Source organism: Pteropus medius, unplaced genomic scaffold, assembly GCF_902729225.1.
Source record: "Pteropus medius unplaced genomic scaffold, Ma_sr-lr_union100, whole genome shotgun sequence".
Lineage (NCBI taxonomy): Eukaryota > Metazoa > Chordata > Mammalia > Chiroptera > Pteropodidae > Pteropus > Pteropus medius.
Window position 1 is genome coordinate 6,123,369 of NW_024354886.1, and position 274,997 is coordinate 6,398,365.

Consider the following 274,997-nt stretch of genomic DNA (forward strand, 5'->3'; position numbering starts at 1 on the left):
CTCCCTCCCTACACTCTGCCCCATGATGGGGAAAGGACTGGGAGTGGTGAGTGATGGGTCTTGCTCAGTGGGGGAAGAGGAAGATTGCTTTTGAGGTGATCCTTCCAAAGCAATCCCCAATTTCTTCACCCTTAAGTTCCTCTTCCTCGCCCTAACCTATCCCACAATATGGGCAGATGAAAAGTGGAGGCACCCCCAAATCTTCAGAACCCCATATCCTCCCCAACACTGCACATGGCCTTCAAAGACCCCCTGGCCAAGATGAGAGAATGCTTACCCCTTTTCACATCCCAACCCAAATCTCAGTATTCACCTTCCTCCCACTGCTTGTAAACATTGCTTCTTTGTCTTCTCTGTGTTATTCCTTTACAAAGGAGGATTCTCCTCATCTTTCTCTCCATATTCTCCCCATGCTACCCAGTGGTCTTTTTCCGACCTTTCCACCCTGCTCACCTCGTCCTCATCCAGCATGAGAAGCTGGTTCCCAGAGATGATGCAGAACCGAGGGTTCCAACCAGGACGATCATATGGGGAATGAACGTATTGGGTTCGGTGCATAGGGGGTCCCCGTACATCTGGGGGACAGAGACACACAGAAATGGTAAGGGAGGCTCTATGCATTTGGGAGACGGAGGCCTAAAATGGTGGGAAGAGAGTCCACAAAGTGGGAGAAGGGGACCCCAACTGCCTTGAGGAGATCACAGAAAGGGGTGAGGCCCCTGGTAATTTTCAAGGAAAAGAAGATAAGCCTCTATATCTTAGTAAAAAGAGGGGAGGGTAATCACATCATAGGGAGCTCTGTCAACTTCGGGGAAGAAATGTGGAGGTGTGGCTTAGGGAAAGGAATTATATATTGAAAGAGAGGGTATAAGTTTGGAGGCAGAGAAAGGGGAAAGAGCTCTCCATCCACTTCGAAAAAATTAAAAGGTGAGGGCAGCAAAACTGGCAGAAGAAAAACACAGAGATGTTGGTGGCAGGTGTCCGGGAAGAGGGAGGGCATCCAAATAACTGCAGAAGACAAGAACTTGGAAAGTGGCACAACCCATCTCCAAGAGAGTAAGAGAAAAGCTACACAGCTGTGGGAAAGAAGGATGGTGTAGGGGGTATAGAAATATTTGAGTCATGAAATCCTGAGAGATAAACATCTAGTGAAGAGAGGAAGTGAGGGAGCTTACCTGTTCAGAGCCAGAGACATGAGCAGGACTTCCCTCCTGCCTCTCCTCTATTCTATGCTCCTTCCTCTCCTAGCCCAAACCTGCTCATCCTTTGGGGAAAGTTCTGGTTATTCTGGTGGGGGGAAGAAGGGGCGGGATGAGTCTTGTCAGTATCTGGCTGTGGAGGGGCCAGGGCGTGAGGAGGTAAGAAATATGCCCTTGTTTGAATGGAGACTGAATTGATCTCTTCCCCTACTCCATGCTCAGAGATCAAAGATTCAGTACTGCTCTACCCACCCACCCACTTAGTCTCCATGGACAGGATGGATGCCAACTCAACAGGTTAGGAACCTTCCCAAGGCACAGTGAGGAGCTTGGGGAAGACAGGAAGGAAGAATGGAAGATCAAGACCAGCGACAGAAGGGTGTCTCTCAAGACTAGAGCTGGGGATGGGGACAAAACTTCTAGAAAAGACCAGTAGACCAAGAGTGGTCCATGCTCAGAGATGCTCCCACGGTCACCCTCCCCCAACTTTGCTGTTCTTCCCATGCCCCCATCTCTGCAAACTGCCTCTCCTTTAAACCCCAATGTCACATGCCATCACAGGGACACGGGATAGGCCCTATGGAAGTAGGCGAGAAATCAAATTGGTGACATAAAAGTTATAGAAAATAGGCTTAAGGTATCAAAGTGTGAGAGAGTTTAGAGGAAGAAACATCAAATTTTATCACCTTTACAGGATAATTAATCAGGGATATATTGTAGGAAAAGAACTGGTCTTTGAACATTGTTTCAACTGAATGCCGAGTAGGAGAGTTTTGAAAAATCTAGCTCTTTTCTGTCCACAAACATGTCCTTCAAATTTAGCCAACCTGCAGATCAGAGTCAGAGATGAATCCCCAGAATATAGGTATTTAGAAACCCCAAAACCTTGAAATTCTCACTCTCACAATACCATCTCAAATTCTAACCGATACTATCCAGATACAGAGATCACCAGGCTTTGAGACTGCAGACACTGCAGGCAACATGCCTACTGCACTCAGGCTCTGAGGACCCCCAGAGGAGAAATCTGTTGATACACATAATCATTATGGGAGAGACTGGTTTAGGCTGCAGCCATAGGGAGGCAGGTTAGATTTCAGGGGGCACCTTCTTCCTGGGAGCAGGGAAGGACACAGGAAACTTAGCTTAGGCCAACTCTGGAAGCATGCGCACACACTCTCACATAATATCTGGACTTAAGTAAGGATGATTCTGGGAGGCAGATGCAAGAGAAGAGGAAAACATCTGAGAAAGGGGAAAGATTTACTAGGATGAGAAATCCCACAGAGCTCAGATGAGGATCTTTTGTAGGCCCTGTTCCAACCATCAAAACCTGTGTCTGCACCCCAAATCTCTAACACTCCAGTAAGTAGAGGAGACAAGAAAAGAGAAATAGGTGATAAGAGCTGGGGTATTGGGGAAATTTGATAGGCACAGACTTGTGTTGACAAGGGAATAGAGGATGGGCTGGGGACGAATTACAGGGATGGATCTAGAAGAGGAGGCAGAAATGATGGTAAACCCCTAGGGAACAAGGAATATACCAGAAGGGCTCAACTGTACATGGGGCAGAGGAAATGAAGTGGACCAAACAGGAGTACTAGGACAAGGGGGTCAATAAAGAGGGGGTCAAAGAGGTGGTAGAGATATAAAGGAGCTACCAGATAGAAGGGCAGGAAAGAGAATGGATACCAGAGAAGGGACTGATAATAGGAGGACAGAAGGGGGACTCATATAAGGAACGGACACCATATGGGAGGAAAGATATAGGTGATGGACACCAGAGGAGGGAGGGGGAATGGTAATAAGGATTGGAGGTGGGGGAGGGGAGTAAAAGTGGTGAAGTGATGGAGAGGGTAAGACCCTAGAGGTTATATTAATCACTGGTCAAGGGCCTTAATGAGGGTCAGAGTCTGGGGCAGTCTAATCTGCCCTCCTACTCCCAACGCTCAATCTTACTTGTACTGCCCCCCCTCCACAAACACACACATATTTGGCCCTCCCCCTGCCTGATGCTCTCACTCCCCAGCCCATTCCCTCTCCTCTCTCTTCCCTCCATCTGGACCCTCCATCCCCCACTCACACTGCCTCCCTCTCTCCATCTGGCCCCTTCTTCCTATCTCATCCTCCTCTCTTTTTCTGCAAATTTCTCTGACCCCCCTCCCACTATATTTCCTTCCCCCACCTTCTTGGCTTCTCTTTTCACCCCTGTTTTCATTTCCCCCTCCTAGCCCTTCTTACTCTTGTCTTCTATTTTCTTGATATTTCCCTCATCTCTCAGCTCCCACATCCAAAATATTTCTGCATCTCTTCCTCCAACCCTATCCTATCTTCCCACCCTTTCTGGCGATCTATTTCTCCTTCATCATTTTCACCTCAGCCCCCTTCAAGGCATATTTCCTGGTCTCTCCGGTCCCTCTCTACCCCTATCCTCTGGCCTCCAATCCCTCCTTCCCCATTGCTCCCATCTCTGTCTTCCCAGCCCTCCTCTCTCTCTCCATTTCAGCTGCTCCCCTCCCTGGCCCCAGCTCTGCCCCCTCCTCCGCCCTGCCCCTGCCCCTCCCCCTCTACCCCCAACTGGCCCTCCCCTTCCCTCACCACCGTACCTCTGAAGGGGGCTGAGACCTCTCGCAGGGGATGCTCTGATGGTTGGGGCAGACCTGCTCATCTCAGGCCTGGGGGAGGGGCGGGGAGGCTGAGGGAGAAAGAGAAGAAGAAAGGGGGGAGGGGAAAGGAGGAAGGAGGTGGAGGAGGAGGAGGAGAGGAGGAAGAGGAGCGAGAGGCAGAGAGGAGAGGAGAGAGGAGGAGGAGGAGAGACAAGAATAACAGCAGCAGCAGCAGCCAGGAGGGGGGGGCAGAGAATGAGGCTTGGCGAGAGAGGAGAAGGCAGGAGGAGGAGGAGGAGGAGAGAGACTCTGCAGCCCCACCCTGCTCAGTGGGAATGAGAGAGATAGAGACCCCTGACTCAAAGCAGAGAGGGATAGGGCAGTTCTAAATATGCAGTCCCCAGGCCCACGGAGAAAGATACCCTGCCGCCCCCGGGGCTGGGCGGGGGATGGGGGTGGGGTGGGCGGGGGGAGTGGGGTGTTAATTTGAGGCACAAATCCAAAATCTAGAGGAAAATAGACCTCAACCTCAGTTAAAAAGAAAAAAAAGACCCCAGACCCCCCTGAGAGAGGGCTCAAAGGTTAAAATCTGAGCATCCAGTCTCAAAAAATGTTCTCCATAGCCTCAGAAATCTTAGACTCTAGCCTCAGATGGTGGTTTTAGGGACCAATACCTGAGGCCTAGACTAAAAAAATAAATAAAAAATAAAAAGACCTAGATTCAGAAAGAACCCAGACCTAGCATTAGAGAACTCAGACTCAGAGATATCAGAGACCCCAGATTTAGATCTCAGAGAAAAGAAACTGCAGACTGAGACATAACTCAGAACTAACTCCAGACCTTGGGCGGTGGAGGGGGCGGGGTGTGTGGAGAGGGAGAAAAGCGGGGAAAGAGAGGCAGCTAGTCCAGAGATGGAGAACTGAGCGACCCCAAACTCATAAAGAATTTGAAAGACCTTGGAGAGTGATCACAAACCCAGAAACACAACCCCCCAAACAAAAAACCAAAAGGAAACCCAATCCTGAGAAAGATTCCAATGCAAACACTGAAAGACCCCAGAGAGAACTATCTGAGAAACAAACTCCAACCTAAAGACAACGATTTCGGGGAGACCCCCAACCCCGGAGAGGTAGGTGTGAGAGAACTCTGACATCAGCCTGGGAAACGCCCAGCCACACCCACCCAGGCGACCAGAGACCCTAGACCTTGGAAAGAGGAGAAATACAGGGTAGGGGGAGTGGCAAAAGCCTTTTTCTCTGCTGTGTCCTCCCACCTCTCTGTTCTCTCATTGGCCCCTCTCTCCATTTTTGGGTCAGAGGATGTGCTTGGGCCCCAGGGAGGTTATGTAGGGCAGGTCCTAGCTCCTAGGGGGATGGGTTAAAGGAAGGAGACCCAAGGCTGACAGGTAGACCAGTCTTTGAGAGTGAAATAGAAAGGGATAAGGGACAGAAGGACCATCACTACTTCCTGGTGTCCTCTCCATATCCCCAACCTGAAGCTCTCATCTGTACTTTTCCCAGATTCGCCGGTCTGTCTCCAACTTCGGGTTCACTTAATAAGGCCGAGACGCCTTCAGCCCCATTTTCATCATCATCTATCCCATTTACAGGGTCTCACTGTTCTTCCAAAGTGCGACTTTCCTCACCTAGCCATTGTCTTGCCATGCTCGTGCTTGCCTAATCACTCCCCGCTACCCGAGGACAGCTGGCTTCTCAGATTAGCATTGTTTATTCCCAAACTCAGGCACATGTCCCAAAACCAGGCATAAGGGCAGGAGGCGCTCTCTTCACCCCGCCAGGTCCAATCTTCTCAGACCCTCCCACTCCTTCAGGCCTCAGGAACCGTGTATGGGCTGTTACTAGGCACACTCTGGGGATTAAGGATGATTCCCCAGTCCACTACCTAACGCGAGTCTGCGGGGTCTCAAGCCCTCCCTTTCCTAGCGCCAGGTTTCTCATCACGTGGCCACAGGAGCTGGCCTGCGATTGGCTTCTTCGCGCCGCTTATTAAGGTACCGCCGCCGGAGGGGTCCAGCCCCCTTCACGTGACAATAGAACGCCGCAGCGGCTCTTGTCAGCTTGCAATTGGCCGTTTCCGGTTTACCCGAAAATGGGCGTGCCCTTTCCTTACACGACTGCGGATCCCGCTGTCGATTGGTTAGCTCCCGCTGCGCTCCTCCCCCACCAGGAGGTGGGGCAAATCGGGCCAACTGAGGGCCGGGATTGGCTGGTTTTGGAAACTTCTGTAGCCTAGCTTCTGTCACGTGGTGTGTGCTGTTTTCTTATCACGTGGCTGCCGCCCAGGTAAGAAGAGGCCACTGTTCCTGGGTTTGGGGTCCTTTCTCGGCATTACTGTGGTCTCTGATATTCAACTGCTCTTTACCAGTGTAGGCTGCATGAGGGGGTTGCGGACTACCGCAGTCCTGCTCGGCGGAGGGGTGAGTGACCGGCCCCGCCCCTTCCGGTCCTCGGAGCTCGTCCACCGCCCGTTCCCCAAATCCCAGAGGTCCACTCCTGAGGAGGAAATGAAAACCAGGCCTTTGCCTTAATTTTTCAGGTTTCTCTCTCAGCTTCAGGGACCTTTATCTTCAGGGTGCAAAAGAGGGAGGGCAGAGCCTGTGTCTATCCAAGCGAAGGGTTTCCAGAGTTAAATTTCCTGGAGCATTTGTAGGGAGATACCGAATTCACTTCCAAATTCACTTCCTGCTACCAGGCTGCTGTGCTCTTGTCACTTCTTTGGATGCCGGCGCTGTTGCCTGTGGCCTCCCGCCTTCAGTTGCTACCCCGAGCCTTGCTGTCCATGGCTTCAGGAAGCTCCCCGTCCCAGTCCTCGCCAGCCTCTGGCTCCAGCTATATTCCTGGCTCAGTATCTGCAGCCTTTGTCACCTGCCCCAACGAGACGGTCGCCAAGGAGATCGCCAGGTGGGGACCCCAGTGTGAAGAGAGGATGATCATGAACGAAGGTTGGGGTTGGGGGAGAAAGGTGCCTTCCCGCGGCTTCCTGCCTGCTTCAGGTTTGGAAACCTGTCTCTGGGTTGGCAGTGCAAAAGTCCAGGTCATGGGATGCTCTGAATGGGGCTGTCTCTTCACCTTCAGGGCTGTGGTGGAGAAGCGCCTGGCAGCCTGCGTCAACGTCATTCCTCAGATTACATCCATGTAAGTCATATAAGTTGTGGGGTTAACCTAACTTTAGGGGCTGACTGGCACTATTTCCTTGGGTAAAATCTTTGCTCCCACAACACTCTCTCCCTGACCTTTTCAGCTATGAGTGGAAAGGAAAGATTGAGGAGGACAGTGAGGTGCTGATGGTGAGAAACATTCCCCCACTCCACAAAATTTTAATTCCCTGATCTCTTTGACCTCTATCCCTCATCTGAGGTCCTGAAATCAACCCTACCCCTTGAATCAACTATGTTCGTCTTCACCTTTTAGATGATTAAAACCCAAAGTTCCTTGGTTCCAGCTTTGACAGATTTTGTTCGGTAAGAACTTTGAGATAGGTGGGGTGAGGTTGTGTACTGTGGGGTGGGACTTGCTGGGCAGTCTGCAGTGGTGGGCTCCTTTGGATAAATCTTTGAGTGACCACCCCTCCCCCCATCTTTTTCACAGCTCTGTGCACCCTTATGAAGTGGCTGAGGTGATTGCACTGCCTGTGGAGCAGGGAAACTTCCCATACCTGCACTGGGTGCACCAGGTTACAAAGTCAGTTTCTGACTAGTGTAGTCCCACCATGATGAACCCTGTTCCTGCCATGTTGCTCTCATATACTTCAATGCCCTCTGACTTCCAGGTGATGACTGGGTCCCTAATAAATCCTACCTTTGGTTCTTGCTTTTGCCTTTTCTTGTCATGTATGTGAATTTTGTTGGAAAGATTAGAGGTGCTTCTAGTGCCTGTTTTTTCATCTTTCAGAATGACTCAGAGCTGCCAGATTTGTTTAACTTTATTTCAGTCATACAGAGTCTGGGATCCTTTATCATCCCTCCCCTCCTCAGTCTCCATCCCCGGGGTTAAATAATTTTAAAAAATATTTTAAAAGCTGTAACAAAATAACATCAAAGAAAATGGGAAGAGAGATGGAAGGGTCAGGAATCATGAAAGGAGTAGAGAAGAGAGAGCCTCTTCTCCCCCTTCCCCCCCACCTGGATTCCGCCTAGGCAGTAGGGAGGACTATCCCCTACCTCCCCAGGTACATCCCAGCTATAGATGAGGTCAGAGGTCAGGGTATGAAAGTGCCGGTGTGTGTGAATGTGGAGGTGGGCAGAGGCAGGCAGTTCAGAAGATGCCCCCACCTCCCCACTCAACCAGATACTGCACAGAACCATCAGGCCGTACTCTCCGAGCAAGGACCCTGACCGGGTCCCCTCGAGACAGGTAACCAACCCCACCTCGGACTCCTCCCCCAGTCCCAGGAGGCAAACTACGGCACAGGGGAGAAGAGGGTGCTGAGCGTCTAGGAAGACCTGAGGAGGGGGATGAGACTGAGGAAGATGAGGCAGTCATCGAGTGGGGGGTACTTTTAGGGATGTCTGTGGGGAAACCAATGTGAAGCTCCAGGGGTGACCTAGGGAGAAAAGGCAGTCATGAGTCCAGACAATAAGGACTGACCAGAAATGGAGGCCACATGTGGATCAGAAGATTGAAGTAATGGTTGGAGGCTGAGGACCTTAAGATCACAGGTAAAGGTAGTATCATAGGTAAAGGTAGAATCTCACCTGTCTGGGGGTTCACCATCCCCAGAGGTCCCTGCGGTGCTGGCAGAGGGATGGAAGGAAGCGAACATCCGGATGGGACTGCTGGAGTTGGGGAGGGGGAAAGTCAGGACCTGAAGCAGGGGAACAGGATGCTCTCCCCCTGAGAAAGGCAGATCTCAAACACTACCAAGGAACCCCCATCCCTAGGATACTGGGGACCAGATACTGTTCTAGAAGTCTAAGACAAGAAGTAGGTAACCAAGGGAGAGAGGGAAAGGAATTCTGGGTTAGGAAGTCCATAAGATGTAGACAACTGAAGGAGAGGTTCTAATGGAGTGTATCTGGTTGGAGGATGGAGGAGCACTGACCTGGGCAGGCAGCGGGCATCTGTGGGTCGGAAATTGTAGCCGCTGCTGCCCTGGTAACTCTGGTTAGGGCTGGGGGGTGGCGGAGACACTGAGGCCTAGAAGAAAGAGCAAAGGACTGAGATATAATCCTTAATGCCTTCCCATTACCACCATTTGCCCCATGGGGTTCCCCCAGGTCCCTGTACCTGCAGTGCCCTCTGCAGACGAGCCCGCTCCCTCTGCTCCTGGGGCTCTGGCTGATTGCGCACTGCTGAGGGTGGCCCAAGCTCCTCCATCTTCCCCTTTTGCCTCCTCCTCAGGGGCTCTGGCTCCAGCCTCCGGCGCTTCCCCAGGGGACGTGAGACCCCTCCCCCAGGGCCCTGCCCTGAAGGGAAGCTGTAAGAGGCCTCCTTATCCCCCCAGCCCCCTCCCGGACACCCCAAAGACCTCCCCATCTCCATACATATACCCCAGATTAATGCCCTGAGAATTTCCCCATGCCCCCTGGACCAGTGACCTGGTGAGGGCTCCATCTCCAGTAGGAGGCTCCACAGGAGGAGGGATCCGAGCATGGAGACCAAACAAGCATTTTCTCTTCTTAATCTCCCTCCCTGAAATGAAACTGGGGTGAGGAGAGAAATGATACAGAGTCAGTAGTGTAGAAAAGGGCCTCTCCTCCGCCATTACTCAGTCCTTTCCAGAGATGACCTTTCAGGTGGGTTGCGGTACCTCTCCCTCCCAGTCTTCCACATCCGCATCTTCATCCTTTCTGAGCCTCTTTCAACTTACCGGTCCTTGTGGCTGTTGAGTGCAGAGAGGAGCTTGGATGAACGTTCTCCCTTGGGGGTGTCTGAGAGCTGGGAGGTGGAGTAGGAAAAACGGGGTCAAAGGAGCAGTGATCCCCTCTCTTCCCCTTTTCTTCGCATCTCCCTGTTCCACCCTAACCTCTAAAGTTTCACTATTCCTTACCTCCCCAAGGAGCAAACTGTCCCAATTCTCAGAGGTGAAAGGGAGGATCTCACGGTCAAAATCAAAGTATTTTTTCTTACAGCAAACACTGAGGTGATAGAGGACAAGATGGGCCACATCCACCCTGGAGAAATGTTGAGTGTCAAAGTTGTGGAAGCATTACAAAAGCCAGGGGAGTCCTCCCAAGTGGGAGGCTACGGCAGGTGGGGTGAAAGACGGGGTACTGAGAGAGGAGTTATGCTGAGGTCATTCCCAACCCAGCTCACCAGCGAAGCTGTAGCCTCCTGACCTTCTCAGGGCCCCCCCGACACACACAGCATTCAAACTCATAGAACCTGGACGTGAGGAAGAGGGAGATGGGGTGAACTAGTGAGGAACTCTTCAGAGATTGAGAAAAGAATGAATTCGAGACAGGTGGGTGTAGAGGAACTGAGAGTATAGAGCAGAACAAGAGGGCTCCCTGGGCTCCTGGAGTGTCTGTCCTGGCCTCACCTGTCCCCATAGAGGAGGGGCTTGCTCAGACACTGGGTACAGGCCTCATGGAACCACTGTAAGCAGCTCCGGCACTGCAGCATTTTCAGGTTCCACCTGAGAGAGAACACAGGACTAGTAACCTCCAGACGTTCCCTCCCTTCACTGCCCCAAATCCTGCTTACCACCTACTCCCACACCCTTCAGCACTCCCTAACCCTGTTCTTTCTCTTTCATTCCCTGGGATTTCCTCCACCACCACATCCCATCACTCATTTCTCAACCCCCGCCTCTCATTACTCACTCCCCAGGACCACCACAGTAACAGTAGCTCTGCTGCCGGTTGCTCAGATGTCCAGCGTCCCAGTCCAGCCCCTTTAGTCCATATGGCAGAGACAGCTTCATGCCCAGCATGGCCCGGGCATAGGGGCCCTTCTTCAGTGCACCCCCCCTCTGCAGAGATAGAACAGGCAGTTCACCTCAGACGGGTGGGGAGAAGAAAGGCTTGGAAGAAGCTGTGGGTAGGAGGCTCCCACAGGAAGGCCTTTACCTTGGTGGCGATGGCAAAGACGCACTGGCGGCAGACCCAGGATGTGCCCTCTCCCTCTCCAGGGGCTGGGGCCCTTGGAATGTGACAGTCCTGGTGATAAGCTGAATAATGATATTGACAGTAGAGCATTTATTGCATTGCAAACCTGCATGTGCTAGGTATTGGGATAGGAAGTCTTATCTATCCAATTTAATCCTTGATATGGTCCTGCTAGTGGGGAGGGTATTATCCTCATTTTACAGGTGAGAAAACTGAGATTCCTAGAGGTTTAGGGACTTGCCCAAGGTCATATGGTTAGAAAGGGAGTATTTGAACAACCCTCTGCCTATAAAGCTCACACATCCCCATTCCATGGCTACCTCTTCCTGTGTTGGAAGGGAATGAGGTTACAGGGTTGAGACTGGCCAGAGCACTGGCTTGTAGACTTAGGCCAGGACAGGTAGCATAAGGATCAGTGTTGGTGGTAAGGATCAGAGGCAGCCTGGAAGGCCCAGGGCAAGCTGGATCATTCAGGTGTCCTGCTCTCTCACCATGGCGACACTTCTCACAGCTGACCAGCCGGTTCCCAGGGACCACAGTCTCAGAGCGACAGACACAGCAGAGGAATTCCTCCCCAGGGAGGGCAGCTATGAGAAAACACAGTATCAGGGGGCCTGTCCTTAAGCCCCCTTCTGTACCCCAAGACGAGTTTCTGTCTTCCATGGGATGTAATACTCCCATGGCCGCTAGAGTCTCACCAGGGCTAATGTCTTTCCATAGAACCAGAAACTGGGAATCATCCTCAAACTGGACCAGACACACCTCTCGAGCACTGTCCACCTGGAATGGGTGAGCAGAGGATAAAATGGGAATCAGAACTGGATAAGGGGAATGGGAGAAAAGTGATAGGTGAAAGACCAACATCTTACCTTCTTGATGGTCCCCAAGTATAGCAGCCCATCTGTCCATCTGGCCAGTACATCCTGACCCTCCCAAAGTCGAGGTCTGGGGCCTGAGGTGGGTGCAGGAGAAGTTGGGTCCCAAAGCGGGGGGGCACCAGAGCGGCTCAGCCGGGGGGGCTGTGCCATTGCATCCTGGGGGGGCCTAGCCAGAAGTGAGATTTGAGGTTATGAAAGCTGAGAAACCTTTCTTATTTTCTTTGCCTGTTTTTCTGTCAAGGATTCAAGCAGTTGTGCCCCTAGTCTCCAAATCCCTGAGACACCTGGATAGGAAACCACTCAGCACCCACTCCCAGGCTTCTTGACTCTAGCTCTCTCAACTCTGGTGACTGGCTCGCCTCTCCCTAACCGCCTCCCCTCAACCTAGTTCTCTAGTTTCCCAGCTTCCAGAACTCCCCTGGGACGTTATATCCTGGCCTTGAGATTTTAGCATAAATGATGGGCAGAAGCAAAGGTTACCACTCAGTTTTTACTGTCATCTTTTCCTGCTGTTTAGAGGTATCATAATTGGGGTGCTGTTACCCAGAGGTATTTTGGGAGCTTTTCTGAAGATGTTTTCCAGAGTAGAAACAGCTGCCTCCCCGGGCCCGCCTGTCTCCTTCGGAACAATCATCCTGGTGCCAGGTTATGTCAGGTCACCCTCAAATTCGGGGTTCCCTGCCCTCGGGTTAGATAACTTCCCGAGCGCCCCGGGAGGGGGGCGTGTCCCAATCCTGGTCTCTACTCCCCATGACGGCAAGTCCAACAGGGGACTTGAGTCGGCCCAGCCCAACCCGATGCGAGGGCGGTGAGGTTCTCCCGCCGGCGCCCTGCGGGCCGACCCCCGGTTTCCTGCCCCCCCCTCACAAGCGCCTCCCGCCGCCTCCTTACCAGTGACAGCTGGGGACACCGGGAGCCGGGCAGAGGCAGACGTGGGAGACCGAGGCGAACCCCCCCGCGCCGGGAGGGCACGTCTGGACGTCGGGGAGAGTGCAGGCAAAGGCCGGGGGGTCCCCAGGCCCAGCCCCTCCGTCCCGGCGGCTCTGGGGCGTATGACGCAGCAGCCAAAGCAGCGGCAGCGGCAGGAGGAGGCGGCGGGGGGAAGGAGGGGAGGGGAGGGGAGGGACAAACCGGCTCGGGGGGAGGGTGGTGGGAGGGGAGGACTGGGAGAAGGAGGAGCCGGGGGGCAGGGGGGCGGACACCACCTTACCCCACCTCCCTCACCTCCAAAAGGCCTGGAGGGCGCCGAGCCAGCGGCGGCCTTTCCGTGACTGGGGTTGTCGGTCGGCCCCGGCGGGATAGGGAATCCCCGAAGCCCCTTCCTCCGAAGGGAGACCCGCCCCGGGGGCAGGAGGGAATCCCGCCTCCGAACTGGCCCCCGCCCCATGCCACATCCGTTAACTGCCCCCCCAACCTCCATGGTCACTCCAAGTCCCGCCCTCCAGCTCCAGTTCACGACCCCGCCTTCCATTCACCCTTCCCTTTGCCCCCGCCACGCCCTCTCCTCTCCCTCCAGTGCCCCGCCCTCGGCTTTCCCCGCCTTTTGCCCCAGCTCCCCCTCCCGGTGGGAAGTTGGCCCCCCCCAACACCGCGCTTCTGCGCACGCGTGACCCCTCCCGCGCGCGGCACCTGGGAGGACCGAGCCCCTCCTTTCTGGGGCGGTGGCCGTTGGCGGTTGGCGCCAGGGGCTCGGCGGGCGTGCGTCCCGCCCAGCGCTCCCAAGGCAGGGGCGCAGACCAAGAGGGCTAGTACTGAGGTTGTGACGCCGCCGAGAACCAGCCAATTGGCAGCCGGCAGGGCCAACCCCGGTCATTCGAACGGAAAAGCAGGGAAAGAGCGGGAGGAAAGAGCCAGCAGTTAAGTGGGTGTGTCGGCCTCATCCTTGGGCGCGGGTTGCCACTTTTCCGGGGATAAAGGTAGCCTGTGGCAAGGGTAAACAGAACTAGTAGCTGTAGATAGCTAGTGGGCACACCTAAATGTGGACGACAGGGGAGGCTATGGGAGCTGAAGGCCACCTAGACTACAGGGGACGCTTGTCAAGGAGAAAAAGGCAGAGGCTCTTGCCCTGCAAAACACACGAATGGCTGAGCAGAGTGGACAGATCACAGTTCCCATATTTACAGATATGAAAAACATCTCTTTTCTTGGGCAAATGCTAATAAAGCCTTTATTAAAAAAATTTTTTTGTCTTTATTTAATAGGCCCAGGTAACACAGTGCCCCTCCCACCCCAATAAAGCATTCCTCAGCCCCACCACCACCACTACCCCCACCCTCAGAGGATCTGGATCCATCTTCATTTCCTGTTGGGCTGGGCAGTACCAATAACACACTGGTTCACCTGTGGGTAGGGGGTTTAGACAGGATAAAGATTTCAGAGTAACCAAGAGGCTAGGTTCCCCAAGATGGCCTCCCAATCCCCAATTATTAGGGCTCTGAAGGCAGGTTCAGGCTGGTCTCAGTTATGGTTAGTTCTCCTATGCCCACTAGGCACACTAGGTCTGGAAGAGGTGAAAAGTCCCAAGATGGGATGGAAGCCCTGCATAGGAGCAGAGAGAGCAGCTTTTATTTCTAGCAATACCATGGACTAGAGACCCCAAAGCCCTAGCACCTCTAATGCTTAATAAGCTAGATAGAATAACAACACTTATTTAGGAACCAAGGCTCCTTGCAAAATGAATGATTCCTAGTCTAGGGCAGAAAATGTACAAGATGAACCCAGAGAAAAGACTACTGGGGACCTGTCTAAAGGACACAGCCAACTTAAAGGAGCTCCCACTAGACAAAGATGGAGCAATTTGAGTATCAGAGGACATATAGCAAATACATAAGCATCTGTAAAATGATAACCCCTTGATAAAAACTCACTAGTTACTTTGGAAGTTGCCAGGTTATCAATTTAAAATACTTAAAATTGAAGCCAGCATTTATCCTGACTTTCCTAAATACACTAAATTTCAGAGTAACCAAATAGATGGCAAGAGGAAGTAATTTATAGAATCTTGACTAATAAATATAGAACTAAGAAAATTAGAAAATCACAATTTTAACACTCCCTAATGAAGTAACAGACCTAGGTATGATCATTATTTGATAAAAATCACTAGGTGAAAAATTAGGGAGTTTTTCAATGGATAGATCAGGCTGATAACACCCAAATCCAACAATCAATTTTTGTATCATTAAAAGCGCAACAACTAGATACTGATATGCAATAGAAAGTATACCACCCCATCTAAGTTTTCTTGCTAAGAAATTTAAACCTGATACAAATCTTATCAAGTCTCTAAACCTAGTAACAAGACAACAAAAATTACAGAAGAGGATGCACATGCCCAAATCCAGAATATGGTTATTTTATAGGACAAATGACCCGATTTTGTCAATAAATAAATGCCATAAAATGGGATGAGATTATAGATTAAAAGAAATTTAAGAAATAATTTCAACCTTCAGAACAAACTAATACATAAAAGATATTTCTGAGATGATCAGGTAAAATTTAATATAAACTGGGTATTAGAAGATATTAAAGAGGTCGTGTTGTTGGGTGTTAATGATATTGATGTATCTTTAAGATGGCAAGGTAAAACCCGATCAAAGCAGAAGACCAGCTCAGGGTGCTAAGGCAGCTGACTATTTACACAGAAGCAACAAAAGCTAGCAGAAGAGCATACCTGATTAGAGACCCTGAATAAAGCCAGAACGCATTGTAGGGGCTATAGCCTTATGAAAATGAGTAACCAGAGGAAAAAAATTACCCACCAGAGACAGACCGTAAAGAAACTTTTTGACTTAGCTTTAGTGGAGGGAGTATAAGCCTGTCTCCTAGAGAAATCATAGCCATGGCTGACCATTGTCAGGTTTGGAGCCTAAATTCACACTATCTGGAATGGTCTGAAAAACCTCTAAGTCTCCTTTGATCTAGCAATCCCATTTCAAAGAACCCTTCCCTAGTTAGATGTAACCAAACAAACAGAAATAACATTATGTACAAAGTTAATCAACATGACCTTGTTTATAACAGAAAAAGAGAGGAAAACAATCCAAGTGCCTAGTAAGAGAACTGGTGGATAAATTTTGGTGCATCCACACAGTGGAGTCCTAGGCAGATATAAAAATAAAGGGGAGAAATCTTGAGGTTGTCTTGTTCAGCAATACAAAGTACAGAATAATATATACATAAAAGAGAGAGATGTCTTTTATGTGAGGGGAATAAGCACATGAATATTGTTTATATTTGCAAAAGGAAACATTTGAAGAAAATGAGAAAAATAACAATTGGGGAAGATGGGATGGAAAACAGTAATGCAGTTTTATACATAGTTTTTAACCTTTTAACTATTTTAAAAAACTTAATTAAAAAATCCCCTAAGCCAATAGTTAAAAAGTGGATCTAGGTGGGTAGTGCCCCTAAATGCCTGGCCAATATAAATCCTTTCTGGATGAATGTGCCCTTGGCCTAAAGGACAGAAGGGATTGGGATGGAGAAGCCCAGTCACCCAGGGGGCCTGGGTGGTAACCGTACCTTAGAGGCAAAGCGTAGGGAGTTGAGGGACTCAGAGATGTTCTCTTCTAGGGGGGAAATGTTCACAAACATGAGCCTATGGAGAGAGGACAGGGGGCCAAACTCCAGCATTAGTGGCTGCGTGGAGCCTGGATCAGTTCTCCACTGTTTCCCCTTTCCCACCCCTGACTCCAACATTACAGTTCTAACCCCTTGCACCTGTCCCTTTCACTCACATCTTAGCACTGCCACCCAGAGAGTTCTGCAGTAGGTAGGTAAGCTTGCTGTTCCGGTATGGCACGTGGGATTCCTAGAAGGTTGAGGGGACAGGTGATTAGCATAGGACATGGTCAGCCCCGAGTCCCACCTGCTGCAACCCCATTCCCACCTTGTTACTCAAGGCCATGATGACCAGCCCCAGCGTGGACAGGCTGCTGTTAATGGCCTGTGTTTCCCGAAGACGTTCGCGTTCCCCAGGTCCAAGAGCTAAGCCGGGGTCTAGTCGCTCACTCCCGGCCAAGTCCACAAGATTGAGAGGGGCCCCACACTGTAGGCCTCGTCCAGCATGCTCCCCAGAGATCTGCAGCTGGAACACACTGTGGCTGCGTGATGACCGCTCGTTCTGGGCTGTGCGGGCTACAGCTCGGTTTTGGCGGGCAAGATAGAGCAGGGCCTCCACCTAGGAATGGAGAACAAGGGGCAAAGGCAGACAGGAAGTCAGTACATAGCAGCGTCAGGTACGGCAAGGAACAAGAGTCAGCAGCTGCTCTCTTGGAGCCTTCTTTCTAGCCAGTGAAGAGACAACTAAGTAAAATATACAACATTTCTGACAGTACTAAGGAATAAAATAAAACAGAAAAATAAGGACTCCCTGGTTCTATTAAGGCAGATGTACCTTACAGCCCACCAGCCAAAACTGAATACGGCAACCAATCCTCACATTTTACCTTTCCTCCATTCTTCAACTTTTTCCTGCTCCTTTCTCTATCTACTTCCATCTCTGTCATCCTGCCCACTCTTCTCCATTTTCCAGTCCCAGTGCCCATCGGTGCTTACCTCTTTTTCACAGGAGACAGGAACATATCGGGCATTGGTGACAGTAAGCTCCTCACTACCTGGACCTGCCCGGCGAATCTCACATTCACCTCCCTGGGCCTTTCGGGTCCCAGTGGCCAGCAGGTCTCGGACAGTCTCATTGTAGATCTCTACGTAGCTTGCCACAAAGCTATAGGTCCAGCCCTGGCCGCTCAGCTCCTGGGCCACAGAGAACAGGTGCCGCAGGGCCCGAGGGATCAGCCCTTCCTCCTGGGGGTCTGCCCCAGGCCCACCCTCCATTGTGAAGGTCTTGCCACTCCCTGTCTGGCCATAGGCAAAGATGCAAACTGGGTAGCCATCCAATGCTGACTGGACAAGCATGGCAATTTCCTCAAACACTTCGTCCTGTCCACTCCCTGGTGGGAATATCCGGTCAAAAGAGAAGTCATGGCGGGTGGGGGGAGCTGGTGCCCCACTCAGGGTCCCACGTCGCTCATCAGACCGGAAGAGGCTGAGATGGGTTGGAGGATCAGAGGGCCCACCAGGGCCAGAGGGAAACAGGAGGAAGCCAGGGGGTGGGGTGGGCTCCCCTGGAAGGACAGGGCGGACCCGGCAGAACACACGGATGTTGCCTTTGAGCTCCTGTAGCTGGTTGTGTAGTCGCCGGCGTTCCATCTCTAGACCATGAAGACGTTCTCCCCGTTCAGCCAATAAGGCTGCCTGGGCTGCAGCTTCCCGGCGCAGAGATGCCACCTCTGCTTGGCTGCCTGACAGAGCTGCTTCTGATGCCTGCAGCGTCCTCTGCCCAGAACAGAACAGACATAGAGGGCGAAATGCAACCAAGAATAAGAACAAATCATGATGGGGCGGTGGGTAGAGGTGGGGTAGTCCCAGCCTCCAAGGACTTCACAGTCTGGTAAAGAAAGAGATTAAGAAAATAGGAATCATGGTATTAGAATAAGGAGTGCTATAGGCATATCCACAAATAAGGAAGATGATATCTAGGCTGACACCCCAAAGTATAGGAGCGAACCAAAGGATAGATGGAGTACAGAAAAAACATTCCACAAAGAGGGAAATGCATATGCAAAATGCCCTGAAACAAGAATTGAGTCATTTGAGAGACTGCAAGTAATTCAGTCTAGCTGGTGCTCACCAAGTAGTGGAATGGACATAAGAAGGAGAATGCATGGGGACTTTTGATCAGGAAAGACAGCAAGAGAGGGGGATGGAGGAGCAGGGGAAACACAGATTAGGGGAAACTATGAAAACAAGAGTCAAGGATAGGGAGAAGCGGGACAGAAAGCTACACATGGGTGGGCTGGGGTGGGAAGGGTAGAGGACAGGGGTGTGCTGCTGGAAAGAGGTGGTCCGGTATTCTAAACCCAAACCTGGAAAGGAGGATCATTTATGATGAGACACCAGCCCTTACCTCCTGCTCCTCCAGGAGGGTGGCCAGTCTCCTCCGCTCCTCCTGAAATCCTAACTGTTCTTTCTGGAGCTCTTGCACCAAGCCCTCCTGTGTGCCCAGCCGCTCCTCCAGCTCCAAGACATGGGTACTCAGGTTCCCCAGTTCCTGTTGGCTCTGCTCGGCCTGGGCCTGTACCCTGGCCAACTCCCCTTCTAGTGTCCTGCGCTCTATTCCGAGGGCCGTGGCCTGCTGCTGGGCCTCCCGGAGCTGGGACCGTAGCTGTTGATTCTCCTGGTCCAAAGTCTGAGTCTTCTCACGGCAGCATTTCAGCTCTGCATTTAGGTCACATAACTGACCCTTCAAGTCCCAGGCTGGACGTTTGCTGGGTTTCTTCCCTCCCAGCTTGGGAGGAGCAGCTGCTGCTAAGATGGGCAAAGAAAGGACAAAGATAAAAGAGGTATTGATTTTCTCTCTTTCCTCCTTTCTAGCCTTTAGTGCCTCAACACCTGATACTACAACTCCTCCTTCAGACAGGGAAGAGACTAAATGGATTCTTCTGGGTACTCACCACCTCTTCTTCCCTATCCCAGCCTCACCCAATGCTTGTGTTTGTCACCTACTGCCAGGCTTCTGGGCAGGAACAGCAGGACCTGACTTCTGATTCTTCAACACTAGAGAATTGAGGAGTTGACATAGGAATTATAGCACCAGTATCCTTCTACCTCCATCATATTCCCTTTATACAAACACCAAATCCCTTCCCAGCCCTAGAACTTAAAGTCTAATTACCCGTGGCGACAGCTGTGGAACATCGGGGTCCTGTCTTCTTGGGAACTTTTGGAGCTGTCAGGAGATGGGAGAGGGGAAAAAGAGTCATCACTCTCAGAGTGGCAATGTACTCTAGCTGAGCCAGGGACAGAAGAATTGCCTTTTCTGAGGCTTAGGAATATAACTTTCCTCTTCTCCTAAGACTGGCTGGCTCCTAAAGATATCCTTCCTAGGACTAGAAATTACTGAACATGCCAAGAAACAAGTTGGACCAAGATAAACAAAAAGAGTAGAGGGACAGATGATGTGTAAAGTATGCTATATCTGTGTGAAATAATATTGGGGAACATGTCTATATTTGCTTGAATACCTATAGAATGAATATCTCTGGAAGAACATACAGAGTTGCTCCTGGGAAGGGGAACTGGGTGGCTGGGGACAGAAATAGGAGTGAGACTTTTCAAAAGTATAACAACTTTTGTGCCTTTGGAATTCTGAAACAAGTGAAATGTATTACCTACTCAAAACAAGCTAAAATTGAAAGACAAGAAGAAAGTAAGTTGAAGAGCACTGGTCTCTGTCCACCCCTAGAGCCCACCTGAAATCTGGCCTTGTGTCTGCGGCACTGTGGTGAGGGCCGGTGCTCTGGGATGGGACATGACAAATTTGGTTGCTGTGCCTAGGCCGCGTGTCCTTTTCTAGGGAAAGACAGGGACAGGGTTCATAGTTATCCTCTCTCTCTCTCTCTCTCTCTCTCTCTCACATACACACACACACACACACACGTACAATATATAGCTTTCCAAACCCAGCGTACCTTCTTAGGCTCCAAGGCATCCTCCATCTGGTCAGGCCCCCTCTTCAATCTGCTTCCTGGGAGAGGCAGTCGGGAAGGAGCCTTGACCAGGGGTCTCTTTGATTCTATGTTTCCCTTCACTTCCAACAAAGGGGACCTCTGTTGAGAAAAGAGAGACACTTAAGACAACACCCTGGAGCCCAAATGTCCAAAGAACTCCCCTTTTGGGTCCCCTAGCCTAATTCTCAATATCACCACCAACAAGCATTAATGAGTACCTCTTGTGCCACAGATCATGTGCCAGCCAAAAAGCATGGGGAGAACTGGGACACAATGCAAAAGTGGAAGCAATCTCTAAGGGAGAAGTTGGATGGACATTGGACTTCAGCTAACTCTAGGGGTACTACTTAAATAAGCAGAGAGAAATGGGCGCTCCTTTTAGAAGGCAGAAACTCAAACACACACATGGTATGGCTGTGAAACCAATAGGCTCTTTTAGCTAGAGCTGAGAATAACAAAGGAGTGGAAGATAGGTAAGGCCGAAGACTGGGCTGGAGGAGCAGGTAACATTAGAAACTGTTTTAAATGCTTTACCTGTATCAATTTAATCCTCACAGCAGCCCAGAAGAGGTGCTATGTTAGCTTCATTTTGCAGAGGAGGGAAAAGAAGGTACTGAGAGATAAAAATAGCTTGTTGAAGATCATTGGTCAGTAAAAGGCAAAGCCAGGGTTAGAATCTAGACAGTCTGTTCTGGAAGCCACGTTTTTCATCACTAGACCACACTGCCTAGTAGGGCTTTGATGCCAAGCTCAAGAGTTTAGGCTTTAGCCCTGCATACATGGAGAGCCAGACAGTTTCTGATTAGGCATGTAAAAAATATGCAAAAGAGCCTATTATAAAGAATAAGTTGTAAGCAGGCTGACTTGCATGGGGAAGACTAGGAAGTAGCATGACCACTTAGCAGATCATTGAAGTAGAGGCATGAGGTGGGGGCAATGCAATTCAGTGCCTGGGGATTATGCCCACCTCATGGTTACCAATCATTCTGGTTTGAGCAGAACTAAGGGGTTTCTTAGGACAGAGGAATTTCAGGTCATTCCCATGCAAACTAAGACAATTAAGTCATCCTACTCCTATCCTACCATCAGGAAAGCACCATGTATAGGTCAACTTCTGATTTTCACTATAGGTAACTTTTAATTTCCAGACCAGTCTCTCTTAGCCCCTCAGTTTACTTCATTCATTCAATGTCTACTAAGTGCCTGTTATGTGCCAGGAAATGATCAGGGTTCTGGAGTAACAGGCATAGTCTGTGCTCTCAAGATGCTCACAGGACAGTGGGGAACAGAAGCACTGAAAGAGATGTTAAAACTTAAGTGCTATAATAAAAGGATCCCAGAGGAAGGGGTGGGCATCTTGTTGAGATGGGGAGAGTGTCAGAGAACACTTCTTAAAAAGTATTTTTAGGCCAAGACTTGACGACGAGAAAGAGTTGGCTTGATGGGTTTGGGCCAAGAGCATTCCAGGCAAAAAGCAAAGAAGAGTGCATTCAAGGAATGACAAATTGTTCTGTTCAGCTAAACACAGGGAATTGCATAGAAAGTGGAGAGATGAGAACAGAGGCAGAAGGGAAAAGATTGTGGCTGTTGGTATGCCATGATAAGAGTCTGTGGAGTTTACCGAAGGCAAGAGGGATCTTGATGACTTTTAGTCAGTTGAATAATATGAATGGATTTGTACTGAAAAAGTAAACTGTGAGTAATGTGAAGAATGAATAGAAGTAGAAGATGAAGGGTAGCGAAGGCAGAGAGCCTGCATCATTCCTTCATTTAACCATTCAACAAGGAATTTTTATACTAAGATTTGTTGAAAGACTGCTCTGTACTGGACGTTATTCTAGGTATTTGAAAGTAATGAACATAAATCCCTGCCTTCTCAGAGCTTACTTTCTAAAGCAGCATTTCTAAACTGGGGTACCACAAGATAACTAAGCTCTACAGAAAACAATTTTCTCAATTCTCCCATGGATGTATATAGCTCTTAACATTCTAGGTGCTTAAGAGAGAAGTTAATTCACTAACTAGAAAGGATGCTTTGAAGCATTAGAGTTTAATTCCTATGGAACTCAGTTGAGAGGGGCTATTCTAAGAATTTAAGGGCTAAGTAAAAATCCATCTGAGAGAAGGCCGAATTACATGAGACCAAGCTCAGTAGTCCACTCCCGCTCCAAGATCCCCTACCCTTACACACCCTACCACCAGCCCTGGGGAACACCTCCAAGACCCCGAGTGGATGCCTGAAACTGGACAGTATCAAACCCTTACATATACTATGTTTTTTCCTATACATACATACCTATGATAAAGTTTAATTTAGAGATTAACAACCATAATTAATAGAACAATTTTAACAACATAATGTAATAAAAGTTATGTGAATGGTTTTGGGGTCATTATTAAGTAAAATAAGGTTTACTTGAACACAAACACTGCGATACTGTAAAAGTCGATCTGAAAACCGAGATGGTTACCAAGTGACTAACAGCCAGGTAGCATATACAGTGTAGATACACTGAACAAAGGGTTGATTCATGTCCCAGGCTGGACAGAACAGGTAGGCATGAAAAGATTGGTATACAATTTAAAAGTCATAAATTTCTGGAATTTTCCATTTAATATTTTTGGACCACAGTTGACCATGAGTAACTGAAACCACAGAAAGCAAAACCTCAGATAAGGGGGACCACTGTATAGACCTAACTGGGAGCTGATAGGGAGATGGAGGAGTCCAGGCTGATTTCAAGGAGCCTGCCATAGTTCTCTTAATCAGGATCACAAGAGGAAGAGCTAGTTCTGTTTCCTTTTGTTTTCTAACTAAACTTTTCACGTCAAAATGATTGTAGATTCACATGCAGTTGTAAGAAATATATGGAGAGATCTGAGAGTACCTGAAGGGCTAGTTTGGGAAGCTTGGCTTTGGGCAAGTGAGTCTGAGCTACCTGTGATACAGAGACATATTTAAGGATGTTCACAGAGCATCACTACAGAGAAAACTGAAACAACTTGATACCCTGGCATCTGAAATTTTAATTCGATTTGTTGGAAAGAAAGGAAGTGGCATTTTTTTCCCCCTGCCACCTGCAGCAATGTGCACAAAGAATGCTTATTTTAATTTTGTTTAATCAGATGTAGTATGAAAACCAAATTTTTAAGTATTCTGAGATCAAATACTGATTTTTTTTAATAACGTGCCCTTCATTCGCTCTACACTACCATAGTGGATCTATTGAAAACTTACCTCTCTGGAATGTGGGGGTTCAGAAAATGTGTTCTAACGTTTATTCAGGGCAATTCCAAAGAGTACAGTATTTATTTTTTTCCCCATCTATAAAGCTAGACACGATGACTTCCAACTTTCCACAATCAGCTAAGGGCTTAACCTACATACACAGATATTCATCCAACCCCTTCATACCTACTTCCCTGCTCCTAAGGCAACTTTTCCACATGTGCATCAGATCCCACCTCCTCACCTATTCAGCAACTCTTCCTTCTCTCTACACCGCCAATTTTTCACTCTCTACTGGATCATTCCAATTAGTATACTACACATGCTATTATTTCTTCCAACCTAAAAGGGTTTTCTGACCCATTTTTTTTGTTGCCCTATGCAGCAAAACTCCTCAAAACTGCTGCCTATATCGTATTCACTGTGTCCAATTTCTCTCCTAAACTCATCCCAATCAGGCTTTCGCTCGGGGGCGCACCGACCTTCGCCCTCCCGGCAGGCTGGAACAAGGGCAGCCGGGAGCCGAGGGCTTGTGAGCATCGGGGGCTGCAGGCCGTCGTCCCCGCTCCCCGGGGCAGAAGACCCGCACCGGCGCCTACTCACTTGCGGCTCCATGTCCAGCTCCGAGCCACACGTGCCGGGGTGGGGGGGTGCGCAATGGATGAGGACCGGGAGCCGGGACTCCCCAGACCCGCGTTCTCTCGCCCGCTCGCAACACAGCACGAGCGCTCTAGGTTCCGGAGGCCACCAACACGACGCCACACCCGCCACTTTTGAATTCCAACGGCTGCCACCCCACTCACCTCGCTCCGCACTCGGGGACCAATAGTCGCCGTCGCCACAACCGAGGGCCAATCGCAGTGCCCTCCGCCTCTCGAGGCCACACCCCGCCCAGCTGGCGCCTTCTCTTTCCAGCTTCGCCGGCGTCCCGGAGGCAGGCCGGTTAGTCACACTTCCCCTGTCACCCACCCCTCCTTAGCAGTAGTCCGCTGAACTTCCGCTCGGCTCTTGACGCCGCGCGCTACGTCAGAAGATCTCTCAACACGCCACATAGACGTAACTGTAGTGGGGGCGGGTCGCTGGAGGAAAGGAATCACGCGTGCGCAAACTAGGACACGGGCCGGGCGAGGGACGGTACGGGCGCCCCCTAGCGTCTACAGTAGGGCGCGCACCCGTTAGCCCCGACCGGATTGCGGCGTCTCTCCGCCGAGTTTAACTGGCCCGGAAGTGGGAACTGGCGCCCTCATGCGGATAAGAGAGTGGCCGCATCTCCCAGGTCATTTTGGCATATCTCACCAAATTTAGGGACCTTGGTTGCAGGTTGGCGCTCCATGGCATTCCGACAATGGGGATTCGAGGCTCAGGGGAGGAGAATTTTTCTCTGTAGCCTCTTCCCCACCATACCTCCGCCATACCTGGGCGCCGTTATTGATGCTGGAGAACTGGTTTGGGACCTTTGAAGTCTCGAACCTACAGAGAATTTGCTGCTTCCATTTGTGGAGTGTTTTATATTTTTCGCGCTTTCTGCATATGCATTATCTCAGTTTAATAATCAATAAATTCACTGAGCTCTTACTATATGTCAAGTGCTTCGCATGTCTTATCTGCAAGCTAGATGAAGGTTAAGAAAGGTTAAGTATGTTAACCTATAAAAAAGACCGGTTAAAGAAGCAAAGCATCTATTTGGACTATAAGAATTGCAATTCTGGAAGTAGAGATTCAGGCATAAATCCAAGTAGTGTCTTAATTACAGGGTGAAAGCAAGAGTTTTTATGAGAGAAAAGCAGTAATTACATGAAAAGAAAAAAAATCCTATTGATGCTGACAAGCTGAGCTACTCTTGGCTGTACACAAGGAGTTACTAATTGTATCTTCAAATAAAAGGTCTGTAACCATCAGTTCTTGGGATCAGGTTGTCTGCTTTCCTGCTGACTTTACAAAACAATTGTTTGTAAGCAACTGTGATTTAGCCCAGTTCGAAGTTTCATGGAACAGGATGGGCAATGCAGTTCCTCTAGAATGGCTGTTCTGGTTCCATTTTCTTTATTTTTTACTTTTCATTTTTCAAGTTTATTGGGGTAACATTGGTTAATACAATTATATAATCTTCAGGAGTATATTATAATTTGACATCTATACATTCTATTGTGTGTTTACCACCCAGAGTCCAGTTTCCTTCAGCTACCATATATTTAATCCCCTTTACCCACTTCGCCCTCTCCCAAGCCCCCTATATTTGACCCCCGTTTACTGGTCTACCTCTTCCCTCCTCCCCCACTCCCTACCCTCTGGTAACCACTAGTCCATTGTCCCTGAGTCTTTGTCCTGTTCATTTGTTGCTTTTAGGTTTATCTCCCACATATAAGTGATATCACGTGATTTTCAACTTTTTCTGTCTGGCTTATTTTGCTTAGCATGATTATCTAGAGGTCCATCCAGGTTGTCGCAAATGGCAGTATTTCATCTCTTTGTATGGCTGAGTAATATTCCATTGTATAAATGTAACACAGCTTCTTTAGCCAATCATCTATTGTAGGACACTTCGGTTGCTTCCATGCCCTGGCCATTGTGAATAATGCTGCTATGAACATCGGTTTGCAAATATCTTTTTGGATATGGGATTTCAAGTCTTTGGGGTAAATACCCAGTAGAGGGATTGCTGGATCATATGGTAGATCAATTCTTAGTTTTTTGAGGAACCTCCATACTGTTTTCCACAGTGGCTGTACCAATTTGCAGTCCCACCAGCAGTGTATGAGGGTTCGTTTTTCTCTGCTTCCTCTCCGACATTTGTTATTACCTGTCCTGTTGATTATAGCTATTCTAACAGGTGTGAGATGGTATCTCATTGTGGTTTTGATTTGCATTTCCCTAATAGCTAGCTAGTTGAGCATCTTTTCATATATTTGTTGGCCATTTGTATGTCCTCTAGGGAGAAGTGTCTGTTCAGGTCCTCTGCCCATTTTTTGACTGGATCATTTGTTGTTGTTGTTATGGAGTTGTATGAGTTCTTTGTATATTTCGGATATTAGGCCCTTATCAGAGGCGTTGCTTGCAAATATATTTTCACATTCGGATGGTTGTCTCTACCTTGTTGACGATTTCTTTTGCTGAGCAGAAGCTTTTTAGTTTGATGTAGTCCCATTCATTTATTTTAGCTTTTACTTCCCTTCCCTTTGAGGTCAAATTCATAAAATCCTCTTTAAGTCCAAGGTCCTTGAGTTTAGTTCTTATGTTTTCTTCTATGCATTTTATTGATACTGTTCTTATATTTAGGTCCTTAATCCATTTTGAGTTACTTTTGGTGTGTGGTGATAGACAACAGTCTAGTTTCATTCTCTTGCAGGTGGCCTTCCAATTTTCCGAGCACCATTTATTAAAGAGGCTTTTCTTTCTCTACTGTATGTTTTTGGCTTTTTTGTCGAAGATTATTTGCCCATGTAAATATGGGTTTACTTCTGGATTCTCGATTCTGTTCCACTGGTCCGTGTGTCTGTTTTGCTGCCAATACCATGCCGTTTTGATTACTGTTGCTTTGTAATATCATTTGAAGTTAGGCAGAGTGATGACTCCAGCCTTGTTCTTTTTTCTCAGGATGGCTTTGGCAATTCGGGGTCTTTGGTGCTTCCATACAAATCTGAAGATTTTTTTGTTCCATTTCTTTAAAAAATGCCGATGGGATTTTGATGGAGATTGCATTAAATCTGTATAATACTTTAGATAATATGGTCATTTTAACTATGTTGATTCTTCCAATTGAAGAACATGGAATATCTTTCCATTTTTTTTGTATCCTCTTTGATTTCTTTTAATAGGGTCCTATAGTTTTTATTATATAGGTCCTTCACATGTTTCGTTAGATTTATTCCTAGGTATTTTATTCTTTTTGTTGCAATTGCAAAAGGAATTATTTTTTCCCACTTCTTTTTCTGACAATTCATTATTAGAGTATAGGAAAGCTATGGATTTTTGAACACTGATTTTATATCCAAAAACTTTACTGTATTTGCTTATTCTTTCTAGTAGTGTTCTTGTGGAGTCTTTAGGATTTTCTATATAGAGAATCATGTCATCCGCAAATAGCGACAGTTTGACTTCTTTGTTTCCTATTTGAATGCCTTTTATATCTTTGTCTTGTCTGATTGCACTCCCTAGGACCTTCAATGTTATATTGAATAACAGTGGTGATAGTGGACAGCCTTGCCTTGTTCCTGATCTTAAAGGGAAGGTTTTTAGTTTTTCACCATTAAATATAATGTTGGCTGAGGGTTTGTCATAGATAGCCTTTATTATGTGAAGATACTTTCCTTCTATATTCATTTTGTGAAGTGTTTTGATCATAAATGGATGCTGTATCTTGTCGAAGGCTTTTTCTGCACCTATTGATATGATCATATGATTCTTATTTTTTAATTTGTTTATGCAGTGTATCACATTAATCGATTTGCATTTGTTGAACCATCGCTGTGCCCCTGGGATGAAGCCCACTTAATTGTGGTGTATAATCTTTTTAATATGTTGCTGTCTTCGGTTCGCTAGTATCTTATTTAGGATTTTTGCTTCTGTGTTCATGGGGAATATCAGTCTGTAGTTTTCTTTTTTTGTGTTACTTTTACCAGGTTTCGGTATCAGAGTAATATTGGCCTCATAAAATGAGTTGGGAGGTTTGCCTCCTCTTCGATTTTTTGGAAGAGTTTGAGGAAAATAGATATTAAATCTTTGAATGTTAGGTAGAATTCACTGGTGAAGCCATCTGGTCCTGGACTTTTACTTTTTGGTGGGTTTTTGATGATTGTTTCAATTTCCATTCTGCTAATCAGTCTATTTAGATTTTCCAGATCTTCTTGATTCAGTCTAGGAAGACTGTATTTTTCTAAGTACTGGTCCATTTCTTCTAGGTTATTAAATTTGGTGTTATATAGTTTTTCATAGTATTCTTGCATGATCCTTTGTATTTCTGCGATGTCAGTTGTAATTTCCCCTCTTTCATCCCTGATTTTGTTTATTTGTGTCCTTTCTCTTTAATCTTTAAGTGAGTTTAGCCAGGGGTTTGTCAGTTTTATTAACCTCAAAGAACCAGCTCTTTATTGTATTTATTTTTTTAATTGTTTTTTGTTGTCGTTTTGTTTTCAATTTCATTTATTTCTGCTCTAATTTTGATGATTTCTTTCTTTCTGCTAACTTTAGGCCTCATTTGTTCTTTCTTTTCTAGTTTTTTTTTTTTTTTTTTTTTTAAGATGAAGTGTTAGGTTATTTATTTGGGCTCATTCTTGTTTTTGGAGGTAGTCCTGTAATGATATGAACGTTCCTCTTATGACTGCTTTTGCCGTGTGCCAAAAGGTTTGATATGTTGTACTATCATTATCATTCATTTCTCTGTATCTGTTGATCTCTCTTTTTATTTCTTCTCTGACCCAGTTATTCTTCAGTAGCATGCTGTTTAATCTCCATGTATTTGTGGTTCTTTCCAATTTCTTTTTGCAGTTGATCTCTAGTTTCAAGGCATTATGATCAGAGAATATGGTTGGTATGATTTCAACCTTCTTATATTTGTCGAGGCTATTTCTGTGTCCAGTATGTGGTCGATTCTTGAGAATGTTCCATGTGCACTAGAGAAGAATGTGTAAGCAGCTGTCTTGGGATGGAAAGCTCTGTATATGTCCATTATGTCCAATGGTCTAATGTGTCATTTAAGGATGTGATTTCCTTATTGATTTTCTGTTTGGATGTTCTGTCCATATGCAACAATAAGGTATTTAGGTCTCCTACTACAATAGTGTTTTGGTCTGTTTCTCCCTTTAGTTCTATTAGTAATGGCTTTACATATTTTGGGGCTCCCTGATTGGGAGCATAGATATTAATAAGTGTTATGTCTTCTTGGTGCAAGATTCCCTTTAACATTTTGAAGTGTCCCTCAATATCTTTCTTTACCTCTTTTATTTTGAAGTCTATTTTGTCCAATATTAGTACCGCTACTCCCACTTTTCTCTGAATGCCATTTGCTTGAAATATTGTTTTCCACCCTTTCACTTGAGTCTATATTTGTCTTTGGAGCTGAGATGTGTCTCCTGGAGGCAGCATATGGTTGGGTTTTGTTTTTTGATCCATTCTGCAACTCTGTGCCTTTTTATTGGTGAGATCAATCCATTTACATTTATGGTGATTATTGAAATATGAGGTCTTCTTATAGCCATTTTATCTTTTGCCTTCTGGTAGCTCAGTGTTTCCATTGCTTCCTTGTCTTTGTGTTTCTGTTTTGTTTTTTCTTTTGGTTGGCTTTTGTGGGTTTTGCCTCTGGTTCTTCTTTTTTTATATTCTATACTTCAGTTCTGAATCTTTGGTGCGTAGTTACCATTACAAATATGTAAAGGATAGTTACATATATACAGTCATCCATTTTCTTTTGCACGTGCCTTATCTCCTTTACCCTTTGCGAATTTGGATCTTTGAATCCTCCCCTTTTCAGTCATTATTTTCTCAGTTTATCTCTATGTATGCTGAACGTTCGTTACTATCTTGCTATAGCAATTCTCTTATTATTTAAGCTTATAAATGCCCTGTTCTTAGTAAGGATTGCACTCTTCTGCTTCTATTTGCCTGATAGTCACTTTACTCCTAATTATGTTTTTTTTATTGTTGTTTTGTTACTTTGTTTTAGATGAGCTGACACCTTTCAGTATTTCCTGTAGTGCAGGCCTCGTAGTGGAGAATTTCCTCAATTTTTGTATGTCAGGAAAGGTCTTAATTTCTCCTTCATATATCTAAAGGAGAGCTTAGCTGGATACATTATTCTAGGCTGGTAGTTCCTTTCACTTAATAGTTTAAATATTTGATTCCATTCCTTTCTGGCTTGTAAGGTTTGCGCTGAGAAATCTGATGATAACCTTTATAGTTACCGTCTTCTTTTCTCTGGCTGCCCTGAGAATTCTGTCTTTGTCGTTGATTTTTGATAACTTTAATACAATGTGTCTTGGTGAAGGCCTTTTTTGGTTGAGATAATTGGGTGTTCTGTTGACTTCTTGAATTCCAAGCTCCAGCTCATTCCTTAGATTTGGGAAATTCTCGTCCACTGTTTGTCTGAAAATGCTTTCTGGTCCCTGCTCCTTTTCCTCATCTTCAGTAATGCCCATTATTCTTATGTTTCCTCTCCTGATGGTATCAGCTAGTTCTCTTATTTCTCATTCTTCGATTTCTCTCTTCTTCTTTCTGATTTATCTAGATTTCTGTCTTCGATATCACTGATCCTTTCCTCCATTTGGTCGACTCTATTTCCCAAGCTTGCTCTTTCATTTTTTAACTCTTGCAGCTTCATCTCCAGAAGTTCTATTTGGTTCCTTTTCAGGGTTTCAGTCTCCTTGCTCTTCTCATCTAGTTGTTTTTTCAGTTTCTGAAATTTTTGATTTGAGTTGTTTTGGATCTCATTGAGTTTTTTTGGAAGTACCATCCTGAATTCTCTGTCATTTAATTCACATATTTCTATGTCTGTAAGCGTATTTTCTGGAGATTTTTCTTTCTTTCTGAGATGCCTTGTCACCTTGGTTGTTCATAGTGTTTAAAGGGCTATTTCTCCATCTGGGCATTAATGAAAGTGTATTCTGTTGTTTTTCCAGAAAGCAGGTTTATTATATAAAGGTCTCTCTTAGCCTGCTGCAAAGAAGGCACTTTTCTTTTGGTTTCCAGTAGGTAGCATCTAAGCCTCTTGGATCTCTGTTTTATAAAAAGCCTAAATGTGTTTTTTATTTTCTTGTATATATTTAATCACACTTGCTACTCTCAGTTTCAGTCCTATCAGTATTAGCAACAGTTTCAGTAGTGTTTGCTCAGATTCCCTGGGGGCTCTGTGGTGATTGGTCTTGGAGGGTTTGGGTGGAGGGGCCCTCTGGGTTGGGAGTTGGGGGCTGCGGCTCAGCTTCGATTTTGCAACCAGAGCCAGTAAAAATCAACTATTGTTTCTCTGTAGTCCCATCCCGCTTCTGTGCTTTCTGCCCTGATGACTGAGCCCTGCTGCCAGCTGCCAGAAGCTCCGGTACTTCCAGGCAGGCTGATCAGGGAAGTCACCTCACCTTCTCCCCTCTCCCTTCTCCTGCAAGCTACAGGAGGCAGCTTCTTTATTTCTTCTAGTCCACCGCCCGACACCGGGGTTCTGACCGGTGGTAACTCTTATGCGCAGACCCCACGCTCAGATGTGCTGGTGTGTAGTTTGGATGTTTTCTGTTGAGTTTAGATGTTCCGCTTATTGTCGTTTCAAGGGGAGAGATCTAAAGACATCTTTCACTCCGCTGTTTCCAAAGGATCTCGCTCCGGTTCCATTTTTAAATGGCTCCATTTATTTCATTTTTCACAAATACTAAGTAAAAAGGTCACACTCTGATGGGGAGTGGGTCGAGATTCCATTAGCTTTAAATACAAGCTATATCTGTTATCTCACTCTACCTCTAACAATCTTGGTTACAAAAACAACAACCCGTGAATAATTTGCAGAGTGGTTCTACTATATTTACTTATCTGAGTTGCCAACCAGTCCTGGGAGGTAGGCAGGACAGAGATTTTATTTATGAGACTGAAAGGCAGGGGACTTGGCGCAGAGTTGGAGAGTGACAGAACCAGAGCTCAGGCACCTATTGTCTAATCCAGTGCTTTAACTTGGATTCAAACCTGCTCATGGATGGGAGCGAACTGCGGGGAGACACAGTATCTGAAAACCCTATCGTCATCCTCCAAACTTTGGTATCCCAGGAAACCTAAAAAAAGCAGGAGCTTGAAAAGGAAAGAGTGAGGAGTGAAGGAGGAAACTGGAAAAGACTAACACTTAATGGAAGAGTGAAGAGAGAGAATTGAGAAGAGAAACCTGAGAAGAAATGTATAGCAAAAGGCATTGATCAAAGTTAAAAAACAAATGTTAGACTAGGAGAAATATGGACCCTTTAGCACATGAAAGGGAAAAAAGTTTATTCATCACAAATGACACAGAAAAATACTCAAATATCTAACATCCATTGATATTAAAGTAAACAAACCCATAACTTGATAAAGGACATCTTCAAAAATCCTACACCACACATCACAATAATGCTGAAATGTGGAAAGCATTCCTCTTAAGATGAGGAACAAGGCAAGGATGCCTGCTCTCAATAATCCTAGTCAATACAATAATGGAAATTTTAGCCAGTCCAATAAGTGACAACCACAAACATATAAAGATTGGATTGGATTGGATTGGAAAGGAACAAGAACGTCAGTATTTGCAAGTGAAATTATTGCATGTGTAGCAACCCCAAAAGAAATTCAGATAGAGTTGATAAGAGAGTTTAGCAAGGTTGCTGGGTACAAAATCAATACAGAAAAAAATCAACATACAAAATCTATTGCATTTCTACCATCAGCAACCATCGGTTAAACAGCGTAACTTTTAAAAAATATGCCACTTGGTTACATGAATATATGCATATACAAAAGTCAAGCTGTACACTTGATTTGTGCACTTCGTTATGTCAAAATAAAAAATTTAATAAAAATATACCATTTGCATTAGCAACAGAAATATAAAGTACTTAGTAATAAATTTAGCAATAGGTGTGCAAGCCCTTTGTGGAGAAAATGGTAAAGATTTTTTGGAAGATATTAAAGAAAATCTAAAATAATAGAAAGATAAACTATGTACTTACAGAGAAAGACTTGCTATTTTACAGATGTCAATTCTTTCCAAAGCTTTCATGTTGGATTAAAGGGGATGTTACAGTCCTTGATGCCTGGTCCTGCTGGAGTTTGTCCTATCTGCCCAACTCAGGAGCAGGCTGAATGGGACAGCTCCTGGTGGTCTTTTCCCCCCTCCCCAGAGATCCCTCCTACAAACTGGGGAGGATTTCTTACCTCGGAAATCGCATTTCAGAACTTGACATCCCCCTCCCTCCCTTGCTTTTCTTCCTAGCTTCTCTGGCAGATTTCTTTTCTCCTACCCAGCCTCTCCACGATGGCAAGGTGCATGAAGTTACCTTGATTATGTCAGAAGGATATCAACCCTTCATCTCCCCATCTTACCGCAGCAACTTCTTGTGTCCCCTCTCCTAGAAGGTGTGTCATTTAAGCTCTTGTCCTTGCAGGCATTCTGTCTCTGCTACCATCTCCCATCGGTTGGTTGTCATTGCCTTGATCCTCAGGGCCCTTAATTTCAGAGTAGGAAAATCCTATCCGGTTTGGATCTCCTCTCCCCAGCTTGGGATGTAGCATTCACAAAGGCTTGCAACTTCTGCTTTCAGCCCAACTGACCCTTGAGCCAGAGCACCTTCATCCCAAGTCCCTCTCATGGCCCCATTCTGAAAATCACAGAAACAAACATTTGCACATTTAAACCTTCTTTAGCTTGTAGAAGTATTTTTCAAAAATGATTTTAGAGCAAATCCAAGAGACTATATAATTTCTCTGGAAAATACATACATATATATGATATATATGTATCATATATATAATGTTATCGTGGATGGATGTGTACATTATTATTTATGTTATATACCACAATACCATTATTATGCCAGAGAAAAAAAAACAAAAATTCCTCAAAATCACCTAAAAACCAGTCCGGGTTCAATTTTTCCTAATTGCTCCCAACTACCTTTTTACAGTTGGTTTAACAATCAAGATCTGAACAAGACCTACAAATTACATTTGATTGGTTTGTCTCTTCCATCTCTTCATGACAGCCCCCCTCACCCCACCCCGCCACACACCATTTAAAAATGCCCTCTATTTGTTGAAGAAATAATACATTTTATTGTGCTACATTCTGTATTGAATTTGTTGTAATTTTGTGGTATCATTTAATGTGCTCCCCTCTCTTCTGAGGTTTAATTGCATCTCCTCAGGAGGTACATGTCTAGTTGTCTCACATTTGTAGAGTTTAAAAAATAATGACCATCTACGGGCATGCCTCCCTGAAGCAGGGTTGGGCCTGGTTAGTACTTGAATCGGAGACCACCTAGGAAGACCAGGTGCTGTAGGTGTTAAAATAATAATTATAATGTTGATCACATATATATTTTTTTCCTTTTCTAAATTGGTACTTTTCCACTGTAGAAAATTTAGAGGCAAAAAAATTCATCATTTGCTAGTAATGAATAACCACTGTTCATATTTGGGCGTATTGCCTCACAGCCTTTTTTTTCTATACATATGTTGCATAGTTGAAATTCCAAAGACAGAAACAAAACAAATTGAAAAATGCGAAAGACACTTTAGATAAGCAAAATGAGGTACATCCATAAAATGGAATATCATTCAGCCATAAAAAGTAATAAAGTACTGACACGTGCTACAACATGAATGAAGCTTGAAAACATGCTAAGTGAAAGAAGTCAGACATAAGAGGCCACATTTCATGTGAAGATGACCACCACCTTGTATACACACTACATTCAAAATTATGTTTAGGGCGAAAAGGGTGCACAAGAAAAAGAGAGGGAAAAATAATCAAAATGTAGAACTTTTCACTATGTTTTCAAATGTTCTATAACATGGTTAACATACCCTGGTGTGAAAAATTACTTTAAAAAGGTTTCTTTGAGACCAAAGAGTAAATCCCCTTCCAAATGATATCATTTAAAATGTTTTTGAGAACACAAAGGTCAGATGGGGGACATTGGAAAATTTCTGTTTGCATTTTTCTACCCAAAGACTAATAGAGATTTTTTGTCCGTTTGGTAATTATTTCCCTAGTGACTTTCAGTTCTCAGAAAGATAAGAGAACTCCTGACATTAACTCCAAACAGATGGCTGGAGTCTCTTCTGCCATCTCATCCTTCCTCTCCCTGCCCTCCCAAATTATCCAAATACAGCTTAAGGCACAGATTTGGAATAGGAGAAAAGCAAGATTGGAACTGAGAATGTCCATGTGACTTTGGGCTTGAGGCCATGATGCTTTCAGAGGCCAGGCAACATCCATATTTCAGCTCAAACTGCTACAGGAATATTATTTCCAACCCTGTGCCTGTATTGCAAAATTCTGCTACTGCAAACCATACTGAATGAAGGTCCAGGAGAGTTTCTCATAATGGAAAAGTCCACATTCCAGACTTGGAAATAACTGGTTAGTTAAGTGGGCTAGAGGTTATGTTAGAAGAAACAAATGTGGTTTTCTATATTTTACTGTCATTTCTGTGATGGGAAATGGAAGATGTGAAGTGAAAAGGGGTATGCATACACTCCCTTTCTCTCAGATCCCAGGCTTGAGACACAAAGACTTTCCTCTCCAGTCTCCAGTCCTAGTGGGTTGCCAGGGAGGCTTCGCTCACCACCACCACACCCTTCATCTGCGTGGATAGGCCTCCCAGGAGACAGCCACTCCTTGTGTAAGGTCCATTACTACTCCAAAAAGCAATGTCATAGATCCAGGGAAGATACACCCTTTAAAATAGGTCTAGGAAAACATCTTCCTTTCTTTGGTCATTGCTCCCAGGAAAACTTAGGTAGGAAAAATAAAAGTGTTACTATACTTAACCTTTTGCTTCATTTTTTTATACAAGATACAAATTAAATGTGAGAAACATGTACTGTGGGCCAACTGTAGCGTGGAGCCAGAGGCAACTCTAAAGTGCCCCACCATGCTGGATGCCAGGAATATAGCAGTGGACAGGACAGAGTGGCCCCTGCCGTTTTTGAAATTCTCACTCAGTGCCGAGTATGGTTAGATGAGCAGACAGAGCAGCAATAACAAAAACTAAGAGAGATCATCTATGTGACCTAACAATAGTATGTATTTCTGAGTCATTGCAGGGTGTGGAAGGCCAGAGCCAGGCTCTTCAAGGGTAGAGAATGACAAAGGGCTAGAGCACAGAACAATTTGAGGAGGTGAGACTGGAGAGTGTCAGGTAGTTGAAGGTGTCCTTCACCTTGTGTGTCCCTGGCTGCTGGTGCTGCTCCACAGACTCCACTAGTACCCAGAGAAGTCACCGACCTGCTCCAAATCTCTGCACCTTGTGCTAGATTGTCCTCTGCAGGTGGCTTTGCCTACCTCCTCGTGGGACATTTAATACCTCAGTTCCATAACCCAGCAGGTGCTTCCTCTTTCTTTCATCGACGTGGTGACTTTGTGTTTTTTCAAACTAGTCTTTAGTCATGCTGGTCAAGGGATGGACATTCCTTGTACAAATGAGACTGTTCTCCTTGCTCCACCCTGCTGGTGGCAGTGTGTAAAAGGCAGGGTTGCCACATCATCAAAAATGATCACATTCTAAGAGGACAGTTGTTATCTCCTAAAGAGTTCAAGAAAATATGGTAAGTCCTCTCTTAACGTTGTCAATAGGCTCTTGGAACTACTGCAAAATGACATATAACGAAACCAATTTACCATAGGCTAATTTATATAAACAAGAGTTAAGCTCCTATGGCATCTCATCAACATAATGAAATGACATTGAACGAAAGGTTATTTGAAGACCTGCTGTACATGATTGAAATACAGGGTTTTATGGGTACATTATCAAATTCCAAATAATAAATTTAACATGACCAGAAAACATATTATCTTTTACATTTTCCTGTTTACTCTGAGTAGGACTTGCATTTGTGGTCATCAATGAAGCTCTGTAACACCGCTGAGTCAGGTGCACACATGACACAGTGTCCCAAATAATGATGTGCTAGTATTAGGTAAATGATATTAGGGAACTGTAGAGGCAAGAGAGCTATTTGTTTCAACCCAAATAAATTCCAAAGACATTGTAAATGATGACAGATTTGCTATCTATTTCCTTGCAGTGGGAAGTATAAAATTATTTGCATGCTTATCTTTTCACCCATTGATCTAAATTTTCATTAAATGTTCACTTGGACTTATATATTTTGTAATATATTTTAAAATCAATTCGTTCACAGATTTTCTTAATCCTTGCGCAGCTTAGCTGCAACCCTGCCTCAACATGTCCAAACAGAGCTCTTGACTTTCTCCTTGGCACCTGCTCCTCATCTGGTGCCTGTCTCCAGTGACTTTCTCCCTCCAACTACCCTCTCTCCACCACCTCCACCAGACTTATATCTAATCTACCTTCAGATTCTACCTGCTAAGCCCTGCAGATTCTACCTGCTAAGCATCCTCCCACATCACTGACCTCTCTTCTTCTCCATAACCACCCTCCCCCCGCCCCTGCAAGCCAGGATTCTCTTGCCTGTCACCTGGACTACTACTGCAGCATCCTAACTGCCTCCCCTCATCCTCTCCTAATTCCTTCTGGCTCTTTCTCCATTTTGCAGCCAGAGTGATCTTTCAAATGTACAAATACTAGTGCATCACTCTTTGGATTAAGAAGCATTGCCTCTCATTGCAGAAGTCTAAAGTCTAAACTTCTTACCATGACATAGAAGAGAAAGTTAAATCAAGAGCGTTGTTCTGTGTTAGGGTTTCAGGGAAAGGGGAAACTTTTAGAGTGAACTTCATTTTAAAAATGTATATCAAGATGAGTCTTTTAACATCATAATCACAAATTGATATTTTTGTCTTTGAATATAACATACCTTTGGAAAAAGTTTAGTAAGCTCATGGATGCCCCATTTATTTCAGCTGATACAAATTTTGAACCATCACTAAATTTCAGAGATATCATTGTTATTTATCTAAAAAATGTGTTGCAAGCATTTGGAACAACTAAATCATATAATAAAGGTCTTTGCAAATTTATTAGCCCTAGGAGAATTCTTACTTTCTTCCCTTTGGATGCCAGAATCTTGAGAGCAGTAAATACAAAGTAAAAATGCATTTATTTTGGGTACTATACTTTGCTTTTCAAAGTTTTCCAAATCCACTTAGCCAGCCCTTTGCTAATTAAAAATGGACTCATCAGATCTTATGTTTTCTTAGAAAGAAGGCTTTACGTATTTTTTCTTTCACCATGGCTTAAATGGTCCCGTGTGCTCACCCATGGCTGCCTGGCCAGACTGCTACAGGCAAATTCACCCTCACATTTAAAATGTGGCTATGGAAAAAAATTTTTTGAATTCCTCAAAAGTGCCACATCTATTCTCAACTCACATCCAGACCTTCACATTTAAAGATTCAAATAATTTTCTCCCTTCTCTTTCTCTTTCAAGATAATGAAATATTTAAGTAGAAAACTATATAATATAACCATAATAAACCTCACAGAATCACCACCCCCTTATCCAATGCTAATAATTTGCCATTTTTTAAAAAAGTAATTAGAACATCATGGACTCAGTTGATGCCCCTGCATGCTTCTCCCTAACACCCTCCCTCCCTCCTCAGAGGTAACCTCTCGTCCAAATGTGATGGTTATCATTCCCATGGATGGTTTTGTATTATTACCATATTTTCATGTATTTGTGAAAATACATATGTGTTCAGACCAGATTTACTTATCAACTAACATGCTGCAATTTAATTTCATGTTCACATTACATTCGTCTGTTGCCTCTTTCCTTACAAGTAATTCCAAGACTGTATTGGCCACACTCAAAGGTTTTCACTGCCACATGAAAACTGATACAGAGAACTGGGCAAGATTTTGCTGTAGAAGTTTTAGCGCAAATATTCAAATTTTGCATTCTGTATAAATTGTGAAATATCATAGAGAGGAAACAAAGGGTTACTTTTTTTTAAGATAATCTGGTGGATAGGTTTTAATAAATAACTAATAAATATGGTTTTGCCAAAGTCCAAACAGGCTGTATATGCATTGGGCCTTTTTCTTGAGTTGGATGGGGCTAGGAGAATTATCTTATTATACTTGAGTAGATGATACAATTGAATGGTTTGAAATTTTAAAGATACAAAAGGATATTTGTGAAAAGTCTTCCAGCCACTTCATCCCTCACCACACACTTCCCTTCCCTGAAGGCAATTGATGTTATCAATTTCTTCCAAACTATTTAAATGGGAGGACACTCTAGGTATACTTTTGCAACTTGTTTGCTTTTTCCTATCAAACTTATAATTTTGAGATTATATATTTTGAAACATATAGACCCGGATAGCTCATTTTATCCATCTGTAACAGCGCTGTCCAATAAAACTTTCTGTAATGATGAAAATGTTCTATATCTACACTGTCTAATATGGTATCCACTAGCCACATGTGGCTGCTGAGCACTCAAAATGCAGCTAATGTGACTGAGGAAGTGAATTTAAAATTTAAAACACAGGATTAATATTTGTTAATTTAAACTTAAATTTAAAAATTAAAGATGTCCTTTATGGCTATCATGTTAGCACAGCTCTGTAATATTTAATTATATAAATTTACCACAAATAATGTATCCACTCTTTTGTTTATGGATAATTAAAGTTATTTCCAACTTATTGCTATATAAAACAATGCTGCAATGAACATACTTCTGTATGCCTTCTTGTGCAAAGTGGCAGACTATAGGTGTAAGTTTGTAAGTAGAATTAAGTAGAATTGTATTATCAACAATCTAGATAGCATCAAACGGTCTCCATAGTGGTTTTTCCAGTTTACTTTCCCATCCAATGTAAGAAGGTCTCTATTGCCCCACAGGCTCACCAACTTAGTGGTTTTTCCAGTTTACTCTCCCATCCAATGTAAGAAGGTCTCTATTGCCCCACAGGCTCACCAACTTATGACCAGACCTATCTTTGCCAATTTGATGAATGCGAAAATGTTATCTCGTTGTTATTTTAATTTGCATTTTCTTTTTCCTTTTTGAAGAATTGTCTTTCATATTTTTCCCTTGGGTTTATCGTTTTTTTCATATCGATTTGTGGACATTCTCCATAAATTCTTTTTTTTTTTTTTTTAGGCGAGGCAACACTTGGTTGACCTCACAGATTGCAAGGACCTTGTCAGCTTACAATCCCTTATTTTTTATTTTTTACGCCTATAGCACCTGGTCTTCCTAGGTGGTCTTCCATCCAAGTACTAACCAGGCTCGACCCTGCTTAGCTTCCGAGATCAGACGGGATCAGGCACGTTCAGGGTTGCATGGCCGTAGACTCCAAGAATTCTAGATAGCAATTCTTTCTTGGTTATATGCCTTTATATGATGTCTACTATAATATGCCTTTTATTATTAATTTAATTTTTGAAATAGCAACATATTTGCATGTATTTCAAAAGGTACATAAAGATAACCAGGATTCTTCAAAAATCAAACATTGAATTACTATATGACTGAAAAAGATTCTTTGACCAAACTCTAGCCAGGTTCCTCTAAGCCATTTCTACCTTGGCCTATAAAGACTTGAACAAACACTAACATAGTTTCTAACAGCTCAAGGCCACATCACTAGGATGACTCTTTCCCACTTTAAAGTGCTTGCCTAAGAAAACTCAAGGCTGCCAAAGAAATTTACTGTTTGTTCCAGCCAACACCAGAAGATAGGGTCCCTGTGTCCCAGCCTCTGAGGGAGGATAGGAGCCTAGCTCGGAAAAGCACCAGTTAACAAACCCAAATTGACCAACACCCCTTTTCTGCTTTTTGTAATTTTTCACTTCCCTGACTCTAATGAGCTCTCACTCACCCTCTCCCTATTTCCTCATTCTCCTTTTAAAATGCCCAGTTACCTCTGTACAGATCAAAGCTCAGTTCTGTTCATGAAGGATTCTTTTCCCTATTGCAATAGTTTATTACTGACTAAAATCTGTCCTTACCACTACAATCAGCTTTGTTTATCTTTGACATGACCCCAAATTCTACTCTTAGGCATATATCCAAGAGAAATAAAAGCATATGTCCACACAGAAACTTGTTCAAGAATGTTTATAGTAGCATTATTTTTAATAGCTGGAAGGTTGGCAACAGCTCAATGTCTATCAACTGAAGAATGGATAAACAAATTGTGATTTATACATAGAATAAAATATTATTCGGCCATAAAAAGGAATGCTATAACTCTGATGAACCTCAAAAACATTATCTAAGTATAATAAGCCAGCCATAAAAATTCACGTTATATGAATCCTTTTATATGATTTATATAGAACAAGCAAATACATAGAGATAGAGAGCAGATCAGAGGTTACCAGAGGATGTGGTCAGGGAAAATGTAGAGTGATTACTTAATGAATAATCATTAAGTGTTTTTATGAGGCGATGAAAAAGCTTTGAAACTAGAGAGAGGTAGTGGTTGCACAATATTGTAAATATGCTAAATATCACTAAACTGTACACTTTAAAATGGTTAACTGTATGCTGTGTGAATTTCACCTTAAAAATAATGATAACCAATTAAAAGTTTCCCTCACAATCCTATTGCCTGGATACTCTGTTACACCCTCTCAGAGATAACGTTTTATTGTTAATTTGCTTTTGAAAACTCAATTTATAGTGACTTTTAATGACTAGAAACTTTTCATTTTAACACAAATTTATCAGGCTTGTGCTTTTCAAGTATTTTATTTCAGAAATTCTATCTTATCCCAATAACATACTGTCCTATATAGTTTTTCAAAAGTTTAAAAATTTTGCTCATCCTATTTCAGTCTTTAATCCAGTTGGACTTCCTTTTTCTGTATGGACTGAGATAGAAATCTAGTTTTATTTTATTTTTCATATGAATAACCAATTACTTAAGCACAATTTATCAAATACTCAGTCTTGTTCACAGAGCAAGGACAACCTACTTATGCCAAATATTGAGTATTCATATATATGCATTATTTTTTTTGGTAAAATCTCTGTTCTGCTCCAGGAGTCTATTAGTTTATTTCTGTATCTATACCAGATTATCCTAATTACTAAATAATTACCATGATTCTTGATATATGGTAAAGCAAACCCTCAAATTTCTTGTTTATCCTTGGCCCTTCGTTCATCCATATAAATTTTGGATCAGCTCATGAAGTCCATGAAAAGTGTATGTTGTTGTTTTTTAATGGTGGTTATAATGTTACTCAAGATTTTTATTAGAATTGCATTAAATTTATAGATTAATTTGGGAAAAGTTGACATAACTGTAATAATAAGTCTTCACATTCATAAACATGGTATGTCTCTGTTTATTTAGGTCTTCTTTAGCAACTTTCAGTAAAGTATTATAATTTTTTCTTAGAAATTTCTTGAAAATTCTTGTTTGGTTTATTCCTATTTATCTTAAATTTTTTTATTGTGTTGTAAAGGGCTTTTAGAAAATTATGTTTTCTTACTATCTGTTGCTGGTATAAACAAAACCAATTGTTTTGCTTCTTAATCTCATATCCAGTAATATATCTAACCTTTCTTATCAATTCTGACAATGTGTTAGGTTTTCTATGTAGACAACCAAATCCTCATAAACAACACAATCATTATTTATGGGTTTTTTTTTTTCCTTTTTCATTGTCTGGTTAGCAGTACACATACACACACACACACACACACACACACACACACACACACTGCTTGATTTAACTTACATAAATTTTGTTTAGGATTTTTACAACTATGTTTGCCAATGAGATTATCCTATAGTTTTCCTTTCTTGTACTATCTTTGTTTAATGTTATTGAGGTTATATTAAGTCTCATAAAATAGTTTGAAAATATGCTCTCTTTTTTCTTTTCTCCTGAAAAGTGTATGTTGTTTTTTAAAGTTGGTCATAAATCTGTATCCAATAATAATCTCATGAATGGTTTTTCTGCTACTAAAAACAATTTGTATAAAACAGTGAGCTTCTCAGCCCCGCACTCTTTTACTGGGCTAATTTCTATTCATCCTTCAGTTCTGACTGTGAACATCATATCCTTAGAAAGTTCTTTGCTGTCTCACACTGTTCCATACTTCTCATAGCACATTTTATTTCCTCGCTCCTAACTCACTTCACATTTCATTGTAATGTCTCACTAAATGTTACTATTCTCAGCTGGACCCAAGCTGCATGAATCAGGGATTTAATTTTTGTTTACCACTACTTCAGTGTTTAGCACATTGATGGCACAAAGTTGGCCATCAATAAATATTGTTGACTGTTTATTGAGTGAGTGAAAAAAAACACCCTCAAAATGAGACATGAATCAAGTTATGGGCAAATTTGAGCTCCTTGTGAAGGCATTTTGTTTCAGAACAAGAAGAAGATAAGAACAAGAAAGACAACAGCCCCAGCTGTGGGAGCAGAGGCCTATAAAAGGAGGTAGATGCACCATGCGGATCTCTCTATGCAGAAACGAAGGATAAAAAGACAGTGTTGGGGCAGAAATATGTCAGCACCAAGAGCCGTCATCACTGGAGGTCTGCCAGAACCCTAGGGGTTCTACCAGAGGTAGACCTGGACATGTAAAGATTCTGGGATGGTCATCATGCCCCCTGAGAGCCAAGTATTCTGCGGAGTCATGGGGAAGACCCTGGAGATTCTCTCACAGAGTCGGGCTCGGACAGGGCTAGATTTCTCTTCATACTGCAGGCAGAGTCCTTAAAATATGTTTAAGTTTCTGGTTTTTCACTTAAAACTTTTTTTGTACTGTGATCAAATTGTATCCAAACCTAAGAAATTAGATTACACTTTCGAAATTCCCAACTCTCTTAAGGCAGAGATGGCTCAATTGCTTCTGGAAACCCCTAGAGAAACTTCCCTCACCATGTCCTCACCCCTCTGACTCATGCTCAGTGACTATCATGTTTATTTTGCATCTGCACCTCAGCACAAGGAAGTGCCTTGGACAGAGGTACAAGAAATCCACTCACTGGAAAGACATGATATCCCAGGTATCCTAGCTTATCTGTATTGTGTGACTTTGACTAGCATCAGTTAGTCCCTGGAACTTCAATAACTGAATATGTTGTTGGAGAGCTTGGAGCTATGGTGACTAGGTTGTTATCTTATGCCGGGAGAAAGGATTCAAGAGTAAGGAGAACAGCGAGCAGGAATGTGCAAGTTGTATTAAAGCAAAAGCACACACTCAAGAGAGGAATGTGGACGCATGAGAGAGAGAGAGAGAGAGAGAGAGAGAGAGCGCGAGCGTGTTGCATAAGGATATCTCAGTTACAGACTTTTATTCTTCTTGGGGCAGAGCCCTGAAACATGGTACTGACTAGCCTCATTGTTTCTTCCCAGTAGGCAGGGAGCTCAGTTTCTCACTCTTTCTTCTTTATATGGTGTTCCTGGAATTGTCATGGCATCAAGCGCATGATGGGAGCCACGGTATTTGCAGTGTGGATAGATTATAATGATATTATAATTAACCAAAGGTCATGCCTTAGCTGAAGATGTTGTCTAAGCTTGAACAGACTGATTTTGGCTTATCTCCTCGTGCCAAGCTAAAACAAAGGGAGGTCTGAAGAAAGGAAAAAATTTCTAGAGGCATATGCTGGAGAGGAGGGAGCATCCCTGTGCTATGTATCCTGACTCAAATACAATGGCAAAGAGCATTTAGCCTTGCAGGAGGATCATCAGGCCCTGATCCTAGATGGTGGACTGTTTGTTCATTCAATAAACTCTGCCTGAACACCACTTGTGAGGGAGACCATGGTTGGATCAGTCCCTGGTAACTTCCTACAGAGCTATTTCCATATGACCCAGAAATCTTTAGAAGAAACTTGAAGACTAATGGCCAAGTCCTGCTATTTGCTAAATTTCCTTCAAAGAAGGATAAAGGGAAGATGGGAGATGGTGCTTGAGAAAGCTAATTTTAAGAGTACAGGTTGACTAAATTGTTGAATGGGGTCACCCTTACAAGACATGTAGTGTAAACCCTGCCAGTTTTTTTTTCTTTGTAATGCCAGTCCCTGACTTAAGTTCTGATTGCAGAAGAATCCACTTCAAAGATAGCTATCTTGAATAATCTCATGTCTAGATAAAGAGCCAAGCTACCTCCCTTTCTGAAATGCTTTTGTTTTAGAGATTGTTGAAACCAGAGACTAACCTTGAAAATTCCCTGAGCAGACAAAACCAGTTTAGTCATACAAACAAAGCTTAATTCAGCTTACTTTGCAAGGCTAACTTGACCTGGGTCATTTATTGCTTATGCTTCTAGAAATTGTAAGCAAAACTTACAATTCCCAAGGTTGCTATAAGGTAACCACTGACCAATTTCCTATCATTGAAGAAAATTCTAACGTTATAACGAATCACTGTGAAGAATAAACAGTCACTGCTTTCTCACTGTTTAAGCTGCTTTATAACAATATACCCTTGAGCCTCATTCCATGTTTTGGCTTGGTTCCCTGTTTGCAAACTGTCTTCTTGATGTGTGCACAGTAACCTTTAATTACCATTTAAGTGATCCATTGGTTTTATTTATGTTATTTCTGAACTTTTGTTTTAATAATTTTTTTTCATTTACAGTTGGCATACAATATTATATTAGTTTCAGGTGTACAACTTGGTGATTAGACATTGCATCCCCATGACTATTTTGCAACTACCAATTTGCACTTCTTAATCCTTTCCTCTCCCATCTGGCAACCATTAAAACGTTCTCTGAATCTATGAGTTTCTCTTTTGTTTGTTTATTTTGTTCTTTAGATTCCACATGTAAGTGAAATCATATGATATATGTCTTTCTCTGTCTTACTTCATTCGGCGCAATACCCTCTAAGTCCATCCATGTTGCAGTAGATGGCAAGATTTCATTCTTTTTATGACTTGGTAATATTCCATTGTATATATGTACCATCTCTTTATCCATTCATCCATTGATGGACACCCAGGTTGCCTCCATATCTTGGCTACTGTAAATAATGCTGTGATGAACATGTGGGTTCACAAGTCCCTTCGAAGTAGTTTTGAGTTTCTTAAGACAAATACCCAGAAGTGGGATTGTTGAGTCCTTTGTCTCTTGTTATAGGCTTTGTTCTAAAGTTTATTTTGTTTGGTATAAGTATTACTACTCCAGCTTCTTTGTTCCTTTTTCCATTTTCACACTGAGGCCAGATGCTGCTTGTTTGGGTTTTGCGAACCTTTGAAAGATTTAAGGAAATTCTACGGTATTTCGGAACTTTTGATAAGATTTTGGTTGATTTTGATAAACAACCATTTGGGGCACTTGTTTTTTCTCTTTCTGAGCTCTAAATTTCCACTCTTATGTTTTAAATTCACCAATAAAGAGTGAGCCCCATAAACCCTAGTCCCCATCCTTGACTCCATTACAAGCAGAACCCCAGACCCATGCACACATGCACATACTCTCTCTCTACCTGTGACCTCCCTGTGTGGCCCTATGAGTGCTATGTAATTTCCAGGTCCTGTAAATAATAAACTTTTATTTTTTTTTCAAAGTTTCCTGATGGTTATTACTGACAGGAGTCTTGCAGTTATAACAAGAACAACAAAGTCAGTACAATCACAACACTCATTATTGATAGGCTCAGAACAGCACATAACATGACATCTCTCTCTGCATAAAACCCCAGGACTAGCGCTACCTCTGAGGTCCTGATTCTTCTCTGAGTTGGATGGCTACAGGGCCAGACCAAGGCCATATTGGGACAAGCATACTTTGTAGATATTGCAGCTTCCATTTCAGACCACCCCAATATAGTGGGTATCACAAAACAGTGAGTTACATAAATTCTTTGGTTTCCCAAGGCATATCAAAGTTATGTTTGCACTATACTATTAAGTGTGCAATAGCATTATGTCTAAAAAAAAAAAGTACATACTTTAATTAAAAAATACTTTATTGGTAAAAAAATGCTCACCATCATTTGAGTCTTCGTAATCTTTTTGCTGGTAGAGGATCTTGCCTTGATGTTGATGGCTGCTGACTGATCAGGGTGGTGGTTGGTAAACATTGGGGTGACTGTGGAAATTTCTTAAAATAAGACAACAATGAAATTTGCTGCATTGATTGACTCTTTGTTTTATGACTGATTTCTCTGTAGCATGCAATGCTGTTTGATAGCATTTTACCCACAGAACTTCTTTCAAAATTGGAGTCAATCCTCTTAACCCCTGCAGATGCTTTATTAACTAAGTTTATGTAATATACAGAAATGTTAATTCTTTATTGTCATTTCAACAATCTTTACAGCATTTTACCAGGAGTAGATTCCATCTTAAGAAGCTGCTTTCTTTACTCAACCACAGCAGCAACTCCTCATCTGCTAAAGTTTTATCATGAGAGTGCAACAATTCAGTCACATCTTCAGGCTCCGCTTCTAATTCCAGTTCTCCTGCTATTTCTACTACATCTGCAGTTACTTCCCCTGAACTTTTGAACCCCTCAAAGTCATCCATAAGGGTTGTAATCAACTTCTTCCAGACTCCTCTTAATGTTAATATTTTGACCTCTTCTCATGAATCACAAATGTTCTTAATGGCATCTAAAATGGTGAATTTTCTCCAGAAGGTTTTCAATTTACTTTGCCCAGATCCATCAGAAGAATCACTCTCTGTGACAACTACAGCCTTACAAAATGTATTTCTTAAAATAATAAGACTTTAAAGTCAAAATTACTCCTTGATCTATGGGCTGCAGAATGAATATTGTGTCAACAGGCAGAGGAGATTTAGCATCACTGTTAAGAGCCCTACCATTTTTGGAATAATAAATGAGCATTGGCTTTGACTTAAAGTCACCAGCTGCATTTGGCCCTAATAAGAAAGTCAGCCTGTCCTTTAAAAATTTGAGGCCAGGCATTGACTTTTCTCTAGTTATGAAAGTCCTAGATGGCATCTTCTTCCAATAGAAGGCTGTTTTATATAAATTGAAAATCTACTGCTTAGTGTAGCCACTTTCGTTAATTATCTTAGCTAAAACTCTGGATAACTTTCTGCAGCTTCTATATCAGCACTTGCTGCTTCACCTTGTACTTTTATGTTATGGAAATGGTTTATTTCTTTAAACTTCATGAACCCAACCTCTGCTAGCTTCAGACTTTTCTTCTGCAGCTTTCTCACCTCTCTCAGCCTTCATAGAATTCAAGTTAGGCACTTGCTCTGAATTAGGCTTTGGCTTACGAGAATATTGCAGCTGGTTTGCTCTTCTACCAAGACCACTAAAACTTTTTCTATATCAGCAATAAAGCTGTTTTATTTTCTTATCATTCATGTGTTCACTGGAGTAGCATTTTTAATATCCTTCAAGAACTTTTCCTTTGCATTAACAACTTGGCTAACTGTTTGGCACAAGAGGCCTAGCTTTTAGCCTGTCCTGGTTTTCAACATGCTTTCCTCACTAAGGTTAATCACTTCTAGCTCTTAAGTGAGAGACATGTGGCTCTTTCTTTCACTTGAACACTTAGAGGTCATTTAAGGTTATTAACTGGCTTAATTTCAATATTGTAGTGTCTCAGGAAATAGGCCAGAGGAAAGGGAGAGAGATGGGAAAATGTCTGGAAGATGCAGCAGTCAAAACACACACAACATTTATTAAGTTAACCATCTTATATAAACGTGGTTCGTGGTTCCCCAAAAACAATTACAATAGTAACATCAAAGACCACTGATCACAGATCATCATAACAAACATAATAATGAAAAAGTTTAAACTATTTTGAGAATTACCAAAATGTGACCCATATACACGAAAAGCAAATGCAATGGGAAAAATGGCACCAACAAACTTGCTTGATGCAGGGTTGCAGAAACCTTTAATTTGTAAAAAGAAAAAAATGCGGTATCTGTGGAGTGCAATAAAGCAAAACATAATAAAACGAGGTATGGCTGTATTTTTTTACTGCCATGCCAAGTCCTTCCACTTTTTCATCATGGAGGCCTTTACATACATTATCCTTTGAATCAACTGACACATACATAAGAGACTTCAACCTCTCACACAAGGTTTAGAAGGCAGGATAGTACAATAGGTAAAAGCAGGAGCTTTGAAGACAAAGCCTGGGTTCAAACTCAACCTCCAGCACTTACTTCTCTGGGCCTCATGGAAAAAATAGGGTTAATACGAATCCTATGGCAGTGGGGAAAAAATGGCATAGGTGATAGAGACTCTGTTCATCCCTCTAGCGACCAAATCAAAATTGTGATGGAAACAAGGAGCAGCAGCAAGGAAAAATTGCCTGAGCTCTTGATGAACAAGCCATATAACTAAGGAGAAATCCAAGAAATCACCCTGCAACAGCAGAAGGCAGGACAGGGCGAGGACGCAGGGCTGCCGGATCTCTAATGGCTAAGTGAGACAGAGGCTGCGGCAGCGGCAGCAGCCTCTTAAAGAGGATACATCTGTGAAAGGATTTTTCATGGTGACAGACCTGCTTGCTCACCAGTACTGAATCACCAGTGCCGATTCAGCTGCGCACAGGGGGCACCGGGGACTTACAGAGAGGTGTAGTCAGAGTGAGAGTTGAGGCGAGACTCACTCTGTACAGAAGTATTGGCAATATCCATTGTTCCTGTTGAGTGTCCGCCGCCCCCTGCCCCCACCAGTGCAGGGACACAGTGCCACCATTGCAGAGACGTCATCAAACTGGATAATAGAGGTCGCTCTGCCCAGAGGATTCCCTGAAACCATGCCTATCATAACTTAGCCCCCACCCAAGCCACATCCAGGTGTATCCTCAGTGAGTCGGTGCTCCTTGCTGAGCAGTGCCTAGACTCACACTGGCCAGCTGGCCTTTTGAGGCAACTATAAGCACAGCATCTGTGGATTGCTTTGTGAATCTTAACAGGTGGCCCTGGAGGGGTAGAGGCTTAGGCTAAATTTGGCCTGCATCTGAACCTCTCTCAGGGCTGTGCCACTGGACACCTACTACACAAATCCACACTAATAAGACCGGGAGACTTAGGAGCATTGCTTAGTACCTAGAAACAGACACAGAAAGGCAGCCAAAATGGGAAGGTAAAGAAGCAGAAACCATATGAGAGAAGAGAACAGAGATCTAGATATAATGGAGTCAAGTAATCTAACAGATGAAGAGTTCAAAACACTGGTTATTAAAATGTTCAATGAACTTTTGGGAAGTGTAGATAAATTCAGTGAGAACTTCAACAAAGAGATAAAAAACATAAAAATAGAGATGGAAATTATAAAAGGGAACCAGTCTGAAATGAAGAACACATTATCTGAGATGAGAAGTATATTAAATGCAATAAACAAAAGAATAAACACAGTGAATAAAGAAAAGGATCAAATGCCCTACCTACAGGATGGGAAAACCAAGGACACTCAATCACAATGGCAAGAAAAAAAAGATGCCAAGACTATAAAAATAATTTAAGGAGCATATGGGATACTATTAAGGGTCCAAATATCCATTTGATTGGCGTACCAGAAGAAAATCTAGATGTTGAACAGCTGTTTGAAGAAATAATGATGGAAAACTTCTCTAACCTGGTGAAGGAAATGGACATAAAACCCCAGGAAACTCAGAGAATCCCAAAAGCCAGGGATCCAAAGAGGCCCATACCAAGACATCATAATTAAAATGCCAAAAGTTAAATACAAAAAAAAGAATATTAAAAGCAGCAAGAGAAAAACAGATAGTTACCCATAGAGGAACACCCATAAGAAGGGGAGCTTCTGAATCTTAACAGGTGGCCCTGGAGGGGTAGAGGCTTGGGCTAAATTTGGCCTGCAGCTGAACCTCTCCTATCTTAACCATGCCTATCCTAACTTAGGCCCCACCAATTTCTTAAAAGAAACTATGCAGGACAGAAGGGCTTGGCAAAAAATATTCGACATGATGAAGACCCAGGATCTACAACCAAGAATACTTCATCCAGCAAAGCTGTTAGAGTTGAAGGACAAATAAAGAACTTCCTAGACAAAAATTAGCTAAAAGGAATTTATCACCACCAAGCCAGTATTACAGGAAATGTTGAAGGGACTTCTTTAAGAAGAAAAATCATGTATCAAAAACAGGAATAAAGAATGGTAACAACTACATTCCTATCAATAAGTATCTCAAATGGAAAAGTATTAAGTGCTCCCACCAAAAGACAGAGTGGCTGAATGGATAAGAAAACAAGACCCGTACATATGCTGCCTACAGGAGACTCACTTCACATTAAAAGACACACACAGACTAAAAGGAAAGAGATGGAAAAAGATATTGCTTTGATGGACCTAGAAGGTATTTAAGTCAGACAGAGAAAGATAAACACTATGATTTCACTTATATGCAGAATCTAAGGAACAAAAAGAACAAACTAATCAAAAACAGACTCACAAATATAGTGGACAATTTGGTGACAGACAGAGGGGAGGGAAGGTTGGGGGGCTGGGAGAATGGGGTGAAGGGTTAAAGAAGTACAAATTAGTAGCTGATGGAAGGTCCGGGGATGGGGAGCACAGCATAGGGAATGCAGTTAGCATTAATATGTTGGCTAGGTGGAGGGTCAGGGGAGGGAGGAAGCAATTGAGGGGATCGTTTTATGAAGTATATAGATATGTAACCAATGTATAGAATACTTGAAACTAATTAGAATAAATAAATTTAAAAAAAATTTTTTAAAAAGAGTCCTGTATCATTTAGGATACATTTAGCTGCTAGCAACAGAAAACTTAGCTAACAATAAAGACATTAAGTTGTTTCGTATTACAAAAAGTTTTGGAGATACATGGCTGGTAAAGCTCTTCAACTATCTTATCCAAGACCTAGGCTCACTTCATCCTGCTCCAGCATCATTAGTGTTCTAGCTTTGGGGGCCTCCTGTGACATTCCACTGGTATTCTTGGCTCATGGGAAACTTTGCTCTGGTCTTTCCAAATCAATCTCAGAATATTACTGTTTGGGGTGGGGGATGGGCAGGGGACAGTGGCCTTGTGGTATTTTGGACTGTTACTCCCAGTTCTTTGCTCCCTCCTTATTTAAGTATACATCCATGCCCTTTGCCATGTGACTGGCTTGGGCCAGTAGAATGTCACAGGATATGATGCAAGTAGATACTTTAAATGTGCTCTTGTAATTTGACTTGGCCTCTTGCACTCCTGTGATATGACAAGAGAAAAACAGATAGCTTTTTCTTGGGTCCCAGAAAAAAAACCTTGGACCAAAATTGAATACAACCAGAAGTTTGGAGCCCTACCAACCCCTGTCAAGCCCAACTTGGATTAGCCAAATCATAGCCACCTTCCAGCACTATAAGCATAAAAATAAATGATTTCTATTTTAAGCCCTTGATATCTTTGGGCTGTTTGTTACACAGCAAAAACTGACTGTTGCTGGCCATTTTTAGGGCTCCATCAATATCTAAGCATTTCGGTAGGATCAATAATCTTACACCACCACTCAGAGATGTGAGGAGATGTAGTTTATCTGCAAGCAATGTAGTCTTTCTTATAACACTCATTCTCTGGGTAGCAGTAAAAATTCAGTTGTTTTAGTACAATGCCATAGAATAAACAAGCTGTTCAGATACATTTAAGTCTCTCTATGTAAAAATGCTCAGAGTCTCAATTTCTTAGAGATCTTCCTTTATCCTAGACTTCTTGTCAAGTAGCTGTTGAGAGTGAATAGAGAGAGAGGAGAGGCTCAAGCAATCTCCTGGGGGACCAATATAGAAAGAGAATTGAGATTCTCATGCTCTCAGCATGTCCCTTGGATCCTTTTGTTTATGGGTCAGTATGCACTTGGTCACATTCGCCCTGCTGGCCTTTGGCTAAGGTCAGCACTTAGAATATCCCATGGGTTTCTTTTGGTTGAGTCTGATCTCATTGGTACCTCCTGGATGATTCAGCTTCCCTGTGGCTCTGGAAAGCCTAGTAGACTCCTTAAATCTCTGCTACATTTCTCATCCAGCCCCTGACCTGAGATGTCCAAGCCATATTCCTCTGTTGTCCATTCACTGACTACCTGCCACTCCACGCCCATGGCAGGCCCATAACTCTCAGCTCAATCATTGGAGAAGAACTGAAAATTCAGATTAGACTCTATCTTTCTGCTGGTTCACCCTGATTAGTTCACTTATCTATATTGGCCATGGTTTATATCAACTTCAATGATTTCTTCTATTTTCTGGGTGTTTCTGAAGCCATTCTCCTAACTCCAAGTTAAGTCTCTTTGATTCCTATCTCACTTTCACCTTCCGGTTTTCTTCTCCAATCCCCAAGACAAGAAGGAGCAGGCTTCTTATTTTTCCTTTTATATCATATCCTTGGCTTTCTAGCTTTAGTTTCCACTTCATAAGATAGAGTTCCTTCTTGAAGCAACCCTTGATGTAGGTGTTATTATCATCATTACGGACAGATGAGGAAATCAAAGATGAGAGATTAAATTACCTCCTCTTTGGTAGAAACTTAGATCTAGGTCTTGATTTCATTAAATGAGAGCTAAATAAATGTAGAAAATCATTTCTACATGCTTATTGTCTTGTCAAAAATCCTACTTTGAATTTCAGTAGAAATGCTCTTTCTACTGAAAGAGAATTCTTTTCTCCTCTTTATATTCCTCCTGAAACAATCCTAGTCTCTTCACAAACAGATTGATGCCACAATCAAATTAGGAGGATGTTATTTAGTTGCTGAAGGCAAAGAGCACATTAATAGTTTCTATACATTACCCATTCCAGCTTCCTGCTTCCCTCTGACTTCGTACTTCAAAGTCTAGGGAATTTTTATCTAGTCCTTTGAGTGTGTGCATGCACACGTGTGTCAGTGTGTACAATATGCATATATGTTAGAGTGTGTATGTGTATGTGTGACGTTGTTGAGAAAAACGAACTCTCTAATTAATCTTCCAAATCTGTTTTCTTATGTCATGAGTCTTTGGCTTTTAAAACCCCAAAGTCAAAAGTTTGTCTCACTTGTAATTTGTGTTCTACTATCATTCCTTTCTTGAGATAATAAAGCCAAATCTCTGCTTTTATTTTGTCATGGGAGTAGAGACAGAGGTTACACGATATACAGGATAGTAGGTTACTATTTTAAAAGTCTTAAAAAAATAAAAATAAAAGTCTTATATCTCCAGGATCTAAGTAAATGGCAATAGAGATAGAAGACAATGATGGTGACTCAATCGAACTGCCATTGAGCTGTCCAGCCTGCTGGCACCTCCTTTGACTTCTTTGAGTCATCACTCTGGCTCCAACAACCTCCAAATGGAAGAAAATGAAGACAAGATATTTTTGAGTCTCAGCCATATGCCAGACAATATGTTATGTACTTTCATATACATTACCTCATTTTATTCTCAAAGCAATTCTTGAAGGTAGGTATTATCATTCTCACTTTTTAATGATGTGGGAGCATAGACTGAAAGAGGTTGAATAACTTCTCCAAAGCCTCATAGCTAAAACACAAAGGTGGGATTCAAATTTTATCCCCGTGCCTACTAACCTCACTATCTTTTCCCTACATTAAGGTGCCTCTTGAGAGAATGTTCTAGCACTACGTGGAGAGGACTCTCTAAAGATGAGTGTTTTCTTCCTTTAGGAGTTAATATTTAAAACAAGTCTAAAAATAAATTTACCTAACCAGTCTTTAAACTAAAAGGATCAGATTAAGTCCCTCCCAAGAAATATCACAAGTGAAGAAGGAGTCCCCAGCTTCCCTGCCATGTATTAGAGGGAGCTCATACTAGGACGGGTAAAAACCCAGTTTGAAGGTACTATTTTGGGCACTTCCCACTTATCGTTAAACTTAGGCTTTTGAAGGATATAACAATGGATAAAAAAAAACAATGCCTGTGGTTCATATGGTTTAAAGATTTTTAAAAATTCTAAAATGTATTATTTTCTTTCAGACCAATATAGGCTTAAAGCTGCCCTGCATGTTTAGCTCTTTTCAAGCACAGTCAAAATGTTGTCAGACTTTCCTGATCTGTAGAAGGAAGTGCCTCAAACACCCTAAACCCAAAGTTCCCTCTTCTGGTTCAGTTTGGGTTATTTATTGATGTAAACAGGTGGCCTCAAAACTTGATGTCTTTGTATTGTTTCTCACAGTAAGGATTCTGGTAGGTCATAGCTTGCCCCTGATCCATGTGATGTCTGCTGAGGCCAGAATGTCCATCAGAACTTCATTACTCACATGTCTAGAACCTCAGCTTGGAGGGCTTGAGTGGCTGGAGGATGACTGGAACTGCTCAACTGGGGTCACACGCCTGAGGCTTCAGTTTTTCTCATGAAATCTCAGAGTCTCTCTCTGCCCATGTGGCTTCCCCATGCAGTCACTCTAACAGGGTGGACAGCCTTCTTACTTGTAGATTCAAAGTTCTCAAGAGAGGAAAAATGGAAACTACCAAAATTTCTTATGGCTTGGGTTCAGAACTAGCACATAGTCCTGTCCACTGTACTTTATTGGTTAAATCAGCTGACAGGATCAGCATAGATTCAAAGAGAGGGGACTACACAAGGTTGTGAATATTGGGAGGCATTCAATAGATATTACTAATGTAATAGACCACCGCTGGTCTCGACCTGCATCAGCCAATCCTGCAGAAAGTTCCCTCCCCTGGTTGTTCTAGACAAGCCCACAATGTTCATAAACATCAGCTGTATCCACCATTAAGTATTTGCCGTATTCTTCCTCTCCCATTCTGGTTCAATGCTCACAGTTTTCAAAGCTGCTCAAGGAAGTTTTGCTGGTTTGCAACTGATATCCTTCAGAGGATGCCATCAGCCAATCCTCAAAGTATCACATTAGTGCTGGGGTCTGTAACAAAGTGGGACAATAAGCCACACCTTGATAGCTGGGCCGCACGGCAGTGAGATTCTCACCAAACAGCTCCTTCTACTGATGGTCCTGGGTATACTAACCACTGGCATTTAAACCCTTACTAGAGCCAGGGGTAATGGTGAGAGACATCATATTACCACTGTCAGAAGGCCAATGCTCTCAAGCTTCTAAAACAATAAAGGCAGAAGGTGGAAGGGGAAGGAAAAGATGTCTTCACCAGCCAGACAAAATATCTTGTTACTCAAATAATTGTGTGACAATCTCTGACAAACTACTGAAGTGGTGTTCTTCCGGTCTATTGGAATTGGAGATTAAGTGTCCCAAATGTCTATAATAAAATAATAGGTCATAAAAGGATGCATAGGGAATTCTGATGACAATTTTTTTAATGACACAAAAACACAAAGCAAAGAGAATAGAAGAGGAGACAGTAGTAACAAAATGTTGGAAATTAGAAAGCTGAAAAGCAAATGGCAACTAATTTAGTAGATCAGAGAAAGCTGAGGAAAAAAAGGAAGCAACCAGGTTTATATCACAGAAGCCGCAAAAAGAATTAGTGACACGAGTCACTTATGGAGATAAGTATGGGGCTAGAAACAGAATATTTGGTTGAAAGTCTATTTAAGAAGCAGTTAAACCCCAGGTACCTCACCTCTGAGAGCAGGCGTGTGACTACCCCTTACGAACCAGCAGAAATCTGACAATTTATACCCCTGAAGTTACCAATTAGAGAGCCTCTGGATTAGGAGACACTAGAGAGCAGCAGTGTCATCCTGAAATAGGGGGATGAAGTAAAAATTTAGAATTCCCCACTGAAAGTTGGGATTCCCAGACTTTCCCTTTACTTTGCACTCAGAACCCTGGCAGCCAGACTAGAACCCTCCAGACAAGTGGTTGTCCAGGAAATATGACAAAGACAAAAAAAAAAAAGACTTAGAAATACAGATGGGAGTTCTCAAGTAACAGCCCTGCTATGTCGCTGTAGCAGACACAACTGCTCCCACCCATATCCTTGAGCAGTCCCACTTCAGTGTACTTTTACTGAATTCCAATTGCCAGTATCTGAGTCTCTTGCTTGAAGTCTTTCTCCAAGGACAGGGAAAACTGCTCTGCCCAGGCATCAGGCAGGCTAGAGGTGCTAGAGAATTAATATCCTCTTCCCCAGCAGCAACTCTCAACCAATGACTAATTTGATGTATAAATACCCCAACTGCCTTGCCCTTGCATGTAATAACTCTGGGATGTATGTTTTCACCATTTCCCCCAAAAGTTTCTCCGTAGGATTAAGCCTTACTCATTCTCAGTTATAGTTAGCATTATGGCTGCCTTCTTTATCTGTCTCACTTCCCTGCTTCCTTACTTGTGTTCCCATTGAGTACTTCTATTCAAATACATGACTCAAGGTCTCTTTTGGGGTAACCTAAACGAAGACAATCACATTATAGTGATTTTAATGACACAAAAACGCAAAGCAAAGAGAATAGAAGAGGAGACAGTAGTAACAAAATGTTGAAAATTGGAAAGCTGAAAAGCAAACGGCAACTAATTTAGTAGAAGACAATCACATCTGAGCCCCACACAAAGTAAACAGAACTTGTAATCATAAGAATCATCAGAAATTTAAGTAAAAAGTTAACTTGAAATATAGAGATCAAACAAAACAAAGATAAAAGAATAAGTTGATGGAAAAAGAGACTAAAAAAGGGGAAGGAAACTTACCAAAAAGTCTATTATCAATATCTACAAGAGAGTTTTAAAAATTACATACATGAAATATGGACCTAATACTATAAAAATAATGTTCAGAGAACAAAACAAAGCATTTACTTCTCATGTACCTTTCCTCAGGAAACTTTTAGAGAATGTGCTCCACTACAACAAGGAGATGAACAAAAAAGATGACTCGATATGTTTGAAACAGGGATCTAACACAAGAGAGAAGGAAGAGAATTCTCAGAAAGTTTATGAAGGGAGATCCCCAAAACCACAGCTATTCAACAGGCATGGAGGGCAGCCAGTCCCCAAGGGAGCCGATCAGAGGCTTCAAGAGGGAATTTCATGCTGAAGATATGATAGATTGTTTAATGTGTTTGAACAAACTAGGGAGTATTTGGGGGTTGAATTAATGGTAAGAACATAGAGATGATACACAAAAAGACAATTAAGTCCAGGGAAAATGAGAGATTATGCAGTGAGTAACATTTGTGTGGTCATAATAGATAAACAATGAATATCCATCTAACCAAAATGAGTTATGTTGGACTAACAGGGGGATGAGAAGTGAGCAGATGAAGCAGTGGGGGAGGAGTGCGTTGTTTTCCATAACAAACACCATGAATTATTTGAATATTTAAACTACATGCATGAATAATTTTAATAAAAAATAATAAACAGCTAAATAAAATAAAGGCTGGGACTTCCAAACAAGAGTGAAGGTAAAAGTAGGGATCAGTGGCCCATTGTTTTTTGTAAAAAGCCTCAAAAAATTATGCGGCTCTTTGTTTTCCAATTTCTTTATTGAAAATTTTTTATCGATGTATAATATGCATTCCCGAAGTGTATATATTGTAAGTACACAACTAGATTTTTTTTCACAAAGTGAACTACCACCCAGATCAAGAAATAGATTACAGAATATTACCTTATCGAACAGCCCCATATACTCCTTTCCAGTCACTACCCACAAGGGTAATTCCTTCCTGACTCTAACATTATAGATTAATGTTGATCATTTTGTATTTCATATAAATAGAGTCACGCAGTATGTCATCTTTTGTGTCCAATTTCTTCATTCAACATTTGTCATTGAGTTTCATCCCATTGTTGTGTGCAGTTGTAGTTCATCTATTCTCATTTCTATAATACTCTATTACAGAAATGTGAGGATATGCCATAATTAATCCATTCTCCTGTTAGTAGCATCTGTGTAGTTTCCAGTCTGGAGTTACTATGAATAGTGCTACTAATAACATTTTAATAAATGTTTTTGGTAGACATTATATACATATTTTTGTTGGGTATCTATACCTAAGACTGGAATTGTTTGGTCATAGGATATATGTATGTTCAAATTTAGGTACTGACAGAAAATTGTCCAAAGTGGTTGTAACAATTTATGTTCCCACTAACAATGTATGAGAGCTCTAGTTGATCCACGTCCTTGTTAACTCTTGCTATTATTAATCTTTTTTATTTTAGTCATTCTGAGGATATGTAGTGGTATTGCATTGTGGTTTTAATTAAAATTTCTCTGATGACTAATGAAGTTGAGCACTTTTTCTTAGATGTATTGGCTATTTGAATTTTATGAAGTGGTTCTACAAATTGTTTGCTCATTTTTCTATTGTGTCTTCTGTCTTTTATTTATTGATTTATAGAAATTCTTCACCTGTTTTCATATTGGTCTCTTGTCCATACATTTTATGAATATATTTTCTCACTCTATGGGTTACCTATTTTATTTTCAATTTATATTACACAAATAAGAGTAAGAACCAAATTATATGCCCTCTACAAGAAACACATCGAATACAAAACCATATTTAAGTTAAAAATAAAGGATGAAAAAAGTCAAACTATGCAAAAACTAATCAAAAGAAAACAGGAGCTACATTAATACTAGACAAATTAGACTCGACAATGAGGAATATTACCAGGGATAAAGAGTGACATAGTAATAAAGGAATCAATTCATGAAGTAAGACATAACAGCCCTAAATGTTTATGCATCGAACACAGCTTCAATACATATAATTCATATATACACATAACAAAACTTCAATACATATAACAAAACTTACAGAACTGAAAGGAAAAATAGCTAAATCCACAATTATCATTTAGAAAATTCAACATTCCTGTCCCAGTAATTGATAAAACAAGTGTACAGAAAATCAGCAAAGATATAAGGACCTGAACACACTGTCAACAAATTTCACTTAATTGACATTTATAGAATATTCCACCCAACAACAGAATAACATTTTTTTCAAGGGTACCTGCAGCATTCAAGATAGATCGTATTCTGGGCTATAAAACAAGCCTCAACAAATTTAAAATAACTAAAATCATAAGAAATATGTTCTCTGAGCACAACTAAATTAAATTAGAAATCAATAATAGAACAATATCTGGAAAATCTCCCAAATATTTGCAAATTAAACATCACTCTTCTAAGTAACCCATGGGTCAAAGAAGACGACACAGGAAAGTTAGAAAATATTTTACATTGAATAAAAATGAAAACACAACACATCAAAATTTCTGGGACACAGCCGAAGTGATGCTTAAATATAAATTTAAACATTAAACTAGAAAACAAGAAAAGTTTCAAATCAGTAATCTAATCTTCCATCTTCAGAAACCAGGAAAAAAAAAAGAGCAAATTAAATCCAAAGCAAACAAGGAAGGAAAGAAGAAAGATCAGAGCAGAAATCAATGAAATTGAGAACAGAAAAACAGTAGAGAAAAATCAGTAAAACCAAGAGCGGGTCTTTAAAAAGATCATTAAAATCAATAAGCCTCTAGACAGATGCATCAAGAAAAATTCTGCCTTGGGCATTTACACTAGTTGCTCCCTTTTGCCTAAAACACTCTGATTAGTTCATTCTCCTACTTCAAGTTGCCTTTAGAGCCCTTTCCTGGCCACTCCATCAAATAACTCAGTCTCCCTACTCTGTATCTCTAACTCTCTCTGTCATGATGTTCATTTCATATCACTTACTACAATCTGTAATTGTTTACTTCTGAAGCAGTACATTAAGCCTACGGACTTTTAGATTATAATCAGGTAACAGCTTTTTCCTTTCCCCCACTGCTCCCTGGAATCTGCCCAGTGGGCTAGTTCTTCCATTGCCTCTGAATATACTCAGAAAGGCCACAGAGCAGTATCTGCTCAATCTCAGGGATAAAATGTCCTTCAAACTTCGTTTTAAATTCAGTTTCTTCTCTCACCCAGCTAAGAATGGCTTGACATGCAAAGCTGCAGTGGGAAACAGGGGAAGTGTGGCTGGCTTCTTCCTAGAGCATTTTCTTCCAGCCTCTCTGAGTGTTCTATCCTTCCCATCGAAGCCAGATGATGCAAGGAAGGAAAAGGAGAAAATCTACTTAACCAGCACACGCCAGAGGCAGTTTTGTTTTTCTCTGGCCGTGGCAGGTATTCAGATTGGCTTTAGCTCTTGTGGATGTTTATGGATCTGTATAGCCCCCCAGTTCCTAGCTATCTCTCACCTGCACTCTCTATCCCAAACCTCTGTTTGCTTATGTGTTGAATTGGCTGCAATTTCCACCACTTCCTATAATCCACGACCTTTGCAATGCGCCTTGGCAGCTACTTCATTAAAAGGTGGAGTTTGTTTCTGCACTCTTGGATTTGGATTAGCCTTGTGACTTGCTTTGGTCAATACAACACGGTGGAAGAAATCTGTACCAGCTCTGAGCCTTGGCCTCAGGAAGCCTTATATACCTCTGCTCTCAATCCTCGAATCCTGCCAGCAAACAAGCACAGGCTAGTCTTCTGGATGACAAGACATGTGGCCCAGGCTCCTCTTGTCACCCCAGCAACACCCTGCCAACCTCTAGAAGCAGAGCTGTCTAACTGACCAGCAGCTGATCACAAACATGAGTGAGCCTTGCTGAGACGAAAAGAATTGCATACACACATGAGCAACACAAAGGTTAAAAGGAGACAACTCTGCAAATATTAATTTCAAGATATTAGGTATAAAAAAGCAAGGCAGGGAACAATGAGTATAGTATACTACTATTTATGTATTTTTCAAGAGTATACCTGAATACATGCTGTATATGAAGATACTATCTCTGGAAGCATGGCAGATCTACATTTTGCGGGTCTTGAAACTTGTATAATCGTGGTGGTCCTCTTTGAAAAAAATGCACAAAGTATAAATACAAAATTAGGTACAGGGACTGGGAAGGAGTCTGAGCGAGTGAGGGACTCTGATGCAGAAGTATTATTGGCTTCACAGTAAATTGTCTCTATCTGGAAAGATGCAGGAGAAACAAGTATGAGAATTTGGCTCCTGAGAGGTAAACTGGGTGGCTGGGGGACAGGAGAAAATGAGGGTGTGCATTCATTCCTTTAGGATTTGGCACATTTGTTATCTATTCAAGAAGAAGGATCTTTTATAAATTAATTTCGGTGTCAAATCAACATAGTTCCTAAACAACCAGGACAAGAAAGATAGTGATTTCTGAAGAGAAAGGTACATTTCTCTCTTTAGAGATTCTTGTCATTTTTACGAGAAAAAAGAGGATAAGTACCCTTAGTATGTTATTTGACCTATTATAAGGACAACTGTTGTTTTTTAAATGTCAACAGCTTCTTCCTGACATAAGATGTAAAATCTGGATCTGAAAATATGCCTTTTTATATACTGTTGATCTTCTTATGGCTCTTAATTGTTGATTTTTAAGCATCTTCTTCTTTCACAAATACTCTATCTTTTCTTATCTATGAGAAAGTTTATCAGCGTCTATTTAAGGTTTTCCTCCTTTCTTTGTCTCTTTTTCTTCCATGTTCTTTTTTACTTTTACTTTTTTATTGTTGTTCATGTCCAAAGTCTTCCTCAAATATCTAGTGATCCTTAAGTGAACATTCATATTTAAGGGAGTCTACCAACAAGCTGGTGGGCCCCTTGGTACCTTGGTGGGGACTAGCAGCTCTTACTCTAGCGTAATTGAAAGAGACCCTAGATTTTTAAAAAAATTGAATAATACTCAAATGTCAATATCTGTAGGGATATTTCTCTTGAAGGAATCAGTATCCTCAGAAATTCAGGCTCCCGAAGGTAAAAATGGACCTACAGCCTTCTGGGAACCAGAGGGGGAAAGGAGACTAAAGGTTCACAGGTTGGAATACAGACCCTCACTGAAGGCTCCTGTGTTCATTGTGGAGACTCAGCTCTGCCCTCAGTTGAGCTTGTTGCCCCCAAAGCCAGAATCTGTCTGGTTTGGTCTTTTCCCAGTCTTCCTTCAGAATGATGAATTGGGCTGGGGGTTGCCTGGTTAGCGACTGTAGGAGGGATTAACTGCAAGTATTTTAGCTTCTTTAAAAATTTCTAAACCATACTCCCAGTGCACCCCTGCTTTCAGATGGAACTGGAGCCTCAATTCCTGTTTCTTCCTGAAGTTCTACCTCAGAGATCAGCTTGCTTCTTGTTTTCCACAGATACGTCTCTCACGGTTAGGTTTTGCTTTCTCAAACAGTGAAGTCAGTGATCACTCCTCTCTGCTCTGGCAGTTGTTTGATTTCTAAAATGTTGGCATCTCTTGTCTGATATTGTCTCTTCTCCTTTTCTTTTTGTCCCTGTAGGCCTGCGCCATATTTTATTCCTTAACTGCCCTTTCAGGGAGGTTTGGGGCAGGAAGAGAGAGAAACTTGAATGTCTAATTCTCAAGATTTAAGCAAAAGAGCTTAAAATTGTCTTTGTATTCAAAGAAATAAAGCTAGAATTTGTCCTTGGATCAAGATATACTTTTGTTTTGGGAAGGACCATTATTGTAAACCTTTTATTTAGCATTAGTTCATTCATTAATTTATTCAAAAATATTTCCATGTGTCCAGTATACAGCATAGACTTGACAAGACAGTATTGGTCTTCACTCTCATAGACTTTAGATTCTGGTTTCAAGAAACAAGAGCCATAGATAAAGAAGAAACCAACAAGTAAATATTATAAACTGTAGCACAAATTATAATAAAAACAAATAAAAGACAGAGATAAGGAGTAACCTTATCATCCTCCTCCTTTTCACAACCAAATAGGAGTTATTAGTATTGGCAGCTCCCATGCCCCATCTTTCACCATTTTTTCACAACGACTCCAGTTGGGCTCTTAATCTCCCTAAACTCCCGGATGACTTCCATGTAACTAAATCCAGCAGACTTTCCAGACTTCATTTTACTTTATTTCCCAGCAGATGACACATGGACTTCCACTTTCTTGGGACATTTGTCCCTTGGACTCCACAACCTAACACTTTTCTGATACCCCTCCCACTTCTCTAATCAATCCTGATTTCCTTTGCCTTCTTCATTCTGACAGTAAATGCTGGAGCTGTCTGAAGCTTGGTCTTGGACCCTCTTCTCTTTTCACTTTATAATCTTGGGAGATCTCTTCCTTAAGAAATTTTAGCACTCGCTTTCCTGTCTGGACTCCACTAATAATCCTGATGTTATTTTTACATACAGCCTTTACTTCCTTAATACTTCATCCTGTCCCAGCACTCTTGGCAAAACCCTCATTCTCTCTGCCAACTTTGCCACTGCACTCATGTGGCTGAACATATCCAGAGGGAAAGAAAACTACACAACCGTGCTGGCTGGTCTCACCTTATATTAATGGTGAGCCTCAAGTAGACCTCAGTGCTGGCTGGTAATCATATTACACTTCCTTAGTCCAGAGGTCTTCACCCTAGAGTGTGCAGACCCCAAAGAGTACACAAAGACCTTATGAGGGGTATGAGGGCATGGCCAGTTATGAAGGTAACATTTTCACATCCTCTACTTTTGTATGTTCTTTTCCTAAAACTGAATTGCCTGAGAACTGTTCTGCTGACTCTCATTTCTCTCCTCCTCTTTTACCATTGCCCATTTGCCATTCTCCCAAGGTAGGGAAATGTAAAAACATCTAGGTTGCCAAATGAAAGTACAATTTGAAATATTTGAAATATTGTTTTTGAAAGTAAATGACTGATGATTGACTAATGAATCATTAGTAAGTCAAATGATTTCTAATTCTTTGCTTTTATTAAAATTGAAAGAGAATCTAATTGAGTTGTCAGCTTCAATATTATTAAAAATAATTTTAACTATGGCTCATTATGTGATTTTCAGCATATAATTCAGAAAGAGATTAAAGGAGTGTCATTGCTATAATAAAAGTATTTCCATTTCTCTTTACTTATTTATGAACAAGGACTCTCAGTTCTTACTCTGATGAAAAGAAATAGGAAGAGAATTGATACTGAATCTTGTCTTATTCCAGCAACATGATTTACTGATACATAAACTAGTTACAAACCCAGTAAAAGATGCAGTACAAATAAAATTTTAGGTTTATATTTAATAATTACCTATCAAAATTTATAATGTACTTATGTGATTTTTATCAATTTGTGATATTCCTATTAGGAAATAGTTCAATCCAGAAGAAGAGTTTAAACATTTGAAGTGTTATGATTAAAAGAAAAATTTTAAAAGTAATTTAAAAAATATTTTTTATTGCAAAGAAATATTGGGAGATCAATACAAGACTTTTAAATATAAGATACATTAAGTTAAGATAAAATTCTGTAGTGGAAGTGAATGAAATATGAATTCAAGGAGAAAAATAAATAATGTAAAATGTCCAACTGTTGAAGAAGAGCTTATTCCTATATTTTTAAAGGATGATGTTGAATATCAAATAGATATGTCATTTAGATTCTATTGGATACATTTAAAAGAGTAATATAAATAGTCTTATTTTAAAATGTCAGTATTTCCAAGACATCAGAATTTTCACACTCTTTGTAGCTATTTAAATTCACAAGGAAAAAAATAAATATAAAGTAAAAAATATGCAAGAGGTCACATAGTTTTCCAAAATGTTTTTAGGGAACATGCAAGCAAAAAATATTAAAGACTGATTAACCATTCCTAGTACTGCTCTCATACCCAGGCAAGAAGGAATTCTGCCTTGAGCCCCACATTTTAGAGAGCTTTACATGTCATAGCAACAAAAGAATAAATTTGGAAAGGACATTTTTGTCATTAAAGATCTGATTTTTAATTTTGGCACAGTCTGTTACTTATCTATTGCTGTATAATAAATTACCCACAAACTTAGTGGCTCAAAATGACACACATTACTATTTTTTTTTTTTATGCCTACAGCATCTGGTCTTCCTAGGTGGTCTCCCATCCAAGTACTAACCAGGCCCGACCCTGCTTAGCTTCTGAGATCAGAAGGATTGGGCGTGTTCAGGGTAGTATGGCTGTAAACTATTTTGTGGTTTTTGTGGGTCAGAAATTGTAGGGAGCTAAAGCTCCCAAAATTCAAAAGAGTGCATGGATTATCTCGGGAGGCCTGCTTGCATAAAAAAGGGAAAAGGGTGGTTCTGTGGAATTCCAGGAAGAAGAAGATTAAGTATAGACAAAGGGAGTGTCAAAGGGAGTGTCGATTTTACCTCGATCTTCAGGATGTTACTTTAATTATGTTATCTTGGGATACACAAAGGAACAGATTATGTATAAAAAGGAGCATAAGAAATAAACTCGGAGAGGCAGTTGTGAGATCTGTTCTCCCTCCTGCACCCTGTCTGTCTTCTCTTTTTTCTCAGTCCCCGCTCCCCCATTCAGGGACCTGGTTTGACTTGGTCGGCTGGTTTCCGACAAGAAATCTGGGAGAACCTTAGCTGGATCTTCTGCTTCAGGGTCTCTCAAAACCCGCAATCAAGGTATTGCCACTGATTTCATCTAAAAGCTCAATTGGGGAAGGATCTGTTTCTAAGCTCACTCCCACAGTTGTTGGCAGGTTTCAGTTCCTTAAAGGTTGTGAACTAAAGGTATCAGTTTCTTGTTGGCTGTTGTCCAGAAGCTACCCTCAGTTTCTTGCCATGTAGGCCTGTCCAACATGGCATTTTGCTTCATCAAAGCCAGTGATAGAGGAAGTGCCAGCAGGACAGAAGTCATGGCTTTTATAACTTAATCTCAGAAGTGGCATCCCAACACTTTCACTATACTCCATTCATTAGATGCAGGTTTCTGGGTCCAGACCACAAGGGCATATATACAGAAGGTAGAGGTAGCTGGGAGCCATTTTAGAAGGGTGTCCACTATATACAGCATGACCATAAGTCTAAACACCTGCCGTTATAATTCAGGTCCCAAGGAAATGTGTCTCCATACCTCTTGCCCTCTATCATTGAAACGAAAGGTCATGGTGACCAAATGTTGTGAAGATTTATGGGTGCTGCTGCTACCTCTAGAGGCAGACCCATGTTTGGAATGCAGGGAGAATTTAGCAGTGGAAGTGATTAGGTAAGAGAAAAGATAAATTAATTAACTTGTCAAATCTCTCTCAGGTAGTGTGAAGGCAATACTTTCTTACAGAATGATGTATCACTTCCCAGTAGGGCCACAGTTGTGCATGGTGGCTGAGGAACATTTTCCCATACTGAATTCATATTACTCTTAAATTTGTATGTATGTATATAAAGGCATAAAAGCATGACACATGAAGTTACACTGGCAACTAAATAGACATCCAAATGCTTTATTTACATATAGTTTTATTTTTATAAAAATATTTAATAAGATTTAATTAAAATTTCAAAGTTAAGTTTTAAGATGTCGGCTTTCTGTAAGTAATTTTTAATATTTATTCAGTATAATTTGCATTTTATACTTTAATTTTAATAGATGATTTAAACAGAAAAATAACGTTTGAAAACATAAAAATGATTTTAATTTTACATTAACTTTATTTAATATTTTTATGAAAATATATTTAAATTGTATAAAGTTCGAATACAGTTATATGTAACATTTAAATTCTTTAGCTCAGGACCATTAATTGAAGATAGATTATATGAAAATCTTGATTATAACAACATAGTGACTGGGAAAATGAAGATAAGAAAAACAAATTTTATAACATATATATTTATTAATAATGCATGTGTTTATTTTATTATTCATTCAACCATGTCTGGTCCACCAACAGAATATTTAGACACATGTGGTAATAATTAAATGTAGTCATTTTGATATTCTTCCAACTGTGTTGCTTTATACACATTTTTGATTTTGTTATGAAAGTAGACTTGTCAAGGTAAGGGTAAAGAACATACTTAACAGTTTATTAACTTGATTATTAACTTTAAAAAAATGTTAAAATATTGAAGCCTCTGTTTTTTATGACTGAGTTTTTAATTTTTCAATTATAGTTGAAATAATTATAGTTGACTAATATAATTTATATTATATTAGTTTCAGGTGTACAACATAGTGATTAGACATTTATATACCTTATGAAGTGATCACTCCAATAAACCTAGTAACCATACATAGTTATTACAACATTTTTGACTACATTTCTTATGCTGTACTTTACATTCTTGTGACTTTTTCTTTTATTTTTTTTATAATCTTTTTTCTTTGATTTCTTTTATAATCTCCCCCACTCTTTTATCCCTGACCTATGGATGTTGCCGTCTCCCCTTAAGAACTGGAGCTCTTAAGAACTGGAATGTGGGGTATCTCCTCCCACGCACTCGCGGCGCACACCTGGGTCCTGGCACACCTGGGGTATTGGCCATGGCTCCGCTGGGACTCAAACCCAGGACCTTCTGCGTGTAAAGCAGACGTACTAACCACTACACTATGGAACCACCCCATGACTATTTTCATAAGTAGCAATTTTTACTTCTCGATCCCTTTCATTTTTTTCACCCATCCCCCAACCCAACTTCCATCTGGCAACTATCAGTTTGTTCTCAATGAGTTAATTTTTGTTTCATTTGTTTATTTTGTCCTTTAGATTCCATATATAAGTGAAATCATATGGTATTTGTCTTTCTCTATCTGACTTATTTCACTTTGCATAATATCCTCTAGGTCCATCCATGTTGTTGCAAATGGCAAGATTTCATTCTTTTTTATGGCTGAGTAATATTCCACTATATATATATATATGCACCACCTCTTCTTTATCCTTTCATCTATTGATAAACACTTATGTTGCTTTCATATCTTGGCTGCTGTAAATAATGCTGCAATGAATGTAAGTGTGCATATATCTTTTCAAATTAGTGTTTTGGATTTCTTCAGATAAATACCCAGAAGTGGAATTGCAGGATCACAAGGTAGTTCTATTTTTAATTTTTTGAGAAATATCCATACTGTTTTCCACAATGGCTGTACCAATTTACAATTCCACTAATAGTGCACAAGGGTTCCCTTTTCTCCACAGCCTTGTTGTTTGATTTATTGATAGTAGCCATTCTAACTAGTAAGAAGTGACATCTCATTGTGGTTTGACTTGCATTTCCCCAATGATTAGTGATGTTGAGCATCTTTTCATGTGTCTGTTGACCATTTGTATGTCCTCTTTGGAAAAATGTTTATTCATGATCTCTGCCCATTTTTATTTATTTTATTTTATTTTTTAAATGTCATTTTTTTTTCATACTACATATACATAATTTTTTTAACATTTTATTTTTTTATTTCCCCCTCCCCACTCTCTCATCCCTTCTGGTAACCACTAGTCCACTGTCCATGTCCATGAGTCTCTGTTTGTTTGTCCTGTTCATTTGTTGCTTGTAGGTTTATATCCCACATATGTGACATTGTGTGATTTTCAACTTTTTCTGTTTGGCTTATTTCACTTAGTATGATTATTTCAAGGTTCATCCATGTTGTTGCAAACAGCAGTATTTCATCTCTTCTTATGGTTGACTCTGCCCATTTTTAAATTGGATCGTTTGTTTCTTTGATGTTAAACTGTATGAGTTCTTTATACATTTTGGATATTAACCCCTTATTAGATATATCATTTGCAAATATCTCCTTCCAATTAGCAGGTTGCCTTTTTAAAAAAAAATATTGTATTATTAGTTTCAAGTATACAGTACATTTGTTAGACATATATATAATTTATTAGGTTGCCTTTTTGTTTTGCTGATTGTTTCTTTTGCAGTGTAAAAGGTTTTTAGTTTGATGTAGTCCTATTTGTTTATTTTTGCTTTTGTTGTCTTTTCTCTAGGAGACACATTCAAAAAGATATTACTAAGACCAATTTCAAAGAATTTATTGCTTGTTTTCTTCTAGGAGTTTTATGACTTCAGGTCTTACATTTAAGTTTTTAGTCCATTTTGAATTTACTTTTGTATATAATCTAATTTCTAAGAAAGTGGTCTAATTTTATTTTTTATTTTTTGCATGTATTGGTCATTTTTCCAACACCATTTATTGAAGAGACTATCTTTACTTCATTGTATATTCTTGCCTCCTTTGTCATAGATTTATTGACCGTATAATTGTGGGTTTATTTCTGGGCTGAACCTCAGTTTTTACTCTTGCCCTGGAGCTCTGCAAATATCTATACCTTCTTTTCTCTTTTCAAATCAACTCCCTCATGCCCAGTAATGATGTTACTTCCTAGTTCACTGAAAAACAGGGGCAACAGAAGGGAACATCTTTCTCCACTGTCTACTACATCTCCTTGCCTACCTACATTTCTGCTCTCAGACTCCGTCTTCCCTTCAGGCACTACAAATGTGTCTACCTAAAGCCACTCTCTCCACTGGTACACTGAATCCCAGTCACTCTCACTCCAGGACATCACTCTCACAATCACTCCTTCAATTCCTTGTCTCCTTTCCTCTTTACTTTGTCATTCGTATCAGAAGATACTCATTTAAAAAATCAATCCTCTTGATCCCTCATCTCCTACTTTACACTGCATTTCTCTCCTTCCCTTTATAACAAACTCTTTTGGAAGAGCTGGCTGTACTTTTGTTCTCTTCTTTACCTATTATTCTTTCTTGAACTCTCTCCATTTCTCCCACCAAGAGGTGGATTTATGAGGTCTATACCTCCTCCTTGTAAATCTAAATAGGTTTGTGACTCTCTTGTAATAGAGTACAGCAGATGTCATGCTGCATCATTTCTGAGATTAGGTCAGAAAAGATGATACAGCTTTTGCCCTGCTCACTTGCCTTTGGATCTGTGAGCACCATGTAAGAATTCTAACTATCCCAAGGTTGCCATGTTGTGAAGAAGCCCAGGGTACATGGTGAGGGCATGCATAAGTGTTTGGCTGACATCCAACTGCCAGAGACGTGAGAGATGTCTCCAGACGATTTCAGCTCTCAGAAGTTAAGTCACCTTCAGCCTTTAAATCTTCCTGGCTGAAGACCCAGGCATCACTGAGCAAAGACAAGCCATCCTCACTGTGTCCTTTCTGAGTTTCTGACATAGTATTTCATGAACATAATAAAATGGTTGTTTTATACTACTAAGTTTCAGGGTGGTATGTTAGGCAGCAATAGAAACAGGAACAGTCTCTGTGTGTACATATATACATTCATATATTTCCTAGCTCTGTCTGCTAAGAAGGCTGAGAAACAATAACATCCTAGTAACAATGAGAAAATTTGGTGCCAAGATCTTGGTTTCCAAATACCATGTTATGTTAAAAGAAGTCTGAGCCCCTTCAATAAATGCTTGATTCTTGGACTGAGGCAGGAAAAGTACAAATTGAGTCCAGATTACCTCTTGTACCAGAAAGTCAAGAAGTGCTTAAATAATGTTGAGGACATTTTAAAAGGACACAGGAGCTAGCTTGAAGGGCTTCCCCATTTGCCAAATTTGGGAGAATTTTTGCATCAAAATAATAATGATAGTAACTGATTATAATTTATTGAATAAAATAGAAATCCATTGTCCAGACAATCTAAATGAATATGGTAATGGGTTAAAATGTATTGAGTAAAATAGTAATCTATGAGTCCATATGACATAAATAAATGAATAAATGGGAGAAAAGGAATGGTCTCCCATTGTTAACTAAAAACTGAAAAAAAAATGATGACTAAAAAAAATGACCATTTAATAAATTTCACTATGGTGGTTATTCCAATGGGGGTCATCAATAGGTAATAAGGAAGATAGGTGGAGATTTGATGATGTACCAGGTTAGGAATTACAAAAGGACAATTGGTGTATTTATGCAGAGAAACCTGCCAGACTGGGTGGGCAGTACCAGGGATGAGATGGGCTCACTTCCTGCACCTTTTGATGTGATGCACTGAGAAGGGCACATCATTTATCTTCTGTCATTACATGCACTTAGGTTTAAGGGACATCTTACAGAAATGAAGCTCTGTACTCTTTAAAGGTGATTCATTAAAGACAAGGAAAGACAGAGGAACCACACAGATGAAAGGAAACTGCAGATATGTGACAACCAAAGGCAATATGTGATCCTGGACCAGAAAAGACAGAGGCATTATTGGGACAGCTGATGAAATTGAAATGGTACCTGTGAATTGGATAGTGGTATTGATTTCTTAATTAGAGTGGTATATTTATTTGCTAGGGCTGCTGTAACAAAGTACCACAAACTGGGTGGCTTTAACAACAGAACTTTATTGTTTCACAGTTCTGAAACCTAGAAATCTGAAATCAAGTTGTCAGTAGAGTTGGTTCTTTTTGAGGGCTCTGAGAGAGAAATCTATTTCATGCCTCTCTCCAAGCTTCTGGTGGTTTGTTGGCAATCTTTGACAATCCTTGGCTTGTAAACACATCAACCCTATCTTTACCTTCATATTCACATGATAGTCTCATTGTGTACAGGTCTGTGTCCAACTTTCCTCTTTTTATAGAGACATCAGTCATATTGGATTAGGGGTCCATGGTACTACATACAGTATGACCTCATCTTAATTTAACCAATTGCATCTGCAACAACTTTATTTCCAAATCCTGAGGTATTGGGAGTAAGGACTTCAATATTTGAATGGGTGCAGGGCAGGAAACAATTTAACCCATAACAAATGGTTATGTTGTGGTTGAGAGAGATGGAGCAAACAGAGCCGAATGTTAACAGATGGGGAATCAGGGTGAAAAAAATATTAGAGTTCTTGATACTGTTCTTAAATGTCTTCTGTAAGTTTAAAATTACTTCAAAAATTTAAAAACATTTGGTAAGGTGCTGAGTTTATGTATTACATAAGATCTTATTGCTACCATGGGAGAGGAACTGTAGGAGATTATGAATGTGTTCAGATATCCTTATTACAAACTTGCTTGAGATGTGAGGGTTTCAGAAATTAACACATTATATTTACATAGCACCTCATAATTTACAAAAAAAAAACCCAACCCCTTAATTTGTTTGTCCCTCATAACAATTCTGTGAGGCAAGAAGTTTTCTCAATTTTATAAAAAACTAAAAACAAGATCAGATGATTCGCCCAAGGTCGTAATCACACCACTGTTAAAAGGTAAACTGAGGGAGCACTTGAGGTCTTGTTCTCTAGCATATGTCATCAGTTTTGGCTCAAATAAACTCATAAAAATTTTTGAAAAGATATACTGAAGCATATTAAAATTTTTAAGTTTATATGAGCAAAAATCCATTTGAATGGGGCAGCACCAAACTGGAAATGATTACGAGCACTCCTCAGACAGGAGCCAGAGAAAGTATGGAAGTGGAAAAAGGAAATTTTTTGATTGGCTGTAGCTTAAAGCCTACTTAAGACATTTACAGGTTGAGATTTTGGTTCGTTTAAGTAGGCCACCAAGGTGTAAAAGGGTTGAAGAATGAAAATTCAGCTGAATATAAATTTAGAGATCTAATTGGCTTTATTCAGTGATTCATAAATCAGGCAGCGTTTTATCTATTAAATAGAAAGGTGCCCACAGAAGCTGGACAAATGTAAGGCTTTTAGAGGCAGAAATAGGGGGAGGAGGAAACAAGGAAGTTAAAAGAATGGATTATTTTAGGCAAGGTCACTTTCTCTTAGGGGAAAACATCAGCCAGATTATCTCACTAGTGTGACTAGGAAATTCCAGACTGATTGCTTTAAAACTGCATTCCTGGGAAAGTCTGAAACTGCAATTAGGTTAGGTTTTAAGTCTTGGTGGGGATTAGAAAAAGTGACTCCATTTTGGGCCTTTTAAAAAAAAAAAATGAGCCCCCTCTTTGTTTAATTAATTTAACACTTAACTAATTTAACTAATTTAATTAATTTAACTAATAAACGATTAGTTCAGACTCTGATCTAGGTTTTTTGACTAATAATGTGATCCTTTGTGGCAGCAGCAAACAATAATATGAGTTGGCTTTAAACAAAATTGCAACATCCTTTCTACCATTTGGTCTTACTATTAGGGTCAAAATGAAGTTTTGGTAAGAAACTCTAAAAGCTCCAGGTATGAAGCCCACTACCACTCTTTCTCTGTTGTCCACCCCACCACAACCACCATGGGTCCCCAGATCTCCATACGGGCTTCAATTTCCCTTGTGTACCTTCAAGCCAGTACCTGGGGAACAGGGTCAAGAGAAAGCTTTCAACTCTTGCTCTAGGATAACCTCTTGGAGGACATTTCCCACCAGCAACTCTCAGACCAGGACTTCACATGGAAAAATCTCACTCTTTGTTATTATTGCCCAAACACGTAATGCCCAATCATACATCCTCAACCTGCTGACCAATCACAGTCTTTTTTTTTTTTTTTTAAATAAAGTTCCCGCTGGGCTCCTACAGATGCTTCTCCTCTCAGCCTTGGTTAAGAGTCCCACCTCCACCCCGACCACCCAACTGTAAAGCTGGAATGGACTTTAGATCTGACAGTGGCTCACAGCAGCATACTAAGTCCACTTTCTCATGCTCTATCTGTAGGGGCTCAAGACCTTGAGCCTTGAGACTAGAGACCCTGAATGACTTGGGCACCCCCAGTTTGCATGTCTCTATGTTGGGCCTTCAGTTTCCAAAACACAGAATTATAGGACGATAAAGTTGGACAGACTTTAGGAATCATTTAGTCCTGACCATTCATACATTTCATTGGATGATTATGTGATTGTTCCAATGGCTCAGAGGCTCTACTCTCCTCTTTCTCTCTTGGGTAAAGGAATTAAGGTCAAGCCAGGCAGGTGCAGGACTTGCCATCAACATGCCCCTTAATTCCAGTATTGCTGAGCAAGGGCTTCCATCTCAGCCTCCCTGATCCAGCCAGCTGTCAGACTGTGGGTTAGGATGGCAGAGGAGGAGGGTGATGTGGACGAGGAGGATGTGTTCCTGGCTTTTGCCCAGGGTCCTTCTCCTCCTAGGGGTCCCATACGTAGGGCCTTGGACAAGGTCTTCTTTATCTTCCTGGCCCTTTTTCTCACACTGCTGATGCTGGAGGCTCTTTATAAACTGCTGTGGCCACTACCGTGGGCAAAGTTTGGGGACTGGCTCCTGGGAACACCTCAGAAGGAGGAGGAGCTGGAATTATGACCAACCTTCCTATAAATATCCTCTTACCCTGCCACGGAGGTGAGAGGGGAGATGCGGGGAAATGGGACTGTTTGGGGCTGTGGAGGGAACACCTGGATAGCTTAAAGCAACTGTCTTAAAATTTCTGTATCTATATTCCAGGAAATAATTTTGAAAATGTTTGTATTCCTCACATATTTTTAAGTGAGCATCTAAAATTTTTCATCATAATTAAAATTGTTTCAAAGATGGAATTCCTGGAATATCAAAAATATTCGCATTTTAAAATAAAACAATTAAATCGCCCTTTTGAATATACACAGGAACTGAAATATCAGAGTGACTTGATATCTATTACCATCCATTTGAAAACACATAAATAAGCTCTTAAGAATTGGAAATCATTCCTTTTCTCCTTTCTCTCCTTTCTCCTTGAACTACTTCCCCAGAGACCATTTTATACTTTTATACTTGAAAGCCTGAGATGAAAAATATTTTTTTCTTATGATCGAAACTCTAGCTAAAAAAAAATTCTTCAGGGTTATCATTACAATTATTATGAAAGCAGAACTGATCAAATAGCATGAAGATTGTACACATTTTTATAATCATTAAAAATAAAAATGTTTTAATGATATGGACAAGGTGATGTTTATGGTGCCTTGATGAAAGAACTAGTCTACGTATCTCCTTATTTAAGACAAAAGAAGACTGAAATCCAGGAGATTTCATGGTTGAGAACTATACTTAAAAAAAAAAAAAGATGGAGAAAGTATATTGTAAAGGGGAAAGGAAAAAAAAGAACCTCTACTGCTAGCATTTACTCAGGAAGACAAATTTGGGGAAAGTTGAAGATCTGGCAATTACATCCCTCGTATCTCTCAAGACCGAGTGCTCTTTGGAGACTTTTCATCTTCCCCAACTTGAAGACTGTGTAGGCTTAGACGACTGGAACGAAGTGGTGTGGGATTCTTTAATGGAAGGGAGGGTTTGAGGTTCTGGAATCCTGAGGGCTTGGAGACGTAGAGACCTCTGCGGTCTTAGAAAGTGACAGGATGCTCGCCACTTGTGGAATGCACAAGGATGCATGAAGTGGGGATCTCAGCGGTGGACTCAGCCTTGCCTCCACGAGTCCCTCCAGCCTCCCTAAAACTTGGAGAGGTGGGATTCGGATGAGGCGGGTGTCCAAGTCGGTTTCTTCTCTGTTCGTTCTTTCCTCAGCTCTCCCACAGGAAGAGGAGGCGAGATCCGAAGTATTTTCCGAGCCTCATTTCGTCTCATCCCTCACAGCGGCAGTTCGCACAGGTTCTCCTCAAAGCCCCGCCCCATATCGCCTGACCTTAGGCCCTGGAGCTCCTGGACAAAGCATGGCTTCTGGATCATCACCGCCCGCGCCTCAAGGACCCTCTCCAGAAAAGTACGGAGAACCACCTAGGTCCCACCTGCTTGGATGGTCATTAGTCCTGTGGTGTGGTGAAGCTTGAAAAGCAAATCAACAACTATAGCAATAATAATAATAATAACAACACATTGTATAGCGCGTTGCGATCATTTGTGTGCATGTGTTTTGATTTCACAATTGGGAGGCGTAGGAACCTGGATGTAGAAGTAGCTGCTGGACAGCGGCAAGGGAGCGCGCAGCCCGTGGAAGGACAGGGGCAGACCCCATCGATTAAGCCGTGGAAACGGGTACTGGCAGGTAGGAAAGCAGCGCGGAAAGGCTTGTCAATAGCCCATCAGAAGGAAAAGGTTTTATTTCCCTCAAAAAAGACTTCCGCCCCTCCGTGCACCGCCTTGGAGGGCCCAATTCCTCTGCTGCTCTGTTTCGTTCCCCCCTCCCCTAATTGGAGAGGTGGCTCAATCCTCACTGCGCGCGACTCTCCACCGGTTGGGCCAGATGCAGGAAGTTTCTGATTGGCAGAGTCGAAGAAGCGCCGGGTGAAAAGAGCTCCACTGGCGGCGCTCTGGAGTCAGGGCAGAGTCGATATCGTACGGGAAAATGGCGGCCCCCAATAACTTAGGGACGCTCCGCGGGGATAAGCTTGCTCCCTACAGGTCAGGAGAAAGGTAGCCGCGTACTATAGCCAGCATTTGGAGGCGTTCGGAGGTCGGGCCTGCCGTCACTTCCGGCCACCGGGGGACTGGGTTCCGTACGACAATATGGCCACGCTTAGGTGCCTGTAGGCGGAAACTCTGAGGCTTCCGGTCCAGAAGAGGGCCTGCGGTGGGAGGGGGAAGGAAGGCGGAGGGAACCATGCGAGCTTCTGATATCCGCGGTGAGGGTCGCCTCGAGAGGCCGTTTCTGAGGTGGGGGCCGGACGGTGCGGGGATCGAAGGCGAGGGCGGGAATGTTGAGGGAGAGGTATTAAGGAGTCCCAGGCGCTGAGTCTGAGGGGCAAGCTGTGGTACTCTCCTTATCCCTGAAGGGGAGTGGGGCGGGCGGGGGCTGAACTGGGGGAGGGGACCTTCCAGTGGGGCTCATCTCCTCCTGAGGGGAAGGGGCTGGACTTAGGGTTTGGATTCGAGAGGAATCGGGAAAGCTCAGTGCAAGGCTCACAGTCGGTAACAGGTCATGAGAGAGAATGGGGAAAATTAGGGTGGGGTGAGAGGGAGGGGATTCGAGGTGAAATACCTTCGACTAGCGAGTTTGAGACCCGTCAGGGGGTGGAATATGTAGATAATTCAGAAAGGGGAATGTATTGTTGCGAGGGAACTTTCTTCGCCTCAGAGACTCTAGGAGTTGGGGTGATCCTTCAGGATGGGATGAGTGTGTGGATTTATCGTGTTTGAGAGCGAAAGGGGGAAAAACACGTGAGGTGGTGCTGACAGGGGTGTAGTACCTGTTCCTGGGGATGTCAGTGAAATCTGGAGTGCATTGTGGGAGGTGATCCGGAGTTGGGAGGAAAAATAAACTTGCCAACTAGGAGAAATAGTGGGGAAACGCAACTGAAAGACCGGATATCGATGTGAGTGGTGGAGCTAGGGGTGGAGACTTGAGGTTGATTTGGGGCTCTCTAGTAAAGGGCCCAAAAAACATGGTACTAATGGTTGCTGAAGATAGGCAGTGAGGACACTATTGGGCTGGATGTTACTGAAATCCAAGAAGACTGGAAAATGTGTGAGTTGAAGGGATGGGGCTATGCTAAAAGAGCTCTTTCTAAGGCCCCATCCCTTTCTAGCAGGAATTTCGAAATCCCCAACACTTCCTCCTTCCGGGGGATTTGATCCCCCATGGCCACCGCTAACAGCATCATTGTGCTGGATGATGATGATGAAGATGAAGCAGCTCAGCCAGGGCCCTCCCACCCAGCCCCCAAGGAGGCCTCAGTCTCACCCCAGGCAGAAGCCCCTGGCTCCTCGCAGCCCCATGGTGCGGAAGGAAGCGGCAAGAAATGCTACAAATTGGAGAATGAGAAGCTGTTTGAAGAGGTGAGCTTTAGGGGAGAAGATTCTTGTACCCCCGGTGGGGGGCGGGGGCTGACTGGCTCTCCTGTCCTTTCTTCCCCACTAATCTCACCTTGCCTTCTTTTTCTCAACCCCCTCCCTTCTTCTGAATCCTCCAGTTCCTTGAACTGTGTAAGGCGCACACAGCAGACCACCCTGATGTGGTTCCATTCCTCTATAAACGGCAGCAGCGGGCCCACTCTCTGTTTTTGGCCTCAGCGGAGTTCTGCAACATCCTGTCTCGGGTCCTATCTCGGGCCCAGAGCCGGCCAGCTAAGCTCTATGTCTACATTAATGAGCTCTGTACTGTTCTCAAGGCGCACTCAGCCAAGAAAAAGCTGAACCTGGCCCCCGCTGCCACCACCCCTAGTGAGCCCTCTGGTAGTAACCCTTCCACAGACCCCTCCTTAGACCCCACAAATGCGGAGACCACTGGCTCTGAGGCCCCAAGGACCCGTGGTTCCCGGCGGCAGATCCAGCGCTTGGAGCAGCTGCTAGCACTCTACGTGGCAGAGATTCGGCGGCTGCAAGAAAAGGAGTTGGATCTCAAAGAATTGGATGACCCAGACTCCACATACCTGCAGGAGGCAAGGTTGAAGCGGAAGCTGATCCGCCTCTTTGGGCGGCTGTGTGAGCTAAAAGACTGCTCTTCACTGACAGGTCGCGTCATAGAGCAGCGCATTCCCTACCGAGGCACCCGCTACCCAGAGGTTAACAGGCGCATTGAGCGGCTCATCAACAAGCCAGGGCCTGATACCTTCCCTGACTATGGAGATGTGCTGCGGGCTGTAGAGAAGGCAGCTGCTCGGCACAGCCTTGGCCTCCCCCGGCAGCAGCTCCAGCTCATGGCCCAAGATGCTTTCCGAGATGTGGGCATCAGGTTACAGGAGCGACGCCACCTTGATCTCATCTATAATTTTGGCTGTCACCTCACAGATGACTATAGGCCAGGTAGGGATTAGTAAAATGCCCATCGGTAACCCTTGTATGTCACGTGTGTGTAGAGGGGCAATATCTCGAGTCCCTTCTAGAGTTTGAGCTGAGTACTCTAATTCTTATATCTTCCCACATAGGCATTGACCCCGCACTGTCAGATCCCGCCCTAGCCCGGCGCCTGCGGGAAAACCGGAGCTTGGCTATGAGCCGACTGGATGAAGTCATCTCCAAATATGCGATGATGCAAGACAAGAGTGAGGAGGGCGAGAGACAGAAGAGAAGAGCTCGGCTACCCCAAGCCACCTCTTCCCATTCCACAGACCCCCCTAAAGCCTCCTTGGATTCTGGTGAGGTGTGGAAGGGATACACCTTTCAGAGAAACCTTGGTCTTCCCCTGCACTGGCCACAGAGAATCCAGGGTGATTGATGGGGGAGTGTGCAGAAGGAACACAACTAGATCCTCTAGGACAATGGATTCTTTAGAGCAGTGGTCCCCGACCTTTTTGGCATCAGGGACTGGTGCTCCTATGAGAATCTAATGCCTGATGAGCTGAGGTGGAGCTGAGGTGGTGATGCTAGTGCTGGGGAGCAGCTGTAAATACAGATGAAGTTTTGCTTGCTCACCAGCCACTCAACTTCTTGCTGTGTGGCCCAGTTCCTAATAGGCCACAGACCAGTTCCAGTCCATGGTCCAGGGGTTAGAGAGCCCTACCTTAGAGAAACTCCTTTGTCTCCCAGGGCCCTAGTGGAATGGCATCCCAGGAGTGCCCTACCACCTCCAAGGTTGAGACAGATGATGGGGAAGATGAAGAAAGTGAGGAAGAGGAAGAGGAAGAGGTCACAGATTCTGAAGAGGAGGAGGATCTGGAACAGATGCAGGAAGGTCAAGGGGATGATGAAGAGGAGGAGGAGGAAGCAGGTATGTAAAGCAAAGCCTCAGTTCTCTCTGTTGGCCATGAGCCACCTGTTTGAGACCCTTCCCTTCCTCTTACTCCTAGTGTCTTCGCAGCAGTATTTCCCCTTGTTTTCATGCTACCCTTCCCTCTTTTCTTCTTTTCCAGGTAAAGATGGAGAGAGGAGCCCCATGTCCCCACCACAGATCTCCCCTGAAAAGAACTTGGAACCCAGCCAAGGGATCAACAGGTCTTCAGGGGAACAGCAAAACAAAGGACTTAGAGTGTCATCATCTCCACTGTCAGAAGAGCCCCTGGCTACCTCCAGTATAGATGCTGAAAGCAATGGGGAATACCTTGAGGAGTTGCCCTTGGAGAAAGAGAGCCCTGTGTCTCAGGTCTTTGAGCTAGAGATTGAAGCCTTGACTGTGGATACCACCCCTTCCCCCGAGGAAGGAGACATTTCCTCTTCCAGGAAGCAATCAGAGGACCCCCTCACCACTGTCCTGGAGAATGGAGCAGCCATGGTCACCTCAACTTCCTTCAATGGAGGTGTCTCTCCTCATACCTGGAGAGATTCCAGTCCCCCTTGCAAGAAATCTCGGAAGGAGAGGCAAATGGGAGCAGGGCCATTAGGAAACAGGTAACAAGGAGGAAGAAGAGGGAAGCCAAGGAGGGATTGCAGGGGGCTTTCTGAAAAGAGTAATGAGGAACTGAGTCTGCTGGGAGAGACTGGACAGTCCCCCTCCAGTTTCAGGCTCCCTACTTTTATGTTTCTGTCCTTAGCTTTGTGGAAGGGCATGAGAAGACTGGGAAGAAGATATGTACCCTGCCCCACCCACCTTCCCCCTTGGCTTCCATGGCCCCAGTTGCTGATTCCTCAACGAGGGTGGACTCTCCTAGCCATGGCTTGGTGACCAGCTCCCTCTGTAGCCCATCTCCAGCCCGGTTGACCCTAAACCCCCAGTCACAACCCTCCCAGTCTGGTACTTACAAGGTAAGAGTGGGAGGCTGTTTTTACAGACTTCGACTTCATTCTCTTTCAATGTCTGTTCAGTTTTAGGTGCTCCCTCTGAATCTTGCACCTCCCCCCTCCTCTCTCTTCCTTTTTCCCCATCCCAATTTTTTTATCTGATAAGCTCTTCCCTATGTTTTCCCCCATATATTCCAAACTGACTTTTTGTCTTTCACTCCTTGCAGATGAGTGTGGCCACACAATGTGATCCAGAGGAGATCATCGTGCTCTCAGACTCTGATTAGCTGCCTCCCCTGCCTCCAAAGTGACAGAGGGCGGGATGGACTGAGCTAATCCCCTTTTGGTGGTGTTTCTTTAAACAAAAAAACAAGTTTTACACAGAAACGTTAATAAACAATAAAGTTCTTTTCTTATTGTATCCTTGTCTTTTCTTTGTCTTTCTCCCCTCACCGATTGGCCCCAGCTGTTCTCTGGCTCATGGTTAGCCCGGCCCCGGGATAGCCCTGTATCTGTCCTTTATAGCCTGCCCTTAGCCCGTCTCTTGGCGTTTTCTCGCCCTCAGGCTTTCCCCTTGCCCTTTGCCAGTCACTGAAAAAAGTGTTTGAGCCTCCTGAACGCGCTTTACTTTCTCACTTCGAGCGGTAGGAGTAAAAAGGCCAATCAGGGGCCGACTCAAGGTTATTCGGCCAATCCAGGCACGGAGGAAGGGGGCGGGGTTTCAGGGGGACTGTCAAGCTAAAAGACGAGGGCGGTTAGGTTCCGCAAACCAGCTAATGGCCACAGCACGGATGGCCAAGACCCGTTGCCAATGGGAAGAGACAGGCTTACAGAATTAAAGGGGAATGAGTGCTTCGGCCAAACCAAGTCTTGAGTCCTCAGCGGCGGAAGAGACATGGTACCTTTAAGGTGGAACGAAGCGACTGTTTTTTAAAGGAAAAGTGGTAGAGTCGGCCTAGTATCGGCAAGGGCGGGGTGCCGGCCTGTGCCCGAAAGGGCCTGGGGGCGGGTCTTAAGGGGGATGAGGCCTGAGATAAGCTGGGGCCAAAGGGGCGTGACCGGCAAAAGAGCCGGGGGCAAAGCTTAAAGGGAATTGGATAGAGAGGGTGGTTATCAGTACAAGAACAGACCTGCCCCCTCCGAAGAAAAGGGTGCAAAACACCAAAAAGGTAAATTTTGTAAAGGCTCACAAGCAAATGGGAAATTCCGAGGGAGGCACCCTACTCTGGAAGATCATGTTTTTCTCTAATCTCCAAGGAAAGAACACTGGATTTGGATTTAGGACACCTATGTTTGCTGGTGCTGCCACTTACTAGCTGTGTGACCATGAATAATCTCTTAATCTTTCTTGGCCTCAGTTTCCTCATCTATGGAATGGGGTTGAGAGGAATATCTACCTCACAGTGTTGTGGGGAGTTACTCAGATAATGGGTGTGTGAACATGCTTTTGAACTGTAAAGGACTGTTTCATTGTGAGATGTTATCATTCTTCTCTTTTTTCCTTCCCAGAGACCCCCCCGGCCGCCCTCCTTCCCTTGTTCCTGTGGCTGGGGGGGGTACCCCCTCCCTCCACACCATGGAGCCATCTCCTCTGTCTCCAAGTGGGGCAGCAGTCTCCCTGCCTCTGTCGCTGGCCCCGCCCCCACTGCCCCTGCCTGCAGCTGCAGTGGTACACGTGTCCTTCCCTGAAGTAACCAGTGCCCTCTTGGAGTCCCTCAATCAGCAGCGGCTACAGGGCCAGCTCTGTGATGTGTCCATCCGAGTGCAGGGCCGGGAGTTCAGGGCTCATCGCGCTGTCCTGGCTGCCTCCTCCCCATACTTCCACGACCAAGTCCTGCTCAAGGGCATGACTTCCATCTCGCTGCCCAGCGTCATGGACCCAGGAGCCTTTGAGACTGTCCTGGCTTCAGCTTACACTGGCCGCCTCAGCATGGCTGCTGCTGATATTGTCAACTTCCTCACAGTGGGTTCTGTGCTCCAAATGTGGCACATTGTGGATAAATGCACTGAACTCCTTCGTGAAGGCCGGGCCTCGGCCACCACTACCACCATCACCACTGCTGCAGCCACCTCAGTCACTGTCCCTGGTGCTGGGGTCCCATCAGGAAGTGGGAGCACTGTGGCCCCTTCCACCATGGGCTCTGTGCGCTCCCATGCCTCCAGTCGGGCCAGTGAGAATCAGTCACCCAGCAGCAGCAACTACTTCAGCCCCCGAGAGTCCACTGACTTCTCATCTTCCTCCCAAGAGGCATTTGCAGCTTCTGCAGTGGGCAATGGGGAGCGTCGAGGAGGTGGCCCTATATTCCCAGCCCCTGTGGTTGGCAATGAGGGGGCTACCTCTGGGAAGCTGCTGCTGGAAGCAGATGAGCTGTGCGATGATGGTGGGGATGGGAGGAGTGCAGTGGTTCCTGGGGCTGGGCTCCGGCGTTCCACCTATGCACCCCCCAGCATCATGCCACAGAAACACTGGGTATATGTGAAGCGGGGTGGAAACTGCCCAGCACCAGCGCCCCTGGGTTCCCAAGACCAAGATCTGGAAGAGGATGAGGAGGAGGAAGACCTGGTGTTAACCTGTGAAGATGATGAAGATGAGGAGCTAGGGGGTGGCTCCCGGGTTCCAGCAGGGGGAGGAGCTGAGGCTACCCTTAGCATAAGTGATGTCCGGACCCTGACTGAGCCTCCCAGCAAGGGAGAGGAGCAGGTCAATTTCTGTGAGTCCTCCAATGACTTTGGCCCCTATGAGAGTGGGGGTCCTGGAACAGGGCTTGATGATTCCGGGGGGCCCACCCCTTCCACCTATGCCCCCTCCCACCCACCACGGCCCCTGCTTCCTGTGGACATGCAGGGCAACCAGATCCTAGTCTTCCCATCATCTTCGTCCTCGCAGGCTCCAGGCCAGCCACCAGGGAATCAAGCCGAACATGGGGCAGTGACCCTGGGGAGCATATCCACAGGGGGCCTGGGCATGCAGGGTGGTGCTGTTGGGACCCCTGGAGGGACAGGCAGTGGGGATGGGAATAAGATCTTTCTGTGCCACTGCGGGAAGGCCTTCTCTCACAAGAGCATGAGAGATCGTCATGTGAACATGCACCTCAACCTGCGGCCCTTTGACTGCCCCGTGTGCAACAAAAAGTTCAAGATGAAGCACCATCTGACTGAGCACATGAAGACGCACACAGGCCTCAAGCCCTACGAATGCAGCGTCTGCGCCAAGAAGTTCATGTGGAGAGATAGCTTCATGCGCCACCGAGGACACTGTGAGCGCAGGCACCGCCTGGGCGGGGGCGGGGCCGGACCAGGGCCTGGGGGGCCCACTGGGCCAGCCTTGCCACCCAAGAGAGAGTCCCCCGGGATGGGCGGGGGCAAAGGCGACGAGGCGGGTGGGGCCACGCCGCCGTCCAGCCGTCGGGTCTGGTCCCCACCCAGCCTCCACAAAGCATGAAGACGCACACAGGCCTCAAGCCCTACGAATGCAGCGTCTGCGCCAAGAAGTTCATGTGGAGAGATAGCTTCATGCGCCACCGAGGACACTGTGAGCGCAGGCACCGCCTGGGCGGGGGCGGGGCCGGACCAGGGCCTGGGGGGCCCACTGGGCCAGCCTTGCCACCCAAGAGAGAGTCCCCCGGGATGGGCGGGGGCAAAGGCGACGAGGCGGGTGGGGCCACGCCGCCGTCCAGCCGTCGGGTCTGGTCCCCACCCAGCCTCCACAAGGCGGAGATGGGCTTTAGTGGGGGCGGAGGAGCAAACTGAATGGGGCAGGCTACTGGGGGTAGCTTTCAGGGAAGAAGAAAGGGAGTACGAGCCAGAAGCGCTGTGGCCCCCAGGTAATCTCTCACCACGGCTGTTTTCCTTATCTCTCTGCACTTGTATATATTCTGGAGGGCGAACCATATTGTGCCACCGACCACCCCATTCCACTCCTCAGCTCCTCCCCTCAAAGTATCCCTGGAACTAAGCCCTTCCTTTCCCTCAAATGGGTACCCTGAAGCCCCAGCTCCAGAGTAGGGTGCATATGGTGGGGGGAGGGAGAGGGTACCTGTTAAGCATCCTGGAGTCACAGGATCAAGGATCAGGTGGTCGTAGTCTGTACCTGAAGTCTGTGTTTGTGTTGTTGTAGGGACCAGGCCTTTGAGCCCCACCCTTGTCCTAGAACCCACCTCACTCCTCCCTCCCCAGGATGTGCCCCTTATTTCTACCCCAATCTCTCCCCCACCTTGGGGTCCCTCAACTCTATTCTCTTTAGGGAGTAAGTCGTAGGAGTACAAGGTTTTTATTTTAAATCATATTTTTTTTAAACGGTAATTAAAATATTTATTGGTCATTGCACTTGGCTTGCCGACAACCCCTATGTGTTTGCTGGGGACCTGGCACAGGTGGGGGAAGGAGGAGTAATGGTTCTCTATGAAGTGGATTCTAGAGGGAGAAGACGGGAGAGCTGGGGAAGACTGTGGGACTCGGCGGTGCTGGGTAGTTCCAGTAGGGCGGGGCGCGGCCGAGGTCCCCAGACCAGAACTGGAGAGGATATTCGGGATCCCTACTCCGCTAGTGGAGAAAGGACCTGCCTCCCACGCACCCTCACCTAACCAGAGCGGGGATTTCTATGGCCCCTCCTGCTGGCTTTTTGAGGAAAGCGAAAGTGAAAGAGGGAAGAAGACTGAGGAGATCGCGGCGCCATGAAGCACCTGTCCCTGCTCCTCGCTCTGGCTTTGGGTGAGCGAACCCTGCGACTCTGCCCTGGAACAGAACTGGGGAGAAGTGGAGGGAGGTGACCCTGTCACGTGTCCGACGCTGGCGAGGGGATGGGGGTGGGTTTCGGGTCACCAGACTTCTGAGCCACCTCCTCACTCGTGCCCCTCTCCACCAGGCTTGGTGACCGCCGTCTCGGCGGGACCCACGGTGATAGAATGCTGGTTCGTGGAGGATGCAGACGGGGGCCGCCTGGCCAAGAAACCCGCTGCATTGCTGCTGCGCCAGGGCCCAGGGAGAATACCTCCCCGGCCGGACCTCGACCCCAAGCGCTACCTCAGAGTACATGGTGAGTCTTCCCGGACTCGCCCCAACTCTGTCACTTCCACCGGAAACCTCCTCCTCTGTAGGTCGCTCGGTGACCTCGGGCCTCGGTTTCCTCCTCTGTTAAAAGTCTAGATTACCTCTAAATCTCTCCCTGCCGGGTCACGTGTGTATTCCCTGGACGCTGCCCTCTGCGCTCCTTGCCTAGCGGTGACTCTACAGCTCCAATCCACTTCTCCATGCTCACAGACCCCACAGGCACCCTGCAGGCTGCCTTCAGGCGGTACCCCCGGAGCGCCCCCACGCCACACTGCGAGATGAGCCATTACATCCCACTCCCCGCCTCTGTGAATTGGGTCAAAGGCCTGACTCCGGAGCAGAGCTGCCCACGGGCCTTGGACGGGACTTGGTTCATGGTCAGCATGTCCAGCCCGGTCCTCAGCCTCTCCAGCCTCCTACAATCACAGACCGAGCCTCAGCCAGATCCCGGACTCATCACCATGGCAACAGGTAGCTAAGCTGGGACTGGAGAGTGGAATTGAATGGGTGGGTTCTAAGGGTCAAGATCAGCCAGCGACTGCTTTGTGGACTTCAGCGAATCGTTTCCCCAATCCGAGTTCAATTTCCTTATTTTGTTTTTAAATTTCCTTATTTGTAAAGCAAGTGAGTTTGGTTAGAAGGAAACAATCTCTTACGCTTCTTCTACCTCTGACCAATTAAAACAAAACAAAACAGAACAAAACAGAACAAAAAACCCTGAGGTTTGGGGGCGGGGCTTCCTGGTGTTCCTAAGGGTGAAGCTTTGGAGAGAGGCGGGTTTTCCAGACTGCCAACCTTGAGAAAGTTGTAAGGCAAATGCGATTGGGAGGGGCTCAGAAGCAGGAACACCCCCTCACCCCACCCCAGGTCTGTGTCTTGCTAGGCATCCCCACCTTTGCTGTTAACCCTGTGTCAAAAATCATCCTTCGGGCCTCACTCGTGCCCACATCCAGTGCTACGGCTGCAAAACAAAGGCTCTTGAGCTCAAGCGCGTTGACCTTCCTGACAGCCCCTTCCTTATGACGCGTGGGCATGTGCTAACTCTGTGGTCACCAAACACTGCGCTTGAGTGGGCGGAAGGGACACGGCGGGAGACCAGATGGTTCCCACTGCAAGGCCTGCTTATGGCATCCGGCAGCATGGTTTGAGGCTTAGAGGTCCGGTACTTGGCTGGGCTGGAGCTCAGGGAGGAAGCAGGCAGATAAAGCAAGAATAGGAAAGATCTGACCGGGATATCTATGAGCTTACCCTCCTGGCAACAGAGGATGGGAGGATATGAGCAGAGTCCTTGGCTTCCTTCAGTTTGAGATCTCTATATGAACAGCACAGCCTGACCGTATGGTCAGTCACAGCCTAATCCTGCACCCTCCCTTCCCCAGTACCTTCTCCCTGCCACCCTCCTCACTGAGCGAGAATCACCCGCAGGACCAGCGGACCGACTCTGCACCAGCCTCTGCCTACATCTCTATTCTTGCTCCCCATACCCCACCTTGGCCAGGGGCAGAAACAAACTGCCCTTGGGTACAGTAGCTCAGGTGGGGAGGAGTATTTCCCAGGGCTACTGGTTTCACCAGAGTGGGAATGAGAATGTCCTTTTCTCTCGAGTCTGTTTTTCCTGCTGTAAAATGTGGATACTATTTCCCATCTGCCTTTTGGTTGTTGTGACTACCAAGGGAGATACTTTGTTAATTTATTCACTGACTCAATAAATATTAGCACTAAGAACATATTAGGGCCTGATAGTTCTCAGTCCAGGCTACAAATAGGAATCCTCTTGGAAGTTTCTAAAATATACTGAAAGCTGGACCTCATTCCAGGCAGATTAAATCAGAATCACTGGGATGGCCCTGAGCCCCTTAAGGGTCACAAAAGTGATCAGACATAGATTCTGCTCTCAAAAAGGTTCTTGGCAGATGTCATGGATAATTGTAGATACAAAGCCAGTTGGGCCCAGAAAGAAGTACAGCCAGGGCAGTGTCCAGGATTTTGCATCTCACAGACTACTGGGGGTAAAAACTAGTTGCTGTGTTCAGTCTTCCTTTTCCAGCATTTTTGCTTAATTAGGGATTTAAAAGAATGAAAGTTGTTTTAATGTAAAATTAAAAATGGACTCTTTCCAGGGTTACAGATCATTGATAATTATACTAATATATACTTATACATTATTTCTTATCAAATACTTTAAAATGTTTGTTGACAGATATACTTTATTAACATACTCTGTGTATATGATATTTAATTCTTATAATTCCTGTAACATTGTTATGGAAAATTTCAAAGACAGACACAAGGAGAGAGAATAGTATAATGAATCCCCATATACCCATCACCCACTCATATAGTTATTACATTTCACCAAATTGTTTCATCTATCCTGTCATCCCACCTTTCCTTTTTTTGAAGTTTTAAAGATCCCAGACATCATATTATTTTACTCATAAGTAATACAGACAGCAACTTTATTAAATAAGGACTTTAAAAAACAAATGAAAATACCATTATCTTACCTAACAAAACAAAAAATTCCTTAATATCATTTAGTTCCTAGCCCATATTAAAAATTTCCCAATTTTTCCAATGATGTTATTTTACAGTTTATTTGCCCAAATAGAGATAAAAAATAGGCCCGTATATTATATTTGGTTGTTGTAGCTGCTTGTGCTGCCATAACAAAATATAGACTGAGTGTCTTAAACAATAGGAATTTATTTTCTCACAGTTCTGGAGGCTAGAAGTCCAAGATCAAGTCCAAGGTGCTAGCAAGTTTGGTGTCTGGTGAGAGCTCTCCCTTTGTGGCTGTTTCCTCACAGGAGGAGAGAGAGCTCTGGTGTTTTTCTTCTTATAAGAGCATCAGCTCTATCGGATTAGGGCCCTACCTTTATGACATCATTTAACCTTTCGCACCTCCTCATAGCTCCTATCTCCACATATAGTCACATTTCGGGTTAAGGCTTCAACAGACAAATTTTGGAGAAGGGGAGAGACCACAGACATTCAGTCCATAACAGTTTGTCTCTTAAATCTCTTTTATTCCATAATTATTGCTCCTCCCCCCCCCCCCAATGCTGTTGATTTCTCATTTGTTCTAGAGAATTTCTCACATTCTATTTTCGGCCAGTTGTTTCCTCATTGTGTCACTTCCCTTGTTCCTTTTTCTCTATATTTCCTATAAATTGATAATTAGACCTAAAGGCTTGATTTGATTTGGATTTAAATTTTTTTCAGTAATAATAGTTGTTACCATTAACTGTTTAACAGAAAAGCAAAAACCTTTTTCTCTGTATTTCCTATAAATTGATAATTAGACCTAAAGGCTTGATTTGATTTGGATTTAAATATTTTTCAGTAATAATAATAGTTACCATTAACTGTTCAACAGAAAAGCAAAAATCTATATGATACAAGCTGCAAAAACAGACAGAAATTTCCTTTCTGTTCTGGCCCTGCTGTATTTACACGTGTATTTTTGGAGTCCAGTTTGTGGGCTGCAGGTCTAAAATTGCCTCAATAACCCACACTAAAGAGCGCAGTTAGCTTAAGGGTTAAATTGTAAAACCTCTAGGTTTTATTTATTAATCTTGTGGATTGTTTTTAACAATTCAAAAGTATGTTTCTAGTTTTTGATAAAATAAGTGACATCGCCTACTTTTTTTACTGTACTGAACAGAAACAATCCTATGAGATTGAAAGAAGTTTAACCTTGTAGGTCTCAGAAGCTAGGATTAGAAATCACATACGGATAATCACAAGAGAAAAATATTACTTCCACCTGGAGGAACCCAGATATTTCTGGGAGGAAGTAGCAATGGAACTGACCTTGAGGGACATGGAGTATTTAGATGTTTGGGAGGAAGTGGGGAGGGACATTGGAAGCTAAAGGAAACTTATGATCAAAATGAAGGAATGCCCAATGATTAGAGTTTCTGCTAGTTGCAAGAAAGGGATTCTATGTGGCTGGTTCTTAGGGTGCAAGAGAAATCTGGCAAGGTGAGTTGGGGGTTGAATTATCGAGTACTCTGAAAGCTGGGCTTCGTGATAGTGAACCATCAGAAGTATTTTTGTGTATGTGCCCCATTTTTTCCAAAGAGCCTAATTCTTACAAAAAGTAGGCAAGGATAAGATCATTGGACTAATGAGGCAAATACAGATTAAATGATTTTCCCAGGATACCCAGTGATGATGATGATGATGATGATGATGGTAACAAAAATAGTAATGGCTAACATTTATCGAGCATTTTCTATCTGTCAGGTCCTTTTCTAAGTACTTTATAGTCATAATCACACCTATTCCTCTCAGCAACCATAGGAACTACATACTGATATTATCCCCATGTCACAGATGAAGAAGTCTGAGACACAGAGCAGTTAGTTAACTTGCCAGAGGATGCACAGCTTGTAAGAAGCAGGGCTAGGAAATGAACCTGGGCCATCTAGCTCCAGTCTGTGCCTTTAGTTGCTGGTTTCCAAGGTAGCTAGGATTTTTAAACAGACAACTGACCGGATCAGATTTGTAGCTGGCTACAGTGTGAAGGATGAATTGAAGGAGAGAGAGATAGAGGATAGAGAAACCAGAGAGGAGGCTATTGTAATTGTCCAAATGTACATTGATGAGAACTTGAGTTGGAAACAGATGTCAGATCTATTTGGGAGACAGAATTAAGACCTGGTGGGATAGTACATAGCATATTTCACAATTTGCTCGTCTGTCTCCCTTATTAGACTGTAAGCAATTTGAGGGCAGGGATTGCCCATCTTGTTCACCAGTCTGTCCTCTACCTTGAACATCCTAGGTGTTCAGTAAATATTAGTTGAATGAATGAATTAGAGGAAAGAGTCTTATGACTCCAGATGTTTGCCTTTAGTGCCTGGCGGTGGGTTGGGGGAGGCGCGGCGGGGGGGAGGGGTGGTGACCATTCATCAAGGCAGAGAGGATGGGCATTGGAGCCAGGTTGGGGATGTTACTGAGATGCTGTCGAGTTGGGGCATGTTAAGTCTAGCAGATGGTTAAGTGTAATCACAGCAAACACTTTTGTAGACTTACCATGTTCTAGGCACTGTTCTAAGTGCCTTTCATATGTAGGTGTCTTTAGAATCAGAAACTGAATAAATGCAGGAAGCAAGAGGGATTAAATAATTTAACCTTCATTACAACCCCATGAAATAGGTACTAGCATCATCATTATTATCTCTAGGAGATTAAGAAGTAGAGCCATGAAAAAGTGAAGTAACTGGCCCACATAAATAGCTTCAGAGTTGGAATTAACCAGGGCAGCCAGGTTCCAGGCACTTAATCAACATAAGTTGCCTCCCTAGAGAATAGAAGTTGGTGTTCAGGTCTAGGCCAGAGCCAGAATCTTCCAGAGTCAGTAAATACTCTGTAGCACCATAGGATCAACAGTCATAAGTCATTACTGTCCTTGAAAGCAAATTAAGAAAGGCCTAGCTCTTTAAGGGTGGTGCATGGAGAATAGAGGTTGGTGTTCAGGCTGTGTCAGAAGTACATTCAGATCCTGCTGTCCCCAGAGCTCAAGTGGACCGTGTTCAGAGCACTCTGCAAGGGCTATACCTACTCCCAGCTCCTATTTACCTCTAGACCTCTCCCTCAGCCACACCGGGTCTCACACAGTCCCAGAGCAAAAGCGATTTGCTGGGAGGGCCGAGAGATGGTGTATCTCAGTAAAGGAGGTGTCCTCTGAGGGGTAGGTAAATTGGAGTTGAGTCGTCCCTATAACTCCATTTATTTTTTTTCTCCTTTCTCTCCCTCATGCCCCTCCCACCCCCTCCTCTCCCCATCTTCCCTAGCTGTGCTGACTGTCATCACCCACAACCCCACCACTAGAATCCAGCTGGGACAAGATGCTCTGCTGGACTTGAGCTTTGCTTACATGCCCTCCACCCCAGAGGCCACTACACCTCTGGCCCCAGGTCCCCCTCCCTTTGGGCTGGAGTGGCGACACCAGCACCTGGGGGAGGGGCACCTGCTCCTGGCTGCAACTCCTGGGCTGCGTGGGCAAATGCCAGCTGCCCAAGATGGGGCAGTGGCATTTGCCGCTTGGGATGATGATGAGTCATGGGGTCCATGGACTGGAAATGGGACCCTCTGGCTGCCTGCAGTGAAGCCTTCCCAGGAGGGTGCCTATCAGGCCACCATATACCTGCCATATCTGCAAGGACAGGTCACCCTGGAGCTTGCTGTGCAGAGTGAGTTGGGGGACAGGGATCCCCATGGGTAGAGGGTAGGCACTGGGATTATGGGGACACGATGGCAGGAGGGATGGTAGAGAAGAGAGTGCTGGGTGAGTGGGAGGGAGATAGGTTGGGGTCCCTGGGAATCAGAGCTGCAATGGATAGAGTTCCAGGGAATCTGAGGGGATTTGGGATGAAAATTCCCAAATCTGAGCGGATAGGGGTCCCTGAGAACTGGGGCATGGCATGAAGATTCCTGTGATGCACCAATGGGGAGACAGTAGGTTCCCTATCCTGGGAAAAGAAACCCAGGCTCTGCCCTCTCAGTTTTCGGGAAGCCAGAGAGCAAACTAAGGGTCTCTGAGGGAGGATAATGTGGATTGATTCACCCATGCTCCTTTTTCTATTCTCTTCCCAGAATCCCCCAAAGTGTCCCTGATGCCATCACCTCTTGTATGGGCTGCCCCTGGGGAGGCACCCCCTGAGCTAGTTTGCCTTGTGTCCCACTTCTACCCCTCTGAGGGCCTGGAGGTGGAGTGGGAGCTCCGAGGTGGTCCAGAGGGGAGCTTTCAGAAGGCCAAGGGGCAGAGTTGGCTCTCAGCCCTGCACCACCACTTGGATGGCTCTGTCAGCCTCTCTGGGCACCTGCAGCCATCCCCGGTCACCACTGCACAGCACGGGGCGCGCTATGCCTGTCGTGTCCACCACCCCAGCCTACCCGCATTGGGGCGCAGTGCTGAAGTCACCCTGGAGGTGGCAGGTAAAGTCTGGAGAATTAAGAAAGGGTGTTGTGGGTGGTGAGTGCCTGGGAAGATACTCAGGAGCTCACTCTTACCTCTCCCGCCTACCAGGTCTCTCTGGCCCCTCCCTGGAGGACGGTATAGGCCTCTTCCTGTCTGCTTTTCTGCTCTTGGGGCTCTTCAAGGCACTGGGCTGGGCAGGTGAGTGTGAGTACCACCCGGGCCAGACCCTCCGCTGGCAGGCATTCTCTACCTACTCCCAGAAGCCTGACACCCATTTTTCTCTCCTACCACTCCCCCCGCCCCTCCCCCCCCACCCCGCTACATCCAATCCCTTCTCCATCTCTCTCCACAGCTGCCTACCTGTCCACTTCCAAGGAATCAAAAAAGGTAACAGCACTTCACCTTAGCCTTATTTCTCATTTCATCCCCTTCCCCCAACTCCTCACCCAATGGAGGGAGGCTCCTGGCATTATTGGCAGAACCCATACTTGGAATTCACACAGACCTGGGTTAAATCCTGCCACCTTGCACATGCTACTTAACCGACATCTCAGTTTCTTCGAGTGCAGGGATAAAAAAAATTACTTAGGTAGATCTGTCCAATAGAAATATAACACAAGCCACATATGTAAATTTATATAATCTAATAGTTACATTAAAATAGTGTCGATGTAAGAAATGTCCAAAGCTGTAGAGAATTTTCATAAGTTTATTTGAACTAAAATTGACAACAGTTGCAGGAAAGCAAGATCTCAAATGCTCCTCAAAATAACAGGTTCCAGCTTCTTATGCAATTGAAATTAAGGAGGGACCTAAGAAAGATTATATGCAGGTGGGAGAAAGCAAGGCGGGATTGGATTACAGGATAGTCAAGATTATGTGCTCTCTTGAGGGTGGTTACAGTTTATTTCAAAGGTGTGTTAACCTAGATGCATAGAAACAATGGACAGGGCTTGCTTAAGGCAAAGATAAAACTTTTACTCAAAAAATTATATGCCTGGGACACGACTACCCACCACAACCTGCCCAGTTAAGACTTTATGATCATAACACCCTGTGAGGTTACTTTCTGTAGAACCTCTTTTTTGTCCAGAAAGGTAAAAAGAAACAGGTAAAATTAATTTTAATAATACACTGTATTTTGTCTAATACATCCAAAATATTATCATTTCTACATGTAATCAATATAATACATTCTAATTTTTTTCTGTCCTGTCTTCGAAAAAACAGACGTTTAAACTGTCACACATCTCAATTCAGACTAGCCACATTTCAGAAGCTCAATAGACACATGTGGGTGGTAGCTACTGTATTGGGCAGCAGAGCCCACAGAGGGCTGTTGGGAAGATTAAAGGAGGTAAGTGTATCTCCTTTGGAAGACGCAAGAGCAAAAGCACTCAGTAGTCTGCAGGCAGAAAACACAGCGATGTTAGCCCCATTTTTCTCCATTCTCTGTGCCCATATCGTTCATTTATCTCTGGATCAACTATGACCGCTTCACCCAGCTTTCTAAAACACTGAATTCCTCACTTCGTTTTTACTTCTTTTACAGAAAGCACAGTGAGGGCACTCAAGACCACCCTGGGGAAGCTACCATCATCTCTGACCTGAACTACTGTAGTAGCTCCTCCAAACAGTATGCCATCACCTGCTCCTGCTCCTGCTCCTTCCAATCTCTCTCCACGGTGGGAATGCTTTTTTAAAAAAGACACAAATCTATAGCATTCACCTTCTTAGAGCTCTAAGGCTGTGGTTCTCAAAATTTTTGGTCTCAGGACATCATAAAAACGAAGGACTCTCAAGAGCTTTTGTTTATGTGGGTTATAAACTAACTATTTATCATACTAGAACTTAAAACTGAGAAAAGTTTAAAACAGAAGGATACACAGGCACACATTCCATTGGCTGTGAAGGAGATAATGTCAATACACATCATGTAGCTCTGGGAAATTTCACTGTACATTTTTTTAGAGAATGAAAGTGAAAAAGGCAAATAACATTTTAGTGTTATGAAAATAGTCTTAACTTCGTATGCACAGTGAATTAGTCTCAGAGATCTCTGGGGCAGGTACCACACCAAGAGAACGGGTGCTCTAGAGGCCAAATCCATTCTTCTTGCCCTTGGCACATGAATTTACGGCGCTGGAGCCACTGCTTACCTCTTCAACCCAATCTGGTGCTCTCCAGCACTCTCAATACTCATCACACCTACAGCTCTTCCTTTCCTCCAATGGCCTCTCACCTTCCCTAGGTCCCAGAGTTCTGTTCTCTCTGCCTGGTCCACCCTCGCTCTCCCTGGGCTCCAGACCAGATCAGCCAAGTCATTCCCCTCAGACCGCTGCGTGTCCCTCTTGTGCGGTTCACCACAGTTGTACTTAAGTGATTGTGCGAGTTGTTAAAGCCCGTTTCCCGGACTCTCAGCTCCTCGAAGTTGCAAGAACAAGTCTGTATGTCCACTGCTCTATCTCCCGCATCGGCAGTGGGCCTGGCGCCCACTGGAGGGCGCTCGGTATAAGAAGTTATAGTCCTTTTTTTCATCCTAAAGATTCAAAAACAGGTATAGGGTCAAGTAACTACTGGACGAAGGAAGCGGCGACTCGACTTAAGGACCTCCGAGGGGCAGGACCGTGGGCCAGACCGACGCGGGGAGCGAGTCTACTCGGTGGGAATAAAGTTGTGTTCCAGTGCTTCCAACGGCTGTCTCATTCTACCCCAGGGTCCCCTTTCCAAGCACACGACTCTACCAGTCACCTCTAGTCTTTTCCAATTACCCTGACCTCCTGGCGACACCCGATCCCCCTTCGAAACAGCTTGGTGTCAGGTGCCCCTAGCAGCAGGTTCTCCCGGGTGACCAGGGGAGCAGAAACACAGTCATCCAGCGCCGGAAGCCCCAGAGCATCCACTCTGGAACCGGATGTAACGGCTTCCTGCTCCGCCCCTTGGCGGAGGTGGGGGGGCCCAAGGGCTCTCGGGAAAACCGGGAGTGGATTTAGGGCCGCTACACGCGTGGGTGGGGTGTGTAACCCAGCGTGGTGGTGTAACTGGGCCCCTCCCCACCCCAAACGCGTCCTGCAGGAGTTTTAGGCTTGTGTGGAGGGAGGGGAATGTGATATTCTGCTCTCGCTTTACCCCGAGGCTGGAGACTGGGATCTTTATCTCAATTCAGTGGGGGCGACGTGGGTTCCAGGATCCCCGAATCCGGGGGGTTGGAGGACAGTGGATCTCGGGACCCAAGCTCCTGGGTCCTGGCCCCTGGACGTCCAGCACTCCCCCTAGTCCGCGGGCCTAACTCTTGTTCTCACTTCCTTCCCTTTTTGGCTCCTGCTCTCGAAGCAGGCGGACGTGGGGGGGCGGGGTGGAGCGGAAAGGGCGGGAGGGCCTGGGAGTCTGGCTGGGGGTGTGGGGGGGTGGGTACAGGGGTGCGGAAAAGCCGGGGAGGGGACTCGGTCCGGGGATTCGGTCGGGGTCTGGAGACTGACGGGAACAGCTGCCGGGGACCCGCGCTACCCCCACCCCTCCCGAGCAGGTCAGAGCCAGAGCACCTTGTGACCCTGCCCGTTCCCGTACTCCTGATCCCCTCATCCCGTAAATACACCAGAGCCCCTCATATTGCACCCCTGTGTGGCCCCCTCTTTAGCCTTCCTTCAGGACTCCCTTCTCGTTACCTAGGCATCCACCTGTGTCTCTCCCCGCTCTCCCGCGCCCACCTGACTCTCCACCCGCGCTCCCTCGGTCTCTCCCCAGGCGCCCCCATGGCTCGACCCCACTGACTCCACACTGCCATGCTCCCGCGGCCCCTGCGGCTGCTTTGGGACACAAGTCCCCCCGGGGGAGTCGTGTTGAGCAGCTTCCGGAGCCGAGACCCCGAAGAGGGTGGGAGCCCCGGTGGCCGGGGCGTGGGCGAGGGGCAGGAGGAAGAGGAGGAGGAGGAAGAAGACGAGGTGAGACGTGGTGGTGAGAGGTTGCGGGGTGATATGTTTCGAAGGCTCCACCTTTCTTTCCGTGTCAGTATCCCTGCATCTCTTCCTCCCTGCCTCAGTTATTTCCGCTCCTCTTGCTGGTGTCTGCCTTTCTCCCTGCTGCGGGGAGTCCCGGCGTTTCTGTGGTTCTCTGTGGCAGTGTGACTCAGGACCTGCCCACAGGAACCTGCCCTGTTACTGCCAGGCGCGTCTGGCTGGCTGGCTGCGGATCTCTGGCCCTCTCCCCTTATACCTTAGTGTGCCTGCCTCTCTAAGCATTCTGTCTTGGACCCTGTCTCCCTCCTTGTTTTTATTTGACGGGGAGTGGTTTGTTTCCACAGTAACCGGCTCCTCTGACTCTGGGATTGGGGAGGGAACCCTTCGATTTCGTGACCCCTCCCCCTCTCCCGCCTGGCACTGAGTGGCGGCGGGAAGCTAAGGTTCTTGGATCTTGGAGAGAAAGTCGTATGCTGAGCCTCGGGTGGTCACCTGCTTTTCCTCTGGTACTAATTAGTGGTAGCTAGGAGCAGGATTTGGGGCCTCAGGAGGGGCCAGAAGTTGGATTTGGGGCCCCGAGGCCCTGGACTCCTGGGTCCAGGGGCTGAGTGAGGGCAGAGTGACTGGCAGGGCTGGTTTTTCGGGATCCGTTGGGGGAGGGGCTGGAGCCACGTGACTCTCAGAGTCTACCTCCCCCCCCCCACCACACACATACATCATCCCCACTTCCCCTTCTTCTTCCTGTACTGGCATCGGAGCCGCCACCTTGAGGGGGTCTCCAGGGACCTGGGAAAGGGGGTTAGGGGAAGGACTAACTCTGAGCTTGGCCAGTTCCTTTGGGGCAGGGCGGAGCATGCGGCTGTGCCTGTGACTGAGGTTTCAGCTTCTCAAGGTCTCTGCTTCTGGCTTTCTGTCTCTCTGGCTTTCCTCTCACCCCTTACACCTTGCTTCTCTGCTGGGTTGGGGTTCAGCTCTGGGGGGAAGGGGCTACGGTAGTCTCCAAGATCAGGGTTCCTGCATTCCACCCCACCACCCGCAACTGCAACCCCCTCTGCTCCACCGGGCCCTGAGGCGGCTTGGGTGGGGCTGTCTGGGCCCCAGTGGGGGAGACCTGGGGTCACCAGCCACCCCCACCCCTCGCACTCGCTGGTACTGTCCCCTGCCGCCACAGGTGAGGGGTACAGAGGGAGGAGTAGGGCCTGGGGGTTAGGGCTGGGGGCAGTAGGAGGAGGTGGTGTGCACCTGTCTGACCTCCCCTTCCTTCTCCTGCAGGCCCCTGTGTCTGTCTGCGATGAGGAGGAGAATGGTGCCACCTTTACTGTCACAAGCCGCCAGTATCGGCCTCTTGATCCCTTGGTGAGATCATAACTTTGGCTTCTCACCTCTGACCCATCACTTCCAGAATGGCCAACTTTCTGGCCAGAGTGCTAGGTTGGAGGTCTGGAGACCTGGACTGTGTGACTTAGGTCAAGTCCTTTTCCTTCTCCAAATCTTAATACAATAAGCCTGGATTATCTCCTAGGTCTGGGGTTTTCCCCAGAGATCTAGGGGCAGAGTTGAAGAAAGGGGCAGTGACTGGCCTTCTGTCTCCCCTAGGCCCCAACACCTCCCCCACGTTCCTCCCGAAGGCTCCGAGCAGGCACCCTGGAGGCTCTGGTCAGACACCTGCTGGATGCCCGGACATCAGGGACTGACGTGACTTTCACAGCAACCTTCCTGGCCACCCACCGGGCCTTCACCTCCACATCTGCCCTGCTAGGGCTTATGGCTGACAGGTCAGGGTCATAAGGGACCACAGGTTGTAGAGGTGTCTGGACTTTCTAAAGCCAGAATATCCCACCAAAATAGTCAAAGCCTCCGGAGATTTGGTAAAAATGGACAAATAGAATCTCTCCCACTGCCCAGGCTGGAAGCCCTTGAATCTCATCCTACTGATGAACTGGAGAGGACAAAAGGGTGAGTGACTCGGATTCTTAACCTCACAGGCTCCTCTGCCTGAGCTGCCGCTTGACGTCTGACCCCTGGCCGATTCCCCTTCTCCCAGGGTAGCCATCTCTGTGCTGTCAACCTGGCTGGCCTCTCACCCTGAGGATTTTGGCTCTGAGGTCAAGGGTCAGCTTGACCGGCTTGAGAGCTTCTTGCTTCGGACAGGGTATGCAGGAGGGGAGGGTGTTGGGGGTGGCAGCGCTGACCTCATCCGCAACCTCCGGTCCCGGGTGGACCCCCAGATCCCCGACCTTCCTAAGCCCCTGGCCCTCCCCGGCGATCCCCCTGCTGACCCCACGGATGTCCTGGTGTTCCTCGCTGACCACTTGGCCGAACAGCTGACCCTGCTAGATGCGGTGAGACCCTGACCTCTGACCCCCATGCCCCCTTCCCCCTTACTAACCTTTCCCTGACTCCAGATCCTTTTTTTCCAACCCTTCCTGATCCAGCTCCCAACCTCTTCCATCCACCCAGTTTTGTCCTTTCCCCATTTCCCCTTGGTTGTTACCCTTCGAACCCTGTGCCCCTCTAGTTCCTTGGCCACCTGAGAGCCTTACACCCCTAACATTCGAAGGCTGACTTCTCTTGACTATGAACTTTAATCTCTGACTTCTACCCCACAGGAGCTGTTTCTCAATCTGGTCCCCTCTCAGTGCCTGGGGGCGCTGTGGGGTCACAGAGACCGGCCAGGACATTCCCACCTCTGCCCATCTGTCCGAGCTACTGTCACACAATTCAACAAGGTGGCAGGGGCAGTGGTCAGCTCTGTCTTGGGGGCTACCTCAACCGGAGAGGAGCCTGGGGAAGTTACCATACGGCCACTCCGTCCTCCCCAGAGGGCCAGGCTCCTGGAGAAGTGGATCCGAGTGGCAGAGGTAAGAGACAATTGCCCCTGTTGGGGACCATGGTGTGGAAGGAGGTCCCACAGCTCCCTCTGTGACCCCCATAGGAGTGCCGTCTACTCCGAAACTTCTCTTCAGTTTATGCTGTCGTGTCAGCCCTGCAGTCCAGCCCCATCCACAGGCTTCGGGCAGCCTGGGGGGAAGCAGCCAGGTAGGGAGGATAGGGCACTGGACTGGGATGAGGGCTGGGAAAGGGAGTTGTTGAGCCGGGCCCATCCTCAAGCCTGCTGCCCTCTATCCCCCAGGGACAGCCTCAGGGTCTTCTCCAACCTCTGCCAGATTTTCTCTGAGGAGGATAATTATTCCCAGAGCCGGGAGCTACTCTTGCAGGTGAGGCTCACGAGGCTTGTTCCCTGGAGTTCCTAGCCATCCCTGCTTCCCCTCCCACCCTCATATCTCTTTGTTTTGTCAACCCTAGGAGGTGAAGGTGCGACCCTCTCTGGAGTCAAATTCCAAGAAAGCCCCAAAGTCTGGCTCCCGGGGCGGGGTAAGTGCCTAGGGAGGTTGCTTATGAAGGATTGTGTGTGGGGAGCAGTCTGAGGGACAGAAAAGGAAGAAACAGTGGGGTGAGGAGAATTCACTTGTCCTTTGCGATAATGGGATGAGAAAGTGTGGAGGGATGGAGAGCCCTCAGGTCAGTGGCAGGAGTGTCTGACTCTGACCTCTGACTTCAGGGTGTGGTCCCATACCTTGGCACCTTCTTGAAGGACCTGGTGATGCTGGATGCAGCCTCCAAGGATGAGCTGGAGGTCAGTGGTGTGTGTGTTTGTGTGTTCAGTGCAGTGATGGAATGAGTGGGCCTCGGGGTCAGACAGTTGTTCCTCCAGAAAGGAACTGCAGGCATGAGCACTGAGGATTCACAAAGACTTGAGCCAGAGTGCCAGGGTTTGGTTCTGTTACTTTGGCAAGTTGCTTAACCTCATTGTGCCTTAGTGATCTGTAAATGAGAAACTAGTGACAGGGTCTACATCAATCTGTTATTATGAAGATTAAGTGAATTAATATTTAGTGGGTGCTTGGAACATGCGTGAAATATAAGCATATATAGAGTTTATTAAATATATATATATATAGGACAAGTTCCTGATCCTCTCTGAGCCCTAATCTTTTCATTGGTAAAGTAGACACAATTTCTACCTGAAATATTCAATTTAGAGGGTAAGGTAGCATGCTTAGGGAATGATAGATGGGAGGGGAGGTCGGGGAGGGGTGGTAGAGTCAGAGAGGGTGGGTAGTGTGTGTAAGCTGGATATGGTTGTGCCTGTGTTTAGCAGAGGACATAGTCTCTGTGGCAGGTTTGGGACTCTCACTCTCTTCCTCCTATCCTTGCAGAATGGATACATCAATTTTGACAAACGGAGGAAGGTGAGGGGAGAGCCTGGGCTGGATGCTAGACATCCCTAGCCATGTCCCAGAAAGGGGAGAGAAAGGGGAGTCAGGGGTCCTTGAATTTTGGCTCCTACAGTCTGAGGGCCCCTTTCTAGGAGTTTGCTGTCCTTTCTGAGCTGCGGCGGCTCCAGAATGAATGTCGTGGCTATGACCTTCGACCTGACTCCGATATTCAGCAGTGGCTACAGGGGCTCCGGCCACTGACAGAGGCCCAGAGGTGACTAGCTGGGTGAGGTTGGGACTTCAGGGCTCAAGCAGGGTGTGAGGGGCTATGTGTCACATCCTGACCTCTGCCCATTGCCTCTTTCCCCAGCCATCGAGTATCCTGTGAGGTGGAGCCACCTGGTTCCAGTGACTCTCCTGCCCCTCGAGTACTTCGGCCAACGCTGGTCATCTCACAGTGGACAGAGTGAGGCAGTCAGTGGTTGGGGGGTAGTGTCTTGGGGACTTGCCTTCTTCCTCTGATGCTCCCAATCTTCTGCCACTCCAGGATTCTGGGCTCTGTTGGGGGTCCCACCCCCCTTGTCTCCTGGGACCGGCCCAGTGTTGGGGGAGATGAGGTGTCTGGAACCCCCGCTCCTCTGTTGACCCGGTTGGCCCAGGTGAGCTTTGCTCCATAACTCTGACCTCAGCACTGACCCTGACTCTGTGAATGTTTCTTCCTTGACCTCCCTGCCTTCATGCCAGTCCCCCATGTTATTTGTCCCCAGCACATGAAGTGGCCATCTGTCTCATCCTTGGACTCTGCCCTGGAAAGCACTCCATCCTTGCACAGTCCGGCTGGCCCCAGCCACCTCTCTCCCCCAGCATCCTCCCCTAGACCTTTGCGAGGTCACCGCCGCTCAGCCTCCTGTGGTTCCCCACTCAGTGGGGGTGCAGAAGGGGCCTCCAGGGGGACTACACACGGGGGAGGGGGCTCTGGGCCAGAAGCTTCTGATTGTGGAATCATCAGAGTCCAGATGGAGCTGGGGGAAGACGGCAGTGTCTACAAGAGTATCTTGGTGAGGGAGCTGTGGGCTGGGAGGTGGGGGTGAAGGATGAGGGCTTGTGGGACTATAGATGTTGTTCTAGGTTTGAACAGCCAAATGAGAGGATATTCTAGTTTTAATTGTGACCTTTGGTTTTACCAGCTACATTTTATTTTGAAGGGTACTCGGCATTACCTGCTGCACCTTGAACTTTTGTTGGCCATATTAGGTTTTTAGAATAAACAGCAGTTTCCCCACAGGGAAGCAGCCTTATTTCACTGGGTACCATGTGGGCTGGCCTATGGAGTACAGGGAGACACCATATTGGGTTGCCCTGTTCACTCTAAAGTATTACACACGGGTAACTTTTGGTTGGGGGTCAGTGGCTGGGGTTGGAAAGATGGGAAGCAGGGGTCATTACGGCCAATTTGTTGTTCTTTTGGTCTTGTTTTGCCAGGTGACGAGCCAGGACAAGGCTCCAAGTGTCATCAGCCGTGTCCTTAAGAAAAACAATCGTGATTCTGCAGTGGCTTCAGAGTATGAGCTAGTGCAGCTGCTACCAGGGGAGCGAGGTCAGAGGCAGACTCAGGAAGAGAGTGGTACCCACCTGTGGGAATGCTTCTATATCCGGGTGGTTGTTGGAGGAACAACTGTGTGTGTGCTTGACACCCCCTCTCTTAACCTACAGAGCTGACCATCCCACCCTCGGCCAATGTCTTCTATGCTATGGACAGAGCGTCACATGATTTCCTCCTGCGGCAGCGGCGAAGACCCTCTACTGTTACACAGGGCCTTGCCAGCGGCCCCTCTGCCTCAGGAACTCCCCCAAGCGAGGGAGGAGGGGGTTCCTTTCCCAGGATCAAGGCCACAGGGAGGAAGATTGCCCGGGCACTGTTCTAAGAAGGAAGCTCTCTTGGTTCAGAGAACGCTTGGTGGCCATACCAGGTGTGTGTAGTCATGCTGAATGGTGGCAGTTATGTGCTGCATTGAGAAGAAATCCAGAAGAGTGGCCACTCTGGGGCAGTGAAGTGCCACTAGCTTATCAGACAGTCAAGAGATCCAGCACTGTGGGAACTGGTAATCTTGGTAACCAAGATGGATACCCGTGTATAGCTCCCTACTTTCCATGAATGCAGCACATGGTTAGTACTGGAAAAAGGAATCACTTTGATTCCTGGCCACATCCTAGCATGCCAAGGGCTAAGGGAAGGCCTAGAAGTAGGGGGGAAAAAGAAAAATCTAGAGGCCCTGAGCTCCAAGGAGAGGGGATGGAAAGTAGGTTCTAGTAGGAGTTCCTCTTCCTACTGGGGGTGGGGGTTTGTCACTGTGATAACACTAATAAACCAGAACACTACCTGAATTCTACTCTGTCCTTGCAGTGTATGAACTAGCTGCTGGGAGTGGGGGTGGGGGGCTGGCTGAAATTTAGATGCCATGGAACAGGAAGGGTCCCAATGTTTTCTATTCCCATAATGAACTGAAAACAAGGTGTTGGTGAAGTTTCCTTAGAATGATTCATTTCTCCCTAGCAACCTCTCCATCCCTTTATTTGCTCTTAAATTTTTCTTAGTTGTCACAGACCCATGTCAAGTACTAGTCACCCAATTAAAGTGATCCCCTGGCTGCAAATTTGTGAGAACGAATTTTAGGACAAAGAAACAGAAAAACTACTTTGTGGGCAATGTACAAACTTGGAGAATTTACAAAATCACAGAGCACGTGGTGGAATTTTAAATCAGTCTATGCTACATTCAAACAAATTCTAGGAAGAGAGAACTAAAAAGAACTAAGATGCCAGGGAGTTTTGGAGGGTAAGAAATCAGCAATCTTTCATCCTGGGGGTCTCAGATTGGAGAATTGAGTTCTTCAATTAAACTGACCTTCCCAATAATTGTTGCATCGTAAACGCCCTTTTCATGTTGCCTAAAGGGGTGTGCCAACCATGATAAGGGAGAGTTAAGGGTTTTACATACAGACAAGAAGGAAGTTTGAGACAACTCAGATTTTAGTCTCAAGAAAGAAGGATGGATTACTCTGCCACGGAGATTCCAGTTGAAGAATATGGACCTAAGGGACTAACAGGTGGTGTATACATAAAGTGGAAGGGGCTGAGGGAATGAATGGAGACAATTATGACAAACGTGGTTAGAAAACGGCCAGGTGTTTTCACATTTTATTAGCTACAGTATAGACCCTAGAGCTGCCTCATTTCCTCCTCCCCCCTCCCCTGCCCCACCCCTACGGGGTCAAGCCTTCCCAGAAGCCCCTGCCTTTGCTGCCTGGGCCCGCTGGAACTCCTGCTGCAGCTGAGCAAGGGTCTCCCTCTGTTGTTCTGATTGCCGCTCGAGGTCCCGGAGCTGGGATTCATAACGCTTACTGAAGAGAGACGAGAAACAAATAACAAGAAATGGGACTGAGGATACTGAAGGCAAGAAAGAGATCTGTGAAAACCTGATATCTAGGGGAGGGAGGGGAAGAGGAATAAAGGAGAAAGGATTGGAGGAAATGGATAATTGGGCTACACTGGAGAGCTACTCTACAATGGTTCCTCAACATCTACTCCAGTGGTGTCAGATACATCACAGGGTGGTGGAAAAAAGACTCACATTTCAGCTGTGATATAGTCCAGTCTCTTCCCCACTGTGGCCCGAGCTTCCCCTAGCTCCTGTTTGACCAGCACGGGGCCCAGAAGTTTAAAGACCACGTTGGACCCATCCAGCAGGGCCAGTTCCTGATGGTGGGAAGGGACACATGATCAGAATCACTGCCAATAGTCTCTTCTCACCCCACAAATCCCAATATCTCACCTCCTTCACGATATTATTTTCTGTTAGTTGTGCTTCAAGCTTCTGCCGCCCTGACATGGATTTACTCAAGTCTGGTTTTGGATGGAAGTGTGGGTGGGAGAAAAGACTCAATTAGAGACGTCAAATGTGCCACCCGACCCACAATCCTACTCAGAAGAAAATGAAGCTGAGGAAGTAGACATGGATGAAGGCGGCGCGTCAGGGGGTGGGGAAGAGTACTGAGGTAAGAACGCTGCACGCGGGTGCAGAAATCATGATCTTGGTATGGCTCTGGGTTCGGAGTGAGTGAAGGGACTGGGGCGAGGATACACCGACCCTGCTCCCTTACCCTTCTGTAGCTGTTGATATTTCTCCACTTCTCCCTGTAGCTTCTTCTGGATCAGCTCAGCCATGGCGGAGACGAAAGCCTGCGGAAGAGGGGCGCTGGGTCTCACACTCTGGAAGGTACCCGAGCTCCCTTTAATAGTCTAGATTGTGGTAATGACAACACTCTTGAGAGGCAGCCTCTCGGGGCACCGCAGCCTCTCCCCGTCCGGATATCGAATCTACCTAGGCCTCAAGAAGTGAAGGTTGAAACGAGACCCCAAAGCCCTCAACCGAAACCCTGCCCCACTCACGCTCTCCCTTTAGTATTCATAAACTCGGAAGTAAACAAAGAATGCTGGGAAAAGAGGGTGCCGGAAGCTGTCTTCTGACGCATGCCGGGAATTGTAGTTTTGGCGTGTTTAATGAGCGGCGTTCTGCTAAAAAGACCGGACTCGACAAGTTCTAGGCAATATGGGGAAACAAAGCTGGTAAAAAGAAACTGCACCGTTTCTTGGGCCTTGGTCCCGGTGTTGCCTTTTGTTACTCAGGCATAAGATACCATTCTGGAGGGCAGGGCCAAGGCTTGCCCCGCCCCTCAACGGAGAGCGCGCCCTCATGCAAAATGGAGCCTAGAAGGCTTCAGACCTGGTATAGTGCTGATTGGTTGAGGGCCGGAGGGTTTCCGGGAGGTCCCAGTCCACCGTCTGACGGCTGAGAAGAGTTTGCACGTGGATCGTCGTTCGAGTGGACTAGATGGAGACAGCCCCCGAGCCGGGCAGCGATGTTCCGCCCAAGAAGGACAAATTTCAGGCCAAGAAGAAGGTAGAGATCTTCTCGGGGTGGAAGAAAAGTTTTCAGCTGCGGGGTCGGAGGGGCGGGGCACGGGCAGCGGAGCATCAGGGCTCCTGTTCTGTCCGTAGAAAGTGCGGCGATACTGGGAGGAAGAGGCCACACCGACCGCTGCTGGAGTCTCTCTAGGGCTCCCTCGTAACAAGAAGAGGAATCGAGAGCTCCGCCCCCAGAGGCCAAAGAACACTCACACCCCAAACAAGTCTCACATCTCCAAGAAGCCCCAGGTCCCGAAGAAACGCCGAGAACGGAGGAATCTTGAGCCTCAGCGGAGCTTGTCCGGGGTGAGCCTGGGACTTGATAGGGTGGCGGGGCAAGTCGCCTTGAACTTTGAGAGTGCGAATGTTAGGGTCAACCCGAGCCTGTCAGCGAATTGCCTCCTCTCTGTCCCAGGCCCAGGACCCATTCCCAGGCCCCGCCCCTGTCCCCGTGTCTGTGGCTCAGAAGTTCCGTCGCATTGACAAATCCAGAAAGGTGAGGACCAGCCTTAGAGTGGGGTTGCAGGCTGGGAGAGTCTGGAGTTGGATGGAGGCGAGACCAGGTGGCCCTCTTGTGACCCCACACATCCTTTGGTTCTTTTCTCCCTCGCCCACCAACATTGTTATAGCTGCCACCTTCTAAATCCAAAACCAGAAGCCGACTTGAGGTGGCTGAAACTGAGGAAGAGGAAATAAGTGTCAAAGCTGCTCGTTCGCAGCTGCTGCTTGCTGAGGAACCTGGGTGAGTGGCCCTTAATATGGGTGGCCCCAGACATTGCTTTATTAAGAGACTGTCCTTTGTCATTTTTATGTTGGTACACTCATTTCATATTAGCCCTAACACTCACTTGCAGGTTTCTGGAAGGTGAGAATGGAGAAGACACAGCGAAGATATGCCAGGCAGACATTGTGGAGGCTGTGGACATTGCAAGTGCAGCCAAGGTGCTCCTGAGGCTGGGAAAGGGGCCAGTGCATTGGTGGTGCAGAGCAGGAGGGAAGTGGAGATTAATAGAGGGAATTACTGAAGTGAGCCAATTCTTTCTTGATTTATTTTTATTTATCTATTTCTTTACATTTTTATTATTATTATTTTTTTATGCCTACAGTACCTGGTCTTCCTAGGTGGTCTCCCATCCAAGTACTAACCAGGCCCAACCCTGCTTAGCTTCTTAGATCAGACGGGATTAGGTGTGTTCAGGGTGGCATGGCAGTAGACTGATTTTTTTTTTTTTAACTCTTAACTTTCTCAGCACTTTGACTTGAATTTGCGGCAGTTTGGACCCTACCGGCTGAATTACTCTCGAACTGGGAGGTAAGGTTGTATTCCAGTGCCTCTTGAACTGAGATGTGGTCATGTCTCCTTAACCACTTCAGTCTTGCTAGTGTATGTTTGGGTTGTCGATGTGGGGAGTGTCTGGCGATTTTCTTGCATCTGAGGGTGAGCATGTATAGTGACATCTCTCCTCTCACCTGGAGAGGAAGGGCTGGCATGAGGCCGATCTCCAGTGGTCTGAGGATGCTCTCCTGCATTGACACCTTGCTTGTTCCCCACTTCCAACAGACACCTGGCTTTTGGAGGGCGCCGGGGTCATGTGGCCGCCCTTGACTGGGTGACAAAGAGGCTCATGTGTGAGATCAATGTCATGGAGGCAGTGCGGGACATCCGGTCAGTGGCCTGTTAGTGGTCAGTGGAGGTGAGACAGCCCATTCCTGATTGAATGACAGCCGTGACCCCCTTTCCCATTGAGCCACTTCTCCCCTCCTCTCAGGTTTCTGCATTCTGAAGCACTGCTTGCTGTCGCTCAGAATCGCTGGCTTCACATCTATGACAACCAGGGAATTGAGCTCCATTGCATCCGCCGCTGTGATCGCGTCACACGGCTTGAATTTCTGCCTTTCCACTTCCTCCTGGCCACAGCTGTGAGTGGCTGTGCAGCATAGGGACTGGGTGGCAGCCCCTGAGAAGACCTTGGTAGAGGGAGGACAGAGAGTAATCAGGACTCTCCCTCCCTCTTTTCCTCTCTCCCTCCCTCTTTTCCTCCCTCCCTCCCTCCCTCCCTCTCTCCCTCTCACACACAGTCAGAAACAGGGTTTCTGACCTACCTGGATGTGTCAGTGGGGAAGATTGTGGCAGCTCTGAATGCTCGGGCTGGACGGCTCAATGTCATGACCCAGAACCCTTATAATGCTGTCATCCATCTGGGACACAGCAATGGTTAGTCCCTGGCTGAACTTTGACTCTCTGATCATCTTGACCTGCTTTTTTTTTTCTTTCTATATTTGTACTTCACGAATCCGTTAAAGTTGCCCTGTTACCTCTCTCTTGTTACCTCTTGGCCATGAGTCCCCATCTTTCCCAGGTTTAATCACCTCAGTGCCCCATTAGTAACTTTATCTCTTCTCCTCTGGCCTCCAGGTACTGTGTCTTTATGGAGCCCAGCTGTGAAGGAGCCACTGGCAAAGATTCTCTGTCACCGTGGTGGGGTCCGGGCTGTGGCAGTAGATTCTACAGGCACGTAAGTCACTTGTTTGGGCATGAGGTGCTGGGGTCATAGCTGGGCAGAAAGGTATGGAAGGCAGTGTGCCTATAGGAGCACAGACTGCAGTCAAACTGCCTGGGTTTAAATCCTCGTGCCATGTAAGTGTAGGCACATTACATGACCTCTGTGTGCCACAGTGTCTACTAATGGGAAGAATTAGATTCCTCTTTTTGAGGATAACATTTTGCTTAACCGAGGTTCAGTTAGTGTTCTAAATCATCAAACTTGATTGCAGATATTTATGTTAATACTGATCTGTAGAGGGATTTTACATATTTTATCTTCAAAAACATCTTTTCATATAGATAGGCAATGAGATAGACATCAAATGCTGAAAATACTGTCAAGTTATAACCATGTCACTGCGACTTTCAGTGCACCAAGCAGTAGTGCGAAGCAATCAGATGCCATGCAGTCTTGACCACTCTTTTGTGTTGTAGCACGAAAGCAGCCACAAGATAATGAATGTAGTTGTGTTCCAATAAAACTTTATTTGTGGACACTAAAATATATATTTCATATGATTTTCATGTCTTTGATTTTTTTTCCAACCACTTAAAAATGTAAAAACCGTTCTTAGTTTGTGGGCAGTACAGAAATAGATGGTGGGCTAGGTTTGTTTGGAAGTGGTTTGTCAAGGCCTAGGAAAAACTCATAAAGCTGATGTAGACATTAAAGCAAGTTAAGGTCTATAGAGTTTAGCATGGTGCCTAGTGAATAGGGAGCATTGCATTTCATCATTGTCATCATTAAAGATGATTGTTCCTTTTAGGTCTGGCTGGTGGTGTGAGTGGTAGGGGTGGTGGGTCTGTTTTGAATTTCTGAGAGAGCGTTTGCATTTCATAGCTGTTCTGAGTTGTTTGTCTGGATCTGGAGGACAGTTTCTCACACAAGTTCCCGTTTGTTTTCCTCTAATTATTTTCATTCATCAGGCCTTCACTGGGCTCTGGGTTCTGTGCTAAAGTTATGGGGATATAAGGATGAATCAGCCATTGAGCCTGCCCTGGTGCAGTGTTCCAGTTACATTTTTTTTTTACAAAAACAGATAGCAGTAGTTAGGGAACAATTGGCCAGGTGCTGCATTTAGTTTCTTCTCAATTGTCTTCTATCACCCCAGACTTGATGTGTCTATCACTGAATTAGACACCTCACTCCCAAGGTTCCTCCTTGCCTGTTCCTTTTCTGCCACATTTTCCTTCCATTCACAATTTGGCTTCTTTAACACCTTTAGCTAGCTACACAGCCCCATGTTCTTCAGCCATCAGGAATAGCAGGAATCAAAAGCACTGTTTACTGAATGCTTTCTGGGTGCCCAGGCTACTTGCTACTTGGTTTGGTGGCATTACCTCATTACTATTCATGACCCTTTGTGAAGTCCTCAAAGTCTGTTTCTCTCCATCCTTGCTGTCTCAGTGGTCCTGTGTGAGCTCACAGCCAGTTCCCAGGCTCCATTTCTTCCTCCTGGCATGTTCTTGGGGAGCGTCAAATAACCTCTCTCACAAGCTGCTTTCCTCTTTTTACACTGCTGCTCAGGAATCTTCTCAGGAAACTACGTAACTTTATTTTTAAGTTGTTTTAAAGAAAATCAGGAAAAGCCCAGTGGCTACCAAATTATGAAAGCCTTCCAGAGGCTCAGACACCTTAGACTCCTAGAGTTGTATTTTTTGGGACAAGTGATATGGTTCTGCCCTTTTGACTCCTTTCTGTGCCAGACTGGCTCTAGGAGAGTGGGGAGGCCTGTCCCACGGCTTTCTGCCTTTTGTGCGCCACTGGACCTGAGCTGTAGTTTGCCTTCTGGGGGCTCCCTGGGTCAGCTGCTCCTGTGCCTAGGGCGTAATCAGTTCACTGCAGTTTGGTCAACACTTAGATATTGAACAGCTCTGGTCTTTGCTCTTAGGTCCACTCCCACTTATCTCTAGTCCTCAGGAGCACATCAGACAAGCCACAGGGGCTCCAGAGCCGAGGCTTACTTCTTCCTTCAGAGGCTTTCTGAAGCTTGCATTAGGATTGGATTGGATTTTCAAGGCTGAAGTATTTTACAAGCTTAGTAGTTTCGTAGTGTGGCCTGGATGTGCATCTGCCCAGTGGGGTGGTATTTGCGTAGAGGCTCCCAAAGGTGGGTATGTGTGGGGAGAGGAGCCAGCATGTGCCTGAGTTGCTGGTTCACTCAAGAGTGTGACCCTGTGTTTTAGGAGACCTCAGTAATTCCTGGTTTGCACTATTGGCATTGCCCTTTGGTGGAGTTGGGGCCCTGATTGTCTTGTCAGGAAAAGTAACCTGCTGGGCCTCTATTTGGCCCTCATCACAGGGCAAGTCTCTGTTCATAGGAACCCCTCCTCTTGAGTTCACAGCCAAGGTTAAAAAGACAGTCCTGAGCCCTTTGGCAAACATGTATCTCCGGGCCTGGCTGGTCCTTCTTCAGCCTTTCTCTCTTAAGGACCAACTGGAACGTAGATAGAAACTCCAACCTCTGAAAATAAACAAGTGCAGTGCATGATTCCTTGAGAGGATCTGGTCACCAACCTTGTTCTTCTTCCTTGGGAGAAAGAGGGATTAGGGTAGGGCCTTTTAGGACATTTCTCATCACCTCTGAAGGTTTTCTCGGATCCATGCAGTCTTCAGTTGTGGCTTGTCATTGCTGAAGAGCAATGTTGGGGGCATTGGGTCCTCAATATGACTTGAAAGAGCCCCTGCAATTTGTTCCCTCTTGGCCATATTTCCCACCAATTCTGAAAACAAACCTGTGTTTGTCTCACCGTCTCCATACTCTGATAATTCATTTGTACCTGTTATATGTTTCTCAAGTTTTCTTGAGAATTACCTAGGATGGTTCATATCCCAGTTTTCCTACAAAGTCTTCCCTGACCACTGCAATTGATCCTTCCTGATCTTTCCCTTTGCTGAGCCATTGTGCTGCCTGTGTGGTGGAACATTACATTTAGGTACACATTATCATGTGTGTTCTCCATTTCGTTCATGTGTCTTGAGTAGGTTAGAGGGCAGATGCTAAAGAAATAGGCCTGCCTTGAGTTCTAGCTTTACCACTCACCTTGATTTCCTTTCTCTAAGCTTCAGTTTCCTATCTGTAAAAGGAAAATAAAAATAGTAACATGTAACCAAGAGGTTGTCTGTGGAGTGTTCAGTGTGAGAGTAGTGATTACTATTATTAGCCTTTTTCTCCCCAACCAGACTTGATGCCTGGACTTGGCCACAGGCCTGCTTAGTAATCCCTTACTGCAGATTTATTGATTCCCACTCTTCCCTCAGGCACATGGCCACCTCTGGTCTGGACCACCAGCTGAAGATCTTTGACTTGCGAGGGACTTTCCAGCCTCTGAGTGTCCGGACCCTGCCCCAGGGAGCAGGGCACCTGGCCTTTTCCCAGCGGGGACTGCTGGCTGCGGGAATGGGTGACGTGGTCAACATATGGGCAGGGCAGGGCAAGGCCAGCCCACCCTCCCTGGAACAGACCTACCTTACCCACCGGCTCTCAGGCCACGTGCATGGCCTTCAGTTTTGCCCCTTTGAAGATGTGCTGGGAGTGGGGCACAGTGGGGGCATCACCAGCATGCTAGTCCCTGGTGAGTGGGCCAGGGGATGAGGCTCAAAGTGAATGAACTCTGGATGGAAGTTTGAGTGGGCCTGAGACAGACAGGAGCAAGGGTCTTGGTTAGGCTAAAGTGATGGATTGGGTTTAAATTTATGACCCCATGTTCCTCCCTCCCTCCAGGGGCTGCTGAGCCTAATTTTGATGGCCTAGAGAGTAACCCATACAGGAGCCGAAAGCAGCGCCAGGAGTGGGAGGTGAAGGCCCTGTTAGAGAAGGTGAGCACGTGCCCATGTGTGTTTTGGGCTTGGAGGCGGGGAAAGCTGCCTTGCTGTGGGTATTGGGAAGAGTGCGATTTAGCAGCCTCCTTGGCTTTAGGGTCACCCACCTTACTCATTCCTTTCCCTCTGTGACACCTAGGTACCTGCAGACCTCATTTGTCTGGATCCACGAGCCCTGGCAGAGGTTGATGTCATCTCTTTGGAGCAGGAAAAGAAGGAACGGATAGAGAGGCTGGTAAGGAGCAGGCCTGAGTGCACAGGCACATCCTCCTCCACCATGTCACCAAAAATGTGGCACAGAAAGTGGGTGCTGCCACAGTTCCCTGTCTCTGAGGTTTATAGATTTCACTCCTATCCCCTCCCCCAGGGCTATGACCCAGAGGCCAAGGCTCCCTTCCAGCCAAGGCCCAAGCAGAAGGGCCGCAGCTCGACAGCAAGCCTGGTGAAGAGGAAGAGGAAGGTCATGGATGAGGAACACCGGGTAAAGGAGCATTTGGGGATGGGGCAGGCCTCCTATGGGCTGTATCCTCCTTCTGCTTGTGCCTCTGGCCTTACCAGCCTGCCACTTCTCACCTCACCTGTTTTGCCACCTCAGGACAAAGTCCGGCAGAGCCTTGAGCAGCTGCAGAAACAAGAAAAAGCAGCCAAGCCCATGGGAGTTCGGCCATCTGCCCTGGACAGATTTGTGTGCTGAGCCAGGTTCCAGAGTGGCCTGAGAACAACAGTCTCCCCTAAAGATCACCTGTGGTTAAATGACCCTGTTCCCTGGAAGGAGGAGGGGGCAAGTGTCCCTTCCCCAACTGGGAGTGGACAACTAGCTTCTGGGGTGGCTTGGTATTAAAGAGGAAGTTGGGTTTTCTGGATAATGTATTTGGATTGTTCTGTGGATCTGTCCCTTTTCTTTGCCCAGCATGGGGCTACTCTCGGTCCAAGGGGTTATGGTGTCCTGCCTTTACACCCACCCCATATCTTGTGGTCACTGTGGCTTTAGCCTTGCTCTTTAGGGGCCTTTCTCCTCAGTGAGGCTGTCCTCTCTCTCCCAAGTCCCTGGAGATGTCTTTCCCATCAAGCAGGGTCTGGCATCCTTCAGGTTTGTGTTCTGGGATTCCTGGTGAGGACCACACTGCACTCGAAGAGGTAGAGAAACAAGTTTATTGAGGGGCTCGTGCCCCTCTCCTGCCATCGCTGGTAAGAATGACCCCAGCATTGTTTTGCTCTTCTTGATGACCATCTTTGGGGCTAGAAGGCCAGGCCCCTAGGTTTCCCCTATCCTTCAGTCTTTAGTGACAGACTGAGCATCTGGTATGGGGAAACTGATCAGCTGCAACCAGTTAGGCTCCTCTTGCCTTGGGCCTAGGAGAAAGTAGGTCAGGGTGCTGACTGGACTCTCAGATCCTTACTCCTCTCCTATGGCCCAGGTACTCTCAGCTGTGAAGCCAGGCTATTACCCGACACCGCAGGATGCCCAGGATTCCCTGGAGCCAGGAGCAGAAGGGTGCAGTCCTTTCCCCATCAGAGCCACCCACCAGCTTCCAGGCTTCCTGCATCTTCCAGGGGTCCAACCTGTGGGATGTCAGCAGGAATTTCCCATAGCAGCACCGGTCCAGGGGGTAGTGGGTGGCGCCAGCCAGCTTGACACAGTGGGTTGGGGTGAGGCCTCCTCGTCGGGCACTTACCCCCACAAAGACATCCTCCAGTGGCAGAGGAGGTGCCCTGCTGGCCACTTTGAGGATGAGCTGCACAGCAGAAGCTGATAGCACATATCCTGTGCCAGATGCATAGGGTGGAAAGGGGCCCCAGGTGGGAGGCCACTGCTCCTCTGATATTCTGTGCTTGCCCCCTGGTGTCCGAGAGGGGTGCACCCGCCAGTGCACACGGCCCAGGTACAAAAGAGGCACAGGATGACTCCCCAAAGTGGGGCCACCTCCTTCCAACTCTTCCTCTCCAACTTCAGCTTCTGTCTGGGGCTCCATGCCCCTCTTCCATTGCTCCCAATGGCCCCCTCGCCGGACCAGCTCTGATACCAGCTCCGGGACGTTGACAAACACATCATCGTCGGTCTTGAGGATGTATCGGGCCATGGGACAGTGTTTGTCGGCCCAGTTTAGGCCACTGAGGGTCTTAAGGGTAAGGTTGCGATAGGAATCCTGGAAGGCCGCCTGCAATATGTCCCCTTGGGCCGCTGACTCCTGTGCCAGGTGGTTCTCATGGGAACCCGAGGTAGGATGCTGCCCGCTGGGCTCTCCCAACAAAAAGAGCGTCTGGACCCTGAGCCCTCGGGTCTCGCGCTGCCCGCCCCACGAGGCCCGAATGGCGTTTCTTTGGTTCAGGTTCTGTGGGGCTGTGCACACCAAGATGAGCAGGAAGGGAGGGGCGCCAGGGCCACCACAAGCGCCCTCGTTGGGGATCAAGAGGCGAGGCAGGGCCAGGGGCGGCCCTGGCGAGGCTGGGGCTGGGAGCAAGGAGGCTAGCGAGAGGCTCAGTAGCTCCTCCCCCAGGCCCGAGGGCCCGAAGAGCGTCCAGACAATCACCAGCAGCAGGGAGGCAAGGAGAAGGCGCCGGAAGAGGCTGAGGGGCATGGTGTGGCGCAGTCAGTGAGAACCTGGGGAGATAGATGGAAAGCGATTGGAGGGTGCAGGGCCCAGTTCTCGGCGGCCTGGATCCCAAACCGCCCCGCCACCTCCCGCGCCTGGGATGTAGTGAGAGGGTCACGTGGGCTGTACCAGTGCCGGACGGTGCCGATATGGGGTAGGCGGCTCGGCCAGGTACCACGGCTGGAGCTGCGGGGTTACCTTGTTGCGGCACGGTCGCCCCGAAGCTCGGCTCCATGGCTGGCAGGTAGCTGGGACAGCAGCCTCCTCCACAGCCCGCTGCGGGACGGAGCCCCGCCCCTTTTCCGCAAGAGGATGTGACGTCGCACGTCCCCAATATGCCAGTCGGAAGCTTTGCAGCAGCGCGGCATATAAATCGGGCGGGCGAGGAAATGGGGCCTTCCCGGGAACCCGGCAGGAGTCGAATACAGAGCCGTATGACTTAGCAACAGACACCGTATCTCCCTTGAGATACCCAGACCTCCTATTTTAGAAACTTAGGGTGGTCAAGACGCAATACTCTTCAGAGACAACTAGCTAGGTTCAGCCACCTACACGCCACACGAATTTGCTCTGCAGCCCCAGGGAAAACTGGTTGGGCTCCCCCTCGAGGCTGAATGTTGGCTCCAACTTCCTCAAACCCTAGGGGTGGGGGATCACTAAAGAGCTGCTTCCTGTTGGGGAGTGGCAACACCATTGCTTTAAAACCAAGGACATTGGGAAGCTGGGTGGATACATCTGCTGAGTTGGGAAAATGACCAACAGGGTCCCATGTGGCAGCATTCCCTATCAGTGTTCCCAGAAGAATAGAGAAAACCACAAAGAAAGCCATAAGTGTATAAACTATTTATTATCAGACAAAGCCTACAGATTTATTTCTTCTTGGACACACCCACAGTACGGCCTCGGCGGCCGGTGGTCTTGGTGTGCTGGCCTCGAACACGAAGTCTGCAGGTGACAAAAGAGGATCACAGGTCATACACATTACACAGAAAAAGGTTCAGGAAGATAAAAGAGCATGAGAAATCTCTGGGAGTCAATGGGCAGGAAGAGATGAGACCCTCACCCCCAACTCACCCCCAGAAATGGCGCAATCCTCTGTGGGCTCGAATTTTCTTCAGTCGCTCCAGGTCTTCACGCAGCTTGTTGTCCAGACCGTTGGCCAGGACCTGGATTCAGAAGAGATGGTGAGGGATGTTTTACTCCCGACCTCTATAAGCAATTCTAACTGGTTGCCCTGCCTTCCTTTAATCTCTCATCTCAATACACACCTGGCTGTATTTCCCATCCTTCACATCCTTCTGTCTGTTTAAGAACCAGTCTGGGATCTTGTACTGGCGTGGATTTTGCATAATGGTGATTACACGTTCCACCTGGCAGACAGGACAAGGGTCAGATCCAGATAGCCCTCTTCTGAGGTAGGTCCAACCAACAGCCCCCCTTCCTTGTCCTCACCTCATCCTCAGTGAGCTCTCCTGCCCTCTTGGTGAGGTCGATGTCTGCTTTCCTCAACACCACATGAGCATATCTTCGCCCTACACCCTGAAGAGAGGTTTTGGAATTGGGTTCGAGTTTGAAGCATCTTTTCACATTGCCGAGCGTACGTAGTTGTCAATAACTGTTAGTCACTGCAGTGGCACTCAGTACCTCTGCACTGTGAAGGACAAAGGGCCTGGCTCTCAAAGCAGACGCAGCTTCAGAGAAGCAAGAATAGGGTCTTTGGTTAACAGGGTTGATTATGGGGTAGGACTGACAGTTGCTTGGGATCTCTAAAAGTCATAATTCTTTGGACAGGCTACTGTATCCCCACAATCAATTTTCCAAGATCACAAACTTGACTTTGTCAGTGCCGAAAGGACCAGGTCCTACAGAGCTAAATGTCCAAATCAGACTCCAAAGAAACTAATGCTTTATCGGTGGCATCATATAAATACCAAAACTGGCACTCCTTGCCACCTAAATTCATGAACCAAACAAATTTGGATACTGAATGACGGTGGGCTGGGTTAGTGTTCCCCAACCATCCTTAATGTAGTCTCATCCAGAATACCAAAATGTGACCTTATTTGGAAATACAATCTTTGAAAATATGGTTAGAATGAGATCGTACTGGATTAGGGGTAGCCCTAAATCCATTGACTAGTGTCCTTACAAAAAGAGAGGACATAAGGACACAGAGGGAAGACCTTGTGATAACGAGTCAAGAGACTGGAACTATAAGATGTAGCTACAAGAACACCAAGGTTTGCTGGTGACAAGATAGGAGGAGCTAAGATAGCATTTCTAGAGCATTCAGAGGAAGCATGGCCCTGTTGACACTTTGATTTTGGATGTTGGGCCTCTAGAACTGAGAGTAAGTTTCTGTTTAAGTCAACAAAGTTGTGGTAACTTGTTACAATAGCCCAAGGGAACAAAAAGAAGTGGTATTTCCTCTGTGTAAGAAAGTGACCCAGGAAATCAAATTATCAGGTTGTTTCACAAGATCAGGGTCTAAGTCTCTCAAATTTAAATAAGTGCAGATGAAGTAGCATGTCTGAGATTTACTATAAAATACATGTAGATAGCCTACAGCCATGCCACCCTGAATGAGCCCGATCTCATCTGATCTCAGAAGCTAAGCAGGGTCAGGCCTGGTTAGTACTTGGATGGGAGACCACCTAGGAATATAGGTGCTATAGGAAAATACACATGGATAAGAAAGAATATAGATGAAACAAGATTTCTAATTTTTAGCTAGATGATATATCCATAGGGGCTAATAATCTTCCTTTACTTTTAATTGTTTGAATTTTTAAAATGTTGCTGTCAAGGTAAGATTTTTTGAAAGCCACGTTTACTGACTCTAGATAATGGCTTGTGAATTTCCTAAGTTAGATCCACAGATGCTCCTTTCTCTTCCCCCAAACCACCCTTTCTCCACTCAGATTACACTACAGGGAACACTTTCTCATCTTTGTAGTCCAAGGGCCTGGATCATAGAGAAGAGTTGATACCAACTCAGTATTACTCTCTAAAAGTACTTAGAGCAGTGTCACTCATGGGATTTTGGCAGAACAAGAATTCCTTATAAACAAAGCCAAAGGCACTTCCCAGTCATTGTAACCAACTCCGACCCCCTCTCCTTCTATGTTTCCAAAATAATCCACAGATGACACTTATCACCCTGATTTAGAGGAAGAAGAGAAGTCTAGCCAGCCTTAAAGAATAAAGCAGAAATCCCTTCCCTGGCCAATTAACCTTGCCTATCACTTATTTAACCACATCTTTTGAGGTACTTCTCTCTACAATCACCCTGCCTTTCCCCTCTTCCGGATCCTTAACAAGAAACTACCTTCAAGCTTTAGTCCTCTCAACAGAGGAAGAGCTAGCTGCCTTTGCTGGCTCTTCACAAAATTAACAAAAAATTCAGTATTGTCCTATAGGAATAATCTTTCCTAATGATAAGGCATCAGCGACCCTAACAGACTCACCACAATGTTCACTCAGTACCTGAAAATGCTTTGGTTGAATTTACATAAGTAACCAACACAAAACTAATTCCAAAGAGACAGAGTATAATAGCTTCCCAATAACCATGATCGCCTTTTATATTTACCACCTCACTAAAGCCTAACTTTTGAAAAATGTTATTTTACAATACCTTACAAATTTTAAGAAAAGCAATGTTCTTATGTACCAATTAAAAACAAATGAAGCTGTGTTCCATGCAGTACAGAATTAAAAATCAAGGAAATGTGAAGTTAGGACTTAATTTTGAATTAACAACTCATCTATAAACTATCAGTTCCTTTCCAAATTCTTTAAAACCAGGTAACGATATTCCTGATAACATCCATTACCTAACACCGAATGAGCACCTATCATGCATCAGAAGGTGAAGACTGTGAGCAAAGCAGGACTATCCCTGACCCAAGAGTGTACATATACTGGTAGGAAAGGAAGCCATTAAGTCATCTCCACAACAAATTACATATATTTAAAGAAAAAGATTGTACCCACTTAGGAAGGTCAAGAGTTCATTAGGTTGGTTAAGAGGGAGATTCAAGCTTGCATTCAACTTATTTCATGCAATCAATAAGTACTTGTTCCTACTTCAACTAGAAACAGGCGATGACTTTCACTTGTGGCATCTAAGTAACTGTCCTAATGATGTAGTGACACTCCTCCCAACTACAGTTTTATATTTACCAACTGTTGGCATTTCTACTCACCCCTCAAGATGTACAATTATCCAATTTACACAGCGCATAAATTTCACAGGAAGGGCTGCTGTTAAGATGCACTGAGGGAGGTGGACAGAAACCAAATCTAGAATGATTTCAAGATGATGACTGATGGTCCAAGAAGATCCTAGCAAATTCAGGTAGACAATCAACTTCCCATCCCCTCGGTGAAAGATTTTGGCTTGACCTGAGACTATTCTCTGGTTTCTTTATCTTTTGGGGTAAATGTGGGAAGGGGTTAAAGGTATCAGTCATCCTTTATCCAGCAACTGAGGTGATTTGGTTAGGACTTGTTTCCTCAACCTCAACTCACTTATGGCTTAGATCTTAACAGCCTAAGATTTATTTATATTCTCCACTCCTTACCCTACTTTACCTTAATTGCAGTAATGGCAAAGGCTATTTTCCGCCGCCCATCGATATTGGTGTTGAGTACTCGCAAAATGTGCTGGAACTTCTCAGGGATCACTAGAGACTGATAGAGATGGAAAGAAAAAGCAGACACCGTAAGCTACCACCAAATCATCATCTCAACCAGAAACGTTAAAATCGTCCCACCGGGAGCAATAATCTCCTTCAGGTTTTCACAACACATCAAATCCCTTAGTCTGCAGACAGCAAGACCATGAAATATTCCGGCTTGGGAAAGTACAACCTCTGGTAGAAGACAAACCCTCCCGTCTGTCGCCAAAAGTACTCTGACTGGCAGAGGCCGGAGGTCCCAAACACACCCAAGCCTTTCACAGCTTTCGAGAGCCCGGGGACTCTTCCTCTGGCCCCACTCCCCAGAACTGGAAGACTTTAGTTTTTCCTTCCAAGGGGCGTGAACCAAGGTTTTACACAAAGTTGCAGGTCCCCCAAGCAGGGTGTTTTAGGCCTCCCTGATTGCAGACCTTCCCTGCCCCGGCTCCGATGTCGCCGGATCCCCCGATGGATTCGAGTCTTACCATGGCGGTAGCCCCAACGGCGGCGTGTAGGCCTCCTGTGGAAAAGAGAGCGGAAGTGACGTAATTGTCTTATATAGCTATCAGGCGGAAGAGGCGGGGCCACCTTGGTGAAGCGCTTCCGGAAACGGCTTGCGCAGGAGTCGAGTCGACTTCTGAGAGGCTGAATTGGTCTCCAAAACTTCCGGTGTGGTCTCTCTTTATAGTTCGTAAAGTTTTGGGGTATGAGAGCAACTAAGGTTCCGGCTGCGATCGTGTTTAAGACTTCCAATTCCCATTTGTACTTGGGTGAAGTTAGAGCCGAAAGGAAGGGTTAGAGTCAAACAATTTAACGCAGATATCTGAGAACGACTTGGCGCTGTGCAAGACACCCTAGGACTTGTAGTTTCACTCCAGAGAACAGACTCACCGCAACTGACAGCTGCCGGAAGTGAGGCTGTGCGGAACGGCCGCCGCTGCCACCATGGCTGCAGCGGCACGGGATCTGGTATTGAGGTCCGGGGCCTCAGATATGGAGGAGGAGGAGGGCTCGCTGGTAAGAACGCGGTGCTGTTTCTCCTCCAGAATCTTGTCCGGTCGTCCTCGCGTCAGTAAAACCTGGATTGAGTTTCGGCGCAAGGGTGGGAGCTCGGCTGCTACCGAGGATACTCTCCGAACCCCTCCCTCAGGTCGGCCCTGAACCTAAGCGGGGACCAAAATGGTCGAGACTCAGGCCCCCGGGCCACGATTTTTAATTAACCTCCAGATTTTGGGGCAGCATAGAGAAGTAATGTATTGTAAAGGTTAAGAACATGATCACTGGAGCCAGACTGGCTGTGTTCTAATTCCAGTTTTGCTTACACGCTGTGGTCTTGGGCAAGTTAACTAGCTATGAATTTCCATACCTATAAGGTGAAGAAAAATAATAAGATTTACCATATGGGTAGTTGATTATGATTAGATGGATGAGTATACTTAAGATGGCACTTAGCATGCAGTTAAACACTGTGTGTTAGCCGATGCTTCTAGAAAGGCTGGAGCTCCCTGCGGGGGTTGTGATAGAACACCTAAGATAACAAGAATCTGGGGGTTCCTAAATTCAACTGCAAGTTCTGCTCTGTCCTCTGCAACTCCTAATTTTTCTAATTTGATCACCTACCTCCATTCTCTTTGTGGGTTGCCTGGCTCCTTGTCGTCTTCCCTGCCCATCAGCCCTAAGTAGTAGATTGGGTACAATGTGAGACTCTTGGGATTTTTTTGACTCAGTACCTATGGCTTCCCAGTAAAAGTTCCTCCTCTCTTCCTTGAAGGATTGGGGCTTATCCCGTTACATTTTGTTCTTTCTCTTCTTTCTCTGTATTCCTTTCTTATTAACTTATCTCTCTCCAGGGCGGTGGTCCTGGTCTTCAGGAGCCATTGCAACTTGGAGAGTTGGACATCACCTCTGATGAATTTATCCTGGATGAAGTGGATGGTAAACGATGGCACGGGGTGGATGCAGAGTGCCTGTAATCTGAGAGGCATAGGGGCTGGAAGTTATAAGGCATGCATTGGTGTGCAGATGTTCAGTGTGGGAATAGGGAGCTGTGGAACCGAACCCTTATAATAAACTTTTATTTCCAGTTCACATTCAGGCAAATCTGGAGGATGAGTTAGTAAAGGAAGCTCTTAAAACGGTGAGGCTTTCCATTATACTAATCTAACCCCCACACACACTTACCTTCCCCTTAAAGAAAAAAAAGGAAAGTCTCTTGCACTTATAATATTACCCTAGTGTCTTACCCTCTAGTCCTACGTTGATTCTATTCCATTGTCCTTTCACTGTGACTTCCTACTGACCTGTCATGTTTGTGTTCTCCCAGGGTGTGGATCTCCGTCACTATTCAAAACAGGTTGAGCTGGAGCTACAGCAGATTGAGCAGAAATCTATTCGGGATTGTATCCGCCAGCAGAGGAAAAGGGTGGTGTTATTAAAATGGGAATTTTGTGGAGCATGGTACAGAGAGCCTAGCTGGGGATGACATCTTTTCTCTGAGATTTCTGTCACCTCAGGGAGAAGTTAGGTCCTAAAGGTCTGAGGATCTCCAACTTCATGGTGAGGCCCCTTGACTTTCTGTGGGTCAGATATCCAAGAGAGTGAGAACATAGCATCTCTGCACAACCAAATCACAGCCTGTGATGCTGTCCTTGAGGTTAGTAACCGTGGCCTATGACCCCTGATAACCTTGAACCAAATTATGGTCTCTGGTTCCATTCTTTAGGTCATCAGCCTCAGGTGAGGACAGTTTGAGTCACTTGCAGGATGACCTGAGCAGCCTCTTTTGTTGTTATTGCCATAATTAATGTTATTTGCCAGTGACCCTTGGGTTACCTCTTCACTCGTCACCTGCTACCCTCATGGACTGATAGATACTAGAGACTTAAACAATGCATTTAGGTGGCCCACTTATGTTACCACCTGTGACACTCCAGCAACATCTGCCTTTTCCCTCAGCGCATGGAGCAGATGTTGGGAGCTTTTCAGAGTGACCTCAGCTCTATCAGTTCTGAGATCCGGACACTGCAGGAACAGTCAGGAGCTATGAACATTCGGCTTCGAAACCGCCAGGCAGTTCGGGGGAAACTTGGGGAACTTGTTGATGGTCTGGTAGTGCCCTCTGCTCTGGTCACGTGAGTTACTGGTTTAAAGGATCACAATGTCTATAACAGGTAGATGAGCTAGGGTGACCACATGGGTTTCTGGGGTCCAGGTCATCAAGTGCCTTCCAGAAACTGATGGTCAGATTGACAACTCTTTCTAACCTTGATGCATACTTTAGGTAGCAAAGATTAAGTGTCATCCAAGGTCAGGTGTATAGTGAAGGGGTCCAAGGCTTATATGGGAAGGGGGATCCAGAAGTGGAAAACTTTGTACCTTTATCCTGACTGTATGATACAGTGTAAGAAGGGAGAGGGGACAGAAGCTGTATGTAAGGGATATAATTTGGAGCCTAGGGATGTCTGGGTCTCCCTCCTAACCCACTCCTCCCTGCTACCCAGGGCAATTCTGGAGGCGCCAGTGACAGAGCCCAGGTTTTTGGAACAGCTGCAGGAACTGGATGCCAAGGCAGCTGCAGTCCGAGAACAGGAGGCTAGAGGCACAGCAGCCTGTGCAGACGTCAGAGGTGTGCTCGACCGGCTCCGGGTCAAGGTAAAGGATCGGGAGATATCCCTGAAACTGCTAGAACCGGCCTCCCCAAAACCTTCATCCTGGATTTTCCTGGCAGAATTCATTGTTGCCTGTCCCCAAGATCTTCACCCTGCTTTTTCCTGGCAAAGCTCATTTCCACATCTTTAGGTTCCCCTGAACACTAAAGAAATATTCTCCATTCTTCCTCCTCCTACATTTAACATCGTCATGTTCATAAGTGCCACCAAAACAGTAAGAAGTTTGCAGCTTCATGCCCTGTGTTTGGTCTCCCATATCTAGGCAGTGACGAAGATCCGAGAATTCATCCTTCAGAAGATTTATTCCTTCAGAAAACCAATGACCAACTATCAGATCCCTCAGACGGCCCTGCTGAAATACAGGTCACCATGAGAAGGATGGCCTCTGAGCTTTGAGCAGCCAAGTGTGGTGTCTGGTCTCTTGGACAGGCAGAGAGACTAACTGGTTCCTGGTCCCCTCCAGGTTTTTCTATCAGTTCCTACTGGGTAATGAAAGAGCAACAGCAAAAGAGATCAGGGATGAGTATGTGGAGACGCTGAGCAAGATCTACTTGTCTTACTACCGCTCTTACCTGGGGCGACTCATGAAGGTGCAGGTGAGGCCAAGGTGGAAGAGGCATTCCTGGGCACCTGGGCTGGCAGGAGGTACTATTGCTGGGCAAAGGGGACAGTGTAAAGACAAACTTTTTATCATGCTGTGGGAAGAGGTGGTTACCAGTTCTTTTCTCTTTTTCCCTAGTATGAGGAAGTCGCTGAGAAGGATGATCTGATGGGCATGGAAGATACAGCAAAGAAAGATATCCTAGAGCTGAGGAACCCTCATGCTAGGCCTGGAGAGTGAGGGGGCTTCTGGCTCCAGCCTCCAAGATATTGCTTCTTACCTTTTTCTGTGGGATCTTTGAGAATGTGATGAAGGCTATGGCTTTCCTTCCCAGAAAAAAGCATTTTGACAGTTTTGCATAGGATGTCAGGGGTGTAGAGGCTCTCTGAAGCCCATTCACAGATGTCAGGTGAAATAGGGCCCCAGGTCTGGGAAGGAGGGACATCTAGGCTGTGTCTGGCTGCTGGAATCCCCAGGGGTACCAAATCTTTTATCTTTGATTACAGCTGTAATCTTACTGTTTTCCCTGACTCTGACTCTTCACGATTCTTTTCGAAGCCATCCCTGCGCAGTAGAAACACCATCTTCACCTTGGGGACCCGTGGCTCTGTCATTTCCCCCACTGAACTGGAGGCTCCCATCCTGGTGCCCCACACTGCCCAGCGGGGAGAACAGAGGGTAGGAGGAAGAACAAACTTCAGTCGTGAGGAGGATGCTCAGCATGGGTGGGCTCGGTTGGTTGGAGGGAAGGTCAGAGCTTCCTACCCTGCAGGCCCCTCTATTAATCCCCCAGGACCTGGGAGTGGCCTTTTCCAGTCTCACTAGTGTTCTGTGATATGAAGAGGATTGGGACCGTTGACTTAAGGGCATTCAAGAGGGAGAGACTGGCTGAGGGGAGTGACATGTCATTGAGGCAGATGTGGAGGTACATATAGGAGTAGCAACAGCAAGTGGAGGTGGGCTATTCTCTTGCACCCCTTTTCTGCCCTAACCCTCCCTCCACCCACCCCCCCAGTACCCATTTGGGATTCTCTTTCACAGCTTAGACTTGAGTTAGATGGGAAGCATTTCTTGAGCTCTCAATACCCAGTTTTGCTGATTGCCCAGCCATATCCATGGGGAGTCAGTGTTGGGATCCATCTCTCTGTCTCTCCTCTTTACCCTCCCATCCTAGTATCCATTTGAGGCACTCTTCCGCAGCCAGCACTATGCCCTTCTAGACAATTCCTGCCGGGAGTATCTTTTCATCTGTGAATTCTTTGTCGTGTCTGGTCCTGCTGCGCATGACCTCTTCCATGCCGTCATGGGCCGTACGCTCAGCATGACCCTGGTAAGATCCCCTTGCTCCTGTACTCTTAGACCCTGTGTCTTCAGTCTTCACTGGCTCCATAGGAGGGTCAAAGCTTTGGTGGTATTAAAACTAGGACCCCTAATTCTAAAATGGCCAAACTTCATACAATGTGACTCCCCATGAAACCTTCAAAGCTTGAGGTCCCCAAGACTACTCCTGCTGCTGATCCACACCCAGACAATAGCACCTGAAAACTGAGGGGCCCCTAGATCTTGGTCTTCCACCTTGAATTCTGCTCTGATAGGCTTGTGATCATAGATCCTGGTGAGTAAGGCAGCAGGACCACAGAGGAACACATGCATTTGTCTTTAGCCACTGGGAAGGACAAACTAACCTTTGTCAATCCTTTGCCTGTTCTTAAATCACAGAAGCACCTGGAGTCCTATCTCACCGACTGCTATGATGCCATTGCTGTTTTTCTGTGTATTCACATCGTCCTTCGATTCCGCAACATTGCAGCAAAGAGGGACGTTCCCGCCCTGGACAGGTCGCTGAGTTCTGGTTCTTGATGCCCTGCTGGCCTTGAACTCTTGGTCTTACATGACTGTTCCCTGACCTGTGGGCTCCTACTGACTTGATACCATTGACCCTATTTCCATTCATCTGCCTGGAGGCAGTACTGCTGCTTCTGACTCACTTTTCACACCCATTCCTACCACCACCAGCCATCAGCTATTAATCTGAAGGAAGCCCCAGAAGTGGTCAGATATCCCACATACACCCTAACACAAACACCACCCTGTTCCCCACCGTCGACCCCCCACCACCCACCCCTGACCCTGACATTCCTTACCAGCTGATTACTGATTCTGGTTAAGCCCACAGGTACTGGGAACAGGTGCTTGCCTTGCTGTGGCCACAGTTTGAGTTGATTCTGGAGATGAATGTCCAGAGTGTTCGAAGCACTGACCCTCAGCGTCTTGGGGGGCTGGATACTCGGCCCCACTATGTAAGAGAGGGCAAGGGAAACAGGGTTTCCTCAAGGGTAGGGCTCTAAGCTTCACTGGGATAGGGGTTGGCTAGGTTCACGATTGTGTTGGGCTTGGTGGGTTGTTTAGCTATACTGTGAGGAGCAGTCCAGGAGGGTGGTTCCACTCGGGGGTGTCAGGCACTGTTTGTAGGATCGGAGGAAGGAGTCACACAGATGTTGGTTGGCCAGTTCCAGAGGAGTTGAGAGGTTGTGTTGGCTGGGCCAGGTGTTTGATGTGATTTTTACCCCCACCTTTCTCCCAGATCACACGCCGGTATGCAGAGTTCTCCTCCGCTCTTGTCAGCATCAATCAGACAATTCCTAATGAACGGACAATGCAGCTGTTGGGGCAGCTACAGGTGAGGGGAAATGCAGACTACCCAACAGCAGGGCTGCGGCAGTGGGCTGGAGCGTGAAGAGGGATCATATGCCCTTACCTTCTTGTGTCACTTCCATTTGGCTTTTTCAGGTGGAAGTGGAGAATTTTGTCCTCCGAGTGGCAGCTGAGTTCTCCTCAAGGAAGGAGCAGCTTGTATTTCTGATCAACAACTATGACATGATGCTGGGTGTGCTGATGGTAACAGACTCCCTTCTTTCCTTTTTCCCTACCCAGAAAATTAGGGTTGTCCCACTGCTCTAGTAGCTCCGTCATGGCAGAGTTTATCTTGGTCTCGTTCAGTGGTTTATTCTGGAGTCTGGCACAGTGTCTGGCTATGTACAGTAAATATGGGAGCAAGGAGATATCCTCAAGTGAGGGGCTGCTTCTTCCTAGACTTAAGATTTCTCCTTGTTTTCTCTTAGGAGCGGGCTGCAGATGACAGCAAAGAGGTTGAGAGTTTCCAGCAGCTGCTCAATGCTCGGACACAGGTAGTGGTCTGGGATAAAGGAAGGAACAAATTTGTATGCTGTTTCAGTTCAGTGCTCGTGTGCATGTGTATGTAGGGACTCCAGGTACACAGAATTGGAATTATGACTTGGTTTACAACATGCTGTCATTATTGGTCTATTTTATTTTTTTTGTATTTTTTAAATTATATAAATGCCCATGAACCTACAACACATGTTGGCAATAACCAATATCAAAGTATGGATTCTTCCTTACCCCATCTCTGTGCCTCTCATGTAGAGACACCTGTTGACCTAACTGTTGTGTTTATCATGCTTGTTTTTTAAAAAATGGTTTGGTATACCAAAACAATAATTATTTAGTCTTGTTTTTGAGTGTCATAAAAATGGAATCACAGCATTTTCGGTGCATAATTTTTCTAACATTGTCACGTTGATACATATGGCTTTAGCTCATTTTTCACTGTTGTATAATGCTACTTATTGAATGTAACATTCTGTAAGAGGACATTTGGATTATTACTAGTTTTTTGTGAGTATCGATTAAAGAACAATTAGGTTTTTTTTTTTTTGGTGAGCATTGTTTTATGAACAATTAGGTCTTTTAGTGCACATAGAAATAGGTAAAGTTTATCAAAAGTTTTGCATGGAAATAGGAGTAGGCTTGCTGCCTATAAGATAACACCAGAATTCAACTTTATGAAATAATGCCAAATTGCTTTCCTAAGTGGATGTACCAATTTATTCTTTACTTGCAATATGTAAGAATTCTCACTGAGCCATATTTTCTCCAACACATGATATTATCAGTCTGTGCTTTTTTTGGTAGATATCTAAGTAGGGTCTTGATTTGCATTTTTCTGATTACTAATGAGATTGTGCATTGTTTCAGATGTTAAGTAGCCGTACAAATTTTTCTTTTTTTTAATGCCTGCAGCACCCAATATTCTTAGGTGGTCTCCCATCCAAGTACTAACCAGGCCCAACCCTGCTTAGCTTCTGAGATCAGATGAGATCGGGCGCGTTCAGGGTGGCATGGCTGTAGACCAAATTTTTCTTTTCTGTAAAATGTCTGTCATAGCATTTGACCTCTTAAAAATGAGTTCTTTATAAAGTCTACATACTAATTTTTTAATTATACAGGTTATAGATATCTTTAAATATGTGTTTTATCTCTACTTTTTTTATGTTGTCGTTTTTTTCTTTCTTTTTTACTTTCATTAGCATTTATTTGATGCTGAATTTACTCCTGGGCCATATGTTTCTGTTTCTTCAGTTTCTTCTGGGATACCTTTTTCTTCTGTGCAACCTCCTCTCTGGTTTAGGAACAGTCTGCTCCTTTGCAGTAAGGATCATCTCACTGTGGCAGGGAGAGCTCAGGCAGGGGATAAACCGCCCACGAGCTCTGTAAGTTCTGCGCTGCATCTTGGGAGCTTTGTTCACCTGGATGTGCTCAGTGACCAGAGAGTCCACATCTAAACTCTTAAGCTCAGCATCATGCTGCAGTTTTAAGCATGTGCAGCAAAAAGCACTCTTTTTGGGCCACTGATCCTGCCTCCAGCCCCACTATCTGGCCTGGGTACACCCACCAACTCCACTATTGTAATGATGGAATGGTATATATTGCTTCTATAAAGTGACATCTTTCTGATACTTGGTGGCTTTTTGGATATGCATACCCTTGATGGCCTGGGCAGTTTCATGCAGTGAACGTGAAGATTCGAACCTCTTGATTTGCATGATTTCGTGGGGTTTTCTGGGTCAAGTGAATAGCGGACCATTTTCAGAGATCAGCTCAGGCCACTTATGGGAAGAGCTGTGTTGTCTTTTGATGAACAAATTCCTAGTTGTAATATGATTTAACTTATTAGTCTTTTTTTTATTTTTATGTCTTGTTTAAGAAATCTCTTATTACTCCAAGGTCAGAAAAATAAACTACATATTCTTAATACTGTAGAATTTTGCTTTTTTACTTTTAAGTCATAATTAATTTTTGTATATGACATGAAGTAGGAATCTAATTTTTTCTGTATGGATAATGATTGGCCCAGAACCATTTATAGAAAATCTCTTTCCCCACTTGATCTGCAGTGCTGTCACTGTCACAAGGCAAAATTCCACTTTTTTTTGTTGCTTTCATTCTATTCCATTGATTAATTTGTCTACTCTATAATACAGTTTTAATTATTATGTTTTATAGGGCAAATTCTCTTACCTTCTTTTTCATCAGTATCTTGATTTTTATTGGCTTTTTGATTTTCCATATAAATTTTACAATCAGCTTGTAAATTTTCACATTTAAAAAACCCATTTAAGTCTACAGCCATGATATATATATATAAAATAAATTTAAGAAAATAAAAAACCCATTTAGAATTTTGGTTGGAATTGCATTGATCAATTTGGATTATTTGGAAGAATTGATACTTTATGATATCGATACTTCCTTCCCATGAACATGGGCTCCCTCTCCTTTTTAAAAGATATTCTTTAATGTCTTTTGATAACCTTTTACAATTTTCAGCACCAGGATATCTTTTGTTAGAGTTTTTTCTAGGTAGGTGTAATATGAAGATTTAATTTTAATAGGAATAAATTCTTTACAATCCTTTGCCTTTAATTTCTTACATTTGATCTCTTACTGTTCTGGCTAGGACCTCTATGACAATGTTGAATAGTTGAATAGAAAAGTAATAGTGAGAACCCTTATCCTGTTCCTGATTTTATTTATTTGTTTGTTTATTTGCACCTGTTCCTGATTTTAAAAGGAATGTTCTCATCACTTCCATTAAGAGTATTATAGCTGTAAGGTTTCTTGTTTTGTTTTGTTTTGTTTTGTTTTAGGCGAGGCAACCCTTGGTTGACCTCACAGATTGCAAGGACCTTGTCAGCTTACAATCCCTTATTTTTTATTTTTTACGCTTACAGCACCTGGTCTTCCTAGGTGGTCTCCTATCCAAGTACTAAACAGGCCTGACCATGCTTAGCTTCCGAGATCAGACAGGATTGGGCTTGTTCAGAGTGGCATGGCCGTAGACAGCTGTAAGTTTTTTAATAAATGCCCTTTATCAGGGTAAGAAAATTCCTTGTAATTACTAATATGCTAGGAGTTATTATTGTAGTTATTCCTACTAGGAATAGATTTACATTTATTTAGGAATTTATTTAGGAATAATTATTAGGAATAATACTAGGAATTACTAGGAATGATGACTACATTTTTTTTTCTCTCTAATTGGACTTTCTACTCTATTCTTTTAGAATTTGTTCCAAACTGTAGTTACTTAAACATTATTTTTTTTCTTTTTTAACTATTATTTTTTTATTTTTCAATTGCAGTTGACAATATTATATTAGTTTCAGGCGTGTAGCATAGTGGTTAGACATTTATATAATTTATGAAGTGATCCTCTCAATAAACCTAGTACCCACCTGGCACCATACATTGTTATTACTATATCATTGACTGTATCTCCTGTGCTATATTTTATATCCTGTGACGATTTTGTATAAATATTATCTTTTGAAAAAGAAATTTCCTTATTTGAACTGTGTATAGAAATGCTATTGATTTTTATATATTGACCCATAGAGCTAGCCCCCATCCTAAATTATTGTTTCTAATAGTGTTCCTGGATATTTATGTGTGTGTTTCTATGTGGGTATTCATCATCTATGTATTAAAACAGTTTTAAGTTCTTTCTTTTTAATCCTTACGTCTTTAATTCCTTCTGTCCTTATTCTCTTGCTGCATTGACTAGTACCTCCAGTACAAGGATGAATAAATAATTGAATAGAAGTGGCAATAGTGAGAACCCTTATGTTTTCCTTATTTTAAAAGGAATGCTTTTATCATTTCTCCATTAAGAGTAATGTTGTAGGCTTTCTTGTAGATACTCTTTGTAAATTATGAAAATTCCTTTCAATCCTTGTTATGCCAAGAGTTACTATTTTTTGAAAATAGGAATGTATGCTTTTTTTGGGCAATAGTTGAAGTAATCACATATTTTATTTTTTAAATCTATTATATAGTGTATGACATTTGTAGATTTTAGAATGTTAAACATTCTGGATTTGGTCTAATTCATTTAGAATGTTCCTCTGTGCATATGTTAGATTGGCCTGTGATTTTCTTTTTGTGTACTCTCCTTGTGTGGGTTTGGTATCAAAGTCGTTCTGCATTCGTAGAAGGAGGTAGGAAAGAACTATTCCTGTTTTTATTATTCTGACACAGTTTACCATTGAAATAATCTCTTCCTTGAAAGTTTCATAGAATTTACCAAAAACATCTGGGAAGATTTAAAACTATGAAATTCTCTCTGCTGTTTTTCTTTAATTCAGTATATTCGACTGAATTCTTAATATGTAGTATTTTTATTGTCATTCAATTATTTTTTCTTTGAGCCATGAGATTTTTGAAGAGTTTTTAAATTTCCAAAAAGTAGTATTCTTATTTATCTTTTTGTTATTAATGTCTAAATTGCATTGTAGATGGAGAATGTGTTTTTTTGGTCAGATTCTTTGAAATTTGTTTAGATTTGCTGTGGCCTGGTACATGATCAACTTTTGTAAATGTGTTTGAGAAGAATCTGTATTCTTTAAATGTCAGGTGTGGAGCTCAAGTTTTTTAATTGTGTTGTTCACATTATATCTTTATTGGTTACTTTTTGTTTACTTATTAGTAATTGAGAGAGGTGTTTTAAAATTAATAGCTTTGTCACTTTTCCCCAGCAGTTCTATCAAATTTTGCTTTATATAGTTTCAGATTAGTTTACCTAAATTCATTCATTCTTTTCCTTCCTTCCTTCCTTCTTTCTTTCCTTCCTNCTTGATTTTATTGTCACCCCAATAATTAATAAAAAATAAAATAAAAAGGCAAGTAGTTATAAAGAAAATCCATTTGAATCATCTCTGCCTTTTATGATTTTAATCCATTTATGTTTATTATGATTAATGTTCCTTTGTGGTCTCTCATCCGAGTACTAACCAGGCCCAACCCTGCTTAGCTTCCAAAATCAGACATCAGGCTTGTTCAGGGTGGCATGGCTGTAGACCATGGACCGTGGCTCCACTGGGGCGGGGACCCAGGACCTTCTGCTTATGAAGCAGACATGCTAACTGCTACACTATGGTACCATGTCCAGTTTACCTAAATTCTTAAAAGTTTAGAATCATTGGCTCTTACTGGTGACTTGAAGTATTTGTCACTATATAATGACCCACCTTAGCCTTAATAATTTTGTCTTTTTTGTCCTAAAGCCTATTACAGGTGATATTAACATAGCTCTGCCAGCTTTATTTTGGTTACTATTTTCCTGTTAATTTATTTCCATTCTTTTACTTTCAGCCTTTTTATGTTTTCATATTTTAAACCTTGCATATAGCTGAATTTTTGAAAAATTCAGCAAAGCAACAAACAAACATGACAGAGATTCATGGACACGGACTGTGGATTAGTGATTACCAGAGAGAAGAGGGGGAGGGGAGAGGTAGATAGGGATAAAATAGGTCAAATATTTGGTGATGGAAGGAAATCTAACTTTGGGTAGTGCACATACATTGGGTAGTGCATTATATGTACAACTTACTGTTGAATTATACACTTGAAACTTACTTGATTTTATTAATGTCACCCCAATAATTAATAAAAAATAAAATAAAAAGGCAAGTAGTTATAAAGAAAATCCAATTGAATCATCTCCACCTTTTATGATTTTAATCCATTTATGTTATGATTAATGTTACATTTGGACTCGTTTCTACAGTCTTTAGTTTTCTGTTTGTCTTGTGTTATTTGTGCATCTTGCCTTTATCTTTCTTCCTAAATTATTTTTCTCTCTAGTTGTTTGGATTTTGTACTCCCTTCTTTTAGAATTTGTTCTTTAAATTTTACCTTGCATATTTAACTTAACATCTATACTTAATATTTAACCCCTCTCTCAAAAAATACATGAACTTTAAAACATTTAGTGTTTTAATGCTCAAAGTCACCCCTCCTCCTCTTGCCTTCCATGCTAATTATTAATCAGCATTTTATTTCTGTCCTACTTTTAATTGTCATTTTATAATGATACTATTTATTTCAATTTCCACGGATATTTCCCAGCTTATTTGCTCATCAAGCTAACTTTTGGGGATCATTTCCCTCCTTCCTGAAGCAACTCTTAGAAATCCTTTTTGAAAGTTTATTGGTAATAAATCTCATTTTTGTTTTTATATAAATATCTTTATTCTTTCTTAGGAAAGGATAGTTTTGTTGGGTTACTGTCAAATTCTAACAGTTACTTTCTCTCAACATGTAGAGGATGATTTTCCACTTTAGCTTAAATTGTTACTGTGGAGAAGTCTGCGGTTGTTCTAAATATTGTTCTTTGAAGGCAGTGTGTGGCTGCTCTTAAAGAGCCCCCCTTTTTTTTCTTTAGTTTTCTGAAGTCTGTATGTGGATTTCTCTTTATTTATATTTTGGAATCTTGTGTTTCTTGGGGCTTTGAATTTACTTTTTCATTAATTTGGGAAAATTCACAGCCACTATCTTTTTAAATATTGCTTTCTTCCATTCTTCTTCGGAGATTTGAATAGTTTTAGGTTAAACTTCCCATTCTGTTCTCTCTTTTTTGTAAAATAAACATGTAATTAGACAAAAAAGGAAACCATTTTCCTCACCTGCCCAGTTAGGTGACCCAAGGGAATATCAGCTCTGACTTTAGAAGTGCAATTCTCTAGACCCCCTGATCCCACAAGAAACATTTAAGCCAGTGGACAGTGTTAAGAGCAGCTGAGGTGCCATGGAATTTGCCAGGGTGGAAAGCCAGCTGTCATCAGTGCTCCAGTCTCTTTGGGTGGGCTGCTGCTTGATACTGTGTGGGAAGGATTGCTGGCTAAAGCCCAGCTTAGTTTCCCTCTGATCACTCTTCTGCTATGAGAACATTCTTTTTTGCTGGATAGAGAACTTAAAGTTTAAACAAGTCTAGACCATTGTTGTCCAGTGGAAATATAATGCATGCCACAAATGAGCCACTTAAGTAATTTTAAATTTTCTGTTTCTGCATTTTAGAAATTAAAAAGAAACAAGTAAAATTAATTTAATAGTCTTTCGTATAAAGCACTATGTCCAAAATATTATTTCAACATGTAATTAGCAAAAATTAGTAATGATTTATTTAAAAATTTTTTCCATGTGAAGTTCTGAAGTCTGGTGTATATTTTATGCTTAAGCACATTTCAGTTATGACTAGCCACATTTCAAGTGATCAGTAGCTCATATGGCTCATGCCTACTGTGTTAGGGCAAGTCATCTCTATTAGCTGAACTTCCCTTTGCAGTCTGCTTCCTGTGCCCCCCACTGTTATATTGTTAAGACTGTGTGTGGGTTATGGCATTTAGGTAACTCTAATAGGTTGAATTTGGTTATTTAATCTTTTAAAACTTTTTCATTAGATTTATTGGGGTGACATTGGTAAATAAAATTATATAGATTTCAAGTGTACAATTCTATAATACATCATCTGTATGTTGCATTGTGTGTTCACCACCCGAAGTGAAATCTCCTTTTGACTCCCTTTACCCTTTTCTACCTTCCTTTCCCTCCTTTTCCTCTGGTAACCACTGTACTGTTGTCTGTGTCTCTGAGTTTTTGTTTGTCTTGTTCATTTGTTGCTTTCAGATTTATATCCCACATATGAGTGAAATCACATGGTTCTTGATTTTTCCTGCCTGCCTTGTTTCGCTTAGAATGATATTCTCAAGATCCATCTATGTTGTCACAAATGGCAGTATTTCACCTTTTCTAATGGCTGAGTAACATCCCATTGTATATATGTACCACGTCTTCTTTATCCCATCATCTATAGAAGGGCATTTCCATTGTTTCCATGTCTTGGCCACTGCGAATAATGCTGCAGTGAACATAGGGGTACGTGTATCTTTATGAATAAACGTTTTCAAAATTTTCAGGTATATATGCAGAAGAAGGATTGCTGGGTCATATGGTAATTCAATTCTTAATTTTTTAAGGAACCTCTATACTGTTTTCCACAGTGGCTGTACCAGTTTACATTCTCACCACAAAATCTCCACTACTGATAATAGCCATTCTGACAGGTTTGAAGTAGTATCTCATTGTGGTTTTAATTTGCATTTCCCTAATAGCTAGCGAAGTTGAGTATCTTTTCATCTGTCTGTTGGCCATTTGTATGTCTTGGGAGAAGTGTCTGTTCATGTCCTCTGTCCATTTTTTAATTGGATTGTTTGTTTTTGTGTTGAGTTGTATGAGTTCTTTATATATTTTGGATATTAGCCTTTTATCAGAGGTACTGTTTGCATATATCTTCTCCCATTCGGTTGGTTGCCTTTTTATTTTGTTGATGGTTTCACTTTTATTTCCCTTGTCTTGAGGTCAAATTCATAATATCCTGTCTAAGACCAAAGCAATATACAGATTTAATGCAATACCCATCAAAATCTCAATGGCTTTTTTTTTTTAAAGAAATAAAACAACAACAAAAAAAATCAGATTTCTATGGAACCACAAAAGAACGTGAATAACCAAAGCAATCCTGAGAAAAAGAACAAAACCAGAGTTATCACACTTCCTGATTTCAAATTATACTACAAAGTGGCAGTATTCAAAACAGCATAGTATTGGCAGAAAAACAGACACATAGACCAATGAAACAGAATTGAGAACCCAGAAATAAACCCACATACATGTGGGCAAATAATTTTCAACAAAGGAGTCAAAAACATACAATGGAGAAAAGAAAGCCTCTTCAATAAATGGTGCTGGGAAAATTGGAAAGCCACATGCAAAAGAATGAAACTAGACTGCTATTTGATACCATAAGACCTAAAACAATAAAATACAGGTACTAAACATGTAAACATTATGGTTATTTAATCTTTGTCAAAAAATCACATCACAAAGATAGATTCCTTGTTTATAGAAAGATCCATACTTGGGGGTGTATCCTTAGTCTCATATTAGTTACCTTCAGTGGATATAAGTGGATATTTTGTGGGAAGATTGGGAAAAGATTTTATATTTAAATGGAAGTAGTTTATTTTTAAATGGGATGGAAGTTTCACTTCTACCTTACTAGATCTTACTATCTGCAGTTTTGTTTTTTTTTTCTGTTTTCCCTTCCATTAAAAAAAAAGTTTACTTTTATTGTGGGAAATTTCAAGTCTATATGGTAATGTGGAATAGCAGAATGAACCCCCTGGGACTATCACAGGTCTTCGACTAGTAACAACTCAGAAGTTTTCTTTCATCAGAATCAACACCTATTACTCATCCTCTTCTCGTGCCCCCTCCCTACAGTTATTTTGAATTAAATCATATACATCATTATCACTTCATCTTATCAGAATGTGTTTTAAAAACCACAATGTTATCACACGTAAAAAAAGTCATTTAAAATAGCTAGTGTTCAAATTTCCCTAGTTATGGCATAATTTTTATGTTTCAAATCAGGATCCATGTACGGTCCCTATGTATGTCTCTTTTTAATCTATAGATTTCCCTTAATTTTTACCCCACCCCTTTGAAATTTATTTGTGGAAGAAACTGAGTCATTTGTCATGTAGAATGATGTACTGTGCTTTTTGCTGATTGCATTTCATGATGTGGCTCAACTGTTTCTCTTTTCCTATAAATGAGTAGTTAAATGGAAAGGCTTGGTCAGATTCCAATTATTATCTTTTTGCAAGGATATTCGAGAGGTAGTGGTGTGTACTTTCTTCAGGGTACATATTGTCTTCCTGGCTCATTTTTTTGTCAGTAGCCATCAGTGATCCCTGTCGAGGTCCATTAGTTAGATTTCTATACCTTTCAGTGTCTCAAAAATTTCCATCTCCTTATCTGTCTGTGCTGCATTCTGAGTCATTTCTTCAATTATAAATTATAGTTTGCTGTATCATTCTTTAGGTATTTCTAATCTGCTATTTAGCCTGTTAACTTTTTAAAATTTAAAACATTACAAAATTTTAAACCATTTCTAAAAAATTTCTTTTTGTTTCAACTCTCAAGATTCGTAATCTTGTTAATGGGTCATCTCTGTGTCTTTAACTTTTTTAAGCATTTCATACAGAATGTACAACTGCTATGTATCTGACAGTTCTAATGTTGGCAGTCTTTGGAGGTCTAAGTCCATCACTATACTGACTTGCAATACTTTCTTACGTATCTGGTGATCTTTGAGTTTATTGCTTGATCTTAAATGGGGGCAGAGAGGTCATATGGGCCTAAATTGGATTGAGAGGATTTGCCTCTGCTTTTGCAACAGCTGAAAGATGCCATCCACCTGGGTCTACATTGACACGTCTTTGTGGCTCTCATGAGAGACCCAGGCTCAGCTTCCCCACTTGAGGCTGGCATCAGGCTCAGTTTCCAGAAAGCAGAATTGCCGTGGCCATTTGCCTTTTGGTAGCCCTGCCTCTTCCATTGCTCACTCCTCTGATTCCAGCGCTCACCCCAATTTCTGCTCCCAGCTCAAGTTTAGTTTCTGTTTTTTGTTTGTTTGTTTTTGAGGAGGGGATCCTTGAAGATTTCCCCTACCTCTTGTGAGACTGGCAGTTCCTTAAAGTGTATGACCTTCCCAGAGTTTCGCTGTTCTGCTATGGGAATGTTCTAAGGACTTAGTTGATTATGATGCCAGAATTGGGATAATCCCTTGACACCAAGACATTCAACTCCCTGTTTTTCAGGAATTCATTGAAGAGTTGCTGTCTCCCCCTTTTGGGGGTCTGGTGGCATTTGTGAAGGAGGCTGAGGCTTTGATTGAGCGTGGACAGGCTGAGCGACTTCGAGGGGAAGAAGGTATGAGGATGGTATGGTAGTGATGGGGTCAGTGGTGACTGGAAAAAATGAGAGAATGTGGATTACATGAGGAGTGGGTAGAGTAGGAAAGAATGGGCTGGGAGAACACCAGAAAAGAGGGGTTAGGTGGTGAGGATGCATGTGTCTTGGAAGGGATTTAGTGGGGTCGCAGATCACTTAGCCTAGTCCCTGTCTGATGCTATCTCTTTCCTCCTGCCATCAGCCCGAGTTACTCAGCTGATCCGTGGCTTTGGTAGTTCCTGGAAATCATCGGTGGAATCTCTGAGTCAGGATGTAATGCGGAGTTTCACCAACTTCAGAAATGGAACTAGTATCATTCAGGTGACCTGCAGCTCTCAGCCCCTACTCATACTCCATTCCCCTCACTAATTTTCCTCTCCTCTTTATCCTGGGCTCAGCATCATCCAAGTGACCCTTGATCTTCAACTACCAGCTGTGCCCAAAGTTCTGGATGAGCCCTAACCAGATTCTTAATCATCCTTAGCACCTCCCCATAGTCTGACCCCTCCTTCACTTTCTCTGACCAGGGAGCATTGACCCAGCTGATCCAGCTCTATCATCGCTTCCACCGGGTGCTGTCTCAGCCCCAGCTCCGAGCTCTTCCTGCCCGGGCTGAGCTCATCAACATTCACCACCTTATGGTGGAGCTCAAGAAGCACAAGCCCAACTTCTGATGTGCCAGACCCTGGGATCCACCAGCCTTCTCCAAGGACTCTTCTACCCCATCCCATAGCCCTTTTTCACCTGGCGTCCCCTCTTTTCAGTTTTCCCCTTGCCTCCCAGGTCCTTGACATGCTTCACCCTGCCTTCTTTCCCAAGATCCCGCCTCATCAGGGTAAGCTGGATCCCCTTGGCTTGCTGAATCTTCCAATTATCTTCAGGTTTCCCAGGACCACCTCCTCCTAGGCTTTCAAAACGATGTTTTTCATTTTCCCAGTTTTGTCACCCTCCCACCCCCGCCCCCCAAACAAATAACAACAACAAAAACCAAGGCTCTTCTCTCTTCCTCCAGTAAAACCTTTACTGCCTAATTCTCCAATTCACTCAACTCTTGTCACCGTGTCCTGAGGTGTGAAGCCTCAGCTCTTGGAATTGGTGGCAACGGAAAACTTTCTCCAAGTCATTATTTTTTCACTCAAAATGATTTCTGTAGCTTTTTGACCTAAGATCTCAGCAACTTGAACACTAACCAGTCCCCATCCTGGCTTGAGAGATATTCCAAAGTCAGTCTGTAGAGAACAATAAATATTTAATATGACAATACTCTTCTCCTATTTCTTTTCTTCCTCCTGGGGCCTTCAAGTAGCCCCATCCCTGCTCTAGGGTCACCTTCCCTTTCTGACTGCCTTCTGGTGGGTGTCTAGAAAGTAGGGGTAACCTGTGTAACCTCTAGCTGCTTTAGGCCAAAGTGGCTGCATTGGTTTTAGGGTGGGGACTATTTCATGAGCAACCGACCTGGTAGAGGGAGGTGGCGCCTGGTTAAAAGGCTGAGAACGTTGCTGTACAGCCGCAGGCACTGCCCCAAGGGCAGCTACCTTGGCTCCCCCATATGGGCTCTCCTTGTATCCTGCCCCGCCTTGAACTGACGATGGGATTGCCTCCTCCCCAGCCTCAGCTCTCTAGCTGCTCTGGTTGTGGCTAGCACCATTGGATCAAGGGTAGGCCAGCTTTGCAGGGTGTCCATCTTATCCATATCTTTATTTGACTTGGAGACTTCCTCCTGTCCCCGCTTATACACCTCATTTGAACTTATAGTCTAGACCGGAGACATGGAGCGCCTTTAAGTCCTATGGGGGAAGACACTGGCAGACAGGAAAACGGTCATTTTTTTCTCTGGTTCCTCCGCCCCTACGGCTTAATGACTCCCTCCCAGGTCCTGGTGAGTGGTGGAAAGAAAGCAGTTTCTATTTCCAGCTTATGCCCTCTGGTTGCGGGCAGGGAGAGGAGGTGACCTCAGGGTCGATGCGCTTGGTCAGAGTGCTGGGTGCGTAATTGCTCAGTTGTGCGTGCGGTAAAGGAAAGGTTGGTACCTTCTAAGGCGGAGCTAGAGCAGTCGCGGCTGGTTGGCTCTCCCAATTGGCCGCTGCAGGCCTGACGAGGGCACCGCCATATTCCGCTCCTGACTTTTTTTTCCTTTGGTGGGGGAAGGGGGCGTTCCCGTCTCGTCTCTGAGAGCACTTCTCTGATTGGCCTTGGGAACCGTATCTCGGAGATTTCACTTCATCACTGAGCATCTTGGCGCCCAAGACTGAAGTGCAGGGGATGGGGCTGGGGCTTGATGTTGGGGGATTGAATGACTCCTGATTGGCCCAAATGCCCTAGGGGTGGAACCAGGGCAGCGTCTTTAACTGACCTCACCCGTTGCCACCGCCACTTTCCCTTTTCCCTTTACGTCCTTCCAGTTTTACCCTGCCTGACTCTCCACCCCAGGACTTCCTTTAGGCCTGTCCCATGCTAAATGGTGCTGTGCTGGGCTCCCAGAGAACGCAAGCTCATCTTGGGCGGCGGCCTGCGGAATCTTTTCCTACACCTTACTTTCCTGCTTCTTGTTGCTGGCTCACCTACGCCCGTACCTCACTTCTAGGTGTCAACCTTGGGGGATCCAGATGTTCTCATATTTGGCCTGACTCCAGCCTCATCGCGAGGACAAGAGAAGGGCCCAGGGTTTGGGACTTGGACAGGGGAAGCCCAGGCTGCTTCGACAAAGGGAGTGGGTTCCCAGAGAAATGGTCACTGTGTACCCTGCGAGGGAGACAGCCTCCCAGACAGGCTACTTCACCTATGCCAACTAATGCTCAGATGTAAGAAAGGCTGTGCAGGCGGGGCACCTTGTATTTGCAGTTTCTGACCTTCCCTTCCATCTAGCCTGAAACCTAATATTCAGACTTGCCTGATAGGAGTGGTTTTTTGCAGGCCTCACTGAGGGGCAGTACTAAAGTTTGAGGAGGCTTGTGTTTATGGAACCCGGAGGCATTCAAGTTATGTTAGAGCACACAGGTTTGGGGGCCACTGAACTACCCCGGAGATCCAAAGAAACTGACCCAACGGTGGTGGGATGAAAAGGAGACAACATAGCTTGAAAGGGAACCACAATACCTCTGCTGACGATACCTCCAGGGGGCAGCATCGACCAAGAGATGGAGTTGTTGTCTGCTCAGTCTTGCTGCCTTTTTTGCTCGAGAAGGCTGTGTAGCTTCTCCCACACCGTCTTCCTGCTGAAGCACCGCGGGACTCTTTCTTCAGCCTAAAAACCTTTAGTCCTGTGGCTTAGGTGGGACCTTGTGATCTCCAAGATGAAACTCTTAACTTTTGGCAAACATCACTGCCCCTCAACTTTCTCCTTCACTTCTTTCCTTTTGCTGATGGCAGACACACTGGCCTAACAGACCCAGAAACATGTGAGATCACTCACTAGGACAAGGCTGTGCCAATATCCTCCTTTCCTTTGCTAATCTCTAAGAACTGTACCTGTAGCTGATACGTCCCTGTTCTTCCTTAGTTTCATATAAGGACTTGGAGGTGTCCTTATGGGTTGGAACAGCGCCCCCATGCTGTTCGGGGATCTCTGTCCTTTAACGAAAAACCATTTCCCTCTATTTGTCCACATCTGTGCCCTGAGCTTGCCCCAAGTTATCTCTTATCTGGGCTCTCTGGGAAACATTTACTCAGTGTTTGACAGCTCTGTTTATGCATAATATGGGTGTGCTCATCTCAGCATCGATTTCAGAACGATTGAATGTGGAGATGTAATCTGAGGACAAAAAGAATAAGGGACATCCTCCTTCCCATCCTACCGCCCCTCCACTTAATAACGGTGGCTTTTCTGATTTCAGGAAAGCAGGCATTAGGGGAAGCAGGCAAATTGTCTAGGTTCCAACATAGATTTAGGGCAAAAGATTCAAGGCAAAAAGGAGGAAGCAAGACCAACACAAAACTTTTGAGAGGAAGAATAGAGATCAGCTCTCTTTGTCCTGGGAATAATGGATACAGCAATTCGTGTAGCATTTTAGAGTTTGTGGAGTGTTTTCAGATACAATATTCATTAAACCAAGACATGTTTATTGATCTCTTTCTCTGTGTTCTGTGATAGGCACTGTGGATTCAGCAGAGAAAAAAATTGAAGTCCTGATCTCATAGAGCAGACATTTCATCTCACTGAATTCACACACATGCCCTGTGAGGAACTGTTCTTCCCATTTCATATACTTGATTAAGTATTGGGTCCAATATCACTCAGCCACTCAGTGGCTTGGACCTTCTGTGCCCACATTCACCCTTTGTTCCATGACTTCAGCTGGGGGTCCTGGAACTGAGGAAGCAGCTGGCTATAGAGAAACAACAAATTAACTCTGAGAAGTAAGAGTAAATTATTGGAAGGATATTTAAAGAACTGAAGGGAAAGCTGAACAGGCCGGCTTTGGAAAAGGACAGAAACAAGAACAGTTCCAGGATGTAGGTAGCGGGCACCAAGGGTCAGAAGGCCTGTGGGCAGGAAGCGACATGTTCTCCTGACCTAGCCCTCTTTCCCCTCTGACACATCACTGGCTCTACTGCCGGGCTCTTACCTATGACCCCAAAGGATCTGTGAATGACGATGGGGAAAAATCACATTTTATTTTTGCTAACCACAAACTGAAATTTAGCATATCCTCTGATGACAAAAATAACAAACCACAGCAGTATTAGAAGTGACTGTGTCACCAACAGAAATTACAGACTTTTTATATCACCTTGAAGTTGCAGAAATTTCAAGATGCCGTATGTGCTCATCATTACTTTGTAGTTATGGTCCTGGTTAGATACACTGCTAGATCTGATCATCGCAGATTTGTTTTTTATTTTGATAACTATACTTCAGTATAATTGTTTTCTTTTGTAATCCCTATATTTTATTTTATGCAGTTGAAAAATATTCTGAGATTCCATAGACTTCACCAGACTGCCAAAGATTTTCAAAGGAAAAAAAGGTTAAGAACCACTAGATCTCTGATGAAATGGTAGTTTTCGGTTTTGCATTATTTTACAACCATGGTAATTGGAAAGGTTTTCTTTGTGTTTGAGCTGAATGCTTGCTTGTGTAATTTCTGCCCATATTTTCTCACCTTCACAATTAATTCAATTATTCATTCATCAAATATGTAGGAAACACCTTTCCTATACAAAATTATGCTGCACAAAGCTACACTACTAGGTGCAAAATAATCCTCACTTGCCATGGGTTCTCATGGGGCTCCCAGTCTGGGAGAGGAGGGACTGTTTATTCACATGGGCCACTCAGGAATCAGCTTACCAAGCAGAGCGGGGAAGGAGGGTGGCCCTGGGTGCAAGGCAAAAGGAGAGTGTTATCTGTAGAGAATTTTGTAATACTAAAACCCACTTTTTATTGTTATTATGCATCAGTAATTCTGCAATGTTAATGGCAAAATACTCCTCCCCATGGAGCGGACTCCTCTCACCCTACCCTGTGTAGTATGCCACGGCACATAGATGGGTCGAGCCATGTCTAGTTTACATACAACACATACATGCACGCACACACGCATGCAGGCTTTAGAGACTGTCCTTTCCCCTTCTCAATTTTCTCACCTCACTCCACTCAGGGTGGGGTCTGCAGAGCTGCTGGACCAGTCTGCTCCAGGGCGAGAGTCCACATCCTCTGTAAGCCTTTCTTGAGTGACAATAATGTAACTGCCACATATTGATGGCTTACTCCTTTCCATCCTTTCCAGTAACTGCCTCTTTTTATTCACTTTGTTAAATTCTTCATTGAACTTTTTCTTTTTATTGATTTCGTTTCTTTATTATTTCTCCTAGTTGCTGTGTTGGAGTTTGATATGCTAACCTTTTTCTAGGGTCTCAAGATGAAACTCAAATCACTAGTTTTTAGCCCTGTCTCCTTTTCTAACATATGGATATAATGATGTAAATTTTCCTCTAAACACTGTTTAGTTATATCTGACAACTTTTGATATGTTTTATCTCTTTCTATTATTATAAGATTTTCTAATTTCTGTTGTATTTTCCTTAATCCGAGGATTATTTAGAAGTATATTGCTCAATGTCTAAGCAGTTTAATTTTTTTTTAATCATTTTCTTGTTGATTTCTACCTTTCTGAGAACATATACTGAATGGTTTCAATCCTTTGACTTTTTTTGGAAGCTTGTTCTGTGACACGGCATGGTGTAATTTTGGTAAATAAAATGTGACGTACAAAAAATGTGGATTATTTTGCTGTTGGGGGAAATGCTCTATATTTGTCAAATAGATCAAGTTGTTATTGTGTTCTTCAGATGTTCTGTGTCCTCACTGTTCTTTCCTTGTGTGTTTTTTTTTTCTATTGGTTGTTGAAAAACGTATGCCAAAGTCTTCCACTATGAATGTGGATTTAATTTTTTTTCATTTAATTGTGTCAAATTCTGTTTTATATATTTTAATGTATGTTTTCGGGTATATATTACATTGGGTTTGGGGAAAGGAAGGAGTCAGGAGTATATGGAACTGTGATATCCTATTGTCTCTCAAATGGAATTAGGATCATGTTTCACCTTTAAGTTCAGGATCTAAATCAGAGTCAGAGGAGGCTGATGCTGCTGCTGGGGGATGGGTCTGGTTGAGGAAACCCAGGACACAGCTACAGAGATGACCATGGAGCGCTCAGGGTCCAGAGCTCTCAACCGGGTACCTGAGAATTCTCGATATATTCACATGTAGGAGAGGAACAGACAGCCACTCCTTGAAGGGAACATGGATGGGCCAGGCCTGGAGCTAGCAGTCAGGAGGTGGGAGGCCCCCACATCTGCACAGGGAAGACCTGAGAATACACTGTCCTCCCATTTATATCCTGGGATGCAGTGTAGGGCATCTCTATTAGGATAGGGCAAGGGGTCGCTCCTTGACCTCTGGTTGGCCTCTTAGTTGTACTGTATAAGTCCTGCAAATGGCATCTGTAGGCATTGTCAGAAGCTCTTCTTTATGCCCCTGTGCTTGTTGCTTTTTGACAGTACATGATTCCTGTTCCTCATCTCCAGATGTATCCCATTCTTCAGGAAAACTCTGGATTTCCTGGTCACTCCAAGATTTAATTAACTGGCCTGAAGTTTTCTCTGGTCCCAAGCTGCTTTTTCCTCCTTTACTTTCTGAAGACTTCTAATAGTTTTACTTGGAAGTATCGCTGTCTTTATTTTTATTCCTGAATTTTTTCTGATTCTTTTCTCTGCAGCCACAGGGCCTAATCCAGGCACTGCAGAGAGCTGACACCTAGAATTCAGGTGAATGAGGAAGTCCCTGAGTGTAGGAATATGTTTCCTCATTTCCAGCCACTATTAAAAGCCTTGGATGTGATTGGGTCAGATCCATCCCACAAAGCTTCCCTTTTGATTAACTCAAGATAAACTGATTTGAGACTTTAATTATATCTGCAAAATTCTTTCCCAGCAGCACCCAGACTAAAATTTGAATAACAGAGAGGATGTGCTAGCAACCAACTAGGGCAGTGATTTCAAGGGTCCCTGAGCCCCACATTCCCAACTGCAAAATGTGAAGTTGTTACATTTCTACAAATGAGCCCTTCCCCACACCGCAGACCCCAATTTGATACCTGAGTTATCGTAAATGAATCCAGTGATGTCCTTTGGGTTCAGCAACTGAGGAGTGTCTTTGACTTGGGAAGAGTGGTCTGAATGGAAAGTTAGGGAAAGAGACCAAGTTTCAGCTGGTTGATGGTGAAAAGGCAAAGTCTTGCTCTTTCTGAAGCACAGAGGGAATTTGGATGCCAAAAGCCTCTCTTGGCCTCAGGGAGCATTGAGGAAAGCCTCTTATCCTCCCAGCCTTTTCTTCCTTCCTCCTGAGATCTCCTGAACCTGATAACCTATAATCCTATCCTGTGCTTGAGCCATAATTTGATGGCCACTAAACCAGCTTCAGTGGAGGATTTGAATACAATAATCACCTTCCTCTGTATTTCTCGAGGACACAGAGTCCACACCAGTTTAGAGCCTACCAGAGAAGGAGCCTCCTAATCCGTCGAAACTTAGAACACTCTATGCAAAGGTCTTCTCTGATCTCACTCAGCACCAATGGATCACCTGTAAAATCCGCAGGATGGAACCTGTTTTTTATGATAACTCACTCGTTAATTCCCGATGGCCCAGCTCTCCGCTCACGTCTCCAGTCCAGCTGCTTTTGTTGCAAAGACAGCTTCTTCTAGTAGTCTTTGCACTTCTGTTTTGAAGCACCTATTCTTTCAACTGAAACTTCGCCCCTTGACGTGTAATTTGTAGCTTCTAATTTCGTCTTTATCTAAAAACTTTAATGCAAGATCCCCAGATCCCCTCTTCAAATAACAGCAAAGCCCATCTCCTTTAAGATTTCTTTGTAAAGCTTGACCTTTAGTTTCTCTGAGGATCTCTCACAATAATGAGAAATTTGAATGTAAGGGATATAAATTCATCCACTAATGTCTGAAGGCAAACCAGACATATGATACATTTGTATTTCTATCTTTTTCAACATGAAACCATCTTGATTCCACCTTTCTTTTATCTCCCCTCTTTTTGGGAGCAGCGGGTTTGCACTTTTTCTTTGCAGAATTCCTCTGCATCCCTAGCATTGACAGCTTGTACGTTTGCTGTAGAGCTACACACACCATCATTAGAGAAGCCATAATTGGCCTGACGTGTAGCAACAAAACCTTCTGTAGTCTTGGGGAACAAAGACTTCTCATCCAGATCCCAATCATAGGGGGCTGTCAGCTGGCTGCTACTGGAAAGCATCCATTTTCCACGGGGATCTTTTTTGCTGTCCTCGGTGTTTCCATGTAATTCTTGCATTTGCAACTGCTCATCAAACTCGTCATTCCCATCAAGTGATTGCCACTTATATTTCCTACCTAGCACAAGGCCAGGGTCCAGATAAGTGAAGAGGCTGCCCCACCAGGCCTGGGAGCCACCACCAAGCATACCTGAGGTGACTGCCCACATTAACACACTAAGTCATTGACTCATCACTGTGACCCTGTGAGGTACTATCATTACTTCCATTTTACGGAAGAGAATGTGGAGGCCCAGAGACCTCGTCCAAGGTTACAGACAGCTCGCGCATGACAAGGCTTGGATTTGAATCCAGGCAGGACCGCTCTAGAGGCCGCATTATTAACCCCCACTTTTTACAGCTTCCAAGAGACTAACTGGACGAAAGCCAGCCTGCCTCCCTCCCTGTCTGCATCACTTAGCAGTGAAAGTGTAAACTCTGTAGTCTACCCACTTTAAGGCAATGTCGTTTCCAACGTGCTCTCTCTGTACTTTCTGGTGTGACCCAGCTCTCCACTTGTCTCCTCCCTAAGCTATCCTCATACCCTCTAATAAATGGCAAATCTCCCCATACCCTTAACTTCTCCTTGGAGTGCTCCCTCCACTTCCTGGCTTTAAGTGAAATTTAACTCTCCCTTGAGGGCACTACCTCCTCTGCAGGCTTCTGAAATGAGAGCTGTTTATTTTCTTATAGGTGAGGGTGCTTTCCTTGCTCTAAATTGCTGCCTCCAGTCTCCTTCTCTTCCAACTGTCCGTTTCTTGTTTAAAATAACCCTCTGGCTCTGAGGCTCAGCTTTTGGGCTAAATTGCCTTCCCCCTTCCTCTTTGGCACTGTCTGCCACCTGCCAGACCTCTCTACCTCACTCAGGGGTACACTGGCACACAGCCAGTGAACTGTCTATCCCTTTTCATCTCATTGTCCATATGGAGGACCCATTCCCCACCTGACCTCTCAACAGCTTGGTCCTTTAGACCTTTCCACTCCAAGCTAGTTACCCATTCTCTTTGCCACCTTTTCATCTGAAGCAGCCCCGCCTCGAGAATCACTCATTCAAGCAGCCTGCCTCAGCCCCATCTCCTAACTTTCCATCCATCAGTTTATCTACTCCTTTCACAACTATTCTCAGTCTCCCGGGACTGCCAGATCAATGATGTCTCCCTTCATCCAACCCGTCAGCTCCTCCTTATCCAGCTTCACCTTCATGGCCCTTCATTTCAACGACTCCCTCGACAATATCCCAAACTCCTTGCCCCTCCATATTTTCATCCTTTACACCTATCTGGCAAAGCCTCAACCATAGATGAGCCCAGTGATTTGTTTTCTTCAGGATTTTAATCTGAAAGTTGAGAAGTATTGGAGAAAGTCATACAACCAGGACATGGTTACCACTCCTCATTCAAGGTCATTAACCATAAGGAGTCCCCGTATTGCTCAGTGATCAGCCACAACATGCTGGTCGTTGATGAAAAGGTGGCAAAGAGAATGGGTAGCTAGCTTGGAGTGGAAAGGTCTAAACACCCGGATCCTGGAACCTATGGGGCTCTCTCTGTCTCTCACCTCACTCAGTTGATGATTTAGCTCTTCTGTCATAGATAAAACCAAAGCTGTTAGAGGTGAACTCTCTCAACCACCTGTTACCAAATCCACACTGTACCTGTGCTCACCCTCTCCTTGTTCTTCATGTTGGAGCAGAGCAATGGTTCTCTAACTTTGCATGCAACAGAATTGCCCGGAAAGGTGTGTAAAAACACGTTTCCGATTAAGTCAAGGTGGTGGGGAGCTATAATTTTCATTTGTGACTAGTTTCAAGGTGATGCTTGATGCTGCTGGCCTGAGGACCCCACTTTGGCCACTGGAGTAGAGGAGCTGCCTTCCTCCTGCCCAAAGCTAGTCTCTCTAGCCATGTTCTGCATCCTAATTCCTCGATTAGCCGTTTTTCTCTCCTGAATCTGCAACCTCTTTCTCTCAAAACAAAAGTGAAAATGTCCCTTCTTCCACCTCACCTCTTCCTCTGACTGCTCCCTGTATCTCTCAGTTGCCTCATCCATCCTGTCTCACATACACGGTGCATGTACTTTGATTGGATCTTGGTTTGAAAAGACATGTATAAGAGACATTTTGGGGTTAGAGGGAGAATTTGGGTATATTCTGCATATGGATTATTTTAGGGACCAGTTGTTATTTTCTTAGCTGTGATCAGGGTGTTGTGGTTATGTAGGAGGACGTCCTTACTTTTAGGAGATGTACGTTGAAGTGTTAAATGATTTCCTAAATTTTCACCTGGTTCAAGAATTATATATAAATTTGCAAATATTTGTATATATGTATAAATGATAATTGTTAAATCTAAGTGGTGGATGTGCAAATGATAATTGTACTATAGTTTCAACTTTTCTGTTTGTTTGAAACTTTTTATAATAAAGAGTGGCAAAAAATTTCTCTATTCCCTCACTTCTGCTCACTCAGCTCTTTCAGGCTGGTGTCCACCTCTCCCATGCCACTCAAACGCTTTTGCAATAATCTTCATGTCATTAAATCCATTTTTTCAAAGCCTTTTCCTACTTGAACTCCCACTAGTATTTAACGGTGTCAACCAATCCTTTCTTGAAATTCTTTCTCTCGTTTCCAGGACTGAGCACTCTGCCTGTTTTCTTCCTCTCCCTCTGGCTGCTGCTTGCTCCTCTGTTGGCTCATCCTGCTCTATTGAGCCATCCTGGAATTTTTCAAGGGTCAAGAGTCTCCTCTTTTCATGCTACACAATCAAGGGAATCACACCTAACCCATGGCTTTAGTTGCTATCAGATGATCACTCTCAAATTTACATCTTCCTCTGATCCCCAGATTTGTGTATCTGACTGCCTACCTGGCAACCCTACATGGGTGTCTCAAAGGTATCACAAATTTAGCCTATTCAAAACTGAGTCACGATCTGCCCCCACAAAGAGTATCATCTTCAGATCTGGACCACAGGGTCCATGCCACATAGTTTAGGGAGCCTCACCTATCACACACAACATTTGTTAAATGATATCTGGGCGCCTCCGTCACTTGGAATTGGCCTTCAGTTGCTGGTACAACACAACCTGAAACCCTGAACAACTGCTCTCGTAATTAACACCATTCAGGCCTGAGAGAAATAATTCTGCAATCTCTTGCCCTGTATCCTGGAAACGAAAGTTGACTACAGTCAGATCCTGTGAAAGCTGAGGTTGTGCATCTGCCAGATTCCGAGGCACATCCTGATTTGGAGTGTATGGAAGATTTAAGCAGTGGAAGCACACAGGTAAGAGAAAATATAGCTTAATTAATTTGTCAAATATTACCTCTTAAACAGCATGATAAGGTATCATTCCCCAATAGCATTGAGTGTCCGTTTTTCTTGCTTCTCTTTGTATTCTAGGGGTATGTTATGTTATGTTGCAGTCACAATGGTTGAAATGACAGTTGAGGAACATTTTGCAATATTAAATAATTCTTATTACTGTTAAATTTGTATGCATGCAGATCTAGACATAAATTTTGCAAAATTGATATTGATTTTCTGCATTGTTAAGTAGATGAACATTGAATACTGATTATGAAGTTTGATTTCTATAAAACTATTGTATAAAGATTTTTTAGAAAAAAGTAAACAAAAACCCAGCTTTACTTAAATATAAAAATTTATTAATTATAATTTGTATTTTGCCTTTTTCAACAGATAATTTTGAATATTTTAGAAGAAAATAACTTTGGTAAACATTAAAAAATGACTTCGGTTTTTTACATTTACATTTACATATTTGGATGGAAATACATTTAAATTTTATAAACTTTGGCTACAATTACATTTTATTTTGAGAATGAGTACACATTGAGATCATGATAGAGAAAGCAACTATGAATGTGGAATTCAAAGAAATAAGGCTGAAAATAAAAAAAAGAAATAGTATATCTTCAAGGAAGCAATCTACTTAAAACTTTTAAAACTGGGAAGAGTAAAGTGGGAGCCACATACATCTTCATTGTTTCGATCACTAATTAAATCGATAAAGAATATGAAGTTATATGGATTTTATCTGACTTCTTCGAGCTGTAGATTTAGTAAAATAAAACCTGAGCAGGCAGATTAAATCCATGCAACTTCATATTCTTTATTTGTGCTGTCTTCCTACGCCCCTCAAATCTCAGGATTCTCTCTCTTCTCGTCAGGAGATTTGCCCTGCCCCAGGAACTCAGTCATTATGTTGTGCAGGGGTAGCAGCCAACAGCCTCAGCCAAGCTTTGAGCCAACTGCCAGCATCAGCTGCCAGACATGTAAGTGAACAAGCCTTCAGATGATTTCAGCCCCCAGCCATCGAGTCACTTCCAGCTCAGTTCCCAGACATTGCAGAGCAGAAGTGGTCCCAGCTGTGCCCTGCTCAAATACTTAACCTCAGCGTCCGGGGGAGTTAATGCATGGGTATTGCTGTTGTAAGCCACTAAAGTTTTGGGACAGTTTGTTATAAGCAACGGATAAGTAATGTGCCTTCTGAATTCACATCAACCAGTTCTGAACCCCTCCCACTCTCCCGCTGAACCTGCTCTCACCAAAGTAACCACACAGTTGAATCTTCTCATTGCCAAATCTAATGGGCATTTTTCATCTTCATTTCATTTTTCTTCTCTGGAGTATTTGACTCTGTTGACTACCCTTTGCATTTCTTTTCTCTGTTGATTATGAAACCTCTGTCCACGCTACACACATGCTTTCCCCACCACCAGGAAAGTTAACTTCTCATCATCCACTTCACCTTCCACACACACAATACTTTTTTTTTTAAAGCCAACATATGCACTTTTCAGGAACTATCTCAAATCTCAAATCCTGACTCTTCTAGGTAAAATAAGTCCTCTTTTTTTTTTTAATGCTGCAGTTTTGGTTATCTGTTAACTGCTCAACAAGCCACCCTCATATTTGGTATCTTAAAACAGAAGTCTATCGTTTCTCACAATTCCGCAGGTTGCCTGGGCAGTACTTCATTTAGTGTTGGCTGAGGCACTGGGGTGGCTGGATGTTCCAAAATGGCCTCACTTACCTGACAAGCAGTTGATATTGGCTGCCAGCTGGAGCTCAGCCACTGCTGTTGTCTTTGGGCCTCAGTTCTGCTTAACGTGGGTCTCTCCCTGTTGCTGCTTGAGTTTCCTCACAGCATGGTGACTGGGTTTCAAGGAGGCATGTTCCAAGTGGTAAAAATGAAAGCTGCAGATCTCATAAGACTCAACCGTAGAAGTTACACAATCACTTCTGCCACATTCTATTAGTCAAAACAGGTCACAGGGCCAGCTCAGATTCAAGGGAAGGGGAGATAGATAGAATGTACTCTTGATAAGAGGAATGACAAAGAATTGCTGTCATCTTCAGTCCACTACACTCCCCTGCACTGTTACTCACCTTTATCATAGCTCTGATTACACTGCAGTTTTAAGATCTGTCTCTGTGCCAGCCTCCATCTTAGGGTTCAAAAACTGGCAACCCACTTAAGTATTTTTATTGTGTTTTTATTGTTCTTTTGAATTAATCACAACACTTAAAAATGGAGAGATTTTACAGACATTTGGGATTTATAATTTCTGTTAAAAAATATATTTTTTTAATGTTGCAATGCTAGTTCTGAATTCCTACATGGCAACACCTGACCAGGAGCTGCTACCCCTCCAGGTGGGGAGGGTGCTCTGTCTGTTACAACCTTACCTTGGCACTTTGCACATTACCTTCCTGGCCCTTACAGGAATGTGAGTTTTGCAGCCCTTGATTCAGCTCCGTGAAGGCTGAGTCTGAGTCCTCTCAGAGACTGGGCACTTTCATTGCCAAGTGAGATTCTTAGGGGATTTTAAAGTTGAGATTTAAAAAAAATTTATATGCAGCTGGAAGTGATACCTGACAGCAATAACAATAGCATCGGTCATCATCAACAGTCTTCTAGTTACTCTGGGCTGGGTACTCTTCTAAGCACTTAGACTTATTTAACTCTCACAACAATGCTATGAGATAGGTACTTTTAATATATGCATTTTATAGGTGAGGAAATTGAGGCATGTGGCAGTTAAGTAACTTACCTAAGAATTACAGGTTTCAATAGCAGTGAGACTTCACAGACAAAGGAGAGAATAGGTAGGGATGGTCAGGTCTCTCTACCTACAGAGCCACTATCATTATACTCTTCTAAAGAGATTAACAACTTTCACTTAGCACTTTCTCATTTACTAGCTCATTTAATCACCACGGCAACCCAATTAAGCAAATCCCCACTTTTACATCTCCTCTTTTGTATCTTTTTTTTTTTTTTAATAAACAAAGCATTACACTTATGGCTAAAGCCCATCCCATCGCTCTCCTTTGGTGGTAATTATTCTGAAGTGGGGATTATTCCCACACCTATTTTGTACTTTTAACAAATGTTTATTTTCCTAAGCATGTGTCATTGTTTTGTGAATTTTAGAACTTGCATAAAGTGTGTCATATAATATCTATTTTTGCAACCTCTTTTACTCATATTGGTAAATATGGCTATAATTCATTTATTTTAACTGCTGTGTAGCAGTCCATTGTAAGAATAAGCCATACTTTACTTATCCATTTCTTTACTTTAAGGACTGATTAGCTTGTTTCCACTTTTTCTTGACAATTAAATGATACTGCAATGCTCATCCTTGCTTCCTTGTGCACATGTAGAAATGTTATGAAGAACTCAACTAGAAACAAGGTTTCTGGGTGTTAAGGTGTGTGCATATTCATCATTAAGTATTGCTGAACTCTTCTAATTTGTTATAGCTGTTCACACTTCAACACAAAATATAGGAGTTCCTATTGGTATTATCAGAGTTATTTTAATTTTGCTGATTCAGTATGCGTAAAGTAGTATCTCATGGTTTTGATTTGCATTTCTATCTTACCAGGGAAGTTGAGAATCTTTTCGTATATTTATTGGCCATTCGGTGAATAGAAACAGTGAAAACTAGTATCCTTATATTGACATTGGAAGTTATTTCCTATTCTTAGTCCTCTTTGGTGTCTTGTCATAGCTTTTGCTCATTTTCTCCTGCTTTGTCCTTTTCTTATTGAACTGCAAAAGTTCTTTATAAATCCTGACTACCAAACCTTCGTTGGTCATATAGGTTGTAAATATTCTCTAAATCTGTGGCTTATCTTTTATATTGTTATGATGTCTCTTGTCTTATAGAAGTTTAAAACCTTTTTTAAATGTAGTCATGTGTCAATCTTTCCTTTTATGGTTTGTGGGTTTTGTATCTCATTTAAGAAATCCTTCCCTATTCTGATGCCAATATATTTATTACCTTATATTTTCTTTGAACAATTTTAAGTTCTGTTTTTCACACATTTAAGCTATCTGAAAGTTATTTTGGAGTATGTTGTAATGTGTAGATCTATTTTTTTTCCATTTGGATAGCCAATTAACCCAAGACAATTTAACAAACAGTCTACCCTTTCCCACTGATTTGTTATTTTTGTGATATGCCAAGTTCTCATATCTTTAAGGGTCTGATTCCAAGAAGTTCTACTCTGTACCAGGGACCTATTTATTTGTCCATGTGCCAGGACTACAATGCTTTAATCACTCTAACTTTAGAATAAAGTTGTGATGTATGGTAAGGCAAGTACAATGGTATTCTCCCATTTCGAATTTGTTTTGACTTTTCTTGGCCACTTACTTTCCTGTAAGAATTTTAAGAACAGCTTGTCAAGTTCCATAAAAAATCTCAGAGTTTTGATTAGAATTGTACTGAATTTATAGATCTGAGAAAAATCACCAGCTTTATAGTAAATTTTCCTTTTCATGAGCATGTCATATATTTGCATTCTTTTATGTCTTTTCAAAATGTTCTCTAATAAAGTGCTATAATTTTCTCCATAAAGATCATGCAGAAATTTTGTTATATTTATTCCTAAGCATCTTATAGTTTTTGTTGCTATTACAAATAGTATTTTATGAAAACAAAATCTTCTATTTATTTATTGCTGTGTTATGGGCATATCGATGTTTGTATATTCATCTTTTTTCCCAGAAAGGGGTACATTAGTTCTGTTTGTAGGTTTTCATACATTTTCTTTGTGAATAATCATCTATGTAATAGTAATGGCTTTATTTCTTTTTTTTTCTAAATGCACTAGTTTAGACACCCCCAACACAAAGTGAATAGAAACAGTAAAAACTAGTGTCCTTGTATTCACACTGGAAGTTAGTTTCTATTCCTAGTTAGCTAGAGTTTTAATAAGATTTTATTTTATTTTAGGGGAGGCAACCCTTGGTTGACCTCATAGATTGCAAGGACCTCGTCAGCTTACAATCCCTTATTTTTTATTTTTTATGCCTATAGCACCTGGTCTTCCTAGATGGTCTCCCATCCACGTACTAACCAGGCCCGACCCTGCTTAGCTTCCGAGATCAGACAGGATCGGGCATGTTCAGGGTGGCATGGCCTTAGACAAGGTTTTTTTTAATCATGAATTAATGTTACACTTTATCCAATGCATTCTCTGTACTTACTGGGACAATCACGTTTTTTTCCTTTTACCCAGCCAATGTTGTAAATATCATTAATGGACTTTTAAAGCAGAACATCCTAGCATTCCTGGAATAAACACTTGCCATGCATACACATGCACATATATACACATGCAAATATACACACACTTGCATGAACTCTACTGGATTCAATCTGATAATATTTTATTTAGGATTATTTAGTCTTACAAGTGTGATTGGCCCTCTTTTTCCATTTTCTGAAACAGTTTATATAAGTAAACAATCCTCTTAAAAGTTGGCAGAATACATCTATAAAACTAGGTACTGTGTGTGTGTGTTTTTAGCTCCTAGTTCAATTTATTAGAATTTATAGATCTGTTCAGGTTTTATGTTTCTTCTTGAGTTGGCTTTGGCTGCCTTTCATTTAATTTCTCTACCTCTTTAGGACCAAGACTTCACCTCCTGTCCCTGGGCAGCTAAAACTCAGGCCCTTAGTTAACAGAACCAATTCTCTCCCAGTCCCGCTACTAGTAACTATAGCTCCAGTCAGCTCATCCACTGGCGTTCAGCTTCCTCTTTGTCTCCAGCACCTGGGATTTTACCTTCCTTTTGAGAACTCAGTCATAGGTTTAATTTTTTCCATATTTTATCCAATATTTCTAAGTAACAATGCTTTTAGATTTTTCTAATTCCTCCATCTTGCTTGATTCTGAAGTTGTTCCCATTTCCTAGATAAGAAAGCTAGGGTTCAGAGTGGTTTAACAGCCTGCTGAAGCTCACACCACTAACTTTTAACCTTGTTATTGAACTCAGATATTCTGGTTTCTCAATCCTGTGTTGTTGCCACATTATTCCATGCTACCTTCTAAAGGCTGAAATAGGTAGCCCCCAGCCCCAAATCCTGGTACACATGCATCCATTCAAACAATATTTCAACTCAGTATAGAGTATTCGATTCTAGGTCCAGGGCATGGCAAGAGTGAGCATGTGCAATCATGGCCCCTGCCTTCAGGGAACTTACCTTCTCTAGACATAAATCAAATAATCACCAACAAATGTACAACTACAACTGTGCTACATGCCTCCAAGGAAAGGTACACCTTGGTGTGGGAGCTCAGAAAAGGAGAATCTGCGCTTGAAAGGAAGGTTATGGTACCTTCTTTGAGGGTGGAGTAAAGGAGCTGAGATCTGAAGAATGAAGAGAAGCTAACTAAGAGAGGAATGGAAGGAGTCTTACAAGCAGAGGGTCCAGCTCGCAAAAAGGCTCTCTGTGGGAGGAAGCACATGCAGCCAGGAAGTGAAGCACTATAGAGTGAAGGGGAAAGTGAGAGGTGGGAGATGAGGCCAGTGGGGAGGACAGGGCCACACCTCTCAGGGCCTTTGAGGCCAAGTTAAGGACTTGGGTCTTTAACTTAAGATCAATGGGAAACCATTGAATGGATTTAAGCAGAGTGCCTGAAACAATCAGATTTGCATTTCAAAAAGGTCTCTTATTCTGGAGTGCAGCCTCTCCAGCCATTATCATCAGCTATCACAGATTCAGAGGAAAGCCACGTGGTCCAGGAGGTGGCTAGACCAGGGAGGTGGAGGATAGAGAAAAATGGAATTGATAGGATTAGATGCTGGATTTAGTATTGGGATACTCACCATGAACACCCTTAGATCAAATCCTTGGAAGGCAGAGGCCACGTCATATGCTTGTGTGTAATACCCAGGTGCTAGAATAGTCCCTGACATGTGATGGACTCAATACATATTTCCTGAAAGGATGAAACTGAGTAACAGTCTCCCAAGTCATTCTTTTACCTGTAAGAGTCTTTAATTTCTTCCTGCCCAGGTGTACCTGACTAGTATCAACCTTTCTTTTTCCATCTTGCTCTTCTACATTGTCATTCTCCTGTGTCTCATGTCTCTCATCAAAATAGTCAAGTTCCCTTTTCTCTACTTTGTTTCTCTCACTTTGCCTAACCCATGTATGCAGGCTCAACTGAGAGAGGCTGAAGTACTTGGGGAACTAACCCAAGAAAGCTGAGAGTGGAACAGAATCTGAGCTGCCCCCGCTCCTCCTACACCTCCTCTGCCAGCACTGTAGAAGAATGCCTGGTCAGGTAGGGTAGTTATTTTTTTCTTGGGGGGTGGGTAGAGAAGAATTACCTAGGGCGACCCTTCTGTGTGTCTCCCTCATGGTGTCACCTAAATAAACAGGCATGTCTGCGAAGCTAGTCACGGGGTGGGGGGGGGGGCGCAGGGGTGGGTGTGAGCCACGCATACAACAGAGAGGGGACCGAGGAAAAATGTAAGACGTTGAGAGGTGGGGCGAAGGTGTGGACTGGGGACTGAGAAGGGATACAGGGACCACAGGCTGTTCCAGAGTGAAGCAAGAGGCTGGAGAACAGTGACAGAAGAGGCTGCTAGGTCAGTTAGGGCTGGGGAGACTGAGGAAGTGACGATCCCTGGAACCAAAAGGGAAGCCAAGTGCATTCCATGCTCTTTGGCTTCCTCTTCTGACTCCTCTGCATATTTCTCTTCCTTGAAATTCCAGGAGCAACGTACGCCTTCCTCCCACCCCAATATCCTGGGAGCGCCACATCCCCTGGGTACCTGGTGGTGGGAGAAAAGAGGTCAGGATCACAGTGGTGGTGGGGAAATGATGGAGAAAGGGGCCCCTACGAGGGTGGACTGGGTGTTGTTTCTGCAGAGCAAGAGGTTTCTGAGGTGAGCGCCAAGTCACCAGGTCTGAGGTGCTCACCTGGGCTGGAGAATGCCCCATGTCATGGTATTGAAGATACTAGGAACGAGGGGAACAAACGAGAAATCCCAAGTGTGGAGTGGGGGTGCCCTGGCATTGGCGGGTTAGACCGAGGCTGACGCCTCTGCCCTCAAGAGAACCAAGTGACCGCAGGAATTTGGGGTGGATTGAGGTCAGGGCACAAAGGGCAACAGAAACAGGAAGTGAGGGGCAGAGAGGCTGAAGCGGGGAGTGTCTCTCCCGGACAGGCAATTCCTCCCGCTAGGTTGCTGCACTGGCCGAGACATGGCGTGCAGCCACAAGCCCTTGTTCTCGGGCCCCATCTGTCTGTGGAACTCAAGGCCCTGGGGAGCAATGGCTTCACTTCACGCTCCCACCACTCTGCTTCCCTCTGCTGCCTGGACAGCCACAATTCCCTAAGCAGCCCTTCTCCAATCTGCAACTGGAATGGGGAGTGGGAGGGAAGCGACTGGAGCTCTCCTGGGAACTGTAGTCTGTGGGAGGCGCCCGAGTAGCCCGGATATTGAGCAGACAGGTTCTCGCAGCCCTCCCCACCTCCCTCCTTTTCTTCCCAGCTATAGAAATCAGCTTCCCTTAGTGATGAGGAATTATTCCCCTTGCAATCACAGCTCTGTCCACCTTTTCCCTTTGGTATGGAAACCCTGCATTTCAGCCTGAGTGACTCAGAATTTAGGGGGCAAGTTTGGGATCTGACTTCACATACCCTTGGGCTCTTAATTTTGTTTCTTCCAGCTTTACAGAGTGTTCCTCCCTGTTTTTGTACTTATCTGCTGCTTGGGAGTAACCCAGTGGGGAATTACCACACCTTAATAACTTTGGACATTTCCCCATTTCAAGGCCGGTTCTATGGGATTTCTGCTTTCTTTCAATCTTTTTTTTTACTTCTAGTACGCCCCTGATAAAGACACAAACTACAGGTTTCAAAGAAGAAAAAAAGCAAATTTGTTGTTGGTATGAGAGCATGAAAGGAGGTTTCTTCACGTTATCCAACATCTTGTGTAGATGGGAGGTTACGGGCAATAGAAAAGGCAGTAGATGGGGGCGTATGTCTCACTCTGTACAATATAGAAGAATCTGATATAGATACTTTGTATAAAAGACACATGTCCTCATTTGTGTCCTCTTGCTGGCTGACTGGGTTGTGGGGCACTGGGGGACAAAGAAGCTGGCTGGGGTGGTGGTCCAGAACACAGGGGAACTCCATGGTCCCCATCCTCTGGCTGTCCCCTTGTGGGGTCACTTTGGGTCCTTGGTGGGGGCATAGCAGAGCTCCAATGGCCGGGACACCTTCCAGAACTTCTCATTCACCAGCTCCAGGGTCAGCGAGCCATTCAGTGTCTACAGAGGAGATGAGAGAGAGAGGTAGGGGAAGAGAAAATAAAGTTGGAGAAGATGAAAGGAAATGAATGAAAGATGACCAAGGGAAAAAAGAAAAATAATAGAGAGATGAGGCAAAGCAGGGGCACATGAGTGACAGAGAAGGGAGGAGATACAGAGGAAGAAGAGAATAGGTCAGTTAGAAGTCATGATCATGGTTGTATGCGGCCCCAGGCCACCCTCCTGCCCCATACCACTGTCCTCAAAGGCTCACCGTGAAAGCTCCGCCCCCGGGAGCGATGTAGATGGTGTATTGCTTTTCACTGACACCCTCCAGACTGGGCAAGGCAGGCTCTTCAGGGCTGTCACCTCCTCCGGCACCCGCGCCCTCCCCACCACCCCCATCAGGTCCCCCAGCATCAGAGGCGCCCCCTCCAGGCCCTCCTGGCTCCCCCGCCTCTTGCTGCTGCCTCCGCTCCAGGGCAATGCGCAGGGCCAAATACTTGGAGAGATGGTCCACTGTGGCATTCCCAGTTGTCTTCACATATCTGGAGTGGGAAAGACGGCATGTTTAGGGCACAGGAAGCTTCAAATGGAGAAGTAGGGGATTTTCTAAAAGGGCCCATGGTTTAAAGTTTCTTTCTTAGGTTGGGTGAAGCCCCTTTCTATGGAAGTCTAGGTGATCTTTGGTTTCTCAGTGGTTTGGGGAGACACAGGGCTCTCACCTAGTCTGGCAGTATTCTCCCTTCTCCACGAGCAGTGGGTGGGGCCGGAACACAAGCTCAATCTCTCCACCTGGCTCTGGGGGACTAGGGGCCCCAGGAGGGCTTGGAGGACCCAGAGTACCCCCTCCCAGGGTCCCTCCCCGGTCACCAGAGTCTTCAGAACCAGCACCCCCGCCCACCCCACCAGTGCCTCCTCCCCCCGTCCCTACACTGCTCCCCCCTGCCCCTGCTCCACGGGGTCGCTTGGGAGCAGGGCCTGGGGCAGAGTCAGGGGCGGAGTCTGAGCTCACATCCTCTCCATCCCCTTCTCCCTCCCCTGGTTCTCCTTCCCCCCCACTCATCGTGGTGGTCTGATCTGACCCAGGCATCGGCCGCCTCACACGCTGGGCCCTGTAGAAGCAAGTAGTTGAGGTTAGAAAGCATCGAGAATAAGAATAAAAATATTTTAAACTTCAGAGATTTAAGATATCAGGGAAATCGTAATAACGACACCTAATATTTATTAAGCACTAACTGCATGCCAAGTAAACTGCTAAGTGTTTTGCACTGATTGCCTCTCCTATAATACAAGTCTTAAGAGGCAGGTAGTTATATCATCTGTATTTTATGGCTGAGAAAAACTGAAACTTAAAGAGATTAAATAATTTGTTTGAGATCATAGTCCCTCACCTCTTAAAGTGTGGTCCAAGAACCAGGAGCATAGCTTGTAGAAATGCAGAATCTCAGGCCCAACTCCAGACCTACTGAATCAGAATTCGCATTTCTAACAAGACCTTCAGGTAACTTGGATACACATTAAAGACTGAGCAGTGCTGGCCTAACTGATTTAATTTCTGGCAGTGTGAATCTGAAACTTGTACTCAAAATCACTCTATTCTAACTTAGAGAAAGTTAGAATGTGAGCTATTTTCCTAAGAATAACAGTGCCAGTTGCTAACTAAGAAGATGCAATTTACATCCATGATTTCCAGGCATGACAATGAGACTGTAGTCCGCTCTTAGGGTGCTAAGGCTTAGAAGCTGGCAGGGAGCAAAGACAGCACAAGGAGTCTGACCCACAGATCTGTCCCACCAGCCCTGCTGCTGCCTCTCTCTTGACCCCCGAACCTGTGCATGGCCTGCATGCGCAGCCCTTCCTCAATGCTGGAGCTCAGTGCCTGCTGGTTGTGCAGGCGGCTGAGGCGGATGAGAACCCGGTCTTGGTGAGCCTCATATTCTTCCCGGCTAGGATAGATCTTCGAGATCAGGGCATCAAAATTAGGGTCTGGTCGCAAAGATCGCTTTGATACCAGCTTCTTGCGGCAGGTAGGGCACTCCTTGTTCCTGGGGTGGGAGAAAGGAGGCCCTGAGCAGTCGAGGCCTCAACACTGTACCCTATATCCTATTGTAAATGTGTCCCTCCTGTTACCCGCTCCGCAGGGCTGTGACAATGCAGTCGGAGCAGAATCGGTGGAGGCACTCCTTGGTGGTCATCGTATTCTTCAGCATGTCCAAGCAGATGGGGCACATGAGTTCTGAATGCAGCGACCGAGGGGAAACTGCAATCTCTGTGCCATCCATGATGGCTTCCTGGAGGAAATCAATGAGTAGAAAGGTGGTGGTGGTTTGGGGGAAAATGAATTTTAGAAACAAGTGGTCCATGAAATGGGCGTTTTGAGAAATACAGTGAGATGACAGAATCTGGGTACCCCATGTTTGCTACTTGAAGAGGATGGGAATTCTGAGAGAAGGGGGACTACTGACTTGGACAGAATGGTAAACAAAAATAATTACTGTCCCTTAATTAAGAGCAGCTTTGCAATAGGATCTGAGGTTGGAGCGACACCTGGGGTGGGAGTGACACAGATTTGTGGTTTGGGGAAGACTTATTCAACAGAATTTTGTGGTTTGGGGAAGACTTATTCAACAGAAGTGTATATAGTCTTCTTACTACCTATATTAGAATACCGTAGGGTGCCTGTTAAAACTGGATTTGGGGGTCCTATCCCACTACTGTATTAGAATGTTGGGGGAGAGGAAGGCCAGAAAGTTTCATTTTCAATAAACTTCCAAGGTGAGTCCTTTATGGGCACTTATTTATGACACTGTATTGAGGAACAAGGAAGGCAATTTCTGTGTTTACTGTCTTTCAAAAGAAAATAGTAATATTTGCTTTATATCTCTGGCTGTTTTGAGGATTAAATGAAATAAATGTGAAAGCGCTTTGAAAAGACTAAGATGATTCAAAAGCAGGGCAAAGGGAGTCTGTGAAATCGAGCAGCGTCGGTAGAATGGGGCAAAAAATGGCCAAGAGGCTGTGAGAGGGGGTGTTTGGATTGAGGGACTTGGGAAGAGGGAATAAGTTGTGAAGGAAGGATCCTGTTACCTGCGGGGTCCGGTGGAGCTCATAGAGACTCAGTTCCCACGTTTTGCTGGCATTCTGGGCATTCGCCGGCGTCGTCATGGTGACCGGGCACAGACCCCAGCCAGGGCTCCAATGCGGAGAAGTGGGCTGGGGAAAGGGGGAAGGGGGAAAGGGAGGGAACGGGTTAGGGGGGCCGCCGTCGCGCAGACCCCGCCCCTCCGGAGCCTCCCCTCCTCCGCCCCAGCGCCGGCGCGACCCCTCACCCGGCTCCCGCCGTCTGCGCTGCACCGCCGCAGCGCCGCACGCTGGGCCCGGGCTCCCGGGCCGAGTTCGCTCGATCTGCAGTCGCTGCTCAGACAGCAGCTCCCGCCGCGGCTGCCGCCATGGCCCCGGCGCTGGGGCCCTACGTCACTTCCGCCTGCCCCTTCACTCCTCTCCTCCCCCGCCAGGGGAGACGTCACCTGCCACTCGCGGCGCGGGTGGGACGCGACGTGGACGGCCAGGTTCCCCCGCCCTCCCGACGCGCCCGCTCCTCGCCAGGAGCCGGCTTCCCTGGAGTCTCGCGCCACGTGGGGACCGTGGGCTCCGCCCCCCTCCCAGCACCGTCGCGCAGCCAACGTTAGCCAGTTCCCTTCCCGTGGCCCCCACCCGGGGCCTCCGCTCCGGGGGGCGGGGCCTGGGATTGCTCGGACCCCGGGAAGGGTCGGGGAGATTGCAAAAGGGCCACCTCCCCCACTCCGCGTCTCCTAGCGGCTCTGGGGAACGACTCCCCATCCCCACACAGAACTTCTCCGTAACCCCAGCCCGGGATTCCGGAGAAAAAAGCTGCCAAGGATCCCTTGCCGCTTCAGTCCTACAGTCCTGTGAACTCAACTAAGTCCCGATGTGACCGGGATTCCCCTTACCACCCTGGGGACTTCCTCCACCCTGCGTTTTGGCTCTCCCTAGACCCTCCGACCCGCTCTCCCCTCGAGGTTTGGGGGCGGCGGCTCGGGACGTCCAGACTCAACTTGCTCTCGGCCCATTGAACTCCCTCAGCTTCCCTGGGAGTGGCGTGTTTGAATGTCCATCTGTTTCTCTGACTCAATCAGACCCCTGCAATCCAAAGAGAGCCACACCTGGCAGGAATGCTGGGAGGAACTTTGAGAGACATGTTCAAAGAGGAGGGGAGAGGAGAGGGGAAGAGGAAACACACAGGAATAGAAAATGGAAGTTTCCACACCGACAGGGACACGCAAGATGGGGCCGCTATCGGGAGGGGTGTGCTGCGCGTGTGTGAGGATAGAGATATAAAGGAAAGAAGGGCCAAATGGTGTCTAGTGGGAAGCAGGGGCCTCCTCCGGGACTTTCCATTCTTCAGGGAAGGGATGGGGAGAAAAGAAGAAAAGGTATTGCAGATGCAGGCGATTCCCATTGAAAGGGCAGGATAGAGTTGGGGTGGGGGGGGACAGGTAGATCGTGATGGGCGTCTCATCATCTAGCCTGAAGCTGGGGCTCCCGGACTTGGGTTGCAGCGCTGCCAGGGGTGGCCTGTTTCTGGGAGGTAAGGCAGTGGATCTCGCCTCCTCAATTCCCCTGGCCTCACTTCCTGTCTTCCCCATCCCCTTTCTCCCAGTCCTGCTTGGCCCTAGTAAACAGATGACAGGCTCCAGGATTCTCCTTTCAGACCTCACTTTCTCCTCCTCCTGCACAGCCCCTCCTTGTTACTCTCCTGTTATTTCAAGCCCCACTGCATATAAAATTGGGGTCCATTCCCCTAAGACTAAGCCTCTCACTGATCCATCCCCATCTAAAGGCCCAGGCTGCAGCTGTGTAAGGTGGAGAAGGGAGGGGGGAGGTGTACAGAAAGGAGAGGGGTGGGGGAGGGCCACCTGTTCCAAGACCCCCTCCCAAGGCCAGACTTGACACTGGGATGAAGCTATGAACAAATCACCCTTGGGGACCATAACGACCCAGGTTATTGGGGGGAGGTGACTGGGGCTGCAAGACTAGTGGAAGGGGATGGGGCAGAGGCCCCTCTCTCCAAAAAGACCCAGAGTGTCACGCATGCAGTGACACACACTCTCTCCTCTCACACCCGGCGGCGGAGGTTGCCCTGGGAGACAAGGCAGTGAAAGGGAACAATCCTTCGGAAAGGGAAAGGAGGGGGAGGTGGGGAAGGGTCTGAGGGCCTGGACGCAAGAACTGGAGGTGGCAGGAAAGAGGATTTGGACTTTATTAGGGTCACAAGCACCCCAGCCTCCCATATTCAGCATTCCTGAGCCAAACACTGCCACCCCTTTTGTAGCCTGGGAACTCAGAGTCCTCATCAGCAGGAGGCCAGGAAGAGTGGTGGGGGAGTGAGCAGAGTCCAGGGTCCTTGAGGCAGTTACAAGAAAAGACCTCCTAGGAGGGGCAGAAACATTTGGACAGATGTATAGGTGGAGACAAATGGGCTGGGGGGTACCTGCCCTCTTCTGTCCCTGGCCTTTGGGAACTTCTGCCCTTCCCTCAGTGGCTCCAGACTCCCTCCGTTTTCTTATATCATCTGGGTTCCACTTCTCTGCCCTCTCCCCACGATGGCCTCATACCAGTGACTTCTACTGAGGCCCCTGTGATGTATCCACTGTCATCAGATGCCAAGAATGCAACCACATCTGCCACATCTATGGGAATAATGAGGAGAGAGCAGAATGCTATTCACTCCCATAGACCCAAAGGAATCATCATCTCTGAGAAACACCCCCTCCCCCCAGAACACACATCAACCACCAATTCTGGTGAGACTCTCTCAGATACCACAAACTTTGGGATCTGTTCATTCAGGGCCCTCTTCCCCACACAATGCTCACCCTCAGGGTCCCCGAAACGTCCCATCGGAATCGCTCTAAACACCTGTAAGGAAATACTCATATATAGCTTAAAGTTCCTTTTATGGATTTTTTTTTTTTTTGTAGACTGAGTCTGTCTTTTTCTTGTCTTCATTCCTTGTGCACTTATTGAATACCTATTTGCCAGGCACTGTGCCCAGCATGCTCTAGTCCAGAGAGGCTGGGTCTCTGAAAAATTCTGCTCTTTGCCCTCTACCCATGACCTCCTACCTTGTCCAGAATTTTCTGTGGCACTTTCTGTGTCATAGGTGTTGTAATGTACCCTGGGAGGACAGAGTTACAGCGGATCCCATGTCTGTGGAAGGGAGAGTGGCTGCTGACTCTGGAGAGGGCTGAACACTGACCCCTCACTCAGAGCTCCAACATGCCTCAGCAAAGACCCCTGCATTCCCAGGTGTCTGACCAACCGTCCAAGCTCCAGGGCTACAGTCTGGGTCAGCCCAATCACTCCAGCCTTGGATGCTGCATAGTTTGCCTGTCCCATGTTCCCCACCTATAGGTGAATCAGAGATTTGGAATGAATCAGGAGTCCCAAGGAAGGCTCTCCTCTCTATACCCTGACCTCAACCTAACACAACCTGACCTTGCCTACGATGCTACTGATGTTGACGATGGAGCCATGACAACCACTGGACACCAGGGCTTGGGCTGCAGCTTGAGTGACTAGAAAGACGCCCTGGTGAATAGAGAGTAACAAGGAAGAAAGGATCAGCAGGAGTGACAGTCCTCTTCCAACTCCCTTTCCAGGTTAGAGGGAGGGGCCATAAATCACACAGGTTCATAGATCACCACCTTGAGGTTGACAGATATGACTCTGTCCCAGTCATCCTCGGACATATGGAGCAGAAACTCATCCCTGGTAACTCCCGCACAGGACACAATGACAGAAGGCGGGCGAGAAAAGCAGGCCTATGGAAGAGGGAGGTTACACACCAAAAACCCATGTAAAAAGCCAGGAGCGGTCGAGGCAATATGAGCGCTTTAAGGCGGGCGAGGTCACTCGCATTCACCTGCACTTGTTCCAGCAAGCGCCTGGCAGCCCCGGCCTCAGACACGTCAGCCTGGAAGGCAGCGTGGGCCCCACAGGACGCCCCCTTCTCGCTTCCTGGCCTGCCCAACAGCCGCACTGTCTCGTGTACCGCTGCCCCATCCAGGTCGCAAACGGCCACGGTGGCCCCCTCTCGGGCCAAGCGCACACTGACTGCTCGGCCGATGCCGCTACCCGCACCTGCGGTGGGAGAGAACACGTGGGGGTGGGGAGAAGAGTGGGCAGGGCGCTAATCAAATTCAGACCAGGGCCAGAGATCACAGCGGCTGCAGAGTCCGAGGGCACCCCAACCCGCCCTGGGAGAGGACCCCCTCAACCTGTGACAAGGGCCAGTGCGGAGCGGAACCGGAGCTGGGTCGCCATGGCTGTCTGCGGGTGGGTAGGGCTCTGCACGGAGCCAATCCCCGCGCAGAGAAGGCGTGGCGGGAGCAAAGCCAGGCCAATCGTAGCCCTGCCAGTGTTAGGCCATCTGCGGCCATCAGCGTGGTAGGGAGGAGGGGGAGCCTCCTACCGCGAGGGCGTGACCAAACTCTAAAGCTTGAGGGCTTGGGTAATTGGGAGTAGAGTGTCCCCATTACTCCAAAAAAAGACAAAGAATGCCTCCAGGGCGGAAGATCCGAGCACTTTATTTCCGGTCACCACCCCAACCCCCCTCGATTAAAAGAACGATATAAAAAAACAAAAAAAATCAGGCCATGAGATTAGCAACTAACATCCCCCCTCAAAATTATGACACACGATTGATGTTTAATTGACGTTTATCCCCAACTACTCCTGCTGCCCTCTGTCCACGACTCTGGTCTTCCCTGAAGCCTCCACCAACAGGTGGAAGGGAAGGAGGAAGACTTTGGGGAAGCTTGTGTGTGGCAGCTTGGTCCTCTGGGAACAGGTGGGGTAGGGGACACAGGGTAGGCTACCATCACTGGTCTCTTCCATTTAGCCCCCCAAACCCAACAAGGTGGTCAGCACATCTTGACAGCCCCCATACCAAAGTCACCACTTTCCTAGCCAGGGCCCCCAACTTCTACAGACCCATTCTAGAGTACTTAAGAGGGTAGAGGTTTGAGGCTAGGGTGGGGGCAGTTTATCCGTTTATCCCACCTCTCACTCAAGGTGGGCAATCAGCACCATCATGACAACTCCCCCTAGCAGCCCTAGCACCTCCAGAAGTGATTGCAGTGGTGATGCCTCCCTCAATAGCTCAGGTAACACAGACACTGTTGCTACGTAGATAAAACCACCTGCTGTGAATGGCAGAATCCAACCAGGACCTGTACCACCTGCAATTTCACTACCCACTGCTCCTCCTTCAGTTAGGAGGGCACAGGCTGTGCCTGCCAGTGCCCCTATTGCCGTCAGTAGTTGCAGACGCATTGCCTAGTGGGGAGAAAAGACAGAGGCACTCGTCAACATCTAAAGATTTTCAGTAATTTAGACATAACTGGTGGGATCTAGAATAGATACTTTCTGAAAAATCTTAGATATCAAAGTGGTCCTTTCCACAGACCATCAGATTCAGGGTGGGGAGCATGGTATGAAAAACTCCCTGTATTTCAAGAAATACTGCGCTACAGGACAATGAAACAGAACTTCCCCATTTCTAGAAAACTTATTGTCAATAACAGTATGACCTGTTTGGAACTAAGGAGACAATCTTGGGTTTGAGGTGGGTAAGCAAAGGATAAAGGGTTGGAGAAAGCTGTGATTGATGCACAACATTACCAACCTGCTTTTTGCTGCAGCCAGACTGGACTAAGATGGCAAAGTCTCCGACTTCATGGGGCACTTCATGTAGTAGGACAGTCATTGTAGTCAGGATTCCCAATCCCCAACCCCCTCGAAATGAAGCACCAATGGCCAAACCATCTGTGAAGTTGTGTGCCAGGTCAGCAGCCAGATTCAGGTACCCTGATACACGCAGGTCTTGTACGGGAAGGAAGGAAAACAAAACAGTTAAAGGCTCCATCATTGTCATCATCACATCTCCCCCAAGAGACCACTTCACAACCAGCCCCTCAGTGTTTTCCAGACATCTGTCATTACCCACAGCACAGAGTCTGTGTGATTTAGATGGTGCCCCTTGCTCAAGTTTACTACCAACCTTGGCTCTCACCTGAACCTGTTTTTAGCTCTTCAGAATTCTGAGGTCTCCCTGGCCCATCTTTGGGCCCTGTGCTTCCTCCTCCCCGCTTCCTCAACCTCCCTGCCTCCTTTTCTTCTTCTTCTGAACTCTGCTTCTCCTTTGAAGAACGCTCTGAGAGAAAAAAAAAAGGAATTGGTAAGAATAGAGAACAGAAATCTCCTGATATGTCCTTAAAAAACAAGTCCTTTCCCACCTAAGAGCCATAAGATGAGAGAATTCTGAGGCAAGCAAGGTGGCTTTGAGGAAAGTTGTTCCTGGGCTCACCCTGTCTTCCATGTCCATGACTTCCGTGTGTGTGACCATGAGCATGTCCATGTCCATGACTGTGCCCATGTCCTCCTTTCACATGTCTCACAAACTTCTCCACCACAAGAAAGGCAACAATTCCACTGAGGACCCATAGGCCCACAGAGAGAATGGGGCCCTGGCCTGGGAATGAAGGCATTGAGACATTAAAGGAAACATGGATTTCAGACTCCTCCTCCTCAAGTGCATGAAGAGAAGAATTGGAAGGGATAGACCTTCCCCAGCACCCAAAACCCTGTCTCTGTCCACCCCTTCCTCACTGTTGTGAGAGTGTCCATGTCCGGACTGCTCTTGAGGGTGATGAGAATGAGGTTCTGGAACAAAGGAGAGAAAAGTCCAGATGAGATACTACTCCACCCATGGGGAACATCTGAATAAATACTGGAAGGTGATGGAATACAAAGAAGAAAAAACTCTTTTGCCCAAACAATAAAACATACTAAGATTTGAGATAGAGACCTAAAGTTAATTACCCAAAGCGTGAGGAATCAGGTGCAGGAAGGCATCTCCCAGGAGCCCACCAGAAGCAAAACTGAGCAAGATCTGGAGCAGAGACCGGTGCCGGGGGGAGTTTGACTCAACGGGGATAAGGAAGAGGACGAAAAATGGAGCTGCAGAGATCAGCACTGTGGCCCCCAGTGCCTGGGGAAGGAGAGTCAGGGATCAAGTGGTGCTGAGTTCCCCAACAATTCAGAACCAGCCCCTCTCTCCCCCATGCCCTGTGTACTCACATAGGCCCAGAGAGTGACAGTGTCTAGGTCCTGCTTGATGGCTGGAGCCCGAGACTCCCTATAGCCTCCATGACTGTGCTCATGGTCATGTCCATGTTCTCTGTGGTAGAGGCTCTCATGGGAGTGACCATGGCTATGATCATGGTGCAAATCCTCATGTGAATGTCCGTGGTCGTGACCGTGAGCATGCCCATGCCAGATGCTCTCGTGAGTGTGGCCATGACCGTGGGCATGGCTGTGTCCATGGTGAAAATCCTCATGTGAGTGGCTGTGGCCATGGAAGTCCTCGTGCAGGTCCTCGTGCAGGTCGCCATGACCCCCGTGTGCGGCCACTAGCAGCCCCAAGGCCGCCCAGGTCAGCAGTCCCACGGCCACCCAGTGGGGGACCCCCAGGCCTCTGGCCATCACGCTGACCAGAGGGACAGAGACAGTGACTCCACTTGACCCTCAATTCTATACCTATGCGAGGCCTGCTTTACTCCGCTCGTTCTCTCTGTCCACTTCTATGGGCCGCTCCCCCATTCCTTTCTGCCCCCACCCGCACTGTTCCCAAGACTCGTTCTTTTTTCCCCCGGAACCCCTCCCAGATGTAGGGCCCCCAGGGCACCGCTCTAGGCTTTGAGCATCCACTTCACGGACTCTCTGGGCCCTCGTCTCTATGCCCCACTAGGTGGGGGAAAAGGCCTGGAAAGGACGGTAGGGAAAAGTAGGGAATTCTCACCGTCTCCGGGATCCTTTCCTTTCCCGGTTTGCTCGGACGTGGCAGTCCCGCCTCTTGATCCCCCGAGGACAGGAAGTTCCGTCCTACCCCCGTTCCAATACCTTTACCAATATGGCAGCACTCCGGTAGCGGCGAAGCCTCCCTGCCCTTCCGCGCATGTGCAGGTGTGGAGGTTATTCGAGGGGAAACTGGGCGAGGCCGGCTACCAGGCCGGAGGAGACCGCCTCCTCTGTTTCCACCTAGACGAGGGGGCGGGAACTAGCGCGGTAACTTCCCGTCTATACCAAGATGGCTGCCACAACGGCGCTGTCATTTTGGTACAGAGCAGAGCGAAGCGCTTAATTCGACCCGGTTCAGGCCAGAGTTTTTCTCTGGAGCTTCCTCGTGCTTAGCTAGTCCTCAGTCCTTGGGAATCTCTGGTATCTCTTCGGCATCCCTACACACAGCTAGGAATCATGTCCTGGGCTGCTCGCCCGCCCTTCCTCCCCCAGCGGCATGCCGCAGGGCAGTGTGGGCCGGTGGGGGTGCGAAAAGAAATGCATTGTGGGGTCGCGTCCCGGTGGCGGCGGCGACGGCCCTGGCTGGATCCCGCAGCAACGGCGGCGGCGGCGGCAGCCGGAGAACAACAAACCCCGGAGCCGGAGCCAGGGGAGGCTGGACGGGACGGGATGGGAGACAGCGGGCGGGGTGAGTGTCCTGGCGGACGAGCCGGCGAGCCAGAGACCGCTTATGTGCAACCCCTCCCCCCTCCTTTGGCGCTCTTTCCCTGGCGCTCCCGCCCCCTTGTTTGTAAACACGCGTCCCCTCCCTCCCGAGGGCCTTAGCGCCCTCCTCCCGCGGCGGGGCGGGGAGGGAGGGGAAGCTTCCGCCCTCTTAGTCTAGGCTGCTTGAGGTCCTGCGCACCGGAGCTCCCGGGTGTGAGACACGAGTCCTCGAGTTTGAGGATTCTGACTTGTGGAAACAGGCCCTGCGTCATAAGAGGGGTCTCTTCTGTTTCTTTTCTCTGCACGCTCCGGGCACAAGCTGGGAATGGAGAGTCCACCCCACGTGTTGCCCCACCCACACGAGACTGGCTTGGGCGTATGGCTTGGGGTGATCAAATACAATGCTTGAAATTTTTCTGCACCTGAACTATTCTCCTTTGTCACCCGCCTCCTGTCACTACGATTGGGAGTTAAACTGTTGCGCGACAGACAGCCCAGTGTATGGGCTTGGGGATGGGGGTGGGTGTGGTGAGTGTAGTGGGTGTGTTGGGGTGCAATGGAGGATTAGAGAAAGTCTTCAGTTGGACAATCGAGGACTCATTTTTTCTTTTTGTCTCTCCTGTCTGTGTGTGTCTGTACCTCTGTGTACCCTTCCCTTAGATTCCGGAAGCCCAGACAGTTCCTCCCCAAATCCCCTTCCCCAGGGTGCTCCTCCCCATTCTCCTGGGCCACCCCTACCCCTTCAGCAGCCCCATCCCTTGAGGCTCTGGGCGCCACCCCACCCCAATGCACACCACCCCATTGAGCTCCTTCCCCTTCCCAGTTATCAGCTCTTCCATGGGGTCCCCTGGTCTGCCCCCTCCAGCTCCCCCAGGATTCTCCGGGCCTGTCAGCAGTCCCCAGGTGAGAGGTTGTGACCCACTTACTGCCTCTCCACTTGCATTTCCTTGTTTTTCTTGTGACCCCAGATCTTTGTGTGAACTTCCCCATGGCCCACTGACCTTCTAGACCTCTAATCCTGGCAGGCCTGTGGTCCTTGTGAGACCCCCTTGCCCTTCCTGAAATCTCTTCTTTCAGTGCATGCTTCCTCCTCAGCCCTATGAAAGGACCCTGATATTCCTGATGTCCTTTTCATCTATCAGTGATTTTCTGCCCTTTTGGTCCCATCTGCCCTTCTGAGATACATGCTTTTTAGGGTTACTGTGTTGCACAGTTTCAGGGAAACTGTATGTCTAATCTCTGGGTTGTGCTCCAGGGCTGGCCCTTCATATAGACTGCAGTATAATAATGCCCTCTGGGATGTGCAGTGCACGGCTCTGCCTAGATGTCAGAGAATGATTTCCATCACCTCTGAGAGATTCTCTTCCCAATGATTCTCCCCATGACTTCCCTATTTCCCCTATCCCAGATTAACTCAACAGTGTCGCTCCCTGGGGGTGGGTCTGGCCCCCCTGAAGATGTGAAGCCACCAGTCTTAGGGGTCCGGGGCCTGCACTGTCCACCCCCTCCAGGTGGCCCTGGGGCTGGCAAACGGCTATGTGCAATCTGCGGGGACCGAAGCTCAGGTATGGGGCTCGAGACCAGCAGAGAGGAAGAGAGAGTCTGCCATTTACCATGCCCTGTGGGATTCCCAGCGGCTCATGGGGTTGTGTTGGAGCAAGTGAACTAAGGGAGGCTGGGTGAGAGCTAAAGAACCTGATGCTCAGATATGGGATGGGGGTTGGTCAGAGGGAAGAGTGGGATTGGATCATCTCTTATGTCCTGGTTCCCAGGCTCTGTATTTGGCAGAGTGGACTTAAACTTTTAAGTTTGCTAGAGGGTGATTGACAGGAGACAATGGTGAGAGGTTTCCATGCAGCCTCTCCTTCTATTGCTCTCCTGTAGGCAAACACTATGGAGTTTACAGTTGTGAGGGCTGCAAAGGCTTTTTCAAGCGCACCATTCGTAAGGACCTGACCTACTCATGCCGGGACAACAAAGACTGCACGGTGGATAAGCGTCAGCGGAACCGCTGTCAGTACTGCCGCTATCAGAAGTGCCTGGCTACTGGTATGAAGAGGGAAGGTAAGGGCCTGCCCCACCCTCTTCCCCCCAGGCTTCCCAGTCTACTCTATGGGAGAGGAGGGAGGACAAAGGGTAAACTGCAGGAAACCACAGATATACCTCTCAGGAGAGCTGAACCGCTCTCTCTCTCCTCCAGAGGGTAACGTTTGATTTCTCTCCCCTATTTTTATCTCTGGTACCCTGATCTGGTCCCTCGGGTTTCCTTCGTAATAGTTCTGCCTCTGTGGCCTGCATCTGTGATCCCTGCCTAGTCTAGGATAACTTTTCTGACCCATGTCAGGCTTGTCTATGTCCTTTCTCTAACCTGAATAGTTCCTCCTCTCTGACCCAGTACTCCCTCTCTGGTTTCTCCTCCAAACTCTGGGATTCTTCTCCTATAAACTATAGACTTTACTGAAAACCTCAGGGCTGCCTTCCCTCTTTTTTATTTCTGTCTTATTTTCTTTAGTCTGATCCTGGAATTCTGAGAGAATATCCTGATGAAATCTCTCATTTTAGAGAAGATGAGCCTGAGGCCTAGTTTTCCCAGGGTCATGCAATGAAATAGTAGCAAGGCTGGGATCAGAACTTGCATCTCTGAAGACCCAGGCCAGTGCCCATTATACTGTCTCCTTAAGTCAGAAGAGCACAAGATTTGCAGTTAGGCATACTTCGTTTCAGTTGTATGATTTACCATGTATTATGTGAACTTGGGCAAGCTATTTAGCTTCTCCAAGCCCCAGATTCTTTATTTTTAAAAATGAAAATAAGAGCATCACAGGGTTGTTTGAGTGAACATTACAATGTGCTTGGCACATTTCTTAGTGTGTAGTAGACTCCCAATTAAATGTTAGTTTTCTCCTTAATTCTTTTACTCTCCTCTTTATTGGCTTACGTTTGTGTCCTATTGTAATTCTTGCTTCCAGAATGTCCCCAGTCCACCACCATTATTTTTAGTGACTTCCTTAATTCCTATAAACATTTCTTAAGGGCCATGATCCTGATACATCCTAAAGATATTTCGGAACCTCCTCATGGGCTGGCTGCTGACTTTCCACTTTTTCTCCTCCAGCGGTACAGGAGGAGCGTCAGCGGGGGAAAGACAAGGATGGGGATGGGGAGGGGGCCGGGGGAGCCCCCGAGGAGATGCCTGTGGACAGGATCCTGGAGGCAGAGCTTGCTGTGGAGCAGAAGAGTGACCAGGGCGTTGAGGGTCCTGGGGGAACCGGGGGTAGCGGCAGCAGCGTGAGTGATGGGGTCAATCTGCTCTCCTTCCTGATGGGGGTTTGGGGGTGGAAGCCTAGGTCTATTCTGTCTCCCCCTCCTTTCCCTTCCCCTCACAACCTTCCTATCACTCTGGGACTGGAAGTGCTGCCAAACAAGGCCTCTCAAACATCTGAGGTGGGTGTGATAGTTTTCTCTGTCCCCATCCCCAAAACAACGCACTGGTTGGCAGAACTACAGGCAGGTCCCAATTAAATGTTTTCAGAAATGCCAGAAGAAAAGCTTGATTTACAGGAATTGGTTCAGATGGGGTTTGAAGAGAGACTGTAGTAGGAGGGGGTGCCAAAAGCTTCTTACAAATGGCGGGGGGGTTCCCAGTGTACCTACAAACCTCCCATAACTCTTATCTCCCGTCCCCTGCAGCCAAATGACCCTGTGACTAACATCTGTCAGGCAGCTGACAAACAGCTATTCACACTTGTTGAGTGGGCGAAGAGGATCCCACACTTTTCTTCCTTGCCTCTGGATGACCAGGTCATATTGCTACGGGCAGGTCAGTGATCTTGGATCCCTTTGACCTCTTGAAATTTGATTCCTCTTTGACCTGACCTCAGTGACCCCAGTGCACACTTGCATACTCAAGGAGCCAAGCTCATTGACCTTGCCACTTTTCTTTCCCTGGTGTGCTTTGAATCCCATGACCTTGTCTCTGGCACCTAACCCTTGCTGCTTCCCACCCAGGCTGGAATGAGCTCCTCATTGCCTCCTTCTCCCACCGATCCATTGATGTACGAGATGGCATCCTCCTTGCCACAGGTCTTCACGTGCACCGCAACTCAGCTCATTCTGCAGGCGTGGGAGCCATCTTTGATCGGTCAGTGGCCCTCCACTGGGCTGGCCTATAGGTAGAGGGGGTGGGACTATAGACTGGTCCGTGTCCAAGGCTGGCTGAGCTGTGACCTTTGAGTGACCTGCAGGTCCCTCTCCAGGGTGCTGACAGAGCTAGTGTCCAAAATGCGTGACATGAGGATGGACAAGACAGAGCTTGGCTGCCTGAGGGCAATCATTCTGTTCAATCCAGGTAAGAGGAGGTTACCCCATCTCTCAAGACCAAGGCAACCTTAGAGCCTCCTCTTCTTTGGAGCCTCCTAAGTTACCCAGCTATTCCTTTTAGTAAGACCCGCAGCTGGGAAATCTCCCACTTGACCTAGAACACACATCCAGTGATACATTCCCCTTTTGATCCCATCCCACAAACCCAACATGCCCTGCTGTCCTTGCTAGGCATCTGGAAAAGGGCAAGTAGATGGGGCCCAAAAAAGACATCATGTGGGCCACATCTCCCTGCTTGTTCTTTTTTGATTTGCTTTCCTTTTCCTGCTATTCTAGATGCCAAGGGTCTTTCCAATCCCAGTGAGGTAGAGGTCCTTCGGGAGAAAGTGTATGCATCACTGGAAACCTATTGCAAACAGAAGTACCCTGAGCAGCAGGGACGGTGAGAAAGCTGTGGGGCTGAGGAGTCATGGGGACCGAGGCTCCTCTGGGTGGAGGCGGGGGGCACAGAGGTGTATGTGTTCAGGGCCTATATGTGGTTCTAGTTTTCATCCCACTTCTCCTTCCCCCACCTCAGGTTTGCCAAGCTGCTGCTACGTCTTCCTGCCCTCAGGTCCATTGGCCTTAAATGTCTAGAGCATCTGTTTTTCTTCAAGCTCATTGGTGACACCCCCATTGACACCTTCCTCATGGAGATGCTCGAGGCACCCCACCAGCTGGCCTGAGCCCAGACCCAGATGTGGCGCTTCTCACACTTGAGGAATGCATATCCAGGAGGGACTCCATGCCTTGGGGCAGGGTTGGGAGGGGCCTTGTTTTTAAGAGTCTTGGTGGGGTGAGGACTATAGGGCAGAGCTGAGACCTCCAGTGGGGTCCATCAACCCTCCAAGGGGTTTGCTTGATATCCCAAGTCAGAGGGGATCTCAGATCCTTGTGAGGGCTGGACCTCTCCCTTCAGTGGCCTCTAGTCTCTGAATTTGTCTGTGTCTGCCATGATACAGGGTAAGTTCTTGCCCACTGCCTGGACTGATCTTCCCCAACACAGCACTGGCCGTTGCTCCCAGAACCTTGCTTCCTTCTCATCTTGCCTCACTTAGCTCCCCGTCTAAAGAGCGGATATGAGAACTCCCCCAGAGATAGATATTGGGGGGCAGGCCCCCTGAACTGATGGACATGGGGATAGGGCTTTCGCAGACTTTCCTCAAACCAAGCTTGGCAGATGGGGCTACTCTGGAAGACGGAGGGGACCCTGTAACTGCCTCCTGTCCAGAGTCCCCTCTTATACTTCACCTTCTGCAGTCAGACTAAAAAATAAGGTGGTGATGGTTAAGAGGTGGCTGGAACTGTAGGAACCCATCTGCTATTTTTAATTTTCTCTGAAGATTGAGACCTGCAGTTAGACTCAAAGAAGTACTGTACTTTCCCAGGTTGACTAAGAAATGCCAGTGGTGGAGGTGGTGTTTGGGAAAGGCAGAGCCCCAAGATGGTCTGTCCCTGGAGCTTTTCAAGCACTGGCCTTCTCAACCTCCTCCTGCCATCCCTTCCTGTCTATCTTGGGGAAGGGGCCTGGGCTGTGATGGCAGGGCCTTTTCAGGGGATGGTTTGTTGAATAGTCCTCAGGCCGTTCCCTTCACAGCTCTCCCCCAGCCTTGAGTGCACACAGTGTAGGCTGGGGACACAGGACCCTGGCCTGAGAATTGAGGGGGAAAGGGCCATCCCACAGAGATGGGGTGCTGGGGCTGCATGATTTTTGCCTTGCAGCTCGCTCTGGGGTTTCTTTCCCCTCTTTTACTTGCGTATAAAATTGCTTTCAAATTAAAATCTCTTTTCTGGACTGAGGTGACTCTGTTGAAGGGTGGACAGCGCTGCATCGGGCTGGGTGTGGGGGGTGGTATCCGGTAGGGGACAGCTCCCCTTGGCGCCACCGCCTAAGTTCCCTGGAGCCTGAGGGGAGGGCACAGGGTGGGGGACACAAGGCGCGCTTTGTCGGGGAGGGGGGAAGGGGGTGTGCCAGGCTAGGGGCGGGGCCCACGGGAGGAGGAAGGGGGGCTGTTGATTCTCAAAGGCGCCTTGTTCGCTTGCGCCCTCCTAGCGCCAGCGGGCGGCGGCGCCTCGTCTTGCTCCTGTCTCCAAGACAGGAGCCGCGCGCAGACCCGGCACTGTGCCCGTTCGTGGGACTTGCTGGGCGCCGCAGACTTCTCAGGCGTTGCCCACCTGGAGGCGGCCTCGTCCTTGAGTGACCTCGTTTCCCCAGACATCTAACTAGCATTGACTAGTCCCTTTTCACCTGGGTTCCCGGACTCCCTTACCTCGTCTCTCCGCACCCCTCCCATTTCATCTCCTGGGACCTGATTAACCTGTTGGTCTGTCTGTCCAGTCTCTGTCCTCAACTCTGGCTGCCTCTGCCTCTCCTCTATCCCCCTCCCCGCCCCCGCCCCTTTCAGGCCATGGAGTTGCAGGTCTCTCAAGCTGCTATCTATAGCCTAGTCTATAAATACCCCGGGCCCGGGGCTGCTCTGTAATTACATAGGGCGGGGCGGGGGAAGTAATTATGGAGACCTGGTGGGGGGCGGGTAGCGACCCCCCAGCCCCGCCTGTCTCCACTGTACCCTAAATCCCGCCCAGGACTCTGCTGAAAGGGGGCTCTGGGCCCCCAAGAGGGAGGGAACTTGACGGGGAGACTATGATTGGACGTCTGGGTCCTAGAAAAAGAATAGCCTGGAGAAGAGATATTGGGGTTCCCGGAAGTAATTTTAGGGTATGGGCCCTTGAGTCCCTGCAAGGAGCAGGGGACAGCAGTCGGAGTGTCAGCGAGGGGAGGGTACTCATTCCCCACCCCAACCCCCAGGTGGAGACAGAGGGTGGGGTTTCTCGGTGGCTGTGGGCGGGCGGCTGGAGGCGGGGGTTAGGGCTGGGGCTAGGACTTGAGGGGGCGGCAGGGGCGGGGGCTCTGGGCTGCTGGGGTGGCTGAAGAATCACAGGAGCAGCAGCCACCGAGGAAGGAGCAGTGCAGGAGCCCCGACGGCGCCTTGCTGCATGGAGCTGGGCGGTTGAGAGTTGTTGCCATCCAACAGCTTCTGACCTCGCCGGGACCCCCCACGTCCGAGGTTCCCAGCCTGCTCACTCTCTCCTGTCAGCCTCTGGACATCCAGTGCCCCCAGCGACCTTGGGTCCTTGGGACCCGGCGTTTCAGCCTCCAGCCATGGAGCGGTGCAGCCGCTGCCACCGCCTCCTCCTGCTCATACCCCTGTTGCTGGGGCTGAGCGGGGCCCCGTCCTGCGCAGGTAAGAGGAGTTCATACGTCTGAGTCCTCGGAATCAGGTTGGAGCTCTGAGTACCTCCAGGCAGGGGGCAGCTGATGCCTGGGGTGGAGCTTCTGAGTCCAGCAAGAGTATTTTGGGGATCAAAGGTCCAGGCTGGAGGGCAGGACACCTGGGTCCCTTGGAACCAGGGTAGGGGTCTCTTTACTTCCTTGAAGTGACTGGGGGAGGGCAGTCACACCTTAGAGAGCTGTGAGTGGGCCTGGATGCTGGGGTCCTGGAGAGAGTGAGAAATGGCCCAGGGCCAGTGTAGTCCAGCCGGTAGTGGAGTTAGGGGTAGATGCCAGTGTGGATGGATGAGGGGTGCATGTATGTCTTCTGGTCTTTCTATGTATATTTCTGGGCTGAGGAGGAGCATCTGTGAGTGAGAGCAGAGCCTAGTAAATAGAGAAAGAAGGGATGCCTGGACTATTTGTCCCACTGGCTTCCCCAACAGGATCCCCTTCCCCCTCCCTGTGCCCTCGATGCTGCCACGCGGCTGGCTCTGGGGAGCACTGGGGCTGGCTGCCAACAGGACGGCTGCTGGACTGGCCAGGATCAGGTGTCTGAGGTGGGAGCCAACTCTTCATTCCTGCCCTCTCCCTCCACCTCTGGCCAGCCGGGCTCTCCTGGGACCCTGGTGTTCACACCCCCAATCTTTTCCTTCTTTTTCCCAGGATCCAGAATTCCTGGCTCCTAGGAAAGGGGATTTGATGCTGGAGAGAAGGGAGCTGAGAACACCTGGGTCCTAGGAAGGCTTGAGCAAGCCGCTCTACACTTTCTGGAAACGCTGGAGGCTGATTTGCATATAACTTGACTATTCATTTCTTCTCTGCTCTGGGGAGAAAATGGTCAGAATAGCAGCATAAAGGCTTTAGATTAGATTACAGAAGAACTTCCAAGTTGAGAAGTATGAGGCTCAGGGACAAGAAACAAGTGTGCAGTGTCTGTAAACTAGGAGTCTTTCTTGGGGGAAAAAGGACCCTCTAGCATGAAGGAGGAAGATGGCTGAGAGGACTTTCTCTTATTTTAGTGCTGAGGGGGTAGAGGTCGGACTCTATAGGGAAACGGAATGGGGCATTTTGGGGCCCAGAGGTAGAGTGGTGGGGAGTGATGGGGCTGCCAGTGGGGAGCCTGAGTCCAGAGACAGTGAGGCATATATGTGGCCTGAGGTGGGAAGACAGTTGGCAGCCTGTGGGTGGGTCATCTATAGGATGGAACTGGACTGTCCTGGGGGTTGGTGGAAGGTGGGGGCCTCTGAGGTCTCCTTGGCCTGGGGTCTCTGTGAGTCTCTATGTCTCTGTCTCACTCACCCTCTGTCTCTCAAAGCAGCCCTTGTGTGTTGGTGTTTGCGGAGCTGCCACATGAGGGGGCCAGGCTAGGGCGGGGGATGGGAGGGCAACGCCGTGGTTTCCCGGCTCCTGGACCTTTTCAAAGGGCCTTTTCTCTGCCTGTCCGCCCCACCTCACCCACCCCGCCCAGCTCTGCTCTCCTGATCACTCCGGCCCCTGCCCTGCCCCATGCGCCTATGAAAGTTTTGCAGAAACTTTCTTTGGGATTTTTCCAATCTGGAACTGAAGGTATAAGGAGAGTGTATAGCGGGGAGCAAGCAAGGGAGAAGTGACCTTTGTCAACCCAGAAGTTTGAGCCCTAGGAAGCCAAGTTCTAGGTGGATAGGGCTGGTGGTCTGGGTCTTGAATCACTGGATCCCGAGTGGTGGGGGTGGTAGGGCAGGGTCGAAGTTCCAGGTATGGGGAGCTTGTCCAGGTTTTGGGCAAGGACTTTGATGGGATCCACAGATGTGTGGCTCAGGGCCCTGGACCTGCTTCGGCACCGCGTGGCAGCTTCAGACTCCCCCGCAACCACCCCTCCCCGCCCATCTCCCAAGCTAGAGGCATAAGCTCCTGGGGTGGCTCTTTCTTGTACATCCTTCCTCACCATGGTCAGAATTGTCTCCATCTCCCCAAACATGGAAACTACAGCAGCCTGAAGCCCCCTCCCAAAAGAGTTGCCTCTCCACTACCTCCCTGGTGGCCCCCCTGCACCTCCTATGCCCAGGATGATCTATTGCCCAGATGTTGTTTGTGCTGGAGACAGAGAACAGAGGCCAGAGACCTGAGATTGAGAGATACAGAAAGGGAGTGAGAGAGCTGGAGAAAGATGGAAAGAAAAAGATGGAGAGCATGTGAAGGAAATGAAGGAAGAAAGGAAAGACAGGGAGACAGATCAACAGATTCAAAGAGAAGAAAAGAGTGAGAGAGAGAAGGGGAGATGAGTTGAGAGTTGAGAGAGATGTTAAGAGAGAATAGAGAGAGAGATTCAAAGGCTGAAAGACAGAAATAGGGAGAGAAGTGAGCATGAGAGGCCCTAGGAGAGAAAGGGGCAGGAGTGAATACGGAACTGAATACAGGATCAGTGCCGACCTTTTCCAGGTGACTCAGATTTCCCATCCATTTAGGTCCCATTCAGGAGCATGTAAGGGAAAGGTGACCTTTGCTTTCCAGGCAGTATGAGCCCCAGGAAGCTGAGTTCTAGACCCCGAATGTCCTCTATTGAGGCCTTCCTGAGGGTGTGTCCCTTTCCCTGACCCTCATGGACTCTCCCAGGTGTACCCCCTGTGGATGTGCTCCAGGCCCTGAGGTTTTCCTCCCTCCCTGATGGTGTCCGGAGGGCAAGAGGCATTTGTCCAGGTGATGTGGCCTACCGAGTGTCCCGACCTGCTCAGCTCAGTGCGCCTACTCGCCAGCTCTTTCCAGGTATGGGTAACATGGTGGAAGGGAGAGCTGGGGTAGGTTATGGAGTAGGGTCTGGGATCAGAAACCTGAAGGGAATGGGTTTATGACTCTCTTTGCCTTTCATTCCACCTGTGTGTCTCTCGCTGGTCCTAGGAGGTTTTCCCAAAGATTTCTCTCTGTTGACTGTTGTCCGGACCCACCCTGGCCTCCAGGCTCCACTCCTGACTCTCTACAGTGCCCAGGGCCTCCGACAGCTGGGTCTGGAGCTTGGCCGACCTGTCCGTTTCCTATATGAGGACCAGACGGGCCGGCCTCGACCTCCAGCTCAGCCTGTCTTCCGAGGCCTCAACCTAGCAGATGGCAAGTAAGTTAGTTTGCTCCTCTGGTCTGCCTGGTCTGCACTCTCAGGAGCTTTCCTCTGGCCACTGCCCCAGAACCTCCACTCCTTAAACTAGGAAACCCTGCCTACCCTTTTGGCCATACCTCACCTACCTACCCACTGCCCAAACTTTGGTCACTTCTAGCCTAGAGTTTGGGCTTAAGAGTTTAAATCCTTGCATGTAGTACTAGCCTGTACTTTGGGCAAATTAACTTTATTGAGCCTCCATTTCTGTGTTTGTAAAATAGGGGTGATAGAATCATGAGAATCAAATGAGAAAATTTTTGCATGGTGCCTGGTATATTGCAAGTGCTCAATAAATGATAGCTACTATGATCACTACTATTGTTATCACTGGTCTTAACTTTTCTATTAACTGCTCCCCAGCTCTGTTGACTTTCGCCCCCTCGGTTAGTCACTTGAACCTCTCCCTTCATGACCAGGTGGCACCGTGTTGGTGTGGCTGTGAAGGGTCAATCTGTTACTCTCATTGTTGACTGCAAGAAGCGAGTAACCCGGCCCCTCCCCCGAAGTGCTCGTCCAGTGTTGGACACCCATGGAGTGATAATCTTTGGTGCCCGTATCCTGGACGAAGAAGTCTTTGAGGTAAACAGAGCTATCAGAGAACAGATTGATTTCTGGTTCCATATCTTGAGTCCACTTCCCAGCATACCATCTTCCTGTGCCCTAGCCCTTCATTTTTCCTGTCATGAATTTAAATTTCCATTTTGTATCCTCCGGGCTAATTTTCTCTGTAGGAGAACTAGGTGGCCACTTGTATGGTGGCCACTTATATGGCAGGACTGTCCACAGCTACTTATTCTGTCTTTCAGACTTCATCACTCTGCCCATTCCTTCAACCAATTTTTCTATCTACCCACTCATCCATTCACCCACTCACCCATTCATTTACCCATTTAACTAGTTACATACTCACCTACCTACTCAAGCATTCAGGTTTATATCCACATCCCCCATCCTTCCTCTGCTCAGTCAAACCACCAATCTATCAATATGTCCTTCCTTCCTTCCATCCATCCATCCATCCATCCATCCATCCATCCATCCATCTATCCATCCATCCATCTTCTTTAACACATCCATCTGTCTATTCACTCATCCATTCACCCACCCACTCCATCTACCCATGCATATAAGGATGCATGCATCTATTCATCCATTCATTCACACACCCATCTCATTACCTACTCACTCTCCATCCAATCATTTATTCATCCACATATTCACTTTCATTCATTTACCTACCTGCCAATCTGCTAATCTACTCTGTACCTCCCATTTATCTGTTCACCAATCTACCCATACATATATTCATTCATTCAGTCATCATCCATCAAAACTCCCATTTAGTCATGCATTTCAGCCTCCATTCACTCATCCACTCAGCCAGTCAGCCAGCCAGTTAACATTTTCTGGATACTTGCTTACCCAATGTCAAGGGGAATAAATATAAGGTCTCTATCACTCACCAAAGAGCTCCCCGTTCTGCTCTGGAGATGAGATGATATGCCCCACATTCTCTAATAAGACAGAGTGTGTCAAGCACCACATGTGAGTCCAAATAAAAGCCATTGGAATTCCAAAGTGGCTTCCCCTTCCCTTGTTTCTAGAGGTTGTGAGAATTCTGATTATCATTGCCAGTGGAAGGTCAATGCAACCAAGGCTGGGCCACTGTTTCCAGAAGCCCCTGTGAAAAGGCTCAAGCATTACCACAGGGACAGGGGATAGGAGTGTTGAATTTAGAGTTGGATGGCTTGAATTCTAGTCCTGATTCTACAACTGTGAGTGACCTTGGAGCAGTCATTGCTTTTTTGAGCTTTTCTGAATGAATGGAATGTATCTGAAAAATGGGCAAAAAGGTCCCTTGTTCTACTGACTTTCTCAGTTATCGTGAAGGACCAATGGGATTATGAATGAGAAGGTCCTTTGAAAACTGAAAAGGGCTGTGTACATGGGAGGGCTGATAATGATCTTCTCCCATTAAATGGTTTTACCTAGGATTGGTTTCCTACATTTTGTCCCAGACTATATACCCTTGGTCTTTCTTTGAACCCTTCTCTGCTTCCCTCCATTTGTGTTCCTCCCTCATATCTTTAAAGGGTGATGTCCAGGAACTTGTCATTATTCCGGGGGTGCAAGCTGCCTATGGATCCTGTGAACAGAAGGAGCTGGAGTGTGAGGGGGATTGGAGGGAGAGACCTCAGAAACAACAGTTTCACAGGGCCCAGAGATCTCCAAAGCAGCAACCATCAAGACTTCATAGGCCCCAAAACCAGGAGCCCCAGCGGCAGGTGAGGGAGCTGGGTGAACCCCAAACTGCAGACTACACAGGGAGGGAAGATGCCCAGACATAGCCCCAGGAGAATTCCCCCAATGTCCAGTGCTCCCCAGTCTATTTTGGGCTCTTGTTCTCCCCTCTCTAGTGTCCCTCCCCAGGCATACCTACCTATTCCCATCACTCCTTCCCCCCAGTCCTCATTCATTCACCTTTTTATTTTCATTTAAAAATAAAAAGAGTCATTATGAAGAATTTGTGGCTGGGAGCTGTGTCCCCTCCTTGTGTCTTCTCCTCTGCCAGTCTTCCTGGAACTGTGTCCTTGGGTTTCCCATCCCTTCCTTGAATTAAGAGACTGGGGGAGAGATTAGGAGCTTGAGACTTAGGGACAGAGAATGGGAGACCAGAGTAGGGGAGAGGCTGAAACAGAAAGAAGTTGAAATGGTAAGACCTAGAAGGAGAAATGAGGAAGGAGTTGGAGATAGGGGAAATCCCAAAAGAATGGTGGGTCTGTGGAAGTGTTGGGGCAGGGCCCTCTCTGGAGCTCTGTGCATGGGAGAAGGGAAGGAAGATCTGGATTGGGTGGAGTTCCGAAGGTTAGGTGACAAATGTGATGGGGTCAGTGGTTTGAAGATTGGAGGGTCAATCTCTTAATTGTGTCTGCTTCTGTCTCCCATGCGGGACCCCATGCCCCCTTTCTTACCTCACCCGTCTCTCTCCTGTCCCCCAACCTCTCCTTTCATCCCCAAATCTCTATTTTTTAACTCCATGCCCGCCCTGTTTCCCAATCCCACACCATCTCCTTACCTCCCTTACTCCATCCTTCCTCCCCGCTCCTCCATCCCCTTCATACCTATTCCCACTGCCCCTTCCCTAACCCCAGCCCATTGAGTCTCTCTACTATGACCACGAGCCCCCCTATTATGCTGTGATGACTGCGGGGACGACCCCTGATTACCAGGTAAACTTGAGGAATCCCCTCCTTTGTCCTGTTCCTCCCGCTTCCTTGTACAAACATCTCCTATGACACCAATTGCAGAAAGAGACACCGTATACTTAGACTATGAGAGTTTCCTCAATATCCCCTCCCATGTCTCTCTGCTGCAGCGGCCTTGGAGCCCCAAGCACAGGGCTCTCCCTTCCCCCAGGGGGCGTCAGACCCCACCCCGAAGGCGGTCCCCACCTGCCAAGAGGTCAGCAGCCCGGCAGGCGTCCCCCTCACCAGGCCGGAGACCCTCTCGAATTGGAGGTTCTGGCCCAGCATGGGACCACCCTCCCCTCTCCCGACATCCAGCTCGGCGGGCAGCTCCCCCAACTGCCCGGCCCCTCCACAGGACCGGGGGCAGCGGTTACCGGCAGGTAGAGCTGGGGTATCCAGATCTCTGCCCCCAAACCTCTATGACTTCGGAGATTCACTCTCCCCAAACTATTCCCCCTCCAAAGGGGCTGCAAGATCTGAGATTTCCCCCATCCCCCAGCACAGACACTGCTCTCAGGGAGGGGGACAAGGTGCTGCTTTGCCACCCTTATTTCTAACCTCTCTTCTTCCTTCCCACATGCTACCCTTCTCCCTCTTCCCCTTGGGGTTAGTACCCCTCCCCAGGTGAAGAGGAAGGAGTCCTGGAGTCAAGCCCCTTACCACCCCCTGAGGAGGTAACTCTATCCCCGACCCTCACCCCAACTGGAGGCAGTGAGCACCTGTGATCCACCCCTCAGGCCCCATGTCATCTTGATGAATCAGCCCCTCCTCTGGCTGGAGGGCTTTTTGTCGTATTCAGTTATGGCCTTCTGTCTTTTGGTCACTTTAGACCTATGAGTTTGTTTCTCTCTCTCAGTACAGCCATTTTTCTTTAGTGTCCACGTCTCCTTCCATTATTCTTTGATTATGGAGTAACTTCCTCTCCATGTTGGTGTCAGATGGTTTTATTTCCTGTGCCATATTTCCATTCCTAGGAGCCATTTTCTGTCTAATTCTAACACTTTTTCTCTTCTCCCAATCTTTCCATCCATTTCTTTCATCATTTTCTGGACTCCTTTATCGTATGTTCATGGACTTTCCACTCTGTGTCCAGCCCTCTGGCCACCCTTCTTGTTATCCACCATTTCTTTCCACTAGGCCCATTTTCTGGACATTCCTCTTGATTTAGGGTCTTTCACGGCCATCACCTTTCTATGCAACTGATCCTCTTGTTCTTGGGAGAAAAAACCCTGTTCCAATCAATTACCCTCAGAATCCTTTGGGCTAGAAGTTTTCACACCCTGGGATCCAGGGAAAAACTCCTCTCAGCCCTAATGCCCCCATCTACCCCTCTCCCTCCCCATCTCCGGGAAGGAGCAGACAGATCTCCAGGTCCCCTCTACAGCTGACAGATTCCTGGCAGAGGAATATGGGGAGGGTGCCACAGACCCCCCAGCAGGGCCCTACGATTACACCTATGGCTATGGGGACGATTATCGTGAGGAGACGGAGCTTGGCCCTGCCCTCTTTGCGGAGACAGCCTACCCAGGAGCCGTAAGTGAAAGGAGCTCCTTTTCCATTTTTGACCTCCAGTGGGAGTTACAAGAATTTCTTTCTGTTGTTTTTGATTATTGTCTGTTAGCTGTGAGCTACTTCCCACTGGTGGTTTGCCATTGTCTATCCACATAAAATGTATATGTTGGTTGAAAATATTACTTCCTGCCTTCCCTTGCCAAATGTCTTACCCTGTGACTCCTTATGGATCCTGCTGCCCAGGACAATGGGAGTTTTAAAAAATCTATGACTACTTCCTGTCTCAATCAAGCTGGATTTCATAAAGCTTTTGGTCAATAACCTTGCGTCTATTTTCAATCTGTCTCCATCATTTCTTCTTGGTCAAACAATTTTTTATCTATGTTGCTGCCTCATGATTTAGCTTCCTTTGTCACACTTTGTAACCTATGGGCCACTTTCTGTCTGTCCCTTCCTGTCTTCTCCAGTCATGGCATTCATTTTGGTGACTGTGTCAGAATGGACACAGTCATTTGTGTTTTAACTCTAGTTTCTCATGCTGTCTGGGACAATTTCCTCTGATAATAAGCTCCTTCCTGTGTGTCTCCAAATCACAAAGGTCATCCAAATCCTAAAGTTTCCATTGTGGGCCTTAATGTTTGTGTTTTCTAGAATTTTCTTTCATTGTCATAGTGCCCTTTCCAGGAGTCACTTTTTGTCTGTTTTGTAAATTTCTTCTTTCTCTTGATCATGGTAGTCATGTTGTTGTTGTTGAAGGTCCGCTTCCTAGATTCTCTTTTCTTGGTTGCTTCCTGTCTGTCCAACCACTTCTTGTCTGTCCAGCTCATTTTCTAGCCATTTTGGCCATGTTTAATTTTTCTTGGCCCCCGCATCACTCTTGCTTCCAAGTATTTGTCCCTTCGTTCTAGTTCCCTTAATTGTTTCCCATGTCTTCAACCCCTCCCTGTCAGTTTGGATATTTCCTGTTTACTCCATTTCATCTTTTGCTTGCCTTGCAGTTAGAGCTGCTTCCTCTATCCTGCTGCCTCATCCCATATCTTCCTTCTCAAATATTGCCACCCTTGACCTTCTGCTGCTTTTTTTTTTTTAATGCTGCTTTCTGGAAATTTGGGGTTGATATGTGATACGGGAGCATTTGAAAATTGGTCATTACCGTTTGGTCGGGATGGAGGTAGAGGGGGGTATTCTGAAGCTCTTGTTGGGAGATTTTTGGGGTGGTAATAAATGTCTTCCATTCTCCTTGTCCTTATCTTGGTTCTGGCCCTAGAGTTTGAGGTGGGGCCTGAGTGGAAGTGTGGAATAGAGGCAACTGGTGGGCTTGGAGTATAAATGAGGACCAGAGGGAGGGTGCAGCATCCTTGCTGGGAGAGGAACTCTGGGGACTTGAGGATATTTGCTCTGAGATTTGAGTAATTGAGCCCAAGAGATGTAGTTTTCCAAAAACCAGTTATGGGGTCTAAATGTGGGATATCAATGGAGACTGCCCTCTAAATCTACTCAGAGTGTAGATTTTTAACCTCCCGGGAGTTCTTAACTTGTGAACCCCTTGAATTTCTAAGAAGGATGCTATGCATAAGAGCATACAATTTTTTCTTTTCTGAAGACTATAGATTACATCAGATTATCATATGGATCCATGTTCACTCTCCAAACCCTAATAAAAATCTGTCCTTAATCTTGGAGAGGTTCGTCTACGGCCAAGCCACCTTGAACAAGCCCGATCCTGTCTGATCTTGGAAGCTAAGCAGGGTCGGGCCTGGTTAGTACTTAAACGGGAGACCACCTAGGAAGACCAGGTGCTGTATGCATAAAAAATAAGGGATTATAAGCTGACAAGTTTCTTGCAATCTGTGAGGTCAACCAAGAGTTGCCTTGCCTAAAAAAATAAATAAATAAAAATTAAAATTAAAAAATTAAAATAAAAATCTTGGAGAGATTCTTATTTGGTGGGTTGAAGTAAGGGTGAGGAAGTTAATGGTTTCTTAAAGTTCTAAAGATTCCTGGGATCAGAGGACAATTGAGAGGATAGGGTAAGGTCTTCCAGAAGAGACTTTGGGAAGGTTGGGAGGTTTGGAATCCCAGCAAGAGTGTGAGGACCTACATGAACGAGGTTCTCAGGGAGGTGAGAAGGTTGTGTTTGCTGAGGTGGGGCTGGAAATTTGGGGATGGGGACCCCTGAGGTCTCCTTGGCAGTGCTAGGAGAGTCTTGGGGGAGAGGTGGGTGATTTGGGGTTAGGGTCAGGGAGGCTTCAGAGGACCTAAGAATGAAGGTGGGAGTTAGGATGGGAGTGGTTCCTGTGTCCTGGCTGCTCACAGGCCCCACTGGGGGTTACATGTGTGTCTCCCTCAGGCTGCCCATGGACCTCGGGGGCTGAAGGGTGAGAAGGGGGAGCCTGCGGTGCTGGAACCTGTAAGTCACTCTGGTCACTGAGATGAGGGCAGTGGGAATAGGGGAAAGAAGCTGGAGTCCTAGCCATAGCCTCTGACTTTTAACCCTTGACTTTGTAGGGTATGCTAGTGGAGGGGCCACCTGGCCCAGAAGGCCCTGCGGTGAGTCTAGCCGTGACCCATACACCTCCATTATTTCCTCAGAAACCCTTTCTACACACTCATCTGTGCCTTCCCTACATATGCCCAGGCCTTCTTAGAACTCTTGAGTGTCCTTCCAGTCAGAGCTCTCGGAGCCCCTCAGCCACATACCCCTCTTCTCTGTGAATGCCCACACTTGACCCCCTATTCTTTTGTTCCTCAGGGGTTGACTGGTCCCCCTGGCATCCAGGGCAACCCAGGCCCCGTTGGAGACCCTGGCGAGAGGGTAAGGGAATATGTGGGGGGTGGGGGCTGCAGAGGAGCCACTAGTACCCAATGGGGGCACCACACTCAGTAATTTCTCATTAGCTGGCTGATCAATGAATAAGGGGCTGGTGTGCTTCCCAGCACTCAGAAAGGAGGGCAGACTGGTTGGGGTTACCCTCATTTTTTCCCATTAGGGTGGGGTGGGGCTCAGAAAAGATCTAGAGAAGCCTGCATTTATCCTGTTGAGAAGGGTTTCAAAATGATGCTAGGACTCTAATATTCTCCTATCTGTCATATATTGTTCTCACTGTCTCCCTACTCCAGGGCCCCCCGGGCCGAGCAGGGCTCCCTGGATCGGATGGGGCCCCTGGCCCTCCCGGCACATCCCTCATGCTCCCAGTGAGTTATCATCTGGGCTTTGGAAACGGGCTGAAGGGGAGGACAGGGGAATTGTGTTGTGTCACCAAGGACTAGAAGGTCAGGAAAGCTGAAGCATCTCTAAAGACCGTCAACCCAAAGAGATTTATCTTTGAGGTGGTGGGACTAGAGCCTCATTAGATGACCTAGAAGCAAACATGGATCTTCTAGAATCAAACTCAGATTGTCTAGAACCAGGCATAAAATCCTATATTTCAGGGTGTCTAGAACCAAAGGAGAGTCTTTTGGGAGGAAGAGGCTAGAGAGTGGGGGAGGAAGACAGGAGTTAAATTTCGGAAACCTCTAAGTGATTATCTGAAAACCTCCAGTGGAAGATGCTGGAGAAGGCCATGGGGGTGGGCAATCAGGGCGAAGGCCTGGGAGATCAGGCAGAAATGCTGGATGATATCTCTGGCTGGAAAGGTCACATGTATTTCCTGGAAAGGAACCTGGACCTTTTCTTCTTGCCCCTCAGTTCCGGTTTGGCAGTGGTGGGAGTGAGAAGGGCCCTGTGGTGGCTGCCCAGGAGGCTCAGGCCCAGGCAGTTCTGCAGCAGGCACGGGTGAGTAGGGCTGGAGCGGATCTTGGTAGAGGAAGCGGTATGGGGAGAAAGAGAAGACTCTAGGAGGGGTTGGAAGTATTGGAGTGAATGTTGCACAGGGGAAGGTCTGGGTTGGTTTGGGGCTGAGAGGGAGGTTAGGGAGAATACAGGGCCGTGGAACAAGAATCAGGAATGGAAAGGCAAATATGGAGGGTGTACTGGGGTTGGGAGTTCTCCAGTTGCCTCTTCTAAGCTCTGCTGTGTCCCCTGCTACCCTGGACAGCTGGCACTCCGTGGACCCCCTGGGCCCATGGGATACACAGGCCGCCCTGGACCCTTGGTGAGTGAGTGGGGTATTGGGGTAGGGGGTTCTTTATTTGTATGTGGGAGTATGGATAGTTCTGGAAAGGAACTAAACAAGTTATATTGCTGCTTTGGAGAGGGCTTTGAGGTGACTGCTGGGTATGTCCTGCAATATAGCCAACTCTTCTTCTCTCTTCTCTCTTCTCTCTCACAGGGGCAACCTGGAAGCCCTGGCCTGAAAGGAGAATCTGGAGACCTAGGACCTCAGGTAACACCCTCAACCTATCAGATCCTCAACCTACTGCCTTCCCTTCTGTTTATGCCAATTAACCCTTTCTCCAACTCTCCCTCTCCAGGGCCCCAGGGGACCTCAGGGCCTCACAGGCCCTCCTGGAAAGGCTGGGAGAAGGGTGAGTGACTAGGGGTGGGATGGGCAATATTGGAATATGGGGCACAGAGCATGGAGGACTGTCCCCTGCTTGCTCTGACACTTCCCTTGCATCTGCAGGGCCGAGCGGGTGCTGATGGAGCCCGAGGGATGCCTGGAGAACCTGGAGTGAAGGTGATAGGCTGGGCCCCTCTCTGATGCTTAACTCCCAGCCCCATCTGAGCTCATTTGTTTTCCGGAAACTGAATTCCCCAGGTTCCCTCATGAAGTAGCCCCTCCTAACTCAGGACACAATGGGAAGGGATAGGGTGGGAAAGGGACTGGGACCTCATGTAGGCTTCCTCTTTTTCCCTTAGGGTGACCGAGGCTTTGATGGACTCCCAGGGCTTCCTGGGGAGAAGGGACACAGGGTAAGTATATTGGGGACTAGGGATCTCAAGGCAAGGGAAGGAGGCCGAGGGTCCCAGTAGGAGCTCAGTGAGTGAGATCGGTTAGTTAATTGAAGAGGGTCAGTGCCTGCCTGTGTGCCGGGGCCTCTGAGGACCCTCTGACCTGTTCATCCATTTTCCAGGGTGATACTGGTGCCCAGGGCCTTCCTGGGCCTCCTGGCGAGGATGGAGAGCGGGTAAGTATTGTGGCCAAGGCATGGGCTCGGTATAGGAGAGGGCTGGAAGACGAGGCCACTTCACCATGTCCTCTTCCTCCAGGGAGACGATGGGGAGATTGGGCCTCGGGGGCTGCCTGGAGAGTCGGTGAGTGTCCGGGGAGTCTGATTGTGGTGTAGGGCTCTGGAGATTCCAGAGGAGGGATGGATATGAAAGAAACACGTTTTCTCTCACCCACGCATGCCATATTATTCCCTCATATGAATGCAGGGACCTCGAGGCCTCCTTGGCCCTAAAGGCCCACCTGGTATTCCTGGACCTCCGGTAAGTGACTGTCTCTGACTTCTGACCTTGATCTTACCTCTTTATCTTCCTAACTGCTCCTACCTCCTCTCCAGTTCCCCCTCCCTGGCTCCCACCTACCCCTGCTTCAGCCTCCACCCCCAAGTACCCTTGCAGGGCCATATGGTGCAGGGCACCGAAGGCTCTGAGCACAGCCAAAAAAAAATTCCTCAAGAAAAACAAAACAAAAATCCACAAACCCACAGACCCACAGACCCACACCCTGTGGATCTGGGCCGGCTGTGTTTGTTTAGGTCTGGGATGAACTGGAGGTCTGACGGATGTGCCTCTGCCCTGTCCCACCCTCAGTAATGGCCAGGCCTCTCAGAAACCACAGGTCCCTCCGGGGCCCAGGCCTGTCTTTCAGCCTGCTTATGCCCCTCTCATATTTCAGGGAGTTCGAGGCATGGATGGTCCCCATGGTCCCAAAGGGAGCTTGGTGAGTGATTGGCATGGAGACCCAACCCAACCCTTAGCCCCATAGTTCCCTGCCAAGGCCTCGTTCCCTTTACCACCATTTGATCCCCTGCCTGCTCTGGTTCTTGCCCTCTTGGCCGTCCCTGCTGAGACTTAGTTGTCCACCCTAAGTTTTTTTGACACCATCTTCTTCTGACAACTGCCTGGTTGCCTGTTTCTAGGGACCTCAGGGAGAGCCAGGACCTCCTGGACAACAGGGCACTCCTGGGACTCAAGTGAGTTGTCTTGTCCACTCTTTCCCTAACTTTAGCGACTTCTCCTGGGCTTTCACAGTATGCTTGATCCCAGATGGGGACAGGAATTTAAGAGTCTCAAGTCTTTACTGCTCATGCTCTGACTGGGGGATATTGGCTGGAGGAGAAAGCGCCCACTCCTGCAGGGCTGCTGCAACTTCTTTCTCCCTGTGTGTAGGGTCTCCCCGGGCCCCAGGGTGCCATTGGCCCTCATGGAGAGAAGGTAAGTGGTACCGATCTGGGGGACAAGGGATATCCTGGGAGTTGTGTCCGGAGGGCCCTAAATGTATGGCTGGAATTTTAGCCATGTTCAGACCTGACCCCTCTGGTGACCCTGAGCCTCCTCATCTCCCTGTAGGGTCCTCAAGGAAAACCAGGGCTACCTGGCATGCCTGGCTCAGATGGACCTCCGGTGAGTGGGCTCCCACTTCTCATTCCAAATATTCCTTGACCCTCCATCTACTGAATGACACCCAAGCACCTTCGGTGTCTATTTATACTGTGTGTCCCTTGCACTGGGAGGTGACTGATGGTGCCTCCCATGCTCAGTCGGCTTCATCAGGTCACAGGGAAATTTGGTTGAAGTATAGGGAGAGGTGCAGGAAAAGTGACAGGGGCCAGTGGTCACATTCTCCTTCACTTACCCCCAGGGCCACCCCGGGAAGGAAGGTCCTCCTGGAACCAAAGGAAATCAGGTGAGATCTTCCATATCTCCTTTTACCCCATGAAGGGATCTCCACTCAGACTCTGGGGCCTCAAAGTCCTTGAGATTCCCTTATCTCATCATTCATGTGGCTCTGACGGTGTTCTCCGATGTTGTCACTTTTATTTCTCCCAGTCCCTGAAGCCCCCACAGCGACACCCTGTGATTCCTTTATAGTTACCTCTCTTTCTTCTTCCAGGGTCCATCTGGACCTCAGGGTCCTCTAGGATACCCAGGACCTCGAGGTGTCAAGGTAACAGACCACCAGGCTGGGAAATAAAGGACCATGGTTGTGGAAACCAGTTGGCGGCCTTAGGAATGCAGTACCCCCAATCCAACCTCTGGCCCTGATCTCTGTCTCTATCTTCCTCTCTAATTCTAGGGTGTGGATGGAATTCGGGGTCTGAAGGGACATAAGGGTGAAAAGGTGAGCGGTGTGCCCCCAACTTCCCAACACCTCTATCTTGCACCACCAACCTCTCTGTCCCTCCCTTCCTTCCCTCCCGCCTGCCCTTCAGCTACTGAAATCTACCCTCCCACCTATGTTCTTCTAAATCCTCCATTTTAACCTTCTGGCCTTTTATCATCTGTGATGTTGTCACCCTGTCTTTCTCAGGGTGATGATGGCTTTCCCGGCTTCAAAGGTGACATGGGTGTTAAAGGTGACAGGGTAAGTAGAAACTCCCACACTGGCCTCCCAACTCTTAGTCCTAATGATCCTGCACTTTGGAGCTTCTAATTATCAACCTATTCTCTTGATACCCTGGAGTCCCAATAGCCAGTGTTCTGTACCCTTTAGGGCCTGTTCCCAGCAGGATGACAATTCCACAGTCTGTGTCCCTCCAATCACTACACTCTCTCTGGCCTGTTTAGCTCCCTGTCCTGCAATAGTTTCTGGGATCCCTGCCAATCCCACTCAGTCTTACCAGGGATCTTACCAGGCCTCTCCACTTGGGGCCCAGACCCCACCCCTAGTCCCCAACATTCACCTCTCCAACCCTCTCACTCAGGGCGAGGTTGGAGTCCCTGGTTCCAGGGGAGAGGATGGTCCTGAAGGGCCAAAGGGACGCACTGGACCCACTGGAGACCCTGGGCCCCCTGGGCTCATGGGCGACAAGGTGATGGGGGATAAGGGATCTGTGCCTGCATTCTCTAGGGATGTTGAGGAGATGAGGGCATGGGCACTGGAATCAGGGTGGGCATGGGGTGCCAACAGCTGGAGTCAGCAAGTCAATTGAAGATGACCATGTGTTAATTACACTCCTTTCTGTATAAAGCATCTCTTGGACGCTGATGGGTTGAGGGGCAATAGATAAGAAGTCAAGGAAAAGTCCCTGTCATAAAGAGTTTACAATAGATTGATGGGGACAAGGTGTAGAGGCTGTCATAGGGTTACTGTGTGTACAAGGCAGCGTGAAAATGTGTCCAGACTCAGAGCAGTAGGAGTTCTGAGAAGGAAGAAAGTCAAGAGCTGATAATTTCTGAAATCTTCAGAGCTAACTATCACTGAGCACTTACTATGTGCCAGCATCTTGCTAACTTGTCATATTGATCCTGTAGGGTAGGCACAATTAATGTTCTGTTTCACAGAGGCACCAGCAGGTTGAGACACTTGTTAGTCATACAGGCAGTGAAGGGCAGAACCAGGGTTTGAGCCCTGGCAGTCAGATTACAGAATCCCCACACCACCCAACCTCCATTCCACAGCTGCCTCAGCAAGATGGGCCCTGAAGCAAGAGGCAGGGGGTGCATACTGGGGGAGCTGGAGTGGTGCAGGGCATGAACAGAGAGAGCAGAGGTTATCCCAAGCTGTGTGGAGGCCTGCAAGGGGACTGGCCTTTGTGGAGCATGAGATGGAGCTTTGTGGGAAAGATGGAGCTGAGGTTGATGGGTAGGCAGGGACTAGATCACAAACTCCAAGGACTTGATGGAGTTGCAGACTTTAGTCTCCAGACACAGGGGAAGCAAGATCCTAGCACTAGAGTTGGGGAAAATCTGCTCTCAGAAAGGAGAGCTTACAAAAGCCAGGCAGACTGTGAGGCAGGAGATGAGGGGCCAGGGGCTGGAGGTTTAGTGGGGAGCATTGCTGGATTGGGGTTGGCTCCCATCTCTGAGGGTTGGGGTCTCCAGGAGTAGGGTGGTATCTGTGGCTCTTCTCGCTCCTCATTGCTCCCTGTCCCTCCACAGGGAAAGCTGGGTGTTCCCGGTCTGCCTGGTTATCCTGGACGCCAGGGTCCCAAGGTGATGCAATTTGTATCCCCTCTTCCTTTTCCTTTCCTGATACCTGATTGCAGGAAGCACAGACTGACAGAGGAGTGGGGGCCCTATAGAGAGAATTTAGCCTACCCTGTTCCACAGAGGTGGCAACAGGCTCAGAGAGCAGTAGGAGTTTGTCCAAAGCCACCTAGTTCTTGACAGAGCCCAGGTCTCCCACACTACTGACTCCATCACCTCCCCTGACCTCCTTTGGCCCTTCTTAGGCCCTTCCCTTTTCTCGTGTCTCAATTTTTCCTTTCCTGTTTTCACCAGGGGTCCCTGGGATTTCCTGGTTTTCCTGGAGCCGGTGGAGAGAAGGGAGCCCGGGTAAGCTGAGGGAAGAAAGAGGATGTGGAGGGAAGGGCGACTCTGTGGGGAGCCATGCCCTGGGTAATGCGTTGTCTGCTTCATTGCCAACAGGGCCTGTCTGGGAAGTCAGGACCACGGGGAGAACGGGGGCCCACGGTGAGTGCAGTGGGGAGAGAGACCTGTATCTTAAGATCCAAAGGGGTGTATTGGGGATTTCTGACAACTCCTCTCTTCTCTTCCAGGGTCCACGAGGTCAGCGGGGTCCCCGAGGTGCCACTGGGAAGTCTGGAGCTAAGGTTAGTGGTCTTGGCAGGGCTCTTGGCCATCTGCCCCTTAGCCCACCTCCCCACCAACTCCTCTGACCTCGGGAAAGCTAGAAAGCACCTCCTCTGACTCTGTTTCCTCCACAGGGAACATCGGGTGGTGATGGCCCTCATGGGCCCCCCGGAGAAAGGGTAAGTGCTGCTGGAGTCTTCTTGTCCCCAGCTCTCCCCAGGGAGCCATTTGGAACAACTTCCTGTTACCCCAGGGAAGAAGCTGTGTCCCCTACCCAGCATCCCACCTCATTCTCCTGACTCAACCCAGCTCTGTCTCTAGGGTCTCCCTGGGCCTCAAGGCCCCAACGGATTTCCTGGCCCCAAAGGACCGCCGGTAAGCTGACCGCTGATCTCTGACCTCTAGTCTACCTTGGTTCTCTGAGTCCTTCTTCCCCATTCTCTTCCCTGCTTAGAATTTACCTGACATTTGAATCCCTTCCAGGGCCCCCCTGGGAAGGATGGGCTGCCAGGACACCCAGGCCAGAGAGGAGAAGTGGTAAGTGATGCCCTGCCTCCCTCAGACCCTCAAATTCCAGAACTGTCTGGAAGGCCCACCAGGGTGGTTCTCCTGGCAGAGCGGAGAGCATCCTAGTGCTCGCTGCTCAGACCCATGGCCAAGGAAGGGCGACTCTGCCCTTCCTCTGGGAACCTGGATTCTTTGCCACACTGTCCATGCCTGATAGTGTATTCCAACTGCTCTCTCCTCTCTTCCTCTTTCAGGGTTTCCAAGGGAAGACTGGCCCCCCTGGTCCCCCAGGAGTGGTGGGACCTCAGGTATGTTTGCCCTTTGGAGAGAGTGGACCCCAGACCCTGGAATTATTCTATCTTTCCTTGTCCTCTTTCCCCATCACAAGCCCCTGCCCTGGACCTCTTGGGGCTGGGGTAAATGGTGGGCCTGGGATTAGGAGCACTGATGCCCAACTTCAATTTCCTGGGCCAGTTTTCATTTTCTTGGGTCTTGGAGAAGAGGCAGTTGCCCAGTAGGGACAGAGGTGGTGTAGTTGCTCCACATCAGGGATTGGAAACTGGAGCAGGGGCCTCAGAGAGCCCCTAGAAATCTCCCAGTAGCTTTGGGGCATAAAAGGGTTCTAGAGGGGTATTTTAGGGTGGCCAGGATGGCTGTTTTAGGCAGAAGGTGGGCTGAAGGGTCTAAGATTAGAATCTCTCTGCTTCTTCCCCAGGGAGCAGCAGGAGAAACTGGGCCCATGGGGGAGAGAGGTCATCCAGGCCCCCCAGGACCCCCTGGAGAGCAGGGACTGACTGGAACAGCTGGAAAAGAAGGAACAAAGGTCAGTAAGGGGCCAGGTAGAGGGGAACTTGGGGGACCAGGGTTGGGGTGCTGAAGGGTACGGTCAATTGGGGATTTGAGGGATGTTAGAGATCTTTCTGCATAATTAGCTCGGCTGTGGTTCACTACTTTTTCTTTCCTTTTAGGGTGATCCTGGTCCCTCTGGGGCCCCAGGGAAGGATGGTCCCGCTGGGCTTAGGGGCTTCCCAGGAGAGAGAGGCCTCCCCGGCACTGCTGTGAGTATCAGACCACCTGTAACAAGTCACCGCTAATCCTGGTGCTCCTCAGAGTCACCCACTCCCATCTCAGCCTGTCCCCCATCCCCAACCTGCATGTTTCCTGGACCCCCATTCCTGTGATGGTTCATTTTCCTGTCTCACGTCTGTTGCTCCAAATCTCCGGTTCATAGGGTGGACCCGGTTTGAAGGGAAATGAAGGTCCGGCTGGTCCCCCTGGCCCTGCAGTGAGTCTGGGGTCTCTGGGGGCAGTGGGGGAGGAACCAGGAAAGGCGGTGGGTGAATAAGGGTGAATAGTGGCATCTGGATGTAGGCAGGGCTGTGGACTGGGCAGAGGGAGTCTAGAGTCAGCTGTAATGCATCTGATTTTGGGCTATTCTCCTGGGAACAATGGTCAGGGTCCTCCGGTGTGGGTAGGCTGTGGTCTCTTCCATGGAGATCTAACTCCATTTCCTCTCAGGGCTCCCCTGGGGAACGAGGTGCAGCAGGATCAGGAGGACCCATTGGACCTCCAGGGCGCCCAGGACCTCAAGGTCCCCCTGGAGCAGCAGGAGAGAAAGGTGTCCCGGTGAGTGTGGGGTCCCTGCTAGGGCCCCCAAAGAGCTGCTAGATTATGGAGGGTTTCTGGTGGGGATGTTTGAGGGTAAGGGTCATCTTCAGGTCGTGACTCCTTTCTTCACTTCCCACAGGGTGAGAAGGGCCCCATTGGTCCGACTGGCCGTGATGGGGTACAGGGTCCTGTGGGGCTTCCTGGTCCTGCTGGACCCCCAGGAGTGGCAGGAGAGGATGGAGACAAGGTGAGGGAACCCACAGCCCCTGGACTCAACTTCTTTCCAGATGAGATTGCAGATCTAGGCGTGGCCTGTCTTATTACTCTCCCCACTTTCCCCATCTTCTTTCTTTAATGTCTCATCTGCCTTCTCCCAGGGTGAGGTGGGAGACCCCGGACAGAAAGGCACTAAAGGGAACAAGGGTGAACATGTAAGTGTCTATGACCTTTGACTTCTGACCTCTGGCCTTAAACCTCATTCCCACCTGGTTTCTCTCCCTGTCTTGGTATCTCTGACTCTCATTTCTCCCCCAGGGCCCTCCTGGACCCCCTGGACCCATTGGTCCTGTGGGGCAGCCTGGAGCAGCGGTGAGTGACTGATGCCTGGCCCACTCTCACCAGAGGCCCCAGCAGTCCCCAGTCTGCCCTCAGTTCCCTTCTTCCCCTGGGGTTGGGGATGGGAATAGGGGGCTCGGGGCTGGTACCCAGCTCTATGTGACCATCTCTGTGCCCTTGTCCCTGCTCCTCAGGGAGCAGATGGGGAGCCTGGAGCTCGGGGACCCCAAGGACACTTTGGAGCCAAAGGTGATGAAGGAACAAGAGGATTCAATGGGCCCCCAGGACCCATTGGTCTGCAGGTGAATTGAAGAGTGGAGATAGGGGCTGAGAATTGGGGTCAGGATGGAGCTGATGTCTGTCCCAGACCCCTACTAGCCCCGTTTTGATGAGGACTGGGGAGGTGGGGGGCAGAGGACTGGCGGGGCAAGCATGTGGGATCTGAGGGAGGGAACTGGGGGATCTAGGGCAGGTTGATCAGCTAGGTCTGTGCTGTGTACACCTGCACAGGGTTTGCCAGGCCCCTCAGGAGAGAAGGGAGAAACAGGAGATGTGGGCCCTATGGTGAGTGTGATTTCACTGATTATGCATGACTCCTACTGACCCAAGACCCACCTACTAGTCACCTCCACCCATCCAGCCCCATCCTAGCTGCCACTGGACCCCTGATCCCCGGCCTGGCTGTTGCTCCTCCTCCTCTTTGCCTAGGATCTCTGCCTTGCGCAACCCTCCATAATTCATGTGCATCCATCACTGTTTCTCTCATTTCCCTCCCCAATCTCTGGTGTATCTGTTTCTCCCCAGGGACCACCTGGCCCCCCCGGACCTCGAGGCCCAGCTGGACCAAATGGAGCTGATGTGAGTCCTCTTGGCCTCTTGTCCCTTCAAATTAATGTTGCCAGTCCTCTGCCTCCCTTGCCCCAGACTATAAACTCTAGTCTTATTTCGGGTACCACGAGAAGCCACTGGCCCCTGGGCCTCCCACTGTCTCGCTGCTGTGACCTCAGGGCTCTCATCCAGGCTCTGCCTCTAGAATGGCACTACTTCCCTAAGCTGTGATCCTTATTTCTGTTCCTCTTTCAGGGTCCACAAGGTCCCCCAGGAGGTGTTGGGAACCTGGGTCCCCCTGGAGAGAAGGTATCTAGGAAGGGGGTGAATGGCCTGCTCTTGGGGAGGATGAAGGTTGGACTTCCTCCAATTTTGGTTGGCAGTCAAAAGAGAATGAGGTGTGAGGAATGTCAAGATTTTTTGGGGGAGAAGGAGGAATTTTGATCCCAATCTCCTTGCAGGGGGAGCCAGGAGAGTCAGGATCTCCTGGAGTCCAGGGTGAACCAGGTGTCAAGGTGAGTGATAGCTCTGAGGCACCTCTCCCCAATTCCTTTCACCCCCACCTCAACCTCACCCCCACTTTTCCTGTGACCTCCTGGAGCTAGAATTCCTCTACAGCCCAGGAGTCTTTGCCCCAGCCATTCTCTATGGGGCTTGGTCCCTGGGTGTAAGTGAGCCTTGCCATCCCTTCCTTGAAGGGAGGAGGAGCCAGAGGACCCCTGTATGGGGTTGTCTTTCTCTGTGCATCCCACCATCACTGAGGGGATTTGGGGGTGGATGAAGGTGTCTTGGAAGCAGGGGCTGCATCCTTGATCTTCGAGATCCCCTTGGGACCATCTGTACCCTCCACTCATCCTCCAGGGTCCACGTGGGGAGCGTGGAGAGAAAGGAGAGTCGGGGCAGCCAGGAGAGGCAGGACCGCCAGGGCCTAAAGGCCCCACCGGTGATGATGGCCCCAAAGGGAATCCTGTGAGTTTGTGGGGAGGGGCCGAGAGGAGCTCTTGTGAATGGAAGACCTGGGAATGTGGGTATGAGGATCTTAGAGCCCAAGAATAGGGGATACCTGGGAGGAAGGCTCTGGGATGGGGTCTCCTGGGAGGGGTGTATGGGGTCTACGGTCCAGAGAGAGAGAACATGAGAGGCGCCCTCTAGTTAAAATGCATTAGAAGGCACGTAGTGCATGACGGGAAGAGGTGAAGGGGACTCTTTCTAGGGTGGTGCAAGGACACTACTGTCTGTAGAGAGGGAGAGTGTTACATGCACCCAAGGGGTTCTGTGTTGGCTCTGTGTGTGCTTAGGGAGCTGTGAGCCTGACCTTTGTCCTCCTTCTTGGTTAGGGCCCTGTTGGTTTTCCTGGTGACCCTGGACCTCCTGGAGAAGGTGGCCCTCGGGTGAGTCTTACCCAGGGTGGGCTTCTGTGTGGCTGATGAACTTGGCTGTTGGAAGCTGGCAGGGCAGGTAGAGGGATGGGAGGATCAGCATTCTTGGGGTGATACCAGCCAGACTGGGACTCCCCTCTGACCTTGCTTCATCCCGACAGGGCCAGGATGGTGTGAAAGGTGACCGTGGAGAGGATGGCGAGCCAGGGCAGCCTGTGAGTGACCAGTGACCTGTGACCCCTCTCTTTACCCCTGAGCCCAAGCATTTAGACTCATTTCCCCTCTTCTTTGCCCCACTCTTGAGAGGCCCCTTGGCTGGAGGCTAAACACTCACCCACCCCTATTCCTCTCTCTCTAGGGATCTCCCGGTCCCACTGGGGAGAATGGGCCCCCTGGACCGCTTGGGAAGCGGGTAAGTGAGCTAGAAACCTGGGATCTTGAGGGGCAGTCCTTGGGCAGGGTGGACAGAAGATGAGGCAATGGCTGGTGGGATGGGCAGGGAGATGCCTGGGTAGGGTGCACATTTGCTTGAGCACATGTGTTTATAAGTGTGCTGTGTATTTTGGGGTATGCTCGTTCCTGGGGTTTGGTATGTAAGTTCTTGCCAGGGGTGGTGGTGTGTACCAACCAATCACAATGGACACTGGAGGAAGGGGCTGGCTTTCTGGAGGGCCCCTGCTGGACCAGGGATTAACCTTATAGTTACTGGAGTAGGAGGTAGGGCAGTAGGTGGTATGTGGGCAAGTGGTTCTTTACCAGATGCTCAGAACTATTCAGTATTTTAACAAATGGTAAAGCTGTACGAGCTCTTACTGTCTGTGAATTGTCCTCTGCATGGCTTCATCCACTCTTCCTTCCTGTCTCCACACGCAGGGTCCTGCTGGCACACCTGGTCCTGAGGGGCGACAAGGAGAGAAGGGAGCCAAGGTGAGGGAGAGTCTGCCCTGGATTCTGGAACATTTCCTCCATCCTCCTGCCCCTTTACTCCTGATTCTTCTGTCTCTGAATGCCTACCCCGTGTCCACCTCCCCCAGGCTGAGCCCCTTGTGGGAGGACTGGGTTTTCTGTACCTGTTCTTGCTCCAGGGGCTTCTGGGGTTTGGCCTCTCCTCCCTGCCTCACCCTGTTTACCTTGGACTCCCTGCCCCCACCCACAACCCCCTCCTCTGCCTCATAGGAGACATTTCTTCTGTGCGTTTCAGGGGGATCCTGGTGCTGTGGGTGCCCCGGGAAAGACAGGCCCTGTGGGTCCTGCAGGCCCAGCAGGAAAACCTGGCCCTGATGGTCTGAGGGGGCTCCCGGGCTCAGTGGTAAGTCATGGTGTCGAGAGGCTGGGTTGGAAGAGGTGAAGGGCTATGGAAGGGGTAAAGTATGGGGACATTCCTCTTGACCTCTGTGCTCCCCTCAAATCTGCAGGGCCAGCAAGGTCGTCCTGGGGCCACAGGCCAGGCTGGGCCTCCAGGTCCCATGGTGAGTGACTATGGATTGGGGGGTGGGTGGGTGAGGATGGGAGTGCTCTGGGGACATGGGCATCTAACTGAAGCCCTCGAGGAAGTCAGAAGTGGTTGGGGAACAGCTTGTTTGCACCTCTCCCTGGAAAGAATGACTTCCTTGTCTCCTTACAGGGACCCCCAGGGCTTCCTGGCCTCCGGGGCGATGCTGGGGCCAAGGGAGAGAAGGTGAGTGACAGATGAACAAGTGGCCAGGTATCTTTCCTCTCACCTTTATCCCCCAAAACCTACGGGCACCTTGAGTGCCCACTGTTCTGTTTCAGGCCTCCAGTACCAAGTCTTTGGGGGTCCTTACTCATCGAGGGCTATTCACAGCCCCTGCTCTTTCCTCAGACCCTGCACTTGAGTATCTCTTGTCTTCTGGGCTCTGACCCCTGTGGTCTCCTCCCACATCCCTGCATCTCCTCTGTGCTCCCCCCTGACCACCTGTCCCCTTCTTCAGGGTCACCCAGGTCTTATCGGACTGATTGGACCCCCTGGGGAACAGGGAGAGAAGGGTGATCGAGGACTTCCTGGCCCTCAGGGCTCTGCTGGACAGAAGGGAGAGACAGTGAGTCGAAGAGGGCTTGGTCCTAGAAGGTCTGGGTGAATGAGGGTACAGATAGTGTTGGGGGTAGGTGGGATCAGGGGTGGAGACTCAGTGGTAGGGTGAGGGAGGGGTAGGTGAAGATGACCCATTTGAAATAGGTCCTCCCTTTCCTAGGGTATCCCAGGAGCATCTGGCCCCATTGGTCCTGGAGGGCCCCCTGGCCTCCCCGTGAGTACTCCACCTTTCCTCTACTAACCCCCCTAAACCCCACTGCTCCCCTCTCTGTAATCTCCCAATGACTCCCATGGCAACTGTCAGCCTAACAAGCATAGGCCTCAGTTTCCCCCATATGTTCTTATACCTGCAGTGTTTCCTCCCCCATCTTGCCAGAGTCTCTCCAATGTCCCTGTGTCCCCTCATGCCTACTCCCCTGTGAATCCCTTTGTCCTTTGGACTCATGACCTTGCCTCTCCATTCCTCCTTGTCCCAACGCTCCCCTGTGGTGACCATCTCTTTCTTGTTTTTTTTTTTATTTCACAGGGACCTGCTGGCCCCAAGGGAGCCAAAGGAGCCACAGTGAGTGAACCCCAGCCAGCTCTGAGCTCTGCTTCTTCCCCCAAGCTGGACTTGTCACTATCTCTTTGGAGCAAACATACTCTCGTTCCCAGCCTGGATATTGATTTGACGCTTCTGTGATCTTGATTGCATGCTTGACCTCATGACCCCTTCGTGACCTCATTTACTCCTTTGGCAGGGCCCAGCTGGACCCAAGGGAGAGAAGGGCGTCCAGGGCCCTCCAGGACACCCGGTGAGTTACAAGTCAGGGCCTGCTTCTCTGACTGTTCCTCTCTGTTCCAGTGTTTCTCTGCTTCACCCTCATACTGACCTCGTCTCTCATCCTCTCCATCTGTGCCTCCATCCAGGGTCCCCCGGGTGAAGTGATCCAGCCTCTACCTATCCAGATGCCCAAGAAGACTCGGCGCTCAGTGGATGGAAGCCGCCTGATGCAGGAAGATGAGGCCATGACGACTGGGGGTGCGCCGGGCAGTCCTGGGGGGCTAGAGGAGATCTTCGGCTCACTTGACTCCCTGCGGGAGGAGATAGAGCAGATGAGGCGGCCAACAGGGACCCAGGACAGTCCTGCTCGCACCTGCCAGGACCTGAAACTCTGCCACCCAGAGCTGCCTGATGGTCAGTGTCAGCCTCAGGGGACACAAAAATATTAACAACAGCATGGTCATGGACAAGCAAAATGGATGTTGGGAGAGTCTTGGGGAAGGTGTTGGGGTGGGAGAAGAGAGGGTGGAACAGCAGCTACTTACTAATCACTTCATAAGTATTTCAATATTTAGTAACTGATATGGTCCTCCCAGTGTGTACTAGCTCATTATCAGCCTGATATCTACAGGAATAGATAAACATACACGTGTATACATGTGTTTGCATTTAGACAGGCGTGTGCAAACCTGCAGCCACACATTTGTTGTACCAGCATGAGAGTATCGGTGCTCCTACAGCCTGGGGGTGTGCTGGAGTCAGGGCTGTCAGAGATGGGGCAGGGGTATAAGGTGATGAAAGAACCTGGAGTAGGGTGGGCTGTGTTATGGGGCTCTGGTGGGAGAGCAGTAGGACTGGAAAACTGAGAGCATTGTGGGAAGGGCTGCGGGGGACAGAGGGAATGTGGGAGCGAAGAGCATCTTGGGTCTGAGCCCTCAGGGCCCTGACCCTCCCCTCTCCCTCACCCAACAGGAGAATACTGGGTTGACCCCAACCAGGGCTGTGCTCGGGATGCCTTCCTGGTTTTCTGCAACTTTACAGCAGGTGGGGAAACCTGTGTGATGCCACGGGATGATGTTACACAGGTAAGAGCCGGCCCCTGACTACCTTCTCCCCTGCCCCATAGTGTACCCCTGTCGGGGTGTTAGTGGTTTCTGGGTTTATGTGACAAGTTCTCTGGCCCTTGAGCTTGCAGAGACCACTTATTGGCCCTTCTCCATTCCTGTGCCTTCTTCTTTTCCTTCTCACAGCCCTCCTATGCTCAATTTGTCTCCTTCCCTTGGCAACTCAAGACAAAAGTTTGCCTTTCATTGACCCTGTCTCCTGGCTCTCGCTCTGGCCCTCATATCTCCCCAGCCCTTTCCTCCCACCCATTCCCCACTCATGCCCCTGGCCCAGCTACCTGCTTCAGTAGAGGCTCGGTGGGCTGCTCTTTTTGCCTCTGACCACAGCCCTCTCTCTTGCCAGTTCTCCTATGTGGACTCAGAAGGCTCCCCAGTAGGCGTGGTCCAGCTCACCTTCCTGCGGCTGCTCAGTGTCTCTGCCCACCAGGATGTCTCCTACCCGTGCTCTGGTGTGGCCCGGGAAGGCCCCCTGAGGCTCAGGGGGGCCAATGAAGACGAGCTGAGCCCAGATACAAGCCCCTATGTCAAGGAATTCAGAGATGGCTGTCAGGTGGGAAGCAGGAAGAGCCTGTTAGGGGTAGATCCCAGGCTCAGGCTGGAGGAAAACCCTTTGGGCAGGGTCACCAGGGAGAGCCAGAGTCCAGCTTCCTGGTGTCACATTTGTCTGAGGAAGCTCAGATGGGCGTGAATAGAGTGGGGAAGATGGAAATGGGGTTCACCTGTGTGCACATAGCATCGCTCCAAGTGAGCCATGCAGGCTTGTACACACATTTGCACAAGTTGTCCAGCAGAAGCACACAGGCGGCAACTCTCCATGGAGGCACAGGGGCAGAGATGCCCCAATTTGTATATACATCTCCAGAGTTGCCTGGATGGGGTCACATAGGTACACACACATGTGGAATCATGTTGGCTGTCATCATACAGGCACACCCACAGACACGTACACACATCCTTGTGCAGTCACACAGACTCATGTAACCCCCACAGACAGATAATCTCAAAGACAAAGACAAAGCCTCACAGACTGGCTCATGAGCACACCCGCACACATGCAAGCACACACACAGGCGCACACAGCCTTCCTAACTTTTCTGATCCTGACTCCTTGGAAGAAAATTTAGCGAGTCTGAACATGTGACACGGTTGGAGGAATAGCTTCTCGGGGTGCTCAGAGGAGAGACAAGCCTGGGCCTGAGGGTGGGGTTTCATGGGGCATGTGCACTTCCCCGCCTCACTTCCCCTTCTCCCCCCTCAAGACACAGCAAGGCCGGACGGTGCTGGAGGTGCGAACACCTGTGCTGGAGCAGCTGCCAGTGCTGGATGCCTCCTTCTCAGATCTGGAGAACCTCCCGAGGCGGGGAGGGGTGCTGCTGGGGCCCGTCTGCTTCATGGGCTAGCACTTTTTCTCTCTCTGACCCCGTCAGTCGAAACCAGGCCCACCTGGAATCCCACAGCATCAGCTCTGTGCTATTTCCCGAGAGGGCTCCTCACCATCAAGGGGGCCTTGGGCCAGGGCACCGAGAGCCCCTAGTCAGGGCCGGACCAGGGGAGGAGTGAAGCAGGTGCTAGGATACCCCATGGGAGGGGCGGTATCTGGGGCTCTTGGCCCTCCCACCTGGAGCCTGTGACCTGTTAGACAGCTGACACACCTATTTAAAACTCACCTCCCAATCACCCCAAACAAGAGGAAGAGAAAAGACACTGTATTTCGTATTTAAAAGTAATTATATTAATTATTTAAAGAGTGGAAAACCCAATAACAAAAAAGACAAAGAGAAATGCTAATAAAAAATCAGTGGACTTTGGCGGTAGGGCTCTCCAGGGATCACTGCCCCCTTGCCTCAGGGCTTTCCTCAGTGACTGCGTGGGGAATTTTCAGTCGAATCCTAACTCCCTCACACCCAACTTGTAGCACCCACTGTGAATGTTGGAATATATGGTCTCCTTTGCCTCAGGGCTCTGACTCTCTCTGCCCAGGTGGGGCTCTCCCATCTCTGCCTACTGGGTGTTTGGCTCCCTGACCCACATACCTGCTGTCTTTCACTTGGTCTGGGGCTTGCAGAAACTGCCTGTTACTTGGGGACCAGGCCAATCCCTGGGGGAGAAACGGAATTGTGAAGGGTGTGTGCAGGGCCTGTATCTAGAGGACTGTTGAAATATCTTCCAGATTAGCTGGGAAGTCGCCTTGGCCCTGAGCCTCCTGAGTATCCTAATGCCATCCTGGCCACCCCAGTCCTTCCCCTGAGTATCCCTTCACCTTCCCTGATCCTGCAATTGAAGGATTAATGTGGGGCATATGGATGGAATGGACTCCCAGGACCTCGTCTAGCTCTATGACCAGCATCCATTCTGACTGATAGTTAAAACATGTGATTGTCTCCTAGGGTGTGTGTGGTGCTTGTGTTGTTATTTCAATCCCTACCCATCCACCATCCAATGCTCCTCTTCCTGGCTGAGCCAGAAATGGATGGTTTAATCCCTGTTCTTGGAGGGCCTGTCCAGCCGGGGTATCATAAAACCTGGCTAACGTGGTCAGAATCACAAATGGATACCCCTAATTCTGCCTGCCGTTAGTGCTGGATTGGGAGAGGGTGTGCCTCAAACACAACCCCCTCCCCCAATCTTTAGGGACTTGAGGCCTGGAAGGAGCCTTAGATGGCCTAGTCTAAACTCTTCGCAAATGAGGAGACGGAGACTCACTTCAATAACAACGTTTTCCTGCACTTGTAGCGTTGGTCATCTCATCCTTCCCCCTCAGCCTTGTAATGTCCGGTCATAAAAAGCCAGGGGTGCGTAGGGGCCCCCACGCTGGACAAGTGTGTGTGTTAGCGCCTACGCAATTACAGGCTTTGCTGTTGCATCTAGATGCACAGCCCTCGCTCCGTGTCCTACTCTGTGCTGACCCCACTCCTTCCTTCCTCAGCGGCCCCTTTCACGGCTTATTCTTCATGCAGCTCTGTGTGGTCCAGTCTTGGGTCCCAGTCAGGCCCTGCTGTTCAGGGCGCACAACCGGGCATCCCTAGCTGGCCTCCCCGCCTTTCCTAGGCCTTCCCATCTTTACACAGCACTTCCTGGCCCCGCCTGTCCTGGCAGTAGATTAAATTTTATTCCAGGGCCTCATTCCAGTAGGGACACCCCTTTCCTTGCTGGACGCCTGGTTGCAGGGGCAGGAGGGCGTTTGCACGCATGCGTATGTGTGTCTCAGCTTCGCGTCCGCAAAACCCTAGGGGGCAGGTTGGACAGAGGCTGCCTTGCACCCCAGACCCAGATTCCGGGGTAGATACTCCCCAGACACCTCCTCGCTTCCTCCTCCCGTGGATCCCCGACGGCACTGCCTTGTTAGTCTCCGTCCAAGGACAAAACTCCAATTTTTGAATCCTTGGAGTGTTGGATCTAATTCCTCTATCCAGGAAGCTCTCCTACGGGAGTCTGGAAGCCAAGACTCCGCAGGAAAACTGATCGCAGGTGAAAACCCCTTCTCTGCAAGCCCGCGCCTCGGGCTCGGCGTATCTCTCTGCCTCTGCTGCCCCCTGGTGCCAGCGCCAAGACCTCTGCCGGTTGAAGGGCCGGGGAAAGATTCCGGCCCCTAAGACATCTCGAAACCGCTGCCCCTCGTTCAACACTCCTACTCTGCCCCAATCCAGGAGGAGGCGGAGTGGAAGGGAAGGCCCCGATCTTGTCTATTTAGGGTCAGGTGATGGATGGGATTTCTGGGATCACCCACAACCTCCGTCTCCATCTTCAAACCCCGAGGGCTTCGGACAACCCACCTTCCCTCCCTTCCAGGCTGAAGAGATGATCAGACCTAAATAAACGCTCCCCACTCTCTTCGCCCGCACCCACTCGCAGCCAAGCCGGGCCAGAGTGGAGGTTTCTCAGCGCTCTCTCGGCAATTGGAGCCAAACCCACAGAGGTCGCCCAGGGAGCACAAAGGGGAGTGTCCCCAAAGGTCACTTTTGGTCAGATGCTCTGAGCTCAGAGAGCTTTTCTTCATGGAAACAATGCCATACAGTCACTCAAATAACATTTATACATGGTGGTTAGGTCCCCAGGCCAATCCACAAAAGCCTATTTAACTAGTATGCCAACCAACCCCACATAACACTTTTGTGAGTGATTCTGTACGAAGTTGCTGCTGAGGATGCCAGGACCACAGCCCCCTCTCTGTAGCGGGACTTCTCCTGGGCCAGCTGAGGCCTGGCTCTAAGGAAAGATGGGAGAAATTTAAGAGCAAACATAGACAAACTATATTAATCAAGACAAAGTCAGTAAACAGGAAAAAGGACTTTTTATTAATAAAGTATAAGATTTTCAACAAGGCACAATCAGGGCCCACTTATCCATTAGATATCCACAGAGTTCCAGAGTTGGGAGTTTGGGGTGGGGCTGGGTGTTGTTAGTGCAGGTGCCTTGGCATTTGGACGTATGGGTGCTGGCAGTGGCTCCAGTGGCTTGTGGGCAGTAGGGGCTTCTGGATGGGGCCCAGAAGAGATAAAAGAGAGGCAGAGACTTTGGGGAGTTACTTTGGGTTTGATTGGATCAGAACATAAACTCTTATAGGAAAGGCTGAGTTCCGAAACATCTTTTTTTCTTGTTTTACTTTTTCAATTAGAGTTGACATTCAATATTATTTATATTAGTTTCAGTTATACACCATAGTGATAGACATTTATATAATTTACAAAGCTGAAACATCTTGACTGCTTCTCAAAGGAGTTTAACTTGAACCCAATAAGGAAGAGGGAGTCCTTGATGGTGTTTGAAAAGGTAAGAAATATGATGGAGTTGTGTGCTAGCAAGGCTCCACCTAGGTTTGATGAGGGTGTGAAGAAACTGGAGGAAGGCACACAGCTAACAGGCTTGGAGGTTTAGGAAAGGAGGATTTGGAGTGGGGAGGACAGTGAGATTATAGTGGGAAGGCTGTGAGGGTGGGTCCTCTAGCCTGTCACACCCTTGGAGCTGCTTCTCAGACTTGGACTGATATTTTTGGCCTCTGCGACTTATAGTCAAAAAACAACTTGTAAAATTTGGACCACTTAGATCACTGTACCTAAGAACACTACATATCCCAGAGGCCATGGGCTGCACATCCCTGTCCTCCCCTTGGCCATGTTGCATGCTGGCATTTGTAGTTTTTGAATGATCAGGGCAGGTGTGGGGTAGAGAAGAGAGGCAGTAGGTCAAAGCAAGGCTCTAACTGCTTCAGGAAGAAGTTCCTGTGTAATAGGGAGTGGTGACACAATTTTATGGTTGTGTAGTCCCTATTCCTGTAAGTTCGGTGTGGTCAGCAAGGGACTGTCAGGGGCACATCCTAGCTTCTTCCTGGCCAGCTGTGCAGTTCACAGGACATGATCATGTTTCCCCACTTAAATCTGTTGAAATGAGAAGTCACCCATGGGCTCTCTGTAAATGGCTTTCTGTTATCTTTTATTCTCATCTCCAGGGTAGTTTTGTGGGACCTGGCACTGCCAGCAGAGTGCCATCTTTATAGGGAAGATCTGTGCTGCTAGTCCTTGAATGAAGACCAAGAACATCTGTAGGGGCACTTCTTTTAGGGCTACTCCCAAATAGCCAAGATGGTAACATTAGCCTCAGTGAGAGTCAGTACGCCACACCACTTTCCCTCAGTTGGTGGGAGCATGGCAATCTATTTTGTTTACTTTGTTCTGCCCTCACTTTCTATTAATAACATTGTACTTTCAGGCTGAAGTCTTTTGATTCCCAAGAAATAGATGGGTGGTTTTCTAAAGTATAACAGGTAAAAGCCATGTTGGATACTATGGCAGCTGGCGTAAAGGTCATGTTCCAGGTCTCGCTACTTCATCTATAAGGGCTTGGATTCTACAGTTAGGTCAAAGTATGTGGGTCATGGCTCTATATTCCTGCTGTGTTCATATCTCCCCAAGGTCAGGGCTATATCACTGGCCATTCATCTAGGGCAATTCATCTTACTAAAATAAGGTATACCTATATTATTAGTGCTGGTAGAGATTTCTTGTAACTCTGCAACTTTCTGTTTGTGGTTATTTTTATTTGTACTTCAAGATTTTCCTTGCTTTTCAAAATTGAAAATCTATAGAAACAAACAAAAAATAAAAACTAAGACACATGTTTCAGAGATATTAAGGTCAGGGAGATGAGAAATGGCACTGTGTTTAATTGGGACTCTAATAATCAGACTTGGGGCCGAGTGTGGTGCTAATGTTGGCAGGCAGGAGACTTCTCTGTATTTCTAATAAGGGTTTCTTCTTCATTTAGCTTGCCAATGGTGCTTTGCTTCTAACTGGACTGCTTATTTAATATGAGCGTCAGTTTTCTCATCTTCAAAATGGAATAGTACTTGCTCTGTAAAGGAATAATTCTCCCTTTAATGACACCTTTACATTGGAAAGAGAAGGGAAGGGAAGTGACCACACTGCCTTGGTTCTATCTGGTTGCCTTCGTTACTGCTGACACACTGGTGTCTCAGGCACACTGTTCCTCTTTATACTTCTGATCTTAGTGCTGTCAAGACCGCATACTGCTTAAGTTTTTTTTGTTTTGTTTTGTTATTGTTGTTGTTATAAACAAGCTATTTGCAATCTATTTTGTTACAAATAGATTTTGTTACAAAAATCTGATTCAAAACAGCTTAAGCCCCAAATGGAATTTATTTAAAAAATATTGAGATACTCAGGATTTGAAGGAAGGTTGACTCAGTTGGAAAGAGCAAGGGCAGTTCTGGGACCTCACAGGTTCATGGACTTTGTCCTTGGAGCATGGCTGCACCACTCGGTTAATCTGCTCTCGATCGCTGTGTCTCTGGGCTTCAAGGCTCAGATTCCTGGAGTGCCAATCTGGTTGGCCTAGCTTTTGGGTCAGCTGTCTTCCTGAGAACCCACTTTCTATGGCTGGAAGCTGAGTGTAATGTAATACATACATGACACTGGTAATGGGCTTAGAGGAGTGCTGACACTCTTTCCACATAAGGTGGGATTACTGAGACACTCTAAGAGGTGTCTGCTGTCTTTCCCTTTTTTGTGCATTTGACCAGCATGATTCACCCAGCCTCTTCATGACCACATTTGCACTCTCCCAATCCCCCTCTCCCCAGCAAGCCAACCTAACATCATGTTCAGCTATTGTAGCCATGATGTCATGAGCTCTCTCTATCTGTGGAGTCCAGCATCTCTGCTAGTTTGTTTTGTTGCTTTACTCTTAAGTACATAAATGCTCATGACTATTATATCCAAGGCTGGATTATGACTTCTGTGGGCCCTAGGCACCCTCTCTTTCAAAAAAAAAAATTCAAACTTATATCTTGTGACTGTGTTGGTATACAGATAAATTTATTAATATTATATATTTAAGATACTTTCTAAAACCTAAAAGTTTACTTTGTATTTTAAAAGAATTGCAAACATTTTCATTGACCCTAAAAGTATCGCAGGTCCTACACAGTGTATTTACCATGCCTAATGGATAAGTGGACCCTGATTGTGCCTTGTTGAAAATCTTATACTTTATTAATAAAAAGTCCTTTTTCCTGTTTACTGACTTTGTCTTGATTAATATAGTTTGTCTATGTTAAAAAAACCTTGCCTTTTCTCATTTGTTTTATCTGGTTTATATATGCCTATCATCTATTTTTTAAAACTTTTCATTATGGAAAATTTCAAACATACCTACAGAAAATAGTAAAATGTATCTTCTGATATCCATCAGCCATGAGTTGATTAAAATTTTCAACTCATGGCCAATCTTGTTTCACTTATACCTTGTCTACTCCTTCCTTATCATCTGGATTATTTTGAAGTAATCCCAGATATTATATAATCTGTAAACTTTTCAGTATGTAGTATTGAGAGATAAAAACTCTTAAAAATATAATCACAATTATATTATCAATTCTAAAAATTAATAATTATTCCCATTGTCATCAAATATCTACCCAGTGTTCAGATTTCCTAGACTGTTTTGTGTTTTTTTGTGTGTGTATTTGTTTGAATTATGATCCAAATAGGGTTGATAAAACTCTTTTAAGTCTTTAAAAATCTATTTCTTTATCTAAATGATTTTTGTTTATATTTTATTATGGAAAAATTTAAACATATACAAAAGTGGCTTATTATTTCTATTTTAAAAAAGAATAAATATTTTTTGTTTTAATTTTGAATATTATAAATATCAATAATATAACACACATAAATAAAGGGTTTTAGGGTCCTTGATAATTTCAAAGAATATAAATGAGTCTTGAAAAAAAATTGAGAATCACTAATCTAGAAGAACTCTTAAAAATACTCATGTCCTGTCCCCACCCTCAGAGATGTGGATTCAATTCTTCTAATTGGGCAAAGGTACTTTTATAAAAGTTTCCCAGGTAATTCTATAGTTCAGCCTGGGTTGAGAACCTCTGCTCTAAACTAGAGACTTGTAAGAAATAAGTAAAGAAAAAACAGTGGCCTTAAATAACACACTAGAACAGGTAGATTTAACTGATATTTTTAGAGCATTTCATCCCAAAACAGCAGAATATACTTCTCAAGTGTACGTGGAACATTTTCCAAGATAGACCACATGTTAGGCCACAAAACAAGTCTTGATAAATTTAAGAAGACTGAAATCATATCAAGTGTCTTCTCCAACCACAATGATATAAAACTATAAATCAATTACCAGTAAAAACCTGAAGAACACACACACGGAGGCTAAATAATATACTACTAAACAATGAATGGGTTAACAATGAGATCAAGGAAGAAATCAAAAGATTTCTTGAGACAAATGAAAATGAAAATACAACAACTCCAAATCTATGGGACACAGTGAAAACAGTCCTAAGAAGGAAATTCATAACAGTACAGGCCTACCTACAGAAACAAGAAAAATCTCAAATAAGCAACCTAATCCTACACCTAAAGGAACTAGAAAAAGACAGCAAACAAAGTCTAAAGTGAATAGAAGGAAAAAAATAATAAATATCACAGCGGAAATAAACTAAATAGTGTCTAAAAAAACAATACAAAAGATCAATGAACCAAGAGCTGGTTCTTGTAAAGATAAACAAAATTGATAAACCTTTAACCAGACTCATCAAGAAAAAAAGAAAAGACCTAAGTAAATAAAATCAGAAATAAAAGAGAAGAGACAATTGACAGTATAAAAACACAAAGTTATTATAAGAAAATACCATGAGCATTTATATATCAACAAATCGTACAATCTAGAAGAAAGGCACACATTTTTAGAAACATATAATCTTTCAAGACAGTCAAGAAGAAACAAAATCTGAACAGATCAATTATTACTAAAGAAATCAAATTAGTAAAAAACAACAACAACAACAACAACAAAACAAAAAAAACTCTCAACAAAGAAAAGTTCTGGACAGGATAGTTTCATAGGTGAATTTTTTTCTGACTTTATTCATTCATTCATTCATTCATTTATTAACAGTAAGGCATATATATATATTTACACTGTGTGTTTACTTTCCATAGTTAGATTTCTTTCCCTGTCTACTTCCCACCTCTCCCCGCTACCCTCTGGTAGCCATTAGTCTATTGTCCATGTCCATGAGTCTCTGTTTCACAGGTGAATTTTACCAAACACTCAAAGAAGAATTAACACTTATTCTCCTCAAACTATTCCAAAAAATTTGAGAGGAGAGAAGGCTCCCGAGCTTATTTTACAAGGACACCATTACCCTGATTCCTAAACTAGACAAAGACATTACAAAAAAAGAAAATTATATGCTGATATCCTTGATGAACAGAGATACAAAAATCCTCAAAAAAACATTAGCAAAATCAAATTCAGCAAGACATTAAAAAGACCATACACCATGATTAAGTAGGATTTATTCTTGGGATTCAAAGTTGGTTCAATATCTGTTAATCAATTATAGTGATACACCACATTAAAAAATTGAAAGATAAAAATCATATGATTATATTAATAGAAGTAGAAAGAGCATTTGATAAAATCTAGCATTCGTTTATGATCAAAGCTCTCAGCAAAGTGGGAATAGAAGGAATATATCTCAACATAATAAAAGCCATATATGACAAATCCACAGCTAACATCATACTCAATGGTGAAAAGCTGAAAGCCTTTACCTTAAGATCAAGAAAAGATAAGAAAGTCCACTTTTATCACTTCTATTCAACATAGTATTGGAAGTCCTAGCCATGGCAATCAGACAAGAAAAAGAAATAAAAGACATCCAAATTGGAAAGGAAGAAGTAAAACTGTCATTATTTGCAGATGACATGATATTATATAGAGAGAACCCTAAAGATTCCACCAAAAAAAAATATTAAAACTGATAAACAAATTCAGTAAAGTAGCAGCACACCAAATTAATATTTAGAAATCAGTTGCATTTTTACACACCAATAATGAACTATTAGAAAGAGAAATTAAGAAAACGATCCCATTTGTAATTGCATAAAAATTACCTAAGAATAAATTTAACCAAGGAAGTAAAAGACCTGTACTCAGAAAATTATAAATCATTGAAAAAAATTGAAGAAGATACAAATAAATGCAAGCACATACAATGCTCATGGAGGGGAAGAATTAAAATTTAAAAAATGTCCATACTGTTCAAAGCAATCTATAGATTCAGTGCAATCTCTATTAAAATACCAAAGATGTTTTTCATGGAACTAGAACAAGTAATCCTAAAATTTATATGGAACCACAAAAGACCATGAATAGCCATGGCAATCTTGAGAGAGAACAAAGTTGAAGGTGTCACTCTACCTGATATTAAATTATACTACAAAGCTATAGTGATCAAAACAGCCTAGCATAAACTGGCATAAAAAACATACACATAAAACAACTGAATAGAATAGAGAGCACAGAAATAAACGTATGCCTATATGGTCCATGACAAAGGAAGTAAGAATATACAATGGGGTAAAGACAGTCTATTCAATAACTGGTGTTGGGAAAACTGGACAGATGTATGCAAAAAATGAAACTGGACCACCTTCTTACACCATATACAAGAATAAAGTCAAAATAGATAGACTTAAATGTAAAACCTGAAACCATAAAACTCCTAGAAGAAAATATAGGCAGTAAACTCTCTGACATTGCCATTAGTAATATTTTTTTCTGATATATCTCCTCAGGCAAGGGAAACAAAGGAAAAAAATAAACAAATGGGACTACATCAAACTAAAAAGGTTTTGCATAACAAAAGAAACTATCAATAAGATGGAAAGACAGCCTACTGAATGAGAGAAGATATTTGTTAATAATACATCCAATAAGGGGTTAATATCTAAAATTTATAAAGAGCTCATACAACTGAACACCAAAAAGCTAACAATCCAATTAAAAAACGGGCAGAGGACCTGAACGAAGATGCTCAATGTCACTAATCATCAGAGAAACACATGTCAGAAGGGCCATCATCAATAAATCAACAAACAATGAGTGTTGGTAAGGATATGGAGAAAAGGGTACCCTCGTGCACTGTGGTAGGATTGCAAACTGGTGCAGCAACCATGGAAAACAGTATGGAGATTTTTCAAAAAATTAAAAATCGAATTACCACATGAACCAGCAATTCAACTTCTGGATCTGAAGAAATCCAAACACTAATTCAAAAAGATATATGCACCCCTATGTTCATTTCAGCATTATTTACAGTAATCGAGATATGGAAGCAACTTAAGTGCCCATCAATAGACTATTGGATAAAGGCGAGGTGGTACATATATACAATGGAATATTACTTGGCCATAAAAACAATGAAACTTTACCATTTGCGATAACATGGATGGGTATGGAAGGTATTATGCTAAGTGAAATAAATCAAACAGAAAAAGATAAATACCATATGATCTCACTTATATGTGGAATCTAAAGAACAAAATAAATGAACAAACAGACTCATAGAGACAGAGAACAAACTGGTAGTTGACAGGTAGGAAATGTGTTGTGGGCCTGGGTGAAAAAAAAGAAGGGATTAAGGAGTACAAATTGGTAGTCACAAAATAGTCATGGGTTGCAAAGTACAGCATAGGGAATAGTTAATAATATTGTAATAGCTATGTATAGTGCCAGGTGGGAACACTTTGTAAATTACATAAATGTCTAACTGCTATGCTATATACCTGAAACTAGTATAAGATAATATTGAATGTTAACTGTAATTGAAAAAATTCTTAAAAGGGGAGAAATGGTAAAGAGAAATAAGAGATTCAAATCTCCAGTTATAAAATAAATAAGTCATGGGGTTGTAATGTACAGTATAGGGAATATAGTCGATTCTATTGTAATAATGTTGGATGGTGCTAGATGGTTAATAGATTTCTCATGGTGATCACTTCTTTAAGTATATAAATGTTGAAGAACTATGGTATATACCTGAAACTAATATATCATATGATAGCTATGTTCTAATAAAAATCTTTAAAAAGAAAACGAGAGAGAGGAGGAGAGAGAGAGAGAGAGAGAGAGAGAGAGAGAGAGAAATAAAGAGAAATAAGCAAAAGAATACTGAAAGAAAGTTCCTTCTGGGACCTGCTGTATTCAGTAGAAATGCTTGCAAGAGCAGACACAGAAAACTTGCAGAACAGTGGCTAAAACAAATAGGAATTTATTTTTCTCACATAACAAGAAATCTGAGGAAAACAGCTGCTGGTGTTGGTTTGCCCATTCATTGATGCTATCAAAGCACCAGATTCTTTACTTCTCACTATGTTACCCTTCCTTCCTTATGCTTGTCACCTCACGTCCTCAATTGGCTGCTACAACTCTAGACATCACTTCAACATTCAAGACAGAAGAGGTAAGTAATGGTAGCAGACACATCTGTGTCTTCAACAAACTTCTGCTTCTAGGTCACACAGCCACTCTAATTGTGAGGAAGGTTGGGCAGAGGATAGGAGAGTCGGGATTGGTGTGGGGTTAGTCAAAAAACAGTGTCTGCCATACATTAGTTGAACCAATATGTGGAAAGTCAACGTCCAACCTCCTTCCCTGGGTAGGACCTGCCAAGCTGAACAATGGTGTCAATTTCATTCATTCATTCATTATGTCTGTTTAATCTATCTATCTATCTATCTATCTATCTATCTATCTATCTATCTATCTATCTATCTATCATCTATCATCCACTTACTTATTTTCACACATTTCCCACCCACCTCCCTTTTGCCAACCACTAGCTTATTCTATATATCTATGGGTCTGTTTCTGTTGTGTTTTGTGTATTCATTTGTTTTGTTTCTTTTTCAGAGTCCACGTATATAAGAAATCATATGGCATTTGTCTTTCTCTGACTTATTTCACTTAGCATAATACCCTCTAGGTATCCATGTTGTTGCAGATGGCAAGATTTTATTCTTTATGGTGTTAATTTTATGTTGAATTGGCCATCAAGTCAGTGAAGTACCGCACCACTGAGTGAATTCTTATGTATTTTCTTTGGTTGAACTATAAGCACATTTTATTGTTGTTGTTCTGTTTATGTCACTGTCAAACATGACATTCACCACAAAGATGCATTAGACATACTTGATGCCACTTAGCTGTATAAATGTCCAACATGACTTTGTTGTGTCTTTAAAGAGCAGTTTTATGGTTATTGCAAGTGCCTTGAAGATTCTGTTTCCTGCTCAGCAGCTATAGATGCAACACATGAAATTGGAAAGTATAATCACTACTGAATTTTGTTACTGATTTATTACTGCAAATAAACCCATGCCAGTTCCTTTCTGAAATAGTTAGAGATGGCCTCAAACTTAACAAATGCCTACTGACACACAGAACAGTTTTTGGCATCCCCTCTCTATCCCGTCAGTCAGTTTCTGGGGCTCACAGAACCACACTTGCTCCTTAATAACGAGTACCATGAAGGTGTATGATGTTGGACAAAGCACCATGCAAGGTGTGATTACTAAGAAGATAAACAGCCTGTGACAGAGCTGCCAGTGAGGGTCCTGCACAGGAACTGGAGGAAACCATTCTGTTATTTTACCTGTACAGAGTGTAAAGAAATGAGGACTTTCTGGACGTTATAAGATAGATTCCATGGGAGCCATGATAGTAATGTCAACTGGCACATAAGGGGAACGAATGCCTTTAGGGTGTGAGCAGAATGCTCAAACCCGCAGAAATGTCAGACATGACTGCAGGAGATGATAAGCATAAGGATTCCACCCTGTAAAGACTATATAAGCTGAACATGTCAGACAGATGATGCTCAAGCCTGATCAGAGAGCATCATGAATGGGTGCTCTGAGAGCAGAAGACTATGACCTTCTGTCCATTGTAGCCACTGGTTGGGAACTGATATGAAACCATCCACACTGCCGGTCAACAGAGCTTGCTTTGCAGACGCTAAGGACTTTCATCCATTCGCTCTGTTGCGTAAGACTGTACCTTCCCTCTCTGTGTGTTGTGTGTTAACCTGAATGGACACCTGATTGATTTATCTGAGAAGGTTACACTTAATAAACCTGGCAGTGTGGAGATACAAATGCGTTTAAGAATGTTACTTCAGTAGCTGCTTTCCTTGCTCATGACATTATCGTATGTGAAGCCTGAGGGTGATGTGCACAAGAGAGCTCCATTTTATATTTCCGAGTCTACTCTTGTTATAGTTTGGCTGTGAACCAGAGATGCTGCTAGGATTAGGTTGAGCTGTGAGAAGCAAAAAGTCCTGAAAACAGTAGTGGCTTAACCAAGACAGAAGTTGATTTCTCTCACATAGAACCCCAGGGCTAGAGCGGTGTTTAACAGTGTCAGGGATCCAGCCTCAACATGGCTCTTTCCTCTCAGGTCCAATATGACTGCCTGAGTTCCAGCTTTCATGTTTTCATCCAATCAGCAGGAAGGAGGAAAGGGAAAGAAAGGAAGGGGAAAGAAATAAAACGTGGTTAGATGAGTTAAATATATGTAAAGTACTTCAAATATTTCTGGTACTTAGTAAGTACCACAAGAGGTCTATTGGTGGGATAGATTATCTCAAGTTCTTCCAACTGTTTTATCATAACTGCTATTTTATTTATTTTTAATTAATTAATTAATTAATTTTTAATTGAAGAAATTATTTAAATTCCTCCCCCACCCCCTCTACCTCCCTCCTTCCCCTTACCCTCTGATAACCACTAGTCCATTGTCCGTGCGCCTCTGTTTGTCCTGTTCATTTGTTGCTTTTAGGTTTATATCTCACATATAAGTGGTATCATGTGATTTTCAACTTTTTCTGTCTGGTTTATTTCACTTAGTATAATTATTTCAAGGTCTATCCATGTTGTCGCAAATGGCAGTATATTATCTCTTCTTATGGCGGTATATATGTACCACAGCTTCTTTAGCCAATTATCTATCATAGGATACTTCAGTTGCTTCCATGTCCTGGCCACTGTGAATAATGCTGCTATGAACATTGGTGTGCAAATATCTTTTCAGATATGAGTTTTCAAGCATTTGAGGTAAATACCCAGCAGAGGGATTGCTGGATCATATGGTAGATCGATTTTTAGTTTTCTGAGGGAACTCAATATACTGTTTTCCTTAGTGTCTGTACCAATTTGCAGTCCCACCAACAGTGTATGAGGGTTCCAATTTCTCCACATCCTCTCCAGCATTTGTTACTTCCAGCATTACTTCTCCTGTTGATTATAGCTATTCTAATAGGTATGAGATGGTATCTCATTGTGGTTTTGATTTGCATTTTCCTAATAGCTAGCGAGTTGAGCATCTTTTCATATATTTCTTGGCCATTTGTATGTCCTCCAGGGAGAAGGTCTGTTCAGGTCCTCTGCCCATTTTTTGATTGGATCGTTTGTATTTTTGTTGTTATTGAGTTGTATGAGTTCTTTGAATATTTTGGATATTAGGCCCTTATTGGAGGCGTTGCTTGCAAATATATTTTCCCATTTGAATGGTTGTCTCTTTACCTTGTTGATGGTTTCTTTTGCTAAGCAGAAGCTTTTTAGTTTGATGTAGTCCCATTCATTTCTTTTTGCTTTTACTTCTCTTGCCTTTGAGGTCAAATTTGTAAAATCCTCTTTAAGTCCAAGGTCTTTGAGTTTAGTTCCTATGTTTTCTTCTATGCGTTTTATTGTTTCAGGTCTTATATTTAGGTCCTTAATCCCTTTTGAATTACTTTTGGTGTGTGGTGATAGACAACAGTCTAGTTTCGTTCTTTTGCAGGTGGCTTTCCAGTTTTCCCAGCCTTGCCTTGTTCCTGATCTTAGAGGGAAGGTTTTTAGTTTTTCACCATTAAGTATAATGTTGGCTGAGGGTTTGTCATAGATGGCCTTTATTATGTTAAGGTACTTTCCTTCTATACCGGTTTTGTGAATTGTTTTGATCATAAATGGATGCCGTATCTTGTCGAAGGCTTTTTCTGCATCTATTGATATGATCATATGATTCTTATTTTTTAATTTGTTTATGTGGTGTATCACATTAATTGATTTGCATATGTTGAACCATCCCTCTGCGTCTGGCATGAAGCACTTGATGGTGGGGTATAATCTTTTTAATATACTGCTGTATTCGGTTCACTAGTATCTTATTTAGGATTTTTGCATCTGTGTTCATGAGAGATATTGGTCTGTAATTTTCTTTTTTTGTGTTATCTTTACCAGGTTTTGGTATCAGGGTGATATTGGCCTCATAAAATGAATTGGGAAATATTGCCTCCTCCTTGTTTTTTTTGGAGAGTTTGAGGAGAATAGGTATTAATTTTTGAATGTTTGGTAGAATTCACTGGTGAAGCCATCTGGTCCTGGACTTTTACTTTTTGGTAGGTTTTTAATGATCGTTTCAATTTCCATACTGCTGATCGGTCTATTTAGTTTTTCCAGTTCTTTTTGATTCAGTCTCGGAAGGTTGTATTTTTCTAAGTATTGGTCCATTTCTTCTAGGTTATTAAATTTGGTGTTATATACTTTTTCATAATATTCCTGTATGATCCTTTATATTTCTGCAGTGTCAGTTGCAATTTCCCCTTTCATCCCTGTTTTGTTTATTTGTGTCCTTTCTCTTTTTTCTTTAGTGAGTCTAGTCAGGGGTTTGTCAATTTTATTAACCTTTTAAAAAAAACCAGCTGTTTGTTGCATTGATATTTTCTACTGTTTATTTTGTTTTCAGTTTCATTTATTTCTGCTCAAATTTTGATTATTTCTTTCGTTCTGCTGATTATGCTTCATTTGTTCTTCCTTTTCTAGTTTTTTAAGATGAAACATTAGGTTATTTAACTGAGCTCGTTCTTGTTTTTGGAGGTAGGCCTGTAATGATATGAATTTCCTCTTATGATCACTTTTCCTGTGTCTCAAAAGTTTTGATATGTCGTACTATCATTATCATTTGTTTCTATGTATCTCTTGATCTCTCTTTTTATTTCTTCCCTGATCCAGTTATTCTTTAGTAGCATGTTGTTTAATCTCCATGTATTTGTGGTTCTTTCTGATTTCTTTTTGCAGTTGATCTCTAGTTTCAAAGCATTATGATCAGAGAATATGGTTGGTATGATTTCACTGTCTTATATTCGTTGAGGCTATGTCTGTGTTCCAGTATGTGGTCGATCCTTGAGACTGTTCCACGTGTGCTAGAGAAGAATGTATAAGCAGCTCTTTTGGGATAGAAGGCTCTGTAAATGTGAATTATGTTCAGTTGATCGAATGTGTCATTTAAGGATGTGATTTCCTTATTGATTTTCTGTTTGGATGATCTGTCCATATCTGACAGTGGGGTATTTAGATCCCCTACTATGATGGTGTTTTGGTCTGTTTCTCCCTTTAGTTCTGTTAGTAATTGCTTTATATATTTCAGGGCTCCCTGATTGGGAGCATAGATATTAATAAGTGTTCTATCTTCTTTGTTCAGGATTCCCTTTATCATTATGAAGTATCCCTCAGTATCTTTTTTTACATTTTTTATTTCGAAGTCTATTTCATCTGATATTAGTACTGCTACTCCCGCTTTTCTCTGAATGCCATTTGCTTGAAATATCATTTTCCACCCTTTCACTTTAAGTCTATATTTGTCTTTGGATCTGAGATGTGTCTTTTGGAGGCAGCAGATGTTTGGGTTTTGCTTTTTGGTCCAACCTGCAACTCTGTGCCTTTTTATTGGTGAGTTCAATCCATTTACATTTAGAGTGATTATTGAAATATGAGGTCTTCTTATAGTCATTTTATCTTCTGCTTTCTGGTAGCTCAGTGTTTCCATTGATTCCTTGTCCTTGTGTTTCTGTTTTCTTTATTTTGGTTAGCTTTTGTGGGTTTTGCTTCTGGTCCTTCTTGTTTTATGTTATATATAACAGTTCTGAATCTTTGGTGTGTGGTTACCATTACAAATATGTAAAAGATAGTTATATATATATATATACAGTCGTACCTTTTCTTCTGCGTGTTTTTTTTTGGAATCTCCATTCCCCTTTGTGAATTTGGATCTTTGAATCCTCCCCTTTTCAGTCATTGTTGTCTCATTTTTTCCTTATGTATGTTGAATGTTCATTACTATCTTGCTGTAGCAAATCTGTTCTTATTTTTAAGCTTATAATGTTGTGTTCCTAGTAAGGGTTGCACTCCTCTGCTTCTATCAGACTACTAGTCACCTTACTCCTAATTATGGATTTTTTTTTGGTCATTTTGTTTTAGGCGAGCTGACCCCTTTCAGTATTTTCTGTAGTGCAGGCCTTGTAGTGAAGAATTCCCTCAATTTTTGTATGTCTGGAAAGGTCTTTATTTCTCCTTCATATCTAAAGGAGAACTTAGCTGGATACATTATTCTTGGCTGGTAGTTCCCCTCACTTAATAGTTTGAATATTTGATTCCACTCCTGTCTGGCTTGTGAGGTTTGTGCTGAGAATCTGATGATAACCTAATGGGTTTTCCTTTATAGGTTACTGTCTTCTTTTTTATGGCTGCCCTGAGAATTCTGTCTTTGTTGTTGATTTTCGATAATTTTAATACAATATGTCTTGGTGAAGGCTTTTTTAGGTTGAGATATTTGGGTGTTCTATTGACTTCTTGAATTCCAAGCTCCAGCTCATTTCTCAGATTTGGGAAATTCTTGTCAACTATTTCGCTGTGTCCAGGAAGTGGTAAATCCTGCCATGTCCAGTGCAGCTCTGGAAAATAAACCTGAGTGGGAACGGTGGGAGATTGAGAAAAGAAAGAAGACAGAAAGCCTGGATCAGGAGGTCCAATATCCACTGATGATGGAATAGTGGCACAGTTTTATTTGTGTTAGAGCATACGATTGCTAACTAAAATAAAATTATCCCCACCCAACCTACACACCCTGCTATAACCTTTTGCATTTCTGTCAGTACTGCATGTTTTCCCATCAATTCATACTTCCCTATTTTTAGGAGGGTTCTTAGAGGTGAGGAAACCCTTCGTTGACCTCACAGATTGCAAGGACTTTGTCAGCTTGCAACCCGCTCTCCACTCTAATTGTCTGAAAATGCTTTCTAATCCCTGCTCCTTTCCCTCCCATTCGAGAATGCCCATTATTCTTATGTTTCCTCTCCTGATGGTATCAGTTAGTTCTTGAATTTCTCTTTTATTACTTTTCGTTCTTCAGTTTCTCTCTTCTTCCTTCTGATTTATTTCTAGATTTTTGTCTTCGATATCACTGATCTTTTCCTCCATTTGGTTGACTCTATTTCCCAAGCTTGCTATTTCATTTTTCAACTCTTGCAATGTGTTCTTCATCTCCAGAAGTTCTTTTGGTTCTTTTTGAGGGTCTCAATCTCCTTGATAAAGAACTCATTCTGCTCATCTAGTTGTTTTTTAAATCCTGAAATTGTTGATATGATTCATTTTGGATCTCACTGAGTTTTTTCAGAAGTACCATCCGGAATTCTCTGTCATTTAAGTTGCATATTTCTATGTCTGTAAGCTTATTTTCTGGAGATTTTTCTCTTTCTTTTTGAGATGCCTTGTCACCTTGGTTGTTCACGGTATTTAATGGACTGGGCATTAATGGAAGTGTATTCTCTTGTTTTTCCAGAAAGAAGATTTATTATATAATGGCCCCTAGCTTGTTGCTAAGAAGGTGTTTTTCTTTCGGTTTCCAGTAGGTAGCGTCTAAGCCTCCTGGATCTCTGCTTTTTATAAAGTCTTAATAATGTCTTTTTTTTTTTATAGATGTTTAATCACACTCGCTACCCTCAGTCTCAGTTCCTGTCAGTGTTAGCGACAGTTTTGGTAGCATTTGCTCAGATTCCCCTGGAGCTCGGCAGTATTCTGTCTCAGAAGGTATGGGAGGAGGGGCCCTCTGCGTCGAGGGATAGGGGCTGTGGCTCAGCCTCGGTTTTGCAACCAGGACTGGTAAAAATCAACTGTTGGTTCTCTGCCGTCTCTGCTTTTCTGTCATCCCCGTTTCTCTACCGTCTGCCCTAATGACTGGGCACTGCCGTCTGCTGGTGGAGCTCACAGCACTCCCAGGCAGGGCTGTTTGGGGAAGTCACCACACCTTTTCCCCTCCCTCTCCTCCTACAGGGAGCTCCAGTGGCTCGGAGAGGCAGCTTTTTTGTTTCTCCCAGTCCACCACCCAACATCTGGGATTCTGAGCTACCTGTGGTAGCTCTTATGCTCAGATCCCACGCTCAGATGTGCTTTTGTGCAGTTTGGGTGTTTTTCATTGAGTTTTAGATGTTCAGCTTATTGTTGTTTCAAGGGGAGAGATCTGGGGACATCTTTCCCTCTGTCATGTTTCTGACCTCATAATTGTTTTTTCAAATACACTGTTTCATATTTATGTTTTTTGAAGGTGAAGTGGAATTTCAGATGTTTAGAGTGGGAGTTTTTCAATTTCCATTTCCCAGAGTTACAGTAATAAATTCAAATGTCATACCCGGGGCAAGTGAAATCACCATAGAAACTTTTTTGGTTTTCTCGTTTAATGTTATCACAACCCATCACCCTAGATACTTTCTCCTCCACAAACCTCAACATTCAAAAATCACCCTTCTTATTAGATTAGGTTTTCATAATTAAACATCACTATTGATCCTGTATCTCAAATTTCCTCACATGAAGAATTCTTCAATATTGTCCATTGTCCAAAGTGTTTCATTGGAGCCTAGAGTGTCTCCAGATAGATCTAACATTGTGACAGATCTGGAAGGAGGACATTTGAGCTATTTGTGCTGTCCTATAAGAGGATCTGGTTTGCTCTTTAGAGCAAAGCTCCTTAAAGTCAAAGATGAATTGAAGGAGTAGGTGTGTTGAAGTGTCCTCATTCTGTATGTACTGACAGAAATGTGTTCTTTATATTTATAAGCTCTTTGTCTTGGTGATTCCGTTTGGCTTGATTCCCAGCACTTTAAAACTGCATAAGTTGAGGGTTTGCCAAGATTATTTCTATAGCCCATAGCTCCTCTATTTGTTAGAATTGAACTGTTTTTGATGCTTCTTTAACCTCTTTTGTAATTTTATTAACTTAGTAGCAGGCTTATCATGTTTTTGGGATTCTGATATTCTCACATCTAATGAGCCATGGTCAGACAAGACACCATGTCTTCATCCTCCCTGGCTTCAATTTGCTAGCAGTTTCTCCTGTAGACGTTTCTGCTTCCAATAAAAGCTACTCAGAGAGAGCTTACATTTTTTTTTTTTCGGAGAAAGACTGTAAACTCTACTCTGCCTGTCCACTATGGTAGCTGCTAGTCGTGTGTAGCTATAATAATTTAAATTTAAATAATTTAAAATTAAACAAAAATTTCAGGCCTTTAGCTGTACTAGCCACTAATGTTGTCAGTGGGTAAGAGTCATATGTAGCTAGTGGCTACTCAACTGGACAGATCAGATATAGAACATTTCCATCAGAGCAGAAAGTTCTATTGGATAGCCCTCCTCCAAACGTTCTCTGATGTTCACACTCAATTTACAGATTCTTGGACCCTCTGCTTCCGTAGACCCTCTTTTTTCCAAGGTCGATGATGTTGAAGGTTTGCCTTGTGTTGGTAGGCTTTCTTTATATTCAATTATTTAAAAATATATCTTAGGGTTTATTTGGCCACAGAACAATGAATAGTATATTTTCATAGCTGCTTTTAAACACATAGTCAAACCACAGAAGCACTGGTGCTGCCAAAGCCTCTACATTTGGCCATATTTGTTTTGACTCCTGTCCTTTTGTATGCCTAAAATTGTTAATGAATTCCCTTTCTTGTTCTAAGGCTAGATTCCACTGTTGGCCTCTAGGTGGAGTAGGATACTATTTAATATCCTCCAGCTTTAAAGAACACCATTTTAAATTCAGATTCTTAACAATGGGTTATCTGTTTTTTTTTCCTTGAAATCTTAGAAAACTTCTGATGAGAATTAAAAACGCTCCACAGTTTTAATTCTCTACAGTAGTCTAATAAAAAAGGGAAAGGAAAGAGTTGCTAGATCATTTACCTACCAAGTTTCCGTATGATAATCCTCTACCCTCCAGAGGGCAAACTTCAAAATCTGACTCAGTGGTTAGATTTCTGAGTCAACACACAGCTTTATGACTGTACTCCAATGACACCACGTTAGGAGGAATTCATGGCCAAAGAGAAAATCAGGGGGACCTCCTCCTTATCAAACTTAAATCAATCTATTGGTTCTGCTTTGTAAGCAGAAGGTAAAATGTTCAAGACTCCAAGATAACAGTCAAAATGATTTTTAAAAACTAAGTCCCTTTTATTTATTACTCTAGATAATATTAAATTAACTATCAGGCATTATAAGCACTGGTTTCTCATTATCTGCTGATGAAGTTTGTTTGTTTCTTCTCAAAATCCCAAATACTGAAGCCTCTCTTGTCTTGGGCAATACAGACAATGAGATGGCCACAAAGTAGACTGCCTGCCTCTTTCTTTTTACCAAGATGATTGACAATGGATATATCGAATTGCACTTCTCTTTTCCTTTTGGGGCACTGAGAGGTGGATTCCTTCTATTCTCAACCAGAAACTTCATAGAATAGAAAGTGTGTGTGATTTTTCATGGCAGTGAGTAAAAAACAAAAATTTCATATGAGAGAGTATTTCCGTTTGCATCTTTGGTTTGTGACTTCAGCTTTTCAAAAACTGCTTAAATGCTAATAGGATTCATAGAACATTTGTAATAATGATTTCACATAATAATAATAATGAAAATTATTATATGAATTTAGCTCTGTCTTCTGCAATAACCAATATTTCTAGAAAACTAGGATTTAAGAGTGTTTTCTGGATAAAAATATGACTTCTTTTGATAAAAATAGATACTCATGTTATCTTGAAAATTGCCAACAAAATGGATGGTTTTCCCCTGTGCAGAAAAGCAGGTCTCACTGCTATCCTTTGAAAGGCCTGCTTACAAGGTTGGCCCCTGGATGGCATTTAGGAGCTTGGATTTCATGGGAGTGCCCATCATTCCCCAAACTGATAAGAATGTGCCTAAACAATTTGTGCAAACAAAATGGTTTATGCTGACACTTGCTTTCCTTCCAGGAGTTTGGAATTTTGGTATGTGCCAGGCAGAAGGTGCCTATGTGACCAGCCCCCAGTAAAAACTGTGAGTTCTGAGTCTTCTTTGAGCCTTCCTGGCAGGCAATATTTCATGAGTGTTGTCACAACTCGTTGCTAGAGGAGTTAAGTGTGTCCTGTGGCTCCAATAGGAGAGACCCTTGGAAGCTTATGCCTGGTTTCTCTGGGCTTTGCCCCATAGGCCTTTTCACTTTGCTAATTTCACCTTATCTCTTTTTGATCAGAGCCATGAGTACAACTATATGATGGGGTCTGTGAGTCTTAGTGAATCATCCAACCTAGGGTGGTCTTGGAGACCTCTGACACGGCCCCTTATTTGGGACTGGTATCTCATAATATTTAAAATCACCCCAAACCAACTTCTAGTTATAATTAATTTATAAACGTATTTCACTAAAATGATTTTCCATAGTGACATGCCAGATCAGATAGAAAAGGAAAACTCTTTAAGTTTGGTTAAGGTCTTGCTGTTTTTGACAATTGATATTAATCTATAAATATTGTAAGAATTAGAAATTTTTCTGATCACTGTTGTATAGAATTTATACTTAGGTGACACACCATATCATGAAATGACTGAAGCAAATATAACTTCTTTCTTGTTTTTAAACATCATTTAAAATGATTTACAAAAATCATAATAAACTGTATTCTAAAAGCAGACCTATGTCTGAAAAAAACTGATATACACATATCTTTGGCCCCTTTGAAACTGGGGAAGCACTTTCCACTGAATGACTCAGAAGGGAGGGAGATTAGGGTGAGGTGGTGAATGTAGAGTTGTGATAAGTCTACCTTTATAAGTTGAAGTGAACAATAATATAGGAAGAGGACTAAGTTATGCTCTTATACCTGTTATTTATAAATCTGAGCTTGTGTTGGTTTTTACTCTTGGAAAGCATATTCTTAATCATTGACATGCTTTATCTGTCCTATATGAATTTCAGTGGCAAATTCAGGCTCAGTGTTGGTTCCATCTGGGTTTACTAGGAGTAATGGTTCCACTCCTCACTGGTAAGAGCACAACATGAATTTGGACACCTACAATGAAACAAAACAAATTTTCAGAGGTCCATTATCAGTTACCCTCCTATTCAATAATAAGAATTGATCATCATCAAGAAGTTTATTTCTCCATGCCTGGGTAAAATAACAATGATATCTCCAGGCTCTTCACTGGACCCAATGGTCACCAAATCCTTCAAGCATAAACATGGCCACATGACCATATCCTTCCTCAAGAGGAAAGGAGGATCATAATATTGAATTTAGGTGGTTTATATTCCTCAGAAAAGGGGACTCCATAGACTGGAAAACTTGAGAAAGAGGAAGTACATTGAATAAAAATGTAGAGACTCAAACTGGTTTCAGGGCCACAATTCAGTCATAACATCCTTTTTGGAGGTGGGAGGTTGCTGGGCAACAGAAGTATCAGAATTACTCATTCCAAAGCTACATGTGATGTTTAAGATCAGTTCAGGAGCCCTGTGAAGAAGAAGAAGAAGAATTAAAAACAATGCAAGCTCAGAGGCTACATTTTCTTTCCCTCGAGGGTCCCAGGAGAGAAAGAAATAAAGGGAGGCTGAGTGTTGGCCTGATGAAAAATGGAAGACAGTTTCTGGACTTTTCTTCAGCAATGGGGCAAAGTAATGCTCATTGCTTATACCCACCCGAAGATGAAAATGGGACCAAGAGTTGAGGGCAACTGGCTTAACTTGAAAAGGAGGGACAGACTCTGAGAGTTTCTCTTCATCCTCAGAGCACTTCCTATGATATATCCTGAACACAGAGTACTCATTAAATGCTCCCAAACTCATGTTGCAATGAAACAAATAGCACCCCAAGAAGGAAGAAGGAAGCAGAAATACCACCTATTGGCTGAGGTCCTTGTTGTCCTGAAATGAAAGTAAAAGGGAAGATGAATTCAGTAATTGAGAGAGTAAAGAGCAACAACACCTTAGAAAATTATACAAACAACTGAATCTCATTCTCATGTCACTGAGTATCAAAGCAGGACCCAATTTGTAGATATAAGCCTATGCCAGGCTTAAAAGAACACCCTGAAGAATAGGGTGACTATTCTTAGGTGTCTTACAGGGCCAAGATCTCAGTCTATACATCTTCCTCCCTACAGAGCTGTCATTACCTTATCAGAATCTGATTTCTGTGGCCTCATTTGCTCTGTCATTTTGCTCTTCTGTCTCAATTTCACCATGGAAGAATAGGAGAATGAAACAGCAGAAAGGCAATATCAACCACTTTCCAAAAGTTTCTTACCTCCTTGGCCTCTAAAATGGAGGGTGAAGCTCACCATGAGGGCAACGAGCCCCAGCACAAAGCCCCCGGTTCCAGTCAGCATCTTGCTCTGGGCAGAATCCAACTGTCCCTCTGGGAAGAAAAGACCCCAGGGTCAGTCTTACCCCCATGTGCTGCAAACTTTGGCCTTGTCTGACACCTAGAGCTTGACCAGTGTACCATGGGGAGAAAGGGAGAGGATGGGGCCAAGCTTGGAGTCACTGTATAGAAGGAGTAGATACAGAAAGCACCCCAAAGTTCTGAGTCTCAGACTAGTGATGTCCACAGGAGGCAAATGCTGGGTTTAGGTCAGCCCATTAAGTCCAAGCTAAAGAGACTCAAGGGAGACTGAAGGGAGAGGCCAGATCCCACATCTGAGGGCCAGTCATGAAGGTGATTGCTTTTCTGGGATTTTCTGACAAGGAGACATTCCTTAGGATCCCCCAGGGCAGGGATAAATACATGTTAGAATCGGCAGATCTCCACTACTCCCAGTCCAGACAGTTAGGGAGTTGATGAGGACACACGGGGTGGTGTGACCCCAATGTGTAGTGAGCAGACTCCAGACCCTGGAGCCCAGAGGGTCATCAAGGAGTGACTCATTCCACTCTACAGTGACAGGACTGTCCAAGCTGGGGTGCTCCACTTGGCAGGTATAGACATTTTCCTGCTGGGGAGTCATTTCCAGCATCACCAGGAGGTGGAAGGTCCAGTCTCCATTATAGATCGGATTGGTGGACACAACCCCAGTGGTTTCCTCCTGTCCATTCAGGAACCAGTGAACTTGAATGTTGCCTGGATAGAAATCTGTCACGTGGCAGACAAACAGGTGGTGGTGCTGCAGGAGCCCCTTCTTGGAGGGGAAGACGTTCACTTTAGGCTGGACTGGAAGTGAGAAAAAGGATCTTGTTATGACAGCTGAGACAACAAATGCAGTACATTTAGCAATTTTCTTGCCAAATTGACTTCTAGACGTTAAAGATGAATATATCATCTACTAAGCTATTTGGAGACAGAAAATGGGCAACAGTGTAGGAAAAAAAGAATAAAACATTTAAATGTCCCAAGAATGACGTTGTCATACACAATAAAAAGCAGAGAAGAATAGGAGAGGGTCAAGGCACTCTAGAACACTTTCATCAGAAAAGTATGTTAGTAACTAACGGTTTTTGAACAGAAATGTTGAGCCAGCTATGAAACTACCTAAATTTACATTTTCCTGTCTTATTCTAAAGGATGCATAATCCTTCCAAATATCTTGGAATGAGAGTATATTCAGTCAATAGCATCCCTTTGATCTATCAGTCTGATATCCTCATTAAAAAAGAGATGAAGAAATGAAGTACCTTGATTTGTTCTTTATTCAACCTGTATGTCTCCTGGCCATTTCTACCAAAAAAAAAAAAAAAAAAAAAAAAAAAAATTTAGGAAGCAAGGTCCACAAATCCAGTGTTCTTAGCTTTTTTGGCTTACCAGAGAGTCTGGCCTTTTCCCTTGTGGTCTGGTCCCATTACCATGAAGCCCTTTGGGTTCAGGCCACCCAGCCTGGGACACACTGGGGGTAGGAGACAGAAAAGAGACCTCTCTCCTCCTCTGCTGCCCAGGCACTCACCCCCACCACTTGCCTTCCAGGATCTTCTTGTTCCTACCTACCTACTCACCTCTGCACTTTAGGGCGAAACCCTTGTCCAACTCATAGTTGTGTCTGCACACCGTATCTACGGCGCTCTTTCTCAGCTCCAGAAACTCCCTTTGGATGTTCCAGTTCTTGGCAGTTATGCGCCTGAGCTCAGTCACAGCCACAAACACCCCCATGACACAGTCAAACTGGATGTACACTTCTCTGTTGTAAATGTATCGCAACAAGACGTGTCCTATCTAACTCATAGCAGTCACTCCTCCTCTAATACACATAAAAATCTGTGGAGAGTGAAAGACCAGGACAGGGCTGAGCTGGGAGAGGCCCCAGCGCCCACAAGACACTCTACCCATTTCCCCGTGTAGGGCCTTCACTGTGAAGTTGAGTGGCTGCATCCAGGGCCCTGTATTTCCTGTTTTTTGCCTCTTTTATCCTGAGTCCCCATTTACTTTCCAGCAGAGTGTCCAGTTATAGAACTCAGAGGGGTCACTCTGCCCTCTGTTCAGGACCTAGAGCATGGCCAAAACAAAAACTTTGTGTTCACCACATTCTCAGTATTTTCTCTATCTCTATGTCTTCGCCTCACCTCCAGTCTCTTTGCCATTCTCAGTAAATCAACAAATCAATGAAATATGATTTAATACTGTTGATGTAAAGGTATTTTGTCCCTGTACTTGTTAAATTATAAAATATGCATTTTTCTTATCCTCAGTCATGTAATCTTGTTTAAATCATAGAACCTCCCTGGCTCAAAGTCTTCTTACCCAATGAATGGAAGATTTAACTAAATAATCTCTGAAGTTCTTTCCAGCACTAATAGTAAAGAGTCCTGCCTCAGAGAACCTTAAAGTCTAAGGGGAAAACCAGCAGGTGAACATGACATGGAAGAGGTAAAAGGTGGGTTCTCAGAGGACAGAAGCAGGGGTGCAGAAGCACAGGAAGAGTGTCTTAAATTTGCTGAGAGTTGGAGGCAGAGGAAGAGATGAGGGCTTCCGAGAGAGCTGACATTCCCTTTGGGGTCTAAAGAGGAACAGAATCTTACCAAGGGAGCAGACGAGAAAGAGCACTCTGGCAGAAGTGCCCAGAGAACAGTAGGAACACCAGGAAAGGGAAAAGTGGGTGGCTGAGGTGACAGGACATGAGGACAGGCAGGCAGTAATGCCTGCTAGCTGTCTGTGCAGAGCTAATGAGTTTGGGGATTTTTCCTATAGGGGACAGATTATTATAAACCGGTGAATGATTTCACCTGATCTTTGTGTTAGGAAGGTTGTTCTGGAGGAAGTGTGAGGAAAGAATTGGGTATTTTTATGACAACAGGCAAGAAGTGATGAGGGCATAGACTAGAATTAAGGATATGAGAGAGATTATAAAGCCAAGTCTACAGGATACAGAGAGAGGAAAGACTGCCTCTTTCTGTATATAGCACTGAGAGGCAGTAAGTATAATGTTTAAGATCATAGACTCTGGGGAGAGAGAACCTCGTTCCTCTTGTATCTCAATGACTTATTAACTGTGTGACCTCAATGAGATACAGTGTCCTCAATACTAAAATGGGGACAATGATATTTTTCTGACATTGTGTGGGTTAACTGAGATCAAGAGGGTAAAATATGACATTAGGCTTACAATGAAGTAAGGGTTCAGTTTACAATGGCTGTGATCACATATAGGCTTTTATTCATGAAAGTGGAGTGAGAACACAGAGTGATAATATTCTTTCCACACTACATTCTTGCCTGGTTACTGCCCACCTCTCAGGTTCATTCACTTTCAAGCCCCTCAAAAGTATTGAACATCTGCCAGGTCTACTTCCTCCCTGACCTTCCTTTCTCAAACTCACACAATTTAAAGTGTGCACTTCCCAAACCCCCACTCTTCTGAAACTGCCCTGACTAAAGCAAATGTCTACTGTGTCTCATGATCTGTGCACACTCCCCTCAAATGTAGTATGTCCTCATGACACACTTCTGGACATCCTCAACAGGGGTTATTTCACTCACATAATTCCTTAAATATCAACCAAAATAAGTAGCTCATATGGGTATACTTCCACCCCTGTCCACTTATCTTAGTTCTACACATGTCTGTCCACATGGTCACCGGACACCTCCAGCTGGACATCCCATAGGAGCCTCAGCCGCTTTTCCTCCCAAATACTTGGTGAATGGTATTATTAGTCACCCATCCTCTAGCTAAGAATTTTCAGTCACCCAGAACTCATTCTCTTCCTCATTTACTACTTATGATCAGATAACAAGACCTGTTATTTTGCTTCCTGTCCCTTTTGTCCACTGTAGTAGTTAATGCAGACTGCCATCATTCCTAACGTGGATTAATTCAGTGGTCCCTTAACTCCTCTCCCTGCCTCCATTTTGTCTCTTCTAGTTCATCTATCTGTCCTGAAATGCTTAAAGTCGCCTGTTGCCTCTGTATGATGTCCAATCTTTCTAATAAGATAAGCAAGGCTTTTTACGATCTGACTCCTGTTTACCTAACCAGTTTCCTCTCCTGCTTCTTCATCCCTTCTATTCATTCTTATCACAAATGGCAGGATTTCTTCTTTTTTTTTTTAGAGGCCAAGTAATATTCCATTGTGTATATACACCATATTTTCTTTATTCATTCATTGTTCTATGGACATTTAAGTTGTATTTATATATTAGCTATGTGAATAATGCTGAAATGAGCATGAAAGTGCAGATATCTCTTCAAGATCCAGATTTCATTTCCTTTGACTATATACCCAGAAGTGAAATTGCTGGATTATATGGTAATTCTATTTTTAATATTTTGAGGACTCTCCACACTGTTTTCCCTAACAGCTGTTCCAATTTACATTTCCACCAACAGCGTATAAAAGTTCCCTTTTCTCCACATTATCATCAAACATTTATTACCTTCTGTCTTTTTATAATAACCATTCTAACAGGTGTGAGGTGATACCATGTTGTGGTTTTGATTTTCATTTCCACGGTGATTAGTAAAGATGAGCACCTTTTCATATACCTATTGACCATTTGTATTTCTTCTTTGGAAAATATCTACTCAGGTCCTTTGATGATTTTTAATCATTTTTTTGTTATTGAATTTTCTGAGATTTTTATATATTTTGGATATTAACCTCTTATCATATATCTGGTTTGCAAGTATTTGCAAGTATTGTTCTTGTTCAAGACTACTTTGGCTATTCAAGGTCTTTTGTGGTTCCATATGAATTTTATGATTGGTTTGTTCTATTTCTGTAAAAAAATTTCCTTGGAATTTTGAAAGAGATGGCATGGAATCTGTAGATCACTTCGGGTTGTGTGGACATTTTAATGTTACTAGTTCTTCGGTTAAATTTATCTCGAATACTCCCATTCCATAGGTTGCCTTTTCACTATGTTGATTGTTTTCTTTGCTGTGAAGAAGCTTTTTTGTTTGATGCAATTCCATTTGTCTTCTTTTGCTTCTGTTGCCTGTGCTTTTGGTGTCACATCCAAAAAGTCATTGCCCAGACCAATGTCGAGAAGTTTTTCCTCTATATTTTCTTCCAGGAGTTTTATGGTTTTAGATCTTACATTTAAGTCTTTAATCCATTTTGAGTTGGTTTTTGTATATGATGTGAGATAAGGGTCTTATTTCATATTTTTTCTGCAGGTGGAAATCTAATTCTCCCATCCCTTATTGAAGAGACTATCCTTTCCCTGTTGTATGTTCTTGGTATGCTTGTTGAGCATCTGTTGACTGTGGACATGTGGATTTATTTCTGGGTTCTCTATTTTGCTCTACTGGCCTATATGTCTGTTTTTATGCCAGTACCATACTGTTTTGATGACTGGAACTTTGCTATATACTTTGCAACCAGGAAATGGAAGTATGATACTTCCTTCTTTGTTCTTGTTCAAGACTACTTTGGCTATTCAAGGTCTTTTGTGGTTCCATATGAATTTTATGATTGGTTTGTTTTACTTCTGTAAAAAATTTCCTTGGAATTTTGAAAGAGATGGCATGGAATCTGTAGATCACTTTGGGTTGTGTGGACATTTTAATGTTACTAGTTCTTCGGTTAAATTTATCTCTAAGCATTTTATACGTTTTATTGCTATTGTGAATGTGATTGTTTTCTGAACTTTTTAAATAGTTTGTTGTTTATGTATAGAATGGTGATTGATTTTTGTATGTTGATTTTATATCCTGAAACTTTGCTAAATTTGATTAGTTCTAATTTTTTTCTGAGTCCTTAGGGTTTTATTCTTATGTGATCATGTTTTATAATTTTCAGTGTATAAGTCTTTTACCTCTTTGGTTAAATTTATATTTTAAATTTTATAGAAATAATTTTACTTCTTTTTTTACTTACATGCCTTTATTTCTTTTTCTTGTCAAATTGCTCTGGGTAGAACTTCCATAACTATGTTGAAAAAAAAAAAAGGCAAGAGTGAGCATTTTTGCCTTGTACCAGATCTTAGAGGGAAAGCTTTCAGTTTTTCTCCATTGATTAAGTAGGCTGTGTGCTTTTCATATATGACCTTTACTGTGTTAAAGTAAGTTCTCTTTATACTTACTTCATTGAGAGTTTTAATCATAAATGGATGTTGAACTCTGTTAAATGCACTTTTTCTGTGTCTATTGAGATGATCATGTGGTTTTCTTTTATTTCATTAGTGTATTTTATCACATTGATTGTTTTGCCTACCATCCTTGCATCCCAAGAATAAATCCCACTTGGTCATGATGTATGATCTTTTTAATATGCGGTTGAATTTGGTTTGATTGTACTTTATTTGAGAATTTTGAATATCTGTTCATCATGGATATCGGTCTACAGTTTTCTTTTCTTGTGTTGTCTTTGTCTGGTTTTGTTATCAGAAAGAATTCATTATAAATGACTGGCTGCCTGGAATTTATTTGGGGGTTGTCTATTGAAAGAGTCTTTAAATTGCAGCTTCTCTACATGACTTAACATGTATCATAAGTGGAAACTCTACATTGAATTTATCATGAAACTTTTCAAAACCCAGAAATGAGAGCAACACTGCACAGCTGCAGAAGAAATTTGAAGAGTATGTCACTGTGTCAGCTCAGGGTTGAGTTCAGGGAACCCAGCCTCTAGATGAAGCTCCTCTGCCTGCCCTTCCTGCTGCTCAGAAACCTCCCTGATGGATGTCAAGGAACCTTGAAGGTCCAGCAGCAGCAGGTGGAGGAGAGTGTGAGGGGGTCTGGCTATTGTATCTGTCACTGCAGAGACGGCCATAGTTGCTTTGGGTGATCTGGTCAGAGTCCCTGTCTTTCCTCAGTGCTTTACATGCCCCAACTTGAAGCTTCACAACTGGTAGCTCAGGCGGAGTGGAGCTAACCTCAGGTGCCTCAGGGAACCCATTCAACTTTTAAGCTACAAGGGTTCCAGAAGCATTTAAATTTTCTCTGATCTTCTGAGCCTATCTTCTTGCCCTATGCCCTGCGCCTCAGCCTCTGAGTTCCTGACTATCCAGTTTGGAGTCTCTGTGACAAGTGTCTTCTTCCTGCCCTCTCTGCTCTACTCCCCCATGTCTAATTCTGTTTCCTGTTCTGCTAATAGGTTTTCCCACCTGTTTTTCAGCCAAGGCACATTTCCAAATAGTGGTTTGAATTTTTTCTTTAAAAAGCAGTTGACTTTTTTCCCGCTTAATAAAATCTTACTTGCAAAGCAGATAAATTTCACCCAAGGATCCCTCAAAACTGCTTTTTTTTTGGTGCATGCATGTGAAAAATATTAGAGTTTGTAAAACTCTTGAAAATGTCTGAACTTTCTAGAGTAAAACTTAAAAACTTCTTTTGTAATATAAATCATTGTTTCGGAACAGACCATATTAAGAATATGTAATTACTATAGAATATAAGGAAAGCAATATGGGCAACACAATAAGGATGCCCACAGACCAGCCGTGTGACCTGGGGCAAATAAAGCAACTTTTTGGAGTCTTGACTTTTTCACCTATAAAAAGCAATGTTGTTGTTGTTGTTGTTGTTGTTGTTGTTGTTGTTGTTGTTGTTGTTCTTCTTCTTCTTCTTCTTTCTTTTCTTCTGTTGTTGCCATATGTTGTTGGGTTGTTGTTGGCAGCAGCAGTTTGTTTTGTTGTTTTTCTTTTTCTTCTTCCTTCCTTCCTTCCTTCTCCTTCCTTCTCCTTTTCCTTCCTCCTCCTCCTCCCTCCTCCTCCTCCTCCGGCCTCCTCCCTTCTGCCTCCTCCTCCTCCTCCTCCGCCTCCTCCTCCTCCTTCTTCTTCTCTACTTTGAAGGACTACTGTTAAAATTAGATAAGATGATGTAAACAAATTTTAGAGCCTAGTGTCTGGCCCTGCTCACTGGAGGTTAGAGCCCTTCCCTTTGTCAAGCTGCTATGGGTTAAATTATGTGGAGACAAAAAGAGACACAAAGGACAGAGCTCTAGTTTGTTCAGAACGACTCAAAAGGAACTGCACTTGGGGCACAGCCTTAATGCTTGAAAAGCAGATTTTATAAACTTAATGCAGATAGTTTCTTTGTTTCCACCTCTTCTTTCATTTGAGAAAAGGAGATAGAAACAAAGTAAACAAATATTTAAATCCCCAGGCTTCTGCTGCTGCTCAAGCGGCATGATAGGGTAGAGTCCCAGGGTTTAAATACTAGGGCAGTGAATATCATGAACAAGAGATTTTTCCAGAGGCTGTTAGAGCTTCAGATCTGATGTGTCCATGAGTTGTTCCCTTTCTTCACAATTTTCCTATGACCCAATAATCTCTAGTATTTTCTCAATAATTTCAGCTTCACCCAGGCCTGTTAAGCCGTCTTCTCCCCTTTTGTTCTTTCCATTTCTGCTCTGTTGGAAGTTGAAGAAACCCTGAGGAGTTGGAAGGAGAAGGAAATGGAGGAATTTGCCCTACCCATTGGAGCCCAGCCCCTGGTCTCATGTTTCACTCAGAAATGAGTTCCTCGGCATCAAAACTGTGCAAAGAGCTCTAGACCTGTCCCTTCCCTTCCCTTAGCTGTCTCTCTCACATGATGAAGAATACTTATCTCATTCCTCTTACTAACCTGAACCCATTGGCCTCTCCACCTCACCCCATCCCTTCCACCTCCACCCACCACGCTGCTCACTATTCACCCCAAAGGAGCCCCAAGCCGTGATTTTTAATGAATTCATATCAATGTGCACCATTATGCCTGCTCCCAGAACAGCTTCTCCTGGGTTCATCTTGTACTATCTCTCCTTTCACCACATGTTGGACATTGTTCCATCTTACCAGCTACTTCCATAGCCCACTCCTGCTCTTTAAGACTCAAACTTCTCCATTTTTTTTTCTCATCTGCAGGCACAAGCTCCACAACTGAACTAACTTTGTCCAATTTTCTGTTCATCTGAGTGATAAATGTCAGAAAATATTCCTTTTCCCTCTGAGAAATGAGTACAATGGGATGAAGTTTGAGAAGATGAATTTGGGAGTTTCAAATGCTATTAACCTTGGAAATTGGGGAAGAGTCTTAGAGAACCTGATTCTCAAGGAGTGAGGCTGGCTTTATGGGTGGAGACAAAGAGTTTGGGGAACTTTAACATAAACTACTTCACTGTTCTATCATGTATGGGCTTGGTGGTAAATTGAAACTAAAAGAGGCCATTTCCTGTTTCTCACTTTCGCTCAGGACCTGATCTGGTTCCTGACATAAGGGTCAGTCAGCTGCAGTAGGTATACTGTCAGCCTTACCACAGCTTGTCTTCTTTATCCTCCTCTGCTCCTCTGGCCATCACTGGTCATGGGATGGGGTTCCTGCTTGGTTCTGTGGAAGGCACCTCCACCTTGAGCATGGATTTTATAGTATGATCTCGGGATTCTGGACACTGCAGACTGACCAAAGATTTCCTTTTCTGAACTTTGATGTTAAAATGTCATTTTTTTTTTTGCATTTTTTTGTTCTTGTTTTTGTCCTTTTTTTTGAGGCATAATTGACATACAACATTATATTAGTTTCAGGTGTTGTTAAGAGAGTAAGTCTTAACAGTTCTCGTCACAAGAAATATTTTAATGATGTATGGCGATGAATATTAATTAGACTTATTAAGGTGATCATTTTACAATATATCCAAATATCGAATCATTACGCTGTACACCTGAAATGTCATCCTGACTCCCCTATGTGAGAACCTTGTGTCTCTAAAATCATCCCAGGTACCACTGTGCCCAACAGACACACACACACTGATCTTCTCTCTCTGTCTCCCTGGGACAATGTTGGACCCCCAAAACCACATGGGCCCACATGGAAAACACCCAGGGTCATTTCCCTGAGCCGGGCCCTCCAAGAGCAGCAGCTCTGCACATACCTGGGGTGTCTCTGCCCTGAGCCAAAGGAGAGCTCAATGTCACCAAGGACATCATCAGAGGTGCCATCCAGAGAGTCCCAGTGACCTGCAGGACCATCATCCTGGAGCTTGGGAAAGGTGGGGGCCAAGAAATTACAATCAGAACAGCTCTCACTAAATTGGCTCTACTCCTAAAATATTAGAGATGATGAGCCAGGATAGACTCCTACATCCCCTGGGTGTGGCCAGATTCCAAAAAAAGAACCAATTAGCAGGAATTGTTACTCTCCAGGCAGAGGTTTGATGTAGAGCATATGATACTTCAAGTTGTAAGATTCAAGTATAAGTCGAGTATAAGAAAAGAGATCCTCATTTTGAGGAACTGGATGAGTCATAAGGCTTTTTTTTTTTTAGTATGTTTTTCTTGCTCTGGAACAAGTCCCAAGGAATCTCTTTTCCATTCCATGATGACTGTTGCCCCACCTTGCACGGACTTGTTCTGGGAATGAACAAGTTCTAAGCAGTGTGTTAAAGATCTGCAGGGATTAGACTCCCTACCTCAAAACTCTGAGGACCATCCTTTCTCTAAATTTCAATATTATTATTTTTTTATAAATTTAAACACCAAATAATTTCCCTGAACAAATTTACCAATGGTTCCTGATATGTGGTAAATATACTCTTGCCTAAACACAAAACCTAAGAGACAATGACACAATGACTATGTTTCCAACAAAAATAGTACATACTTGAATAAAATTCGAATAAATCGAACAAAACATTTAAAATCGTTTAACTTAAGTTTTCTATTTGAAAACTCTGATCGCACACAGAGATAGAGTGAAATTTCCTGTGAAGCCTCTTTTTTTGCTTCTTCCTGGCTTTCTGACTGTGGATAAGTTATTTAACCCACTGTGACTTAGTTTCCTCTCATGTAGAATGGAGATTATTGTGGAGCCTATGTCATTGGTTTGTGTATAAATCTAATCAGGATAACACTCAGTATTTGTGAATCTCATAAAACAGAGTCCTGCACATAACAAAAAGTCAAGAAATATTAATTATTATAATCCAAGACTAGCTCAAAACAGAAAAATGACAATTGAATAGTAAGTACCAGAAGATTTTACTACAGTTCTACACAAATTTAGAAATTAACAAAGAAGTTATAAAGCAAAGAGTAAATTTTACACTCAGTGGAAAAATATTAGAGAAACTCATAAAGAAGATAAAAATTTCAGGAAGAAATAATAAGAATAATAATTACGAATGAAGTAATTTAAAAATTTTTACATTCTGAATATATTATATTTGATAATAATTACAACAAATTATTATCAAATTCCTCCAGAATTTTCAATGGTATGAAAGGGTAAATATAATATCACTTGGTAACAATCAAATTCTTACATGAAGCTAAGAATCAACATGAAATTATGAAGAAAATTATCCATTCAGAAAAATCACTACAAAATAAAAAATACTCAAGGATCATCTTCAATGCCATATTTCCCAACAACCCCATTAAAAGGAAAGTGATTTTAGTTTCCCTCCCCTTATTCCCATTCCTACATAGGCTGGGGCTTTCTGGTACATGTCGGTCCTGACAATTCTCCCACCTCCTTTCCAAGTGGTTCTAGCATCTCCTTTCTCAGCCACAGAGATGCCTCTTCTGACATTTTCTGGTTGGCTGAGCCCATCAAGCTGTTTCACCTCCACCGCTTCTCCCTCTACAGGGGTAGGGAAATAAGTTCTGGATTCAGCTTCTCCCTGCTCTGCTCTGCCCCATTTTCTCCCATTTTCACTGTGTCTGGTCACAGTGGTCACTGCAGATACACCTGAAATAGATAAGGAAAAGAAAAAACTGTGTCCTCATCCCTGAGTTATGAGGATTAAATGAACCATGCATGCACTTGGTTACACTAGTCATGGTTGATTTGCCATATCCAGGGCTTCTGGTCCTGAACTCCCTCACTTAATCACTCTATCCTTTTTGGAGATCCCACTATCCTTACCGCTGAGTCAGTAACACTCAGTCTGCACCTTCAGGCTCTGCCTCTCCTGGAAATGGGGGAGCTGGTCCCAGATGCAGGGCATGATTTGGGAGGGGAGTTGTGTGAAGGGAGCATAGCAGTGGGAACTGACCAGGGCAGAGATCGGGGCAAACAAGATATAGGAGTTGCTCATTTTAAAAAACCAGGGAGCAAGAGGCACCTACTCAGTTTATCAGAGATCTGCTGAGTGCTCAGCATGTGCCTCGGGAGGTAACACTTTATACTTTATGCAAAAGGAACGCTTAAATCAAATATACTCCTATCTTAACCTTAAGGGTAAATTTAATATGGAACACAAAACTCACCATCTGTTTGGATTGTTAAGCAAGCCTATGTTTGAGAAATAGTTCTGCATCTATTGCTTTGAGCCTTTTTACCAACAGGATGCATTTACCACTGTGTGAATTACTAGGACAGGAGGACTGAGTGGTCTGATGAATACAGACCTAGAGGTTAAGTCTGCATCTTCTATAAGCTGATGCATTATATAGGCTTAGCCTTTTTTTTGGGGGGGGGGGTCAATGATTATTTATTATTATATGCAAAGAAAAGGATTTTGTTTATTATATTATATCTAATTTTAAATTCTGATCTTAATTTGATTTCTGAATGGTAATGATAAAACATGCTCTTAATAAGTTATATGTTGAATCAGTACTGTGTAAATATGGATCATACAACCCAGAATTCATGATTTACTCATCCTTGAATAACTAAGAACAAAGGTCCTTGATCTACCTGAATGAAGGTATCAAACATAAATATGTGGCAGCCCAACGATATACAGCAAGTTCACAGGAGGCCCTTGTTCAATATGTTAACTTACCCAATAGCTAGGACATCCCCCCTTTTCATGTTATTCTTCTTGCTCATGTATAACAATGAACTTCTTCATTATCTCCTACTGTTTATCAAAATTCTCAAAAACAAAAAGCAATGGCAGAGATGACTTGGTGCATATTCTCAAAAGAAAGCAGACAATGACACTGAATTTTTATTATTTATGGAGTGAAAAAAAAAAGGAACTTGGATGGAGGCCCCAGGAGAGAAACTGTGCATGGATCAAAGACAGGAACTATAGAAGCTAGTTTCAGGACAATTACTTGGCACTAACATTCCCTTGGGAAGCTGGGTGACTGTCCAAGAACCACTCCCTGAGACTGAAGATACACAGAAAAACACTGGGAATAACTCACTCCACTCCATAGTGACAGGTCTGTCTAGGCTGGAGAGCTCCATTTGGCAGATGTAGACATCTCCTTGATGAAAGACCATTTCCAGCTTCACCAGGATTTGGAAGATTCAGTCTCCATTATGAATCAGGTTGGTGGAAACAACCCCAGCTGTTTCCTCCTGTCCATTCAGAAACCAGTGGACTTGAATTTGCCTTGATAAAAATCTGTCACATAGCAGACAAGCAGATTGGGTGCTGTAGGGTCCATTCTTGGAAGAGAGACATTTACTTTAGGTTTAACTAGGATTGGAGATTTTTAAAAAGGTAATGGACTTTGAGATTATTATTATTAATTTTTTTTTTTTGTTCGACCATACCACCCCGGAACAAGCCTGATCCCTGTCTGATCTCGAAAGCAAGCAGAGTCGGGCCTGGTTAGTACTTGATGGAAGATCACCTAGGAAGACCAGGTGCTGTGGAGTAAAAAATAATAAGGATTGTGTTGACAAATCTGTTGTCAACCAATGGCTGTTTGCCTAAAAAAAAAAATTATTATGGTGACATTTGTTAACAAAATCCAGTAAATTTCAAGTGTACAATTCAATAGTAAGGCATAGAGATTATTATTTCTCTGACATTTTCATTATAGAATTGATTTCCAGATATTTAAAATATAAGTGCTATAATTAGGTTAGTAGAAAAGGGTGTACTGAAAAGGTGGCAATAGACCTTCAAATGGAATATGACCTTGAATTACATAATAGGGATTGAGAAGAATGGGAGAGAGACAAAGACAGCACTTTATGGCACATTTAACTATAAGTCATTGATTAATAGACATCGGACAAAGAATGTTTTACCAGCTGTGAAACTACCTGTATTTTCAATGCAAAATTTGCTCAAATAATTTCTTTTAAAAAAAATTTTTTTAAAAAATTAAGTTTATTGAGGTAACATTGGTGAATACAATTATATAATTTTCAGGGGTAAATTATCGTTTGACATCTGTATATTCTATTGTGTGTTTAGCACCCAAAGTCCAGTTTCCTTCAGCTACCATATATTTGATCCCCTTTACCCACTTTGCCCTCCCCTACACCCTATATTTGACCTCCTTTTCCCCGTCTACTCCCCCTTCTTCTTATGTCTGAGGAATATTCCATGGTATATATTTACTACAGCTTCTCTAGCCAATCATCTATCGTAGGAGACTTCGGTTGCTTCCATGTCCTGGCCACTGTGAATAATGCTGCTATGAAAATCAGTGTGCAAATATCTTTTCAGATATGGGTTTTCAAGTCTTTGGGGTAAATACCCAGTAGAGGGATTGCTGGATCATATGGTAGATCAATTCTCAGTTTTTTGAGGAACCTCCAAATTGGCTGTACCAATATGCAGTACCATCAGCAGTGTATAAAGATTCCTTTATCTCCGCATCCTCTCCAACATTTGTTATTACTTGTCCTGTTGATTATAACTATTCTAACAGGTGTGAGATGGTATCTCATTGTGGTTTTGATTTGCATTTCCCTAATAGCTAGTGAGTTGAGCATCTTTTCATATATTTGTTGGCCATTTGTATGTCCTCTAGGGAGAAGTGTCTGTTCAGGTCCTCTGCCCATTTTTTGATTGAATCCTTTGTATTTTTGTTATTGAGTTGTATGAGTTCTTTGAATATTTTGAATATTAGGCCATTTTCGGAGGTGTTGCTTGCAAATATATTTTCCCATTCGGATGGTCCTCTCTTTACCTTGTTGATGATTTCTTTTGCTGAACAGAAGCTTTTTAGTTTGATGTAGTCCCATTCATTTCTTTTTGCTTTTACTTCCCTTGTTTCTGAGGTCAAATTCAAAAAATCCTCTTTAAGTCCAAGGTCCTTGAGTTTAGTTCCTATGTTTTCTTCTATGCATTTTATTGTTTCAGGTCTTATATTTAGGTCCTTAATCCTTTTTGAGTTACTATTGGTATGTGGTGATAGACAACAGTCTAGCTTTATTCTTTTGCAGGTGGCTTTCCAGTTTTCCTAGCACCATTTATTGAAGAGGCTTTCCTTTCTTCACTGTATGTTTTTGGCTTCTTTGTTGAAAATTATTTACCTATATAAATATGGGTTTACTTCTGGATTCTCGATTCTGTTCCACTGATCTATGTGTCTGTTTTGCTACCAATACCATGCCATTTTGATTACTGTCGCTTTGTAGTATAATTTGAATCAGGCAGAGTGATGCCTCCCTCATTCTTTTTTCTTGAGATGGCTTTGGCAATTTGGGGTCTTTTGTGCTTCCATACAAATCTAAAGATTTTTTGTTCCATTTGTTTAAAAAAATGCCAATGGGATTTTGATGAGAATTGCATTAAATCTATATAATGCTTTAGTAATAAGGCCATTTTAACTATGTTGATTCTTCCAATCTAAGAACACGAAATATCTTTCCATTTCTTGTATATTCTTTGATTTCTTTTAACAGAATCTTATAGTTTTCATTATATAGGTCCTTCACATTTCATTAGATTTAATCCTAGGTATTTTATTCTTTTTGTTGCAATTGCACAAGGAATTACTTTTTCCACTTCTTTTTCTAACAATTCATTATTAGAGTATAGAAATGCTATGGATTTCCGAACATTGATTTTGTATCCAGAGACTTTACTGTATTTGCTTATTGTTTCTAGTAGTGTTCTTGTGGAGTCTTTAGGGTTTTCTATATAGAGAATCATGTCATCCGCAAATAGTGACAGTTTGAGTTCTTCTTTTCCTATTTGGATGCCTTTTATGTCTTTCTCTTGTCTGATTGCACTCGCTAGGACCTCCAATGTTATATTGAAGAACAGTGGTGATAGTGGTCAGCCTTGCCTTGTTCCTGATCTTAGAGGGAAGGTTTTTAGTTTTTCACCATTAAGTATAATGTTGGCTGAGGGTTTGTCATAGATGGCCTTTATTATGTTAAGGTACTTTCCTTCTATACCGGTTTTGTGAATTGTTTTGATCATAAATGGATGCCGTATCTTGTCGAAGGCTTTTTCTGCATCTATTGATATGATCATATGATTCTTATTTTTTAATTTGTTTATGTGGTGTATCACATTAATTGATTTGCATATGTTGAACCATCCCTGTGCATCTGGCATGAAGCACTTGATCGGGGGGTATAATCTTTTTAATATGTTGCTGTATTCAGTTTGCTAGTATCTTACTTAGGAATTTTGCATCTGTGTTCATGAGAAATATTGGTCTGTAGTTTTCTTTTTTTGTTTTATCTTTACCAGGTTTTGGTATCAAGGTGATATTGGCCTCATAAAATGAGCTGGGAAGTATTGCCTCCTCTTTGATTTTTTGGAAGTTTGAGGAGAATAGGTATTAAATCTTTGAATGTTTGGTAGAATTCACTGGTGAAGCCATCTGGTCCTGGACTTTTACTTTTTGGTAGGTTTTTGATGATCGTTTCAATTTCCATACTGTTGATCAATCTATTTAGATTTTTCCAGTTCTTTTTGATTCTGTCTAAGAAAGTTGTATTTTTCTAAGTATTGGTCCATTTCTTCTAGGTTATTAAACTTGGAATTATATACTTTTTCATAGTATTCCTGTATGATCCTTTGTATTTCTGCAGTGTCAGTCGTAATTTCCCTTCTTTCATCCCTGATTTTGTTGATTTGTGTCTTTTCTCTTTTTCTTTAGTGAGTCTAGCCAGGGGTTTGTTAATTTTATTAATCTTCTCAAACCATCAGCTCTTTGTTGCATGTATTTTTTCTATTGTTTTTATTTTGTTTTCAATTTCATTTATTTCTGCTCTAATTTTGATGATTTCTTTCCTTCAGCTGACTTTAGGCTTCATTTGTTCTTCTTTTTTCAGTTTTTTAAGATGGAGCATTAGGTTGTTTATCTGGGCTCATTTTTGTTTTTGGAGGTAAGCCTGTAATGATATGAACTTTCCTCTTATGACTGCTTTAGCTGTGTCTTAAAAGTTTTGACATGTTGTAGTATCATCATTTGTTTCTATGGATCTCTTCACCTCTCTTTTTATTTCTTCTCTGGCCCAATTATTCTTCAGTAGCATGTTGTTTAATCTTGATATATTTGTGGTTCTTCTTGCTTTCTTTTTGCAGTTGATCTCTAGTTTCAAAGCATTATGATCAGAGAATATGGTTGGTATGATTTCAACTGTCTTATATTTGTTGAGGCTATCTCTGTGTCCCAGAATGTGATCGATCCTTGAGACTGTTCCATGTGTGCTAGAGAAGAATGTATAAGCAGCTCTTTTGGGATAGAAGGCTCTGTAAATGTGAATTATGTTCAGTTGATCGAATGTGTCATTTAAGGATGTGATTTCCTTATTGATTTTCTGTTTGGATGATCTGTCCATATCTAACAGTGGGGTATTTAGGTCCCCTACTACGATAGTGTTTTGGTCTGTTTCTCCCTTTAGTTCTGTTAGTAATTGCTTTACATATTTTGGGGCTTCCTGATTGGCAGTATAGATATTAATAAGTGTTCTGTCCTCTTGGTGCATGATTCTCTTTATCATATAAAGTGTCCCTCAATATCTTTCTTTATCTTTTTTATTTCGAAGTCTAGTTCGTCTGATATTAATATCGCTACTCACACTTTTCCCCGAATGCCATTTGCTTGAAATATGATTTTCCACCCTTCCACTCTGATTTCATATTTGTCTTTGGAGCTGAGATCAGTTCCTGGAGGCAGCATATGGTTGGGTTTTGTTTTTTGATCCATTCTGCAACTCTGTGCCTTTTTATTGAGTGAGTTCAATCCATTTACATTTAGAGTGATTATTGAAATATGAGGTCTTCTTATAGCCATTTTATCTTTTGCTTTCTGATAGCTCAATGTTTCCATTGCTTCCTTGTCCTTGTGCTTCTGTTTTCTTTATTTTGGTTGGCTTTTGTGGGTTTTCCCTGTGATCCTTCTTGTTTTATGTTATATATAACAGTTCTGAACCTTTGGTGTGTGGTTACCATTGTGAATATGTAAAGGATAGTTATATATATATATATATATATATATATATATATATATATATATATATATATATATATACGATCATAATACCTATTATTCTTATATATATATGTGTGTGTGTATCTCTTTCTATATGTTTCTCTATATATCTATATCTATATCTATATATATCTATATGTATATAGATTTAGATACAGATATATATACAGTCATCCATTTTCTTCTGCACATGCCTTATCTCCATTCTCTTTTGTGAATTTGGATATTTCAATCCTCCCCTTTTCAGTCATTGTTATCTCAATTTGTTCCTGTGTATGCTAAACATTTATTACTATCTTGATATAACAATTTTTTTTATTATTTAAGCTCATAATGCCTTGTTTTTAGTAAGGATTGCACTTGTCTGCTTCTATTTGCCTAATGGTCATTTTACTCCTAATTATGTATTTTTGTTGTTGTTGTTGTCATTTTGTTTTAAGTGAACTGACCCCTTTCAGTGTTTCTTTTAGTGCAGGCCTCGTAATGGAGAATTTGCTCAATTTTTGTATGTCTGGAAAAGTTGTAATTTCTTTTTCATATCTAAAGGAGAACTTAGCTGGATACATTATTCTAGGCTGGTAGTTCCTTTCACTTAATAGTTTAAATATTTGATTTCATTCCTTTCTGTCTTGTAAGGTTTGCGCTGAGAAGTCTGAGGATAATCTAAAGGGTTTACCTTTATGTTACCGTTTTTTTCTCCCTGGCTACCTTGAGAATTCTGTCTTTATCGTTGATTTTTGGTAATTTTAATACAATGTGTCTTGGTGAAGGCCTTTTTGGGTTGAGATAATTGGGTGTTCTGTTGAATTCTTGAATTCCAAGCTCCAGCTCATTCCTTAGCTTTAGGAAATTCTCGTCAACTATTTGTCTGAAAATGCTTTCTAATCCCTGTTCCTTTTCCTCATCTTTCATAATACCTATTATTCTTATGTTTCCTCTACTGATGATATCAGTTAGTTCTTGAATTTCTCTTTCATTATTTTTCATTCTTTGGTTTCTTTCTTCTTCATTCTGATTTATTCCTAGATTTCTGTCTTTGATATCACTGATCCTTTCCTCCATTTGGTCGACTCTATTTCCCAAGCTTGCTATTTGATTTTTCAACTCTTGCAGTGTGTTCTTCATCTCTAGAAATTCTATTTGGTTCTTTCTTGAGGATTTCATTCTTCTTGCTAAAAAACTCATTCTGCTCATCTAGTCGTTTTTTCAATTTCTGAAATTGTTAATTTGAGTTGTTTTGGATCTCATTGAGTTTTTTCAGAAGTACCATCCTGAATTCTCTGTCTGTAAGCTTATTTTCTGGAGATTTTTCTCTTTCTTTCCGAGATGCCTTGTCACCTTGGTTGTTCATGGTGTTTAATGGGCCATTTCTACACCTGGGCATTAATGGAAGTGTATTCTGTTTTTCCAGAAAGAAGTTTTATTATATAAACGTGTCTCTTTAGCCTGCTGCAAAGAAGGTGCTTTTCTTTTGGTTTCCAGTAGGTGGCATCTAAGCCTCTTGGATCCCTGCTTTATATAAAGCCTAAATAATGCCTTTTTATTTTCTCGTAGATATTTAATCACACTCGCTACCCTCAGTTTCAGTCCTGTCAGTTTCAGTGATGGTCTCGGCAGCGTTTGCTCAGACTTCCCTCTGGCTCTGCGATGATCGGTCTTGGCGGGTTTAGGGGGAGGGGACCTCTGGGTTGAGGGTTGGGGGCTGCAGCTCAGTCTCAGTTTTGCAAACATGGCCAGCAAAAATCAGCTGTTGTTCCTCTGGGGTCCCGTCCTGCTTCTCTGCTTTCTGCCCTAATGACTGGGCCCTGCAGCCACTACTATCCCAGGCAGGAATGTTCAGGTAACTCGCTGCAAAATCTCAGCTCTCCTTCTCCTGTCCCTTTCCTCTTGCAGGGAGCTCTGGTGACTGCTGAGAGGCAGCTTCTTAATTATTCCCAGTCCACTGTCCGACACTCTGGATTCTGGCCTGTGGCAGCTCTTATGTGCAGATCCCATGCTCAGTGTGCAGTTTGGGTGTCTTTTGTTGAGTTTTAGATGTTCAGCTTATTGTTGTTTCAAGGGGAGAGATCTGAGGACATCTCTCACTCCGCCATGTTTCCTCCTTAAATAATTTCTCAAAACTGAATATATAGACAGCAGCATTCTCTTGTCATATCAGTTTAATAACTTTATTTTATAAAAATAATAAAGAAAATTGAGCAAGTTCGACAGTATTTATTCTTTAAATAACTAATTATTTTCTGGTCTCTCCTACAAAAACCCCAAATCTTCACATTTACAGTGATATTTTCAAACCCCATATTCTGAGCTCCACATGTTTGATTAGTAGGAATCCTAGACCTTTCTCAAGTTTTTCCTTTTCTTCTCAGGTTCCTGAGAGATCCCACAAATAATCAAGGGTTATCAGTACCTCTGCATCTCTCTATTTGAAGTCCTCTTTTCTCCTTGTCCATCTTCTGTGCTGCTCATAGGTCAATTTCCAAGCTTCTGTCTACTTCCAGTGACCTCCAGACACCCAAGGCAGTTCTTCTTTTGAGATCTGCCATTAGTATCCCTCTTCCCTCCAGAGAGCAGAAAATGCACATGTGCCCCTGGAAAATAGTTTATTCAGAGAATTTCCAAAATCAGAGCTTCTAAGTGCTTAATGATTTACTTCTTTCCTTTCTACTTTCTTTGTACATAAGCACAGTCAGGTGGGGCTGGGTCAGGTAAGAATAGTCTTGAACTATACCTGTGCTCATTACTCCCTGTGATATTTCTGCCTTGTGCTCAGACTTATTCAAACGGCCAGCCTTCTTTATTCAAAGTGGTTTTCATTTAGGGACACTTTTTAACCCAACTCTACTTCAACCACTTTTATAAGCTCACAGTCCATCAGCCAGTACAATCCATGTTTGAATCCCAATTAAATTCAATTTCTCTCCCATAGGGCCTTTGGGAACTATGCAAATCATGGGATACACCTGGATGTCAATTTTATGGTCTTAGAACATTCTATGATAGGTACTTTGCCTGGACTACACAACTGAGCTCTAGGAGGTACTGGAGCTAAGTCCAGAAGCCAAATGGTTACATGTCTGAAATGTGAAATACAGTTCACAAAAGCAAAAGATTCCTAGGTATTCTAAGGCTGCTTTGTTGAATGCCCATAAAACATCTCCTCAGTATCTTTTAGAATTTTGTTAGGAATCCACATTAGAATTTCCATGGTTCCCTCTTTTTCCTCTCCCCTGTTTTCATCATCATTCTAACTTTTGCTCTTATTTACACACCTCTAGACAATAACAATAATTTCTTATCCCATCTCCCTGATTCGAGTTCCTACTCTCCCTAACCCGCTTCACATTTCTCTGAAAATACAGCTCTGACCTTATCATTTTCCTATTTTAAAAAATCTTCAGGGGTGAGTGATACCATAAGATAGTGGAAAAGTAGTCTCTGGACTCTCCCTTCCACCACAGACACACTAAATCAGTAGTTACATGGATGAATTTCCTTTGTGAGGAATCCAGAAATTGTTCAAGAGAGTCTTGCATACCGGGAAAGTGAGGAAAAACCCACAATGAAATAGATAGCAGAAGCTTGCCTTAAACCCCATTCTTGCCATAAAAGCCATGTCCAGCACAGCACCATACAATCTGGAGGGAACCCCCAGTCTCAGCTTTTTTTTGAGGAGCAAAGTGTTTAGACCACACATCTGGCACTCCAACTGCTACCTGAGGGTCTGGTTTCTAACTCATCAATCTCCAGGAGCTAGCAGACCAGTATTTGCTAGTTTCCAGGGGACTACAGAGAACAAAGAGGCAGTTTTGAACAGGGGCATCAGCACTTCCTGGGGGCTCCACTCTATAATTCAGCACAGTGAACAGGTGGCAAAGCCCAGCTCCCAGATATTCCCTGAAAGAAATTAGACTTCACATCTAGCACCCTAACTTTTCCAAAACTTGACTGAGTGTCTGGCTTCAACCTTGCTTGTCCCTGTCAGGGGACATGGATTCATAGTCTCCTGGGGACTACAAAGAACAAAGCTCGTGGTTTAGAATGGGGCTATGGGCTCCTCCCATGGTTCCTCTCCCAACTTCCCTCATTCCGGAGATAAAGCCCAGTGCCCAGCTTCTTCCTGGAAAGAGTTAGATTATACATCCAATGTCTTAATTTTTTCCTCTGCTGTCCAAGAGTCTGGCTTGGCTCCTGTCTCTGGGAGCTGATGAAGCAGGCAATCACTACTTGTTCCTTGGGGAATCTTGAACCTGTGTGTGGATACTTCCTGCGGCTCCTCCCTCAAACTTTCCACATCAGGGCTGGATTTTTAAATACTATCTCTTCTAACAGTGAGTTAGGTGATGGTAGGCAGGTCAGAGAAACTTTTTAGGTCTGGATAGTCTCACCTATGAAAGGAGAGGATTTAACTAAAGGACTTCTTTAGTCATTTCTAGCACTGAATAACAGGAAAGCCCTTCAGAGGGAAAAGAAGTTAGTAAACAAACAAACAAACAAACAAACAAAACATGCACACACATATTCATAAATGGATAAAATGTGGCTCAGTGCCAAGGGGGTGATTCTGTGATCTTTAGAGAAGGTTGGTCATACTGAGAAAACAATCAGTTCTGCTGGCAGCTGGAGAAGGTGTAGACATGAAGGCTTCAGAGGGAGGTGATATTTCACGTTGGGTCTCGGGGAAGAGCAGACTCTCACCATTGGAGAAAGGCCTCACACAGAGGAATGGCAGGGACAGAAGATGCTGGGGAAATGGAGAGTAGAGCCGTTCTCTCTATCTGACTCCCTTCCCACTACTGTCATCTCAGTGACTGTCTTGGCTCAGATGTCACCTTCTCCATGAAGCTTTCCCTTCTTTCTCTTTTCCAGTTAGGTGCTCTCTCTTCTGTGCCAGTATTATATCTTGAAAATACCTCAGTTTTGTTGTGTTGCATCGCTAGAAATGTGAAAATAAATTCCTTAAAGCTTTCTTAAAGCTTGGTATAAGAAATCCTTCCTAGCTTATATGTCTTCCTAGTTAATATGTCTTTTTACTTTTCAAGCACGGCTATAGAGAGATTGACCTCAAAAGCTATGGAATGTTCCTAGAGGCATTAATGATGTAATCTTTAACATAAAAAATGTGGCAGCCTTCACCATATGCTGCTCCTCCTAGGGCCACCAACAGAGTTATGGAAGGTGTGTATCTACACAGAAGTATCCATAACCTAGTATATTCTGTTTGCTTCTGTCTGAATCTCTTTGGGCCTGCTTTGTTCTTGGTCACATTGGGGGAATCAAGGTGGTTTGATTGTTTTGCATATCTGTTTCATCCTCTTCAAGTTAACTTTTCAGGACAAATACCTACTGTCTTCTTGCTGAGTGTCTAACATAGTGGTTAGTAAATATTTGTACATTAGTGAATGAACCAACAAATAAAATGAACTATGTGCTTGGAACATAAGAAGGAACTCTAAAATGTTTACTAAATGTGTTTTTTTTAATAGCCATCTCTGTTACCTCATTAGAAAGAACATCTCATATTTAAACACCAGATCTAATGTATCATACCACTGCTGAGATGTCATTTAATTACAAGTGTGGTGGGCCACAAATGTGTTTTTAAATAGGATACTCACCTGTTTTTCACCATGTCAGGGGGATGCTGAGGAGAGCTGGGAAAGGGTGAAGCCAAACATGAGAAGCATAAAGCCCCAGATGAAGCTGCGCTGCAGCTCTAGCCCTAATTATAGGGGAATCTTCTTGAGCATAGAAGAAAATAGGAAGGAGGTTCCAGGAGTAAGAAGGGGACCATTTTAGACATAATCTGACTGCTTACCTCTGTCACTGTAGTGATGGCCAGAATAACTGTGGTTCATCCTACCTTACTTCTCACTAGAATCTTCAAAGTTGGTGGCAGAGGACGAGAAGAAGGGGTGGGTCTAGCCTCAGGGCCCCCCATAAAAGCCACTGTCGTTGCTAAGGCAAGATCCTACTTCTTGGCTCAGCTATCCTGACCTGCTTCCTCCCCTGAGCCCAGTACCCTGAGCCCACAGCTCCTTTTCAGTCCTCAAGTCCTTCTCATTCTGCCAGTCATATCCCTCTCCCTACCGAACTCTCTGCCCTAGGTTGGAATGCGTTTCTCTTAATTTTAATCAATTAGTCCTTGTTTCTCCTCCACAATTATTAATTAGGGAACATTTGTCAGTTTAAGAAAATGATTTTGAAACTTTTGGGGGCAATATTTACCTTTTGTTTAAAAAATGGACTTTTACCTGCCAGTAAACATAAGTGATGAATGAGTTCTTTGGGCAATTTAAAATCTTTATTTTTTGTATATGAAAAATTTTATACTATTTTTGGCACCCCTGAAGCAACTCTGAGTTGCCCAGAATAGTTTGAAAACTATTGATTTAGGTGAAGTCATCTCTTATTCAGAGCAGAATATTTTATTTATTTTATTTTTTCAATTAGAGTTGACATTCGATATTATTTTATATTAATTTCAGGTGTACAGCATACTGATTAGCCATTTATATAGTTAATGAAGTGATCCCCTCAATTAGTCTAGTACCTACCTGGCACTATACATAGTTATTACATTATTATTGACTATATTCCCTATGCTGTACTTCATATCCTTATGACTATTTTGTAATTACCAATTTGTACTTCTTAGTCCCTTGAATTTTTTCATTCAACCTTCCAACCTCCTTCTATGAGTCTGTTTCCATTTTGTTTGTTCGTTTATTTTGTTCTTTGGATTCCACATATAAGTGACATTATATAAAATTTGTCTTTCTCTGTCTGAGTTATCTCACTTAGCATAATACACTCTAGGTCCGCCCATGTCATTGCAAATAGTGAGATTTCATTTTTTATGGCTGAGTAATATTCCACTGTATATAAGTTCCACCTCTTATTTATCTAATCTTTTATCGATGTGCACTTAGGTTGCTTCTATATCTTCGCTGTTGTAAATAGTGCTGCAGTGAAAGTAAGGGTGCATATGTCTTTTTGAATTAGTGTTTTGGGTTTCTTCAGATAACTACCCAGAAGTGGAATTGCTGGGTCATATGGTAGTTCTACTTTTGATTTTTTTGAGGAAACTCCAAACTGTTTTCCATAGTGGCTGTACCAATTTGCAATCCCACTAACAGTGTATGAGGGTTCTCTTTTCTCTACATTTGCATTCTTTGATAATTGGCAACAGCAAGGTGCTTAGATGGCCCAGGCTCAACTCTGACATTCCTGACAGCTTTTGCTGGTGTGACCTTGAGCATTTTTCCATATGTCTATTGGCCATCTGTATGTCCTCCTTGGAGAAATGCCTATTCAAGTCCTCTGATCATTTTTAAATTAGACTTTTTTTTTTTTTGGTGTTGGGTAGTACAAGTTCTTTATAAATTTTGGATATTAACCTTAATCGAATGTTTTTTGATTACTGATTCAATTTCATTAGTACTGATCGGTGGATTCAGACTTTCTGTTTCTTCTTGACTCAGTCTTGGAAGATTGTTTGTTTCTAGGAATTTATCCTTTTCTTCCAGAGTATCCAGTTTCTTAGCATTTCTGTAGTGTTAGTTGTTACTTCTCCTCTTTCATTTCTGATTTTATTTATTTGGGTCCTCTCCCTTTTTTTCTTGATGAATCTGGTTAAAGGTTTATCAATTTCGTTTATCTTTTCAAAGAATCAGCTCTTGGTTTCATTGATCTTTTGTACTTTTTTAGACTCTATTTTGTTTATTTCCAATCTGATCTTTATTATTTCCTTCCTTCTACTCACTTTAGGCTTTGTTTGTTGTTCTTTTTCTAGTTCCTTTAAGTGTAAAATTATATTTTTTTTTTTGAGATTTTTCTTGTTTCTTTAGGTAGGCCTGTATTGCAAGCACTAAGATCTGAGGATGTCTCAGTCTCATTGTTCTCAGTCTTCTGCTGACAGCTGGCTGCATGTCTGTTTTCTGTGGATGCAGAAGCTTATCACGCAGGTCACAATTCAGACCACTGCCTGGCAACAGCAAGGTGCTTAGATGGCCCAGGCTCAACTCTGCCATTCCTGACAGCTTTTGCTGGCCTGGGCTGTTAGGGTTCATCTTGTTGGACACTGTGATGGACACAAAGAAGAATTAACACCTATTTTCCTCAAACTATTCCAAAAAATTCAAGAGGAGGGAACGCTCTCAAGCTTATTTTATGAGGTTACCATTACCCTGATTCCCAAACCAGACAACGATATTACAAAAAAAGAAAATTATAGGTTGATATCTCTGTCCAGTCGTGCTTCCTGGAGTTGTCCAAAATGACAACTCCAAAATGTCTATTTCTTTTGCCAGGTTAGGGAAGTTTTCAGTCACTGTTTCTTCAAATAGGTTCTCAATCCCTTGCTCTCTTTCTTTTCCTTCTGGAATCCCTATGATGCAAATGTTGGTATGCTTGGTATTGTCCTCAAATTTTTGGATTATTTTTTTCTTGTTGCTGTTCTGATTGGGTGTTTTCTGCTACCTTATCTTTCAAATGCCTGATTGGATCCTCTGCTTCATCTAATCTACTGTTGATTCCTTCTAGTGTCTTCTTCATTTCAGTATTGTATTCTTCATATTTGACTGATTTTGAATGGTTTCTATTTTTTTTTTTAATGCTTACTATCTCTTTGTTGAAGTTCTCACTCAGATAATCTTTTCTTCCCCTTAAGTTCAATCAACATCCTTGTAACTGGTATTTTGAACTCTGTATCCGATAGGTTGCTTGCCTCAATTTCATTTAGTTCTTTTTCTGGAGTTTTCTGTTTTTTCATTTTGGACATATTTTTTTGACTTCCCATTTTGATTGCCTTTCTGTGTTCATTTCTATGTATTAGGTAGATATGCTATGTTTTTCAGTTTTGGCTGGGTGGACTTATGTAGTAGGTGCCCTGTGTGGCTTCGTGGTGCAGTCTTCCTGATCACCTGTGCCAGGAGGTCCAGGAGTCTACCTCATGTAGGTTGTGTGTCCTCCTGTTGTAGTTGAGCCTTGATTGCTATTGGCATGTCAGTAGGTGGGATTGACTTTTAGGCTGACTGGCTGTGAAGATTGGCCAAGCCCACCACATATGAGCTGCTGTGTGTGTATGCGGAGGGGAGATTCGCCCCATCTGGCTCATATGCCTGTTGAGACCATCCTTTGGGTGTGCCTCTTGTGGGGCTAATCAGGTGGTGCTCTGTTGCAGTCTGATGCCAGCCTCCCATGTAGGCCAAGGTCAGCTGCTGCCTGTAATTTCCCTGGGCTATGTGGTAGAAGCTACAAAGTTACTTGTGGTTGGTCACTGCCTGTACTGGACCTGGAAGCACATGAGATCCTGGCACTGCCTCCTCTTGCCTCCTGTTAGACATTATTCTGTATCATCCAAGCACTGCTCTAGCTTCCTCTTTTTCCAGCTCCATCCCTCTCCACGATTCTGAAGGCAAAGGCTCCACAACCAGTTAGTTCCCAACACCTCTTTGTGACTGCCCAACCAGTTAGTTCCCAACACCTCTTTGTGACTAACAGCTGTAAGTTCTCCCTCCCATCAGCAAATCGCCTTGGAGTTTGAAGGGCTGTTCTCAGGGGATTCAAACACTGTCACCCCTGGAAATTGAGAAAGGAAAATGAAGACAGAATGCCATAGGTATACTCTAGAAGGGGGTGTGGAGGAATCTAAAAGAGAAAAGATCCATGAAAGGAAAGGTAGAAGTTAGTGGAAAACTAAGAATACCTAGTTTATGGCCCTTCCTTTCATTGTGTTGGGTATAAAATTGAACTAGGAAGTTCAGAAGCCTCCTGAATAATAAACATAGGATCCTAGAAGCTCTCATATTAAATTACCCATAGGGAAGCAGCACAAAGAAGGCTTTTCCTTAGTTACTGCTTCCTTGGTTTTCTTATAATCCACTCTCATTCCCTTCTATATGCTACACACTTTCATCTCATTTTTCGTACAAATCTCAATCCACCCTAGTACTCTAATGGGATGCAATGAAAATAGTGCTAAGGGGGAAATTTATAGATGTAAATGCATATATTAAAAAAGAAGACTTAAAATCAATCACCTACTTTACAACTTTAGGAACTAGCAAAAGGAGAACTAAATTTAAAGCTGGTTGATGAAAAGAAACAATAAAGATCAGAGCAGTGATAAATAAGACAGAGAACAGAATAAATAGCATAAAATCAAATGTTGGTTCTTTGAAAATATTAACAAAATCGAGAAACTATTATAGCTTGACTAAGGAAAAAAAGAATAGATTGAAAATACTAAAATCATAAATGAGGAGGGGGCACTACCCCTTCTCAAATTCTTCCAAAGAATTGATGAGGAGAGAACATGTCCTAACTTATTCTATGAAGCTAGCTTTGCCCTGATACTAAAGCCAGAGACACTACAAGAAAAGAAAACTACAGACCAATGTCCCTTACAAACATTGATGCAAAAATCAACAAAATACTAGTAAACTGAATCTAGCAGCGTGTTAAAACTACTGTACACCAAGTAGGGCCAACATAAGAAAATTGACCAATGTTATACATTGCATTAATAGCACACGGGAAAAAAACTAAATGATCAAATCCAATACTCTTTTATGGGAAAATGCTAAACAAATTAGGAGTAGAAAAAAACTACCTCGATATAATAAAAGCCATATATAAAAAACCCCACAGCTGGCATCATACTTAATGGTGAAAGACAGAAAGCTTTTCCTATCACTTCAGGAAGAACACAAGGATGCCTGTTTTTGTCACTTCTATTTAAAATAATATTAGAAATTCTAACCAGAGCAATTAGACTAGAAAAAAATAAAAGGCATCTAAATTGGAAAGAAAGAAATTAAATTATCTTTTCACAGACGATGTAGTCTTATAAGTAGAAAACCATAAAGATTACACACACACAAAACCATTAGAATGAATAAATGAATTTAACAAAGTAGCAAGATACACAATCAACATTCAGAATTAGCTGTGTTTCTATACATTAATAATAAGCAATCCAAAAAAGAAATTAAGGAAACAGTTCCATATATAACATCATCAAAAAGGATAAATTCTTAGCAATCAGCTTAACCAAGAAGGTGAATGCTGTGTGCACTGAAAACTACAAAACATTGTTGAGATAAATTTAAGAAGACATGAATAAATGAACAGATGTCCCATGTTCATGGATTGGTACCCTTAATATTATCAAAATGTCATTACTACTCAAAATAATCTACAGATTCAAAATCTATCAAAATCTTAATGATACCTTTTAATAATCTACAGATTCAAAATCTATCAAAATCTTAATGATACCTTTTTCAGAAATAAAAATTTCCATTCTAAAGTTCATATAAAATCTCAAAAGACTCCACATTGCTAAAACAATCTTGAAAAAGAAGAAAAAAGTTAGAGGCCTCACACTTCCTCATTTAAACATTTACCACAAAGCTACAGTAATGAAACGATGTGGTTCTGCCATAAGGACAGATACATAGACCTATGGAAAAAATAGAATACCAGAAATAAGTTCTTGTTTATATGGTCAAATGATTTTCAACAAAAGTGTCAAGACCAGCTCTTGGAGTGGGTGGGCTCTATTCTCAGAGATAGCTGGTGCTGACCCTGTAATCTTGAAAAGGAAACTGCTGAATGAGCTCAACCTTGGTGGCTACCATGTCCTTGAAGATCCAGACAAGCAATGTAACCAACAAGAATGACCCCAAGTCCATCAACTCTCAGGTCTTCATTGGAAACCTCAACACAGCTATAGTGAAGAATTCAGATGTGGAGACTATCTTCTCCAAGTATGGCCGTGTGGGGAGCTGTTCAGTGCACAAGAGCTATGTCTTTGTCCAACTTGCCAACGAGTATCATGCCCCAGCAGCTGTGCTGGGAGAGAATGGGTGGGTGCTGGCTCCGCAGACCTTGGCCATCAACATGGCTGAAGAGCCCAAGCCCAACAGACCCAAGGGGCTAAAGAGAGCAGCATCTACCATTTACAGACTATTGGGGCTGCCTGTCAATGGTACCGGTGCCCAGGGCTGTCCCCGTGAAGCAACTCCTATCACAATCCCTCTGGTCCAGCATGTCAAGCTCTTTGCCCACTTCATAGCCATCACCACCAGCTCAGCCAAGATCAAGGAGGAAGAGCTGGAGCACAGCTACGACACAGACGTGGAGGACGAGGCCCTGAACTAAGCAGCTTGGTGGAAGCTATGGCTACCCACAGAAGGGTGTGCGCACTGTACCAGGCCTCAAGCTGGGCACCCACTTCTGGATGCCACCCCAGTGGGTCCCAGAGGAGAGTTGGTAGAAAGTACCTCATCCCCCATGCATCCCAGCCAGTGCCACATCCTCTGCAGGTGGAGTTATCTCCCAGGAGATAGAGGTTGAGGCTCTGGATTTAGAGAGGAGATGAGAGGAGAAAGTTCTAGGGAGAGTGAACAGCTTCTAGCGGCAACATGCCAGAAATCCAGAGCCTGAAAGTGATGACCAGTAAGAAACCTGTTATGGTAGAGAGCTGCCTCAAGATGACCCAAACAGTGTACTTGTTGCAGAAATTTGAAGCAAGAGAATATCAACCACTGGCATATGTAAGCACAAACTTGCATCACTTCTCTGTCCAGGAGATTCTGGGGAGAGAGCTAGACTACTTAAATTCCAGTTATGTAGGTTGGGCTCTTGAAACTATTTAATTAATTACTAAGGAAAAAGTCACCTGGGAAAGTTGATGATCATGTGAACATTTATAGTGCACATTAATAAAATAGGTTTTCTTTTTACATATCATTTTTAATTCTGTGTACATCCTTCCATGATAGATTGAAAAATCCTTGATGGAAGGAACCATAAATGTGTTGCCAGAGCCTTGCACAGAGCCAAAAGCAAAATAGACTCAAAGTAGATAAATACAAATATACACAAAATAAGATTCAATGTCCAGAATTGAAACATTGGAAGACAAGGTTGCCCTCTGGTGGAAACTCTAGGTAGTAAGAGTAGAGGATGCACGGATCCTGGCAAGCAGGCTGCTTAAATTGAACAATCTGAGGAGTGAATGGCTAACTGTTAGCCAATCAAGAGCAACCAGAGCACCATTGTTCAATAGAGACATAATAGGAGTTACATATTCAATATCAAATTTTCTAGCAGCCACATTAAAAAAGTAATAATAAAAAAGTAATAATAAACAACATATCCAAAATATTATTAAACACTAATCAATATAAAAATTATTAGTAAGATTATATATATTTATGTATGTAATATATATTTATAAATGCAGGGCTCCCAACTTATGATGGTTTGACTTATGATTTTTCAACTTTGCAATGGTATGAAAGTGATACCCATACAACAATTCTGCTTTTCACTGTCAGTACAGTATTCAATAAATTACATAAGATACTCAACTCTTTATTATAAAATAGACTTGGTATTTGATGATTGTGCCCAACTGTAGGGTAATGTAAGTGTTCTGAGAACATTTAAGTTAAACTAGGCTAAGTTATGGTTTTTGATAGGTTAGGTGTGTTAAATGCATTTTTGGCTTACAATAGCTTCAACTTATAATAGGTTTATCAGGACATAACCCCATCATAATTCGAGGAGCATCTGTATATAGATAATATAATATGTAATATAATGCAATGTAATACAATGTAATATAATATAATAAATATAATATATATTTTTTTACTAAATCTTGAAATCCAGTGTGCTTTATGCTTACAGTATATCTCAGTTAGGTCTGGCTATATTGCAGGTGCTCAGTAGTAGCTGCACATGGTGGTGGCCACTGTATTAGACAACATAGTTCTGGATGGAAGGGGCCCTGACCTGCTCATCTCTGTGTTTCTACTGCAGAACACAGTGCCCAGGACACAGTAGGAGTTCCATAAATATTTATTTAATGAATAATATCTCCTAACACCTACCTCAACTTATCATGCCCCAGAGAACATAATAGATACAATTACCATTACCTCAAAATCAGTGTTTTAGACAATGTGGAGTAACTGAATTTATGTCATATTCCAAGAGTAGACACTTTACGCAGATTTTTGTTCAGCCTGTATTTGTTTCTAGTATTTGCTCCCAGTGTTGGAACGTCTTTCCCTAGGACCACTGGAATTCACTTTATCTACTTTTATTTGTTGTCGTCTATTTGTTTATTTGACAAGCATTTATTTAATAATGTGCTAGCATTTGGGGGAGAGGGGAGATTGTATAACAAAGATTCAATAAACTACGACCCCTTGGCCTTTTATCTAAGAGGCGATGTAGCTCATACATAAATATTACAACAAAATAATGGAGAGACCTGCTTCCTTCCAAGATAAATTAGCATGTGTTATTGGTTCCCACACCTAAACATCAACCAGGGAGAAATCACAGAGAAAAAATAGTGAGGACCCCTAGTGAGATTAAAACTTGTTTTGAACTAGTGGTGTGGGCTACGGCTGAGACCGTGAGAAGATTTATCAGAGGTTGTCTGTTCTTGCCTCTCCCTAATGCTGGCCTTGGACAGTCATTGCTGTCCCATGCTGCAGAAAACAGTGGAAGATACTGATTGCTCCTATAGCTGTTGGGAGTTGGAGTGAAAATCAGGCTGAAATCCCTGCTGGACTGGGGAGGAGATGGGGGCAGCAATCACAACTGACTGCTGTAGTCATTCACTCTTCCAGCACTTCATCTTCCAGCCCAGGGCTGGCTGATAGATCAAGGACGACTAGCCCCTCCCAATACTTCTTATCCTGAAGCCTTGATCTGAAGTGTCACTTAGAGAAGTGACACCAAAAGGGTAATAACTGTGGTTTTGGGCTGACCTAGGCCTCTGACTCTTTCTTCTCTTTACATTCATGATACTGACACAGATGGACACTCACAGGCCAAAATAATAACTCCTTCCCTTTAAAGAATACCACCACTTCTAAAGAAAAACAACAAACAAGCCCCAAATCTACCTTATGATATTTACAACAATTACATCTGAAGAATCAGTGTATAGAAGTACATATATCAAACATATACTAACAAATGAAAGCCGTGTAGCTGTGTTAATATCAGACAGAACAGACTTTAAGACAGCAACGCTGTCATTACAAATTGGGAAAAGTCTCAATTCACTGAAACTCTAATAATTCCAAAAAGCAGGTGCCTAATAACCTAAATATATAGAGGACAAAAATCAATTTTAAAATAGAAACAAGTAAAAAAATAAACAGTATAGCTGGTGCTTTAAACACATTACTCTTAAATATTTATAGGTCAGTCTAAAAATAGATACAATAGATTGAAATGACAAAATCAACACACTCGATCCAAGAAACATTTACAAAATTCTGCATTCAAAATCAGAGCACAGGTGAAACATTTACAAATATTGACCACATTCCAAACCACAAAGTAAGTTTCAATAAATTTCTAAGATACATCATACTAACAAAATTCTTGGGTTATAGTGCAATTAAATTAGAAGTTAATGACGAAAAAAACCCACCACACATTAAAAAAAATCCTCATGTATTTTGAAACAAAAAACACTCAATACCCAATTGCTACTGAAGAAGCAACATTCTCTATCATGAGCTTTCCACGATTTACCAAGTTTCTTAGTAAAATTTATATTTTAATTCCAAATTGTCTGCATAAACTTGTAGGGATAGTATCATTCTCTATGCCACAGATCAAGACTGAGAGAGGATTTGTTCGAGCCTAGTGGCCTAGTGGCCTGGTGGCCTTTCCTCCCTCTTCAGAGGGTGCCTTCTTGAAGGATGGAGTAAGAGTTGATGTAAACCCCTTCTATTTCCCCAAACAGAAACTTCCTTCTGACTCTCCTGTGGACCAAGCCTCCCTGGTGTACTTGGGCCCAGAGAAGTCTTCCATCTTCTCACCCAGGCTCTTTACTTCTTTGCCTGGCAACAGCCACATTAACTCAGAGAATTTCTCTGATTGGCTGAATACAGCAGGCATCTGCTCCATCCTAGAATCTGTTTTCTTCCTCTTTACGTCTTCTTTGTTCTTTTACCCCTGACAGCGACTGAGACTTATTTTGTTAAAGCACCAGAAGGCAATGGTCTTCAGTGGGGGGCTGGTCCTGGGACTCCACACCTTGATGGCGTTCCTGAGCCCCCAGGAAGCTGGGGCCATCAAGGGTGAGTGCTGGGAGTGACTGGATGAAAAGAGGAGATTTAGGGTGTTGGCTTATGTGAAAGATAGTACTGAGCATAAATTGTTCCTTTCTCTCTTTGATTGATGGGCAACTTCCTTTACCAAGAGATCCCTAATCCCTCTCTCTTGTCTGTTCTGGACCTAAAATACAGGTGCAGCTCAGTCCAGCTGTGCCAGTGTTCTGCTCAGGCCTTTTCAGGTTTAGGCGCCTCCCTAGTTCCTTCTTCCTTTCTGAGACCCAAAGGTCCATCCTGCTGCCCCCCAGCACCCTGATTTCTGACTTGGAGTATACCCATTCGAGTCCAGTTCTACTGCAGTATTCATCACCATGTCACTAGTTACCTGTTTATCTGTCTTATCCTGCTCTGGAAGTGAAAACTGAGCTTCATTCATGGGAAGAGACATGCTCAACCATAATGCTCTGAGATGGAAGAGATGGGACTTGAATTTCTAATGCCTATTCCAGTGTTCTCAGCAATATCTTGGGCTGCCTTTTCCTATCACTTTGGTCTCTGTATCACAAATCTTATTCCTGCCAGCCATCGCCTGTTTTCTCTCACACCTACCCACATTGCCTCTCTGTGCCCAAAGCTCCATCTTATGTGCCTATCTCTAATTATTTTCTCATCACCCCACCCCGCACACCCTCATCTCACACACAGGACCTGAGAGCACAGTTAGAGCAAATGGTCATAGCCACAGTTTAATCCTGGGAATCCCAAGCATGATTTTAGGCAGCCTCATCTCTTCCCAACCTGGTATGCCAGGTTGCACCTCTGTATTAGTGCTGGTGAGTGTGTTGGGCATCTGCTTGTTTCCCTCTGTTCTCTCCCCTCCATCCCTTATCAGCCCTTTTACTCTCCAAGGATCAGCTCAGGTCAGAACAGGATTCTGCCCTCTTAGGACTCAGCATGGGGCACAGGCTCAGAGACTCAAAATAGCATTTGTCATGGATGAGACTGATACATTTTCTCTCTCTCCCTGACCCTGAACTCATCCAACCAGCTGACCACATGGGCTCCTATGGACCAGCCTTCTACCAGTCCTATGATGCCTCAGGTCAGTTCACGCATGAGTTTGATGGGGAACAGCTGTTCTCTGTGGAGCTGAAGAAGAGGGAGGCTGTGTGGCGTCTGCCTGAGTTTGGCGACTTGACTCACTTTGACCCGCAGAATGGGCTGGCCAGCATTGCGATGATCAAAGCCCATCTGGACATCTTGGTGGAACGCTCCAACCACACCAGAGCCACCAACGGTACCTGGCCCTTCCTCTGACCCTCTCCTCCTCGGTCAGTCAGGGGAGGCCCAGAGAAGCCTTCCCCACCTCTCTATCTGCTCTGCACACCGTTCTCAGAATCTGTTACTGTGGTGCTCAATCCCTTTCTTTCCCGGGAGGCTCTAGACCTTTCCAGACCCCTTCAGCATCCCCTTTCTTTTTGAGGAAAGACCCCTCCCACTTGGACTCCCCTTCAGGGACCTGTCAAATGCAGGAGCCCTTGGTGCCACACTGCACTCCTCAGTCTCTTCTCCCTCTGTCCTCCTGCTTCTGCCCTAGTCATTACCATCCCAGCGGTTAACTGCATGCAGACAGCTAAATAGGAGGAAATGTCCCTCAGTCTCAGACATTATAAGGCCCAGCTGCAGGGATGATCCTTTGGGATTCAGGGCCTTATTTCTCCTAGTGCCTCCAAGGGTGACTGTACTCCCCAAGTCTCGAGTGGAGCTGGGCCAGCCCAACGTCCTCATCTGCATCGTGGACAACATCTTCCCCCCTGTGATCAATATCACCTGGCTACGCAATGGTCAAACAATCACCGAGGGGGTGGCTCAGACCAGCTTCTATTCCCAGCCCGATCATTTGTTCCGCAAGTTCCACTACCTGACCTTCGTGCCCTCAGCAGATGACTTCTATGACTGCCAGGTGGAGCACTGGGGCCTGGATGAGCCGCTCCTCAGGCACTGGGGTATGGAGCCCTCTCCCAGCCCACTCTTCTCAGTCCTGTGTTTCCTTTACTCTAGAATCCTTTGCTGTACCCCTTTCTCTTCCAGAGCCGCAGGTGCCTCTGCTGCCAGACACTACAGACACCCTGGTCTGTGCCCTGGGCCTGGCCACTGGCCTGATGGGCTTCCTCGTGGGCACTGTCCTCATCATCACAAGCACATGCTTGCACAGCGTCCCCAGGTGCAGAGGCTCCGGGATCTAGGGGAGAAAAGTGATGTCTCTGAACAGGAGGAGAGTAAAGAATCAGAAATTCTGTGGGGAGATATGGGCAGGGAAGGGTGATACAGCCAAGGAGTGGGCAAGGAATGGAAGAGCAGAGGTGAGGTGAAGGGGTGAGGTTTTGGGGAGGTGGCAGTCAGAGATAGAATCCCAGAATTGTGAGCTTGAATAACCTTGGTCACGTGAATTTTGCTCCTTTAGGTAATGACCCTTCTGAGAGAAACAAATTGTGGGAGACATCCTACGGATTCCTGGCAAGTTTCTGGCAGCCCCTGCATGCTCAGTGCCACAATCTATGCGGTACATCCCCACTGTGCTGACTTTGAATGGGACCAACCTCTGTCCTATAGGTCTCCTTCTTGGTCCCAGTACTCACATCAGGACTTGTGAGGCACCAACTAGCACTAGCAACACTCTCCTCCCCCCCGCCCCACACACATGCATGCACATTTTCTTGCTATACCCAAAGCTCTGGCTAGCAGCAGTAAATTTATTAGTGGTGTTTGCACTGTATCCTTTTTACCATTTCTTGGCCAGTCCTCTCAGGGTGTGAGGGATGCTGGGACTTGGAAGAGGGGATTCTGGTTGATGACCTTAGAGCATGACCACCTCATACGGGAGATTGGCAGTTATCCTCAGGCTCTTCCATCTATGTCTTGCTCCATTTGACTCATCAATTCAGGGCCCATTGTGTTACTTGTGAATGGGCTATTACACAAGGACTTCAAGAAATTTGCTTCCTGAGTTCAGATTTTCCCTGAAAGGGATGCAGAGTAACCTGTTCATTGCAACTCTCTACAACAAATAACAGTATTGAGGGCAATGGGAGAGAAAAGGTTCATGAGTATTCCACTCTTGTTTATATTTACTCTGTAATGAAGAGGCCATTGGTGCCTAGCCATAATCTACAATGTTTTCTTCTTTTTCTACATTCCCTAGAGTCCTATGCATGAAAAAGAGTGGTCTGAGGCTTGGGATCAATCATATCTGTTAGGAGGGTAGGAGAGTATATCTGTAAGGCACCTGGTAGGAGGGGTGGTCTAAGAGAGATCCACCTGAATGCTCTCTAAATATGTGGCATGGAAGATTTTGATTTACTGTGAACAAAATTTAAAATACACTCAAAGAGATAAGTAACCATACAAACTAGTTTATGTCAAGTATGAAATTAGTATTATACATTAAGCGTTTTTCAAACCTGAAGGAACATAGAAGAATCACTTGGGAGCCTTTTAAAAAGTACAGGCTTCACCCAGATCTATTGAATTAGACTCTCAGGGATGGGAGGAGTGGGGACATGGAGTTTGTAACTTTTTGGTAAGTTCTAGATGATGCTGATGCAGCCATCCTGGGCCTAGGCTGTGGTCTGGTAACTGGGATCCTCTGACAGTCTAGTCCTATTGGCCATCATTGGAAGAGAGAGCCCCTGTGGTCTGAGGTGGTCCAGGAAGGCTGTCTGGAGAACCTGGGTCTTTTAGAGCATAGAAAGAAGTTCAGCAAGATACAAGTAGGAGCAAGATGGGGTTTGAATTGTGAGCATTTGCTCCTGAAAAAGAAAGACACCAAGACATTATGAGGACTCTGTGGACTTCCTAAGAGAGAATAAGTTGGGAAAAATCAAGACTCTAATAGAAGTGGAGGGGCTCCTTCTAGTCAAGGTTTTGTTTGCCAGTAACAGAAACCCCCTTAGAATGATCATAGCCAAAAGGAGAATGTGTTTACAATAAAGACACAGAAGTGGTGCCCAGAACCCAAGCATGTGTTTTAGCCAGGCTTCACAGGAAACAGAACTCAGGACTGAAAAGCCAGCAGAAGCTAGAGAGCCCCTCTTGCTCTCTCTATGCTGTTCTGTCTGTGTTCTCTAGATTTCTCTGCATGCTAGATATATCAGTCATATTTCTCTCTCTGTGTGGACTGTCCTTTTCAGCTAACATGCCCACCCTACAGCTCTTGAGGTTTTGTTTGTTTGTTTGTTTGTTTGTTTGTTTGTTTGAATCAGCTCAGCTCTAGCCACACACAGAGACTATGTCTCCCAGTCACAATTTAAATTCTTGGAAAAATAAATGACTCGTCAAACTTGGGGCAGGTGTCCATCCCAGTCCAAAATATTGTGACCAGGAGGACAAGATCTCAAGATACAAACATGGCTGCTGAGCACCCACCTCTAATGTGAAGAGTCAGGTCGTTCTCAAAGAAGAATGGATTGGTTCTCAGAAGACACCACAAGATATGTCTTGTCTGCAATGTGCCCTGATCTCTGCTGATCTTTTGCTTAAAAGTGAACTTGATGCATCCTTGCATTAGGTCAGAGATCAGACATTTCTCTGATCTCTGTCTTAATGTTTTATAAAGTCATTAAATTGTCTTTTTTTGGACCAGAAGTGTACTTTTTTTTTTCACTATACACATATTACCCAGAAGTCAGTGGAACTTCTAGGAACAATTCCACATCTTTTAGATTTATGTATCTGCTGTCATACATTTTCCCCTTTCTAGTCTCAGAGTAAGTAGTCTCTCATTAAAAAAATTGTCCTCCTTCATTCTTGATCTGACTCCCTTCTTTCAGAATCGACCTTCGATAGTCACTTACTCTTCTGTATTTTCTTTTTTTTCTTATTTTATTTTATTTTTATTTATTTTTTTATTAAGTTTATTGGGATAACATTGGTTAATACAATTATATAATTTTCAAGTGTACATTATAATTTGACATCTGTAAATTCTATTGTGTGTTCACCACCCAAAGTCCAGTTTCCTTCAGCTCCCATATATTTGATCCCCTTTTCCCACTTCACCCTCCCCCTACACCTATATTTGATCCTTTTACCCCCATCTACCTCCCCCACTTCCCCCTACCCTCTGGTAACCACTAGTCTATAGTCCATGTCCATGAGTCTCTGTTTGTTTGTCCTGTTCTCTTCTGTATTTTCAAACTCTCCCTCTTTGCAGGGTTCCCCCACTACAGATAATAAACATGTCATCTCTCTCATGTAATGAGAACATCAATCCTTTCTCTGTTTTGTACCCAACCTCCCTCAAGAGCTCCTCCCATCACTCTCTCTGAAAGAGTGTTTTGCACGGGCTGCCCCTATCCACACTTTCTTTTAGTTTTTAACAAAGTTATGTTATATACATAGTTTAAAGAGTCAAATACTTTGACAAGATTTGCTGAAAAATTATTCCAGTCTCGGTCCCCCTCTCCTATCATGTCTTCACCCTAGAGGGATAACTTTCAACTGTTTTAAACTGATTCTATTGGTATTGACCTTCCTCCTATCTCTAAATAACATGTTTATGTTGCTACTTCATGGTTTTTCAGCTTTAAACTTTATCTCTTTATTTACCGCTATGGAAGAGGAGGATTTAGATTTTTTTTTTTTTTATCCTCACACGACACACACACTCCCTTCTCATATCTCCTTCCTTTAACATAGTTATATTGATATTTTGGCTAGGCTGGTGTTCAGTGTTTATATTATTATGATCATGGAAAGGCTATTCACAGTCAAACCACAGAGTAAACCATGCTCGCTTTTCCTTTCCTTTACAACGTTTTGTTTTTCCTAGAGTTAATAATTGTTGTGTTTTCTCTTTGCTTGGTTTTATGTGTGCCTATCATTAATGAATTACGAATTTATTAGTACAAAATTCATTCTCACAATACATTCTCAGATGCACCAGGTATTCTGTCAATTTTATTGTCAGATAAAAATCTCTCATCTTAACTGGTAAAACTGCTCCAATCTAAACTAGTTGATCTCAGTGACACAGCTGTCACCACCATCCTTGTCAGGATTTGCCTGTCGTCTGTGTTGGACCTCCTGTTTCTTACATTCAGTAATGACCCTTTTGTAGTCTACTGCTTTATTATAGAGAGGCACATCCTCTTTTAGCTTCCTGAGAAAGAGTGCATATGAGGTATACTTTACATGCTTTGCATATCAGAAAATGTATTTGTTCTATTCTTACACTTGAATGATCACTTGATTGGAAATAAAATTCAAGGTTGGAAATAATTTCTAACAGAATTTTTAAGGTCTTGCTCGATATTCTCTTGGCTTCCAGTGTTACTGTTGAGAAGCCAGAAATATTCAGAGTCCTGAAACTTGTATGGGATCTGCTGTTTTTTTCTCTCTGGATGCTTGTAGGATATTTTCTTTTTCTCTTCCTCCAGCTTTAAATTCCTATGGGTGTTTCATTACCTACAGGGTAAAGATCCTTCTCAAACTGCCCCTAATCTACCATTTTAACCTTATTCCTAATAGCTCCCCTAAAAAGAGTCAATGTTTAAGTCACACAAAACTCTATGTTTACCCCCTCTGCCTTTGCAATACTATTCTCTGTGCTGAAACTGCCAAAACTTTACCTGTCCTTCCCCAGGTGCAGATTAAATTTCACTTCTTCCATGAAGCCTTTCCAATCTAAGCCCCTACTGTTTTGCCCATTCTCCCACTGGGACATACCACATCCTGCCATGTGTTAGAGTTAATTGTGTATGTGTCTTCCTTTGTCACTCCTCTAGGGCAAGGAACGTCCGTGTCTTACATTGCTAACACCTATCCTATTGTCTGGAACACACTACACATTAAAACATTTGTAGAATTCTACTTAATTTGATATTATTTGCTTCAAATCCATCTGTTCTCACTGTTCTGCAACTGGTTTTAATAAGATTGGCTACTGTTTACTGAACACGAACAATGTGCCAGGCCGTGTGGTAAATGCTTTTCATGTACATTGGATTTGAATCTTGGTTCACAAAATCAAGAAAACAGTGCACAAAGAGCAAAATGTAGTACGTTTCTTTAAATATTCATAAATTGGACTTAAAACCTACCTCCTATCACCATGAGGCTGGTGGTAAATTCAACCTCAGACATTACTGGGGCTTTTCTCTTTCATGATTGTTCAAAGGCCCTGACATAGGGCTGAGGCATTGGAAAGCCCTTTCCATCTTCCTGAATCTTTCCAGATGAGTACCCCTAGGATACTTGGGTCTTAACCTGTATTGTCCTTTCAAAGTGGCAGCTCTGCTGCTTCTATACCTGGGGCAAGGGAATCTTTGATGAGGAGTAATCCGCACTGCTTGTAGGCAGGACTGCAAAAATACACCATACAGCAACCTTCCCTTTTTCCCTTAGGGCCTACCCACCTGCTTTGGATGCTGCAAGGGAACAGGGCTGTCTTAGGACCCACAGACCACTGTGACCTCCACAGTTAGGGAGAGTCTTGCCTTACTGACTCTCAAAGGGATTCCTCTCTCTCTCTCCCTAGTATAATGTCTGGGACACCTGGCTTAATGTCAAGAGTGCTTCAAGCTTTGGGAAACTCAAAGCTAGAAGAGGAATGGTCTTGGAGGTGACATCTGCCATTGCTCTGTATCACAAACCTAAGTACAGAAAGAGAAAAAAGAAAAGCATTAATCTGCTACCATGTATTATTTCATTTCTTCCTCGCAACCAACCCGCAAGGTAATTGTAATCATACTCATTTACTGGGGTTCAAATTATGTAACTTGTGCAAGGTCAGAGAGCTAGAAGGTGGCTGGGAAGGTCTGTATGATGCTAGAGCTTGAATTCTTTTCACTGTACCATCACTACTCAGAAGCAAATGGAAGCTAGCCTGTGAAACATGAAGTAGAATGAGCAGGATCAAACATCAGCATTACTAGGAAATACATAGGATATTTTAGCCCTCTTTGGAAGTTAATGTCTGTTGAGGCTTCTTATTGACAGCAGGAAATGGGGTGAAGCTGAAGAATGACCAATTTGGGGAATTACTAAAGAGATTTTACTTTTCCCACTTGCATTATTAGTGTTGCTCCCCTCATTCAGACTTTCTTTCTCCCTTAGAATATACTCTACGTTTCTTACTGGCGAAGGCTCTTACTGGCCCTGAACATCTTCCCAACTTTGTTTCCCTCCACTCTGCCTTCTTTCATTAAGCCACAGTCACACTACCTCTCCTTGGAATTTTCCTTCCCAAGATCTTAACATCTATCTCTAACTTTTCATCCATATATAACTCAGGTGGCAAATATTCAGGGAGGTTTCTCTGATCAGCTTCAGCAAGTAAACCACCTATCTCCAGTCCCTCTCTTTTCACATTACCCTATTTGTCTTTATAGATTGATGCTTCTCCTTGAATGGGGCCCCTCCTCTCAGGCTTCCTTTACTCCTTTAACCTCCTGGAAAGCCTTTTGAGGAAGTGACTATGCCTTTATAGGAGCAAAGTCACTTCCTCTCTTCTCTCCCAAACCGCATCTTCACACATTGCCACTAACTGTGATCTGGCTCCATCTGTGGTTTGACTCCTCCTCGTGTAGAGGCTCCAAATCTGAGCAAAACTGAATTTCCCAAGAAGAGGGTTCCCCAGCATTTCCGGCCCCTGGAAACTTTCTGCTGCCTCCTCCCTAGAGTAAATACCACTCCTGAGATGTGGTTGGATTCCCAGTTGCCTTTCATCCTTTCCTTCAGGCCTTAAGTCTATTGCTCTGCTCCAGGTACAAGTTCTTACCATAACACCTAGAACATGGTAGTTACTCAATAAATGTTAAAATAACTGACTGACTAGAGAGTAAAATGTAGTCCATTCAGCTCTCAAATTCCTTAATGAAATGCCCAAATAAAGAAAAATACATTTTTAAAATTTCTGCAGTTACTAATACTTTTGCTTTTATTATTATTACCTTTCATTTAGTGAGCTCTTTCAATGTGCCAAGTGGTAGTCTAAGCATCTTACATTTGTCAAATTTACTAGTCTGCACACTCACCTTGAGGCATACCTAGTGTTTCCTAAATCGTTACATGAAACCGGAGTGTTCTCAAGAATGTTAATAACTTAATTAAAACCAACCAATATAAGTAATATTTTTCTTTTTCTTCTAAAATCTTTTAATATGTATAAGGAAATTCCAAACATATGTATGCAGTCATTAAATAATCATCTGCCTTTTAAGACTGATGTGCCATCTTTTGTAATAGCAAAAGATTGGAAACATATCCAGTAGGAGTGGAATAGTTGAAAAGGCCGTAGCACATCCATACAATTGAGTAACATAAAGTTAATAGAAAGAATGAGGAAGAACTCTTTGAACTGATGTGGAGGGGTCTCTAGAATGTAGTGGAAAATGCAAGATACAAAGGAATATATATAACATGAGCTACTTTTGTGGTAAGAAAGAGGGGAGACATATATTTGCAAAAAGCTACACTGGAAAGGTAAACCAGAGATTGATAAAAATGAGGAGAAACGAGAATAGAGTTGAGGAAATGGGCTTGAGGCAACAGTGAATATTGACTTTTGAAACATATAAATGCTTTATAAGTTTTATAAAAAATAAACAAAAATCCTAAAATTTAAAACAAACAGAAACAAGTGAACCACGTGGAGAACATAATTGTTTTAACTAATA

General features: G+C 44.7%; 20 protein-coding genes, 1 long non-coding RNA gene, 2 other non-coding genes and 8 pseudogenes across 61 annotated transcripts; 15 read left to right on the plus strand and 16 right to left on the minus strand.

Annotated features, from left to right (window-relative positions):
- Positions 1–5,990: 5,990 nt before the first annotated feature.
- Positions 5,991–7,639, plus strand: CUTA (cutA divalent cation tolerance homolog). 8 transcript variants are annotated; one of them, XM_039856308.1, is made up of 7 exons: positions 6,008–6,109; positions 6,192–6,362; positions 6,519–6,727; positions 6,848–6,961; positions 7,068–7,113; positions 7,238–7,287; positions 7,415–7,635. In XM_039856308.1, exons 3-7 carry the CDS (start codon positions 6,546–6,548, stop codon positions 7,521–7,523), a joined length of 501 nt encoding a protein of 166 aa, XP_039712242.1. In that variant the 5' UTR covers positions 6,008–6,109; positions 6,192–6,362; positions 6,519–6,545; the 3' UTR covers positions 7,524–7,635. The 8 variants fall into 8 exon arrangements, with proteins under 8 accessions (XP_039712244.1, XP_039712245.1, XP_039712242.1 ...); XM_039856303.1 differs by having other exon boundaries at positions 6,028–6,109; positions 6,192–6,243; XM_039856309.1 differs by having other exon boundaries at positions 6,031–6,109; positions 6,197–6,362.
- Positions 7,640–7,730: 91 nt separating this feature from the next.
- PHF1 (PHD finger protein 1) lies at positions 7,731–12,866 on the minus strand. 2 transcript variants are annotated; one of them, XM_039856261.1, is made up of 15 exons: positions 12,645–12,866; positions 11,745–11,919; positions 11,574–11,655; positions 11,367–11,462; positions 10,837–10,937; positions 10,591–10,739; positions 10,308–10,403; positions 10,082–10,150; positions 9,816–9,939; positions 9,636–9,703; positions 9,364–9,468; positions 9,053–9,242; positions 8,868–8,962; positions 8,521–8,598; positions 7,731–8,369 (listed from the first exon to the last, which is right to left on the minus strand). In XM_039856261.1, exons 2-15 carry the CDS (start codon positions 11,901–11,903, stop codon positions 8,081–8,083), a joined length of 1,701 nt encoding a protein of 566 aa, XP_039712195.1. In that variant the 5' UTR covers positions 11,904–11,919; positions 12,645–12,866; the 3' UTR covers positions 7,731–8,080. The 2 variants fall into 2 exon arrangements, with proteins under 2 accessions (XP_039712195.1, XP_039712194.1); XM_039856260.1 differs by having other exon boundaries at positions 8,521–8,601; positions 12,645–12,864.
- Positions 12,867–13,928: 1,062 nt separating this feature from the next.
- KIFC1 (kinesin family member C1) lies at positions 13,929–24,493 on the minus strand. Of its 2 annotated transcripts, none has more exons than XM_039856258.1 (11): positions 24,362–24,493; positions 20,291–20,428; positions 20,072–20,171; positions 19,495–19,548; positions 19,326–19,376; positions 18,727–19,127; positions 17,316–18,095; positions 16,648–16,938; positions 16,496–16,569; positions 16,281–16,356; positions 13,929–14,093 (listed from the first exon to the last, which is right to left on the minus strand). In XM_039856258.1, exons 2-11 carry the CDS (start codon positions 20,315–20,317, stop codon positions 14,049–14,051), a joined length of 1,899 nt encoding a protein of 632 aa, XP_039712192.1. In that variant the 5' UTR covers positions 20,318–20,428; positions 24,362–24,493; the 3' UTR covers positions 13,929–14,048. The 2 variants fall into 2 exon arrangements, with proteins under 2 accessions (XP_039712192.1, XP_039712190.1); XM_039856256.1 differs by lacking the exon at positions 24,362–24,493 and adding an exon at positions 24,162–24,310.
- Positions 24,494–40,397: 15,904 nt separating this feature from the next.
- Positions 40,398–40,516, minus strand: LOC120597741 (uncharacterized; annotated as a pseudogene).
- Positions 40,517–65,894: 25,378 nt separating this feature from the next.
- LOC120597761 (uncharacterized) lies at positions 65,895–66,012 on the minus strand (annotated as a pseudogene).
- Positions 66,013–74,779: 8,767 nt separating this feature from the next.
- On the plus strand, positions 74,780–75,084 carry SMIM40 (small integral membrane protein 40). Its single transcript, XM_039856154.1, has one exon. It carries the CDS (start codon positions 74,780–74,782, stop codon positions 75,020–75,022), a length of 243 nt encoding a protein of 80 aa, XP_039712088.1. The 3' UTR covers positions 75,023–75,084.
- A 1,826-nt stretch (positions 75,085–76,910) lies between these two features.
- On the plus strand, positions 76,911–81,668 carry DAXX (death domain associated protein). Of its 8 annotated transcripts, none has more exons than XM_039856238.1 (8): positions 76,911–77,056; positions 78,181–78,430; positions 78,565–79,396; positions 79,519–79,733; positions 80,120–80,300; positions 80,443–80,917; positions 81,061–81,271; positions 81,475–81,668. In XM_039856238.1, exons 2-8 carry the CDS (start codon positions 78,233–78,235, stop codon positions 81,532–81,534), a joined length of 2,172 nt encoding a protein of 723 aa, XP_039712172.1. In that variant the 5' UTR covers positions 76,911–77,056; positions 78,181–78,232; the 3' UTR covers positions 81,535–81,668. The 8 variants fall into 8 exon arrangements, with proteins under 8 accessions (XP_039712172.1, XP_039712174.1, XP_039712170.1 ...); XM_039856240.1 differs by having other exon boundaries at positions 76,921–77,056; positions 78,184–78,430; XM_039856236.1 differs by lacking the exon at positions 76,911–77,056 and adding an exon at positions 77,134–77,277.
- Positions 81,669–81,805: 137 nt separating this feature from the next.
- Positions 81,806–85,573, plus strand: ZBTB22 (zinc finger and BTB domain containing 22). Of its 6 annotated transcripts, none has more exons than XM_039856252.1 (3): positions 81,806–82,156; positions 82,757–84,683; positions 84,959–85,573. In XM_039856252.1, exons 1-3 carry the CDS (start codon positions 82,143–82,145, stop codon positions 84,995–84,997), a joined length of 1,980 nt encoding a protein of 659 aa, XP_039712186.1. In that variant the 5' UTR covers positions 81,806–82,142; the 3' UTR covers positions 84,998–85,573. The 6 variants fall into 6 exon arrangements, with proteins under 6 accessions (XP_039712186.1, XP_039712187.1, XP_039712189.1 ...); XM_039856253.1 differs by having other exon boundaries at positions 82,757–84,426; positions 84,702–85,573; XM_039856255.1 differs by having other exon boundaries at positions 81,806–82,145.
- A 154-nt stretch (positions 85,574–85,727) lies between these two features.
- Positions 85,728–95,921, plus strand: TAPBP (TAP binding protein). 2 transcript variants are annotated; one of them, XM_039856270.1, is made up of 8 exons: positions 85,728–85,957; positions 86,112–86,282; positions 86,507–86,767; positions 92,101–92,499; positions 92,903–93,244; positions 93,336–93,425; positions 93,580–93,614; positions 94,780–95,921. In XM_039856270.1, the coding sequence occupies exons 1-8, from the start codon at positions 85,921–85,923 to the stop codon at positions 94,789–94,791; spliced, it is 1,347 nt and encodes a 448-aa protein (XP_039712204.1). In that variant the 5' UTR covers positions 85,728–85,920; the 3' UTR covers positions 94,792–95,921. The 2 variants fall into 2 exon arrangements, with proteins under 2 accessions (XP_039712204.1, XP_039712203.1); XM_039856269.1 differs by lacking the exon at positions 93,580–93,614.
- A 696-nt stretch (positions 95,922–96,617) lies between these two features.
- On the plus strand, positions 96,618–103,637 carry RGL2 (ral guanine nucleotide dissociation stimulator like 2). Of its 4 annotated transcripts, none has more exons than XM_039856228.1 (18): positions 96,618–96,753; positions 96,972–97,168; positions 98,456–98,539; positions 98,780–98,958; positions 99,089–99,139; positions 99,228–99,525; positions 99,793–100,044; positions 100,119–100,222; positions 100,317–100,401; positions 100,490–100,558; positions 100,746–100,820; positions 101,404–101,436; positions 101,556–101,677; positions 101,774–101,869; positions 101,951–102,062; positions 102,171–102,461; positions 102,886–103,027; positions 103,117–103,637. In XM_039856228.1, the coding sequence occupies exons 2-18, from the start codon at positions 97,010–97,012 to the stop codon at positions 103,326–103,328; spliced, it is 2,364 nt and encodes a 787-aa protein (XP_039712162.1). In that variant the 5' UTR covers positions 96,618–96,753; positions 96,972–97,009; the 3' UTR covers positions 103,329–103,637. The 4 variants fall into 4 exon arrangements, with proteins under 4 accessions (XP_039712162.1, XP_039712163.1, XP_039712164.1 ...); XM_039856229.1 differs by having other exon boundaries at positions 102,886–103,000; XM_039856230.1 differs by lacking the exons at positions 96,618–96,753; positions 96,972–97,168 and adding an exon at positions 97,288–97,689.
- A 936-nt stretch (positions 103,638–104,573) lies between these two features.
- On the minus strand, positions 104,574–106,205 carry PFDN6 (prefoldin subunit 6). Of its 3 annotated transcripts, none has more exons than XM_039856298.1 (5): positions 106,187–106,205; positions 105,564–105,642; positions 105,236–105,306; positions 105,035–105,159; positions 104,574–104,804 (listed from the first exon to the last, which is right to left on the minus strand). In XM_039856298.1, exons 2-5 carry the CDS (start codon positions 105,625–105,627, stop codon positions 104,675–104,677), a joined length of 390 nt encoding a protein of 129 aa, XP_039712232.1. In that variant the 5' UTR covers positions 105,628–105,642; positions 106,187–106,205; the 3' UTR covers positions 104,574–104,674. The 3 variants fall into 3 exon arrangements, with proteins under 3 accessions (XP_039712232.1, XP_039712233.1, XP_039712234.1); XM_039856299.1 differs by lacking the exon at positions 106,187–106,205 and adding an exon at positions 105,853–105,999; XM_039856300.1 differs by lacking the exon at positions 106,187–106,205 and adding an exon at positions 105,785–105,865.
- A 74-nt stretch (positions 106,206–106,279) lies between these two features.
- On the plus strand, positions 106,280–113,606 carry WDR46 (WD repeat domain 46). Its single transcript, XM_039856259.1, has 15 exons — positions 106,280–106,363; positions 106,462–106,674; positions 106,784–106,864; positions 106,998–107,110; positions 107,223–107,310; positions 107,619–107,680; positions 107,930–108,034; positions 108,138–108,288; positions 108,448–108,583; positions 108,785–108,884; positions 112,176–112,489; positions 112,639–112,733; positions 112,876–112,971; positions 113,104–113,217; positions 113,332–113,606. Exons 1-15 carry the CDS (start codon positions 106,295–106,297, stop codon positions 113,428–113,430), a joined length of 1,836 nt encoding a protein of 611 aa, XP_039712193.1. The 5' UTR covers positions 106,280–106,294; the 3' UTR covers positions 113,431–113,606.
- LOC120597713 (5S ribosomal RNA) lies at positions 107,466–107,584 on the minus strand. Its single transcript, XR_005651446.1, has one exon. It is a non-coding gene; the product is annotated as a 5S ribosomal RNA (ribosomal RNA).
- A 262-nt stretch (positions 113,607–113,868) lies between the features above and the next one.
- Positions 113,869–116,000, minus strand: B3GALT4 (beta-1,3-galactosyltransferase 4). Of its 2 annotated transcripts, none has more exons than XM_039856273.1 (2): positions 115,529–116,000; positions 113,869–115,338 (listed from the first exon to the last, which is right to left on the minus strand). In XM_039856273.1, the coding sequence occupies exon 2, from the start codon at positions 115,313–115,315 to the stop codon at positions 114,161–114,163; it is 1,155 nt and encodes a 384-aa protein (XP_039712207.1). In that variant the 5' UTR covers positions 115,316–115,338; positions 115,529–116,000; the 3' UTR covers positions 113,869–114,160. The 2 variants fall into 2 exon arrangements, with proteins under 2 accessions (XP_039712207.1, XP_039712208.1); XM_039856274.1 differs by having other exon boundaries at positions 115,460–116,000.
- A 158-nt stretch (positions 116,001–116,158) lies between these two features.
- RPS18 (ribosomal protein S18) lies at positions 116,159–120,642 on the minus strand. 2 transcript variants are annotated; one of them, XM_039856313.1, is made up of 6 exons: positions 120,498–120,642; positions 119,927–120,025; positions 116,783–116,869; positions 116,599–116,700; positions 116,405–116,496; positions 116,159–116,275 (listed from the first exon to the last, which is right to left on the minus strand). In XM_039856313.1, the coding sequence occupies exons 1-6, from the start codon at positions 120,498–120,500 to the stop codon at positions 116,200–116,202; spliced, it is 459 nt and encodes a 152-aa protein (XP_039712247.1). In that variant the 5' UTR covers positions 120,501–120,642; the 3' UTR covers positions 116,159–116,199. The 2 variants fall into 2 exon arrangements, with proteins under 2 accessions (XP_039712247.1, XP_039712246.1); XM_039856312.1 differs by having other exon boundaries at positions 120,444–120,521.
- On the plus strand, positions 117,891–118,008 carry LOC120597758 (uncharacterized; annotated as a pseudogene).
- An 83-nt stretch (positions 120,643–120,725) lies between the features above and the next one.
- On the plus strand, positions 120,726–139,548 carry VPS52 (VPS52 subunit of GARP complex). 3 transcript variants are annotated; one of them, XM_039856242.1, is made up of 20 exons: positions 120,726–121,029; positions 121,863–121,947; positions 122,097–122,149; positions 122,336–122,411; positions 122,598–122,665; positions 122,968–123,143; positions 123,513–123,663; positions 123,943–124,043; positions 124,144–124,276; positions 124,420–124,477; positions 124,826–124,959; positions 125,456–125,611; positions 126,001–126,119; positions 126,458–126,581; positions 126,866–126,961; positions 127,072–127,179; positions 127,404–127,469; positions 138,153–138,264; positions 138,488–138,606; positions 138,813–139,548. In XM_039856242.1, exons 1-20 carry the CDS (start codon positions 120,958–120,960, stop codon positions 138,957–138,959), a joined length of 2,154 nt encoding a protein of 717 aa, XP_039712176.1. In that variant the 5' UTR covers positions 120,726–120,957; the 3' UTR covers positions 138,960–139,548. The 3 variants fall into 3 exon arrangements, with proteins under 3 accessions (XP_039712176.1, XP_039712177.1, XP_039712178.1); XM_039856243.1 differs by lacking the exon at positions 120,726–121,029 and adding an exon at positions 121,036–121,162; XM_039856244.1 differs by lacking the exons at positions 120,726–121,029; positions 121,863–121,947; positions 122,097–122,149 and having other exon boundaries at positions 122,593–122,665.
- Positions 128,377–128,495, minus strand: LOC120597759 (5S ribosomal RNA). The gene has a single exon (XR_005651449.1). It is a non-coding gene; the product is annotated as a 5S ribosomal RNA (ribosomal RNA).
- On the minus strand, positions 130,368–130,486 carry LOC120597720 (uncharacterized; annotated as a pseudogene).
- Positions 139,549–145,973: 6,425 nt separating the features above from the next.
- Positions 145,974–147,243, minus strand: LOC120597602 (HIV Tat-specific factor 1 homolog; annotated as a pseudogene).
- Positions 147,244–150,183: 2,940 nt separating this feature from the next.
- On the plus strand, positions 150,184–157,815 carry LOC120597684 (uncharacterized). Its single transcript, XR_005651433.1, has 3 exons — positions 150,184–150,377; positions 151,286–151,390; positions 157,583–157,815. It is a non-coding gene; the product is annotated as an uncharacterized LOC120597684 (long non-coding RNA).
- LOC120597728 (uncharacterized) lies at positions 155,444–155,562 on the minus strand (annotated as a pseudogene).
- Positions 157,816–159,289: 1,474 nt separating the features above from the next.
- On the minus strand, positions 159,290–163,457 carry RING1 (ring finger protein 1). Its single transcript, XM_039856271.1, has 7 exons — positions 163,021–163,457; positions 162,779–162,904; positions 161,822–161,982; positions 161,521–161,736; positions 160,414–160,803; positions 159,963–160,236; positions 159,290–159,709 (listed from the first exon to the last, which is right to left on the minus strand). Exons 2-7 carry the CDS (start codon positions 162,854–162,856, stop codon positions 159,608–159,610), a joined length of 1,221 nt encoding a protein of 406 aa, XP_039712205.1. The 5' UTR covers positions 162,857–162,904; positions 163,021–163,457; the 3' UTR covers positions 159,290–159,607.
- Positions 163,458–164,954: 1,497 nt separating this feature from the next.
- Positions 164,955–167,192, minus strand: HSD17B8 (hydroxysteroid 17-beta dehydrogenase 8). The gene is made up of 9 exons (XM_039856295.1): positions 166,993–167,192; positions 166,638–166,855; positions 166,420–166,536; positions 166,211–166,303; positions 166,035–166,120; positions 165,838–165,922; positions 165,589–165,631; positions 165,328–165,402; positions 164,955–165,142 (listed from the first exon to the last, which is right to left on the minus strand). Exons 1-9 carry the CDS (start codon positions 167,036–167,038, stop codon positions 165,126–165,128), a joined length of 780 nt encoding a protein of 259 aa, XP_039712229.1. The 5' UTR covers positions 167,039–167,192; the 3' UTR covers positions 164,955–165,125.
- Positions 167,193–167,284: 92 nt separating this feature from the next.
- SLC39A7 (solute carrier family 39 member 7) lies at positions 167,285–171,036 on the minus strand. 2 transcript variants are annotated; one of them, XM_039856267.1, is made up of 8 exons: positions 170,577–171,036; positions 169,856–170,264; positions 169,598–169,766; positions 169,385–169,438; positions 169,083–169,247; positions 168,789–168,929; positions 168,402–168,598; positions 167,285–168,052 (listed from the first exon to the last, which is right to left on the minus strand). In XM_039856267.1, exons 2-8 carry the CDS (start codon positions 170,258–170,260, stop codon positions 167,780–167,782), a joined length of 1,404 nt encoding a protein of 467 aa, XP_039712201.1. In that variant the 5' UTR covers positions 170,261–170,264; positions 170,577–171,036; the 3' UTR covers positions 167,285–167,779. The 2 variants fall into 2 exon arrangements, with proteins under 2 accessions (XP_039712201.1, XP_039712200.1); XM_039856266.1 differs by having other exon boundaries at positions 168,777–168,929.
- Positions 171,032–177,434, plus strand: RXRB (retinoid X receptor beta). Its single transcript, XM_039856262.1, is given in 11 exon segments — positions 171,032–171,263; positions 171,941–172,040; positions 172,042–172,183; positions 172,689–172,845; positions 173,165–173,344; positions 174,396–174,568; positions 174,971–175,100; positions 175,289–175,421; positions 175,537–175,628; positions 175,937–176,042; positions 176,178–177,434. Coding segments are annotated over 11 exon segments (1,593 nt in total). The 3' UTR covers positions 176,326–177,434.
- A 1,107-nt stretch (positions 177,435–178,541) lies between these two features.
- COL11A2 (collagen type XI alpha 2 chain) lies at positions 178,542–207,648 on the plus strand. Of its 5 annotated transcripts, XM_039856215.1 has the most exons (66): positions 178,542–178,884; positions 181,506–181,655; positions 181,788–181,998; positions 182,457–182,619; positions 184,134–184,325; positions 185,193–185,270; positions 185,900–185,962; positions 186,642–186,821; positions 189,151–189,210; positions 189,309–189,350; positions 189,553–189,615; positions 189,921–189,995; positions 190,489–190,575; positions 190,838–190,894; positions 191,072–191,125; positions 191,214–191,267; positions 191,366–191,419; positions 191,602–191,655; positions 191,817–191,870; positions 191,953–191,997; positions 192,121–192,174; positions 192,587–192,631; positions 192,831–192,884; positions 193,081–193,125; positions 193,261–193,314; positions 193,553–193,597; positions 193,805–193,858; positions 193,988–194,032; positions 194,222–194,275; positions 194,616–194,723; positions 195,793–195,846; positions 196,135–196,188; positions 196,282–196,326; positions 196,413–196,466; positions 196,581–196,625; positions 196,768–196,821; positions 196,930–196,983; positions 197,208–197,261; positions 197,669–197,776; positions 197,922–198,011; positions 198,185–198,238; positions 198,472–198,579; positions 198,701–198,808; positions 198,939–198,992; positions 199,096–199,149; positions 199,311–199,418; positions 199,627–199,680; positions 199,921–199,974; positions 200,200–200,253; positions 200,406–200,459; positions 200,806–200,913; positions 201,282–201,335; positions 201,485–201,538; positions 201,682–201,735; positions 202,197–202,250; positions 202,525–202,632; positions 202,739–202,792; positions 202,948–203,001; positions 203,276–203,383; positions 203,537–203,590; positions 203,903–203,938; positions 204,117–204,170; positions 204,286–204,553; positions 205,112–205,224; positions 205,607–205,813; positions 206,523–207,648. In XM_039856215.1, exons 1-66 carry the CDS (start codon positions 178,803–178,805, stop codon positions 206,661–206,663), a joined length of 5,211 nt encoding a protein of 1,736 aa, XP_039712149.1. In that variant the 5' UTR covers positions 178,542–178,802; the 3' UTR covers positions 206,664–207,648. The 5 variants fall into 5 exon arrangements, with proteins under 5 accessions (XP_039712149.1, XP_039712150.1, XP_039712151.1 ...); XM_039856216.1 differs by lacking the exon at positions 185,193–185,270 and having other exon boundaries at positions 206,523–207,638; XM_039856217.1 differs by lacking the exons at positions 185,193–185,270; positions 185,900–185,962 and having other exon boundaries at positions 206,523–207,638.
- Positions 188,490–188,608, plus strand: LOC120597750 (uncharacterized; annotated as a pseudogene).
- A 22,968-nt stretch (positions 207,649–230,616) lies between the features above and the next one.
- Positions 230,617–242,571, minus strand: LOC120597603 (HLA class II histocompatibility antigen, DP beta 1 chain-like). The gene is made up of 6 exons (XM_039856155.1): positions 242,548–242,571; positions 238,124–238,145; positions 232,702–232,908; positions 231,644–231,925; positions 231,057–231,133; positions 230,617–230,640 (listed from the first exon to the last, which is right to left on the minus strand). Exons 1-6 carry the CDS (start codon positions 242,569–242,571, stop codon positions 230,617–230,619), a joined length of 636 nt encoding a protein of 211 aa, XP_039712089.1.
- An 18,270-nt stretch (positions 242,572–260,841) lies between these two features.
- LOC120597604 (RNA-binding protein Raly-like) lies at positions 260,842–261,388 on the plus strand (annotated as a pseudogene).
- A 3,806-nt stretch (positions 261,389–265,194) lies between these two features.
- LOC120597654 (HLA class II histocompatibility antigen, DO alpha chain) lies at positions 265,195–270,138 on the plus strand. 3 transcript variants are annotated; one of them, XR_005651427.1, is made up of 5 exons: positions 265,195–265,347; positions 266,369–266,617; positions 267,045–267,283; positions 267,412–267,544; positions 267,785–267,927. XR_005651427.1 is itself a non-coding variant. In XM_039856276.1 (5 exons), exons 1-5 carry the CDS (start codon positions 265,266–265,268, stop codon positions 267,786–267,788), a joined length of 750 nt encoding a protein of 249 aa, XP_039712210.1. In that variant the 5' UTR covers positions 265,195–265,265; the 3' UTR covers positions 267,789–267,927. The 3 variants fall into 3 exon arrangements, 2 of the variants coding, with proteins under 2 accessions (XP_039712210.1, XP_039712209.1); XM_039856276.1 differs by having other exon boundaries at positions 267,045–267,326; XM_039856275.1 differs by having other exon boundaries at positions 267,045–267,544; positions 267,785–270,138.
- Positions 270,139–274,997: the final 4,859 nt, after the last annotated feature.

Excerpts from the sequence above, each read along its gene's own strand:
- CUTA (XM_039856303.1), top strand. The coding sequence starts at position 6,202 with ATGAGGGGGTTGCGGACTACCGCAGTCCTGCTCGGCGGAGGG. Across the intron at positions 6,244-6,518 it reads CAGTCCTGCTCGGCGGAGGG|GCTGCTGTGCTCTTGTCACT; the intron begins GTGAGTGACCGG and ends TCCTGCTACCAG. Across the intron at positions 7,288-7,414 it reads GCTTTGACAGATTTTGTTCG|CTCTGTGCACCCTTATGAAG; the intron begins GTAAGAACTTTG and ends TCTTTTTCACAG.
- PHF1 (XM_039856260.1), bottom strand. The coding sequence starts at position 11,903 with ATGGCACAGCCCCCCCGGCTGAGCCGCTCTGGTGCCCCCCCGCTTTGG. Across the intron at positions 9,940-10,081 it reads AGGAGGCTACAGCTTCGCTG|GGTGGATGTGGCCCATCTTG; the intron begins GTGAGCTGGGTT and ends ACATTTCTCCAG. Across the intron at positions 8,602-8,867 it reads GATGCCCGCTGCCTGCCCAG|CAGTCCCATCCGGATGTTCG; the intron begins GTCAGTGCTCCT and ends CCCCAACTCCAG.
- KIFC1 (XM_039856256.1), bottom strand. Across the intron at positions 16,570-16,647 it reads TCATGGCCTTGAGTAACAAG|GAATCCCACGTGCCATACCG; the intron begins GTGGGAATGGGG and ends TCAACCTTCTAG. Across the intron at positions 16,357-16,495 it reads CTGGGTGGCAGTGCTAAGAT|GCTCATGTTTGTGAACATTT; the intron begins GTGAGTGAAAGG and ends CTCTCTCCATAG.
- SMIM40 (XM_039856154.1), top strand. The coding sequence starts at position 74,780 with ATGGCAGAGGAGGAGGGTGATGTGGACGAGGAGGATGTGTTCCTGGCT.
- DAXX (XM_039856238.1), top strand. The coding sequence starts at position 78,233 with ATGGCCACCGCTAACAGCATCATTGTGCTGGATGATGATGATGAAGAT. Across the intron at positions 79,397-79,518 it reads CACAGATGACTATAGGCCAG|GCATTGACCCCGCACTGTCA; the intron begins GTAGGGATTAGT and ends CTTCCCACATAG. Across the intron at positions 79,734-80,119 it reads CCTCCTTGGATTCTGGTGAG|GGCCCTAGTGGAATGGCATC; the intron begins GTGTGGAAGGGA and ends TTTGTCTCCCAG.
- ZBTB22 (XM_039856250.1), top strand. The coding sequence starts at position 82,689 with ATGCTTTTGAACTGTAAAGGACTGTTTCATTGTGAGATGTTATCATTC. Across the intron at positions 84,684-84,958 it reads CCCCACCCAGCCTCCACAAA|GCGGAGATGGGCTTTAGTGG; the intron begins GCATGAAGACGC and ends AGCCTCCACAAG.
- TAPBP (XM_039856269.1), top strand. The coding sequence starts at position 85,921 with ATGAAGCACCTGTCCCTGCTCCTCGCTCTGGCTTTGG. Across the intron at positions 86,283-86,506 it reads GCGCTACCTCAGAGTACATG|ACCCCACAGGCACCCTGCAG; the intron begins GTGAGTCTTCCC and ends CCATGCTCACAG. Across the intron at positions 93,426-94,779 it reads CAAGGCACTGGGCTGGGCAG|AAAGCACAGTGAGGGCACTC; the intron begins GTGAGTGTGAGT and ends CTTCTTTTACAG.
- RGL2 (XM_039856228.1), top strand. The coding sequence starts at position 97,010 with ATGCTCCCGCGGCCCCTGCGGCTGCTTTGGGACACAAGTCCCCCCGGG. Across the intron at positions 102,063-102,170 it reads TGTTGACCCGGTTGGCCCAG|CACATGAAGTGGCCATCTGT; the intron begins GTGAGCTTTGCT and ends ATTTGTCCCCAG. Across the intron at positions 103,028-103,116 it reads GCAGACTCAGGAAGAGAGTG|AGCTGACCATCCCACCCTCG; the intron begins GTACCCACCTGT and ends CTTAACCTACAG.
- PFDN6 (XM_039856298.1), bottom strand. The coding sequence starts at position 105,627 with ATGGCTGAGCTGATCCAGAAGAAGCTACAGGGAGAAGTGGAGAAATAT. Across the intron at positions 105,307-105,563 it reads ATATCAACAGCTACAGAAGG|ACTTGAGTAAATCCATGTCA; the intron begins GTAAGGGAGCAG and ends ATCCAAAACCAG. Across the intron at positions 105,160-105,235 it reads AAAATAATATCGTGAAGGAG|GAACTGGCCCTGCTGGATGG; the intron begins GTGAGATATTGG and ends TCCCACCATCAG.
- WDR46 (XM_039856259.1), top strand. The coding sequence starts at position 106,295 with ATGGAGACAGCCCCCGAGCCGGGCAGCGATGTTCCGCCCAAGAAGGAC. Across the intron at positions 108,584-108,784 it reads CCATCTGGGACACAGCAATG|GTACTGTGTCTTTATGGAGC; the intron begins GTTAGTCCCTGG and ends TCTGGCCTCCAG. Across the intron at positions 113,218-113,331 it reads TCATGGATGAGGAACACCGG|GACAAAGTCCGGCAGAGCCT; the intron begins GTAAAGGAGCAT and ends TTGCCACCTCAG.
- B3GALT4 (XM_039856273.1), bottom strand. The coding sequence starts at position 115,315 with ATGCCCCTCAGCCTCTTCCGGCGCCTTCTCCTTGCCTCCCTGCTGCTG.
- RPS18 (XM_039856312.1), bottom strand. The coding sequence starts at position 120,500 with ATGGTAAGACTCGAATCCATCGGGGGATCCGGCGACATCGGAGCCGGG. Across the intron at positions 116,701-116,782 it reads GAGAGCTCACTGAGGATGAG|GTGGAACGTGTAATCACCAT; the intron begins GTGAGGACAAGG and ends CCTGTCTGCCAG. Across the intron at positions 116,497-116,598 it reads AGGATGGGAAATACAGCCAG|GTCCTGGCCAACGGTCTGGA; the intron begins GTGTGTATTGAG and ends TTCTGAATCCAG.
- VPS52 (XM_039856242.1), top strand. The coding sequence starts at position 120,958 with ATGGCTGCAGCGGCACGGGATCTGGTATTGAGGTCCGGGGCCTCAGAT. Across the intron at positions 124,277-124,419 it reads GGCGACTCATGAAGGTGCAG|TATGAGGAAGTCGCTGAGAA; the intron begins GTGAGGCCAAGG and ends CTTTTTCCCTAG. Across the intron at positions 127,470-138,152 it reads TGCTCAATGCTCGGACACAG|GAATTCATTGAAGAGTTGCT; the intron begins GTAGTGGTCTGG and ends CCTGTTTTTCAG.
- RING1 (XM_039856271.1), bottom strand. The coding sequence starts at position 162,856 with ATGACGACGCCGGCGAATGCCCAGAATGCCAGCAAAACGTGGGAACTG. Across the intron at positions 160,237-160,413 it reads GGAGAATACTGCCAGACTAG|ATATGTGAAGACAACTGGGA; the intron begins GTGAGAGCCCTG and ends TTCCCACTCCAG. Across the intron at positions 159,710-159,962 it reads CCGGGGGCGGAGCTTTCACG|ACACTGAATGGCTCGCTGAC; the intron begins GTGAGCCTTTGA and ends TCTCCTCTGTAG.
- HSD17B8 (XM_039856295.1), bottom strand. The coding sequence starts at position 167,038 with ATGGCGACCCAGCTCCGGTTCCGCTCCGCACTGGCCCTTGTCACAG. Across the intron at positions 165,632-165,837 it reads CACAGAAAATTCTGGACAAG|GTGTTTAGAGCGATTCCGAT; the intron begins GTAGGAGGTCAT and ends ATTTCCTTACAG. Across the intron at positions 165,403-165,588 it reads ACGTTTCGGGGACCCTGAGG|ATGTGGCAGATGTGGTTGCA; the intron begins GTGAGCATTGTG and ends TTATTCCCATAG.
- SLC39A7 (XM_039856266.1), bottom strand. The coding sequence starts at position 170,260 with ATGGCCAGAGGCCTGGGGGTCCCCCACTGGGTGGCCGTGGGACTGCTG. Across the intron at positions 169,439-169,597 it reads CCTGATTCCTCACGCTTTGG|AACCTCATTCTCATCACCCT; the intron begins GTAATTAACTTT and ends CCTTTGTTCCAG. Across the intron at positions 168,053-168,401 it reads CTGGCTGCAGCAAAAAGCAG|GCAATGCGTCTGCAACTACT; the intron begins GTTGGTAATGTT and ends TCTCCCCACTAG.
- COL11A2 (XM_039856215.1), top strand. The coding sequence starts at position 178,803 with ATGGAGCGGTGCAGCCGCTGCCACCGCCTCCTCCTGCTCATACCCCTG. Across the intron at positions 193,859-193,987 it reads CAGGACCTCGAGGTGTCAAG|GGTGTGGATGGAATTCGGGG; the intron begins GTAACAGACCAC and ends CTCTAATTCTAG. Across the intron at positions 200,254-200,405 it reads TGGGTCCCCCTGGAGAGAAG|GGGGAGCCAGGAGAGTCAGG; the intron begins GTATCTAGGAAG and ends ATCTCCTTGCAG.
- LOC120597603 (XM_039856155.1), bottom strand. The coding sequence starts at position 242,571 with ATGTACCAGAAAGCCCCAGCCTAT. Across the intron at positions 238,146-242,547 it reads ACCAGAAAGCCCCAGCCTAT|TCAGGAACTCAGAGGCTGAG; the intron begins GTAGGAATGGGA and ends CAAACTGGATAG. Across the intron at positions 232,909-238,123 it reads AGGAACTCAGAGGCTGAGGC|TCTTGTTGCGATACATTTAC; the intron begins GCAGGGCATAGG and ends AGATAGGACACG.
- LOC120597654 (XM_039856275.1), top strand. The coding sequence starts at position 265,266 with ATGGTCTTCAGTGGGGGGCTGGTCCTGGGACTCCACACCTTGATGGCG. Across the intron at positions 265,348-266,368 it reads GGAAGCTGGGGCCATCAAGG|CTGACCACATGGGCTCCTAT; the intron begins GTGAGTGCTGGG and ends TCATCCAACCAG. Across the intron at positions 266,618-267,044 it reads CCACACCAGAGCCACCAACG|TGCCTCCAAGGGTGACTGTA; the intron begins GTACCTGGCCCT and ends TATTTCTCCTAG.